This window comes from Neolamprologus brichardi, chromosome 20 (genome assembly GCF_056152115.1).
Source record: "Neolamprologus brichardi isolate AB-2024 chromosome 20, ASM5615211v1, whole genome shotgun sequence".
NCBI lineage: Eukaryota > Metazoa > Chordata > Actinopteri > Cichliformes > Cichlidae > Neolamprologus > Neolamprologus brichardi.
Genome location: NC_142123.1, coordinates 7,601,810 through 7,890,167, shown reverse-complemented (window position 1 = coordinate 7,890,167; position 288,358 = coordinate 7,601,810). Strand labels below are relative to the sequence as shown.

The 288,358-nt window shown below is 39.3% G+C and overlaps 15 protein-coding genes and 2 long non-coding RNA genes across 28 annotated transcripts in view; 9 read left to right on the top strand and 8 right to left on the bottom strand.

Annotated features, from left to right (window-relative positions):
* Nucleotides 1-11,795: 11,795 nt before the first annotated feature.
* LOC102790817 (NLR family CARD domain-containing protein 3-like) lies at nucleotides 11,796-21,123 on the bottom strand. The gene is made up of 6 exons (XM_087833771.1): nucleotides 20,814-21,123; nucleotides 18,767-20,585; nucleotides 17,700-17,876; nucleotides 15,070-15,246; nucleotides 14,409-14,455; nucleotides 11,796-13,233 (listed from the first exon to the last, which is right to left on the bottom strand). The coding sequence occupies exons 1-6, from the start codon at nucleotides 21,121-21,123 to the stop codon at nucleotides 12,710-12,712; spliced, it is 3,054 nt and encodes a 1,017-aa protein (XP_087689897.1). The 3' UTR covers nucleotides 11,796-12,709.
* A 54,075-nt stretch (nucleotides 21,124-75,198) lies between these two features.
* On the top strand, nucleotides 75,199-77,993 carry LOC102790531 (uncharacterized). Its single transcript, XR_015717004.1, has 5 exons — nucleotides 75,199-75,335; nucleotides 75,817-75,895; nucleotides 76,170-76,206; nucleotides 76,835-76,930; nucleotides 77,729-77,993. It is a non-coding gene; the product is annotated as an uncharacterized LOC102790531 (long non-coding RNA).
* A 9,528-nt stretch (nucleotides 77,994-87,521) lies between these two features.
* Nucleotides 87,522-89,359, top strand: LOC102790727 (uncharacterized). Its single transcript, XR_436733.3, has 2 exons — nucleotides 87,522-87,613; nucleotides 88,531-89,359. It is a non-coding gene; the product is annotated as an uncharacterized LOC102790727 (long non-coding RNA).
* A 5,652-nt stretch (nucleotides 89,360-95,011) lies between these two features.
* On the top strand, nucleotides 95,012-96,611 carry selenok (selenoprotein K). The gene is made up of 4 exons (XM_087834016.1): nucleotides 95,012-95,109; nucleotides 95,598-95,688; nucleotides 96,076-96,150; nucleotides 96,512-96,611. The coding sequence occupies exons 1-4, from the start codon at nucleotides 95,091-95,093 to the stop codon at nucleotides 96,609-96,611; spliced, it is 285 nt and encodes a 94-aa protein (XP_087690142.1). The 5' UTR covers nucleotides 95,012-95,090.
* A 4,046-nt stretch (nucleotides 96,612-100,657) lies between these two features.
* Nucleotides 100,658-105,498, bottom strand: actr8 (actin related protein 8). The gene is made up of 13 exons (XM_006785404.3): nucleotides 105,243-105,498; nucleotides 104,388-104,558; nucleotides 104,168-104,278; nucleotides 103,835-103,939; nucleotides 103,538-103,711; nucleotides 103,118-103,211; nucleotides 102,900-103,032; nucleotides 102,515-102,668; nucleotides 102,262-102,357; nucleotides 102,048-102,188; nucleotides 101,643-101,952; nucleotides 101,374-101,537; nucleotides 100,658-101,246 (listed from the first exon to the last, which is right to left on the bottom strand). Exons 1-13 carry the CDS (start codon nucleotides 105,375-105,377, stop codon nucleotides 101,103-101,105), a joined length of 1,932 nt encoding a protein of 643 aa, XP_006785467.2. The 5' UTR covers nucleotides 105,378-105,498; the 3' UTR covers nucleotides 100,658-101,102.
* Nucleotides 105,499-110,125: 4,627 nt separating this feature from the next.
* On the bottom strand, nucleotides 110,126-115,625 carry il17rb (interleukin 17 receptor B). The gene is given in 11 exon segments (XM_035905556.2): nucleotides 110,126-110,932; nucleotides 110,934-111,311; nucleotides 111,512-111,777; nucleotides 112,184-112,279; nucleotides 112,352-112,381; nucleotides 112,588-112,623; nucleotides 112,761-112,896; nucleotides 113,021-113,127; nucleotides 113,452-113,568; nucleotides 115,327-115,351; nucleotides 115,469-115,625. Coding segments are annotated over 11 exon segments (1,332 nt in total). The 5' UTR covers nucleotides 115,571-115,625; the 3' UTR covers nucleotides 110,126-110,893.
* A 20-nt stretch (nucleotides 115,626-115,645) lies between these two features.
* chdh (choline dehydrogenase) lies at nucleotides 115,646-125,109 on the top strand. 3 transcript variants are annotated; one of them, XM_006785406.3, is made up of 10 exons: nucleotides 115,646-115,691; nucleotides 117,023-117,476; nucleotides 117,830-118,060; nucleotides 119,002-119,168; nucleotides 119,658-119,809; nucleotides 119,933-120,062; nucleotides 120,216-120,350; nucleotides 120,945-121,087; nucleotides 122,943-123,045; nucleotides 123,284-125,109. In XM_006785406.3, exons 2-10 carry the CDS (start codon nucleotides 117,040-117,042, stop codon nucleotides 123,700-123,702), a joined length of 1,917 nt encoding a protein of 638 aa, XP_006785469.2. In that variant the 5' UTR covers nucleotides 115,646-115,691; nucleotides 117,023-117,039; the 3' UTR covers nucleotides 123,703-125,109. The 3 variants fall into 3 exon arrangements, with proteins under 3 accessions (XP_006785469.2, XP_035761557.2, XP_087689795.1); XM_035905664.2 differs by lacking the exon at nucleotides 115,646-115,691 and adding an exon at nucleotides 115,779-115,869; XM_087833669.1 differs by lacking the exon at nucleotides 115,646-115,691 and adding an exon at nucleotides 116,257-116,324.
* Nucleotides 125,110-127,102: 1,993 nt separating this feature from the next.
* On the bottom strand, nucleotides 127,103-215,946 carry cacna1db (calcium voltage-gated channel subunit alpha1 Db). Of its 4 annotated transcripts, XM_087834088.1 has the most exons (52): nucleotides 215,858-215,946; nucleotides 211,663-212,134; nucleotides 211,079-211,184; nucleotides 179,100-179,239; nucleotides 178,309-178,451; nucleotides 173,911-174,063; nucleotides 172,424-172,620; nucleotides 170,809-170,912; nucleotides 170,296-170,465; nucleotides 165,218-165,292; nucleotides 162,988-163,075; nucleotides 162,786-162,812; nucleotides 162,314-162,474; nucleotides 162,003-162,228; nucleotides 160,888-161,095; nucleotides 160,552-160,672; nucleotides 160,343-160,457; nucleotides 160,159-160,216; nucleotides 159,988-160,048; nucleotides 159,247-159,391; nucleotides 158,980-159,109; nucleotides 157,027-157,086; nucleotides 156,879-156,938; nucleotides 154,673-154,779; nucleotides 154,012-154,099; nucleotides 153,760-153,867; nucleotides 153,533-153,585; nucleotides 153,301-153,447; nucleotides 152,967-153,168; nucleotides 152,668-152,826; nucleotides 151,421-151,531; nucleotides 150,695-150,772; nucleotides 150,134-150,217; nucleotides 148,497-148,538; nucleotides 147,610-147,738; nucleotides 146,795-146,860; nucleotides 146,578-146,669; nucleotides 146,330-146,489; nucleotides 146,083-146,210; nucleotides 145,763-145,859; nucleotides 145,475-145,577; nucleotides 144,690-144,791; nucleotides 141,830-141,966; nucleotides 141,156-141,272; nucleotides 140,421-140,863; nucleotides 138,040-138,066; nucleotides 135,849-135,989; nucleotides 135,387-135,544; nucleotides 133,136-133,248; nucleotides 132,889-133,023; nucleotides 132,173-132,358; nucleotides 127,103-130,532 (listed from the first exon to the last, which is right to left on the bottom strand). In XM_087834088.1, exons 1-52 carry the CDS (start codon nucleotides 215,889-215,891, stop codon nucleotides 130,227-130,229), a joined length of 6,873 nt encoding a protein of 2,290 aa, XP_087690214.1. In that variant the 5' UTR covers nucleotides 215,892-215,946; the 3' UTR covers nucleotides 127,103-130,226. The 4 variants fall into 4 exon arrangements, with proteins under 4 accessions (XP_087690214.1, XP_087690216.1, XP_087690212.1 ...); XM_087834090.1 differs by lacking the exons at nucleotides 150,695-150,772; nucleotides 156,879-156,938; XM_087834086.1 differs by lacking the exons at nucleotides 150,134-150,217; nucleotides 157,027-157,086.
* A 781-nt stretch (nucleotides 215,947-216,727) lies between these two features.
* On the top strand, nucleotides 216,728-229,040 carry dcp1a (decapping mRNA 1A). Of its 3 annotated transcripts, none has more exons than XM_006785409.3 (9): nucleotides 216,728-216,907; nucleotides 217,221-217,261; nucleotides 218,185-218,312; nucleotides 220,583-220,649; nucleotides 222,549-222,687; nucleotides 222,953-223,045; nucleotides 226,199-226,798; nucleotides 226,885-227,106; nucleotides 227,643-229,040. In XM_006785409.3, exons 1-9 carry the CDS (start codon nucleotides 216,728-216,730, stop codon nucleotides 227,721-227,723), a joined length of 1,551 nt encoding a protein of 516 aa, XP_006785472.3. In that variant the 3' UTR covers nucleotides 227,724-229,040. The 3 variants fall into 3 exon arrangements, with proteins under 3 accessions (XP_006785472.3, XP_006785473.1, XP_035761348.1); XM_006785410.3 differs by having other exon boundaries at nucleotides 216,748-216,907; nucleotides 226,202-226,798; XM_035905455.2 differs by having other exon boundaries at nucleotides 216,782-216,903.
* Nucleotides 229,041-231,451: 2,411 nt separating this feature from the next.
* LOC102792936 (transketolase-like) lies at nucleotides 231,452-244,096 on the top strand. Its single transcript, XM_035905755.2, has 14 exons — nucleotides 231,452-231,697; nucleotides 232,981-233,098; nucleotides 233,353-233,466; nucleotides 234,088-234,185; nucleotides 236,377-236,568; nucleotides 236,800-236,918; nucleotides 238,254-238,450; nucleotides 238,596-238,760; nucleotides 239,380-239,536; nucleotides 240,411-240,541; nucleotides 240,652-240,735; nucleotides 240,889-240,982; nucleotides 241,125-241,247; nucleotides 243,281-244,096. Exons 1-14 carry the CDS (start codon nucleotides 231,591-231,593, stop codon nucleotides 243,466-243,468), a joined length of 1,887 nt encoding a protein of 628 aa, XP_035761648.2. The 5' UTR covers nucleotides 231,452-231,590; the 3' UTR covers nucleotides 243,469-244,096.
* A 2,227-nt stretch (nucleotides 244,097-246,323) lies between these two features.
* Nucleotides 246,324-251,308, bottom strand: LOC102793533 (uncharacterized). Its single transcript, XM_006785413.2, has 8 exons — nucleotides 251,164-251,308; nucleotides 250,886-251,047; nucleotides 250,439-250,539; nucleotides 249,147-249,233; nucleotides 248,742-248,889; nucleotides 248,283-248,362; nucleotides 248,097-248,190; nucleotides 246,324-247,631 (listed from the first exon to the last, which is right to left on the bottom strand). The coding sequence occupies exons 2-8, from the start codon at nucleotides 250,995-250,997 to the stop codon at nucleotides 247,222-247,224; spliced, it is 1,032 nt and encodes a 343-aa protein (XP_006785476.2). The 5' UTR covers nucleotides 250,998-251,047; nucleotides 251,164-251,308; the 3' UTR covers nucleotides 246,324-247,221.
* Nucleotides 251,309-251,460: 152 nt separating this feature from the next.
* On the bottom strand, nucleotides 251,461-254,549 carry nsun5 (NOP2/Sun RNA methyltransferase 5). Its single transcript, XM_006785412.3, has 4 exons — nucleotides 253,465-254,549; nucleotides 252,841-253,048; nucleotides 252,153-252,317; nucleotides 251,461-251,746 (listed from the first exon to the last, which is right to left on the bottom strand). The coding sequence occupies exons 1-4, from the start codon at nucleotides 254,387-254,389 to the stop codon at nucleotides 251,557-251,559; spliced, it is 1,488 nt and encodes a 495-aa protein (XP_006785475.1). The 5' UTR covers nucleotides 254,390-254,549; the 3' UTR covers nucleotides 251,461-251,556.
* Nucleotides 254,550-270,998: 16,449 nt separating this feature from the next.
* On the top strand, nucleotides 270,999-274,580 carry LOC148096905 (uncharacterized). Its single transcript, XM_087834262.1, has one exon. The coding sequence runs from the start codon at nucleotides 271,381-271,383 to the stop codon at nucleotides 273,676-273,678; it is 2,298 nt and encodes a 765-aa protein (XP_087690388.1). The 5' UTR covers nucleotides 270,999-271,380; the 3' UTR covers nucleotides 273,679-274,580.
* Nucleotides 274,581-275,300: 720 nt separating this feature from the next.
* LOC148096904 (uncharacterized) lies at nucleotides 275,301-279,590 on the bottom strand. Of its 3 annotated transcripts, none has more exons than XM_087833917.1 (6): nucleotides 279,077-279,590; nucleotides 278,300-278,573; nucleotides 278,029-278,073; nucleotides 277,620-277,780; nucleotides 277,236-277,436; nucleotides 275,301-277,116 (listed from the first exon to the last, which is right to left on the bottom strand). In XM_087833917.1, exons 4-6 carry the CDS (start codon nucleotides 277,683-277,685, stop codon nucleotides 276,523-276,525), a joined length of 861 nt encoding a protein of 286 aa, XP_087690043.1. In that variant the 5' UTR covers nucleotides 277,686-277,780; nucleotides 278,029-278,073; nucleotides 278,300-278,573; nucleotides 279,077-279,590; the 3' UTR covers nucleotides 275,301-276,522. The 3 variants fall into 3 exon arrangements, with proteins under 3 accessions (XP_087690043.1, XP_087690042.1, XP_087690044.1); XM_087833916.1 differs by having other exon boundaries at nucleotides 279,083-279,590; XM_087833918.1 differs by lacking the exons at nucleotides 278,300-278,573; nucleotides 279,077-279,590 and having other exon boundaries at nucleotides 278,029-278,223.
* Nucleotides 279,591-279,609: 19 nt separating this feature from the next.
* Nucleotides 279,610-283,004, top strand: LOC148096903 (uncharacterized). The gene has a single exon (XM_087833914.1). The coding sequence runs from the start codon at nucleotides 279,806-279,808 to the stop codon at nucleotides 282,101-282,103; it is 2,298 nt and encodes a 765-aa protein (XP_087690040.1). The 5' UTR covers nucleotides 279,610-279,805; the 3' UTR covers nucleotides 282,104-283,004.
* Nucleotides 282,790-288,354, bottom strand: LOC148096902 (uncharacterized). 3 transcript variants are annotated; one of them, XM_087833920.1, is made up of 6 exons: nucleotides 287,419-288,354; nucleotides 286,642-286,915; nucleotides 286,371-286,415; nucleotides 285,951-286,111; nucleotides 285,567-285,767; nucleotides 282,790-285,447 (listed from the first exon to the last, which is right to left on the bottom strand). In XM_087833920.1, exons 4-6 carry the CDS (start codon nucleotides 286,014-286,016, stop codon nucleotides 284,854-284,856), a joined length of 861 nt encoding a protein of 286 aa, XP_087690046.1. In that variant the 5' UTR covers nucleotides 286,017-286,111; nucleotides 286,371-286,415; nucleotides 286,642-286,915; nucleotides 287,419-288,354; the 3' UTR covers nucleotides 282,790-284,853. The 3 variants fall into 3 exon arrangements, with proteins under 3 accessions (XP_087690046.1, XP_087690045.1, XP_087690047.1); XM_087833919.1 differs by having other exon boundaries at nucleotides 287,425-288,354; XM_087833921.1 differs by lacking the exons at nucleotides 286,642-286,915; nucleotides 287,419-288,354 and having other exon boundaries at nucleotides 285,951-286,566.
* The window catches only part of LOC148096901 (uncharacterized), a 3,393-nt gene continuing 2,988 nt past the window's right edge, over nucleotides 287,954-288,358 (top strand). Inside the window, exon 1 of the mRNA XM_087833913.1 lies at nucleotides 287,954-288,358. This exon is cut by the window's right edge and continues 2,988 nt beyond it. Coding sequence (XP_087690039.1) covers nucleotides 288,148-288,358 — 211 coding nt within the window. The 5' untranslated portion in view covers nucleotides 287,954-288,147.

The following is a 288,358-nucleotide window of genomic DNA, read 5'->3' as shown; positions in this document are numbered from 1 at the left end:
AGGGTAGGGCACCAGCGCCAGAGGTGGGTTGGAATACACCGACCATCCTCTGGATGCTGTAAAACGTGCCCACCCCCAAGGCCCTATATGTATGTGTTATGTGAGAGTGTGAGTAATGTGGATGTCTAGGTTGCAGAATAAAATTGAGGCACAGGCGGCCAGAAGGGGACAGAGGGGGAGTGCCTCCCCTGCACCCTGGTGACATACCTGTACCCCAAGCCCTGCGTGTGTGGGTGGGCAAGTAGCCCCTCCCTGGGGCCAGCTCCCCCGCTGACCGGAGTAGGCACCCCCACACTCTGGAACCCACCAGGGCAAGGGGGCCCAGGCCCATCCGGACCGGGGCGCGCAGCAGCAGCACCGCCCAGCCCCACAGAGTCCGGGGGAGCCCACCCGACTCCACCCCAGAGAAAACTGCACCCACCACATCATCCAATCATCTCCCAAACTACACAAGACAATAGACACCCAGGTTGAGTTCATTCTCTACCTCTCCTATATATCTCCCCCACCTGCAGAGTGAGCTCCTGTAGAGAGGAGACCACCTGCAAAGATATAACAGCCTCCCCACCAGTTAGAGATCCCCCTAGTTGGGCGGATGCACCAGAGGTCCCCTGCACTGGGGCTGAGCCCCCCTGCACCCACCCGCCCACAGCTCTGGCGACACAACAGCCAGGACCCAAGCCCCCAAGGCCCAGCCAGCACACCAGACCGGGGGCAGAGCACCCCCAGATCCCCAAGCCTCCACGCCCATCCCAGACCCACCCAGGGGCAGCCAGGCTCCCAGGCCAGTAACCAATGTCCGCCAGCACAGACCCTCCCCTATCTCCGCTGTACGCAGCCACAAGGAAAACACCATCTAAGAGCCACCAGAGCCCCTAACCAGGTCATGGCCACATCCCCCGGGTTAGGCCCTCCAGGGAAAACGTCCCTAGGGACTCCCCAGATGCTAAGCTTATCGATAAATCTGCTTGCCATTTTGCAATAGGAAGAGATTGTCATGGCCTGGAGGTTCAGCTGGTCGCTGATCAGCTGTCTCTCCCTCTTTCTCTCTAGTCCTCTCTCTCTCCCTCTCTCTCGCCAGGGCTGAACTCAAACACCTGTGCCTCATCAGTGTGGATGGTATTTAAGACAGGAAGCAACGGCTGTTCTTCGCTGGATCGTTGTGAGAATCGCGTCAGTAAAAGTCGTGCGTCCCCGTGTGTTTAGAATCTAACAAGCGTTTCTTTGTGTACAGATTCCCTGGACTGTTTCGCTGGTGTGCGAGTGGATTCGTGTTTGGATTGTGTGAAGAGAGACGAGCGTGTTCCCCTGGATTTTCCCTGGAGCCCTGCCCCCCTCACCTTTTGTACATAGCACTGCCCCCCTTCCAATATATGTTCCAAGTATTTAATTCCTTTGCAACTCCAATCTGGAAAGTTTATCATATTATTGTTTTGTAATATGTCCGGATTGTTCAAGATAGGTGTACGTGGCATGGGATTAATGAAGACTCTGTCATTTTTAGAAACTCCCACCATGCTGTCAGAGAAGAGCTGATGTTGATGTTTTTAAAGCATTCATCTCATTTAATGTTTGAGCTGATAAATGGTAGGTCTGAAATTTCTGTTGTCACTTTAACATTGATAGTGTTAAATACCTCATGAATCTTGACTTCTTGGTACATGGTTATCAAAAAGTTACAATCCAAAATATTCTAAAAATATGAATGAAGAGTAATATATTGTTGACTAAGATTACTGCGATGCTGTACTTAGTTATTTATCAGATTTACTAATGACAGAGGAATTTATAATGTTTTCTTATTGTTTAATAGAAATTTATTTCCAGAGTATCTTACCTTGGTTTATTAACACTGAAGTCTGGGAGTTTCTCTTTGGACATGTCACTTCTCGTGGAAAAATAACTCTCTGAGTCTGGTCTTTGGTGCTCATGTGGACTTAAACAAAGGTTAGAAAATGCCTTAATTAGACAAAGCTTAAAGGTGCATCTGTAACTTTTGTTTACACCTTCAAAAAGCAATTCCAATTATCAACAGAACAGGATGCCCAGCAGTAACTATTTTGATGTTAAGTGACAGAAATATGTTTATGTGTTTTGCTGAAAAAGATACTGAACACAGCGTGCTAACCAGCTGTCTCTGTTCCATTAATATCACTGTTCATTTCAAGAAGTGACTGATAACTGATGTAGTGTCAAGTCTACCCTCGATGTTTTCATTGTCCAGATACTCTTATGGCAGAAAAATAGTCAAAACTGAATGACAATCTTCTCGATAAGCAGCATAATTGGATGTTATGGCCAGGCTTCAGCATCATCTGAGGTAAGTTACAGATTCTGTAAATAGTGTGTGAAGAGAGGGAAATGGGGCGTAACACCAAGGCACCATATTAGGCTTTAAGGAAAACTTTAGCTCACTGCAAACCTTTTTAATGTGCAAATGCTATTGGGTTAAGGATAGAAGAGCTGAGGCAGCTCGTAGAAGAAGAAGCTGGATCAGAGTGGTCTGTTGGCAGAAATGGCAGAAAGACAACCGTACATTCACATCCATAGGCATGGCCAATTCTGAGTCACAATCTAACCTAACAAACTTGCCATTGGACTGTGGAAAAAAACAGGAGTACCTAGAGAAAACCCACAAAGCCACAATAAAACATAGAAATTCGAAAGGAAAACCCAGGAAACCAGAAAGTTCAAACCAGGAACCTTCTCAGGTTTCCCTTGGACATGATCTTTGAGTCTCAAATGACACACATTTTACAAAGCTACATAAGGATTTTAATGTTTGTTTCACAAGAAAAATCATAACTTGCTGAAAATTTTTAAACTCAATTTTCAGAGCTTTACCAGTTTCAAACCTATGATTAGCAGATCTGTTACAACAGAGAAACAAATTACAGCAACAGAGTGACATAAAATACACACCGCATCAGCATCTGCACATTAGTCTTCACATTCAAATTTAAAACATCAAGTACATTAATATTTAGTAAAATATTTAATTGTTTAGTCGGCATAATAACAGTGAGATCAAAAATTGTAACTCACTTGGCAGTTGATGTGGACATATGTTGTTCCTCAGACATGTTTGTTTAAAACACAGTTTTATGCTTTCTGGTGGTCCTGCATTCGTTTTTATCTAATTGTGGTGCTACTTTAAATTAAATTATTTCCAAATCCATGCAGAAGTTTATATGAACACAAAAGCTGCCACTCTTTCAATCACACTTGGCTTGAAAGCAGTCTTGATCCATAGTATCCATTTGGAACAGTCTTCTTTCTAAACAAACTTCAGGCGCTGAATTAAGTCTGGTTTTAACCTGACTTTAAAAAATGGTCTTACGACGAAAAGAAAAAACAGAATGTCTTCAGTGCATGTGACTTAGACGAATTAAGAAACTGATCAAAGTCCATTACAATACTTCCTGGTTAATTTATAACAGAAACAACTGTAGTGACCTTGACATTCCAACTGCCACAAAATAAAGACTATTATCATTAAGATTTGTCCACAATGGCATGTTCTAAGTGAATTAAGGATGGCTAACGTAAGCAGAAATATCTTAATAACATATTATCATGGAAGGATTTCCATTACATTATATTACATACAGACTCCAGTAGTGCCCAAGCCTGATTGTTCCTCAATGCCACTGACATTTGTATTTTTCATCCGTAGCTGTTGAATAGATATCAACACCAGCACTGACTCCTGTGTCCAGGTACAACCTCAGAACCTCTAGTCTAGTACCATTCTCTTAGTCTTATATTCTTCTATTTTCTGTGCCAACTGCTATTTACATTTTAGATATATTGTTATCATTTTAAGCTCTTAGCATATTCAGCTTGTTATACTAAAAGAGTATTTTTGTCATACAATTTTCCAAGAATAAGACACAATATAATGGCACCAAAAGAAAAAAAAAATCATTGTGTCTATTTAAATTTGAATATTGGGTCAGCAATCCTCATAAAGACTGTGATCCACAGCGTTTTCACAAAGATAATACTCAAACTCATATTACTGAATCCAGCATTGTTTTTTTTAGACACTGTGTTTTGGAATAAATGCAAATTTGAGAAGTAACATAAAACACATACAGATTTCTGTATTAAATAAGGCGTTCTTATTATTGATTATTACTTTTGGTAATTAATTTTCTATTCCCAAATTATTACTCTTCCTTTTCCACTTAATTACCCCAATTACCATATTATTAGCAGCTATAATAGAAAGTGCTACCCTGATTTCTGTTTAAAGCGCTGCTTTCTGTTGTGCCAAAAGGCAACTTTTGGCATGTTCTTATCAGTCCTCATGCAGCAAAGTCTTCTTAAAGGCTGGAACAGTATCTAGTTAAAGATTAAGTCATTTATAATAATAAGATATATGTTTTGGAGATAACACTATTAAACTACAGTGCTGCATACAGGTTAGTCAGTAAATGGATTGTGCACTTAGTATGTTTCTCTATTGGGTTATTCAACATCACTCATTCAAAATTAAAGATCCATATGACTCCAAAACTCATATGTGGGTATTTCTATACCTGATGGCGCTTGTGTGTGAACATGTGTGTGAACATGTGTGTGAACACATGTGCATGCATGTCAGGCATTTTGAAACCTTGTGTAGATATTTTAAAATAAAAGCAAAAGGCGTGGAAGGTAAACAATTAACGAGCTTCAATCTTTCAATCTCACTCTGTCATGCACTGACACTCCTGAGGTCCACATACACACAATGCAAGCACATGAAGTGACAGACATGACCCTGCAAACCTGTCATGTGCTTAGTAAAACCTCCTGTGTATGGGAGAGGCTTAGTCAGTGTGTGGGAGTCTACTGCCTTTATTAACGTGTACACATGGTCAGCACCTGTTCACTGTTCTCCTCCATGTCTTTTCATTACCCGTGTAGCTCAATGAAAACTCATCACCCTTAAACTCTGACTCACCCATCCCCACTGTTTTGTCTGTCTTCCCATCTCTGCACATTGTTCCCTAATTTGTGCCTGTCAGCCATAAAAAAATAACGTTATTTTTTATGGAAGTGAAATACAAAGTGTTTAATGATAAAAAGTCAATGACTGCTTAAAACATTCTTATCATATAAGCATATTGTGAGAAAAACTTAATGTGGCTGAGAAGTATTAATAAATTAAATGGTGGTTTCTATTTAAGTAATAATGTTACTTCTACTGTCCATACCCACTCCACCCATGTCTGCTTCTTTCCCATGTGACTCTCATTGGTGCCATGTATAACTGGAATGCAATATAGTTAATAAGAAACAAAAATCATAAAGTTTTACACTGGACAGTAATGTAGTGTAATGACAGTTGCTTACACTGCAGAGCTTTCGTTGATGATTTACAGGAAGTAAGTGCCTCCATATTATAGTGTTTTAATTCTAAATCCAAGTCACCACTCGCAACACTCAGCGTGCTTCTGAAAAGCTTTTATTATCATTAACAGAGTTGAGTTTATGCTCTGATGTCTCATCTTTTGACCAGACAGTTTTCCAGCTGTCACCACATCACCCTGCTTCCCCCTGGAACCGGCGGCACTGAAAAGGGAAAAGCGCGATTTCCCGATAGGCGAGTTCCTGCTTAGTGCCAGTGCTTCCTGGTTTTTGATTAATCTTAACACTGCAATTATTGTCACGTTTAAATCTTATTCCACCACAGCAGCAGTCAAATTCTGTAATTTAGATATTCATTTTATATTAGTTTAAAATCATGTCATTAGTTAGAAGGGTTCACATAAATGTCTGAGAATTTTTTTTGTATAGTTAGGCCTCCAGGGTTTGGTTGGCTAGCTTTCAGAATGGCCTTCCCACATCCGAAGTTCAAATCTATTTAAAATTTGTGGACTACACTTTAAAGTCGTGTCTGTTACAGGGAAACAACCAATTTAAAAGACCTTTACCATTTCTCCCAAGAAGAGTGATCAAAAATCCAGACAAAATTATGCTTGAAGCTTAATAATGGCTACCAGAAGTATCTGGTTGAGACGCAACTTGCTAAGGAACATTTAACCAAATAATAATGGGGTTGTATGTATAGATTTGAGATTAAAGGTCTACAGGATTAGAGAAAATCCAAGATAAATTCAAACTTGTGCTCCCAATTCTTGCTTGTTAAAGTCATTAAAGATGTATTCGGTACAATCAAATGATAAAACTGATTCAGATAAAATAAATCATTAAAAGTCCCAAAGTACCACGGCATTCAAGCCTATGATGAGTTCTCTCAAGCCTCTCTACTTTCTCTCTTACCAGCCATCTCCATCTGCTTTTTTCCACTTGTTAATAATCCTGTTCTTGTCCCTCTTTCATCACCAGCTACAAAACCTCTACATACTCATCACCTTTCTCATCCCATCTCCAGCACTGAAAGATGACCTGGCAGCTGCAGCGATAGGCAGGCTGTTCTAATCTCATAGGTGACTATTGCACTGGTGTGTGTGTGTGTGTGTGTGTGTGTGTGTGTGTGTGTGTGTGTGTGTGCGCATGCGTGTGTGTGTGTGTGTGTGTGTGTGTGTGTGTGTGTGTGTGTGTGTGTGTGTGTGTGTGTGTGTGTGTGTGTGTGTGTTTCAACCTGTTTGTTGAATGGTCACTGACAGCAAACTAAAATTAACTACACTGACTACCGTATTCTTCGGACCATAAGGTGCACTGGATTATAAAGAGTATTTAACAAAAAAAAAAAAGAATCAGATAAGTCAAACTTTACTCTGCTTTGATTTTAAGCATTAAAACTTAGAATTAAATCAACTTTGGATTCTTATCTACTAATATTATTTTATTATTTCATTAATGTAGCAGAAGACTCAGCTTTTCACAAACATAGCCGGTAAAAAGCTCCTTTTTGCTTTCTTGCTTTGAGTGCATTTTAAGTTGAGTAAAAAAGTTGAATCAGTACTTCAAATGGGGGGGGGGGGGGGGGGGGGGGGGGTTAGCACTACTTGTATCTGTATCTGTGTGTGAACAGATTATTTTGTGATAACCTTTTGAATAATTTATTGTGTCATATTTAGCAATTTCTGCTTCCCCGATTTTTTATCAGAACTTTAAGCTTCTCCCTTTTTCTGATCATATCTGTGGAACAGCATTCCTTAATGATTGAGCCAGTGTCTCCTGACAGTTATTCTTGCAAAACGCATAGCGATTAGTGGATCACTGGACCCTGTAGTCCCATAATGTGTGATATGGAGCAGTTCTGAATGGACACTTGTGGATAGTTGTCCAAGAACTGTGTGTGTGTGTGTGTGTGTGTGTGTGTGTGTGTGTGTGTGTGTGTGTGTGTGTGTGTGTGTGTGTGTGTGTGTGTGTTTGTGTGTGTACAGTGCAGCGGGTGTTCCCACGTGCCTCACAGAGATGTTGGGTGTCTAAATTTCTCCAGTGGAAGAATTTAACCTCTGAACTCCAAAGGAAAGAGCGTTTCATCTACCCAGTGAGAACGTGGGTTCACACTCACGACACACACAGTCACCAAAAAACACACTAATAAGCACTTATGGGAATACAATAGAGACATACACTTAGTTCTAAGCTGCTATAATGATTCATGAGGACATGGTTTGCATCATTACCCCAAAGGCCTGATCTTTGACACTTGCAACTGCAAAACACAGCGTAGTCCTCCCTCTGAGCGATCACATCTGTACAGATGTGTAAGCACTCGCTTCTTCCTTCACCTTACTGTGTTGCATCCCCTAAACCTCCCCTCCTACTCACCTTTACTCTTTGCTTTCTCTACATTTATTCATGACATTTTCTTCCAGCCTTTGCCCCGTTGCAGAGAAAATGAACACACAGCAAAAGTTTGGAAAAAGAATAACGAGCTGCTTGAATGTTTTTAATTTTGTTGTTGAGAACTTCACACCTAATCATTTTCATATCTTATTTCCGGCAGCTGCTGTTGTTGTTTTGTTTTTTATGATGTTGTCCAGTTTGATGGATGAACTGAATATAAACATGAGGCAGGCAATAAGTGCTGACATATATATCACCATATAATATATGTGGACAGACAGAACAATTATATATCCTTATATATGTATATTATGTATATGAAGTGGATGTTACAATCAATCCAGGGTCAATTCACAATAACATATTTTTTCAATTTAGTATTTTTTTTAATATTTCCAATTTTTATCACATCATAGCACTACACTAAAATAATTAATTACTTAATTTGCTTTGCAGATTAAAGTACTTAATAGAGTTTGCCATAATCATTACTTCATCAATAATGTACTACCACTGAGATGAAGCTCAAGAAGTTGGAGTATTTTTATCATTTTACTGATTCCATCCCCAAACTTTAATGTTATAATATTAATTCATATAAATAAATAAAAGGATGTTTAGTTAAGGTCACTTTTCCAGAATCTTTCTGAGCTTTCAGGTTTCAGGAGTAACTGAAAAGACACCCAAAATGTGATGTTTCAAGTCAGCACCATTTACACTATATTAATGATGCGTCTGGGGTAACCCTGAGATGTAAAACAAATGATAAACATTAAATGTAATTTTCTTACTCTGTATAAGCTTTGATTGACCACTTTACTTTCAGCAGCTGACATGTTCCTGTGGTTTTCTCTGCTTTTCTCTCTCATTGCCTTTCCTGTGATTGTCAGTCAGCTTCTAGCTGTCTCTCATCCTAATCTTCTCCTTATTTGTTATTAGGCAATTTGTCCAGCATTTCCTACAGGCTATCATTATCCACTCTTAGACATACACATCCCAAGCAGTCCCAATCCTTCCTGCCAATTTCCTTTCTTTTTCTTATCAGCTAAAGCCAAATACTGAGAGTAGACACACAGATCGCCAGCCAAGCACCGTCTCTTATCTAATCTCCAATAACCATCAACAGCTGAAGCTCATAGCTGCAGTTATTACAGAGGGCAGAAAGGGAAATGGAGGAGGATAAAGAAGGAAGAACCAAAACAAAGAAAGCTGAGCCTGCTAATATTCCACCATGCTCGTCCTTTATTTTCACCCTGTTTCTAAGTTGTTGTTTTTCTTTTTTCTAACACTTCTGTCCACATAACTCCAGCAGGACTGAAAGTCCTTCAATTAAACATGGACAAAAGACAAATAATCTCATCTGTTCACAGTTACATTCATTCCAAAACCCTAAACTGTGCAAACTCTCACCTAGATGTGTCCCATCTAAAGGGACACATGAGGGGGTTACAGTTTTTCCACAGACTCTTATTGAACACTCAGATGTTTCAGATGTTGAAAGGAAATGTCATTTCTCTGTGGGAGGAAATACTGCCACCTATTTTTCTTACAAAGTAGTATTTTAAAATTATCTTTGAACTGCACTGTTTACCTGTTATTGTTTTAAATTAGGTTGCGTGTAGTAACTATGTATGTTCATGACTTTTTCACATGAAAGTGTAAAATTACCAGTATAACTAAGAAATACAATAAAGACAAGAGAGAAGAACAGACAGCATGTGGACCTTGATGTATTTCATCAGGTAAAGTGATGACAGTGTTGAAAGTCTTTCTTATTGTAGTAGGTCGAGCCCACGTTTGGCTCGGGGAAGGTGTGAAAAATAGCCAAACCCCCTATTTAACACTAATGGACTCAGCCATTACAGTCTTGTGAAAACAGTCTAAGTGGAGGAGCATTAGTATCAGTCTAGCTTGTGTGTATGAGAGTCTGACCTGCAACTGAGAGTCAAGATGATAAATGAGTGTTTGCGTAGCTTTCTGTATGTGTGTGTATCCACAAGACTCCACGTCTGTGCTCACAGGTTAAGTGTGTGTGTGCATATTGTGATTTAAGCTGTTACAAATAGATTCATTTGACTGCAGTGACTCTTTTTTCCATATTAATTATGCAAATCAACAATGGATATGCAAGCACATTAGCAGTTACTCCACTCACTTATAAACAGAGATGGGTAACACGTTACTGTAATCTGATTACCTTTGTCAGGTAACAAGTAAAGTAAGGGATTACTATTGCAAAAACGGTAATTAGATTACCGTTACTTTCCCGTAGGAACACTGCGTTACTGCGTTACTAAAACCGTGATTTTTTGTGAGAATGTCTCATGACAGTGACGTAAGCGAGTGCGACGTTGGTGACAACAGCTGTGTGCAGATCAACAGTGGATAATATATCAAGTGCAGGAGAGAGTATGAGCATGCAGTGTTTAAAGCGTGGAAGTACTGACCTTATTTTGAGTTTGATTCCATAAAAAGTGACAAAAACATTAGTGTCCGTTGTGCATGGGAAGAAAACTTCTTTTTAAAGCCAAAAAAACCCCCTAAACTTCCGAGCAAGCACCAGGAGTGCGCTATCACGTAATGGGAAACTCACGGAGAAACTCGCGGATTGTTCAACTGACCGCTGCGGCACACCTGCTCCAGGGTAAACCTCCGCCTACCCAACTCCTGCTTTACAGGTGAAAACAGAGCAAAAGGATGGCTAGTCTTTGATGTTATTTATTTTCTGCTGTGTTTTACTTGCATCTATTTGAAAGAGTGAGTGTAAACACAAAAAAAATATATTATATTTTATGTGCTGGAATGTGCAGGAAATAAGTTTAAATGTTAAACAAATTTCTTCCAGGCAGTGAATGTTGCATATAATTAAATTTTTGCTTGATGCATAAAGTTAAAAGGTTAAAACTAATAAAACAAGTTTTAAAAAGAGACTTTTCCATTTGATTACATTTTGTATGATGAATTATGCAGAAAAAGTAGAATTGGGCTGAAAGACCTATCGCTTTATCACCTATTCAGGTTGTAAATCGTGTTTTTAAAAAGTAACTAAGTAATTAATTACTTTTGAAAATAAGTAATAAGTAAAGTAACGGGATTACTTTTGGGGGGAAGTAATCGGTAATTAGTCACTGATTACTTTTTTCAAGTAACTTGACCAACACTGCTTATAAATATACTGTAGAACATAGCTGAGAAACACTTTTCTGACTTTAAAACCCACTCAGAAAACAGACAAATAAATTCACTGCCATTTTATGAGCCACATGCCTTAATCTGTCACACACACAAGCCTCTGAAATGACTGTAGCAGTTGCCAAACAGCAGAAGTAGAGCAATATTTAATCTAAACTTTTGACCTCTGGCCTCCGAGCTGGTGTCAAGGCCAACCACAGGGCAACACCAGTGTCATTATAAGTTGCTTCAAAGTCAGGCAGCCTCCAAGATGGAGTAATTTTTTGCCCGAGAGATTCCTGGGAACTAAAAGAGGCTTTAATGAGTCAGAAAGGTATGAAACAATAAAGAAAAGTATAGTATAATTGTTTGTTAATGAGACGTTAGAGCAAGCAGACAGTGGTAAACGCTTCATGAGCACTCATTTCTATTCGGCTGTCTGTGCTGCCCTCTAGTGGTCTAGTGGAAGATCTACAGGAATCAAGACACCAAGGCAACTTAGACCTTAACAGAATTTTCAAGTACAGTGTAAGAACAATTGTTTTTCACTTATGCAACTTTAATTATATGTGTCAATGCATTTAATTTAATAAGGAAAATCATCAGCATCATCAGCTAAAATTTATATAATTGTCCAACAAATCTTCAGCAATAATATAATGCTGTTATGTCACTATGGACCCAAGAAATATTTTAAGCACAAGCCACAAAAAAATAAGGCAACAAGAAGGAAAAGGGCATAACCAACCCACTAAGTGCACCAGATAACTAATGAAGTGGGGATCATTACTCGAGGCTTCTCAACACAGTCCTCTTTGGTGGCATCCGATGGCCAAAATTTGAAGAGCAGCTTGGTTTTTGAGGGGTGTAAAAAATAGTGTTATGTCAATGAGAGTAACAAATAATTTTGATGAATAAACTTTCCTTGGTTAAACAGGTGGTCTACATTTGCATGTGATTTATTGACATTTTTTTTAAACATAAGAGATTAAAAAAAATCATATATAATAATTTACAACACAGTCATAACATGTTGGGAGTATGCTTGTGCTGTGATTACACTGCCCCCAAATTCTCATATAATAAAACGGTGGACAGGTTTGTTTAATAAAGATTTAACTCAATATTCATGTTACTGGGTCTCAGGTCCTTTATATTAATTATGAAAAGCAGTATTCATTACAGCCACCAAAAATGTTTATTGTAGAAAATTTAAAAAAGTAGTTAAACTGTTACAAGGTCTTAAAAAAACCAAAACAAAAAAATGTATCAGTAATGTGAAATGAAGCCAAAAAACCCCAAAAACAAATAAATTGTTAATAATATTCGTCATTGTTATCAGTATATCTTTCATCAGAATATTTTACTTGTATAAAAATAAAAATAAATGAAATGAATGAATAAACAGAAATGACTGAAATACACAAAATGTGTTTAATCTTTCCAAAATAATCTCGCTAATTCAAATTTTATTGATTAGTTCATTTAAAGTATGTTTAGTTAGGTTTCCGTTTTACTAATAAATCTCACGAAGGCACAGTCAATATGCAGTCTTTAAAAAGATGCAGTAACTTATAGCAGTACTAGAGTGGTTGTCTGATAAGAAGGTTGGAATACAGAAAGCTTCTTTATGACAGTTTTTCATTTTTTCAGTTTTGATATGGATTCAGAAGTAAGTAAAGTAACACCTTGCATTAAAAAAAGAAAATGTAATGTTTCACATGACGGCACTGAAATGTTAATAAAAGAGTATTGTTAGTATTCCCTACAGTACATTAAAGCTGTTTTAACCACAGTGATTTAAGGTCACAGAGCCTGTTTTAAACCAGAACGCTGGGAAGAGCGGCTCTGTGAATTTTGCATGGAAGGTGTGTATGAGGCTCAGCTTTTCTGATGAAACACTGTAATAACTCAGAATTCCACCTTCCCAATCCAAGAGCACTGCTATTTTTTGACTAGAAGGTAATTTCAGCTGTGTTGATGTCTTCCCATGCAAGGCAGTGCATTTAGTCCTGGAGCAATACAGAGCCCAGGACATCTCATTGCATCCTAGGCCACCACTACTATCCAATTTTCTACCCACTCTTTTGTATGCCACAGCAATGCCGACTGTCCCACTCCATTCCACTTCCCAGTAGCAGAGGCCTTTCAGTCCCTCGACGCAAAGCACCTGACACCTCATGAACCTGTCCTCATTTTCAGGTCGTGCAGGTTTCTCCTCTAACTTCTTTACAGTTCTTACTTTTCTGTCTCCTTCTAGGATAAGCCTTTTGCTTGCAGTATTTTCATCAAGCTTCAACTCTCTGCCATCTGAAAAAAACATGAATTCAATTTCTTTGAGTACATGGACCACAGAAAATATAAAAACTATATCAAAAAGACACAAGCCAAGCAACAAATGAAAATGACATCAAAAGAAAGGCACATATGATAATTAGATTTTAAACAATTGTGCAAAAATAATGTTTTTGAAATCTTTTGGGTGTGCTACCCAAAGGTTGGTGGCTGGGGCTGCTTAGGAGGTCCCAATCACCACTTCAAAGTTGTCTGCCTCTCAATTTTACCTGCACTTTAGACACTGAGGGTTTTGGGGTGGAGGTGTTGATGAGCACTGTCACCCAGCAGCTGCTTTTATGTCATATCTCTCCCCTCAATTTTAATAGCCTTTTTGTCACACTCGTAATTTACACATCATACACTCACATACACCAATACATGCACCTATCAGGTCACCTTTAACACTGACAGGGAGGCAGATGAGCAGACAGGTTTTCCTACACTACTGCTTTCTGCACCCTGTCCAGGGGTGGGGTTGGCTGGTGGTTTGGAGCCGACACAGACTGTTTGCGCCTCTGGGGGACATCTGTTTGCCTGCACATCAAAGGGTGGGGTCTGTGTGTGTGTGTACACTCGCACACATGGCTAGGCTTGAGTCTGGGGCTTGCTGAGCAATGGTCTGTGCAATATTGTTATGGAGGGTAGGGAAGGAATTTCCCCTCTGCTGCTCCCCACTGGTCATTGGCTGTGCTTCATCTGGCGCCTCCCTTGTTCCTCTGCTGGGCAGGACATGTGGTTGTCATCGAGATGTGTAACATCAGGTTTTCAGTACTCATGGGGGGCTCTGGATGGCCCTGGTCATCTGCGTCTTTCTCCCTCCGTCTCTGGCTCTTGGGGGTCATTGTTGCACCTCTCACCCTCACCATCAAGTAAGTCTCATGACAAACACTTGAACACATGACTGTCATGTTCTCTCTCCTTCTCTCACATGCATTCACCAACCATAGCAAAATTGTATTTTTGTGTACCTACTGCTGTTGTGTTTTTTTTGTTTGTTTTTTTTTTTTTTTTTGGGGGGGGGGGGGGGGGGGGGTTGTCTTTGTGGTGGTGTTTGTTTTTTGAATGTTTTGTTACAGATACAGCAGCTGAAGACCCAGTGTACCTCTGGACAAAAATAACAAAACATTTCAAATAACAAGACGACTTACATTTTTTAATCCCTGGTTTTAACCGATATGCTCCGCAGTGGTCCAAACTGAAAAAGAAGCATAGATTCTTTAAATTTAGTACAACAGTTGACATTTTCCATGCAACTAAAGGTCTGTTTCATAATTTCTGATCAACTGCCATATGTTGGATTACTTTTAAATGAAAGGTTGGAAAATTCACTGGCACAGCAGCAATTGTGCGTGTATGAAAAAAATACTTTCTGTACTTGTTTGATATACACAATTAATGGAGCTACTGATGACATAATATTTGGCAAAACCACACTGTTATAAATCAGAAAATTGATTTGTTATTTCAGCTTCTGTCACATTTTGCTCAGAAAACAAAAAAGAGAGAAAAAAAAAGCCTGTCATATTATTTCAAACAAATCAGTTTTCATTTTGTTGGCCAGTAATTTTTGTCAACATTTTTTTTTTGATGAAAACAAGATAATAACTAAACAAATACTAATGCATGAGAACAAAACACCATGAAAAGCTGCATTGACACTTTTGACACACAATCAGAACTAATGAAGTTAGACTATACTAAAACTATCTAAATATCATCTAAAATAATTTAAATAGCTAAAAAACGAAATCAAAATTGGCTGTCAAAATTAACATTGAAATGAATGCCATATTATATACACACACTTACAGCACTGCCCTCAGCTTTACTTTTGGAGCTTCAATTATATCTGTTAGTCTTTTTGTCCCAATGTCTCCTGGATGATTGTAACTCAGATCCAGATGTTCCAGACGGGAGGCTGTGTTGGACAAAAGAGATGAGGCCAAGAAAGAGCAGCCTTTCTCTGTTACCTGACAACCAGACAACCTGCAGAACAAACAAATGCAGAGAAAAATTATTGTTTGTCATTTAGATTTTTGGTGGAAAAGTTTCCTTCTTAATTATTGAAACTGGATTCTTAACATTCTTAACTTGAGTCCGTTGTGGAACCAGACAACCCTAAACATTACAATGGACCAACTACGTGAAGTGAACTCGCCTACCATTGTTAATATTACACTCACACTAGGGAAAATAATTATTAGAGACCACAGCACGACCAAAATTATTGTGACCACGAAAAAGGAAGTTACAATCTCACTGCTTTTTAAAAAGCTGCTTCAAAGACCAGAAACAGCTCAGCGACCACTTGCAGTGTTGCTGTCTTCAAAGTGCAAGTAAACATGGTAATAAGACTGATTCAGTCTTCTCAAGCAGGCAACTACATACAATCTGTTTGTGACAGAGTGATTAACTGTGATAATAATTGGAAACTTTGCCCTCTAAAAACACAGAAATTCGTATTAACTACTTATATTCAGTCCAGTGATAAACTTATACATTTGAAACAGAAATTCCTCGACAAACAACGTAGCTGCTGCAGGACAGCAATTTTAATACCAAATTGCACTGGCACTCAGAGAGCTTGCTTTTCTACAGGTAAATAGCAGAATACATCTGACTGGAATCCAGTTGGTTTAAGTCGCCTATTGCAATGACATGTTCCAGATGAGTCGCAGTCACTGGCACAGACTAACTCAGATTGATTGCAATCTGATGGCAAATCTTTTTCAATCTTTACAAACGCATCTGAGAGTGATTTCAGTCAGTTAGAGTCACATTGTTTGGAGTCTTGTTGTCTTGAACCTGGTACCTGTGTCTTTCGAATGAAAGTGGTGCAACCTTTGTGTGCACATCAGTTTCTGCACACTTTTTCACAAAAAGTAATGTATAGTTAGCACAGCAGGTTGTGATGTTTATGGTGAATGTTAAGTAACTACCCTTGATGGAACCTAACTTTCAAGGGTAGCAGACATCAATTTATATTTTAAGATGATGCTGAGATTCACTCACCAATTTCAACATTTTATACTAGCTGGGGTGCAGTAGCTACAACAGTCCACAAGGGGGAGGATGTGGGCTTGTTTAACCCAAGTTTCTATAAAAGTTACTGGTGTCTTATTAGACTGTAGCAGCACACAAATGCATAGTTCCAATGTTATTTCTCGTATAGCATGAGAAATGTATGCACCTTTTTGCAGTGCCTTCATTAAAGAGACATTTAGCCATTTTCCACTAGCATCCTCTGATAGTCAAAATAATCATCAGAATTCCACCTTTAATGGTGGAAGTGTAGCAATGCAGCCTAAAGTCCTCTGAGATCATTTGTATGTGAAACAAACAAAACAAAACAATGGAAGACATCAAGGGGATGGTATACCTGTTGCTCAGGCTATGGCTTTTTCTCAGACTCTGAGCCCACTGTGTCATTTTCCCCTTGCTGGGTTTCAATAGGAAAGGGTGCAAACATTTTTTCACACTTTTCACACACACAAGCTTTGCACAGCTGTCTTAGCAACAGAGATGTAAGACTTTGACCAGAATTGGAATATTGAAACTGAAACTGACATTCATTCTGTGGCATACTATACAGACAGTAAAAAAAAAAAAATAATAATAATAATGAGTTACATATTTAACACCTCACACAGATTTTGTCTATGTGTCAAACAGGATAACATGAATCAGGAAGTCTTCTCGCCCACACCAGTGGCATTACATTAGCACTGAAGAAAATTTGGCAGACCCTGGAACTCGACCAACAATGGCTGCAACTTTCAAAAGCACCAACTGATTTACTGATCACTCATTTCTATCAAAACCTCAAAAAGGGCACCTCTCTCAGATTTATGTCTTTGAGCTGGTACATCCAGATTTGGATCTAGCAACTATTAGCACAACAGTGAACGAAAAATGGAGTTCAAAGAGTTCACAGATTTGATTCATGCAGTATCTACACTAATCAGGACGGCGGAAAGTGTTGCAAAGATACATGGTGGAAACAAAGGGAATTAAGTTGTAGAAGCTGTATGAGTAAACATTAAAACTGTAAAACAAGATGCTTTTACAAAGGACCTTCAGTGTCTTGCCAAGAGAGACCAAATCCTAAAACAAAGCCCACTTCGAATGTTGACATCATTTTGAATAAAGATGGATTACTGAAGGTTAGTGGCCATATGGCACAACTGAATGTCCTTTGATGATTCATATCCTCTGATCATTCCCAAGACATGCATTGTAGCACACTGAACAAGACTCAAAGGTAACAGCCTTTGAATAAATAATAAGGGCAATTTGAGACTGGTCTCTGTTCAATTCTGATTTCTTCTTATGAACAGTTTGGTCTGAAAGCTTGTTGAAAGCAATTTTGTTTTTAGCAACCCTTCTAAAGAGACAAAAGAGACAGAACTCCCCAGCAGTGATCATTTTTGCACACTTACTTGAGAATCTTCAGTTTGCAGTGTGGACTCTCCAGGCCTACAGCAAGATGTTTCACACCTAAATCTAGTAGGTCATTATGGCTCATGTCCAACTCTGACAGGTTTGAGAATGCAGAGCTCAGGACTGATGATGTCAGAGCACTGCAAGATTGTTCGGTGAGCTCGCACCAACTCAACCTGTGAAAATAACAGCAGTCAGAAATCCTATTGGACATCCTGAGGCTGAAGCAATTGTTAAGGTAAATCCTCAGTGTTACTTGTGAAAAAACAAAACACACAAACAAAAAGAAAACTGTGGCTGTGGATTTGACATTGACAGTCAAGATGTGACTAAAGTGCAGATTGTTTTTCTCAATAATTTTATCGTCATGAACTTATATTGTTTTTGTGGTCTTTACACGTTTTGGTGCTGCAGAGCTGACAAGTGCATTCGTGCTTTGTCAGCTCTGCAGTGTACAGTCTAATACTGGCCTCCCTCACATGAACAAGCCTCATATTTAAAATGAAAGTAAAAAGCTATAAAATTAAAAAATTCAACACTTTGAATCAATCCCAGATATTATTTCTGCCTCATTTGAGTTAATAAGGGACAATGCCTCACCTGGCCATGAAGCTGCTTGTCAGTAAATTATCTAATTAATTGTGAGCCTCTAGGTTTAATTGCTGCACACTTAATGTAGTACTCTTATAAAAACCCTGAACTAAAGCTGAAAGTGTGCAGTTCAATCACACAGTGATTCTATGATTTATAGCCCACTTTGGCAGTTTGCGGAGGCAAAACTACAAAAATTGTTTCTTTGTCCCCTAAACTATGAAACAGTGTACTGTGTATAACTCAGAATTGGTAAAATAACCACAATATTGACTTGAACATCACCAAACTAACAAAATGCTGCATCGCCAACACTGCCCCATAAAGCTGCGTAATCCAACTCCATCTTGTTAAAACTTTACATGATTAATTACCGCCGTAAATTAATTTGACATTATATGTGAGGTTGGATGCAAATTTAGACTGATGTCATGTCAAATGCATTGCTTAATAACAAAATCCTGCCTGTACTTACAAAGTAATTTCTGAGACTTTGACCAGTGGCAACATTCCCAGAAGAACTTTCTCTGATTTCCGATACTTTTTCAGATCAAACACATCGAGTTCCTCGTCTGACGTCAACAGCACAAACGTCAGAGCAGACCACTGACCAGCAGAGTAATCTTCAAAATTCTGTTTTCCTGATCGCAGTTGCTCTTTGACGTCTTTCACAAGAGAGTGATCATAAAGCTCATTCAAACAGTAAAAAAGATTGAGGTTTTTATCTGCATCACTGATGTATTCATTGATCTTCTTTTTGATGTACTCAGCTGTCTCCTTGTTGGTCTGCTTGTTGGTCTTTTTGCTATTTTTTTTGTTGTCTATCAGCAGCTCTTTCAGATGTTTCTGATTGGTCTCCAGTGAGAGGCCAAGCAGGAAGCGGAGAAACAGATCCCAGTCTCCATGTTCACTATCTAAAGCTTTGTCCACTGCCTTCTTGTAGAAGTCAGATGCAGGCAAATCTGACATCAATGAAGGGGGTGTGGTAAGCAGATTTTCACTTTTGTTATTGAAGATGTAAAACACATAGAAAGCTGCCAGGAACTCCTGAATGCTCAAATGGACAAAGCAAAACAGTTTCTGTGGGTACACTGAAGGACCTTCTCTCTCGATCTGAGAGATCTGAGTCAATATCCCAGAAAAAACAGCAGCTTTTGTGATGTCAGTACCACACTCTGTCAGGTTTTCTCCAGTGAAGAGAAAGTTTCCTTTCACAAGCTCTTCAAAAGCTAGTTTTCCTAAAGATATAATGGTTTCCTTGTTTCTTTCATTCCAGCATTTATCTATCTCACAGCTTTCACCTGTATTGTCTTCATTATACTTTCTGTTAGCCTGTCTGCACTCAATCAAAAGAAAGTATGTGTACATGTCAGTTAGAGTCTTGGGCATTTCATCATCTTGGTTTGTGGTCACATATTCCTCCAGGACCTTTGCAGTGATCCAACAGAAAACTGGTATGTGACACATGATATAAAGGCTCCTTGATTTCTTCACATGAGTGAGGATTTTTTCAGCCAGATCCTTGTCCTTAAACCTCTTCCTGAAGTACTCTTCTTTTTGCTCATCATTGAATCCTCGCACCTCTGTGACCCGGTCAACTTTATCAGCAGGAATACGGTTGGACGCTGCAGGACGGGAGGTGATCCAGATCTGAGCTTTAGGAAGCAGATTTCCTTGGATGAGGTTGGTCAGCAGAATATTCACTGATGTTTGCTCTCTCACATCGGTGCATTTATTACTTTCACTGAAGTTAAGATCAAGACGACATTCATCAAAGCCATCCAGAACAACCAGAATTTCGTACTTGTCATAGTCAGATATTTCTGAGGTCTTCATAGCTGGAAAGAACTGATGAATAAGATCCTCAAAACTGAGTTGTTCCTCTCTTCTCAAATTAAGCTCTTGGAAAGGAAGTGGAAACATGAAATAAATGTTTTGAACTGCGTTACCCTCAGCCCAGTCCAGCATGTACTTCATTGAGGCGATAGTTTTTCCTATGCCTGCCACTCCAATTGTCATCACAGTTTTAATATGTTTATTTCCTACAGAGGTGAAGATCTCATTATATTTAATTACTGTTTCTTGTTTAACTGGTTTGAACTTTGCATTTTGAACCTGTCTGGTCTCTTGCTGCTCATTGACTTCTCCACTCTGCCCCTCTATGATGTAGAGCTCTGTGTAGATCTCATTCAGGACAGCAGAGGATTTTTGCCTGTCGATGCCCTCAGACACACGAGTAAACTGCTCCTTCAGTTGAGACTTGAGTTTGCGTTGGCTTCTAATATCCAGCTTCTCTGTAAGAAAACATTAGAAACAGAAATTACACAAGTATACACTGCGTACATTTATCTTGCTTTTAGCAATAACAAATTATTTATCATATAAATATTTACTACATTTGTCTTTTATGATTTTATTTATTTTTTTAGCATTTTGACTCTTTTTTGGTGTAATACACTAGCATAAGTACTACAAAAATGCTCAACTATATCTAATTGCAGTTGCTGCAATGATAATCTTACCTCGTATTTCTGTCACCCTGTCAACAAGTTTTTCAACATTCAGCTGATCACCAGCTGAAGGTCGGGACGTTATCCACACTAGAGCTGAAGGAAGCAAGTTCCCTTTGATGAGGTTGGTCAACAGCACGTCCACTGAGGCTGGTTCACTGATATCAGACAAGGTGGTGTTGTTGTCAAAGTCAAGTGGAAGCTGAGATTTGTCAAGTCCATCCAAGATAATTAAAACTGGGAATTGTGAAAAGTTAGTAATCACAAATTCTTTGGTTTCTCTGAAGAAATTATTAAGAAGACCCACTAAGCTAAATTTCATATCTTTAATCTGATTAATCTCACTGAGTGGAAATATTCCTAGTTCATTTTTTTTTGCTTTACCAAAAAAAGCTTTTGTCCTGTCTGCAACCCAAGTGAAAGATGAAAGGTTTTTCTTTTCCGCCCACTGTTTTATAAATTTCTGTACGTGGAAGGATTTTCCAATATCAGCCTCTCCAACAGTCAGCACAGTTCTGATTTTTTTCCCATTCTTGTCTTTAAAGATGTCAGATGTTGCCTCCACTTTTACCACAGTCTGTTTCTTTTTCTGTTCATCAGTGTCCTCTGCAGTGCTGTCTTCTCTCATGATGTGTTCTGTGTTTTTCTGGTTAGGATGATCGGTGTCTTCAATCAGAGTGATTTCTGTACGAAGTCTTTCACGCATATGTGTCACCACCTTCGTCCATCGCTTTGACGTCTCTAAAAATAAATAAATAAATGTACCGTGAACAACATCAATTATTAATTTATTTTTAATTGTGTTTAAATGTGGAAACCAGTGTGTTGTCTCTTACCTTGACATTTTGTAACTTTCTGGATATAATCAGATGGAATCTTATCGACTCCTGAGGGTTGAGAGATGATCCAGAGATGAGCAGAAGGAAGCAAAGTCTCTTTGATTAGGTTTGTTAACAGCTCATCCATCGTGGCCTGTGCCTTCATGTCAGTCAGGTTCTTGTTGTTTATAAAATCCAGGGGAAGTGTGCATTCTTCCAGGCCATCCAGAATAAAAAGTATTTTAAACTTGTCATAGGAGAGATGTCCTCGTAGTTTAATATCACTGAAGTAATCATTAAGCAGTTCTTCCATACTCTGAAATTGGTCTCTTCTTTTATTCAGCTCACTGAACTGCAATGAAACTATAATGTCTATGTTTTTGTTGGTCTTCTTTTTTGCCCACTTAATCATGAACATTTTTGTTTGAAATGTTTTTCCAACACCAGCCATTCCTTTTGTTAGCACTGTTCGCACATTAAACATATCTTTGTAGTTGGGTTGCACTAGTTCTTCTTTTTCTTCCTTTTGTGCACAGAGTTCTGTGTCAATCTCTTCCTCTCTCTGTGTTTTATACTTTTTGCGAATTGCAGACTTCAGAATTTCTCCTGCATTTTTCACTGTAAATGAAAGAGAGCCAAGAATGAATATGAACAATGTAATATCCAGCAACTGCAACATTTCAATTAACAACAATGATAGTAGTAATATGACTGTTATAAATAAATACAAAGACATGTTATTCCTCTTTAGTGTGACTCCTTCACTGAGTGGGAGATTAAGTAGAAATATGCAGTTTGTACATGTTTTAATAAATTGGTGCATCTATTTCTCATTTTTCTAGAAATGTATGACGATATATAAAGAAATTGGGGGTAGATCAAGACTTTTGGATATTATACTATGAAGACCCTTGGTTGCATTTAATTTTAAAGTACAGTCTCCGTAACAATAATCTTACTTTGTATCTCTGTCACCCTGTCAACACATTTCTCAACATTCAGCCGATTAGCAGCTGAAGGTCGGGACGTTATCCACACTAGAGCTGAAGGAAGCAGGTTCCCTTTGATGAGGTTGGTCAACAGCACGTCCACTGAGGCTGGCTCACTGATATCAGATAAGGTGGTGTTGTTGTCAAAGTCGAGCGGGAGCTGAAATTGGTCAAGTCCATCCAAGATAAAACAAACTGGGAAGTGTGAAAATTCAGTGATGACCAAGTCTTTGGTTTCCTTCAAGCAATGGTTGAGAAGACCCACCAAGCTAATTTTATCTTTTATTTTATTAAGTTCAGAGACTTTGAGTGGAAATATTCCTAGTTCATTTTCTTTTCCTTTACCAATTAAAGATGTTTTAAGCCAAGTTAAAAGTGAAGGGTTTGTATTTTCCGCCCACTCTTTTATATATTTCTGTACATGGAAGGATTTTCCGATATCAGCCTCTCCAAGAGTCAGCACAGTTCTGGGTTTCTTCCCATTCTTGTCTTGAAATATATCAGATATTGTCTTCACTTTCACCCCAGTCTGTTCATTATTCTCTGCAGTGCTGTCTTCTCTTATGATGTGTTCTGTGTTTTTCTGGTTAGGATAATTGGTGTTTTCAATCAAAGTGTTTTCTCTAAGAAGACTTTTGCGCAGATGTGTCACCAGCTTTGTCCATTGCTTTGAGGTCTCTGAAAAAACAGAAAAATATAAAAAGATGTACCATGAATCTTTGCACTAATATGTACAAATATGAGTTTTGTAAATAAATACAATGACATGTCATTCTTTCTTAGTGTGATACCTTCTCAGAGGAAAGAAAGTAGGAGTAGTATGTTAAATAAAGTACAAATATCCTGTGTTTTAAAATATTCTTCTATTGACAGCGCTGACTTAAGAAGGATTTCTGTGTTAATGATGTTGTAAGAGTCATCCTCACCACTGAGATCACTCTTCACAGAAGCATTGCTGTTGTCAGTTGATCTAGTTGAGCTTCAAGGCAGAGAAGACATTTCTAATTAATATTTTGTTTGTCAGCACAGCAAAAGTAAATAAACTGACAATTCACTTTGGCAATTTATCTCCATTGTCTCCATTTCCTTTTATTCTTTTACAGTTATAACAGTAGGCTCACCCATACCTTTCCCTGCTTTTACTCAACATTTAGATTCAGAAGGTTTAATAGTATTAAATATTGTATTCCTGTTCAGCTTTATGGTAAACTTCAATGTCAAACATTTATAAATATCGAACCTTCTAGGTACCTCTGAAGCTTTTTGTAGGTTTCTGTCCAGTATCCTCTGTTCTGATTTAATTTTTAATATCACATACTACTGCATGTACTAAGAATGCATGGAGCTGACCTGAAAACAGATTTTATTAAGAGATAAAAAACTAATAATGACTGTTATTTCATGACTGTGGTGGGAAATTGGATTTTCTAAAAAAATTAAAAAAAATAAAACAATCCACTATTAAATCAAGCCATTAGACATATAATTATTACTGGCCATTTTTTAAAGAAGGTGTGATCCAAGAGGCACCTGTCTAAGAGGGTCTAGATACAGATCCTTCCTGCCCACTATCCTAACTGTGCATAATCCCCTGCTAATGATCAAACCCTCATGAGGATCCTTTGAATAACCTACAAAAGTATTAAAAATTACCACTAAATAACAAATATTAGAACATTACTCATCAGCAGTTGGACTTTCAACATCACACTTAAATATCTTAAATGTCTAAATATTCTCTGAATTTGGTTCCCTTTAGTTCCTCAAACTAACATCAAAGATTTTTAGTTAAAGGAAACCTCAAAATTAAGTCAAAAATATGTCATTAATTAATCAAACCAAATGCCCTCTCATTATGATGAAAAAAATATTTTATCATTTAAAAACAAGTCCTATCTAACTAATATAGAACATACATGTTTTCGTGTCACCAATGATCATTACTACCATTTAAATGAATATCAATTATATTTAGCCATCAGATTTACTGTCTGAAGGCCAAGAAAGATGCCCAATGAATTTATTTTACCAAGTGGATCATCACGACCTTGCCGTATTGGTCCATTTGATTGACGTTTGTTGTTATTATTTTATTTTATTTTAAAATTGAGGCAAAGGTGGCCAGAAGGGGACAGAGAGGGAATACCTCCCCTGCACCCTGGTGACACTCCTGCACCCCAAGGCCCTGTATGTGTGGGTGGGTGTGGTGGAGCGGGAAGAGGGAGGCAGTTGGGGATGGGGAGGGAAGGAAGGGAGGGGCTATGGGCCAGCTCCCCCGCTGACCCCAGTAGGCACCCCCACTCACTGGAATCAACCAAGGCCACGGCAGCAGCACCACCAAGCCCCACAGAACCTGGGGTGGCCTGTCTGACCCCACCGCAGAGTAAACTGTACATAAATATTTGTTTTTTGTACCAAGTTCCTTTTCAAAACAGGCTTGTTATTTTAGATTTAACACATTATTCATTCACTTAACAGTACCCCTTCACACTGATTTGAGGCTAAATGGAGGAAACAATAACACATAAAAGACAACCCTATTGCTGTATCAATCAACGCTTATTGAATACAAAGAGATGAGGTAAAAACATATATATAATTTCTACTGCTATACTCAAGCGTTAAAGTGGGCTGGTGATATCCAAAAAAGTGATTGCTGATGTTTATGTGTTTTTTTTAATGCTTGCTGTAGGTATTACAGGTACTGCGACGCAGCGGTTTTATATCATATCTATCTAGTAGACTCCAATTTGTTCATGTAAATGCAGAGTCTTCTTCATACACTGAGGTTAATTACGGAGTTCCGCAGGGTTCAGTGCTAGGACCAATTCAGTTTACATTATACATGCTTCCCTTAGGCAGCATCATCAGAAGACATAGTATACAGTTTCACTGCTATGCTGATTACACCCAGCTCTATCTATTTATGAAGCCAGATAACACACACCAATTACGGTAGTTAAACTGCAGAAATGTCTTAAGACATAAAGACCTGGATGGCCGCTAACTTTCTTAATCCAGATAAAACTGAAGTTATTGTACTCGGCCCTGAAAATTTTAGAAATATGGTATCTAACCAGATTGTTACTCTGGATGGCATTACCTTGGCCTCCAGTAACACTGTGATGAACCTTGGAGTGAGTTTTGACCAAGATATGTCCTTCAATGCACATATTAAACAAATGTGTAGGACGGCCTTCTTCCATTTGCACAACATCTCTAAAATTAGAAATATCCTGTCTTAGAGTGACGCTGAAAAACTAGTTCATGCATTTATTACTTCCAGGCTGGACTACTGTAATTCAGGGACTAGAAAGAGCATATTTCTCCTGTATTGGCTTCCCTTCATTGGCTCCCTGTTAAATCCAGGAATCCAGAATTGAATACGAAATCCTGCTCCTTACATACAAGGTCTTAAATAATCAGGCCCCATCTTGTTTTTATCCCAAAGTTTTTATCAGATTTATTAATGACAGAGGGATTTATAATGTTTCCTTACTTGTTTAACAGAATTTTATTTCCAGAGTATCTTAACTTGGTTCATTATCACTGAAGTCTGGGGCTTCCCCTTTGGACATGTCACTTCTCATGGAAACAGGTCTTTGGTGCTCATGTGAACTTCAATAAGGATCAGAAAATGTCTTAATTAGACAAAGCTTAAAAATGCATCTGTAACTTCTGTTTACCCATTCAAAAAGAAATTGCAATTATTAACAGAACAGGATGCCCAGCAGTAACTATTTGATGTTAAGCGGCAGAAATATATTTAAGTGTTTTGCTGAAAAAGATACTGAACACAGCGTGCTAACCAGCTGTCTCTGTCCCATCACTATTCATTTCAAGACCTGACTGATACTTGATGTAGTGTCAAGTCTACCCTCAATGTCTTCAATCTTCTCAATAGCCAACATAATTGGATGTTATGACCTGACCTCAGCATCACCTGAGGCCAATTACAGATTCTGTAAATTGTTTGTGAGGACATGGAAATGTGGCGTAACACCAAGGCTCCATATTAGGCCTTAACCCATATGGAAAAGATATATATAAATCTTATAAAGTTTGTATCTGTCTTGTGTGAAACTTGTATGAAAAGCATACAAGAGTGAAAACAGATATAAGATCCCTTGAAAAATTATATAATGAAACTTGTATGTTTTGGATACTTACTAAAACAATATATGAAAGTCATGAGAAAGTGGCCACTTTCATGAGTAAATCATGTAAGCCTTATATGATTTACTCATGAAAGTGGCCACTTCCATCCATCCATTCGCTTCCGCTTATCCTTTTCAGGGTCGCGGGGGGCGCTGGAGCCTATCCCAGCTGTCATAGGGCGAGAGGCGGGGTACACCCTGGACAGGTCGCCAGTCTGTCGCAGGGCGAAAGTGGCCACTTTCATGAGTTAAATCATATAAGTTTTTACTATTTCTTTTCCATATGGGAAGCCTTAAGGCCTAATATGAAACAAGGCTTCAGAGCTATTGTTAAAGCTTTCCTTAAGGCTTAAGGAAAGCTTTAGCAATAGCTCTGAAGTCTTGTTTCATGTTCACCACTGTCTTTTCACTGGAGAGCAAGTTGGGTAACTCCTGCTGACTACACAGAGAGTCTGCTGTATCTGTGCTTCCACAGACACATGGCTTAGCAGCAAAGATCCACACACCACATTTAAGGTACACCTGCTTTGTGCTGATGATAACGTTATATGACTTACCAAAAATAAAAGCTGTTCTAAACAACTTCATCATTTAACTGACAACCGCATACTGGTGATGAAGTCTCTGCTTCAGTGCTGCATTTCAGTTATTTACGTACAAAGATATGAATGACCAGCGATATATTGTTGACTAAGATTACTGTGATGCTGTAATTTAGTACTTAGATGCTTTTATCAGATTTACTAATGACAGAGGAATTTATAATAACATTTTCTTACTTGTTTAATAGAAATTAATTTCCAGTATCTTACCTTGGTTTATTATCACTGAAGTCTGGAGGTTCCCCTTTGGACGTGTCACTTCTCATGGAAACAGGTCTTTGGTGCTCATGTGGACTTCAATAAGGATCAGAAAATGTCTTAATTAGACAAAGCTTAAAAGTGCATCTGCAACTTTTGTTTACCCATTCAAAAAGCAATTTCAATTATCAACAGAACAGGATGCCCAGCAGTAACTATTTGATGTTAAGTTTGATGTTATGACCAGGCCTCAGTTTCACCTGAATCCAGCAATAGATTTTGTAAATTGTGTGTGGGGACATGGAAATGTGGCGTCACACAAAAACTCCATAGTAGGCTTTAAAGAAAGCTTTAGCAACAGCTCTGAAATCTTGTTTCATGTTCACCACTGTCTTTTCACTGAAGAGCAAGTTGGGTAACTCCTGCTGACTACACAGAGAGTCTGCTGTATCTGTGCTTCCACAGACACATGGCTTAACAGCAAAGATCCACACACCACATTTAAGCTACACCTGCTTTGTGCTGATGATAACATTATATGACTTACTAAAAATAACTAACTGACAACCACATACTGGTAATAACGTCTCTGCATTAATGTTGTATTTCAGGTTTTTATGTATTTCCAGCAAATGCTGCAAGAACTTTGCTCTGCCAAATACTGCTCATTGTCACTTTTGCGTGAGTGGAACAGATTGCACAGTTCATATTACAACTATTAATGTCACTTTAACATTGATAGTGTTAGATGTCCCGTGAAGCTCGACTTCTTTTGTGCTGACAATAGTACATGCTTATCAGAAGGTTACAATCCAAAATATTCTAAAAAATATGAATGAAGAGCAATATATTGTTGACTAAGATTACTGCAATGCTGCACTTAGTTATTTATCAGATTTACTAATGACAGAGGGATTTATAATGTTTCTTTACTTGTTTAATAGAAATTTATTTCCAGTATGTTACCTTGGTTCATTATCACTGAAGTCTGGGGCTTCCCCTTTGGACATGTCACTTCTCATGGAAACAGGTCTTTGGTGCTCATGTGGACTTCAATAAGGATCAGAAAATGTCTTAATTAGACAAAGCTTAAAAGTGAATCTGTAACTTCTGTTTACCCATTCAAAAAGAAATTTCAATTATCAACAGAACAGGATGCCCAGCAGTAACTATTTGATGTTAAGCGGCAGAAATATATTTAAGTGCTTTGCTGAAAAAGATACTGAACACAGCGTGCTAACCAGCTGTCTCTGTCCCATCACTATTCATTTAAAGACCTGACTGAAAACTGATGTAGTGTCAAGTCTACCCTCAATGTCTTCATATCCAGATACTCCTATAGCAGAAAAACATTAAAAACTGAATGACAATCTTCTCAATAACCAACATAATTGGATGTTATGACCAGGCTTCAGCATCATCTGAGGTCAGTTACAGATTCTGTAAATTGTTTGTGAAGACATGGAAATGTGACGTAACACCAAGGCTCCATATTAGGCTTTAAAGAAAGCTTTAGCAATAGCTCTGAAGCCTTGTTTCATGTTCACCACTGTCTTTTCACTGGAGAGCAAGTTGGGTAACTCCTGCTGACTACACAGAGAGTCTGCTGTATCTGTGCTTCCACAGACACATGGCTTAGAAGCAAAGATCCACACACCACATTTAAGGTACACCTGCGTTGTGCTGATGATAACGTTATATGACTTACCAAAAATAAAAGCTGTTCTAAACAACTTCGTCATTTAACTGACAGCCACATACTGGTGATGAAGTCTCTGCTTCAGTGTTGCATTTCAGTTATTTACGTACAAAGCTATGAATGACCAGCAATATATTGTTGACTAAGATTACTGTCATGCTGTAATTAGTTTTTTTTATTAGATTTACTAATGACAGAGGAGTTTATAGTAACATTTTCTTACTTGTTTAATAGAAATTAATTTCCAGTATCTTACATTGGTTTATTATCACTGAAGTCTGGGGGTTCCCCTTTGGACATGTCACTTCTCATGGAAACAGGTCTCTGGTACTCATGTGGACTTCAATAAGGATCAGAAAATGTCTTAATTAGACAAAGCTTAAAAGTGCATCTGCAACTTCTGTTTACCCATTCAAAAAGCAATTTCAATTATCAACAGAACAGGATGCCCAGCAGTAACTATTTGATGTTAAGTTTGATGTTATGACCAGGCCTCAGTTTCACCTGAGTCCAGCGATAGATTTTGTAAATTGGGTGTGAGGAGATGGAAATGTGGTGTAACACCAAGGCTCCATATTAGGCTTTAAAGAAAGCTTTAACAACAGCTCTGGAACCTTGTTTCATGTTCTCCACTGTCCTTTCACTGAAGAGCAAGTTGGGTAACTCCTGCTGACTACACAGAGAGTCTGCTGTATCTGTGCTTCCACAGACACATGGCTTAGCAGCAAAGATCCACACACCACATTTAAGCTACACCTGCTTTGTGCTGATGATAACATTATATGACTTACTAAAAATAACTAACTGACAACCACATACTGGTGATGAAGTCTCTGCATTAATGTTGTATTTCAGGTTTTTATGTATTTCCAGCAAATGCTGCAAGAACTTTGCTCTGCCAAATACTGCTCATTGTCACTTTTGCGTGAGTGGAACAGATTGCACAGTTCATATTACAACTATTAATGTCACTTTAACATTGATAGTGTTAGATGTCCCATGAAGCTCGACTTCTTTTGTGCTGACAATGGTACATGCTTATCAGAAAGTTACAATCCAAAATATTCTACAAATATGAATGAAGAGCAATATATTGTTGACTAAGATTACTGCAATGTTGTACTTAAAGTTTTTATCAGATTTACTAATGACAGAGGGATTTATAATGTTTTCTTACTTGTTTAATAGAAATGAATTTCAAGTATGTTACCTTGGTTCATTATCACTGAAATCTGGGGGTTCCCCTTTGGACATGTCACTTCTCATGGAAACAGGTCTTTGGTGCTCATGTGGACTTCAATAAGGATCAGAAAATGTCTTAATTAGACAAAGCTTAAAAGTGCATCTGTAACTTCTGTTTACCCATTCAAAAAGCAATTTCAATTATTAATAGAACAGGATGCCCAGTAGTAACTATTTGATGTTGAGCGGCAGAAATATATTTAAGTGCTTTGCTGAAAAAGATACTGAACACAGCGTGCTAACCAGCTGTCTCTGTCCGATCACTATTCATTTAAAGACCTGACTGAAAACTGATGTAGTGTCAAGTCTACCCTCAATGTCTTCATTGTCCAGATACTCCTATAGCAGAAAAACAGTCAAAACTGAATGACAATATTCTCAATAACCAACATAATTGGATGTTATGACCAGACCTCAGCATCACCTGAGGTCAGTTACAGATTCTGTAAATTGTTTGTGAGGACATGGAAATGTGGCGTAACACCAAGGCTCCATATTAGCCTTTAAAGAAACCTTTAGCAATAGCTCTGAAACCTTATTTCATGTTCTCCACTGTCTTTTCACTGGAGAGCAAGTTGGGTAACTCCTGCTGACTACACAGAGAAATTACTGTGATGCTGTTCTTGTTTGTTTTGTTTTTTATCAGATTTACTGATGACAGAGGGATTTATAATAACATTTTCTTACTTGTTTAATAGAAATTGATTTCAGAGTATCTTACCTTGGTTTATTATCACTGAAGTCTGGGGGTTCCCCTTTGGACATGTCACTTCTGGTGGAAACATGTCTTTGGTGCTCATGTGGACTTCAATAAGGATCAGAAAATGTCTTAATTAGACAAAGCTTTAAAGTGCATCTGTAACTTCTGTTTACCCATTCAAAAAGCAATTTCAATTATCAAGAGAACAGGATGCCCAGCAGTAACTATTTGATGTTGAGCGGCAGAAATATATTTAAGTGCTTTGCTGAAAAAGATACTGAACACAGCGTGCTAACCAGCTGTCTCTGTCCCATCACTATTCATTTCAAGACCTGACTGATAACTGATGTAGTGTCAAGTCTACCCTCAATGTCTTCATTCTTCTCAATAACCAACATAACTGGATGTTATGACCAGGCTTCAGCATCACCTGAGGCCAATTACAGATTCTGTAAATTGTTTGTGAGGACATGGAAATGTGGTGTAACACCAAGGCTCCATAGTAGGCTTCAAAGAAAGCTTTACAGCTTTATATATATAGGGATTTATAATGTTTCCTTACTTGTTTAATAGAAATTTATTTCCAGAGTATCTTACCTTGGTTTATTATCACTGAAGTCTGGGGGTTCCCCTTTGGACATGTCACTTCTCATGGAAACAGGTCTCTGGTGCTCATGTGGACTTCAATAAGGATCAGAAAATGTCTTAATTAGAAAAAGCTTAAAGGTGCATCTGTAACTTCTGTTTACCCATTCAAAAAGCAATTTCAATTATCAGCAGAACAGGATGCCCAGCAGTAACTATTTGATGTTAAGTTTGATGTTATGACCAGACCTCAGTTTCACCTGAGTCCAGCGATAGATTTTGTAAATTGTGTGTGAGGACATGGAAATGTGGCGTAACACCAAGGCTCCATATTAGGCTTTAAGGAAAGCTTTAACAATAGCTCTGAAGCCTTGTTTCATGTTCTCCACTGTCTTTTCACTGAAGAGCAAGTTGGGTAACTCCTGCTGACTACACAGAGAGTCTGCTGTATCTGTGCTTCCACAGACACATGGCTTAGCAGCAAAGATCCACACACCACATTTAAGCTACACCTGCTTTGTGCTGATGATAACATTATATGACTTACCAAAAATAACTAACTGACAACCACATACTGGTGATAAAGTCTCTGCATTAATGTTGTATTTCAGGTTTTTATGTATTTCCAGCAAATGCTGCAAGAACTTTGCTCTTCCAAATACTGCTCATTGTCACTTTTGCGTGAGTGGAACAGATTGCACAGTTCATATTACAACTATTAATGTGACTTTAACATTGATAGTGTTAGATGTCCCGTGAAGCTCGACTTCTTTTGTGCTGACAATGGTACATGCTTATCAGAAAGTTACAATCCAAAATATTCTACAAATATGAATGAAGAGCAATATATTGTTGACTAAGATTACTGGAATGTTGTACTTAAAGTTTTTATCAGATTTACTAATGACAGAGGGATTTATAATGTTTCCTTACTTGTTTAATAGAAATTTATTTCCAGAGTATCTTACCTTGGTTCATTATCACTGAAGTCTGGGGGTTCCCCTTTGGACATGTCACTTCTCGTGGAAACAGGTCTTTGGTGCTCATGTGGACTTCAATAAGGATCAGAAAATGACTTAATTAGACAAAGCTTAAAGGGGCTTTTGTGTACCCATTCAAAAAGCAATTTCAATTATTAACAGAACAGGATCCCCAGTAGTAACTATTTGATGTTAAGCGGCAGAAATATATTTAAGTGCTTTGCTGAAAAAGATACTGAACACAGCGTGCTAACCGGCTGTCTCTGTCCCATCACTATTCATTTAAAGACCTGACTGAAAACTGATGTAGTGTCAGGTCTACCCTCAATGTCTTCATTGTCCAGATACTCCTATAGCAGAAAAACAGTCAAAACTGAATGACAATCTTCTCAATAACCAACATAATTGGATGTTATGACCAGGCTTCAGCATCATCTGAGGTCACTTACAGATTCTGTAAATTGTTTGTGAGGACATGGAAATGTGGTGTAACACCAAGGCTCCATATTGGGCTTTAACGAAAGCTTTAACAATAGCTCTGAAACCTTATTTCATGTTCTCCACTGTCTTTTCACTGAAGAGCAAGTTGGGTAACTCCTGCTGACTACACAGAGAGTCTGCTGTATCTGTGCTTCCACAGGCACATGGCTTAGCAGCAAAGATCCACACAACACATTTAACCTCCTAGGACCTGGCGTCCACATATGTGGACATCACATTTTGGGTTGTCAAAACCAAAATACCTAATTTTACTCTATAAGGGCCTGATATCCACTTACGAGGACATCATACTGCCACTGTTCGATCAAAATTTAAAACGAATGTCCTGATATGTGGCTCTCATTTTTCTCATAAACAAAAATTAGGTAAAAATAAAAATCTGGCAAGTCTTTGTTTTTACATTCATCAGGTACCAATCAGCCCAAATAGCATAGAAAAAAATAAAAATGCATGCCATGAAAGAGTTTAGGTCTTTGGAGGTTAAGGTACACCTGCGTTGTGCTGATGATAACATTATATGACTTACCAAAAATAAAAACTTTTCTAAACAACTTCATCATTTAACTGACAACCACATAGTGGTGATGAAGTCTCTGCTTCAGTGCTGCATTTCAGTTATTTACGTACAAAGCTATGAATGACCAGCAATATATTGTTGACTAAGATTACTGCAATGCTGTACTTAGTTTGTTTTGTTTTTTTAACAAATTTACTAATGACAGAGGGATTTATAATGTTTCCATACTTGTTTAATAGAAATTTATTTCCAGAGTATCTTACATTGGTTTATTATCACTGAAGTCTGGGGGTTCCCCTTTGGACATGTCACTTCTCATGGAAACAGGTCTCTGGTGCTCATGTGGACTTCAACAAGGATCAGAAAATGTCTTAATTAGACAAAGCTTAAAGGTGCATCTGTAACTTCTGTTTACCCATTCAAAAAGCAATTTCAATTATCAACAGAACAGGATGCCCAGCAGTAAATATTTGATGTTAAGTTTGATGTTATGACCAGGCCTCAGTTTCACCTGAGTCCAGCGATAGATTTTGTAAATTGTGTGTGAGGACATGGAAATGAGGTGTAACACCAAGGCTCCATAGTAGGCTTCAAAGAAAGCTTTAACAGCAGCTCTGAAACCTTGTTTCATGTTCTCCACTGTCCTTTCACTGAAGAGCAAGTTGGGTAACTCCTGCTGACTACACAGAGAGTCTGCTGTATCTGTGCTTCCACAGACACATGGCTTAGCAGCAAAGATCCACACACCACATTTAAGCTACACCTGCTTTGTGCTGATGATAACATTATATGACTTACCAAAAATAACTAACTGAAAACCATATACTGGTGATAAAGTCTCTGCATTAATGTTGTATTTCAGGTTTTTATGTATTTCCAGCAAATGCTGCAAGAACTTTGCTCTGCCAAATACTGCTCATTGTCACTTTTGCATGAGTGGAACAGATTGCACAGTTCATATTACAACTATTAATGTGACTTTAACATTGATAGTGTTAGATGTCCCATGAAGCTTGACTTCTTTTGTGCTGACAATGGTACATGCTTATCAGAAAGTTACAATCCAAAATATTCTACAAATATGAATGAAGAGCAATATATTGTTGACTAAGATTACTGGAATGTTGTACTTAAAGTTTTTATCAGATTTACTAATGACAGAGGGATTTATAATGTTTCCTTACTTGTTTAATAGAAATTTGATTCCAGAGTATCTTACCTTGGTTCATTATCACTGAAGTCTGGGGGTTCCCCTTTGGACATGTCACTTCTCGTGGAAACAGGTCTTTGGTGCTCATGTGGACTTCAATAAGGATCAGAAAATGTCTTAATTAGACAAAGCTTAAAGGTGCATCTGTAACTTCTGTTTACCCATTCAAAAAGCAATTTAAATTATCAACAGAACAGGATCCCCAGTAGTAACTATTTGATGTTAAGCGGCAGAAATATATTTAAGTGCTTTGCTGAAAAAGATACTGAACACAGCGTGCTAACCAGCTGTCTCTGTCCCATCACTATTCATTTCAAGACCTGACTGATAACTGATGTAGTGTAAAGTCTACCCTCAATGTCTTCAATCTTCTCAATAACCAACATAATTGGATGTTATGACCAGGCTTCAGCATCATCTGAGGTCACTTACAGATTCTGTAAATTGTGTGTGGGGAGATGGAAATGTGGCGTAACACCAAGGCTCCATATTAGGCTTTAAGGAAAGCTTTAACAATAGCTCTGAAGCCTTGTTTCATGTTCTCCACTGTCTTTTCACTGAAGAGCAAGCTGGGTAACTCCTGCTGACTACACAGAGAGTCTGCTGTATCTGTGCTTCCACAGACACATGGCTTAGCAGCAAAGATCCACACAACACATTTAACCTCCTAGGACCTGGCGTCCACATATGTGGACATCACATTTTGGGTTGTCAAAACCAAAATACCTAATTTTACTCTATAAGGGCCTGATATCCTCTTACGAGGACATCATACTGCCACTGTTCTATCAAAATTTAAAACGAATGTCCTGATATGTGGCTCTCATTTTTCTCATAAACAAAAATTAGGTAAAAATAAAAATCTGGCAAGTCTTTGTTTTTACATTCATCAGGTCCCCATCAGCCCAAATAGCAAAGAAAAAAATAAAAATGCATGCCATGAAAGAGTTTAGGTCTTTGGAGGTTAAGGTACACCTGCGTTGTGCTGATGATAACGTTATATGACTTACCAAAAAAAAAAACTTTTCTAAACAACTTCATCATTTAACTGACAACCACATAGTGGTGATGAAGTCTCTGCTTCAGTGCTGCATTTCAGTTATTTACGTACAAAGCTACGAATGACCAGCAATATATTGTTGACTAAGATTACTGCGATGCTGTACTTTGTTTTGTTTTTTTAACAAATTTACTAATGACAGAGGGATTTATAATGTTTCCTTACTTGTTTAATAGAAATTTATTTCCAGAGTATCTTACATTGGTTTATTATCACTGAAGTCTGGGGGTTCCCCTTTGGACATGTCACTTCTCATGGAAACAGGTCTCTGGTGCTCATGTGGACTTCAACAAGGATCAGAAAATGTCTTAATTAGAAAAAGCTTAAAGGTGCATCTGTAACTTCTGTTTACCCATTCAAAAAGCAATTTCAATTATCAAGAGAACAGGATGCCCAGCAGTAAATATTTGATGTTAAGTTTGATGTTATGACCAGGCCTCAGTTTCACCTGAGTCCAGTGATAGATTTTGTAAATTGTGTGTGAGGACATGGAAATGAGGTGTAACACCAAGGCTCCATAGTAGGCTTCAAAGAAACCTTTAGCAATAGCTCTGAAACCTTGTTTCATGTTCTCCACTGTCCTTTCACTGAAGAGCAAGTTGGGTAACTCCTGCCGACTACACAGAGAGTCTGCTGTATCTGTGCTTCCACAGACACATGGCTTAACAGCAAAGATCCACACACCACATTTAAGCTACACCTGCTTTGTGCTGATGATAACATTATATGACTTACCAAAAATAACTAACTGACAACCACATACTGGTGATAAAGTCTCTGCATTAATGTTGTATTTCAGGTTTTTATGTATTTCCAGCAAATGCTGCAAGAACTTTGCTCTGCCAAATACTGCTCATTGTCACTTTTGCGTGAGTGGAACAGATTGCACAGTTCATATTACAACTATTAATGTCACTTTAACATTGATAGTGTTAGATGTCCCATGAAGCTCGACTTCTTTTGTGCTGACAATGGTACATTCTTATCAGAAGGTTACAATCCAAAATATTCTACAAATATGAATGAAGAGCAATATATTGTTGACTAAGATTACTGGAATGTTGTACTTAAAGTTTTTATCAGATTTACTAATGACAGAGGGATTTATAATGTTTTCTTACTTGTTTAATAGAAATTTGATTCCAGAGTATCTTACCTTGGTTCATTATCACTGAAGTCTGGGGGTTCCCCTTTGGACATGTCACTTCTCGTGGAAACAGGTCTCTGGTGCTCATGTGGACTTCAATAAGGATCAGAAAATGTCTTAATTAGACAAAGCTTAAAAGTGCATCTGTAACTTCTGTTTACCCATTCAAACAGCAATTTCAATTATCAAGAGAACAGGATGCCCAGCAGTAACTATTTGATGTTGAGCGGCAGAAATATATTTAAGTGCTTTGCTGAAAAAGATACTGAACACAGCGTGCTAACCAGCTGTCTCTGTCCCATCACTATTCATTTCTGTTAGGAGTTGGTGGGGTTTCTCTGGTGTGGTGTCACGGGGTCTGCTTCTGTTTTCAGCTCAGGTAGGCGGGGTGGTGTGTCACGGGATGCTGACACACCGGCGGTGCATCAGACGTCATTTGATGGAGCGTTACTTAGGAGCAGCGCGACTGACGTCTGGTGTCGGAGTATTGCCACCTCCTCGAGTGGTAACGTGTTTAATTCTCCGCGGTGTGCATTACGGCCAACCTATGTCTTGGATTTTGTTTGCTCACCTGTTGTCCTGTATCCTCAGCCGGATCCATCACCCGCTTACCTGTCAGCTGTTTGTGAAGTCGCATTTCCGGGATCACTATGGAGATCATTTACAGCGTTTCTCCCACATCCCGAGAATCCCCGCCTGAGCCCGTACAGCCAGTGTGACAAGTGAGCTCTCCAACTCTCCCCATGTTTATTGCTGTTTCTTACCGGTGGTTTGGCATCTCCCTCTAAAGTTTCGTTTTTCTTTTTCTTATAGATCCACCCTGCGTGCGCGGGTAACCCCTTTCCCTCTGAATACGTGTCAGCCTCCTCCCTCTGTTTGTCCCTCTGTATAGTTTCATCCCGTGTAAATAACTTTGACACCACAAATAAAGAGCACTCCCTGCATTTTCTGCGCTTCTGTGTGTTCTGCCATAGAGTCCGTTCACTCAGCATACTAATTTCAAGACCTGACTGATAACTGATGTAGTGTCAAGTCTACCCTCAATGTCTTCAATCTTCTCAATAACCAACATAACTGGATGTTATGACCAGACCTCAGCATCACCTGAGGTCAGTTACAGATTCTGTAAATTGTTTGTGAGGACATGGAAATGTGGCGTAACACCAAGACTCCATAGTAGGCTTTAAGGAAAGCTTTAACAACAGCTCTGAAGCCTTGTTTCATGTTCTCCACTGTCTTTTCACTGAAGAGCAAGTTGGGTAACTCCTGCTGACTACACAGAGAGTCTGCTGTATCTGTGCTTCCACAGACACATGGCTTAGCAGCAAAGAGTCACACTCTTTAGCATGAGTGGAACAGATTGCATAGTTCATATTACAACTATTAATGTCACTTTAACATTGATAGTGTTAGATGTCCCATAAGGTCGACTTCTTTTGTGCTGACAATGGTACATGCTTATCAGAAGGTTACAATCCAAAATATTCTACAAATATGAATGAAGAGCAATATATTGTTGACTAAGATTACTGGAATGTTGTACTTAAAGTTTTTATCAGATTTACTAATGACAGAGGGATTTATAATGTTTTCTTACTTGTTTAATAGAAATTTGATTCCAGAGTATCTTACCTTGGTTCATTATCACTGAAGTCTGGGGGTTCCCCTTTGGACATGTCACTTCTCGTGGAAACAGGTCTTTGGTGCTCATGTGGACTTCAATAAGGATCAGAAAATGTCTTAATTAGACAAAGCTTAAAAGTGCATCTGTAACTTCTGTTTACCCATTCAAAAAACAATTTCAATTATCAAAAGAACAGGATCCCCAGTAGTAACTATTTGATGTTAAGCGGCAGAAATATATTTAAGTGCTTTGCTGAAAAAGATACTGAACACAGCGTGCTAACCAGCTGTCTCTGTCCCATCACTATTCATTTAAAGACCTGACTGAAAACTGATGTAGTGTCAAGTCTACCCTCAGTGTCTTCATTGTCCAGATACTCCTATAGCAGAAAAACAGTCAAAACTGAATGACAATCTTCTCAATAACCAACATAATTGGATGTTATGACCAGACTTCAGCATCATCTGAGGTCACTTACAGATTCTGTAAATTGTTTGTTAGGACATGGAAATGTGGCGTAACACCAAGGCTCCATATTAGGCTTTAAAGAAAGCTTTAACAATAGCTCTGAAACCTTATTTCATGTTCTCCACTGTCTTTTCACTGAAGAGCAAGTTGGGTAACTCCTGCTGACTTCACAGAGAGTCTGCTGTATCTGTGCTTCCACAGGCACATGGCTTAGCAGCAAAGATCCACACACCACATTTAACCTCCTAGGACCTGGCGTCCACATATGTGGACATCACATTTTGGGTTGTCAAAACCAAAATACCTAATTTTACTCTATAAGGGCCTGATATCCACTTACGAGGACATCATACTGCCACTGTTCTATCAAAATTTAAAACGAATGTCCTCATATGTGGCTCTCATTTTTCTCATAAACAAAAATTAGGTAAAAATAAAAATATGGTAAGTCTTTGTTTTTACATTCATCAGGTACCAATCAGCCCAAATAGCAAAGAAAAAAATAAAAATGCATGCCATGAAAGAGTTTAGGTCTTTGGAGGTTAAGGTACACCTGCTTTATGCTGATGATAACATTATATGACTTACCAAAAATAACTAACTGACAACCACATACTGGTGATAAAGTCTCTGCATTAATGTTGTATTTCAGGTTTTTATGTATTTCCAGCAAATGCTGCAAGAACTTTGCTCGGCCAAATACTGCTCATTGTCACTTTTGCGTGAGTGGAACAGATTGCATAGTTCATATTACAACTATTAATGTGACTTTAACATTGATAGTGTTAGATGTCCCATGAAGCTCGACTTCTTTTGTGCTGACAATGGTACATGCTTATCAGAAAGTTACAATCCAAAATATTCTACAAATATGAATGAAGAGCAATATATTGTTGACTAAGATTACTGGAATGTTGTACTTAAAGTTTTTATCAGATTTACTAATGACAGAGGGATTTATAATGTTTTCTTACTTGTTTAATAGAAATTTGATTCCAGAGTATCTTACCTTGGTTCATTATCACTGAAGTCTGGGGGTTCCCCTTTGGACATGTCACTTCTCGTGGAAACAGGTCTTTGGTGCTCATGTGGACTTCAATGAGGATCAGAAAATGACTTAATTAGACAAAGCTTAAAGGGGCTTTTGTGTACCCATTCAAAAAGCAATTTCAATTATTAACAGAACAGGATCCCCAGTAGTAACTATTTGATGTTAAGCGGCAGAAATATATTTAAGTGCTTTGCTGAAAAAGATACTGAACACAGCGTGCTAACCAGCTGTCTCTGTCCCATCATTATTCATTTAAAGACCTGACTGAAAACTGATGTAGTGTCAGGTCTACCCTCAGTGTCTTCATTGTCCAGATACTCCTATAGCAGAAAAACAGTCAAAACTGAATGACAATCTTCTCAATAACCAACATAATTGGATGTTATGACCAGGCTTCAGCATCATCTGAGGTCACTTACAGATTCTGTAAATTGTTTGTGAGGACATGGAAATGTGGTGTAACACCAAGGCTCCATATTGGGCTTTAACGAAAGCTTTAACAATAGCTCTGAAACCTTATTTCATGTTCTCCACTGTCTTTTCACTGAAGAGCAAGTTGGGTAACTCCTGCTGACTACACAGAGAGTCTGCTGTATCTGTGCTTCCACAGGCACATGGCTTAGCAGCAAAGATCCACACACCACATTTAACCTCCTAGGACCTGGCGTCCACATATGTGGACATCACATTTTGGGTTGTCAAAACCAAAATACCTAATTTTACTCTATAAGGGCCTGATATCCACTTACGAGGACATCATACTGCCACTGTTCGATCAAAATTTAAAACGAATGTCCTGATATGTTGCTCTCATTTTTCTCATAAACAAAAATTAGGTAAAAATAAAAATATGGTAAGTCTTTGTTTTTACATTCATCAGGTACCAATCAGCCCAAATAGCAAAGAAAAAAATAAAAATGCATGCCATGAAAGAGTTTAGGTCTTTGGAGGTTAAGGTACACCTGCTTTATGCTGATGATAACATTATATGACTTACCAAAAATAACTAACTGACAACCACATACTGGTGATAAAGTCTCTGCATTAATGTTGTATTTCAGGTTTTTATGTATTTACAGCAAATGCTGCAAGAACTTTGCTCTGCCAAATACTGCTCATTGTCACTTTTGCATGAGTGGAACAGATTGCATAGTTCATATTACAACTATTAATGTGACTTTAACATTGATAGTGTTAGATGTCCCATGAAGCTCGACTTCTTTTGTGCTGACAATGGTACATGCTTATCAGAAAGTTACAATCCAAAATATTCTACAAATATGAATGAAGAGCAATATATTGTTGACTAAGATTACTGGAATGTTGTACTTAAAGTTTTTATCAGATTTACTAATGACAGAGGGATTTATAATGTTTTCTTACTTGTTTAATAGAAATTTGATTCCAGAGTATCTTACCTTGGTTCATTATCACTGAAGTCTGGGGGTTCCCCTTTGGACATGTCACTTCTCGTGGAAACAGGTCTTTGGTGCTCATGTGGACTTCAATAAGGATCAGAAAATGTCTTAATTAGACAAAGCCTAAAAGTGCATCTGTAACTTCTGTTTACCCATTCAAAAAGCAATTTCAATTATTAACAGAACAGGATGCCCAGCAGTAACTATTTGATGTTAAGTGGCATAAATATATTTAAGTGCTTTGCTGAAAAAGATACTGAACACAGCGTGCTAACCAGCTGTCTCTGTCCCATCATTATTCATTTAAAGACCTGACTGAAAACTGATGTAGTGTCAAGTCTACCCTCAATGTCTTCATTGTCCAGATACTCCTATAGCAGAAAAACATTAAAAACTGAATGACAATCTTCTCAATAACCAACATAATTGGATGTTATGACCAGACCTCAGCATCATCTGAGGCCACTTACAGATTCTGTAAATTGTTTGTGAGGACATGGAAATGTGACGTAACACCAAGGCTCCATATTAGGCTTTAAAGAAATCTTTAGCAATAGCTCTGAAGCCTTGTTTCATGTTCACCACTGTCTTTTCACTGGAGAGCAAGTTGGGTAACTCCTGCTGACTACACAGAGAGTCTGCTGTATCTGTGCTTCCACAGACACATGGCTTAGCAGCAAAGATCCACACACCACATTTAAGGTACACCTGCTTTGTGCTGATGATAACGTTATATGACTTACCAAAAATAAAAACTGTTCTAAACAACTTCATCATTTAACTGACAGCCACATACTGGTGATGAAGTCTCTGCTTCAGTGTTGCATTTCAGTTATTTACGTACAAAGCTATGAATGACCAGCAATATATTGTTGACTAAGATTACTGTGATGCTGTACTTAGTTATTTTTATTAGATTTACTAATGAAAGAGGAGTTTGTAATAACATTGTCTTACTTGTTTAATAAAAATTAATTTCCAGTATCTTACCTTGGTTCATTATCACTGAAGTCTGGGGGTTCCCCTTTGGACATGTCACTTCTCGTGGAAACAGGTCTCTGGTGCTCATGTGGACTTCAACAAGGATCAGAAAATGTCTTAATTAGACAAAGCTTAAAAGTGCATCTGTAACTTTTGTTTACCCATTCAAAAAGCAATTTCAAATATCAACAGAACAGGATGCCCAGCAGTAAGTATTTGATGTTAAGTTTGATGTTATGACCAGGCCTCAGATTCACCTGAGTCCAGTGATTGATTTTGTAAATTGTGTGTGGGGAGATGGAAATGTGACGTAACACCAAGGCTCCATATTAGGCTTTAAAGAAAGCTTTAACAACAGCTCCCAAACCTTGTTTCATGTTCTCCACTGTCCTTTCACTGAAGAGCAAGTTGGGTAACTCCTGCTGACTACACAGAGAGTCTGCTGTATCTGTGCTTCCACAGACACATGGCTTAGCAGCAAAGATCCACACACCACATTTAACCTCCTAGGACCTGGCGTCCACATATGTGGACATCACATTTTGGGTTGTCGAAACCAAAATACCTAATTTTACTCTATAAGGGCCTGATATCCTCTTACGAGGACATTATACTGCCACTGTTCGATCAAAATTTAAAATGAATGTCCTCATATGTGGCTCTCATTTTTCTCATGAACAAAAATTAGGTAAAAATAAAAATCTGGTAAGTCTTTGTTTTTACTTTCATCAGGTCCCCATCAGCCCAAATAGCAAAGAAAAATTAAAAATGCATGCCATGAAAGAGTTTAGGTCTTAGGAGGTTAAGGTACACCTGCGTTGTGCTGATGATAACGTTATATGACTTACCAAAAATAAAAGCTGTTCTAAACAACTTCATCATTTAACTGACATCAACATGCTGGTGATGAAGTCTCTGCTTCAGTTCTGCATTTCAGTTATTTACGTACAAAGCTATGAATGACCAGCAATATATTGTTGACTAAGATTACTGTGATGCTGTACTTAGTTGTTTTTTTTTATCAGATTTACTAATGACAGAGGGATTTATAATGTTTTCTTACTTGTTTAATAGAAATTAATTTTGAGTATCTTACCTTGGTTTATTATCACTGAAGTCTGGGGGTTCCCCTTTGGACATGTCACTTCTCATGGAAACAGGTCTGTGGTGCTCATGTGGACTTCAATAAGGATCAGAAAATGTCTTAATTAGACAAAGCCTAAAGGTGATGCCCAGCAGTAACTATTTGATGTTAAGTTTGATGTTATGACCAGGCCTCAGTTTCACCTGAGTCCAGCGATAGATTTTGTAAATTGTGTGTGAGGACATGGAAATGTGGCGTAACACAAAAACTCCATATTAGGCTTTAAAGAAAGCTTTAACAACAGCTCTGGAGCCTTGTTTCATGTTCACCACTGTCTTTTCACTGAAGAGCAAGTTGGGTAACTCCTGCTGACTACACAGAGATCTGCTGTATCTGTGCTTCCACAGACACATGGCTTAGCAGCAAAGATCCACACACCACATTTAAGCTACACCTGCTTTGTGCTGATGATAACATTATATGACTTACCAAAAATAACTAACTGACAACCACATACTGGTGATAAAGTCTCTGCATTAATGTTGTATTTCAGGTTTTTATGTATTTACAGCAAATGCTGCAAGAACTTTGCTCTGCCAAATACTGCTCATTGTCACTTTTGCATGAGTGGAACAGATTGCACAGTTCATATTACAACTATTAATGTCACTTTAACATTGATAGTGTTAGATGTCCCATGAAGCTCGACTTCTTTTGTGCTGACAATGGTACATGCTTATCAGAAAGTTACAATCCAAAATATTCTACAAATATGAATGAAGAGCAATATATTGTTGACTAAGATTACTGCAATGTTGTACTTAAAGTTTTTATCAGATTTACTAATGACAGAGGGATTTATAATGTTTTCTTACTTGTTTAAGAGAAATTTGATTCCAGAGTATCTTACCTTGGTTCATTATCATTGAAGTCTGGGGCTTCCCCTTTGGACATGTCACTTCTCGTGGAAACAGGTCTTTGGTGCTCATGTGGACTTCAATAAGGATCAGAAAATGTCTTAATTAGACAAAGCTTAAAAGTGCATCTGTAACTTCTGTTTACCCATTCAAAAAGCAATTTCAATTATTAACAGAACAGGATGCCCAGCAGTAACTATTTGATGTTAAGTGGCATAAATATATTTAAGTGCTTTGCTGAAAAAGATACTGAACACAGCGTGCTAACCAGCTGTCTCTGTCCCATCATTATTCATTTAAAGACCTGACTGAAAACTGATGTAGTGTCAAGTCTACCCTCAATGTCTTCATTGTCCAGATACTCCTATAGCAGAAAAACAGTCAAAATTGAATGACAATCTTCTCAATAACCAATATAATTGGATGTTATGACCAGGCTTCAGCATCATCTGAGGTCAGTTACAGATTCTGTAAATTGTTTGTGAGGACATGGAAATGTGACGTAACACCAAGGCTCCATATTAGGCTTTAAAGAAAGCTTTAGCAATAGCTCTGAAGCCTTCTTTCATGTTCTCCACTGTCTTTTCACTGAAGAGCAAGTTGGGTAACTCCTGCTGACTACACAGAGAGTCTGCTGTATCTGTGCTTCCACAGACACATGGTTTAGCAGCAAAAATCCACACACCACATTTAAGCTACACCTGCTTTGTGCTGATGATAACATTACATCACTGATGCACACTACCAGGATATACAGCAATGACATCGGCATGCAGGGTTTCACCCCAAGTCCAGCATCCTGAGTCTGTACGCTAAGCGGAAGGAAGCAGGCCGGGGACTGATGAGTGTCAGCACCACAGTCCAGGATGACACAACAAACATCCACGAATACATCACGAAGATGGCCCCAACTGACAGCGTGCTCAGTGAAATCCTACCAGTGGCTGGACAAAGCTGGACTGAAAGACAGCACAGAGGCACTAATCATGGCAGCACAAGAACAAGCTCTGCGTACAAGATCCATAGAGGCTGGGGTCTATCACACCAGGCAAGACCCCAGGTGCAGGCTGTGTAAAGATGTCCCTGAGAAAATCCAGCACATAACAGCAGGGTGCAAGATGCTAGCAGGCAGGGCATACATGGAACGCCATAACCAAGTGGCCAGCATAGTGTACAGAAACATCTGTGCCGAGTATAACCTGGAAGTCCCGGGGTCAAAATGAGAGATGTCCCCAACGGTGATAGAGAATAACCAAGCTAAGATCCTTTGGGACTTCCAGATACAGACAGACAAAATGGTGGTGGCTAACCAACCGGACATAGTGGTGGTAGACAAACATGAGAAGACGACCGTAGTGATCGATATAGTGGTTCCGAATAACAGCAACATCAGGAAGAAGGAACACGAGAAGCTGGAGAAATACCAAGGGCTCAGAGAAGAGCTCAAGAGGATGTGGAGGGTGAAGGTAACGGTGGTCCCAGTGGTAATCGGAGCACTAGGTGCAGATCCCAGGAACAACATCGGAGATCTCTTTCCAGAAAAGCGCAGTCCTGGGAACAGCTAAGATACTGCGTAGGACCCTCAAGCTCCCAGACCTCTGGTAGAGAACCCGAGCTTGAAGGATTGACCGCCCGCAGGTCAATCATATATATATATATATATATATATATATATATATATATATATATATATATATATATATATATATATATATATATATATATATATATATATATATATATATAGCTGGATGGAATTTCTTGGACTATTCTGTACGCTGCCTTATTCTTTGCTGCATTTGAAGCTTACAAAATATGATAAAATAATTATTATAGTAACTCAAACTACAGCTGATCTGCACAAAAATATATATTTTTAAATGAGCAGCTTATAAATGTAACAATTATACGCTTACTTATAACAAAAAAATGTTATCAGACAATGCAATTTCCTTATTACATTTATTACCATGATACACTTGCTTTGTGTTGATAATAATATTACTTGACTTGCTGGTGAAAAAATGTAATTAAAACTATTTCCAAAATATCTTATGTCAGCACTTCAGTACTGAAGTTTAGGAGTTCCCCTTTGGACATGTCACGTTTCATGGAAACATAACTCTTTGCAGGAGGCTCTGGTCTTTGCAGCTCAAGTGAACTTCAATACAGATCAAGCAATAATTTCATTAGACACAGCTTAAAAGTGAAATATGTAAGATTTTTTGTTTTAATTCTTCCAAACGACATTTTCTAGTAATGTGAGATTAGGGTAGTTGTAGCATACACCTTACACTTATTTGCTGGTTTAATAAATGTGTTAAGCACATTATTGCATGAATGTAATGTCTTTGATATGCTGCTTAGAGAGGGTAGTTACTCTCAAAGTGGACCTAATGAGAATCGATAAAGGAATCAACAAGTTCTCGAATCGATAAGTGATATCCATAATAGAATCGGAATTGTTAAATTCAATTCCCATCCCTTATTACCAGACACAGCTAGAGCATAGAAATTATCAGACCTGCATGATAATTTGTTAAATATTCTACAAAGGCTCAATTTTCATGGGAAAGACTGAGATGGCAATGATTTAATTGTTAAGCTACACACACACACACACACACACACACACACACACTAATAAGCTTTCAAACATCGATCCTATTCTCTATGTTCTTCTTCAGGAACTAATCCTGCAGACACAGTGCAGCTTTGAGAATGCTATATCACTGATCACTGTTGTCATAGAAACACAGGTTAGCAACACATTTGTCATTTATCCACATTGTTTTCCTATTCAGCTACACTTATTTTATGCTGGCAGCCTGCTTCGATGCCTATTCCAAGAGCTACAACTCAAAATATGTAAAGATATATCAATTAACAGCAATGTCCTGATAATAATATTACATGATTTACTAACAAAAAAATGTCATTAAAATTACTTCAAAAATATATTACCTCGGCACTTCATCACTGAAGTTTAGCGGATCCCCTTTGGACATGTCACTTTTCATGGAAACATAACTCTCTCCAGGAGACACTGGTCTTCGGCCCTCACGTGGTCTTTAACACAGTTTAGAAAATGTCTTCATTAGATAACGCTTAAAAGTGCAATGTGTGAGATTTTCTTTTTAACGGATTCAAAAAGTCATTTCAATTCTCAACAGAATCTGATGACCAACAGTAACAATTTTAATGTTATGTCACAGAATTATACTTACTGTACTTTGCTGAAAACAATACTGAATTCACCATGCTAACCAGCTACCTCTGTCCCATTAAGATCACTGTACATTTCAAAACCTGACTTATAACTGATGTAGTGTCCACTCTACCTTCAACATATTACATGTCCAGATACCCTTATTGCAGAAAAACAATCAACACTGAATGACAATCTTCTGGATAACTGATACAATTTGACGTAATAGCTGCTTATGAACATGATTCACGTTCTCCCCTTTCTTTCACTACACAGTAAATTGGGTAACTCCTGCTGTACTAAACTGGTTCAAAACATACTTAGAAAACAGGAAATACTTTGTATCAATAGGTAACTTCACATCTGAACAGACAAGTATCACATGTGGAGTTCCCCAAGGTTCCATCTTGGGACCTCTTCTGTTTAACATTTACATGCTCCCACTGGCACAGATTATAAAGAACAACAAAATAAACTATCACAGCTATGCAGATGACACACAAATATATATCACAATGTCACCAGGAGACCGAGGCCCTGTACAGGCTCTTGGTAAATGCATTGAGGAAATTAATGACTGGTTGTGCCACAATTTTCTCCAACTAAACAAAAACAAAACTGAGGTAATAGTCTTTGGCGCCAAAGAAAAACGATTACAGGTCACCAGAGAACTTCAGTCTATACACCTAAAAACCACAAACCAGGCGAGAAATTTGGGTGTAGTGATGGATGCAGACCTAAACTTAGAAAAACACATTAAGACAATAACAAAATCAGCTTACTATCACCTCAAGAATATATCAAGGATAAAAGATCTGATGTCTCAACGGGACCTGGAAAAACTAGTCCATGCATTCATCTTTAGTAGGCTTGATTACTGTAACAGCATCTTTACAGGTCTACCTAAAAAATCAGTCAGACAACTACAGCTCATTCAGAACTCTGCTGCTCGAGTCCTCACTAAGACCAAAAAAGTGGACCACATCAGTCCAGCTCTGAGGTCTTTACACTGGCTGCCTGTCCGTCAGAGGATAGACTTTAAAGTTCTGATGCTGGTCTATAAAGCTCTGAATGGTTTAGGACCAAAATACATCAGTGACCTCCTGACCCAGTATGAACCTTCCAGATCCCTCAGGTCATCTGGATCCGGTCTTTTATCAGTTCCCAGAGTCAGAACCAGACACGGAGAAGCCGCATTCAGCTTTTATGCTCCTTATATCTGGAACAAACTCCCAGAAAGCCTCCGATCAGCTGAAACACTCAGTTTATTTAAATCCAGGTTGAAGACTCACCTGTTCTCAGCTGCATTTGAATAAAGCACCAAATCCACACTTAAGCTTAAATTTCAAAACTTAAAAAACTGCTGATTTAAACAATTTTAAATCATGCTTTTTATTTGTTTTTGTTTCTAATGTCTCTGTAAAGCACTTTGAATCACCTTGTTGTTGAATTGTGCTATACAAATAAACTTGCCTTGCCTTGACTACACAGAGAGACTGCTGTATCTGTGCTTCCAAAGACTCACAGCTTAGCTACAAAGATCCACACACAACATTTAAACTACACTTGCTTTGTGCTGATAATAATATTACATGATGTACTGGTGAAAAAAAGTCATTAAAATTATTTTCCAAATATCTTACCTCAGCACTTCATCCCTGAAGTTTAGCGGATCCCCTTTGGACATGTCACTTTTCATGGAAACATAACTCTCTGCAGGAGACACTGGTCTTCGGCCCTCACGTGGTCTTTAACACAGTTTAGAAAATGTCTTCATTAGATAACGCTTAAAAGTGCAATGTGTGAGATTTTCTTTTTAACGGATTCAAAAAGTCATTTCAATTCTCAACAGAATCTGATGACCAACAGTAACAATTTTAATGTTATGTCACAGAATTATACTTACTGTACTTTGCTGAAAACAATACTGAATTCACCATGCTAACCAGCTACCTCTGTCCCATTAAGATCACTGTACATTTCAAAACCTGACTTATAACTGATGTAGTGTCCACTCTACCTTCAACATATTACATGTCCAGATACCCTTATTGCAGAAAAACAATCAACACTGAATGACAATCTTCTGGATAACTGATACAATTTGACGTAATAGCTGCTTATGAACATGATTCACGTTCTCCCCTTTCTTTCACTACACAGTAAATTGGGTAACTCCTGCTGTACTAAACTGGTTCAAAACATACTTAGAAAACAGGAAATACTTTGTATCAATAGGTAACTTCACATCTGAACAGACAAGTATCACATGTGGAGTTCCCCAAGGTTCCATCTTGGGACCTCTTCTGTTTAACATTTACATGCTCCCACTGGCACAGATTATAAAGAACAACAAAATAAACTATCACAGCTATGCAGATGACACACAAATATATATCACAATGTCACCAGGAGACCGAGGCCCTGTACAGGCTCTTGGTAAATGCATTGAGGAAATTAATGACTGGTTGTGCCACAATTTTCTCCAACTAAACAAAAACAAAACTGAGGTAATAGTCTTTGGCGCCAAAGAAAAACGATTACAGGTCACCAGAGAACTTCAGTCTATACACCTAAAAACCACAAACCAGGCAAGAAATTTGGGTGTAGTGATGGATGCAGACCTAAACTTAGAAAAACACATTAAGACAATAACAAAATCAGCTTACTATCACCTCAAGAATATATCAAGGATAAAAGATCTGATGTCTCAACGGGACCTGGAAAAACTAGTCCATGCATTCATCTTTAGTAGGCTTGATTACTGTAACAGCATCTTTACAGGTCTACCTAAAAAATCAGTCAGACAACTACAGCTCATTCAGAACTCTGCTGCTCGAGTCCTCACTAAGACCAAAAAAGTGGACCACATCAGTCCAGCTCTGAGGTCTTTACACTGGCTGCCTGTCCGTCAGAGGATAGACTTTAAAGTTCTGATGCTGGTCTATAAAGCTCTGAATGGTTTAGGACCAAAATACATCAGTGACCTCCTGACCCAGTATGAACCTTCCAGATCCCTCAGGTCATCTGGATCCGGTCTTTTATCAGTTCCCAGAGTCAGAACCAGACACGGAGAAGCCGCATTCAGCTTTTATGCTCCTTATATCTGGAACAAACTCCCAGAAAGCCTCCGATCAGCTGAAACACTCAGTTTATTTAAATCCAGGTTGAAGACTCACCTGTTCTCAGCTGCATTTGAATAAAGCACCAAATCCACACTTAAGCTTAAATTTCAAAACTTAAAAAACTGCTGATTTAAACAATTTTAAATCATGCTTTTTATTTGTTTTTGTTTCTAATGTCTCTGTAAAGCACTTTGAATCACCTTGTTGTTGAATTGTGCTATACAAATAAACTTGCCTTGCCTTGACTACACAGAGAGACTGCTGTATCTGTGCTTCCAAAGACTCACAGCTTAGCTACAAAGATCCACACACAACATTTAAACTACACTTGCTTTGTGCTGATAATAATATTACATGATGTACTGGTGAAAAAAAGTCATTAAAATTATTTTCCAAATATCTTACCTCAGCACTTCATCCCTGAAGTTTAGCGGATCCCCTTTGGACATGTCACTTTTCATGGAAACATAACTCTCTGCAGGAGACACTGGTCTTCGGCCCTCACGTGGTCTTTAACACAGTTTAGAAAATGTCTTCATTAGATAACGCTTAAAAGTGCAATGTGTGAGATTTTCTTTTTAACGGATTCAAAAAGTCATTTCAATTCTCAACAGAATCTGATGACCAACAGTAACAATTTTAATGTTATGTCACAGAATTATACTTACTGTACTTTGCTGAAAACAATACTGAATTCACCATGCTAACCAGCTACCTCTGTCCCATTAAGATCACTGTACATTTCAAAACCTGACTTATAACTGATGTAGTGTCCACTCTACCTTCAACATATTACATGTCCAGATACCCTTATTGCAGAAAAACAATCAACACTGAATGACAATCTTCTGGATAACTGATACAATTTGACGTAATAGCTGCTTATGAACATGATTCACGTTCTCCCCTTTCTTTCACTACACAGTAAATTGGGTAACTCCTGCTGTACTAAACTGGTTCAAAACATACTTAGAAAACAGGAAATACTTTGTATCAATAGGTAACCTCACATCTGAACAGACAAGTATCACATGTGGAGTTCCCCAAGGTTCCATCTTGGGACCTCTTCTGTTTAACATTTACATGCTCCCACTGGCACAGATTATAAAGAACAACAAAATAAACTATCACAGCTATGCAGAAGACACACAAATATATATCACAATGTCACCAGGAGACCGAGGCCCTGTACAGGCTCTTGGTAAATGCATTGAGGAAATTAATGACTGGTTGTGCCACAATTTTCTCCAACTAAACAAAAACAAAACTGAGGTAATAGTCTTTGGCGCCAAAGAAAAACGATTACAGGTCACCAGAGAACTTCAGTCTATACACCTAAAAACCACAAACCAGGCAAGAAATTTGGGTGTAGTGATGGATGCAGACCTAAACTTAGAAAAACACATTAAGACAATAACAAAATCAGCTTACTATCACCTCAAGAATATATCAAGGATAAAAGATCTGATGTCTCAACGGGACCTGGAAAAACTAGTTCATGCATTCATCTTTAGTAGGCTTGATTACTGTAACAGCATCTTTACAGGTCTACCTAAAAAATCAGTCAGACAACTACAGCTCATTCAGAACTCTGCTGCTCGAGTCCTCACTAAGACCAAAAAAGTGGACCACATCAGTCCAGCTCTGAGGTCTTTACACTGGCTGCCTGTCCGTCAGAGGATAGACTTTAAAGTTCTGATGCTGGTCTATAAAGCTCTGAATGGTTTAGGACCAAAATACATCAGTGACCTCCTGACCCAGTATGAACCTTCCAGATCCCTCAGGTCATCTGGATCCGGTCTTTTATCAGTTCCCAGAGTCAGAACCAGACACGGAGAAGCCGCATTCAGCTTTTATGCTCCTTATATCTGGAACAAACTCCCAGAAAGCCTCCGATCAGCTGAAACACTCAGTTTATTTAAATCCAGGTTGAAGACTCACCTGTTCTCAGCTGCATTTGAATAAAGCACCAAATCCACACTTAAGCTTAAATTTCAAAACTTAAAAAACTGCTGATTTAAACAATTTTAAATCATGCTTTTTATTTGTTTTTGTTTCTAATGTCTCCGTAAAGCACTTTGAATCACCTTGTTGTTGAATTGTGCTATACAAATAAACTTGCCTTGCCTTGACTACACAGAGAGACTGCTGTATCTGTGCTTCCAAAGACTCACAGCTTAGCTACAAAGATCCACACACAACATTTAAACTACACTTGCTTTGTGCTGATAATAATATTACATGATGTACTGGTGAAAAAAAGTCATTAAAATTATTTTCCAAATATCTTACCTCAGCACTTCATCCCTGAAGTTTAGCGGATCCCCTTTGGACATGTCACTTTTCATGGAAACATAACTCTCTGCAGGAGACACTGGTCTTCGGCCCTCACGTGGTCTTTAACACAGTTTAGAAAATGTCTTCATTAGATAACGCTTAAAAGTGCAATGTGTGAGATTTTCTGTTTAACTGATTCGATGATTTAACTGATTCATTACAACCAGCTGCAACAATTTTAATGTTAGGTCAAAGAATTATATTTACTGTGTTTTGCTGAGCATGATGCTGGGCCAGGGCCGGGGCAACTTAATGCATGCTGAGCATGCTAACATGTTGCCCCGGCTCATTAATATCACTATTCATTTCAAGACCTGAATGATAACTGATGTACTGTTCACTCTACCCTCAACATCTTCCATGTCCAGATACTCCTATAGCAGAAAAATAATTAACACTGAATGACAGTCCTCATGACAACTGACACAATTTGGTGTTATGATCAGGCCTCAGCATTAGTGATGGGATTTCCGGCTGTTTTTAGAGAACCGGCTCTTTCGGCTCAGCTCACTGAAAAGAGCCGGCTCTTCAGGTTGTTTTGTTGCTTTAATTAATTTATTATTAACAACAATATAAAATTATGCACAAAAGGAATTACTAATTTAAAAAAAAGTGGTTTTATTTATATATGTTTATATATAAATATATGCACTGGCCACTAGAGACAAAGCACGTACAAACTCCAAAACACATTTCTAGCGTTAACTGAACTTCCAAAACAGAGCTACCTAGATCACTTAAATTACACAATTGAAAGCATATGTGTATTGTTTGTGTATTTATACACAAGCACTCATATATATTCAAATAATAATAAAAAATCTTCATTTACCTGTTACTACCACACACCAAATCTGGTCGTTGGTACTTGCTGGCTTGAGTAGCCACTAGGTAACAAAAGCTCAACACTGCACCTAGCATCCTGGAGCACTTCTGTTGTGTTTTGTACGTGTTTTGGAGTTTTTACGTGCTTCTGAGTTTTTACGTGTTTTGGAGTTTGTACGTGCTTTGTCTCTAGGGGCTACCGTAAATATACTTTTATTTATTCACTCCACATAAAATGTAATAAATAAATCATATAATACAAAAACCAACTATTCACATTTCAACTTTTAACTATTTAAATTTTCAGCTTTTTCCTTTTAATCAAATTTAAAGTGAAACAACACAAAACACTGCAAAACACAATACAATTAAATATAAATTAAAATATGAAAACAAAAAGAATGTGCACATTCTCTGTCATATGGGCCTGCATGATTAAACTTTCTGAATCCTTTATCATCTGCAACTGAAAATAGTTGTGGATGATTACTATACCTTTCTATGTGAAGCTGTTGTCTCTGGCTCTCTTTCTCTCTCTCTCCCTCCCGCTCTGTTCCTCTTCCCAGCGCAAGCACAAGGATTGCGTGCGGAGTGAAGGGGTGGGGGTAGTGCGAGAGAGAGGGTGAGAGAAAGAAAAAGAAAACCCCAGGGCTCGCGTCCTTAACGTCAAAAAGACCCGGCTCTAAGAGCCGTTTTGTTCACGACCGACACATCACTAGCATGCTGTATCTGTGCTTCCACAGACTCACAGCTTAGCTACAAAGATCCACACACAACATTTAAACTACACTTGCTTTGTGCTGATAATAATATTACATGATGTACTGGTGAAAAAATGTCATTAAAATTGTTTATAAAAAATATCTTACCTAAGCACTTCATCACTGAAGTTTAGCGGATCCCCTTTGGACATGTCACTTTTCATGGAAACATAACTCTCTGCAGGAGACACTGGTCTTTTGCCCTTATGTGATCTTTAACACAATTTAGAAAATGTCTTCATTAGACAGTGTTTAAAAGTGCAATGTGTGAGATTTTTTATTTTTATTCTTTCAAGCAACATTTCCTTATTAAATTTCTAGGTTTATAATTATATGGCATTAAAACCTCACACATACACACTTTATACACCTATCCTGTTCTCCATGTTCTTCTTCAGAAACAACTCCTGAAGACTACAGAGTGCAGCTTTGAGAATGCTCACTGTTGTCATAGAATCACAGGTTAGCAACACATTTACAGATGTTTCTATTCAGCTACACTTAATTTGTGCTGACAACAGTATTATGCTTATCCAGAAAGCTAAAATCTAAAATATCAATATACATACTTTAACAGCAATGTGCTGTTGGGAATGGGTTTTTTTCCCTTTTAATTCATGCCTCTTTCAAACCATCTGTCCTCTCCTGTTAATACGGCAGGTAAATAATCAACTAACAGTGCATATTATGTTAGCGCGATCTGCCTTATAACAAATCTGCCATTACTGTGCGTTGCATTTAGGTGACCATGATGAGAGAGAAAGTGTCTGGCTGGCGCTCGCTGGCAGTTCTCGTTGCAGTCTACCGTTAGCGTCTCCTTTCAGGCCAGGATAGACGAATGTCACCGAGCAGTGACTAAGTTTGTGGTCAAAGGCTTGAACCCATTTGCCACAGCAGATGCCCCCGATTTTCGGTAAGTGAATGTGTTTAATTGTAGGCAGGAACATTACTGGATATTCTTGTGTAATTGCTACAGAATAATTTATGTTATACTTTGTTATTGCTACAGAAGAATATTTATTTTATTAATATTTTACATTTACAATTTTTTTTCTCTGGGGACCCCGTGATACCCCATCGTAAGTTATGGAACTCTTAAAATCTCACTGTTGGGTTTGTAAGGCCATCTTACTCCTAAATTTCTATCTTGTTCAAAGAGAAGATATAAAACAAAGTTCTAAGCTAACACCTGTGTGTTCTCCTTTCTTAAAAATAAGAATCGATTAGGGAATCAATAAGGAATCAGGTTGTTAAATAGAATCGAAAATGGAATTGGAATCGTGAAGATCTTATCAATTCCCATCCCTACTTGTGACAGAAGTCACTGCTACATGAATGTGGATTGTTCCTTGGCTTCCTAGTAAGATCCAGATCTTACTTGCTCCTTCTGATTTTAAAATGCTTAGGCAATGACCACAATGCTCAACATTTAACCTGAGCAACACCGTTTCTGGACACCATTATTCAGTTTTACATTATCTCCCAAAAAGCTACAATCCTAAATACTCCATATGAACTGACAGTGACAGGCTGTTGAGAAAGAGCATTTCATGCCTTACCTCTGTACTCCATTGTCAAAGCTTGGAGGTTCCTCCTTGGACGAGTCACTTTTCATGGAAACATTACTTTTTGCAGAGGAATCTGGTCTTTGGTTCTCAGGTGCGCTTTAACACATCACAAACTTTCATTAGAAAACAACTTTAAGGTGCAATATGTGAGGGTTTTATTTTAACCTGAAATATCTGAGATATCTAACCAAGTTAGAATGCTAACCAGCTACCCATGTGGCTGTAATATCATTGTGTATTTCAAGAGAAAATAGTAAAACATTACTGTATCCAGCCAGCCTTCAGTTTGCACTACTATCAGACACAACTATGAGAAATAATCAAACCTACATGAATAATCTACAAAGGCTCAGGTTTCCATGGGAAATTGTGGTCCTGGTTCACCAGATTTAAGTAACAAATATTTTATATTGTAAAAGGGCCCGCCATAGGAATCCACCACAGGAATCCACCATATATAAAATGTGGATATTGGTTCTACTAAAAACCAATATGAAAACTAAAAACTATGGTAACACCTCTTGTTGCAAAAAGAAAAAAATGTGGTTATATAGAATCCTGTGGAAAAACAACCTTACCCTTCTGTGAACTCATAATAATAACAATAATAATATAATAATACATTTTATTTATAGGTGCCTTTTAGAACCTCAAGGTCACCTTACAATAACACTAATATATTATTCCTGATTTGTTGATAAATCAGTAACTGCTCCTAAATCAACTGAACCTAATATTATGTTTATTTAGTTCATTACGGTCCCCATTCTTTCCAGATGATAAAGTCAGACATTCTTTGGGTCAGGACTTTACTTGTGATTGACAACATTCTACTTTCATCTATGTGAAGTTTCCTTGGTTTCTCAGTATTTCTCACTTTGTCTTTGATAGATGATAAACTACAAGTAGTGGCTGATATAGTACTATGAGGTCTTAATTCGATGCTGTGCGGTCAAGTGTTTGTGTTGTAGATATTTTACCTCTTTGTTCTGTTTTGAGGTCGTTACTCCAAACAATTATGTATCATTTTACACAGATTGTTTTTTAGGTAATACAGTATAGTTACTTAATCATTCTCATGAGAAAGTAATTTGTTAGACAACTCATCGTATTAAAAAACTGGTAACAGACTGTTGAAGGCTAGGTGCTGGGCTGAGGTCAGCATTCACTCACCTTTCAACATTACTCTGGGTTCATGGACAGGAAAGTCTCCTTCATGTTTTTTTGTGTTTTATCCTCAGTTACTTTGACAAAAAGGCATCTGCACAAGTGTCAGCTTTGTTTTTATATAGAGATGTAAAAATGTGGATATGTAGTGATAAATGATCACAATTATAATACTTATGACTGTCTGAGTCAAAATTGAATTGAATCAGATTGGGGATCGAATTGAGTTGGGACCTTAAAAATTAGAATTGATTTAGTTAGAGAAATCAGTGACAATACCCTGCCCTACATACATTTACATCCACATGCAATTCTGAGTCACAATTTAACCTAACAAGCTTGCCTTTGGACCAAGGGAAAAACCAGTGTACCTAAAGAAAACCCACAAAGCCACAAGAAAACATAGAAATTATTAAGGAAACCCCACAGAACCAAAATGTTCAAACCAGGAACCTTATTGGGACTCTAGTGCTTTCTCTTGGACATGGTCTTTGAGTCTCAAACAATACATGTTACAAAGCTAACATGTATACAAAGCTACATAATGATTTTAATGTTTGTTTCACAACTTTATTAATAAAATTATAATTTGCTTTAGTTTTCAAAGCTTTACCATTTTCAAACCTCTGATTAGCAGATCTGTTAGCATTGAGAAAAGAAGTCCAGAGACAGACAGTGACATAAAATACAAATTGCATCAACATCTGTACACAGATCTTCACATTCAAGTGTGAAACATCAAGTACAATAATATTTAGCAAAATATTTAAAAGTTAAGTTTGCATAATACCACTGAGATCAAAATTTTTTAACTCACTTGGCAGTCGATGTGGACATATGTTGTTCCTCAGACATGTTTGTTTAAAACACAGTTTTCTGCTTTCCGGTGGTCCTGCATTTGTTTTTATCTAATTGTGGTGCTACTTTAAATTAAATTGTTTCCAAATCCATGCAGAAGTTTATATGAGCACAAAAGCTGCCACTCTTTCAGTCACACTTGGCTTGAAAGCGGTCTTGATCCATAGTATTCCTTTGGAACAGTCTTCTTTCTAAACAAACTTCAAGCGCTGAATTGTTTGGTTTTGACCTGACTTAGAAGTGGTCTAGCGACAAAAAGAAAAACCAGAATGTCTTCAGTGCATGTGACTTACACAAATTAAGAAACTGATCAAAGTCCATTACAATACTTCCTGGTTAATTTATAACAGAAACAACTGTAGTAACCTTGACATTCTAACTGCCACAAAATAAAGACTATTGTCATTAAACCTTGTCCACAATGTCGTGTTCTAAGTGAATAAAGGATGGCCAACTTAAGCAGAAATATCGTAATAACATATTACCATGGAATGATTTTCATTACATTACATACAGACTCCAGTAGTGCCCAAGCCTGATTGTTCCTCAATGCCACTGACATTTGTATTTTTCATCCGTAGCTGTTGTATTACCATTCTCTTAGTCTTATATTCTTATATTTTCTGTGCCAACTGCTACTTACATTTTAGATACAGTGGGGCAAAAAAGTATTTAGTCAGCCACCGATTGTGCAAGTTCCCCCACTTAAAATGATGACAGAGGTCAGTAATTTGCACCAGAGGTACACTTCAACTGTGAGAGACAGAATGTGAAAAAAAAATCCATGAATTCACATGGTAGGATTTGTAAAGAATTTATTCGTAAATCAGGGTGGAAAATAAGTATTTGGTCAATAACAAAAATACAACTCAATACTTTGTAACATAACCTTTGTTGGCAATAACAGAGGTCAAACGTTTACTATAGGTCTTTACCAGGTTTGCACACACAGTAGCTGGTATTTTGGCCCATTCCTCCATGCAGATCTTCTCAAGAGCAGTGATGTTTTGGGGCTGTCGCCGAGCAACACGGACTTTCAACTCCCGCCACAGATTTTCTATGGGGTTGAGGTCTGGAGACTGGCTAGGCCACTCCAGGACTTTCAAATGCTTCTTACGGAGCCACTCCTTTGTTGCCCGGGCGGTGTGTTTTGGATCATTGTCATGTTGGAAGACCCAGCCTCGTTTCATCTTCAAAGTTCTCACTGATGGAAGGAGGTTTTGGCTCAAAATCTCACGATACTTGGCCCCATTCATTCTGTCCTTAACACGGATCAGTCGTCCTGTCCCCTTGGCAGAAAAACAGCCCCATAGCATGATGTTTCCACCCCCATGCTTCACAGTAGGTATGGTGTTCTTGGGATGCAACTCAGTATTCTTCTTCCTCCAAACACGACGAGTTGAGTTTATACCAAAAAGTTCTACTTTGGTTTCATCTGACCACATGACATTCTCCCAATCCTCTGCTGCATCATCCATGTGCTCTCTGGCAAACTTCAGACGGGCCTGGACATGCACTGGCTTCAGCAGCGGAACACGTCTGGCACTGCGGGATTTGATTCCCTGCCGTTGTAGTGTGTTACTGATGGTGACCTTTGTTACTTTGGTCCCAGCTCTCTGCAGGTCATTCACCAGGTCCCCCCGTGTGGTTCTGGGATCTTTGCTCATCGTTCTCATGATCATTTTGACCCCACGGGATGAGATCTTGCGTGGAGCCCCAGATCGAGGGAGATTATCAGTGGTCTTGTATGTCTTCCATTTTCTGATGATTGCTCCCACAGTTGATTTTTTCACACCAAGCTGCTTGCCTATTGTAGATTCACTCTTCCCAGTCTGGTGCAGGTCTACAATTCTTTTCCTGGTGTCCTTCGAAAGCTCTTTGGTCTTGGCCATGGTGGAGTTTGGAGTCTGACTGGTTGAGGCTGTGGACAGGTGTCTTTTATACAGATGATGAGGTCAAACAGGTGCCATTCATACAGGTAACGAGTGGGGGACAGAAAAGCTTCTTACAGAAGACGTTACAAGTCTGTGAGAGCCAGGGATTTTCCTTGTTTGAGGTGACCAAATACTTATTTTCCACCCTGATTTAAGAATAAATTCTTTACAAATCCTACCATGTGAATTCATGGATTTTTTTTTCACATTCTGTCTCTCACAGTTGAAGTGTACCTCTGGTGCAAATTACTGACCTCTGTCATCATTTTAAGTGGGGGAACTTGCACAATCGGTGGCTGACTAAATACTTTTTTGCCCCACTGTATATTGTTATCATTTTAAGCTCTTAGCATATTCAGCTCGTTATACTAAAAGAGTATTTTTGTCATACAATTTTCCAAGAATAAGACACAATATAATGGCACCAAAAGAAAAAAAAAACCATTGTGTCTATTTAAATTTGAATATTGGGTCAGCATGCAATCCTCATAAAGACTGTGATCCACAGCGTTTTCACAAAGATAATACTCAAACTCATATTACTGAATCCAGCGTTGGTTTTTTTAGACACTGTGTTTTGGAATAAAAGCAAATTTGAGAAGTAACATAAAACACATACAGATTTCTGTATTAAATAAGTTGTTCTTATTATTGATTATTACTTTTGGTAATTAATTTTCTAATCCCAAATTATTACTCTTCCTTTTCCACTTAATTACCCCAATTACCATATTATTAGCAGCTATAATAGAAAGTGCTACCCTGATTTCTGTTTACAGCGCTGCTTTCTGTCGTGCCAAAAGGCAACTTTTGGCATGTTTTTATCAGTCCTCATGCAGCAAAGTCTTCTTAAAGGCTGGAACAGTATTTAGTTAAAGATTAAGGCATTTATAATAATAAGATATGTGTTTTGGAGATAATGCTACTAAACTATAGTGGTGCATAGAGGTTAGTCAGTAAATGGATTGTGCACTTAGTATGTTTCTCTATATGGTTATTCAACATCACTCATTCAAAATTAAAGATCCATATGACTCCAAAACTCATATGTGGGCTTTTCTATACCTGATGGCGCTCGTGTGTGAACATGTGTGTGAACATGTGTGTGAACATGTGTGCATGCATGTGAGGTATTTTGAAACCTTGTGTATATATTTTAAAATAAAAGCAAAAGGCGTGGAAGGTAAACAATTAACGAGCTTCAATCTTTCAATCTCACTCTGTCATGCACTGACACTCCTGAGGTCCACATACACACAATGCAAGCACATGAAGTGACAGACATGACCCTACAAACCTGTCATGTGCTTAGTAAAACCTCCTGTGTATGGGGGAGGCTTAGTCAGTGTGTGGGAGTCTACTGCCTTTATTACCGTGTACACATGGTCAGCACCTGTTCACTGTTCTCCTCCATGTCTTTTCATTACCCGTGTAGCTCAATGAAAACTCATCACCCTTAAACTCTGACTCACCCATCCCCACTGTTTTGTCTGTCTTCCCATCTCTGCACATTGTTCCCTAATTTGTGCCTGTCAGCCATAAAAAAAGAACTTTATTTTTTATGGAAATGGATACAGTCTTTAATGATAAAAAGTTAATAACTGCTTAAAACAGTCCTATCAAATAAGCATATTGTGAGAAAAACATAATGTGGCTGAGAAGTATTAATAAATTAAAGGGTGGTTTCGATTTAAGTAATAATGTTACTTCTATTGTCCATACCCACTCCACCCATGTCTGCTTCTTTCCCATGTGACTCTCATTGGTGCCATGTATAACTGGAATGCAATATAGTTAATCAGAAACAAAAATCATAAAGTTTTACACTGGACAATAATGTAGTGTAATGACAGTTGCTTACACTGCAGAGCTTTCGTTGATGATTTACAGGAAGTAAGTGCCTCCATATTATAGTGTTTTAATTCTAAACCCCAGTCACCACTCGCAACACTCAGCGTGCTTCTGAAAAGCTTTTATTATCATTAACAGAGTTGAGTTTATGCTCTGATGTCTCATCTTTTGACCAGACAGTTTTCCAGCTGTCACCACATCACCCTGCTTCCCCCTGGAACCGGCGGCACCGAAAAGGGAAAAGCGCGATTTCCCGATAGGCGAGTTCCTGCTTAGTGCCAGTGCTTCCTGGTTTTTGATTAATCTTAACACTGCGATTATTGTCACGTTTAAATCTTATTCCACCACAGCAGCAGTCAAATTCTGTAATTTAGATATTCATTTTATATTAGTTTATAATCATGTCATTAGTTAGAAGGGTTCACATAAATGTCTAAGAATTTTTTTTGTATAGGTAGGCCTCCAGGGTTTGGCTGGCTAGCTTTCAGAATGGCCTTCCCACATCCGAAGTTCAAATCTATTTAAAATTTGTGGACTACACTTTAAAGTTGTGTCTGTTACAGGGAAACAACCAATTTAAAAGAACTTTACCATTTCTCCCAAGAAGAGTGATCAAAAATCCAGACAAAATTATGCTTGAAGCTTAATAATGGCTACCAGAAGTATCTGGTCGAGATGCAACTTGCTAAGGAACATTTAACCAAATAATAATGGGGTTGTATGTATAGATTTGAGATTAAAGGTCTACAGGATTAGAGAAAATCCAAGATAAATTCAAACTTGTGCTCCCAATTCTTGCTTGTTAAAGTCATTAAAGATGTATTCGGTACAATCAAATGATAAAACTGATTCAGATAAAATAAATCATTAAAAGTCCCAAAGTACCACGACATTCAAGCCTATGATGAGTTCTCTCATGCCTTTCTACTTTCTCTCTTACCAGACATCTCCATCTGCTTTTTCCACTTGTTAATAATCCCGTTCTTGTCCCTCTTTCATCACCAGCTACAAAAACTCTACATACTCATCACCTTTCTCATCCCACCTCCAGCACTGAAAGATGACCTGGCAGCTGGAGCGATAGGCAGGCTGTTCTAATCTCTTAGGTGACTATTGGACTGGTGTGTGTGTGTGTGTGTGTGTGTGCGTGTGTGTGTGTGTGTGTGTGTGTGTGTGTGTGTGTGTGTGTGTGTGTGTGTGTGTGTGTGTGTGTGTGTGTGTGTGTGTGTGTGCGTGCGTGTGTGTGTTTCAACCTGTTTGTTGAATGGTCACTGACAGCAGACTAAAATTAACTACACTGACTACCGTATTCTTCAGACCATAAGGTGCACTGGATTATAAAGAGTATTTAACAAAAAAAAAAAAAAAAAGAATCAGATAAGTCAAACTTTACTCTGCTTTGATTTTAAGCATTAAAACTTAATGTAGCAGAAGACTTTTCACAAACATAGCCGGTAAAAAGCTCATTTTTGCTTTCTTGCTTTGAGTGCATTTCAGTTGAGTAAAAAAGTTAAATCAGTACTTCAAATGAGGGGGGTTTTAGCACTACTTGTATCTGTATCTGTGTGTGAACAGATTATTTTGTGATAACCTTTTGAATAATTTATTGTGTCATATTTAGCAATTTCTGCTTCCCCGATTTTCTATCAGAACTTTAAGCTTCTCCCTTTTTCTGATCATATCTGTGGAACAGCATTCCTTAATGATTGAGCCAGTGTCTCCTGACAGTTATTCTTGCAAAACGCATAGCGATTAGTGGATCACTGGACCCTGTAGTCCCATAATGTGTGATATGGAGCAGTTCTGAATGGACACTTGTGGATACTTGTCCAAGAAGTAAGTGTGTGTGTGTGTGCGTGTGTGTGTGTGTGTGTGTGTCTACAGTGCAGCGGGTGTTCCCAGGTGCCTCACAGAGATGTTGGGTGTCTAAATTTCTCCAGTGGAAGAATTTAACCTCTGAACTCCAAAGGAAAGAGCGTTTCATCTACCAGTGAGAACGTGGGTTCACACTCACGACACACACAGTCACCAAAAAACACACTAATAAGCACTTATGGGAATACAATAGAGACATACACTTAGTTCTAAGCTGCTATAATGATTCATGAGGACATGGTTTGCATCATTACCCCAAAGGCCTGATCTTTGACACTTGCAACTGCAAAACACAGCCTAGTCCTCCCTCTGAGCGATCACATCTGTACAGATGTGTGAGCACTCGCTTCTTCCTTCACCTTACTGTGTTGCATCCCCTGAACCTCCCCTCCTACTCACCTTTACTCTTTGCTTTCTCTACATTTATTCATGACATTTTCTTCCAGCCTTTGCCCCGTTGCAGAGAAAATGAACACACAGCAAAGGTTTTGAAAAAGAATAACGAGCTGCTTGAATGTTTTTAATTTTGTTGTTGAGAACTTCACACCTAATCATTTTCATATCTTATTTCCGGCAGCTGCTGTTGTTGTTTTGTTTTTTATGATGTTGTCCAGTTTGATGGATGAACTGAATATAAACATGAAGCAGGCAATAAGTGCTGACATATATATCACCATATAATATATGTGGACAGACAGAACAATTATATATCCATATATATGTATATTATGTATATGAAGTGGATGTTACAATCAATCCAGGGTCAATTCACAATAACATATTTTTTCAATTTAGTATTTTTTTTAGTATTTCCAATTTTTATCACATCATAGCACTACACTAAAATAATTAATTACTTAATTTGCTTTGCAGATTAAAGTACTTAATAGAGTTTGCCATAATCATTACTTCATCAATAATGTACTACCACTGAGGTGAAGCTCAAGAAGTTGGAGTATTTTTATCATTTTACTGATTCAATCCTAAAACTTTAATGTTATAATATTAATTCATATAAATAAATAAAAGGATGTTTAGTTAAGGTCACTTTTGCATAATCTTTCTGAGCTTTCAGGTTTCAGGAGTAACTGAAAAGACACCCAAAATGTGATGTTTCAAGTCAGCACCATTTACACTATATTAATGATGCATCTGGGGTAGCCCTGAGATGTAAAACAAATGATAAACATTAAATGTAATTTTCTGACTCTGTATAAGCTTTGATTGACCACTTTACTTTCAGCAGCTGACATGTTCCTGTGGTTTTCTCTCCTTTTCTCTCTCATTGCCTTTCCTGTGATTGTCAGTCAGCTTCTAGCTGTCTCTCATCCTAATCTTCTCCTTATTTGTTATTAGGCAATTTGTCCAGCATTTCCTACAGGCTATCATTATCCACTCTTAGACATATACATACCAAGCAGTCCCAATCCTTCCTGCTAATTTCCTTTCTTTTTCTTATCAGCTAAAGCCAAATACTGAGAGTAGACACACAGATCGCCAGCCAAGCACCGTCTCTTATCTAATCTCCAATAACCATCAACAGCTGAAGCTCATAGCTGCAGTTATTACAGAGGGCAGAAAGGGAAATGGAGGAGGATAAAGAAGGAAGAACCAAAACAAAGAAAGCTGAGCCTGCTAATATTCCACCATGCTCGTCCTTTATTTTCACCCTGTTTCTAAGTTGTTGTTTTTCTTTTTTCTAACACTTCTGTCCACATAACTCCAGCAGGACTGAAAGTCCTTCAATTAAACATGGACAAAGGACAAATAAGCTCATCTGTTCACAGTTACATTCATTCCAAAACCCTAAACTGTGCAAACTCTCACCTAGATGTGTCCCATCTAAAGGGACACATGAGGGGGTTACCGTTTTGCCACTGACTCTTATTGAACACTCAGATGTTTCAGATGTTGAAAGGAAACGTCATTTCTCTGTGGGAGGAAATACTGCCACCTATTTTTCTTACAAAGTAGTATTTTAAAATGATCTTTGAACTGCACTGTGTTTACCTGTTGTTGTTTATAATTAGGTTGCGTGTAGTAACTATGTATGTTCATGACTTTTTCACATGAAAGTGTAAAATTACCAGTATAACTAAGAAATACAATAAAGACAAGAGAGAAGAACAGACAGCATGTGAACCTTGATGTATTTCGTCAGGTTGTGGATGACAGTGTTGAAAGTTCTTCTTATTGTAGTAGGTCGAGCCCACGTTTGGCTCGGGGAAGGTGTGAAAAATAGCCAAACCCCCTATTTAACACTAATGGACTCAGCCATTACAGTCTTATGAAAACAGTCTAAGTGGAGGAGCATTAGTATCAGTCTAGCTTGTGTGTATGAGAGTCTGACCTGCAACTGAGAGTCAAGATGATAAATGAGTGTTTGCATAGCTTTCTGCATGTGTGTGTATCCACAAGACTCCACGTCTGTGCTCACAGGTTAAGTGTGTGTGTGCATATTGTGATTTAAGCTGTTACAAATAGATTCATTTGACTGCAGTGACTCTTTTTTCCATATTAATTATGCAAACCAACAATGGATATGCAAGCACAGCAACAGTTACTCCACTCACTTATAAATATACTGTAGAACATAGCTGAGAAACACTTTTCTGACTTTAAAACCCACTCAGAAAAACAGACAAATAAATTCCCTGCCATTTTATGAGCCACATGCCTTAATCTGTCACGCACACAAGCCTCTGAAATGACTGTAGCAGTTGCCAAACAGCAGAAGTAGAGCAATATTTAATCTAAACTTTTGACCTCTGGCCTCCGAGCTGGTGTCAAGGCCAACCACAGGGCAACACCAGTGTCATTATAAGTTGCTTCAAAGTCAGGCAGCCTCCAAGATGGAGTAATTTTTTGCCCGAGAGATTCCTGGGAACTAAAAGAGGCTTTAATGAGTCAGAAAGGTATGAAACAATAAAGAAAAGTATAGTATAATTGTTTGTTAATGAGACGTTAGAGCAAGCAGACAGTGGTAAACGCTTCATGAGCACTCATTTCTATTTGGCTGTCTGTGCTGCCCTCTAGTGGTCTAGTGGAAGATCTACAGGAATCAAGACACCAAGGCAACCTAGACCTTAACAGAATTTTCAAGTACAGTGTAAGAACAATTGTTTTTCACTTATGCAACTTTAATTATATGTTGCAATGCATTTAATTTAATAAGGAAAATCATCAGCATCATCAGCTAAAATTCATATAAATGTCCAACAAATCTTCAGCAATAATATAATGCCATTATGTCACTATGGACCCAGGAAATATTTTAAGCACAAGCCACAAAAAAATAAGGCAACAAGAAGGAAAAGGGCATAACCAACCCACTAAGTGCACCAGATAACTAATGAAGTGGGGATCATTACTCGAGGCTTCTCAACACAGTCCTCTTTGGTGGCATCCAATGGCCAAAATTTGAAGAGCAGCTTGGTTTTTGAGGGGTGTAAAAAATAGTGTGTCAAAAAGTAAATCACTTTATCATCCTACTGAGCAGGGATAGCTCAGTAGGTAGAGTGGTGGCTCCATGATCGGAAGGTTGGGGATTCGAATCCACTAAACGGCTACCCTGACCAAGGTACCGTTCCTACACACTGCTCCCCGGGCGCCCAAAGGCTGCCCACTACCTCACTCACTGAGTGAATAGGTTAAATGCAGAGAAGAATTTCCCCACGGGGATCACTAAAGTATACATTATATTATCCAGCCAGGATTCTGTTTCTATTACCAGAAGTGTGGATATGGAGATTACTTTTATTTTTATTGCACAAAGGATGAGAGTGCAATGGTAAAGTGGAGACTGCTCCAACACAGAAACAACTGAATTTTACACTTAACCCAACTTCAGCAGCATGCTAACACTAAACTAACAAGAAATAAGGGTGATGTTAAAGCTGAGTGAAAGCTGACCCCAGCCCACCACCGTCATAAAGTGAGCCGTCATCTGCGCTGAAGCCGCTGCTGAACTTGAACAAATAACAAACTGGTGAGCAGTCAGCCTGCAGCCTCCGTTTCTACCTGTTCATGTGTTCAAAGTAGAATCACTGTGATAATCACTTTAAAGTCTCTTTATGTTGGTTTTCATCTTTGCTTTGTGCTGTCCTCATTAGGATAGGGATTTGTGATGGTGTGTGGGGCTGTAGCCTCAGGTTTGAATTGCTAATTATGAGACAATGTGTTTCAGATTATTTTACAGAGTAACATGAGAATAACGTTACAAGCAGTATAACAAATGTCCTTCTCCTGGGTGTAATTAAGTAATGTACTGCATTACTTTTAAGAAAAGTGTTCTGTGTAATAGGCCCAATAATGACTTTTTCGAATAATGACCCCAACATTCATCACAGCGAAGAGGGGAAACACCTCCAACATGCACAAACATTTGACCTCTCAGCATGTAATTTTTTGCATGAATGTAATGTCTTTGATATGCTGCTTAGAGATGGTGGTGACTCTCAAAGCTCCATATTAGACTTTCAAAACAGGTTCCAGCTCTCAAACCATGTTTCATGTTCTCCACTTTCTTTTCACTACACAGTAAATTGGGTAACTTCTGCTGACTACACATAGAGACTGTATCTGTGCTTCCACAGACTCACAGCTTAGCTACAAAGATCCACACACTACATTTAAACTACACTTTCTTTGTGCTGATAATAATATTACATGATGTACTAATGAAAAAATGTCATTAAAATTACTTCCAAAATATCTTATCTCAGCTCTTCATCACTGAAGTTTGGCAGCTCCCCTTTGGACATGTCACTGTTCATGGAAACATAACTCTCTGCAGGAGACACTGGTCTTAGCAGCTCAAGTGAACTTCAACACAGATCAGGAAATCATTTCATTAGACACAGCTTAAAAGTGAAATATGTAAGATTTGTTGTTTTCATTCTTCCCAGCGACATTTCCTTATTACATTTCTAAATTAATAATTATATTGCATTAAAACCTCACACATACACACACACACGTTATACACCTATCCTGTTCTCCATGTTCTTCTTCAGAAACAACTCCTGAAGACTACAGAGGGCAGCTTAGAAAATGCTCACTGTTGTCACAGAATCACAGGTTAGCAACACATTTACACATGTTTCTATTCAGCTACACTTATTATTTGTGATCACAACAGTATTATGTTTATCCAGAAAGCTAAAATCCAAAATATCCATATACATAACTTAACAGCAATGTGCTGTTGGAAAGAACCCATGTATGACCAACCCACCCACTGTGAACAACCATCTTTGAACAGAAGTGGTGACTTAGACACCAACTGTCTGCCACCTACAATCCAGTTTTAAGATCCTTTCCAAGACATCTTAATGCCCACTCATATCTTGCATCAGTTGATCTCAATAGGTCACATGATAGGGTGAGGCAAGGTCCCTATAACGTGATTTTTTTGTTTCAAACAACATACATTTCATGATGCTTTTACAATGCCACACAGTCAAAAAAAATCCCCATCCCGATAACATTAAAACAATAAGATAAGAAGAACTTTATTTATCTTGACAAAAATTATTTTGTCATACACATGCTCGATGCAGAAAGAGAGAGAAGGGAACAGAGGAATAAGATATACAATATATACAATAAGAATAGTAGTATACAGTAATATACAGTAGGATAAAGCAAAATATAATATCAAATAACTCTAATGAAGTAACAATATAACTATGATAGATATTAGAAAAATCCATGTTGTATCAAAGTCTTTACATAATCCTACAAACATATTTTTAAAATAGTGAGTGAAGTATTATTAAGCAAAATATATTTCTGCGTGGAGGCCCCGGTTTAGTTTGCATATACTTCACTGTACTCCCTGTAAAGTGAGAAATAAGGAGAGTAAGCTGACTTACTGGACAGTATCTCTTTCCATAGCCAGTTCCTCAGTTGGTTGTAAAGGCAGGTGTATCCATTTTCTTCTTGGAAGCAGACTAAAATCGAAAGCCGAAGGAGAGTGGTCGGCTAGGTCAGACTTTCAACTCGGAACATTGGAGCAGTCACCCCAACCCCGATTTTGAAAAAAAAAAAACTAGATGGTAGTAGTGCCTGTAAACAATATTTTAAATGAGCTATAACCAGGGTACTGACCAGGCTCTATTCACGAACGCGGTGGTTTTCAAATGTAATTTATCTGTATTGTTAACGATGCATGAAAGGCCCTACCTTGTTAAGGAGAAAAACAAATTGTGTTTTCTTTGCTTTTCCAACTTTACTGCGGAAACACATTTAACTCCAGAATGACGCCACACCCAGCTCCGAAATCCGAGGTAAATGGAAAATTTACATTTTAATATACCAATTATGTATACGCACCAGGGACCAGATCATAGCGTCTGACTGCTAGGCCATGCTTAGCAGTCAGAAGCTAGCCATGTGTCAGACTATCCATATCCATATTAAATTATAAATAGTAAGCTCCCACTCTCCAGAAAACACGGTAAGCTGTAAAACAGTCTTTTCTTTCCTGCTTCAAGAAAAATTGACGAGCTTACAACGCCACAAAAATGAAGCCAGAACACCTGTTTTTTAATATGCGGAATTGCTTTTACTTTCGTTTTCGCGTGTACTTTGATTCTCTTGTGATACGCTCAAAATGCTCGGATATGTTCTCGCTCCGCCCATTCTATCGTGCATGCGTTAGTGCTGACTAATTCTCTGATTAAACTTTAGCTTAATAACTAGATCTAGTAGCGGTTTTTTAATATGGGCGACACGGGCGGTTGCCCAGTGCGGCATCGTGGTGGAGGCGGCATCACGGACATCGGCAAAAGAAAAGTTGCTCGTATTCATGCTGCCCCGACATCATGCCAGCGCATAGGCCCCAATCGGTTTTCTATCGCCCATTTGCGGGAAGTAAGGGCGCCCTCCGTTTGCGAGGTGGACCTGCTGCTTGCAGCACAGGGAGGAAAGGGCGGGGCGGCGGGGAATTCTCTGGCTGGCTGGAGCAGCATCTAATAACCAACTCGCAAAATAAAACAAAATAAAAACAAACACGAAAACACCAGACATTATGATACAGACTTATAATTTGCACCGATGTTTTTTCTAAATTCTATACGCGAAAAGTGAGCGCGAGAGCCCTCGGTGCGCCTGCTTGCTGCTGAAGTCAAAGTAAACTTTATTGTCATCTCCGCTACATACAGTACAGTAAATAGAGAGACGATACGACGAGGCTCCAGTTACAGCAGTGCAAGTAAACAAACAATAAATATAAGAAAAGTAATAAAATAAATATACACTTTAGGACTAGGGGTAAAGTGATCAATAACAATTTAAAATTTATAATTTACAGTTTGAGGATTTAAAGTCTCACACAACTCGTCGAAAGGGGAGGGGGCGGCTGCTTCCAAACAGAGCAGTGTTTACAGTGTGTTAGATGGAGGAGTTGTACAGGGAGATGGCCACAGGCAGGAATGATTTCCTGTGTTGTTCAGTGGTGCTTCTTGGTAATCTCAGTCTCTCACCGAATGTGCTCCTGTGAGTAGCCAGGACGTCATGGAGTGGGTGGGAGGTATTATCTATGATTGACCTCATCTTGGACAACATCTGCCGCTCAGACACCCTAACGGAGTCCAGCTCCATCCCCACAACATTACTGGCCTTGTGGATCAGTTTATTTAGTCTGTTGGCATCTGTGACCCTCAACCTGCTGCCCCAGCATGAAACAGCATAGAGGATAACTGACTACAACAGAGATACAACAAGATAACATTAATTAGTAGGGAGAGTGAAAACTTCTGTTTACGTTTCCTAGCCACTTGGCTATGATAATAAACAGTAGACACTGATGTAGCTTACTAAATCTTTTGGACTGTGTTCAGCACAATATTAATTAGTCATTGTCAGTTGTTGTCCTATTCTCATTGTATGACGAATTATGATGGCTGTTTGTTAGCATACTATGCATACTCTCTCTCTCTCTCTTCACACACACACACACACACACATATATGTGTGTGTGTGTGTGTGTGTGTGTGTGTGTGTGTGTGTGTGTGTGTTCATGTTTATTTGGTTAAATTCAGTATGGTTCCCACACATAAAACATATTAAGGATTAATGTACAATGCTTAATATGTTTGATCCAGAAAAGATCAAATATATTTTTAAAATATGTGTTATCTTCCAAACACCAACTTTCTATTTCAGGGGTCGGCAGCCTTTCTGATGATGAGTGCCATCTAACATTTCCTCAGAAGTCAATGTGCCATATGATTGCATTTGCAATAAATTTAATAACGCTCTATATTAACTGTTACACACTATATAGAACAACTTTATAGAATTATATTTGTTCGCAGATGTTGGCAGCTATCAGCAAATAGTTACCAGTTATTTTGAAAAAAGACACTTTTTATCCATAACAAGAACAAATAAATTGGGCCAATATGGCATGTTTGTTAATACAGAGATACACATGTTAATGTGATCTTTGGTCTCCCACTCAGAGACACAGGTCTCCGAGTGTCCAGCATGCAGATGGCTATCTGAGGACAGTCTTCATGTGAGAGAAAATCTGCTCACACAGATATGTAGAGCCAAATACTGTCAATAAGGCCTCTGCAATGTTCTGAAGACCACTGTTCTCCTCCATGTCTTTTCATTACCCGTGTAGCTCAATGAAAACTCATCACCCTTAAACTCTGACTCACTCATCCCCACTGTTTTGTCTGTCTTCCCATCTCTGTACATTGTTCCCTAATTTGTGCCTGTCAGCCATAAAAAAAAAAAAACTTTATTTTTTATGGAAGTGAAATACAAAGTGTTTAATGATAAAAAGTCAATGACTGCTTAAAACATTCTTATCATATAAGCATATTGTGAGAAAAACATAATGTGGCTGAGAAGTATTAATAAATTAAATGGTGGTTTCTATTTAAGTAATAATGTTACTTCTATTGTCCATACCCACTCCACCCATGTCTGCATTTTTTCCATGTGACTCTCATTGGTGTCATGTATAACTGGAAAGCAATATAGTTAATAAGAAACAAAAATCATAAAGTCTTACACTGGACAGTAATGTAGTGTAATGACAGCTGATTACACTGCAGAGCTTTCGTTGATGATTTACAGGAAGTAAGTGCTTATATATTGTAGTGTTTTAATTCTAAACCCCAGTCACCACTCGCAACACTCAGCGTGCTTCTGAAAAGCTTTTATTATCATTAACAGAGTTGAGTTTATGCTCTGATGTCTCATCTTTTGACCAGACAGTTTTCCAGCTGTCACCACATCACCCTGCTTCCCCCTGGAACCGGCGGCACTGAAAAGGGAAAAGTGTGATTTCCCAATAGGCGAGTTCCTGCTTAGTGCCAGTGCTTCCTGTTTTTTGATAAGATAAGATAAGATAAGATAAAATAAAATACTATATACAGTAGAATAAAATATACAATAGGAAAAAATAGAATACAAATTCTATATACAACTGAGTAAAAATACAACTTTGTCAGAAAAGAGTATTGGACTACCAAGAGTATTGGTATTGGACTTGGTCTTATTGCACATGTGTGGGTTTGTGTGGGTTTGATCAGCTGCAAAAGTCTTTGTTGTGGAGTCTGACAGCAGTGGGGAGGAAAGACCTGCGGAATCTCTCTGTCCCACACCGTGGGTGCCGCAGCCTGCCACTGAAGGAGCTGCTCAGTGCTGTCAGTCTTCTGCATGGGGTGGGAGATGTTGTCCAACAGGGATGGCAGCTTGGCCACCATTCTCCTGTCACTCACCACCTCCACTGGGTCCAGAGGGCATCCTAGAACAGAGCTGGCCCTTCTGATCAGCCAGTTCAGTCTCTTCCTATCCCCGGCAGAGATGTTGCCACCCCAGCAGACCACACCATAAAAGATGGCTGAGGCCACCACAGAGTCATAGAAGGGCTTCAGGAGTGGGCCCTTCACTCCAAAAGACCTGAGTCTCTGCAGCAGGTACAGCCTGCTCTATCCTTTCCTGTAGAGGGCATCTGAAGTATGAGTCCAGTCCAGTTTATTGTTCAGATGAACACCAAGGTACCTGTAGCTGTCTACTACCTCAATGTCCATACCTTGGATGTTCAGTGGTTGCAGTGGAGGATGTTTGTGCCTGCGAAAGTCTACCACCTGCTCCTTGGTTTTATTAGCGTTGATCTGGAGGTAGTTCAGCTGGCACCAGTCTACAAAGTCTTGGGTCAGTCCTCTGTGCTCCTTGTTGTCCCCATCAGTGACGAGGCCGACTATTGCAGAGTCATCAGAGAACTTCTGCAGGAAGCACTGGGTGGAGTTGTGGGAGAAGTCTGCAGTATAGATGGTGAAGAGGAACAGTGCCAGAACCATTCCCTGTGGGGCCCCCGTACTGCAGACGACCCTGTCCGACACACAGCCCTGAGTTCTCACATACTGTGGTTGGTCAGTGAGGTAGTCCAAAATCCATGTTGTGAGGTGACTGTCCACTCCAGAGTTCTTCAGCTTGCCCTTCAGGACCGTGGGAAGAATGGTGTTAAAGGCACTGGAGAAATCAAAGAACATGATACTCACAGTCCTCCCAGCGGTCTCCAGGTGAGAGAGGGAATGATGCATGAGGTGAATGACGGCATCATCTGCTTCAATGCCAGGCTGGTAGGCAACCTGAAGTGGGTCCAATGATAAGCTCACCAGGTGCCGAAGCTGAGCCAGGACCAGCCGCTGCTCCAGGGTCTTCATCAGGTGGGATGTCAGAGCCACCGGCCTGTAGCTGTTGAGGTCCTTGGGGCGTGATGTCTTCAGGAGCACTGTAAACCCCAACAGTCTACCTGACTTATAAAGTTTGTGGATATAACAATTGAAATTCCTCACAAAGTTGAAACAACGTAAAACTTTTCTGTTCTGTTAACGATTCAAACTGTTATAATTGTACATGGCTTAGAAGTTAAGAGTAAATACTGCTTTCTTAATTATGATTTTTGAGTAAATGTTTTTTTTCCGAGCTCCACATGTGTACGTCAACTACGTCATGACGTTTTCTCTCTAACCTGAACGACGTTGACAGAAAATTCTGTTCAATATGGCTGCCCTTCTCGAGCGACTGGAGAGCACATTTGGAGAAACTTGTAAGTAAAACGGAACCTTTGTTGTGTTTATTTTTTCCGTAAAAAAAAGCAAGTATATTAATATGTTGCAGCCAAGAACTTCTTTTCGAATGCGCTGTTGTGTTAAAAAGCACAGACCCAGATGGTGAATAGTTGTTCGCTGTTGTTCGCACTCTTTTTCAAACATAGATTATGTCGTCAGTTTTACAGTTTTAACCGATTAAAACACAGTTTTAATAAGAATCACACATAAAGAAAGGGTATTAGTGGTATTTTAACGAGCCCTTGCCAACGCAAGAAAGTTGGCGTTTTTACAGCAGCAGCCTCATTGTTCGGCAGGTTTTTGTTTTTCTTCTCATTAGCATCGTTCAAAAGTGACTTAGCTTGCAGTGGCAACTTCTATCTAAAACAATTAAAAGTAATACCCAGATTGAAATATAGCAAGGTGTTGTATATTTAGTGTGCTGATAAAGTTTTCAATATTTTTATTTTTTCTTCCAAGGCTGAAGACCGAAGACAAAAAGACAGAAGAAGAAAAAATTCAGACTGCAATTAATTTCAGGTGGAGACAGTAAACACAGGTGAGTTGAAAGATCTATTGAAGAGTCCTTTCTTCATGGCCATTAAAACATTTTTAGGCTAAAAGACCTGTTTTTTTAAATCATGCCCCTGCTTTGTCACACTGAATCGTGTTGAAAAGATATATTTTCATCGCTCCCCCCATTACCATTACCTTGTACTTCTTTCTACCAGTCTATTTTATTTTTTGACATTAACATCTTAAAGGTACCCCGCCAGTTTAATTATTAATAGCTGTGTTAGTATTTATAATGCATTTTTTTTTATCATGTGCAGATCTACCAAGGGTCAGTGGCACAGTTCACCTTTTGTGGTAAGTTATAACACTTCATATGTGGTCACATAAGTAAGTTGTTTCATCGGTTGTTCAGTTCTTATAAAATAATGTTGTATAATTGTACCAAATCACTGAGGATACATCCAATGTGTAAATCCCAGTCAACAATTTTACTGTGATATTCGCTCGTGTTTAGAGAATCTCCATTATCTTGGTTACTGAGTTTCCATTTTTGTAGGGCCAAATTTGTATTAAAAAATTTATATTTTCATATGATGTGAAATGACTCAATCATTTTTAATTTTTAGAAGAAACCATTCATTAAGTCCCTTAAGGTGCAGATTTCATATATTGATAATGATAAAATTAACACAAATTAAAAGTTTCCCTGATAAACACACAATTTTTCCTTGCTTTGAACCCCATGTTCTATGTAGATTACAGCTCTGATCTGGATAACACTATTTTAAAATACTGTGTAGGGTTTTTGTCAAATGATTAAGAAACAGACTCTTTGACACAAGAGACAGAAACGTTGTGTCTTAAAAGAAATGTCTCCAAAATTTAGTAGTCTGATGTCATGCAGTTTCATAAACATGTATTCTCCCCAAAGAATGACACCTGAAAACTTTGTGTTAAATGAACTTTTCTTTTCCCTTTTTAGGAGGCGCCTGATATCAACGTGAAACGCACTGCAGTGCTTTGTGCCCTTCCTGTATACCTGTGGGAGGAGGACCCAGAATTCTTTAAGACATGTAATGTAAGTGTATTTTTGCATCACTTAAATTCTGCCAGTAAGATAAAATGCCATGATAAATGATAAATGCCATTTAAAATACAATTTAATACCCCAGCAGCTACCAAATTGTACAAGCAAAATACCATCTCTTTAGAAAACCCTCTCACACACACACAAACACACACACACAGGGTCAAGAGCAGGGCACGGGCGTATCACAGCACTATGGCTACCTACGCTGCAGGTGGCCCCAAAACCAGGCTGAAGTCAAGATTTAGTTTCTTTTTGAGTTTAAGTCATGCAATAAAAAATTACTTTTTTTTTAGAAAAATAACAAACATACAAATTATGTAATGCAAGAAGCTAACACGTTAATGTACATTTTTCAAAAAAGTAGAGTACCCTAACTCGTTACAAAGTAACCCACTACACTGCTGAATGTTTTGCTAGATTACAGGTCATGCTTGTCACATTCTCTCAAACCAACCTTACTTATTTAATTGGAGCGATCGTGGCTCAAGAGTTGGCAGTTTGTCTTGTAATCGGAAGGTTGCCAGTTCGAGCCCTGGCTCCGACAGTCTCGGTCGTTGTGTCCTAGGGCAAGAAACTTCACCCGTTGCATACTGGTGGTGGTCAGAGGGCCCGGTGGCGGCAGTGTCCGGCAGCCTCGCCTCTGTCAGTGCGCCTCAGGGCGGCTGTGGCTACAATATAGCTTGCCATCACCAGTGTGTGAATGTGTGTGTGAATGGGTGGATGACTGAATGTGTAAAGCGCTATACAAATACAGGCCATTTACCATTGATACTGTGTCTATTCCAGGCGGACACATTGGATGAGTCGACCCTCATTGACACTCCAGTTGCCCTTCTCACAGTGGTTACCGACGGCGCTTCCCAGTCCAGTCCATTTTACTTCCTCAAGCATGGCTGTTGTGGTGAAAGGCGACTAGGTGATGCGTGATATTCCCAGATTTGCAGATGCATTTGCTTTATTGTTTGGCTTAATCTATGCTCTGCATTTAGACTACCCCAGGAAGCTGGTTCACACATTTACCTTTGTCCAAAATATCTTCATGGGGCTTGATGACGGCAAACCCCTGAAACCCCTCCCTACATGCTCTTGAGGAATATAAGGCAGTGTTTGTTAGGACATGCACTCTGTTACTGAGCACTTTGTTTGAAGCACTTTATTTAAAGCACTTTAAGTTTACTACAGGCTTTGGGTGGATTTAACTCCATCAATTTACCTAATTTTCCTATACTTGACTGCCTTATCTGGTTATTTGGAAACTGATCGTCTTTCTTTGTACCCATTTTAAAAAATTGTTTTTCATTTCTATTTTTAAAAAAGTGATTAGTATTTGACTTTTTGTTTTGCATTTTTGTGTATTTTGAGAAAGCTGCAATTAGGACTGATGTTGTCCTTTGTGATTTTATAAAAAGATAAATGTTCTACACTGAATTTATAAACACTTTGTGGTGCCCATGTCCATGTTAGTGGTTTTATAAAAACATTTGTGATGTTTTTAAATTTTCATGAAAAAATGTTAAATAAACAAAATGTAAAGTAACTGAATTTCCGTACTTTTTTTTTTTAGTAGTCTACACTCAAACATTGAAACATAAATATCTTTTAATTAATAATCATATAATTTGAGTTTAGGTTGTAATATAATTGCATTGTGTTGCATCAAAATAATAAACTACCATCCATCCATCCATCCATCTTCATCCGCTTTATCCTGGGCCGGGTCGCGGGGGCAGCAGCCTAAGCAGAGAAGCCCAGACCTCCCTTTCCCCAGCCACCTCCTCCAGCTTATCCGGGGGAACTCCAAGGCCAACCGAGAGATATAATCTCTCCAGCGTGTCCTGGGTCTGCCCCGGGGCCTCCTCCCGGTGGGACATGCCCGGAACACCTCACCCAGGAGGCACCCAGAAGGCATCCTTGTCAGATGCCCGAACCACCTCAGCTGGCTCCTTTCGATGTGGAGCAGCAGCGGCTCTACTCTGAGCCCCTCCCGGATGGCCGAACTTCTCACCCTATCTCTAAGGGAGAGGCCAGCCACCCTTCGGAGGAAGCTCATTTCCGCCGCTTGTATCCGCAATCTCGTTCTTTCGGTCACTACCCACAGCTCGTGGCCATAGGTGAGGGTAGGGACGTAGATCGACCGGTAAATTGAGAGCTTCGCTTTTACACTCAGCTCCCTCTTCACCACGACAGACCGGTGCAGCGTCCGCATCACTGCAGCCGCCGCACCAATCAGTCTGTCGATCTCCGGCTCCCTTCTCCCATCACTCGCGAACAAGACCCCAAGGTACTTGAACTCCTCCACTTGGGGCAGGAACTCATCCCCGACCCGGAGTGGGCACTCCACCCTTTTCCAGAACTCTCCGAACTCCTCCCACACCTGAGTTTTAGCTTCAGCCACTGCCCGAGCCGCATTCCGCTTGGCCTGTCGATACCTGTCGGCTGCCTCCGGAGTCCCACAGGCTAACCAAGCCCGATAGGACTCCTTCTTCAGGCTGGTGACTCCCCTCACCTCTGGTGTCCACCATTTGGTTCAGGGATTACCACCACGGCAGGCACCAACCACCTTGCGGCCACAGCTCAATGTAGCAGCTTTGGCAATGGAGACGCTGAACATGGTCCATTCAGACTCAATGTCCCCAGTCTCCCTCGGAATGCTGTTGAAGCTCTGCCGGAGGTGTGTGTTGAAGATCTCGCGGACTGGGGCCTCTGCTAGTCGTTCCCAGCACACCCTCACTACGCGTTTAGGTGTACCAGGTCTGTCCAGCGTCCTCCCCCGCCACCTGATCCAACTCACCACCAGGTGGTGATCAGTTGACAGCTCAGCCCCTCTCATTACCCGAGTGTCCAGAACATATGGTCGCAGGTCTGGTGATACGATTACAAAATCGATCATTGACCTGCGGCCTAGAGCGTCCTGGTGCCACGTGCACTTATGGACACTCTACAAGACATAAACTACAAGAAACACAAAAATATTGAAATTAAAGTATACAGTCTTTGAGTAAAGCTCAATTAATAAAATATAATTTAAAATTTTTAGGTTAACAATAAATACAAATTTTGAGTACCCCCATACTTAGAAGAGATGAGTTTGTGTACTTAAATCTTTTGAGGTAATCAGTTTCCACAAAAGTTTTAAGTTCAGTCAACTTATTCGGGTTTACAGTGAGGTTTTCCAGAGCTGTGGGACTCTCCCCAGCCTCAGGCTCAGGTTAAAGAGGTGGTCCATCACCCCACACAGTTGGTCCACGCAGGACCTGACGACCCTTGAGCTGATGCCATCTGGGCCCGCTGCCTTCTTGGCTTTAATCCTCCTCAGTTCCCTCCTAACCTGGGTGGTTGAGAGAGACAGGCTGGAGCCTTGTGTTGAGTGTGTACTGGATGCTGTTTTTGGGAGTGGGGAGGAGTGAGCAGGGTGAGTAGAGGAGGTGTGAAGTGTCTGAGGTGTCAGAGGTGGAACAGCAGCAGTGAGGGTGGGTGAGTCTGCAGCCGATGTTGAAGACTGATTGATTTTAAGAATTAAAGCCTAGAATTAAATCAACTTTGGATTCTTATCTACTAATATCATTTTATTATTACATTAATGTAGCAGGAGACTCAGCTTTTCACAAACATAGCTGGTAGAAAGAGCTCCTTTTTGCTTTCTTGCTTTCAGTGCATTTCAGTTGAGTAAAGAAGTTGAATCAGTACTTCAACTGATTATTTTTTAGCACTAGTTGTATCTGTATCTGTGTGTGAACAGATTATTTTGTGATAACCTTTTGAATAATTTATTTTGTCATATTTAGCAATTTCTGCTTCCCCGATTTTCTATCAGAACTTTAAGCTTCTCCCTTTTTCTGATCATATCTGTGGAACAGCATTCCTTAATGATTGAGCCAGTGTCTCCTGACAGTTATTCTTGCAAAACGCATAGCGATTAGTGGATCACTGGACCCTGTAGTCCCATAATGTGTGATATGGAGCAGTTCTGAATGGACACTTGTGGATACTTGTCCAAGAAGTTCGTGTGTGTGTGTGTGTGTGTGTGTGTGTGTGTGTGTGTGTGTGTGTGTGTGTGTGTGTGTGTGCGTGTGCGTGTGTGTGTGTGTGTACAGTGCAGCGGGTGTTCCCAGGTGCCTCACAGAGATGCTGGGTGTCTAAATTTCTCCAGTGGAAGAATTTAACCTCTGAACTCCAAAGGAAGGAGCGTTTCATCTACCAGTGAGAACGTGGGTTCACACTCACGACACAAACAGTCACCAAAAAACACACTAATAAGCACTTATGGGAATACAATAGAGACATACGCTTAGTTCTAAGCTGCTATAATGATTCATGAGGACATGGTTTGCATCATTACCCCAAAGGCCTGATCTTTGACACTTGCAACTGCAAAACACAGCCTAGTCCTCCCTCTGAGTGATCACATCTGTACAGATGTGTGAGCACTCGCTTCTTCCTTCACCTTACTGTGTTGCATCCCCTGAACCTCCCCTCCTACTCACCTTTACTCTTTGCTTTCTCTACATTTATTCATGACATTTTCTTCCAGCCTTTGCCCCGTTGCAGAGAAAATGAACACACAGCAAAAGTTTGGAAAAAGAATAACGAGCTGCTTGAATGTTTTTAATTTTGTTGTTGAGAACTTCACACCTAATCATTTTCATATCTTATTTCTGGCAGCTGCTGTTGTTGTTTTGTTTTTTATGATGTTGTTTTTATGATGTTGTCCAGTTTGATGGATGAACTGAATTTTAATTAGGTTGCGTGTAGTAACTATGTATGTTCATGACTTTTGCACATGAAAGTGTAAAATTACCAGTATAACTAAGAAATAAAATAAAGACAAGAGAGAAGAACAGACAGCATGTGAACCTTGATGTATTTCATCAGGTAAAGTGATGACAGTGTTGAAAGTTCTTCTTATTGTAGTAGGTCGAGCCCACGTTTGGCTCGGGGAAGGTGTGAAAAATAGCCAAACCCCCTATTTAACACTAATGGACTCAGCCATTACAGTCTTGTGAAAACAGTCTAAGTGGAGGAGCATTAGTATCAGTCTAGCTTGTGTGTATGAGAGTCTGACCTGCAACTGAGAGTCAAGATGATAAATGAGTGTTTGCGTAGCTTTCTGTATGTGTGTGTATCCACAAGACTCCACGTCTGCGCTCACAGGTTAAGTGTGTGTGTGCATATTGTGATTTAAGCTGTTACAAATAGATTCATTTGACTGCAGTGACTCTTTTTTCCATATTAATTATGCAAATCAACAATGGATATACAAGCACAGCAACAGTTCCTTCACTCACTTTTAATTATACCGTAGAACATAGCTGAGAAACACTTTTCTGACTTAACTTCAAAATCCACTCAGGAAAAAACATGAGCATGAACGTTTTTGAGCCACATGCCTTAATCTGTCACACGCACAAGCATTTGAAATTACTGCAGCAGTTGCCAAACAGCAGAAGTAGAGCAATATTTAATCTAAACTTTTGACCTTTGGCCTCCATATGGTGTTATGGCCAACCACAGAGCAACAACAGTGTCATTACAAGTTGCTTGAAAGTCATGCAGCCTCCAAGATGAAATAATTTTTGTCCATTTTTCCCAGAGAGATTCCTGGGAACTAAAAGAGGGCTTTAATGGGTCAGAAAGGTTTAAAACAATAAAGAAAAGTATAGTATAATTGTTTGTTAATGAGATGTTAGAGCAAGCAGACAGTGGTAAACACTTCATGAGAACGCATTGCTATTTGACTGTCTCTGCTGCCCTCTAGTGGTCTAGTGGAAGTGCTACAGGAAACAGAAAGCCAAGGCAAGTACTGTCAAGTACTGTACAATGTAAGAACACTTCTTTTTCACTTTTGCAACTTTAAATATGTTTCAATGCATTTAATTTAATAAGGAAAATCATCAGCATCATCAGCTAAAATTCATATAAATGTCCAACAAATCTTCAGCAATAATATAATGCTGTTATGTCACTATGGACCCAAGAAATGTTTCAAGCACTTTGGTAAATCTGTGCCACAAAGAATTAAGGCAATAAGAAGTCAAAGTGGATAGCCAACCCAGTAAGTGCACCACATAACTAATGAAGTGGCCAGTGAGTGTGTACTATATGTAATGGCTACATTCCCTTAAAAGAATGTCAAGAAAAACATCAGGTTCATGTTTGCCGTGCTGCTTCCAGGTCCTGTAAGTTGCACCCTTCCCTACTACTGGCTCCCACTGATCCTGGTTTTCATGTCATTGGCTTAAGTCTGAGTCCTGCAGCCAATGGATGCTCTCCAGATGGCCTATATAAGCCACCTGAAGCTGCACTTCATGGCCTTAGGCCCTGTTTTGATTGTCTGGGGGCTATGGGCTATAGAGTACGTGCTGTTCGTTGTAGTTTGCTTGTCTGTTTGTCTTAGGTTTCTTATATTTCCATCTAGTGGTGATGGCCAAGTGAAGCTTTGAAGCACTGAAGCTTGTTTTGAAAAAGGGTTCATTACTCAAGGCTTCTCAACACAGTCCTCTTTGGTGGCATCCGATGGTCAAAATATGAAGAGCAGCTTGGTTTGTTGGGGGTGTAAAAAAATAATGTTATGTCAATGTGAGTAACAAATAATTCTGATGAATAAACTTCCCTTGTTTAAAAAGGTGGTCTACATTTGCATGTGATTTATTGACATTTTTTAACATAATAGGTTAAAAAAGACATTATATGTAATAATTTACAACACAGTCATATAACATGTTGGAAATATGTTTCTGCTGAGGACACTGTCCCCAAATGCTTATGTAATTAAACATTGGACAGGTATATTTATATATAAATAAAGATTTAACTCAATATTCATGATACTGGGGCTCAGATCCTCCTGTGTCACGACAGCCCTTTGCATATCCTCCTTTATTAGATTTGTAGGTCTTCTTCCTCTCTGACCTTGCAGCTCCATCGTAGTGCCTACATCTAAAGTTCCTATGGTGGAGTTGAACTAAGGACTTGATTGCACCACCGTGTTGCGCACACTTCAATAACCCTTCATTAATTATTAACAGCAGTTCTGAAGCAGTTGTAACATAAGATGAATTATTCAGGATTGCAAATATTATCAGTGATGTTCAGAGAACCCAGTGACAATCAACAAGGAATTGAATTGACAAATTCTTATCAATTCTCATCCCTAAACAAGAGTGAACAATTTTTAGGCTGGCTGTGCTGATGTTCTGGATCGTCTGGGTGACTGTAAATCTGTGGAAGTCTACCCAGGGTTTTTCACTGTCTTTTTACTGGACAGTAAATTGGGTAACTTCTGCTGACTACACAGAGAGTCTGCTGAATCTGCGCTTCCACACACACATGGTTTAGCAACAAAGATCCACACACCACATTTAAGCTACACCTACTTTGTGCTGACAATAATATTATATGATTTACCAAAAATAAATACTGAATAATGTCATCATTTAACTGACAACCATATACTGGTGATAAATTATCTACTTCAATGCTGTATTTCAGTTACTTAGGTATTTACAGCAAACGTTGCATGAACTTTGCTCTAATTTAAATACTGCTCATTGTCACTTCTGCATTCATGGATAGATTCCACGGCACATATTACAACTATTAATGTCACATTAACATTCTCAGTTGCTCCTATGCAGCTAGATTTGTTTTGTGTTGGCAACAGTATTTCATGCCTATCAAAAAGTTACAATCCAAAACATTCAAAACATGAATTAGCAGCAATCTAACTTCGAGTAAGACTACAATACTGTACTTACAGTTTTAACATATTTGATAATCACAGTGGGATTTTAAATTAGGTTTTCTTAACTGTTAAATAGAAATGTATTTCCACAGTATCTTCCCTTGGCTGATTATTACTAAAGTGTAGCGGTTCCCCTTTGGACATGTCACTGTTCATGGAAACATAACTCTCTGCAGGAGTCTTTGCAGCTTAAGTGAGCTTTAACACAGATCAGGAAATAATTTCATTAGACACATCTTAAAAGTGAAACTTGAGATTTTTGGTTTTGATTCTTCCAAACTATATCTTAATAAATTTGTGAATTAACCATTACATGGCATTAAAAACTAGTATGGTAATTCACAATATTAACTTAAGGCAGTTTTAGTATAAACCATGGATGCTGGTCTAATAAATATGTTAAGCACTGTACTCCACGTGGAAAAGGTAGATCACATTGGCATCTGGCCAGCCTTCAGTTTCTACCATTATCAGACACACCTAGCATACATATAATTAGACCTGCAAGATCATCTGTTAAATAATCTACAAAGGCTCAATTTAAATGGAAAAAACTAAGATGGCAATGGTTCAGTCGTTCAGCTACACACATACACACAACACCTCACACAAACTACGATCAAAAAAATTCCCAAATATATGAATTAACTGCGGTGTAAGGTTTAAAAGAATTTTGCAAGAACTTTGTAACAAATTAACCTAACAAGCATCTTTTTGTGGCATGAAACTAGAGTACCCAAGAATCGTTTCCTTTAACAACTGCAACACCAACCTGCTCTTAAAGCAACCAACATCTTCAAATTATGTTTTCACTCAACTTTGTTGCTGAAGTTGAGCAGCTTACCTTATGACAATATTTTTTTCATTTCAAGCAAGACACATTAAAATCTATGTTGCACTCTTAAAATAGTTTGAGTAGAGGGCACCTGTTTGGTTTGCATGGTACTACTTCACAACGGTTCACTATGCTAGCGGTAAAATGAAAAACAAGGAGAAAGCTGAAAGTCTGACTTACTGGATAGTATCTGTTTCCATGGACCGTTCCTCATTTGGTTCTATAGGTTTTAAAGGTTTTGTATCCATTTTCTTCTTTGGGCGCTCCAGTCTGGAATGTTCAAGTCGGAAAATCGGAGGCGTCCCACCGCTTGATTTTGCCGCTCACTTTATCACTTTTGATTCCTTTCATATTCGGTTTCGTTTAATGGCAGTTAGCAAACCAACTTGACAAGCAAGAACAGCGTGTCCTATCCCGAGAAAGGTAATTATCATTTCTTCCATCTGCTTCTACCCACTCTCTTCCTGTGACCATCAAGTTTCTGAATGTTGTATAAATGCCTTATTGTATCACTGATATCTCAGTGCTCCTGCTATATCCCCTGGATTCAACTATTTATAATACTTTTTAATTTTGGTTTTGCTTAAAAGCTCGTCTGAAAAAAACAAAACATGATTTCCAGTGTTTCTTGTTTTTTATGTGTAATGTCTTTTCTTATATTGGGAAATAAACTTTAGTAAACAGGATTTAGGGACTATATATCAAATTTGAAAATTACATATTTTTCAGGTATCTTTATAACTTTCTTGTACTTACATTATAACTAATCGGGTCCTTTTTTGCCATAAAATATGTTTACAGAACGTTATATTTGTTGCGATTATTGCTATCCTCCTGTCAAGATTACCAAGAGGAAGGAAAAAAACTAACATTTTTAATGTTACCAAGATTTTTTTAAACTGGAAAAATAAAGTATATATAAAAATCACTGTCAAAACTGATTGCGGCTTCTACCTTGTGACAGGAATGTTGTTTGTGGCTCAAGATGACTTGATATCATTCATGAGGGATACATTTGTCATATATTTCACATAGGTCAACAACAGGGGCGATTTTAGCCCATTTTTGGGGATGCTTTGATTTATTTTGGGGGTGCTTCCCCTACTCTGGCTCTAGCGCTCTTGCTGCCAGAGCCATGGTGGCTGAGACGCAGCTGAGCGGTGTAAGTACCTGGCTTAAAACAGGACATATTAGCTGCATTTAACCTTCAGTTACTCTTTATATATATATTTTGTGTTCATGATTCCTTCTTCTTTGAGACCCTTTCTGATGAGGCTGCAGTGAACAGTATTGATCAACTTCAGGACCAGATGTAACTTTTAGATCCTGTTTCAGGTCTTTGCTGAACTTTTTTTCTGTTTCTTAAGAACATGACATTGGGAACAAATGCTGTGTTTTTGTGACTCGCTGCCAGCAACAAAGTGCTCAAAGATAATATTTAAAAATGGGTTATTTACAAATTTGGCTGTAAAAAACATAAAATATTGAAATACTTTCAAAAGCCCTCAGAACCTTTGCTGTCAGCTCCCTGGAAGTGAAATTGAAAGAAACGAGGGTTGACTCAAGAGTTTTGCACAGTTCAGTGTGTGGTGCAAGGGGATTTTTTATTTATTTATTGTGAATCAAAATATCATTAATATTCGGAGAAATTATTTATGGAGCTTTTGTGTTTTATAGGATGTTGACAGAAGGACGAGCTTAGTCTGTGTTACTTCAGAAACCTTGTGATAATCTGTATAGGACCTAGTTTCATAGTTTCTGGATGTTTTTGTTGTAGTTCGGTTGGTTGGGGGGGCGGTAACTAATATAGTAATTTTCTTTCAGTCTTTAACCAGTAGGACCATCTGTTGTGTGACTGTTACCAACAAAATTAGAAAACAAAAACCCTTTCTTACTCAGCTATTTCATGAACACGATATGAATAAAATTCTAACGTCTGCATTGGATCTTTGACTTTATCAATAACAGTTTTCACAAATTGAGAGTTTTATTGTGAAAAACCCCACCGGACGTACTTTATTCTCCTTGGCGAAACGCGTGACGCACAGGAGAGTAGCAGTGGACAAAAACACAGACTTGCCGTTCAGATTTAGTTGTAAGTACAGTGCATAATAGTTAGTACAAATTCTTCTGTGTTTAATTTTTCTATAAATTGTGTTACAAAGATGAAGGTGTGCTCTGAATATGCAGTTTGTTGAGGGGCGCTATGTTGTGGTTTGCTACCTGGCTAGCAAAACTGAACGTTACAGCAAAACTGATTATCATCGGTTTGGTTGGAAAAAAGCACCAACAAGCTTCTCTAAGTGTGCTTGAGCTGTTGCACGGTGACGCAAAGAGTTCCGGTGATGTTATCTGGATCCTAAAACGGTTACGTGAACGTATCAGGTGCTGTTGGCTCACCTTCAGTGGTTTTGTGATTCCTGATGCTGGAATCAGCTTCACTCAGGACGCGTTTGTTTGATCCCGTAGAGCAGCAGATACCTGAACATTACACGGAAATCGTTCACAGGAGGAAGCCAGTTTTGGTGTTCACAAACACCAAAACTGGCACATATACTGTTTTTATGTTTACTTGTTTGATAAAGCTCATTAGCCATGCGAAAACTCAAGATGGTGGCCATTTTCAACATGGCTGTTAACAAAGGCATCAACAAATATTATTTTTATTTATTTTTTCAGATTAAGCCAATTAGCATCATATTATTGGGGCATAATAACTGGTTGTTGCAGCTTTAGATGACTTTAGCATGTTGTTTTATTATAATAATATAATGATGCATTAGTATATCTATATTAAATAAGCAGCTCAATATTTAAAATTAAGTGCGCTGAGTCTAAAATGTAATTGAATAGAAGTGGAAGTACTTAAAGTACAAGTATATTGAACGTGTTTGTTAGTAAAGCAATTCCGGAAGTGCACTTTTTTGTACCACTAGTCTATGAGTTTCTCCAATAGTGTCAGTTAGATTTGAAATTTTACTTTCTGATAGTTTTTTTATGTTTTGCATTCAGGCCACAGAGCATCACCAGACATCCCTCTCAGAGCATACAAAGCACTGCAGTGGACAAACCAAGGAACACCGCATGGAAACAATTCAGCTTTGATGTGAATGAGTCCAAGCTACAGAGGCAGTTGCTCAGCTATTAGCTTGACGATCGTTGGGGTTGTCTGTCCAGTCTACAAGCAGTAGTCGAAACCTCTCCACCTCCAGCATGAGTGAGCTAACAGACTTTGAAAAAGGCAAAATAGTTGGCGCGCGTATTGGAGGCATGTCTGTGAGCGAAACTGCTGAGCTGTGTAACGTTTCAGCCCGAACAGTGATGAAAGTCATGAGTGCTTATAAGAATTACGGATTTGCTGCATCAGCACAGAAAAAAAAAATACGCAAGCCAAAGAAAAATACAGTTGCTAATGGAAAAGCGGCCAGGGCGAAAGTGGTTCCCGAGTCTAAGGTCGCAACACAAAATCCCGATGAAGACATGGACACACCTGAACCCAAGACCCAAGAAGATGAGTAACTCTGTCTGATGAGCTGTACTTTGATCCTTATGTTACATTTAGACTTTTTCTGTTTTCAGAAAGCCACAGAATGCCTTTATTTAACCAACACTTTTCCTCTCTGCTGAGAGATTATCTCTTTAAAAAAAATGAATATCAATTACTTTATTTATGATAAACTAATTTTACTGTTTAGTTTAAAGAAATTCGACGTAAGAATGGCCAAAAATGATTTTAAACTTTTTACTGATGTGAACTGGCTGTGTTGTAAACTCATACTTTCTTCTTTTTTTCTTTTTGAGCAATATTGCATATTTTCAACAAATAAATCTTAAACGTGAATCTTTTTGCGTCTTTTCTCTCTGTGTTAATGACCCTATTTCATTTCTCAAATTGCACATCCTCTCTGAGAGACTCTGAGAGGAGGCAACAGGCAGTTAGAAAATTAGACGTCCTTCAAAGCTGTCGATTAAATACCATGGGGGAACAGTGTACATACATTTTGTTAAAGCACAGCTGCTGCACTGAGATTAACTTCTGGGTCACCGGCAGGAGAGTGGAGGACAGAGGAGCAGACATGAGTAGAAAAAATTACTTAAGACAAGTAATTTGTTCTTGGTGAGGTGTCTTGGTCGTTCCTCTCCTAGCAGCATTGGAATGTGCGGCCCATAGTCCTGGCGCTTTTATTCTGAAAATCTATGAGCGGAACTAGTTCCTTGCTTCTTTGTAAAACAAACAACTGTACTCGTCGTACAGTGACAGAGTAGTACAATTTTATCTGTAATTATTGTCAGTAGGATCCAAATGGGTACTGTGAATACGCGCTTGCGTTTACTTTAGCCTTGCTTGCTACCTGCTAGCCGTAATTACCGTTATACCATCCAGAAGTACCACTGATTTAGCTGTTAACGAGATTGAGCTTCATTGAATAGTTTTTGACTGATAGAGCCTTTTATTGTTTGTCGTTTTGCCTAGCTCCTTTAGTCATTTAGTAATGCATCAGCTGCTGTGGGTTTCCCCTCAGTGGTTGTGTGAGTCCTTGATTAATCCACAGCATTTTTATTAGTATACAATTAATATATTTAAATAAAACTTCTTTTTTTTTTTTTTAGACTTACTGCTTTCTCCATCAATTTAGAGAGCAAGGAGGACACTACATTTGACAGCTTGTCAGCAGCTGATTGGTCCACTAACCAGGACATCACTGCTTCAGCATTCAAACTCATGGAAGCGCCATATGACAGTGGACGTTGGGGTACCTAAGTGACAGTGCTCCAACGCAGTGGCTGGGTTTCCTGCTCGTCTGTCAGGTGACAGTGTCCAAAGGAGATAGTCACCACTTTAAAAGCAGTGTTCAAATCAGTATGAGTGACTTAACAGAGTTTGAAAGGTGCCAGATTGTTGCTGCACGGCTGTCGGGTGCATCTGTCACAAAAACGGCACAGCTGTTTAACGTGGCACGGGGAACAGTGTCAAGAGTCATGACTGTGTACATCAAACATGGACGAACAGCATCAGCAAAAAAGAACAGCGGGCGCAAGTCAAAGCTCACTGAAAAGGACAGACAGACGCTTCTCCAAATAGTCGATGAACACCCCGAGTACACCGCCTGTAAGATAACCTCAGAGCTGAATAGACACCTCTCTCACACGGTCTCTGTAAAGACTGTACGGCGTGAGCTGCATAAAGCTGGTGTCTTTCGAGGAGCATCCAATCAGAAAGCAGAGATAGAAACTGATTCTCCAAAGTTCGATGGAAAGAACAGCGAGCCTTACAAACAATGTGAAGCACAGACGCTATCTGAACCCCAGGGTGCTTGGCACAGATACAACACAGATGAAGCTGGACCCCAAATTTGAACTTGAAAAAGATCACTACTCTCAAAGGTTTCATGACAGGAATAAAGAACCTGAAACTCAGACTAATTAAAATTACCTCATCTGATGTACATTTCAACCTTTTTCATTCTTGAGTGAACTCAGCTGTCACTTATGTATTCTGTGTGCTTTACATTATGAGCTGTGAAGAGTGGCTTGCACAGAGATTTATTTTATTTTATTTATTTTACCAGGTTTGCTAATAGGATTTTTAGTTATCCAGCCATAATAACACTGTTTTAATTAAATGGTAAAACAGTAAAACTAATAGATTTCTCTGAAATAAAATAACCAAGGCAAAGCTAACAGGTTACGGCATGCAAATATATTGAAAATGAAAATAAGAGGTTTAATGATTAATATTTAAATAGAATCGCATGTGTTGAAAATTACAGTACTAAAGTAACTGCAGTGATTTAGCTTGTGCTTGTGCTTCACACGGTGACGCAACAACAGACCCGGAAGTGCAGCGCCAACCACAAACACACCTGTGACAGCGCCGCTGTTACTCTGTGGAAGAGGGTTCACGTGTCCAACCGTGAGAGGTTTGACCTGTGTTTTCATCCGTTTTCTCGGCGTCGGGGCGAATATGTTTGCAGTATTTATGTTTTTTATGCAAAGAACATTTTAAACCTCAACATGAACGTGTGACGGTAGAAAGGTGTAAGGCTACGTTTAGCCAGGTTAGCTCTGCTTTCTTAGCTTTTCTAACTGAAGCTGTGCAATAATGACTGATTGTTTTATTTTTAAGGTGGACAGCATTAGGCGGTTCAGAAAAACTCACTCCTTTTCCCGAAAAGAGCACATGACTGATTAAACCATTTTAGCTGTCCTGTTGCATTCGTGTCCTGACTGATTAGCTGTTAACCTGTTTCTTTTCGGGGGGTTCTGGAAGTGCTGGAGGTGAACTGGTGTAGAGAACAGTGGGTATGATTTTCAGGGGCCTGCACTACGAAGCAGAATTTCGTCTACTGCAGGCTTTCTGTACTGCCAAGGTGGTTCACTTCTCACGGAGGTACATCACCATGGTAACTGATGTTGCAGACGATGGACATTACATTAGTAATCAACAGGTATAAAGTCACCGCCCACTGACCAGTCTCTCTGAAAAAAAGCGTCACCATGGCAGATCCCACGGGTCTCTGTGCAGCTGTAGAAAACAGCTCATCAGAGCAGACATAACTTTTCTGCAGATAGCAGGAGAGTAAAGTTTTGCAATGGCGTCTTTGTGTTTCCCCGATGAGCATCAGTAATAATTAAAATTCATTTAAATTTTACAATAAATTTACTTAGGTAATATATTATATACATATTAGTGTATTAAATATATTAGTGTAGTATATTATCCTAAAGTAGGGCATCCATTTACACCCAGTACCTATAGACCTTATATCAAATTTCCATAGGCAGAATGTATGTTTGAATTCTGTTTTTATATTTTTTCTTCCCTCTTCCTGTTCTCATCCCATTAAATACCACCAGGGCAGCAGCTAAAATAATAAAAACTAAAACTTTTTTAAATGTATGTTTTGGGCTTTTAATCCTTTATGTGATTGTACAGTGGGAAGAAGACAGTAAAGCTTGGAGAAAGACACCAAGTAAATAGCCTTAGGACAAATTCACACCAAGGCCTCTGCATTATCCATATAGCATGGATCACCTGCTCATCCAGTTGTCCTATATATAATACATACTTTACTTGAGTCAGAGTCATAATACTTTTTAAGGAGCCTGAAAGTACAGAACTGTTAGCATCAAAATATGCTTAACAAACTTGAAGTAAGCATTCTCATGATACAGAAAAGACCATCTATTAAGAGCATGTGGTTGGTAGGGTACTGGGGGGGGGGGGGGCTAGTTAGAATACATCCCTACAATTTGTCCTTCCATTAGCACACTAATTGCTAATCAATACAAAGAGAAAGACAACTGTGTACTGTTATTTCATTGTGTTTGAAATTTTAACTTCTGGTATTTTCTTCTTTCATGATTTTTGCATTCAGGCCAAGGAGTAAAACCAGTCATCTCCATCTACAGTGCTGTGCAAAAGTCTTGAGCCACCTTTTGTTTCTCTATATTTTGCTTCCCAAGGAGCCAGACTTGCTTGTAATTTTTAAAGTTGTTTTGAGCATCAAATTTCCAGGCTTTCTGAAGGTCTTTTTGCAAGTTTTTCCTTTGGACGTTGGCTTCATTGGAGCATAGAAAAGACATTTAACTCAAGGAATGAAGCAGTGTTGTGTTAACTCGGGATGAAAATCATAGCAAAGAACCAGTTTTAAATGGTATATTTTGACAGTTTGTTCATTTTTTTCTCATTTCTTTAGTTGCATCTTTAGTTAAATCAAGAAAAAAATGCCAAAGATAACACGGTTTGACAGGCATAAAATAGTACTTTTGCACCAACAAGGTGAACCCCAAAGAACTATTAGCCGAAAACTTGGCATATCTCGGCATGGTGTGCAGTGTGTCCTTAAAAAATTTCAGCAAACCGGACAAGTGGAAGACAAAAGAAGAAGTGGCCGACCTAAAAAACTATCTACAGCAGATGAACAGTATCTGAAAGTCATGTCCTTAAGAAATCGTAAAAGATCCAGCAAAGACCTGACACAGGACCTGAGAGATGCATCTGGCCCTTCAGTTGATCCAGCTACTGTTCGCCGTAGCCTCATCAGAAATGGTCTCAAATCATTCTTAAAGAAGGGAAATGGGGAAGAAAGGCTGACGTACAATATACTCAGCACTGGAATGGATAAAAGAAGAGAAGCAGTCGACACTACCCCGTCCAGTATGAGTGAGTTAACAGACTTTGAAAGGGGCCACATAGTTGGTGCACGGATTGCAGGACTGTCAGTCAGCGAAACTGCCGACTTATGTAACGTATCAAGCCAAACAGTGGAGAAAGTAATAAATGCTTATAACGAACACGGATTTACTCCATCAGCAATGAATAAAAAATATAAGCCACAGAAAAATGCTGGTGCTACTGAATCCAATGCAAGACCAGTTCCTGACTCTAAGACTGAAAAACAAAATTCTGATGAACACGTAAACACATATGTATCCAAGATTAAAGATCATGAGTAACTTGGTCTGATGTGTTGTATTTTGAGCTTTCGGTTGCATTTGGACTGTTTCTGTGTTGATAAAGCAACAGTATGCCTTTATTTAACCGACAGTTTCCATCTGTGCTGAACTTTTTCATTTATTTACATTTTTATTTTTTTTAAAAAGGTTCAAAACGCTTTACTTTTTATTTACTTGAGGTAGACTTCCACAGAATGCCTTCACAAACCTTCATTCTTTGTCCAAGCTGGATGTGAGCAAACATGGGTCTCTGTGCAGACTGACAAATATTCATAAAAGTAGATCAACTTGAAAATATTTAACAATATTCTATTATAATGTTATAATATATTGCTCCTTATTTATAGACCGATGTTTGGCTGTGAATGTGTTGGCTGGTTTACACCGTGTGTGTATTATATTGTAAGGCAAAGCTTTTTTATTTTGCATGCATCATGAAGAGCTCTTATTAAAAATGAATATGGAACAAGATCCCTAGAAAATAAAGACTTGTGCTTCTACTATCTCCTCTGAATTACTAAGTTGTTCTTTTAAAATGTTATGCTAGTGACTGGAGAATATCAATCCATCCATTTTCTTAACTGCTTATTTAGTTCAGGGTCGTTGTAGTGGAAATGTGTAACTTTTTTTCACACGTTCATACAAGCAATTAATTTTTATTACTACTACTGTAATATTGAAGCTTTTGGGGAAATGCTGTACGGCCCTATTTTATACAGACAACAGCAGTTACTCATGGGGCCTCCCACCTTCTAGAGAGTGAGTCGTAGATTGAGTTCCAAGAAGTAATAACTTGAGCAACGTCAGGCACTCCCCTTTCTTTGTAATACATAGATATATCTATTAATCATATAAAAAATAAGTTACTATGTGGGTAGTTTTGTTTTTTTTTTGCCCCCAGAGGCCCTGTACTGAACAGAGTATATAAAAATATTGTATAAAACAAACCCTAATGTGTCAGAAGTTGAAATGTTTTTCTATGAGTGTAAGGTAAGGTGGTTGTAGCTGTTGTGTGTGGTGCGCATGCGTGTCACATAACGCAGCAACAGACCCGGAAATGCGAAGCCAACCGTAAACACAGCTGTGGCAGTGCTGCTGTTACTTTCTGGAAGATGGTGTACGTGTCCAACGGTGAGTGGTTTCCCTGCTTTAACGGTTTCTTTGTTTGTTTGATATTTATTAGGTGTTTTTATACATTTTAGAACATAACCACCGCATGAATGTGTGAAAAGTGTTAGGTTACATTTAGCCATGTAGGATGTTAGCTAGCCTGGTTGAATCTGCGTAGCAGAAAGAAGTGCTGAGCTGATGAACCTTAGGTGGTGTTTTAAAACTTCGTCGCTTTTCCAGAATGCGATATGTGACTGCGATTTCGTTTGGGCTTCAACTTCATAGTGGAACGAAATTTATCTTTCTTTAAAACTGTTTAGAAATGTGCTGCAACTCGTTTATGCCCTGATTAGCTGTTAGCCTTTGTGTACTGAAGGCCAGCTAAAGAGTAAATCCGGGTTAACGACTGGCTGGTGCACTGATGATTATTATACATGTATTCCCGTCTTGCAATGTGAACAGCATCACAGATCCCTGCTGTCTGACCCACCTCTGTGTTTCTCCATCAGGCCAGGTCCTGGATAGCAGGGCACAGTCTCCATGGCGCCTGTCCTTACTGGTTGATCTTTTCTGGGGAGCAGTGGAGTTTATCGGCCTCTTGTAAGTCAAATGAGAATTAAATGAAATAAATAAAACAAAATATCCACCTTTATTTAACATAATGGATGAGTGACCTTTTGAATAATCATTAATATTCTCATTTCCCGTATTTAAGGTTTGTTAAGAGTTGTTTGATTGTATTTACTGTTGTATTTTCACATTTGTTTTTCTACCTTAAAAAGATGCTAAGAATCTCTTTCTTCCGCTAAAGATAGATGACTTACAGTTTCTCTAATACTGCCAACCTGTTGCCTGTAAAACTGATTGGAATGTTGTGTAATAAACTTACAATATAGTGAGTAAGCAAGAGGCTTTTCTTAGAGCCTCCATTATGGTTTATTCTGAATTAAGCACAAGCCCCCACTCTTTTTTTTTTTCTTTTACCAGTTTCAAAACCATGTTTCACCCCGACATGTCAAAGAATGGAAGCTCGGTTTCATCACGCTTCACTGACGGCAGAGGGTAAGTTACCGAAACACCATTAGTTGTGTCATACACACACTGAACACCAATTCTACACTACCCCTTATGTTAAACACTTAAAATTACGTAATCCGATGTAGGAGCAAGCTAGCTTATTAGGAATTGTGTGTCATGTGTAACACAAAGCTAATAAGATGCATATGATGTTATTTCTTTTTCAGTTGTATCTAAAAAGATTGTCATAATCCAGAGAATGACAAATGCAGTTTAACAAAGCTGTTGCTCATTTCAGCACTTGAATTAATTTATATTTATGTTACGGCTGTTTATCGCGTTAACGCTGACAGCACTAATTTATACCACTTGTTCCTCACATTCTTGTCTACTGTTGGTTATACAGTCCTCCAGGTCCACCTGGTGGCAGAAGGAGGATGGGAAGAATAAACCATGGTGCAGGGCCCAGTCCTCCACCAATGGGTGGAGGAGGATGAGGAAGGTGAGAATTTTTTATTGTCTTTTTTTATTAAACAGTCCGTTTTAGTATCAGCTCATAAGTAAAGTGAAATGAATTTCAAAGGATGAATGACACAGAAACAAAATGTGCATGTCAGTTTGCTGTATATGTGCTTGTGTAGTCATTAGGGCTGCCACGATTAGCTGACTAGTCACGATTACGTCGACTATTAAAATTGTCAACGACTAATTTAATAATTTACGCGTCGTTTGACGCTTTGTAAGATCCCAAAAGGCGCAGGAATAAGTAGTAGGATTTAAGAGTGTAATAACAGACTGAAACAGAAGACGGCAGCACTGCATGTACAAGGATGCCAGCTGCCGTTAAACCCTGAAGAAGAAGAAGCTGTGTCCCAGAATTCATAGCGCGGCCCAGCGCGGCCCTGCTCAGTTGTCAACAATGGCGGCAGCTAGTTAGTTTTAATATTACTCTTATTATTCTTTCTGGGTCACAAAATAAACGTTTAACATATTTTTAGGCGAGAATGTAGCTGTGTAAACTTCAAATATCTGACACATATTTTCAAAAGCGCTCCGACGTTTTCAGAGACGTCTGTTACCCACCAGCTCGATAGCTAGCCGGGGTTCAAGGTTCACTAGAGCCCGTGAGAACACCAGACTCCCGGCAAATCGTTTTCAAAACCACCGCCGTCTTTCGCTACTTAGGTTAAACATGATATGTAAGTCACTTAGATAACTTATTGTATTGTTTGGCTTTTTTTAGTATTTTATTTGTTCCTGAGTAAATCAGTTTGGCTGAGATTAAAGTTATAGTTTTTACACAGCTGAATATACGTCAAGCAGACAACTGATTATCAGAAGTGTGAGATGCTCAAAAATATACTCCGGTGTCCTGTTATACAGGGTGGGCCATTTATATAGATACACTGTAATAAAATGGGAATGGTTGGTGATATTAAAGTCCTGTTTGTGGCACATTATTATATGTGAGGGGGCAAACTCCTCAAGATGAGTGGTGACAATGGTGGCCATTTAGAAGTCTTGGATACAACTTGGATACAACTTTTGTTTTTTCAATAGGAAGAGGGCCATGTGACACATCAAACTTATTGGTAATGTCACAAGAAAAACAATGGTGTGCTTGGTTTCAACGTAACTTTATTCTTTCATGAGTTATTTACAAGTTTCTGACCACTTATAAAATGTGTTCAATGTGCTGCCCATTGTGTTGGATTGTCAATGCAACCCTCTTCTCCCACTCTTCACACACTGATAGCAACACCGCAGGAGAAATGCCAGCACAGGCATCCAGAATCCGTAGTTTCAGGTGCTGCACATCTCGTATCTTCACACCATAGACAATTGCCTTCAGATGACCCCAAAGATAAAAGTCTAAGGGGGTCAGATCGGGAGACCTTGGGGGGCCATTCAACTGGCCCACAACAACCAATCCACTTTCCATGAAACTGTTCATCTAGAAATGATCGGACCTGGCACCTAGGGCTGGGCCATATCATACCGTTCACGGTAATACCAGTATAATGTTGGGCAACGATAAGAAAATGAAATATCGCGGTAGAATATGGGTAAAACGAGCATGCGCAGTGCCTTTGTTTTCATATGCACATGGCGGAAAAAGCATGGCGGAAAAAGCATGGCGGCGACGGAGAATGAGGAGAGTGAAAGCGGATCGTTAAATGAAACGGATGAACCAGAATTGGTTTGTAAAAATGCTGCAACTTCAGTGGTGTGGCATTGGTTTGGCTTTCGTCCGTCAGATACAAAACAAAGCACTATTTTTTGTGGTGGTGGAGGCCAACAGGTGGATGAGGGAAAGGGGAGGCAGGAGGAGCAGAGAGCCGAGGCAGCCGCCGGCCTAAGTGTCAGGTGAACTGAACTTCAGGTAGTTATGACCTGCAGTCTATCTGGGTCAGATATAAACCATAAACCGGACGCAAAGAAGTACTTTTCTCTCTTATTCTCATTTAAAATGTCTAGTTTTAAAAAAGTAATTATTTGAATCTTACAACAAACGATTGATAGATTGATGCATATGTACCATCAAAACTGTGTACATCACTGTCACAACAGTGTTTGCTTTCATTCAAAGGCTTTATGATTTTTCCTGTAATGGTGGGCCGGTCTCTAGTCCAAATGCCCGGGCCGATTTTTTTTGTCCCAGTCCAGCCCTGTATGCAGCTCATTTGCAGTCTGGTGTTAAATACATCTTCCTATTCGGAAGGCAGAATTTCCGAGTTTCTGAGTACAATCGAAAGCACCACGACTGCAGTTTACGTGTTGGATGTAAAAAGCGCACATGACGCTGTGATGTAGGCTAGAATCATGGCGGCAGTCAACGACGGTCCAGGCGTGGGATTTCTCTTGTGGAAATATGCACATTATTTTTTCCTTTCTATTGGTAGGTGGCACAGTGCACTTGTGGCAAGTAAGCAAGCTAGAAGACTGTCAATCTTGCTGGGTATCCAGTTACGGAAGCAACACATTAACAAGAGAATTCTGAGTAAAACCAAAGTTACTTTCCCTAGTAACTAGTTACTTTGAAAGTAACAAGTAACTTGAAGTAACTGAGTTACTTTTGATAGAAGTAACTAGTAATGTAACTAAGTTACTAATTTAAAGTAACTTACCCAACACTGGTCACCACCCATCTTGAGGAGTTTGCCCCCTCACATATACTAATGTGCCACAAACAGGACTTTAATATCACCAACCATTCCCATTTTATTACAGTGTATCCATATAAATGGCCCACCCTATATCTTAGATAGCAAGGAGCAGACGGCTGAGTTTATTAAACTCCACCGAAACAATCTGCAAATGTTATTAAAATTTAATAAACTATCATCTTGACTTTATTTTTAGTTAGCACATACCTTAAACACTTCAAGCTGTAAGCTAATCATAGTTATATAAGAGCAGGTGCATGCTGGTGCAGTAAGCTGTACGTTTTATGTCCAATGGATGCCTGATCTGATTAGTCGGACTAATCGCAAAAATAATCGCTGACTAGTCGACTATCAAAATAATTGTTTGTGGCAGCCCCAGTAGTCATATTGATGGAAAGGTTTTTGTAGTTTTCTTGTGTTATAGCTATTTGCATTTCTTTACTAAGGTTACATTGTACTGAGTTCTAGATAAGTGCTACTTTTGTGTAATAACTGTTAGGGTTATCATGATCTGATCACTTGATCATTAACAAAAAATACTGGGGGGTGGCCAGTGGTACTCTTCAGCCTCCTACTACATGGACCTATGGCAACACCATCACCCTACTGGAAAGTAGCCCTCAGCCTTTTATAGCTGAAGAGTAAACAATTAACTCCTTTTTTTTTATGCATTTTAAAATTACTCATTATTACTCATGAATGCATTTAGGTTATTACCTTGGGGGACCTAGCCTAACAAAGAAACACAGATGTTCTTGAGAGTATCTGTACTTTAAAGCTGATTATATATGGCCGTGATATGAAAACACTGCCTGACTGTTATATTACCCGCTCCTCTCTCTAGGTAAACGCCTACACTACATGTGTAGGCGTGGGGCCTTGCACAGTGTCTTAGAAGCCAAGGAAAGATGATAAAGTCACAGTGCTAAGGCCCTTCCTCATCAGCTGTCACTGTCACAAGCAGTTTCTTGACGCCTTTCTGGGAATTCCTACACGTAGGGGCCAGAACGGCTGATACCGCAGCTATCCACATCACTTCTTCCCTCATTTTCTGCGTCGGCTTTTCCAACTTGCAGTATCACCAGTTTCTTAGATATGGGTTATGATTCCTGGGAGTCATCAGCTAATGTATTTTTTTGTATCCTTCTGTTGAATAAAAAAAAATACCACTGAGTGTGTCTCCTGCTATTATTGCCACATTTGGTAATGACACAGCTTGGTTCCACAAAGAGTTGGTCGGTACTAATAGCAGTATCACACCTTTGGCTCAGCACTAATTGTTAGGATATCTAAAATCAATAGATAATTTGGTAATGGCACAGGTATACATTGTCTTTTTTTTTACTCAAATTGCAAAAGTTTATTAAGACTTGGTTATATCAGTCTTGTGTGTGAATATGATATAATTCCAAGGAGTACACTTAATCAATCAATTCCAAATATCTTATACCAGGTATCATGGTTTTACTGAATTAAAAATTCCAGACATTCATGAACATTCAGAGCATTGTGATACAACTGCAGTACATGACATAAAACTGTCAAACTTATTTAATACTGTTCAGAAGTAACAGAAATATCTGCATTGTCTTAAACAGCCAGGAAAAAACACTGAAAACACTGGTGACTGTGCTAGAATTGTCAGAATTTACTGTCGCACTATGTATAGAGTTTATTTAAGGAATTAAATCTTTTTTCTGGAAAAACAGTTCTCACTCTTCCTTTATTTACTGCAGAAATGTGCTCGACAGTTTGCCAATTTCATCCTTCTGCAGTTCACTGAACAGTGGGACAGTTTGAGTCACCGTTTCAAGTAAGAAGAGCCTGTTTTCACCACACAAAGGCAGCTCTTTCACGGAGCATTCGGACACCAAAGCGGTGCCATTCCCTCTGGTGGATCCACATTTCTTGCGTGGTGTCCAAACATGCCAGCACTGCTCCACCTTTCCATGATATCAGCCGAGGATCCATGTCCTAGAGCACATACGTGTCATATAAAATACATTACAGGATCAGTCTGCAGTATAAAGTTACCTGTCTTTTGAAGACAGATGCAGGTCTGTGACCTTTTCTGAGACATACTAAGGTCATTTTGGGGTACCTTTGGACGTGTGACAACTTCCACATTGTCTACCAGCCTTCTGAAGGACGGTGGCATCTTGTTGATGATGCGGTGAAGAAGGAATTCCTGAACTCCATGAAACATGAGCCCCCCTCCCACAACCAGGATGGAGCTGTACATCTTTCGTTTGGTTTCATCTGATGCTGTAAATGAAATGTGTACAGAGGCTCAAACAGGATATCCCATGGAAGTTTTTATTCTCATCGCTAGATCTGAATATAAAAACAAAAATTAACTTCATCACTTACCACAGCAGTCGATGCTATGCAGGACTGCCTTATCTAATCCTAATGCTTTGCTCTCAAATTGGCTCATGATGGCCGTCTTCCTGGACAGATGGGCAGACACAGGCTCTTCCACCTCTCCTGCTCCCATCAGGGACTCTCCATGGGCAGCCCCAAGCTCTGTTTCTCCCTGCATCCCTCCTCCTCCTCCACCACTCCCACAGCTCCTGGGTAGATCTGACAGGTCCCCAGTCCCTCCCTGACTGCTCATCTCCCCTTCCAAACATCCACTTGGTCTGGAAATAGCTTTCCTGTCTGCAGCTGATTTGGAGGACTATTGGAGAAAATAGTTAAGTAAAAAAATAGCTGAGAACCATTTGCTTTCATTGGTTTCAGTCTATGAAACCTGTATGTGTGTGTGTGTTTTACCTGGTCCTGTTTGCTCTGTGTAGCAAGGAGGTAGTGTTCATCATGAGGGTCCTCTGAGTCGCCTTGGGAACGGAACTGAAGCGATGACATCTTCTGACCTACAATCCCAAACGTTGTCGGGTAAAAAAGGCCCATGGGTGCCTATAAAGAAGACAGAAAAGTAGTTCAGCACCAGTATCAAAACAGCATCGTCTTTACCTTCTGATATAATTACCTGTAGTTTCTCATCCCCAAGTCGAACCTGGTACAGAAGAGCCGGGGCCTCTGGAAAACGTGTCTGAAATTCATGATCTTGTAGCCCTGATATGTCCTGTTAAGAGAAAACAGAAAAAAGATTTTGTAGTTAATATGTACTTAAAATTGCTCCATCGATTATTTAGAAGTGAGTATGGCTAAATACTCAAAGATGCTAACAAATCATTGTAATGCACAGACACTAACACCCTCCAACCCTGACTAACACACACTTGATCTAGATGGCAGAAGGTCTCTTTCAGATGCTGCAGGAGCTGACAGTCTAGTCTGTTAGACAGCTGACAATCTCTGTAGGGAAATCCTGCCCTCTGCAGGAGCCAGAAGAAAGTGCGGGTCACATCTGAGCCACCGTATGCTAAACACAACCTGCAAAGTCCCACAAATACAAGATACCATGTAAGACATTTGCTAAATAATGCAATAAAAGCAGGAAGTGAAACTAACATGAGTTTTAAAATTAAATATTCACTGTTCTGTGTTTGTTGTCTGTGACAACCGGGTCAAATAATTAAATATTAAATATATTTCATATGAAATAATGTTTAATATTAAATGTATTTAATTTAATCAAACATAAACGTGAGTTTTGAGCCCTACCTGGAGTTTCGATGTGACACTCCGTCCTCCACACAACAGATACTGGTCTTCTGGTCGCCTACATCCACGACACAAGCGCTACTCAACCCACTGCCAAAAGTAGCACACACCGACTCCTGGTGCACAATGATAGCTACACACAAAAAGACCAGGAAGTAAGTTGATGGAAACAAAGAAATTTCCACTTAGTTACGTGTGAAGATTTACATGTGTAATACCTGAGAACCCTATATTGAGCAGCAGCATGTTCACAACCTCTTTGATGTGCTGTCTGTTGTAGATGTCAGGGACCAACAGGATACATCTGTAATACTAAAAGAAATAATGCGAAATGAGCAACTGATGATTAATGTGGATGATCATCTGTTTGAAAGTTTATGGAGCACAAAGCCTGTAGAAAGCCTCTATTACAGAAGCAGCTAGCTAGAGAGAGAGAGAGAGAGAAAGAGAGAGAGAGAGAGAGAGAGATAGATAGATAGATAGATAGATAGATAGATAGATAGATAGATAGATAGATAGATAGATAGATAGATAGATAGATAGATAGATAGGGTCTTATTTTTTATACTAATATTAAGAAATGAGGGATTTATCAAGACTACTGCATCCTGCTATAGAACTGAGAAGTTTTCTCCTACCTTTAAATCTTTGAGAGGGATCTCCAGATGCTTCTGAATCACATGACTCCAAATTGTCTCAAGGTCAGCCAGGACAGCAGTCAGTGAGCCTCCAGGACCAGCATGCACATTGAGCTGACCTCTGACTACAGGCCAGTGGATGTTGTAACAGTCTGTTGGATTCACATAAAGAGCCTATGCAATAGCAGAAATGGGGAGGGGGGGGGGGATTGATCAATCAAGGCTTTAGGTAATGAAAATGGCTTAACAAGTCATATTTCACAGAAGTTACGAGTTTGCTCAAATACATTCACCGACCTCCTCTCCAACCAAATAAGGAGGATGGTGGGTTGTGTTTGTCCACTTCACTCTGGAGCTGCTGTCTAGCACCGCAGGACGGATCTGACAGTTATACGCCCTGGCCTAAAAACAAACACACAAAACTGAACCACTGCTATAAGAAAATACTTTTATGATTAACATCATAATCAATTAATGAAAAGAGTTATTTTCTATATTGTATATCAGCTATTCAAACCTTACTAAGTTGCTATAGGACCTTAAGGTCTTTATTTCTTTATTGTATAAGATAGAAGAGAATCACACTGCATTGTGTTGCTTTCTTCCCTAATTTCTCTTTTATAACCATACCTGATCAGCAGACACAGGAGTCCTCCGCACTCCGTTTGACATCTTCTTGGACCATATAGCCTGATCAACCATTTTAAGGCCATTCTGCCTCTGCTCGTTGCTTTCTGGTTTCTGTTGGATATTAAGACAAAACAATAAGGATAAACACTTAAAAATGATACCATTTAATTTGACAACAGTGAAGTTGTATTATGGGTGCACCTGGTTTTGAGTCACATACATTTAGACCTTCTCTCAACAGCCATGCATCTTCATAGCGGGGCTGGCCACTTTGCTTGTGCCTGCGTGCTATTACATGTGGGACCGTCACTGGAAGGGTGTCCGTTGCTCGGCCAATGCGGAGTGTCCTCGATCCAGGGTGGATGACAACTACAAAATTGCTCTGTATTTGCTGTGAAAAAGAATAGAATTTTCAAGATTCACCCAACAAAAGAGCAACTGTGGACACCTGCGCAGCCTCTACTCTTATGGAAAGACTGGCCACTAGTTTTTGGAAACTGGCTGCATGGATTTGTTTTCATCCAAGGGCTCTGGTGAGGTCAGAGCTATGTGAAGGATAGTCTATATTTTCCATACCACACTGGAGCTGTTGGCATAATGTTAGACGTGCCAGCACAAAAACTAAAGCAATACATGCTGTATTATTAGGTTTAAGCCTTTAAAAAGAGCCCAAACCCCGTCATGCTTGCAGCTAGTCTTAACCCCAAACAAAGATACTGACTGTTAAAGAGGAGCTTAAATCGGAAGGGTTAACACGTGTTTTCATCCGTGTTGGGAAAAACAAAAAGAAGTCAACAATTTAGAGCTAAAATATTTCAATATCAGCTTTAACTCAACAGCTCTTAGCTTTAAACCTTGTTGCCACATGTAGCAGGTTATAGACCCATTTAGCAACAGTATACTACTAAAACAGTGTACTAATACGATAGTAAACGCACCATCACAATAGTTTAGCATGTGTCCAGTGAGAACAAAATGTTCATGAAAAATACAAATGCTACATTATAGATTTCTGGAATTATATACGGCTATAGTTCATGTATACAACAGCTGGGTAATTCATTTTCCGTCTCACCTCTTGAGGAGGCTCTGGTATCGCCGGAGGAGCGATGGGTCTTTTCACCCCGCGCTGCTGCTCCTTCTCTTTCTCCCTGTCTCGCTCCTTTTCTTTGTCCTTCCCGTTATCCTGCTCTTTCTCCGCCTGGGTCATGGTCTCCTTTCCACTTAATCCACCAAATACTTAGAAATGACAAAGTCACGGTCTTCTAGTCCCAGCGAGATGGTTCAAAGTTGAAGCACAAGCTAACGCCGTTGCCTTCCCTCTGAATGAAAAGTTTACTTCCGTGTTTGGTCACGTGGTGCAACATTTCGATTTCTATTTGTCCAAAGATTTCTCTGTGCGTCTCCGCATTTTTGTTTGTTTGTTCGTTCATTTTTAATACATTTTATTTTCGTTTTTATATTTTTTAGAAGACATAATATTCCATTGTTTGTGGTGTGAAGCGTTAACGACTGACGATAATAGTTTTTCCGATGGTACAGGATGTTGTTTTAGATCGTTTTACAAGACGTGGCAATATCTTTCTTCATAAACTTTATTTAAACTTTTAGAAGAAGAAGAAACAAAAAGGAGCTACAGCTCCATCCCTCTGCGCCGGTGATAGAAAAACATTTCAACATAGCATAGCATAGCATCTTTATTTATAACGCACTTTACATCCAGCAATGTTGGTGCTACAAATATAAAACAAAGAGAAAACAGTTTAAATTACATACCCAATATCTTAAAATTAAACATAATATAATTAATAAGAAACATATTAAGAGACATCAAGTCCTGCTCTGCTGAAAGCCAAGGTAAATAGATATTTTTTAAGACGTGATTTAAAAACAGATAAGGAAGGTGCCTGTCTAACATGTAAAGGCAACATCAGACATGGGATTTGGGATTTTTATATAATATTTTCACATGATGTGGCCAGTTTATATATATTATTTTCCTGGGTTAGTATGGGGCCTCTAGGAGTGATGTGACAGTAAACAAAACAAATCTTTGCATTGATTATTTTTATTTAAGAGAAATCTATTAGTTTTCCTGTTTGACCATTTGATTAAAACAGTGTTATTGAACCTGGGTAACTGAAAATCCCATTAGCAAAACTGGTTAAATAATAAATCTCTAGGCAAGCCAGATCCTGCACTTCTCTTGATGCAAAGCATAGAGTATTTAGTACCTGAGTTCACAGAAGTTGTTACTTATCAGAAGTCACCAGAGGTTTTTTAGAGCCGATACCCCTAATCCTAAAAATGGGTAGTCAAACATAAGAGCTGGGGGCCAGAAATAACCTTGTAAAGACTCTAATTTGGCCCACTGGATGGCTGTGGAACAAATGAAGGAGGAACTCTTTCACTCTTATTTTACAGCTTTTCCTACTAATAAGAACCTCCCCCATCACCATTCAGACTTCAGCAAAGTAATTAAGTAATAAATAAACAATTAAAAGACAGAAAGGTTCCCGTTTTCACTGTTTACTATAGAATTTTCTTTTCACAATGAGACTAAATGTTTTGGTTTGTTTGTTTTTTAAAAGAAAATTTTCTGTGAATTCAAAACCTTTCCTGTAATTACAGAACAGTCTGGAGAATGAGCTACCAGAAATTCTTTCCTACAGCTGCATTTCTTTATTATGTGGAAAAACTTAGATGTACAGTTCAAACTACAATTTTTTTTCTCCTATTAAGATATCTCAGGGAATAAACGTGGTAACATGAGTTTAACAACCCTCTCTAGAGGGTGGGAGATACATAGTAAGATAAGTAACTGCTTCTGAGCTAAATAGCATAAGCCCTAAATAAACAGCACTTCCCTAAAAAACCTTTAATACTCCCATAATAAAATATATTTCTTCAGTACCGCGACCATGAATTGAATAAATGGTTCAGAAAATAGAATAGTCTCCAGTGACCACCATCAGCTCTGTGAAGAAGCTCAACATCTTGTGGAATATTTCAGAAGGTTAGTGGAGGATTTTATACAGACACATTAATGCAGAAGAACAAGTGTTTATTTTCTAATAATTTCCACAAGTTCCATGTTGGCTTTTGAACTCATATAAAATGGCTTGGGATAGGAATGAAGGAATTAAATCATTACTGTGAGTCTTACTATTGAACCAATCTGGACACATAAAAAAAATTGTTGAAATGTACAATTAGATGAGGTAATTCCTTTTAACTAGTCTGAGGTTCAGGTTCTTTATTCCTGTCATGAAACCTTTGGGAGTAGTGATTTTTTTCACATTCAGATTTGGGGTTCAGCTTCTTCTTTGTTGTACCTTTGCACAAACTTTGGGGAATCAGTTTCTAGATCTGCTTTCTGATTGGCTGCTCCTCGAAAGATGGTGCAGTGCATGTCTCACAGAACCATTTTTGTGCTAGGGCATAGTATCCTGCTGAAAGAGGCTACAGCCATCACGGCATACTGTTTCCATGAAAAGGTCTAAATGGTCTGCAACAATGCTCAGGTAGGGGGTACGTGGCAAAGTAACACCAAATGGATGGCAGGACCCAAGGTTTCCCAGCAGAACATTGCTCAAAGCATCAGAGTCTCATACGCAACAAACTGCGATGCACTGTGTATTCTGACACCTTTCTATCAGAACCAGCATTAAATTTCTCAGCAATCTGAGCTACAGTAGCTCGTGTGTTGGATTGCACCACATAGGCTAGCCTTTGCTCCCCACATGCATCAATCAGCCTCGGTTGCCCATGACCCTGTCGATGGTTCACCACTGTTCCCTCCTTGGACCACTTTTGATAGATACTGACCACTGCAGATCGGGAACACCCCACAAGAGCTGCAGTTTTGGAGATGCTCTGACCCAGTCGTCTAGCCATCACAATTTGTCCCTTGTCAAAGTCCTTACGCTTGCCCATGTTTACTGCTTCTAGGCCATCAATCAACAGCTGACAAGACGTTAAATGTATTGCCCTCGTTGGTCCTTAAAAGAATGGAGAAAGCAGTTAGAGAAAATTAAAGAAAAACACAGTTGCGTTTATTTACAATAAATGCATGGAGCCCACAGTACCTGAAGTATTAGTGAATAAGGAGCTGTGCAGAACGACGGACACAAAGGCATCATTCAAAATCTGTTAAATGAAGCTCATATGAGCGTACTCACAGCACTGTCTTCACTTTAATCCCCTGAAAAGTGAAAGACGTGTGCGTCCTTACTGACTATAATTACAACGAACATTGTACTTACTCTGTCACTGTAGGATGAGCTTATGTTTGTTTTACTTGCAAGCACGGAGCTAGTTCCGCCCATAAATTTTCAGAATAAAGCACCACGACAATGGCTCAACAGCTGCTTAAAGTAGGGGAATGCTAAAGAATGTAAATTGGACATGACATTATCACTGGTAAGATCAAATGTAATCAATAATTACAGGCAGCTATAAATAAATACAAAGGCATACACGAAGGAGAGAAATTAAATAGCAAACAAACTAAGAAGCTGAACATAATTAATGATAGACAGAACTCAGGAGTCCAGTAATAAATAAAAGCAAATACTGCATATATATCACACATGGGGCGATAATTTGAAAGAAGTGAACGTGATTTATTAGAGTACAGATATTGAGAAAGAAACTATTAGGAAATTAGACTGCAATTAATATACCAGCAGAACAGAGTCAGGGGAATGAAGCAGGACAAGAGACCAGTTATTTGTACTTCGCTGCTCCCTCCTGTCCTCAGTCCCCACAACACGGTTTTGATATTTCCTTGCAAAGACTATACATCTTTGAGATCACAAAAAACATTTGTAAATACACTTCATGATTGTGTAACACTATGAAACCAAGATGGAATATGTCCACCATGACAAAACAATATTTATGGTCACAACACTGGAATTTCATCATTTGTTGTCAAGAATGTAAACAAAGGTTTCAAAATTGACAAGATCAAGTTCATATTGAGTGCCATGGATATAGGTGTGATGTTTCTGCATTAACAGTAACTCTACAAGTATTTTATTCTAAATACAGTTTTACAAACCAAAATATTTTTAAAATGCAATTTAAAACAGGAAAAATATGTGTTAAAAGCTAATATTAGAACACAGATTTTTCTCCTACTTCTCCTTTACAATTCCATTTCCTCACTGCATTTCCTTTCCCTTTTAGTTATTGGATTAGTTTCTCCATTAGTCTTTCCTCAGCCTGAGTCTTTTGGTCGTTTTTCTGTTGGGAAAACAGCAAAGCAAATGAGTCCTCTGGTCTGTTAGAGAGAGACATGGGTTGGCCACCTGGATTTTTCAATCTTGCTGTTTGCACAGAATTTTGTGTTGTTAAGGAAACATTTTTTAAGAAGTGTTTGTGCTTACACAATTACATTCACTCTTAAATGTTCAGCACTGATGCATGATAAAATATGAAGGTATACTGCAGTGAAATGGGCCTGATCAGATGACATGTTGAAGGTAACGTGCTAGCAGCTAGAACCAGCACCCAGCCCCGTTACATTTATAAACAGTGTTAGAGTCAGGCGGTGCTCCATTAGGGATGTGAAGAGTATCCTACTGTCTCTGTCAGCAGCAAAACCCTGGTACTCTGTGCTTTATAAACTGTGTTCATTTGCTACTAAGGGGCACTTGGGCTAGCAGTAACAGTTAATTAATTTATTTCCAGAAAATGAAAAATGTGTCTATCATAAATGGCTATTTTAACCACCAAATGACTTGGCCTGTGCACTTATGGATGCACTTTATCTGCATAATGTTGTATATTCTGCTGTTGCTTATGTTTTTGGATGGAGGGCCAGTAGATAGACCACTGCCTAGTAAAGTACATATCTCCCACTAATGTACATATGGAGAACTGCATATCACATGGCTAGAATTTGTAGAGAGACAAAAACACACATCTGCAAACAATTTTCAGCATACCATCTATGCAATGTGCTCATAACAAAAAAACCCTTGTTTGACAGGGTTGAGTTTGAGCCCAGAATCCTTTTAACCGGAAGACAACAGTCCACAGCCACTCATCTGCTTTCAATTTTTATTTGAATAAAACACACTAGATTAAGGAAACATACAGCTTATCTAGCGAGCTCCAGCCTCCATGCGACCATGGATGGATGGGCAGCTTATCCAGGAGCATGCATAATGGTTCATACCAGTGCTTCTCTTTAATTGAGATACATATAAATATATACATTCCTGGACATCCAGGTTAGGATATTCTTAGGAGCTTGAAAAAAGAAGGCAAGTTGACTTTTAACTTCTCATCCAAGAGGCTTATTTAGTTCTAAAAACAAAACGTGGAGAGTCCCAGGTTTGGGTCGCCATCACTGGGGATTTAAAGGTGAAACCACTATGAGACCTTGGCCCACACTATCATGTGACCTACTGAGGTCACCTGAGGCGAGACCAGAGTGGGGACTAAATGTGCCTGGATCTCAGGACTGCACTGTAGAAAGCCAGTGGTGCAGTGGACACCGATGGCCTCCTTTACTCTTTGATAGAGAATTATCTGTTTTCTCTTTCTTTCTTTGTGCGTATTAAACATTTAGGCGCAGTTCCAAATATATGCTTTCATCATATTTATACAAACAAACACATGAATACATTCTGCAAACAGTATCATTAGTAAAATCATCAGCACCTGTTCAGACCCATCTTGATCAAGCAGTCAAAACATTATCATGACAAATATTCAAATTGTGGTGATCACAGAATTTAATGGTGACTTCTTTGGAAATGCTAACCTGATGCCCCCTTAGTGTTTCTACACTTTCCCTCAATGTCAATGTGCTGTTCTCGCTGTAGGAAACGCCCCGTTTACAAATCAGATTTATTATCTTCTTGTCAATCTGCTCGCAAGTGTGAAGACCCTTGTAAAGTTTTTTCAAATCCTTCATCAGACAAAAAGTTTTGCAGACCCTCAGTTCCAGGGGCAACATACAAGAACTCTTGTCCTTCTGCTCACCCAGCTGCACCACCCAGAACTTGGACAGCTCACTGGGGTTCTTTGCGTTGCTTGCCACCATGTTAAGAATCAGAGGGTAAAGGTCATGAGCTGCAGCTGGGATGGAGGATTCTGACATGCTGGGGTCAGGAGGACAGTGGCTGGGCTGTGAAGAGAGCGAGAAATGATTTTGATACAACACAGTAGTATATTTAGACATTTAGACATACTGCACTTATAAGTTCTATCACATCCTTATTTTGTTTCTTGACTTAAAGATGCAAGAGTCCAGGTAATCGTGTGACATTGAACACATATCAATAAATATGACAATGACTAAGAATGATGATTTCATATAGACTGTACCTGTGGACTGACAATAAGGACTTGGTTTGCAGACTTAGCTTCCTCAGCCAGCCAGCGCATCGGCCCCTTCTGTGCAATCTTTTCTTGCTGCCAAATGTCAATTGCAACCTTGCAGCCGCCATGCAACTGCAGGAACTCTGCAAGTGCCACAACAGCACGCTGGAATGCTGAATTTACAGCAGGGTACACCAAAAGGACATGAGGAGGCACCACAGGAATGTTCTGGTAGTCCTGTAATTTGCCAGCTTTAACATTCCTATTTTTATCTGGGTAATAAGAAAACAATGGAAAGGAGAGTTAGTCAGCTTCAGCAGCAGCCAGCAGTGTTAAACGTTATACTGTGTCTAGAAGGGGAATCCCCAGCTTTGACTACTTCTTGTATACAACTTGTAAACCTAGGATGGTGAAGCAGAGTTTCTGTGCTTTGGAAAGCATTTTAAGGTAAGATGTTTAAAGCATTTATTTCCAAGTGACTCCAAACATAGCTCAAAAGGCTTGCAGGTAAGGCCATCCTGTAGCAGGGAGCCTTTTTGCTAAATACAATTCAGCATTCAAGTAAATCACGTTGTGCACACACAAAGTAAACGTGCGTTTGGTTGAGCATATATTTTTCCTATTCATCATTAATAATTCAGGTGCATCTTCCAAAAAAAAAAAAAAGTTTATATTTACACATTATGCAGAATGAACTCAGGATAATGAGGATGACCACTCCTCCGGTAAAGATGATGGCACAGATGATTACTGTCGGCGCTGCAAAAGCGGGCACTTACAGAGGAAACACATTTATTCAGATTTTATTGATTCAGTACAGGTGCTTTAGGAAATTGTGACTCGTACCTGGAGTAGTTAGCCCAGTAGTGACCTTAACTGGAGTAAATAATTAGAAAAGATAGATTAGTCACCACATGCATTGTAAATTGGTGTAGTAAGTATTTAAAATCATACAGTGCACTTCATGCATGTGGTTTGATATATTCCCTTGCAGTACTGGGAGACTGGGATTTTCTATATGTATTTATCTTTGCAGACTCACTGAAATTATTAGCTGAACTATACTGAACAGTATTGCTCACCTGTAGTTACATAAGGAGAAGTTGGTGTAACCGTTGCTATAAAACAGAGAAAATGTTAATAGTTTTACCATTTATATCTCCTAAGTATATTGTGTCCGTCAAAAGTTTTGGCTGTAATAGGTTTTACAAAAAAATTTTTTGAAAAAAAGAGAAATTTAAAAAAAAACACTTACTTTTTGGTGGTTTAGGAATAAAAATAGATTCCGTTATATAAACGAAATTGCCTTTCACCGGTGGAGGCAAAGGGAGATTTGCAACTTGTATTAAATTGTGGCCATAGGTAGGGTTTACAGCATAATGAAACCATATCTAGGTTTCAGAACAAAAAGAAAAAAAAGGGGAAAAAACAATTAACAGCATCACAGACCTTTTTCCCTATGTAGGAAATAGGACCAAAAGATATGATCAGTACTACTAAGGTTAAGACTGATACCTGTCCTAATTCATCCAAGCTTGCACTGGCCAAAGTTGGGTTGTATTTACAATGGTAGTCTTGATTTTGTGTTGTGATGCGAGTGGCTGTCAAATATTTAGTACTAGCTGCAGAGAGAAAATAACAGACTGAAATAAATTAGTCTGCCTTTAGATATTAACCAGTGAGTGTCCATGACAAGGATCCTGACACACTAAGTACACACTGTATAAAATGCATGAAAGAAAAGGAAAAATCTTCAACATCTTTTGCTGGATATCATCTCAATGTCCTTAATGTTTCACCACCATCAGCAAATAAAACATGTGCAACAAAGACCTACTGTCTGCTCTGCAAATGTATGATTGTTTAGTAAATGGCAACATTAAATCTGTCATAACATCAGTAGTACCAAGTGCTATATAAAAAACACACAAAATGTGGTCTACAACCATCAATGTTGATCGCCCAGCTTATGTTGAGCATGACTCTTTCGCCTACTGGCACCGTCTTCAATTTCAAGCCTGCCACTAGAGATGGAACCAAGGTCGGGTGTACTGGGGGAAAACCTGAAATGAGAAACAACAGCGGTGCTCACTGTCCCCGCAGAGGGATTGTGTTTTCAGATATTTAAAGAGATGGTCAGTGTTGATTTGGCAGCTGAAATATATTTTGCAGCTTCTGTAACAGTCTTTGTTGCAAAAAAGATAAAAACAAACACAGTATAATGAAACCTGAAGATCTCAAATGAGCATGGCTATTACCATATTTGATAACTCACAAAATATGTAATGCATTTTTTTTATCTTAAATTCTTACTTCATATGCATTTGTTATTGTAATTTTCCTTTCATGTGTCTGTCAGTGATGAATTTTTTTTTTTTTTAAAAAAGTGTAGAAAAGTAGTAAAAATATGACCACTAGTAGCTTTAGAGTCAATTGCAAAAAAGAAAGTTCACCCTTTTTAAATTATAACATATTAACATATCAGCAAATATTAAAAATAATCTGCTGGCTGTTAGTAGATCTTAAAATAATACAACCTCACATGAACAACACATGACATACTTCTTTAACAAAAACATATCAAAAAGCAAAAGCAGTGTGTGAAAAACACCCTTACTGCTTCCAAAGGGATTAAAAGTGAAAAGCAGCAGCCAGTTTCTGCTAATCAAATCCACCTGATTTGCTAATGATCACAAAGTTTTGTGAGTTTGCTGGTCTGGGAAGTTCAGATGTGTGTTAATACAAAAGTTGCAATCTGCAATGTTCACAGAAACCGCAAACAGCCCTGGAGCTACATTTCAGACTCTACATGCCCCAACTTGCAGTTAATAAATACGCCAGCAGATTCATCGAACAGTCAAACCATACTCAGAGAAATTTGTTACAAATCTGAAGGCTAATACACCTCCAAGGAGACAAAAGACATTCTAATGACCATCAGTCTGGGATGAGATATAAGTCTGTTAACATATAATTAATCTATAGTGAGGAATATTATTCACACGTGGAAAGACAGTTAACATCTTTTAGGAGTGGAAGTTTCATCAAGCCCCACAAACCTCAATGAAATGAAGCAATGCCTTCACAAAGAGCATAACAAAATTTCTCAACAATAATCCTCCACAGCATGAGAGATTGATGAAGTCATAGTTTGCAGTCTACGAGTGCCAAAGTAATTAAGTCTTGAGGTGTGCTTTCACACACTCCTTCTGCATCTTACCGTAGTTTTTGTTAACTAAATAATGACACTGTGTAATATCTCAAGCTACTGAACTTCTACAAGAGTACACATCCAGAATATTCTGGGTTTGCACAGCTGCCATCTGTCAAACTGTTCAGAAGAAAAAAAAACAAGAAGTAACAGACTCGGGAAGAGTTTTTGTCCTGGAGCAGTGGCTTCCACCTCTCTACACACTTGACTGTAAACATGGCACAGAAATACTCAGATACAAACACAGTCTGGGCTGAGGGCATTTTAATTGTAAAATGATGTACAGTGCTGTTGTTTTTCGCCTCTGCTGGTGCTGCCAGGCTATTTTGTATCTTTACTTATTTATTTTTATTAATTCTATTTATGTATTGTTTTTAATCTTAAGAGACAGCCAAACCGAATTTCACTGTACTCTAAATCTTGACAAAGATCTTTATATTCTACGCGTTGCTGTTCATCTGAGGGAGTATTTAACACATTTTAGAACCTGGCAAGAACCAGATTACTTTGGAACACAAGGGTGCTCGTAGTCGACCTGAAATAGTTTAAACATAACATATTGGCAGATTATAGTTTCCATCTAGCGCTAATAAACATGAAATGGGCTTACCATGATATTCTTCACATTTCACCTCCTGAAAAGCAACAGCACAAATAAATGAGCGTGTAAGATCGCTTTGAAGTTTGAATTAAAATAAATAAATACATAAATAAATAATAAAGGATTACTTAAAAAAATGTGGGTCACTTACAATGTTATGTGATGTCACCTGGGCAGCGACACAAAACAGAAAAAACAGCGTGACTCCCCACATAATAAAACACCAGTAAAAGTTACAGAAATAAACGATCATAAAGCCGGGTAAATGTTTAACTACCTACAGGAGCACTGTAGTGCTGACGCTCTGAATTCCGTTATTTCAATACGACGATAAGCCCCGCCCACCACAGTGACCGTTTTGCTTGTTGCCTGAGGTACGTCTGCTTATTCTGCTTCCTCTTTTCCGTTGCGTTTCTCATTAAACTTTTCCAGCACCGGCTCAGATCCAATAAAGTGTCGCATGTGTGAAGTTATACTGAGTATTTGTCCTTGTGTGCTGTTTAAGGTCCAGACGACGACTGTGAGCTCTGACCACTCGTTAGCGGTCAATAGGTAAACCTAAACAACCGTAGAGCTTATAAGCAGCCCCGCTACGACCATCGCCAGGTCTCTAAATCATTTAAATGTAACATTTCGACGCTATTTTTTTTAAAAAATGAATTATATTAAAGCAGAAATGTATCAACTAATGTAACTAGATGTATGGACTTAGATGCTGGTAAGTTAGCGGTTGCGAAACTGAGTTTTCATCTCAAAGTTTCAATCAGAATGACTTAAAAGTAAAGTTTGGACATTAGCAAAGGCGTAGAGACTGCTAGACAGCGGTTACTTTGTTAGTCATTACTTGCTGACATTTGCGACTCTTGGTTTACTGATATGATTGCCGTGACCTAGATATCACTCTCTGCCTCGGTCCGATTGGGAAAACTGCACATTGTTTTCTCGAGAAACAACACGGAACAGTCCTCAGACCACACATTCACCAGAAACACACGGTGCAATTCCAGGTCTGTTGAACTAAATTCATGTGCGCTCAGCCACAAACAACAGTTGTGCTTTTCCTGTGAACAAAATTCGTTTTTTTATGACTTTTTATCAGACTGAATAACAAAGTCAGGCAGCAGAAGGCCTTACTGCTGTAGAAACACAGGACTTCTGATGTGACAGAGAATTAGAGTTTAACTTTTAACATGCTGCACTTGATGCAAGTTAAGTTAACCTAAGTACTGAGTGTCTAGTTGTCCCTAGTTATTCATTTAACTGCTGTCAGTTTCACAACTATCAGTCGGGCATTTCAAAGAAAAGGAGTGGCATAAGTCATATTAGATGAATAAGTATTTAGTCTTTTCAAGGCCAATAGAGAGAGACAGATATTTTATCCTTCAGCCTTTAGTTAACTTGTGCTGTGGATGAAAGAAACATGTTACATGCTGAATAACAGAATAGTTATTTATTTATTTTTATCTTCAGTCCCTTGTAGTGGACACAGAGTCTTCCTTGATGACAGAATGAAGTGATGTGATGTGGACATCATGCTCCTTGCTATATCACCTTACAGCCTCTCTCTTATATAGAATCACAATATTTAAGAGAGTTGTGCAGAAATGCAGACACATACTACAAATTTCATTCTTTTCATCAGAGTTTCAGTTTTAGACATTTCCAAGCTTCTGATTTGTCTTCAAATATGTGTTGTGATTTCCAGTGAATAAGGAAAATAGGATGTTGTCTTTGACCACACGGAGCCTAACTGGAGCCCAAAGGGCTGTGACTTGGAGACAGGGAAGATTTATAAGGGACTGCAGGTGCTTCTTTACCAGTGTGCCCGAATGCCGCTTTGTCCCCAAGACCAGAAAGATGGGTCCCCCCTCTTCCCCCAGCTCATCCTTCTCCAGCCATTACAGATGCTTCACTGTCTCATCTTCTCAGTGGAGCTCTGCATCGTTACCTACAACCGATCAGAAAACACCATCTTACAGTTATGTCATTATTGGGGCGGGGTCCGCTGGTTGCGTCCTCGCTAACCGCCTCACAGAAGACGCCCAGGAGTCTGCGCTGCTGCTCGAGGCTGGCCCTAAGGACAGGTGGTTAGGCAGTTTGCGACTCTCATGGAAAATCCACATGCCAGCTGCCCTGATCTACAACCTCTGCAATGACAAGTACTTTGATTGATCTGTTTTTTTATTCGAGTCATTAAATGTTTTTGTTCAGATTTATAAAAACAGACATTTGCCTTACTGTATGACATTTAATATTACACGCTAAAGGGTTTCTCAGTTAGCTTAGTGTGTAGCAAGCAGACCTTTGACCTTTAACCTACATCTCAGTTGTTTAAATGTGAACAATGAAATGGCATTACAATATTACATCGCTTTTACATGTACAAAAACAGTCCAGTATTGGCCTAACATTAATAGCCCAGCATTCTGATACCAGTAATAATAACATTGTATAAACTGTTATTAACTTATAATAGTCTGACTTGTTGCTATCTCATTTCATTTTTGCTCAGGTATAACTGGTTCTACCACACTCTACCTCAAGCCAACATGGACAATCGGGTAATGTACTGGCCGAGGGGCCGCGTCTGGGGAGGGTCCTCTTCACTCAATGCAATGGTGTACATCCGCGGGCACGCTGAAGATTATAACCGCTGGCAAAGAGAGGGCGCAGATGGCTGGGATTATGACCATTGTCTGCCTTATTTTAGGAAAGCTCAGTGTCATGAGCTGGGAGAAAACAGGTAACTAATACAAATATATACTGGGCATTTTTACCAATGCTTTTCCAGTATCTTTTTATGTATGATCACAGCATTTTTCACTTGTATGGCAGTGCTGTTTTCTCTGTCCCGCTCACCCAGGCTTTAAAATCTCAAATATGTAAGAAGACAGTTTTTTCCTTGTGCATAAATGCACAGCACTGCATTGAATTCTTTTGCAGAACCCACCTACACCGAGCATCACGCATATCTAGACTGGCTGTCTCTAATCTAATTTCTAAGTAAGAATGTGAGAAACCAGGAAATACATCAGTCAAAAAAGGTCACAGCTCAAAAGCACTTTACAGTTTAAAACTATTATGTGCAAACAGAAATTTGAGGCACTGTGCGATATATTTGATACAATATAACGTGTCATTTCATAAATAGCAAACAATGAAATAAATGTCAGCGAACTCTGAATGAGATTGATGAGATTGCCTATGAGAAATTCGTTGGAAACTGTTCAGTACAACCACAATGACAAGGTGACAACCACAGGAAATGTACCAAAAACAAACACCGGGAGACTACAAAGACTTTACCCAAGTATTTACAGGATGACTTTGTGGAGGAAGGACTTTGGCATGCTTAACTGAGAACTTTTGTGATTTAGATCTGAATGATGAAGATGACTGTTAGAGTAAAACTGAAATGTTGAAATGACCTGTAAAGGAAGTAGTATAATCACTGTGTTTCATAATATGGTACAGAAACATAGAAGAACACTTAAATTTAAGTGTAGCAATTATGGAAAACCTTCTCAGTTATTGGATTGCATATATCCAACAGTAAAGAAAAGAGAATTATTAATATTGTTTGCGTGCCTACACTATATGACTTCCTATGAAAACAATTGAAACAGCTCTCTCTGTCTCTCTCTTTTTTTAATGTTATCTTTATGTTTTTGCTCTATATTGTAGATACCGAGGCGGCAGCGGACCTCTTCAGGTGTCCAGAGGGAAAACCAACCATCCCCTTCATAAGGCTTTTATTGAGGCAGGGCGACAGGCAGGATATCCATTCACTGATGACATGAATGGATACCAACAGGAAGGCGTGGGCTGGATGGACATGACCATTTATAAAGGTTCTAAATGCTAAATGCTACAGAATTTATAGATAATTAATAGGGTTAGTTACAGTGCCACAAACCTTTTCTGGTGAAATGTTTTCGAGTGGCAGAATTAGACGTCTGATCTCAGTCTGATTTAGCTCCAAAGGTTAAAATATCAATACTACAGTTTAAATGTCAGGAGAGCAAATCAACATGCTTTCAGATGTGTGGCCTTTAAAAAAGGAAGGGCTTAATTTCTTGGATGAAAAATGTGTCTTTGTCGTTGACCACAATGTGTTTTTGAACCTCTGAGCACATGTCACTGTGTGTTCATAGAACTACTTTACCAACTCTAAATAAATCTGAAACTTAGGCCCATTAAGAAAGTAGTTACTGTCGTACGTCATATGGAATAATTCCTGAGGCCGCAGAAGAGAAACTATGTTGCTGGTCAAATACGTTTGAGTACTGTTTAATTCTTGATCTAATCTTTACATACTTTCACTGTCTAAATCTATCAAGGGAAGAGGTGGAGCACTGCCAGTGCTTACCTGAGACCAGCCCTGGGTCGACCCAATCTGAAGGCGGAGGTACGATGTCTGACCACTAAAATCCTGTTTGATGGCAACCGTGCTGTGGGGGTGGAATACATTCAAAATGGACAAAAGAAAAAGGCAAGGAGGATAGATGTTAGAAGATTAACTAATGTATCATAAAATTAAATTAATTGAATCACTGAATTATGTTTTATATCCTGAATTTGGCCCTTTACAGTGATTTTTCTATTGTCTGTTCAGGTGTTTGCAGAAAAAGAAGTGATAGTCAGCGGAGGAGCCATCAATTCCCCTCAGCTTCTCATGCTATCTGGGATTGGAAATGCAGATGACTTGAAACAGCTCGGCATACCTGCGATTCAACACTTACCAGGTGTGTTGTGTATGTGAAGAACGTCCTTGTAGCCTACCTCTAACTTAAAGAACTACAATAATTAGAAAGTTTTCCAACTGATGCTTGTGTGACTTCAGACGATCATCTCTTCGGTGCTTACTGTCAGACCACTTTGCCTTCCTCCTCTCTCAGGTGTCGGTAATAACCTGCAGGATCACTTGGACCTGTATGTCCAGCAGCAGTGTACTCAGCCCATCACCCTGTACAAAGCCCAGAAACCTTTCCACATGGTCAAGATAGGCCTCGAGTGGCTCACCATGTTTACTGGTAACCAAGTCACCTGCACATTTATAACGGGACAATCTCCCAAATGTTTTATAGAATTAGCAAGAGTTTCTGTCCTTGCATCACTTTTAGATGAAGATGTCTCCAAACTGCCATTTCACTCATCTAACATGCTTGTTCATCAGAAAATATAATTGAAAAGAAACCAGGGAGTTAATATAAACCCTTTAACTTTCATTCAGATCTCAGCTATATTAATGATTATACACAATTATTGTGCAGATGTTAAATATTAAACTATTTTCACTGGGCACACAGCCGTGCAAGGAATGTATCAGCCTGCAGCACTGCCTCTTTCTAAACTACAGCTGGCATTGACACAGTATATAGAAGAATTTCTCACAGTTTTAATAATGGTGACTCATAGGAAATGTGACATGAGGTGTTTTATTGGTGATCCTGGTAAATTACATTTACAGTCTGGTTCCTGGTTGTTGGAGAAAGTCAGCTAAGAAAGTCGAAAGAACTACCAGAAAAAAAGCTCATCAATCACATCACACCAGTGGCATTTCTTGTAAATACGCCTGTCTAATAAGGATTACAATCATTTCACTAACCACATCAATCTCCCACAAGGTTATGGAGCAACAGCCCACTTGGAAAGCGGAGGATTTATTCGTAGTCGTCCCAAAGTAGCGCACCCCGACATCCAATTTCACTTTCTGCCCTCACAAGTCATTGACCACGGACGAGTCACCCCCAAAATAGAGGCTTATCAGGTGAGTAAAGCTTGTTTTTGCAAAACCGTGACTTCTTAATGCTGGTGTAGAGGGCATGCTTATGTTTTTTTTAAGCCTTCTATAAACATGTGTAGAAACAAGAAGTCAAGTACAGCCCAAAGCCCAAAGCATAAATTGCAGCGCATAGAATATGCCCAGTCTTGCAGAGGAGTATTTACAGGCGTGCATATGTTCCATGGAAACAAAAACAAAAACAGCGCCATGAGTTTTCCAGGAAATTCTATGCAGGGAACCTTTCACCCTTATTTATAGCCTCTTTTCCAGAGAAGTGCACCTGAAACGAAATCACTCACTCTTTCTTTTTCTTTGTCTTCTACTTTAACTGTGCAAAAGGCGCAGCCGTTTATTTCTTTTTACTTTAATTAATAGTGTCATACATCTGTAAATTAGAATTGGATAATTTTATACTATTTATATTTTATATTGGATAATTTTGAAATTCTCATTGTTTAAATAATTGAGACCTTTTGTATCTGTTTCCTTGTGGAACAAAAAAATAAAATAATCTGGAGTTTCAGCTCATCTCAGGGTTTATGAACTCAGATGTGTTAGCTAAACCTGCTCCCCAGAAAAGGCCCACATCTCAAGTTGCATCAGTTTTTTTCCTCATTTGAAAAATGACAGTGGCCTCAGTTTTACCACATCAAAAATGAGCACTTATGATGGTGTATTTACTAGGGATGTGCACGGCTACTAGTCTACTACTACTAGTACTAGTTACTAGTCGGTACCAGACTTAAGTTGTTCACTCTGTTCAAATTTTAATTCATGCCCAATGCCGGTAAATTATTGTGTACTAAATGTTATGTAGCCATCTGGCACGAGATGGTGCTTCGTCATTGGGAAATGCCATAAATCTGTTAATCTACGCTTCATCTTTTTGTTAACACTAATAAGCTTTCTCTGAAAGACGAGTTCTGCCTTAGTGACAGGGTGAGCAGTTCAGTCAATTGAGAGTGGTTCAGAGTAGAGCCACTACTCCTCCACATCAAAAATAGATGGCCAAGGCCGTCACCTCCTGAGTAAGGTGTTCCAACCATGCATGTCCTTCCGGGAGAAGGCCCTGGTGCACTCCGGGGCATCCTGGAGATATTACATCTATAGGCTGGCCTGGGAAAGGCTGGATGTTTCCTCCGGAGGAGGAGGTAGCGAGAGGGAGGTTTGGGCTTTCCTGCTGCTGTCCCGCTCACCCGACTTCAGATAAGCAGAAGAAAATGGGCAGATTTTATTATTTTAAATTTTTAGAACTTTTACTTTAGTAGGTGTCATGAATTTTCAAAGAGCAACGTGCCACACTTTAGTCACAATTTATTCATTTTCCAGATGTTAGCTTGTCGTGTTTTAGTAATACGTAAACATCTGTTATAGTTACATGTTTTCATATCATATATAACATCGGTTTAGTTTAGGGGTTTTCCTCCTTCACTGTCTGGAGTGTAACGTGTAGTGTTGATAATGCACAATGTGAGGTGCCGCACAGCTTGATTCGCTATTTAAGAATGTCATAAATGATTTAAACGCCTTTCTTATCTGTTTTTGACATTTTCCACCAAACGGTTGTCAAATGAAACTTAATATTTGAGTGTTCCTTAGTTTTAGACTAGTTGGTTAGTCTACTTTTTTTCCACGGTTATTTGAGTAAGAAATAAGTTGCCAGGAACATCCCTAGAATTTAGTGTTTTGATGTTTTCTGTTGGACAAAATAACATAAAAAGCTAAAAAGCCTTTATCATGTAAAAAGCTTGGGTTTACAAACTAGGATTAATGAAATTCAGCTGTGCTGTTTTAGTTAGCTCGGTTAGCACTGACAGTTTTACTCATGCTGTTGTTGTAGGTTCATGTTGGACCAATGAGGAGCACCAGTACAGGCTGGCTGAAGCTGAAGAGCACCAACCCCCTGGACCACCCAATCATTCAGCCAAACTATCTCACCACAGGTCTGAATGTATTTGATATTTCCTTTAAATTTCCCCCTTAAAAATATATATATATACTCTCTCTTTTTTTTGAACGATGAGAGTATTTTGACATGTTTGTAGTTATTGTTGCAGTATTGAAGTCCCTCTGCATCAACTTTTACCTCAGCAGCTTGCAGACTTTTGAGTTACAACAAAGTTGCTCTGGCACGTTCTTATATAAGCTTTTCCTGGTTTTGATTCCCTCTCCTCCTCTCAGATATTGACGTGTGGGAGTTCAGGCAGTGTGTCAAACTCTCCAGAGAGATTTTCGCCCAGAAGGCCTTTGACCCCTTTCGTGGTCCTGAAGCCCTGCCTGGTCCTCAGGTCCAATCCGATGCAGACATCGATGCTTTTGTCCGCCAAAAGGCAGACACTGCCTACCATCCATCCTGCACATGCAAGATGGGCTCGCCCTCTGACCCGATGGCGGTGGTTGACTCAAACGCTCGCGTTCTGGGCCTGGAGAAGCTTCGTGTGATCGACGCCTCGATCATGCCCAGCATTGTCAGTGGAAACCTGAATGCTCCAACCATCATGATGGCAGAGAAGGCTGCTGATATTATCAGAGGTCGCCCTGCACTCGTTGACTCGGGGGTTCCTGTGTACCAGCCTCCAACACTTGACACACAGAGATAAAGAGAGAGGTGTACAGCTTATCTGTGAGTTAGAAAAATCCCTGAATAGAGTCAGTTATTAGGCAAAAATAGCAGTAAATCACAAGCTGTATGTTCGATTAGGAGCTTATCAATTTAACTCTGAGCTGATATTGTGAATTATTACCATGGGAACATTCCTGGCCTAACACACATATTTAGGACCATAAACACTTCACATCTGTCTCACGCTGCCGTTGGGGTGGAACAGTACAGCAAAATCACTGTGGTTATGACAGGAAATGTGTCTAATATGTGGCTTCTCGCTTAGCAAACAATTTACCAGCCTGCCTCATCATGCATTTCAGTAAAAATGCTCTGAAATGTATACATCTTAAACATGAAGTAATTACCCAAGATTACAAACTAGTGTCCAGCATCACATTAAAAAATTGCAAAACAGCTTTAAAAAACGAAAGAAACTTGAATATTTCAAGGATATGAGCTTCTGATGAAAATCTGTTTCCACGGCACTGCTTTTCAGAAAACAATTGTCTTATCAGCCGTCATCTAATGTGGTTGAGAGCTGCAGTCAGCAGCTGGAGCACACTGTAGAATAACTGGCCTCAGCAGCTCGCTCCTGTCTGCTCAGACCAGATCAGAGGTTGCCAGCCTTTCGCTGTGACATTCCTCTTCCTTCCTGAAAACTTGCAGATTCAACAGAAAATCTTTTTTTTGTTGTTTTTGTCCCACCCGCACACATTTCACATTAAAATGAAGGCAATAAAGTGATTCGCTTTCACTTTAGGTTTCCCACAATTTAGCCAGTTTTTATAGCAGTTTCTATAGCTACAGCTTTACCATCAACATCTGCAGAAAACATTTGGTTTTGTTACTCTGTTTGCATGACAACAGAGCATTGAATAGGCAGGATGGAAGAAACAAACTTTTTTTTTTTTTTTTTTGCACATCTAAACAGACTTGTCACTAAACAGACTTGTTTAGTGACAACTGTGGGGAAGGATCATACATTGTTTACAAAAAAGACTTAAGTGAAGTGGTAATATAAACTGGACCAAACCCTGATTCCAGCTTGGAAAAGAAACTATTATAATCAGACTTGTAGCGATTACACTACCAATGCACGCGTCTCTAGATTTAACAGTTAAAGGAACAGACCTCCTAAATGCTGTCAATGCATCTGTAAAACTCACCTCAGTTTGTTTGATTCATGCTATGTGCCAAATTTGCGTCCTCGAGCTACATAACTCACAGCTTTTGCACCGCTCAGTCAGCCTGAAAGCTGTTTAATATAAACAGTAATTAATGCAAAATGTTTTAACACTATTTTTACGCACACTAAGAACTTTGAAACTAAAAATCTTCAGTGTCACTTTTATAAGCAGCTTTTTTTCTGATTGTGTTGTGAATTTTTTAAAACTATGTTTTTAATGTACAGCGGGGAAAATAAGTATTTGACACATCAGCATTTCCAGCAGTAAGGGGATTTCCAAGTGGACTATTGACACAACATTCCCACCAGATGTTGCCATCAAGCCAAACATTGAAGTCATACACACAAATCAGAACATTTAAGTATACAAGTTAAACCATAATAAATAAAGTGAAATGACACAGGGAATAAGTATTGAACACACTTTATTTAATACTTTGTAGAAAAGCCTTTGTTGGTGATTACAGCTTCTAGACGCCTCTTGTATGGATAGACCAGTCGTCTGCATTGCTCAGGAGTGATTCTGGCCCATTCCTCCACACAAACGGTCTTTAAATCGTGGAGGTTCCTTGGGCCTCTTCTATGAACCTTAATCTTCAGTTCTCTCCATAGATTCTCTATGGGATTTAGGTCAGGTGATTGACTGGGCCATTCAAGCAACTTGATTTTCTTTCTTTGGAACCACTTCATTGTTTCCTTGGCCTTGTGTTTGGGATCATTGTCTTGCTGGAATGTCCACCCTCTTTTCATTTTTAGCTTCCTGGTAGATGGCAGCAGATTCTTATCCAGAATGTCCCGGTACATCGCTCCATTCATCCTGCCTTCAATGATATGAAGTCTGCCAGTACCCCTTGCTGAAAAGCAGCCCCAAACCATGATGCTTCCACCCCCAAACTTAACTGTTGGTATGGTGTTCTTGGGGTGGTGAGCAGTGCCATTTCTCCTCCAAACATGGTGTGTAGAATGACTGCCAAAAAGTTCTATTTTGCTTTCATCTGACCATACTATAGTCTCCCAATAATCCACAGGCTTCTCCAAATGCTGTTGCGCAAATTTTAACCGAGCCTTGACATGCTTTTTGTTCAGCAATGGAGTCTTGCGTGGTGAGCGTGCATGGATGCCATGGCGGGTCAGTGCATTGCTTATAGTTTTCTTTGACACAACAGTACCTGCTGATGCAAGGTCTTCCTGAAGTTCTGTCCGAGTGGTTCTTGGCTCTTGGAGTACTCTCCTGATTATTCTGTGGACTCCTCGGACAGGGATCTTGCGTGGAGCACCTGATCGTGGCTGGTTTATGGTGAACTGATGCTCTTTCCATTTCCGGATAATGGCCCCCACAGTGCTCACAGGAACATTCAGCATTCTGGAAATGCGCCTATAACCATTCCCATCACAATGCTTTTCAACGATGAGATTACGCAGATCTTGTGAGAGTTCTTTGCCTTTACCCATCATGAAGTCTTTCCTGTGTGCCTTCTGGGTAATGAGGGGCCTTTATGGGCCATCAATTAGGACTACAGCAGCTGATTCCAGTTAGTACTGATAGGGGACTGGGTTTCTCCATCAATACTGACAGATTTCAGGTGATCTCCTGGCTTTCTATGTCATTTTGCCCCTTGTTATCTTCATGTATTCAATACTTATTCCCTGTGTCATTTCACTTTATTTATTATGGTTTAACTTGTATACTTAAATGTTCTGATTTGTGTGTATGACTTCAATGTTTGGCTTGATGGCAACATCTGGTGGGAATGTTGTGTCAATAGTCCACTTGGAAATCCCCTTACTGCTGGAAATGCTGATGTGTCAAATACTTATTTTCCCCGCTGTAACTGTAATATCATTGTTGCCCATGAGATCACGATTACATTCTGATTTGTATTAATTCATGTATATGTTGCACACGGCTACAGTGTGTTTCAGTTTGGTCCAGCTTGAACTGACACACACCGGTGCTGAGATTTTAGACTTTGAGTGAATAATCAGTGTGTATTAGTAGCTATAATGAAAGCACTAACATAAATTATAAGTATGTCTTATTAAGCTTTGCACTATATCATAAAGAATTTATGGTTTACATTATAATGCAGTTTTGTCTAACATGATGTGAATGTTTAAATCATCTGTCATTATGAAGGGAAACTTACTGTGAACACCGTCAAAGGCTTTCTGTTGTTTTTCTGTGTTGACACTAAACAAAGCCTCCTGACCTTGTTCTTGTGTCTTTATTCAGTGTTCGTTACAAAAAATCAGCAGGTTCATTGTCATTCCAGGCAAAACTTCAAGTATGCAAAAAAGGGCTTCTCTTTTTATTGGTACAAAACTTATAAGGTACTAGTACTCATGCTACAAAGTAGAGATAGAGCTATTCTTGTTTGCTTTTTTTAAAATTTTCATACAACTGGATAGAAAGCAGAGATCTTCAAGTTAATCGCGTACTTTTTACAAACGCTGTACAGATTTTATACATCATTGTCACTTTATAGACATCTGTAAAGCAGTGGAACAGTACAAAAAAATAAAGCTGCGTTGCACAACAAAGCTTTGCAGTCCTTGTCATTTTATCTCATGTGATAAATCATTTGGGTAGTTGCACTAGTAATAATCTCCACGTGACTGTTGTTGTTTCAAGTTTCTCGCATGTGAGCCGCAGGGTAAATCTGAACTGTTTGGAGTCGTGCACTTTTGACAGATTATATTCCTAAGCAGATGGCTTCCAGTCAAGAAGCTGTTGTAAGTGATTCAAAGCATAGCTGAATGCCTTGGGGAGTGGAGTTGGGTGGTTTTCAATAAAAAACAAAAGTCTCACATAGAAGCCAGCATGTTTACCTCAGACTTTTTATGGCTTCTTGGAAATCAAACCAGTGTTGAATCTGGTACTCATCTTTAATCTTTGTAATGTTGGGTACAAACACTGTTTTTTACTAAAGATTTGGTGGTTCATCATTCATTACTATGGACTTTTGGACAACCAATCACGAACGCTGCCAATAAAGAAAAAAAAAATCACACATAAATGTTTCCGATTACTACTTTTGTGCAAATGCAGCGTTACCAGAGTTTCCCTGACATGTTAACCAACAGGCCCGGAGAGTTACAGAGGTAATAAGATTTTTTTCAAAGTCTACATTAAAAACAATTTACTTGCAGTTAAAAAAAATGCATATGTCTCATTTATCAGCTGTATTGGCCACTTAAACCTGTATGAGGCTCTTCTAGAGTGAAGAGGAAAGAGTGCATTTGCAGTCCATCTGAACGATAGTCCAGATAGCAGCTTGTATCCTGCATCTGTACATCTGTATATCTACATCATCAGAATGTCCAATAGCAAATACCGGCACCAGATTTAGACCCTTTAGTCAACTTTTAGTCACAATAGATAAATAAATAAACCTCAGTAATTTTGGTAACAAAAAACATTTGACGCATCTGAGTATGGACGAGTGTTCTCTATTCTGTCCAGACTATCTCTCCAACTCATAAATGAAATACGTAGTAGAGTGGAGAGAAAGTCTCTACACTCAGAGAACCAGGGTTACAATGTAACCAAGCATTCCCTTGTTTTGGTTTTAAAGGAGCCCTTTGATTGTACAGAACAAATTGCCCTTACAGCAGTATTTAGAGTAAGAAAAAAAGAAAGATTGCCTAGCCATCACTTGGTATGTTGTTTTTTGTTTAAATTAATCTGAAGGTTATCATAGTTGGCAGTGGGAGACAAACACCCGTTAGTGGTGCAGAAACGCTTTACTACGTTTTTCCCCCAGTTGTGCTCTTTGTCTTGACAAAAACAACTCCAACAGATAAAAGGCAACAGCAGTCATTTCATTACAAGAGCAAATATACTGACATAGCATATTGTCAGGCAATCCAGTAAATAGTTTCCCATTATGTAGAGACCTGTATGGTCTTATTCATTCCATTGCAAAAACAAAAAGAGTTTTGCAGCTGTGGAGGAAATAAACGGTTTAATTGGTGTGTCATCTGTGACACAAAGAAACTCTGGTGGTCTTTGCTTTTATTTTTGTTGACTCATGAGTCTATTGAGCCACATCACACAGAAACCTCAGAGATTATCTACTGTAGCTGATCTCAGAGTGATTCAGGGGGAATAGTGATTCATAGTAATGTACATCATTACATATCTGAGTAAAGGGCTTAACAAAGAAAACTCAGTCTTCAAAGTTAAGGATCATCAAGGGCAGTGAGTGACACACAGCAGTGAGTGACACACAGCAGTGAGTGACACACAGCAGTGAGTGACACACAGCATCCTAATATTCCTTTATTTTTAGGGTGTGTAGCTTGATCAAACTCCTTGAATGTAGCACTGCTGTTAGTGTAAAGGGAGGACTTAAGAGAATGTGTCCGCGATTACATGAAGAAGGAGGATATGCCTGAGGACAAAGACTTGTTTTTTTTTTCCCTACTGATATGTGATTTCCTTTTCAAGTCAAAAACAGAGACATAGCCAAGCTTAGCCCTGAAATCCTGAACTGTGAACCCAGAGAAGTTTAAGTGATCAAGACTACTAAGAAAAAAACAGTTTCTGTCAAGTTTTTTGTTTTTGTTTTTTTTACTCTAAATCGAGTCACGATGGTAATAATGTAATGCGAACAACCAGTGTTTGCTAACATGACCAATAAAAGGTTTAAAATCACACATTATTTATATACATGGATCTTGCAACGAAATACAGGGAAGCTTGGAATGACTGGACAACCATACGCTGACCTGGCGCTGGTGGGGGGTTTTTTTCCGGACATCTAAACTGGAACGTAAGTTAGTTCAATGCTTTGGATATTTTTCTAAAATTGTTTTAACAAAATCAGCTTCTTTGGGAAAAACAAAATCATGCACTGCAATCTAAAAATGATTGAAACGGTGGAACACTTTTTGTTTTTTTGGCTCTTTATATATCGAGTAAACAGTTTAGATTTATTTTAGAACAATGCAGCTGGGCCGACCCATTATCGCCTTGAACTGAAGCTGATTCCTAAAATCTGTGTTAGAAAACCTACATTTGAGTTTTTCCTGCTGTAAGAAACCAGTGTAACAATAAAGAAAAACTCAATTTAGAGGTTTGAATTCTCACTAGATGGCAGACTGGTTGGCAGACAGATTTGATTCCCTCTGGTTTGCTAAATTTTCCAGAAACCCAACCATTTCTTCATCATTTCTTAAGAGAAAACAAGGCACTTTGCTCTCTTATCCATCTGTGTTTTACACATTTTCATTATTGCATGATGCACTTGAATAGAGGTGTCCCCTCACCGTAGAGCAGTAGTAAAAATTCAATTGAAAAAATCCTAAATATATCCCAGTGTGAGCTGCTGTTATAGTGAGGTGATGCATATCATCTCATCTGTTAGGTCCTCCTCACATTTCACAGCCACATATGGCTCCTCATCGCTGTAGTCACGGATGCTGTGGTCCCTAATATTTGCACTGGCATGCGAATCCGAGCCAACGCTCTCTTTCCTCCCTGTGTTGCCATTACCCATGGTCCCATTCAGCAGGTTACTGGCGGCACTCTCCATTTCATCAATGGTCATCTCGCAGGCGTCTGCAATCTCATGTTTAGTTGCTGACACAAATTTAGGGTCCTTGGCGTATTTTCCCAAACCTTCAGAAATCAGCACCTGGGGAGAGCAGTCAGGAGATAATTAAAGCTGAAACCATGAAGTGGAAAAAGTCATCTTCACCAAGATCAAGAACTACACATTCTGGGTCTTACAGATATTATTCATTTAGCTGCCAATAGATGACATCTGCAACATCCTGTTGACTTGTAAAATTAATGCTTCACTGACAGAAGCATTGCTCATCACGCTTCCCAACTTGAGTTAGCTGCCTGGACATGCAGCCATACTTGTTTCTAATAAAGGTAATTATGGACATGTTTTTCATTTTGACATAGTGGAAAAGTCGAGGTGTACATCACAAATGAGTCAGAACAAGAAGTTCAAGAATGAAAACTTCAAGAAAGAAAACTGCTCAAAAACATTTAGGGGACACTTTGAAAACATGTCCAACCTCAATGGGGAAAACATCATGCTGCATATGTATACTGATATAGACTGTGTAATCAGTTAGAACCAAAGGATGACAAATCACTTGATGCAAGTGAAAATGATCATACTACAGAGAACAAAATTCAAAGACACCCTGAAATTCAAAGTGAAAAAATGGTCCAATGGTCCAATTTTATTGTAGTCACTTAAAATGGTACTCAGTAGTTTGTTTGGCCACCATCTGCTTGTATGCATGCCTGAAAACATCCTATTGAGACGTGAATGGTGTCCTTTGGAATCTCCACCCAGATCTGATCCGGACATCACTGAGCTCCTGGAGAGTCTGAGACGCACGCTAGCTGAATCGGACGGACCAAAACATGAAGCCGGATATTGTTTTGCGCCAGGAGAAGCCCAGTACCCACTGCACCAGTGTAGGGTCTGACAGTGGGTCCAAGGATGTTACAGAACAATGTTACAGGCAGCATATTATTCTCCACGGCTTCTCCAGACCCTTTCACATCCATCACATGTGCACAGAGTTACCTCCTCTCATCAGTGAAAAGCACACGGTGCCACTGGTGGACCTGCCAATTCTGGTATTCTATGACAAATGCCAAGCAGTGAGCACAGGGCCCACTAGAAGACATTGTGCTTTCAGGCCACCCTCATGAAGTCTGTTAATGATTGTTTGGTCAGAGACATTCAAACCAGTGGCCTGCTGAAGGTCATTTTGTAGCTCAGGCAGTACTCATCCTGTACCTCCTTGCACAAAGGAGCAGATACCCGTCCTGATGATGGGTTAAGGACCTTCTACAGCCTCATCTCCTCCACGCTGTCGAGACTGCTCGAACACACAGTAATTCTTATGGCATTGGCACGTTTCAATGTGCCACCCTGGAGGAGCTGGACTACCTTTGCAACCTCTGTAGGGTCCAGGTATCACCTCATAATAACAGTAGTGACACTGAGCCTAGCTAAAGGCAAAACTAAAAAGATGAGGAGGGAAAAATATCAGTGGTCTTCACCTATAAAACACCAAAGCAGCTGAAACTGATGAAAACCCCCTTATGCTATTTAACTGACCAGATCAATATTCTGTATGTCGACTTGGCTTGATGCTACACTTTGATTAACAAGTTTTACTTTCAACTTTTTTGAGCAGTGTATAAATGAAATATCACCAGATCTCTTATCCTACTTTGTGAGGGTCTATGGATTAAAAAAAATGCACGGTAACAACAACAGAGCATTTGTTATGTACTCACAGCTTCCACCAGACTGTTGGCACTGCCTCTCTTTTGCAGGCAGTGCGAGCAGCACTCTGCGGGTAAATGCAGACGTGACGGAGAATGGCTTTGGCTGGGAGGGCCGTCCTGACTATCTGTGTACCATGAACTCCTTTTCACTGCTCCAGGGATGCTGGCCACACTGCCAGGACTGCGCCAATCCACCTATACACACAAACATATACATATATATATATATATATATATATATACAGGGTGGGCCATTTATATGGATACACTGTAATAAAATGGGAATGGTTGGTGATATTAAAGTCCTGTTTGTGGCACATTAGTATATGTGAGGGGGCAACTCCTCAAGATGGGTGGTGACCATGGTGGCCATTTAGAAGTCGGCCATCTTGGATACAACTTTTGTTTTTTCAATAGGAAGAGGGCCATGTGACACATCAAACTTATTGGTAATGTCACAAGAAAAACGACGGTGGAAGAGTGTCACATGGCCCTCTTCCTATTGAAAAAACAAAAGTTGTATCCAAGATGGCCGACTTCTAAATGGCCACCATGGTCACCACCCATTATGAGGAGTTTGCCCCCTCACATATACTAATGTGCCACAAACAGGACTTTAATATTACCAACCATTTCCATGTTATTACGGTGTATCCAAATAATGGCCCAAACAGTAGTTTGGTGTCGGGGGGGGGGGGTTTCCAAGAACAACTCAATAATGAGACCTGTATGAGTGGCGTGTAACTGGGCGAGAAGTCACGGCTAACTGGGGAGGCAGGAGGTGTGGCCCACGAACGCATGGACCTTGTGGGAGAAAGACGGTGAATTTTGCTTGCGTCGAGGCCGGCCACCGCCATCACCTGTGAGTGATTGAGAGCCAAGATAAGAAACAAAACATAAAAAAACAACAGTTCTTAGAGGTGCCATTCCTTCATCATCACAATATTAATGCCCCAAAAAAGGTGTAGGTACATGCTGCTGCATCAGGTGTAGTGGAAGAGCTGTGCATGATGGAGAAGGAGGAGCACCATCTTCACTATTTCTTCTCCGAAGACACTCAAAGTTGAATGTTGGTCTGTTGGAGGCTGAGAGGACACAGAAAACAGTAGTGATTAATGCAATCATTCATCATAAATCCACAGACATTTATAGACAACTGCAACTATTACAATGACATGTTGTTTTCTTTTATGCTTATCATCCAAACTTCTAAATGACCATTAATAGGTGCTTTCTATGCTTATCAGCGCAACAGTTTCCAGTTAACTGTTCTGCTCTGCTTTCTTGACTGTGTGACGCATCAGCTGGTATTCTTATTGTCAGGTTTTGTATTGTTGATTGTCATTTATGCTTAGAAATATCTACTTATATATGCTTAGAGTTTTATAATTAGTTGTAGATTGGTAGAGGTTTGATCCTTAATAGTCTGCAAACTTTGTGTGCATTCCAGAGCACTCTGGGAGCATGGGAGAGGTCGTACCTTGTCTTATTGTTTTATGGTAGGATAAACGTATCTATATCTGTTTTAATCTAAGGGCCTTTTGTTCAGATGAACTGCTGGACTTCCAGACCAGCAGGTTTAGGGAAGTCATTTATGGGGTCACACTCTGACCGCACACACACACACACACACACACACACACACACACACACACACACACATACTTACACAACGCACAGGCAAGGTACTCTTTGTTTGTATGTAGACGTCATATGTTAATGAAGCTATGTATATTCATGTAACCTCAATAAAAGAGCAGTGTTACGGGGGAGCGGACGAGAGCGACTGGGGTCAAGCGAAGGAACGGCGCTTGTCGTGGTTCTATCCCTCATGCATGAGTGACATGAAGAATGAAGAACTTTGCGTACTTGGTGTTTAATGCTTTTTGCTGTGTAGTTGAATTGTTCCAGCGAATAGGTTTATGCTACAAACCTATCACTTATCCTAAGGAAAGAAGGCTATTTTCTAGGGTATGAAAATCTAATTAAACAAAAAAACAAACAAAAAACCTCAAGATTTGATAAACCAGTGCGCACCTGCATTGCTTTAACCAGAGCGTGAGAGCAGTGATATGCTTCAGTGCACTAGCAGAGAAGTACATCAAGTACATCTCTGGTTTGAGAGCAGGCTATCACATCTGTTATCAGCTAGCAGCTAACCAAATATTATCTGATGGAGAGTGTTTTCGTGCTTGAAGACAGTAGTGAATATTTTTGTAGATTTTTATGCCTCTTCCCATGTGGAGTCCTTCAGTCAGTTAGCCAAGTTTATTAGTCCTTTAAAAAAATAACAGTTCTTATCTGTGCTAACATATAACATAAAACTGTTAACACAATAAACTTTCATAAGTTTAACACAATGTGCCACTGGAACTACAAATCACAAGTGAATTATTATTAATGATTCCGTGCCAGTTCACCAATATTAGCGAGTAATATTAGCTATTTGTAAGTATATATGTTTCGGCCTTTATAACAGCCGATAAGTGAACATTAAAAAAATAAAAAATAAAGAAAAAAACATGAAAAACATCCTTCAATCATGTTAAGAGAGTTGATGTTGCATTTTTTGTCCAACAGAAGACACATCTAGCGACACATCTGTAAACACAACAACGTGCTAATCTGAGCAGAGTTGTGCAGAGCATAAGTGAGTAATCTACAGGGAGTTGTAAATGAAATGTATTTTAAAATAAAAATCCTTTTCTTTAATAAGGAGTGATAAATCACCAAAAATAATAAATGTTATTCAAATCTGTTTATGTTTTTTGTGCCCTAAAGAAAATCATTTTTTGCGTCTATATATTACAATTTTACTCACCAAATATTTTTTATCTATTTTTAAAACCCTACATCAGTCAGACTCTTATTCTGTTATCCATTAATTTACAACAGTTCTCATCAATTCATGTTATATTGGATGAGTAAAAAAAAATGTTATTTTCTTTCAACAACGAGGTAATTTCTCTATGAACCTCACCCATTTAAAAACATAGCTAGATAATAATAATTTACATACAGTAGTGTACCATGCAATGACAGTACTGATTCAAAATTAATGGTACAAACTAGTAAGTTCTGCATAGTTCACAGATGTGAGATCAATTTGCCTGAATCAGCTAATAAACATCTGACTTGAGAAATTTCTTGCAAACAACAAGTAAAATGATCCTTTGTTAAATTTCACAGGTGTAGTGACAAAAACAAAAAAGTATCAGTTCACCTTGAGGTGAGGGTAAAAACCATTTCCTGGGTGACGCCCTGCTGTCCTGGTAGATTGGCCGTTGATCATCGTCACAGTAACTTTCAGACTGGCAGTCACCCCTGGAAACGAGGTCAAAATCTCCCTCTGCATCATCATGGCATTCATTGTTGGACAACCTTTGACACAAAAAGATAAAGACTTTGAAAATTAACTTTCTCTGTAACTATGATGTCATGGGACGCAAACAGTGGAAAGAAAGTTACACAGAAAAGTAATAGACTGGTGACATTAACCACCAGCATAAACCACAAGTGCTCAATCTAGATATAAGACAGCTGAACTCAGAGGAAAGAAAACACTTCCGTGAAGTCATCGGTACACAGTAGTAAAACCACGGCTGCATTTACGTAGCTGGTGTGTCAATTTTATCTCACGCTTTCCTCAGATTAGGTTAAACCGACTTTTCTTTTCCAGAATTACCTTTCCTTTGTGAGCATGATGTCATCTTCATGAAATTCCTCCCCACTGAAGTACTCGCCTGAGCCTCTCTCTTCATCGCTGTCCCCATTGCCCCTCTCCTCTCGACGAATGGTGGGATAAAGTGCTCCGCTGCTCTCTGACCTGGCATCCAAACAGCAAAGACAGTAAATCATACTGATGTCGCTGGATTGGATTAACCATTATCATCTGTTTTTTTCAGATTATTGCATCCGCATTCTAAAAAAGTTGGGATGCTGTAGAGAATATAGGTAAAAACTGAATTTGGTGATTTGCAAACATAAAAACTTGACTCCTTTTTAAAATTAAATAGAACACAGAAAACACATCGAATGTGTTACAATATTTACTTTCAATTCAAAAACAAAAAGGTCATTTTGAATTTCATGACAGCACAGAAAAAGCACAGAAAAATTTGGATAGGGCCATTTTCACCACTCTGTAGCATCCCTTCCACTTTAATTAACAGTCCACAAACATCTGAGAACTGAAAAGTCCAATTACTTGACTCTTAGGAGAAGTTTTTCTGTATCAGAAAAACAGGTGTTCTGGATGGGAGCACATGCTGCTCTAAAACTGTACCTCTCAGCAATAATAGTGCATTTGCAAGGTGCCAATTCCACAGGTGCTAATGCCACCCACAGAGCTGTAGAGCTTGAGCACTGATAACAACAAGTTGTCCACACCATCTTTAGTCCAGTGTTCAAGTTTTCCAGAAAGAATTTCACAGTTCAGTTTGTCTGACTACAGAACAGTTTTCCATCTTCACTGAGTTTTGGCCCAGAGATGACAGCATGTTTAGATCATGTTCATATATGGCTTCTTCTTTGTATGGTAGAGCTTTTGTTAAGTCAGATTGTTGAATGTTGTCATTGTTTTTCTTAAATTTGTAAAGGCTCAGTTCAAACTATAGGATCAAGGTCATTCCTTTGTCTGACCCCCTCCCCAGCCTCTCGAAGTTCTGGGAGTTGGCTGTTGTGTTTTGTCACAAGCACATCCCTTGTGAAGATTCTGTTTGATGTTTGGTAAGCTTCCTGCCCTTTTATGGCTTCACCTGTGTTGTGTATGGTGAACAAATACAGGAATTGAACCATATATTGGGTGTGGGGGAGATTACCCCCTTTATGACCAAGGATGTTGTGATCAGGAAGTCACACACACACACACACACACACCAACGCAACCAAGTGGGGGTTTTACGGTGGGAGGTGCTTGTGGTGTATTGTGTAAACTGTAACTCTCATGGAAATAAATAAGAGAGCTGATCTTTGAAGGAGTTGGTCTGGAGACAGGTGAGGAGTATTATGCTCCACAGCCTGGTTCTGACCAAGCCTTTCCTCGTTAGCAAGTAAAAGACCGGTTGAAGATGTTCTGTCTTGGTTTCGTTCTTCATGAGGAATAAGTCTCTAAACTAGCGGGGCCTGTGGAAACACAGACTCTACAGCTTTAATCTGCATTTATGGATGGCACTAAAGACAATGATGTTTTTGATGCAGTATCGACTGAGGGCCTGAAGATTAACGGCCTGCAGTTCCGATTTTTACTCTTGTTCCACTCCAGATTCTTTCAATCTTTTGACGATCTTATGTAGATGAAGATCTATTTAAAATCTTCACAAATTTGAGGAAGAATATTCTGAAATTGTTACACATCTTATACTGCAACTGACAGTGACATATACATACAGTTTATTTGCATATTTACCTATCTTTACCTCTGAGAAATGTTGCCTCTCTATGATCCTCTTTTTAATACCACTAGCTTTTCCAGTCTTTTGTTCCCCCTGTCCCAACTTTTTTAGGCGTGTTGCTGCCATCAACTTCAAATCAAGCTAATATTTTTTTACAAAATAGTCAAATGTCTAAGTTTAAACACTAGATATATTTAATATGCTCTGCTGTGAATAAAAGATTTATATATGAATTTGCAAATCATTGCAAAAATGTCAAAACTCTTTGAAAGTGGGTTTGTACAAGTAGTAATAATCCTTATTGTCATAGAGTTGCTTTTCCATAGACTGCTAATTCAACCAGTCACCACATATATACTGTATAAACTGGCCCATTTATCATTTTTTGGATTAAAAGGTCAGAAGCTTTCACGTGTTTTGTGACAATCGTACACAAAACCAATATGCTTTCAAGCTCTGTGAGCATTAACATCATGTACATACCTAATATAGGCCTCATAGTAGCGTGTCCTGCTCCAGGGACAGGAAGAGGAGATGGATCAGGCAGACAGACGGGATTTGTTGGAACCGGAAACCAGGATGGGGAGGGGAGGAAGGGTTCATGCAATGACAAATGAAAAGAGGATACAAGCTGAAATGCTTAAATGGTCTTGTCGGTTTTTCGCTCCTGCTAGATCTATAAATAATCCACAAATTACAGATAAGAAATAAGGTCACGCGATGCCACGGTTTTTCCAAGAATGAACACCACCGAACATTCAAACTGTGGATTCCTAGAAACTGCAACAAACCCAGGTGCAATATGTCAGACTCGACAGCCTCAGTTAGCATGTTTTTTCATGACAGGACAATTAGAAGAAGACTGAAGAAAGATGGCTTGTTTAGAAAGGCTGCCAGAGGAAACCATGATGCCAAGATGGCATCATGGTTTAGGTTTGCAAAATTTCATCTGAAAAAATGCAAGACTTCTGCAACAATGTCCTTTGGACACGTGAGACCAAAATAGAGAAGTTTGGCTATAATGCACAAACACCTCATACCAGTACGTTAGTGGAGGGATGATGATGTGTGCTTGTTCTGCAGCCACAGGACTAAGACACCTTACAGTCATTGAGTTGACCATGAACTCCTCTGTATACCAAAGTAAGTAGTAGTAGTAATCAAATGTGAGGCCGTCTTTCTGACAGCTAATGCTTAACCCGAATTGGGACGTGCAACAGGACAACGATCCCAGGCACAGCAGGAAATCTACAGAGTGATTGAAAAAGAAACAAATCGAGTGCAGAGCCCAGCCCTCAAGACAATTTAAATAGGACCTTTGGAAAGCTGCGCCTAAATGAATACCTGCAAACGTCAATGATTTGAAATAATGTAGTAAAGAAGAGTTGGTCAAAATTCCTCCACAGTGATGTGAGTGATAAAGACATAAAGAAAACAACTGTTCAAGTTAGCACAGTTAAAGGTGGTTCTACAAGCCACTGTATAAAGGGGTGCACTTAGTTTTTCATAGGACTCAATGTAACTGAGAATATGTGTAGAACATGCAGATGAATGAATCTATAAAAGCGATCATTTGTTAAATACATACTGATAAAACACTACAAAACAGATATTTTTAATGCAGTGAACTATAATGTAATGATATACATTATATCATACAGTGCACTGCCAGACCAAACTTCTGAAATGTCAGGGGAAAAAGTCATTAACATACTTTGTTAGTGTAACTGTAAACAGTTGTACTGGCAGATTTATTTATTCATATATTAAATACAAATATTTTAACCATATCACTTTCTTACTTAGTTGTATGCATGTGCACTACAAATGGGCCTTATGCTCTATCACACATATATGCGCACACAGTGAGGCCATTGTAAGTTCATGGGAGATGTTAAATAGATAGTGAAACTCCTTCTGCTTATCAGGAATGTAAATCTTAAGGTGACAGAAAATAGGGTCATGATTCTCTCTGTAAGTGACAAGGCTTTATGGATGTGCCTGAGGGTATAGCCCTCAACCCCCGTGAGATGGGCCAGCATGTAAGAGTTGTGGAATGTTTTTGTCTGTGTGTGTATATATAAGATGCGAGGGCGGCAGAGATGATCCTTGGCTGGGATGTTTCTCTCCACATTGCAGTGTGTTTATTAAACCCACTTCAAAACGGGTGCTTTATTCTACACGAAGAAAAGGACCATGCAACAAATGTGCATAGCTACTAGGGGTGGGGGAAAAAATCGATACTGTGTAGTATCGTGATATTTTGTTTGCTAATAATGTATCGATACAGGGACAGCAGGAATCGATATTTTGTTGCTCTGACTTCAGAGCATGTTGATCCTTTTTCTGAGCAAGAATCCTGACATTCCTTCACTGTCCAAATGTGTTTAATGTTTTTATGGCAGCAATAAACATGACAGTTTACTTATTTTAATTAAGTTTAAAACTTTTTTATTTAATGCAAAATTATATTTTGTTTTAATTTACTTTCAAATTCTTCAGTTGCTGAAGGGGCTGCATAGTTTTCATAAATTTCATAGTTCAGAATAGCTATAATTGTACCAGATGGTTGCATTCAGTTAAGTTGGACTAGACTGTAATACAAACCGTTCAGTTTGTCAACAATAAAACTGAAATGAGAGAAAGACTGAGTGTGAGACTTTGATATTAGATAAAATGAATATTGATAAAGTTTACCTTTATGTACAGAATCTGAATATCGCAAAATATTTTTAAAAAATTGCAATAATATTGTATCGTGCGTTAAGTATTGTGATAATATCGTATTGTGGGATGTATGGTGATTCCCAACTCTAATAGCTACTGTGGATTTTAACACTGCACTTATGTGTCCTTCAACCAACCTTGTGGAGTGCGACTTCCAAGGCTTGCCTTGCAGTCCTTTGCTGTAAGCAGTTGTTGATGATGCGTTTCTGGTGGAGGACGGGCGACTCCGTATTAAACACTTCTGCTGCCTCGCAATGGTCATGGAGAGAAGTGAGGGCACGTTGGCATTGTTGAGGTTGGCATTGGAAGGTATTGGCGACTGAACACAAGTGGAATTACAGTGAGGGTAATGAGTGGTGTGATGAAGTTGATTGTACAGGATGGGTGAAGAGTTCAGTTCTGTCTCTCCTTCTCTATCGTTACTGCTGGCTCTCCTGACGATTTGCGGGGGCTCGGTCGAGGCAGCGCTGGAGAAGGGCAGGATCTGTAGTGGCCGCTGTGTGACGGTGGTGGGGTGAGAAGAGCCTTGCTGATCCCCACCTATGTGGTTGACATGGTTCCCAAAAAGGCTGCCATTACGCTGCACGGAGACACCAGAAATAAAGACTAAATATGACTGCTTAATAAATGAAACTAAACTCAGAACATACTCTTTTCTACCAGAGAGAACCAGTGACAGTATTAACAAAATATCCATTCTCAGATTTCCTGGAAAATTCAATGCAATGAAGTGAGTGACTTATTGAGATGTGTTGGAAGCATATCAGTCACAGAGTTAAGTGGCATTAAGAACAAAAACAACAAAGGACATTCGTAGGAATCGCATTAACACACTCCTGTGCACAGCAGGGGAATTTCTCTGGAAATCTTACTCTGTAGATTTCCTCCTCTTCCTCTGCATTTTCATCAACTAGTCCTTCCTCCTGGAGGTCACACGATATGGCACGACGGATTTCTGGTCCAATGTCATGCAGCGTACGCAAGCCAGCCTGCAAAAAGGACGTGCGTCAAAGCAAACCTCATTAGTATTGTTGTTAACAAACATTTCGATGTTCTCATGCATGAAAATAAATCTTCCCGAACAAATGAACAAAACACCTGTTTAAAGATTGTCATCAATCTTTTAGAGTTTTTCGGATTTGACTGATGTTTGCAAAAGACGGGAAGAAAGGCAAGAGCCACTGCACCCACGTCATAATAGACATGCTTTCTCTTCTTTTGTTAACACACTGTGTGCAAACAGGGTTTGGTTTTTCCAGATTTCCCAGGTTATTCCCCCACTCCTGATTATGATATGTAGCCAAAGGTCTCATTGGGAAGTTCCACAGAACACCTGACTCAGTGACTTGTAGTAGGTAGTGATTATTGTTTATTCATGTGCCCGTAATGTGATGAGCACAAAGAAAGGCTTTTATTGCAAAAATGACTCAAAACTGACAGTTTGATAGTGCTCACCTTAATTCATTTGGATGAACTGCTCACTTAGACTCCATAAATTACTCACTGTGCACTGAATTGACTGACTGAAACGTTGCACTTTCCTCACCTGTAGAGCCAAGGTGGTATTCAGCCTCTCCCATGAGCGCCTTCCCACAAGACCTTGCTCCTTGCGCCTCTTGAACTTTCTGAAGTAGTCCTGTATCAGGAAGGTGGCATAGAACTTCCCCACTGTTACCTCGTCATCTGAGTGAGCAGACACACCAAAGCCTCCCAGGTCAACACCAAAACACCTCAACACCAAAAATCAGCTCATATCCATGCACTCAAGATTCAAAATACTCAGCCAGTTACTCCTACTGCTGCTATGTCACCAGCTCAGAGAACATTTAATGTGTCCTCACAACTAAAAAAAAAATCACAGTCATGAAGCACCACTACTGCAGCATGTTGGGAAAAGAGACAACATCTTGGAAATGAAACCAAATATTTTAGCTTTATTCCAAATGCCAAAAGAATACTGACCGATAATCCCAAAATGCCATAAATCCTCAATGCTTAACCAGGACACTGACCTTTCTGCCTAAGAAGCTCCAAGAGGTTAACAACTGCTGCATGCATGAGCACATTTTTTGAGCACATGAAAAATATGTCTTTTCTCAGGCCTATTACTAAGTACTGTCAGATTCACGGTAAACAAAGAAATAAAGATATAAACTCAGAACTGTTAATAATAGCGGAGTATCTGACTGTCTACCTCTGCAAAAGACGTTTGCTCTCAGAAAATCGTGTACAGCAAGATTAATCTTGATGACTGATAACATTTAAGCCTGCAGCTTGCATCTTGCTTCATCTCTAAAATGCACGAAGTTATGAAAGACTCCTGCAACACACAAAAAACCACAAATACACAAAAACCTTGCTCAAAAAAGTGAAGCACAATCTTCAAAAATGAAGTTTATATAACAGATTTCTAAAAAAACCCAAATAAGGACGCAGACGCATGTTTATTATCAATTCAAATAAACCAAAGCATTTATGCCTGCACATATTGTACAGTGACTGCAGACTTGATAAAATTTAAGCATCTATGATTTCAGAGACAGACAAGCACAAGTGTTTTATGTGTTAGACCAATGATATGATCTGTAGCAAGAAGCACATGCAAGAAAACAGCAGAGTAAAAGGTTTATAGAAGCAAGGGTAAGCTCTACAGATCTTCTATTAAGACACAAAACATAAACTTAGTTTAGCCAGAAGGGAAGCGATGACTGTACACACTGTCTGCCATGCAGGGAGGCTTATCGGCCTTGGCTCTAATTCTCTCAGATAAGTGGCTGTTGAAGCAGAACGGGGAGAGATGCTGGACAATAACAAAAAAAGCCAGCTGAATCACTGTGTGCAAGAAACAAGTGGTTTTCTCTCGGTTTGTCACCACCTCTCCTTAACCCATTTTAACTGGAGGGGAACTGAGTAAACGTGACAAATGTTGTGGCCAATATTCCCTCCAGGAGTCCAAAGAGAGCGGTGACCTTTATGTGGTTATGATCCGTCTTTAGGAATCAGACTCGTTTCTCTACACACACGACACAGCCAGAGTTAAGCTGCACAGGGCTCTGTTCAGAAAGGACCAAAGATATAGAACCAAAAAAAGGTATTTTAAAAATGCTCATCTGTATTTGAAAATCAGAAACTGATGATCTGAGTAAATCTGGTAACGTCTGTGTGACAGACTGGTGATCCTGCCTCTACCTGGGACAGCTGGGATAGGCTCCAGGCTCCCCACGAGCCTGATTGGATAAGTAAGTAAGTAAATACATAGCCTCACCAATTTCATTTTCAAAAACATCTAACTCCTCGACAGGAAGGATCAAATCTTACTTAACAATTAAGTAAGATTTTTTCCCCCAGAAAAATCGCATTTGGGGATTTTTACGATTCACGTTTTTAAGGAACTCCTTGCCTTAATTCAGGTATTAGTTTGCTGAAAACGAATGAACTGATTTTACACGTGTGAGCGACATCTCAAAACCAATAATCCCTGACTCTTTTTGTTTTTCTTAAGAACAAAAGCATCCCGGTGTAAAGGGATCACAACTATGCCCACATGTGGATTCCCCTTCTGGACAGAGCCCGATGAAGTAAGTGAGGTATCAGTAGCTTCATGCCACCAGACTAAAACAGAACTGCTCCAAAGAGCTCAGGACGGCAGAAAGAGAAGAAAGGAAGGCCAGTGACTGAAAACAAAGGAAGCTGTAGAACAGAGAGGCTTGGCGAAAAAGAAAAGAGAGCGGTTAGCGAGCTAATGCACACAAAGACATGCAGTACAAGCATAGAAAACATGGAGACACACTGGAGCTGCTACGCTAGCACAACAATGTGAAAGTCTCTCACTTAGATTATAAAACTGACTCTCCAACAAACTGACTACTTTATGAGATGCTGTTTGAGTTATCGTTATACATCATTGTAGTTAACAGTGACACTTTTCAACTGAAAGGAATAAGGTGAGTTTCTGTGAAATACATAAGCTTAACTTCACAACAAATTAAAAGTTTTGTTGTAGTAAAACAGCTGGTCTTGCAGTTTCAGAAAGGCAAAAACAGGATGATAAAGGCTTCCTGTGGGTTCGTTTTCACCTCCTGTTTTCTGTTTCATAAAGCTTATTCTTATCTGTACTTCACCTTGTCCTTTACACCTACTGATCTACATCACAAGGAACCCGTCTTGATTCTTTTGTTGACTTTAAAATTATTTTGGCTTCAGACGTACTTAGCATGCTTAGGCTTCCGCTATTATCGTTTGGAAATATAAATAAAAAAGATATATATACATATAAGTATCCATCTGTAAAATTATTTTTATCATGTGAGCAAGAGAATGGAACAGACACATGAGAGAGACTGTCACTTGATGAAAGCAACGAAAGCAGTTTTGTCCCTGTGCATTTGTGTACAACGACCACTGACCGCCTGCAGGAGGCACAACTTGGTCCAGTAGCTTCATACTGGTCCTCTTCCAGATCTTCTTGATCACAGCTCTAAGCTCCTCATTGGCTTGCTCCAGGTTCCCTTTGAAAAGTGCAACCAAGGTTAAAAATAAGTAAGAGTATGAAGTCTGCTTTTCACACACAGTCATAACATACGTCAAAACATTTCTTACCATCATGAGTTATAATTAATGATTATGCTTTACTTTGGTGCTAAATTACCTTTTTTGTAATTAAAGGACCATGTTGGTTATGCAGTGGACTGCAGGAGGAACTACTACTTAAATATGATCTATAGCGCCCTCTTGTGTTAATTCTGGAAGGAACAACTGAGTTTGGGTGACAAAAATAAAAGTGGTTCAATAGTATATTCCTGTGTGAAGCTTTAAGTACCCACTTACTTTATTTGTTAAATATTCAAATGAAATGTGTTTTTTCCTTGTTTAATGCTGATTTGCTGTACTATTTAATGCTGATATAAGACTTGATTCCCAGTGCATTTAAATCTGTCTCCTATTAACTTCACTGTGCTGCAGTGGTTTCTCTGGGCTGTAATCTTAAGCTGCTGCACATACAACAGGTCACTGATCCCATTAGCCTCACCTCTTAGTCCTCCTACTTAAAATGCCAAAATGTCATAACGCTTAAAAGGCAATCGACTGCATACTACACAACATGGCAGACAGCTCTAAAATGCTAAACCAATCTATAAGAAAGCAAACAATAAGTCTGCAGATCCAAAAGCGGCTAAAGGTGCACACTCACCTTCAGTCTTAATCTTGAGAGCAGTGCGGACCAAAGCAAACAGGGTGGCATTAAACATTACAGTTCCATCACTGTTCAGGGGCATGTTCATTGCCACCAGACGCTGTAAAATAATCCAAAACACAGATTAACACTGAGGCGCCTAATGTTAAATTAGTAATGTGAAAACTGCAAGTTTAATGAATGAGATATACAAAAGCTGCAACTTATTTTAGGTGATACAGTAAAAGAGTGGCAGTGTAGTGCATTATCTTCATTGCTATTGTATGGAAAGTTGTGGAAACCCACCTTACAGGCCACTCTGTGAGGGCAAAGTTTCCCAAAGCCCAGCGGGGGTTGGATCCTCCTCAGTAGAGTAACTACATCGAGATGCTTTATCCTGCCCCTGACAGCACATTCAGATTAAACGCATCACACCAAGCAAGCAGTCTCCACTACAGCCACAGGTCCTAATAAGTATGTACACTTTAGAGAATTTACAATTATAAAAAAATCACTATCATATTTAATGGAGTCATTTTTAACACTAGTATAGTGTACCATTTAAGAGATAAATAACAAGAGAAAATGCTTCAGACTACTCTTCACAACTGGTTCCAAGTACTAACTTTGCTTCTGGGTCGTATTCTGACCAGATCCTTTTAAACTCGTCCAAGTGGTGCGGCCCGAGAATGGACCAATCACGGGTCAGATAGTCAAAATTATCCATGATGACAGCAACAAACAGGTTTATGATCTGCAAGAAAAAAAAAATGCAACATTTTTTGTAACAGAAACTGTGCACGGGACTGTGAAAACTCAGGTCTGCGTGTAAAAATTAGTCACTTTGAACACAGTCACATGGCTGAAGCTTACCAGGAAAGCACAGAGCATGTAGAAGCTGATGAAGTAGATAATGGCAAAGCCACTGCCACAGGTCCTCTCCTCCCCAGGGTTGTAGTCTGACTCTGAATCGCACAGCTTGCCTGGCATGCAGGCTAGCATGATCTCCTGCCAGGCCTCGCCTGTAGCACACCTAACAGTGAACGAGGAACAACGTCAATACAGCTGCAGCCATACATAAAAAATAAAGATACATTTATTATGTACAAATACATACTGACCTGAACAGCATCAAGACAGCTTGGGGAAAAGTTTGAAAGTTGTTGTTGCGGTTGATTTGTGTCCCATCTACCATTGCTATTTTCCCAAACACCTAAAAAAGAGAAGAAATATCCCATTAATGCCTAGATTCTCTCAAAGAAAGACATATACATATTGTGCAGGGTGTCTAACAGGTCCCACCGTTTCATGTAACGATACCATTTCCTAACAAATTACCTGCATTCCAATTACAGCGTAGATGAAGAACAGCATGGCTATCAGGAGTGCGACATAGGGAAGAGCCTGAGGGAGGAAAAAAAAGAACTTGGACGCTGTGAAATCTGCAGTTTAACTTGAGCAGTGTCAAGTCATAACTGCTTCTATTTTATGCTGGTATTCTACGCAACAAAACATACCCCTATCAGCTTTTCGAGTGCGCCTGCTGCAAGCTCATTTCAACATACTTCTACTTCTGGTTGGTTTGGTTTTCATCACAACCCTAAGCAGTGTTAGTTATTTACTGTGGTGGAAAATATATTTCTCCAGGAATTAGCACCATACACCACAGTTTACGTTGCAAATCAAAAGACTGAGAGCACTCTGAAGGAACGTGCAGTGTTATGGTGTTTTGGTAAGACAAAGATCAAGGAATTGGACAAATAAAGAAGAAAAACATCATCCACATTTAAGTCAAACATATGAACTTATTTTGGAATTTTTAACTTGATGGGACAAAAGAGGTGAGTATATTTATTATACTGATAATACATTATAATAGGTTAATATATGTTTTCAGTTCAGTCTGTCTCCTTAATAAAAAATGGTTACGTGAGAGGAACTGACTGAGAACTTTATCTCATTAGATAATACAGATACTGGTTTACCTTAGGGGAAATGATTTGTAGTTGGAAAACAAAGGTGATAAATCATAGTATATCCAAATAAATGTTGCTGCATTAACTCAGCATGTTTAAAATGGCAATAATAACATACTGTGATAATATTGTATCATGAGGTCTTTGGTGAGTCCCTTCTCTCTGCTACAGTCTCACCTGGAAGGACTTGATGAAGGTCCACAGGAGAGTCCTGATTCCCTCACCCCTGCTCAGCAGTTTGACCAATCGCATCACCCTGAACAAGCGGAAGAAGGTGATGGAGATGCGAGCGCTGTCCTCTGTGTTCTGAAGCGGATGAGGGCAAGAGTTATTATGGGACAAAGAAATAAAAGGAACATTTTCCATTTTCCAGCACACTAATGAAGATATGCAACACTCGTTCATTCATGCAGTCAGTCATACATGCATTCTTCATGAGAGTCATGTATGGGACATATTAGTTACCAAGCAACACCAAATAAATTTAAATGCTTGTGAAAAAGCCTCCCACTTTAAACTTTAGAAACTCTTTACAGTGATGACAATAAACAAGCATGCAGAACAACTTGTGTGTTAAACGCCATGCCATTAACAGACCTGGAGGACTTGCACATACGGGAAATTTAAATGTGCATTTAATTGTGGACAGCTACAGAGAGCTTTATCTGCAAATACATAAGAGCTAAGTCAAGAGCAGTTCATTTTAAATAACCTGACTGCTAATGCTACACAGAGCTACACTAGAATGAAGGACAAAAAGGCCAGTTTTAATCCCGCGTGTCATGCCATGCACCAAGACGGGACAAAAAAAATCAGCAGATTGAAAACTGGTGCCAAAATGCAACAAACCAGGTGGATTCAAAACGGGACTGTGACAGACACTGAGAGTTCAACACAAACCCTTACAAGTGATTCAATCAGTTCTGGTATTTAAAAAAGATTTTCAACAGTAACTGAGCAAAAAGTGTAATAACAGAAAGATGCTGATGCTTTGACTTTTTTTTTTTTTTTTGGATGGTCACAGAAGGGTGAGGGTCTTAAATAAAAGAGGAGGGGCTTCTTACCCCTGGCTCCACTATCACCTTGACAACAGGAATGGCTGCCGACTTGAAACCAAAAGCCTAAAGTTAATCCGAGTCATACGAACCAGCACCAAACCATTCACAGGTAAGTGCTGCTGCAAACATCACATATCATCAGTGACCTGTGCTTCATTCAACATCCGAATACATTAAAAACTCTCAGATGGAACTTTATTTAAAAAACAACAACAACAACAACAACACAAACAACACAGCATCAAAACTTACCAACAAGAACAAGATCAGCAGTGTAAGTCTGTCGCCACATATTCTAAGCAGTAACACCATAAATAAGATTCATGGAAAAAAGAATGCAAATACCTGTTGCTCTACTAAAGAGCAAGCTTTCTGTCGCAGGGTTTATTCTGTTTATTACTACCAAGTTCTATATTTCAATTACAGGAGGTGTCTTATTTTAAACAGTCATTCAAAAAAATTCAAACAGACACACATCATGACATGGAAAAGTTGGCAAAGAGCGTGAAATCAGTGTTAACATGAGCCACAGAAAAGGACAAAGAGTCGCCTTGGAGTAGCAGTATAACAAATTCATTCACAGATTAAGTACGTATATGATTAAGAAACAAGATCTTAGTAGATCTAATTAGACTTTATAACTTGCTATTTTATCAATTCTTTCTTTTAATGCCAATTTAATAAAAGCACTCTTTTCACTCTTTTCATTCAAACCACACTACGCTGACACAAAAAACAATGTCTCCCTTTTTCTGGATTGACTAAATAATTATCAAATGTGTGTCACTAAATAAAGTGGTGAAACCGTTACATACTGTTCATATTTCATCCGTTCACATGACTGCACACGTGTTTCCCCGCACTCACTGAACGACAACTGAAGTGCTTTTATAATCTTATAAAAGACCCAAAGCCCTCTTTTGAGCTCTTTTAATCTCAGCTACACTCAGTTAGTTTAAGCTCAGTTAGCTCTGAGTAGATGGATTCTAATTTGTTTATTTTGTGTTTATTCTATCACATTCCAGGCGCTTATGACCTCTGCTCCTTAAGTGCGCCGTATATGATCACTCCTACACTGTTTAACTATTTTAAAAGACCAGCAGGTCTCTGCAGCAACCTGGACAAATGTGGTGGGAACACAATTCTCCTGATAGGTCAGTCCCTTCCTTGAACTCTTTCATTACTGTCCCATAAAAAATACATAAAAACATGGGCTTTACAATTTCAAGATTCCCTAAAATGTCAGTTATCCTTAAATGATCCACACCGGTGGCTCTAAAGTTCATTTGAATAGATACAGGTCAGATTTGACCCAGAACAGCCTCAGTTTGTACTGTACAACAGTATAAAGTTTTAACATATTTTCATTTTTGTTTATTTTTGGTCACTTTTGGAAAAGTCATCAGTCTTCAGATGACCTAAAAACAGATTCAATCTGACCTGAACAGTATGTAAGGGTTAAAAAGATAGGGTAGATTATATGTTTTTTAAAGCAGCAGCTTTTCCTGTTATGAAACTGCAAAAAATAATTCATAATGCCTGAAAAAAGACAGCTGCGCCCTTGATTTGTAACACTGATGCTACAGCAAGGCACTCCTGCAGCGGAAGACACAGCAAAACATGTGCGATAAATGATTACTTACATTGATCTCAGTGATGGCAATGTCAACCACGCTACCAACAACAATTAAGGCATCAAACGTGTTCCATGCATCAGCAAAATAGTTCTGCAAGCACAGGCAACAAAGACACACAGAAAAGAAGAAAGAAAGACAACAAAGCCAGGAAGAAAAGGAAGAAGTAGTAAAAAAAAGAAGTGTGAAAGACAGAAAGAAAAGAGCATCAAAAAGTTGTGCTTTGATATAACAGAGCGAGGCTGAAAAGGTTTTCCTGTCTGAGCTTGTGAGAGTGCCAACTTTTATTATTGCTGGCTAAAAGGAATACATGCGGTTTGTTGGCACTTATTGCCCCCGAAAGCTAACAGCAGATTTTCAGGTTATTTAGCAGATATTTGGCCTATCAACCATTGAGCCCAACAAAGATTTAAAAGATCGTTTCAAGTGTAGACACTATTCAACACTAATTTAAGACAGGAAGGTAAGGAAGAAGGAAAGATGTGAAGGATGGAAAAAAGGAGAGTGGCAGTAGCAGCTGGAGAGCAGGAAGAGGGAATGACAGAGTTCTACATACTGACGTCTTTCTACCTGGCTGAGTATGATGTCGACTACACTGCCAATCACCACCAGAGCATCGAAGACGTTCCAGGCGTCCCCGACATAGCCCTGAATATGGCAGCATGCACAGCCAGCAGGAGGAGAGGGGGGAGGCAGGAGAGGAGGGTGATGCAGGAAAGTATAAGAGGTTACAGTGAGGGGTACAGGAGGGTGACGATAAGAAATCAGTGGAAGGATGAGATTCGAGCAAAGAGCCCGTGATGGGAGGCAACAGGAACAGGAAGAAAGAGGGCTGGCTTAAAAGTGTCTTCAGGTAAAAACTCAAACACTGATCTTTTTGGGGATAAAATATAAAAAGGACATCTAGAGGAAAACTCTTTCCCTTTTGAATGCCTAAAAGGGGTAACCCTTGTATCGCTTTCCTAAACTGAACAGTGTCTGTCATATTTGAGGCCTCCTTCCAGAACAAAATGACTGGGGGTGCTCCAGAAGTTACTGAGGGTGATCTCTGCCTACACAGGTTGGAAAAACCTGGAACCTGATCTAATGGTCCTCAAACTGCATTTTTATTAACATATACTGGAGTTTTAAAACTCATCATTAAGGGATGGGGTCTACATGTGGGAAAGAGTTAAGGTACTATTGGTCATTTTGAATAGATCTGCATATAATTTGCTTAAACACTTAAGTTTTTGCAGTAAGGACAATTTTTGACAAAAAATAAAATAAATCATAGAGAGGAGAGAAGAGACTTACTCTGGGCTTGAAGGCAATCAGCTTGAGGATCATCTCTACAGTGAAAACCCCAGTGAACACCATGTTCAGGATGTCCATGGCATAGTTAAATAAATGAGACTGACCATGGTGCTGAAAAGAGACATATGCACAGACTAAACACACAAATATTAAGAAACAAATACGTATTTCAGCATATGACAAAAGACTGTACATCATCATTTTAGACTCATTATGTACAGATCAGATCAGTTCAACCATTAACATTTCTAGGCATAGCAATATTTGACAAACTGGTAAATTAAAAATTTATATGCTACACTATTCAGTATTCGCTCGTTTGCCTTCACATACATATGAACTTGAGTGATATCCCATTCTTAATCCATACGGTTTAATATGGTCCACCGTCCATATTCACCTACACTAGCTTCAAATCTTCTGTCTTTATTTATGGCAATTTTTGAACATTCTTCCAGAAGCACATTTGTGAGGTCAGACACTGATGTTGGACGAGAAGGCCTGGCTCACAGTCGCCGCTCTAATTCATCCCAGAGGTTTTCTATCGGGTTGAGATCAGGACTCTGTGCAGGCCAGTCAAGTTCTTTTACACCAGACTTGCGCACCATGTCGTTATGGATCTTGCTTTGCGCACCAGAGTGCAGTAATGTTGGAACAACAAGGGGCCATTGCCAAACTGTTCCCAGTACCCTTCAGGAGAAGGGTACTTCTCCAGATACCGTCAAACCCAGGCTTGTTCATCAGACTTGCAGATGGAGAAGTGAGATTCATCACACCAGAGTACATCTCCACTGCTCTGGTGCTTTACACCACTGCATCCGAGACTTTGCTTTGTGCTTGGTGATATTGGGCTTGGATGCAGATGCTCAGACATGGATACCCATTCCATGAAGCTCTTTTCACATTGTTCTTGAGCTAATCTGAAGGCCACATGAAGTTTGGAGGTCTGTAATGATTGATTGTATAGAATGTTGATGACCTCCACACACTATAATACCACTAACAGCTGATTCTGGAATATTTAGTAGTGAGGAAATTTCATGGCTGGACAGATCTTCTGCAAGTGACCCATTCTTTCACAAAGTTTGTAGAAGCAGACTGCATGCCCAGGTGTGTTTTATACACCTGTGACCATGGACGTGATTGGATGATCATTGACTTGAATGAGTGAGTCAGGCAACAAAGTCTATGTAGTGATTGTAAACCCAGTTCAACTTTACCTTAAGGACAGAATGAATAGTTCTTACCTGAATGGCCAGGCATAAGGTGTTGAGGATGATTAGGACAAACATGACGTATTCAAAGCCGGTGGAGTTCACCACATACCAGAACTTGTACTGGTAGGGGTTTTTGGGAATATAGCGCCGAAGAGGGCGAGCTTTAAGAGCGTACTCGACACACTGACGCTGCCATGGTGTTGATGGTTTGTTGAGGCAAAAAGAAGCAGAGACTCATAAACAAGTAATTAATTATTAAGATATTATTTGGCTATAATGTTGCATTATTTCTTCATGCTTTTGAAATAATCATAAACAGACTTTCCTACCTGATTTTTGTCCAGCTCACAGTTCTTGTACTCCTTTTCCCCTTGCTCCTGGAACGTAACAATAACAAAACCAACAAAGATGTTCATCATGAAGAAGGCAATGATGATGATGTAGATGATGAAGAAGATGGAGATCTCGATGCGGTAGTTGTAGATAGGGCCCATGTTCTCCCTGTTGGAGTCAATGGCCTTGTACAGCAGACTGTAGGGACAAAACGGAGACAGAAAGTCAAGATAATCAGTTACTATCCAGTGGCAATACAGGATTTAGTTTGGAAGAAGCAAAATAAATACCAAACATTAAATTCCATCTCGCACATAAAACAGTACTTACGTGGGCCATCCTTCAAAGGTGGAAACGGTAAAAAGAGCCATCATGGCCATGAGGACGTTGTCAAAGTTGAATTCACTGTTATACCAGATCCTCTCCTTCACCATGGGCAGCGCAGTGTCACCATTGTTGTAGAGGATATATGTACCCCTGGGATTTAAAGATAATATTAACTACATATGCTGTGTGCAGACTGAAAATGCAAGCAAAACCAGTAAGGAATCAAAGATCTCACTTGCACTCATCTGGGCTGGACTTTGCATCATCTGTGCATCGATAAAATTTACCCTTTAAAAAAGAAAGCAGATCATGTCAGCTGCAGTGTTGTGCAAGAATCCCAAACTTTGTATAGCTTTTTATTATTTTATGGTAGAAGCATTGTTTAATTTAGTGAAGTGCAGAAGAGAAGTGAGATTTTACAATCAGTGTGTGCCTGTTTCCCATTATAGCTCATTACTGTACCTTAAAAAGTTGCACTCCGATACAAGCGAACATGAACTGCAGCAGAGTGGTGACGATCATGATGTTGCCAATGGTCCTGATGGCCACAAATACACACTGGACCACGTGCTGCAAAGCATACAGTTACAGTGCTATTAGAAATACACGGTTTGTGTCACCAACAAAAGCGTGTGTTTGCACAAACATGGGTGCAAATTCAGACGGACAACTAAACCCATGCATATAGACAGAGAGAGATATTGTCACTCTCACCTTGAGTCCCTTAGCTCTGTTGATGGCCCTGAGAGGACGAAGAACTCGCAAAACACGAAGAATTTTCACCACTGAGATGGCGGACGACCTATAGGAGACAGAAAAACAGATCAGGGAAAAAGGGTTTTAATTTTTAATGGGTATGTCCCCACAGAGGTATTAGTATACTGAACCCTAAAGTTTTAGTTGCTGAGCAACTTAACTGTGACAGAGTACAGACAGGGTTTAGAGAATCAAGATGTAACATGTTAATTCAGTTGTTTTTACTCATGACTTCTTCACAATCTTCAATTGAATTAGGCCATTACCCTAAGTAGCTACTACTGATTTAGTTTAGGTAATGTTTAGGGATTCATGAGTGCGGCTGAATCAAGTAGGAAACACAAAACAGGCATGAAGTCTACTTATTCTATAAATTCACTGGTGAGTTACGTGCACTTTTCTCACATTGGATATTACACTGACTTTCTACCAAGGTGATGGCAGGATAAAGACCATTTAATGTCCATTCTGACTGAGTCACACATTTTCATTTTCACATATGGCTGTGCTGGGTAATGTCTAGAAAGGTTCAGGGAAATGTAGTACATGTGTGAAAACTGTAGTTTTTAACTAGTCATCTGAACATAGTTGCTCAATTTTTAATGACAATCACACTTACTGAATGCCAAAAGACACCAGAGACACACCAACGACCAGCAGGTCTAATAGGTTGAAGTAGTTTCTGCAGAACGCCCCTTTATGAAGGAATGCTCCAAATGCTGTCATCTGGACAAAGGAGAGAACCATGTTGATTAGCCATCAATCAAGGAGGAGGTTCAATCAAGGCAGCAATATGACTGAAAATGCAAAATAACTGTTTGCTATAGATGATCTGTTATATTCTAACTGTTATATTCTGTTATATTCTAAGGATTAACAAAAGCACTCAAGCTTGGTAAGTTAAATTAACAGGTAAAAGTTTCAATCAATATTTAAAACACATTTGAAATGAGAAACGGCAGCGATGCATTTATGTGCAGTACCGTGCGCACACACACACATTGATGGTATATACAGTACATATAGATACATTAGGTACAGACATTGCAAAATGTTAACACGACATGGGGAACATTTTAAAACTACATTCATTTCCTGTTCAGATTAAGCCACAAAGTGAACCATAAACAAGGACTTTCAAGCTTAAGCTTAAATGAGATTTTCTGGTGCAGACATGCAGCAAGTAATGGGGAAAGGTTAGAGACTCATTTGTGAATGTAAAAATAATAAAACTATTTCGGATTTTTGTGGATTTCTTCAAGCTTTTTATTTGGAAGAACAGTTTTCCAAAAAAAGCTTCTTATCTGTGTTCACAGTGTCCAATGAGACAGTGTGATTAGCTTGGTGTTAGTTGGAGTTCATCTACCATCCGAAATATAGCAGACTTAACAAACATCCTACTATAATGATTGTAGTATATGAATGCACATACCCCACCTCCTCCTTAACATCTATTACTATAGATGTTCATGTTTAGTTATTTAAAATCTTTGTATATATCATGTTAATTTCAATCTATTATATTACATTCTCAGTACGTCCCATGTAAGTAACTTAATGGTCTGTCTATGTGACAGACTTTTGTTTGAGTCACCTCTAAATACTGAAGTTCTGAAATTAGGTCCTTAAATATCACAGACATATACCTGAACAAACAGCAATTCACTCCAGTAAAAGCGAGGACATTTTTGACGACAATCAGAATTGTGCAACCCTTACCACTCTGATTACAGAGTGCTAATTTTGATGTAAAGCTCTATTTAAAATTTAAAATGTTTTTAGGGTGCTGCATTATGTAGATATACATATTCATTTAAAATATAAATGAACTACTATGGAGGCAGGAGTTTGAGCCACAGAATTGAAACTGAGATTATTGACCAAAAAAATCAATAATCAAGTCACGTTTACATTTTCAGGTTAAACATGTACAGGTTAGCTTTAAAACTGACAGGGTTTCTATGTAGCTTGCAAAGGAGAAGAAGAAGAAGAAGAATACATAAATACATACATACACACACACACACACACACACACACACATATATATATATATATATATATATATATATATATATATATATATATATATATATATATATATATATATATATATATATATATATATGTATTACATGTATAGTTATATGTATTAGTTACATGCATACATACATCATTCTGCTGTTAAGTTTTAATAATTAACCTATTTTTGTCATTTCACTATGTACAGTGGTATAACGAAGATATTCAGAAAAACAAAATAAAATAACATAAGTCTGTCCCATAAGTGAGCAAAGCGAAAAGTGCTACAGGCTTGGCAAAAACTGCCCGTTGGGTGGATTTTTGTTAGTTATTGTAATTAAACATAAAACGATATGAATTGTTTAAAACGCGGGACTCTAATGTTTACTGCTTTTTTTTTTAATCTGCTGATGTGCTTTTAAAACAATCCCTTTGTAAAACTGTGAATAAAGTATACATTTTTGTCATCTTTTGGAATATCCAAAAAGAAAAAAAATGGTAAAAACATAATTTTAGGGAAAAGCCAAACAAGCGGTCGTATTCTGGAGAGCCAAAGGTCCATGAACTTGTCGAGGGTTAAAAGGGGGAAGTAGGCCGTGATGGAAAAGAGACTGACAGACAAAAAAAATTTCTGACGAAAAGGCACGAGCTCCACGTTGACATGTCGGCGCTGTGAGAACAAGACAAGCAGGCGGCCATTGTGACCAGACTATAGAGACAAAAATGACGAGAGGAAGAATGTGTGCAGCAAGCTTGGAAGTGGTGGGTTGTTGCTGAGCAAACGCAGCGGTTTGAATTGTTTACCTTAATAAAGATCTCAAATGTAAACATACTAGTGAAGACATAGTCTGCATAGCCTAGGATCTGAGGAAGCAATCAGAGTGACATAAGCGCGCAGGGTTACTACAGCTCTACTCAGCACAGCACAACACAGCACGCAAAGGACATTTACCTTCAACAGGATCTCAACAGTAAAGATTGCGGTGAAAGCATAGTCAAAATAACCAAGTATCTGAAAAAGGCAATGCACAAGTTCAAGTCATTCCAAGACAACAACACAGTGAGAGATTTATTAAATACTTTTAGTTGTAATTACTGCAAAGTTTAAACACAGATGAAACAGATACTAGTGTAGCCAAGCACTAAGTAGGTTATACTTTAACTGACCAATCACTCGTTAGTGCGCAGTCTCAAATAAATTCTTGTTTGTTAAGAAAAGGTGATGTTCCCTCTCTGAAATTCTGAATGCAAACAAAGCTGGGCCATTGTCTCTTTTTAGTGTTGGAAGAAGCCATGTTGTGCCTGCAATCGGCACTGGTACAGAATGAACACAAACAGACTATTTAAAACTCCTTACAGTGACATGCTGTAGCTGCAGACACAAAGGGGAGCCTGCTGAACTATCTGCTTCTAAAGTCTGCACTGAAAAAGTATGTAATCACAGCTCGTGGGCAATTTAACACGATGATACAATCATGTGGAAAATAAATTTTTGATGGGACTCCATGCAGACCTCTGAAAAACTAAGTACACACTTTCATTCAGTAACTTGTTGAACCACCTTTACTGCAATAACTTGAAGTAACTGCTTCCTGTATGACTGGATTATCAGTCTGTCACATCACCATGAGGAATAATTTTGTTCTGCTCTACATCACTACATCACTGCTCCAGTTTCTTGAGGTTTGATGCACAGCTCTCTTAAGGTCCCGGCACAACATTTAAATTAAAATGAGGCCTGGACTTGGGTCATCACAGCACTTTGATTCGCTTCTTTTGCAGGCATTCTGTTATAGATCTGCTGCTGTGCTTTGATCGCCGTCCTGTTGCATGACCCAGTCTCGACAAAGCTTTAGCTGACAGATGTCACATTTGACTCTAGAATACTTTGGTCAAAACAAAACAATGGTCCAAAACAATGCGTTATGAGGTGTTTCTGATATTATTCTATGTTTCGTCTTTGCCAAGTGTGGTGCTGTGCATAGAGGCCAATCGTCTCCATTTTGGACTTATCTGTCCAAATGAGAGTGTTCCAGAAATCTTGTGGTTTGTTCAGATGGAGCTTTGCAAACCAAAGCTGTGTTGCCAGGTTCTTTTCAGAAAAGTTTTCTCCTGGTAACCTTTCCAAATAAGCCGTACCTGTTCGGTCTTTTTCTAATTGTGCTGTCATGAACTTTAACATTTAACATGCTACCTGAGGCCTGTAGAGATTTTGTGTAGTTTCTCTGAGCATGCTCAGTTTGAATTTAGGGAGAATCTGCTGAAACGTTCACCCCTGGCAAGACTATGGGATTGTGTTTAGACACATTTGATTGCTTCAGACCAGAAAACTTCAGCTTTTATAGAGGCGCTCACACTTGCTAATGTACAGTTAATCAAGTGCATTTGATTAGCAGCATCTTGCTGCTACTTACCCTCTTAATTCCTATGTAAGCAGTAAGGCTGTACTTAGTTTTTCAGGTAAACAAGAGTCCTCTAAAAACTTTATTTTTTACCCAACTGCATTTAATTTCAGAGCCAAAAATTCCTCAAATTTAAGACATTTTGAATTATCTTTTAAGAATATCTTATGAATTGTGTGAGAAACAGACAAGGTTAAATAACATAATAACATAATAATAAATAGCAGTAGTTGTAAAAACTTTTAGAATTATTGTTATTGCCAAATCAGTCATTTCATATGTCACTTGTTATTTTTTAAGGAAAATTTTAGATTTGTTAAAATATGTGTTTTACTTATAACTTTAATGATGGGTGTTTAATGCACATTTTCAACACCAGGACCTTAAAATGGAACGTAGTAAATGAAATGTGGTAATACATAATTTACAAAATTACAGCTGGACTCCGACTGTGACGTGTAAAAAAGTGAAACAGTTTCCAGACTCATTGGTTGTTTACATACGATATTGCGAGCAGAGAAGTTGCGGATGGGGTCTTCGGCAGCCAGCGAGACAGAGCTGAGCATGATGAAGACCAGGATGAGGTTGGTGAAGATCTGATGGTTGATCAGCTTATGGCAGAATACACGAAACCTACAAAAAGAGAGTAGAAAGCAGTAAAGAGAGGGACTGCTTGAACTCTTTTAGTGTCTACAAATACATCTGTCACACTGAGCAGTTAGACTGGTTAATGCTCCTATGTGTTGATATGTCTGATATATGAGGCTCACGGATTTGTGCTGCTGAAAATGAAGAAGGCGCTGCCTTCGGGGATGGGTGGAATCTTTTCTTTGATGGTGAGTTCAGAAAGTCGCTGAGGCCGAGGCCCAGACGGGACTTCTGGGAGCTCGTCATTGTCGGTACCATCATCACACACTGGAAAATATTAAAACAGTCCTTCTGATATGATCCTAGCATGAAAATCCTCAAATTTAAATGGGTGCCAATGTTTTGTTTTAGTCAAATTTTTAAATGTTTCTTTTAATTATTGCGCATTTTGCTATTTTTTCATTGACTATACAATTTATTGCCATGCCTTACGAAGAATTTCAGTTAAAAGATCACTTAAAATTCACATACAAGATTATTTTTAACTGTAAATCCCAGCATACAGAAGATACACTTATGAACTGAAGATTCAAAATCCGGCATTCAACATATAATATATCTACTGCACAATAATATATGTACAAAAATACAGTGTTTATTTAATTGCTTTGATTAACAAATCACCCATCCACTAACTGCTGTGTTGTGTTTGACTTCAAAGTGCTCACAGTGTTAGTTTCCCATGATTCAATTCCCTTATACTGCAAGTAGGTGTTGCCAGCAAACGTCTCTTTTTTCTTCAATGTGTGTATATATATATATATATATATATATATATATATATATATATATATATACACGTGTGTGTGTGTGTGTGTGTGTATACTGTATGTGTATTGCTCAGTTAAAACAAGTCAGTTTACCTGGAGACTCACTGGAAGGATACAACTCTTTGTTTTCCTCTTGCAAGCCCTCCAGCGGCACCTTCATCATTCAGGTTTAAGAGAAATTTTAATAAAATCAGTGCTGCCATTTAACATATGCATGTCTGCAGTTTGATAATATAATGTAAATCTTGATTATTTTTTTTTTACCTTGGCCTCGCCATCTTTGCTTTCTGCTATGTCACATTTCTTATCAGTGCTTGCATCCCTGTTGGGCACAGATGAAACAAGGTCTGATTTACAACGCTTTTTTTTTTTTAAGTGACTGTGACAAAAGACTTTAACCATAAAATCAACACTAGACCTTCAAATATAAAATATTAAACAGCTTCACCTGGTACTATTCTTCCTCTTCTTTGCCTCTTCCTCCTCTTTCTGCGCTGTGTTGAGGCTCTCAGCATCTGCCAGGTTGTCAACGGCGATGGCCAAGAAAACATTTAGCAGGATGTCTGATCATTTGAGTTAAAGAGAAAACACTAAACACCCCGATTAAATACAACTTTTTCACACGGATGTGTGCACACTTCGCAGGCAGTAGGATACAGTTTCCACAAATGAAGAGGATGATGAAGTAAATGCAGACAACCATTCCAGAGGAGGCAGGACCACCGTATGCCATGATGCCATCATACATTACTGTGTTCCAGTCTTCTCCTGTCAAGATCTGGTGAACACAATGTAGAGCAGAGGACGCCAAAATTATTCTGTTTGCCCAGACAATTATTTAAACTGTATTTATTGTCTTACTGCAGACACTTAGATTGGATGTTGTGATTCCTGCAAATTGCACCTCAACAAACAGACGCTTTGACAGATTAGCATTGAATTAGCTCACAGCGAGCTTTAATTTTGACTGAAACAATGAAATCAAACAGATACCTGGAAAACAGTGAGAAGGGCCTGGGGGAAGTTATCAAAAGTGCTTCTTTTAGTCACAGTTTCATCAAAGTTAAACTTTCCCCCAAAAAGCTGCATGCCAAGCAGGGAAAAGATAATGATGAAGAGGAAAAGAAGCAGCAACAGGGATGCGATGGACTTCATGGAGTTGAGGAGAGAGGCCACCAGGTTACTGAGAGATGCCCAGTGACTGAGGAAGAAACAAACAATAAGGCATTATGTCTTGTCAATACGCTCAACTTAGCCACCTGGTATCAGACATGCTGTAGTCAGTTAATATGCTCACGGATGCCTGAATCCTTCGGTTTGTTTGAAATAAGTGTCATCAGCCTTATGTGAAAGATTTACAGTGAGATCTTTCACGTGTTCTCATGTAACAGATCACTTTTGGCAATAGTCGGGGAGAAAGCACTTCCTTATTTTCTGAGCTTCATACAAGTGATACATTTTATGTACAAAATAAAAGGCTTTTTTCTGTCAGTGAGAGATTAAATGTTGCTTACGTTAGTTGCACTCTAAGCTCACGTGTATAAGTCTGAAAACTGAATTTAAAAAAACTACAAACAAATTTTAGAAGCCCATATTTGAATCAAAAGACGGGGTTTTAAACATCTTACGTCCAGAGATCACATGACTTTCTGTTGTTGTTTTTTTTTAAAGATTTAATAGTTTTGTCTTTGCTCTGTGTTAAATAGAACCCTCAGACATTCCCATTGATGGATTACTGGTCATGTCTGTAACAGGCTGTGCCAGTGGAGGTTCGCTGGTCTGATGCCTGTATTAAATAGATTATTATTCATCCATGTATCCATCCTCTTCTGCCTATATTTTTCAGGGTCGCTGGAACCTATATATGGATATATTATAATATATTTAAATGTTTTGTTTTTAAATGTAATTAGGGGACATTTCATAGACCTCATGCACTTTTGAATTCTCGTCTTTTGTGTGACTTTTTTAAATTTGACTTTTTTTTTTTTTTCTTTGACTTATGTTCAGTTCAGCACAAACCTTGTTAATAAAGGTGCTATATAAACATTAGTATTATTAATATTATTGTCATTGTCAGTAGTAGTATTAGTGTGGGAATTGCTCACCGTGTGACTTTGAAGATTCGAAGGAGGCGTACGCAGCGCAATACAGAGATACCCAAAGGAGACATGATCGCTAACTCCACCAGGATGGTCTCTACGATGCCGCCACACACCACGAAACAGTCAAAGCGGTTAAACAGGGATACAAAGTAGGCCTGCAATCCCAAGCTGTACATTTTCACCAGCATCTCCAAGGTGAACAAGGCCAGAAGAACTTTGTTGGCAACATCTGGAGAAAAAAGCGGGATAAAAACAATGCTAAGTCTAAATGCACGTTGTAGGATAGCGTGGAACAAACAGAGCAAAGCACATACCCTGTACTTCAGTCAGCCAGTCTGGCTGGTTGTAGTGCTCAGACGAGATAGTAAGAGTGTTGAGGAACACCAAGATGATGACGAGCCAATAAAAGGTCACCGATTTCACAGCTGCGCGACACTTCCTGCGGCAGAAACGGTTCCATCGACGCCACTGGCGGCTGAAGGCGATCAGTGTCACATGTTTAGGTTTTTGCTTTTTGTATTGCTATTTATTGGATTATTTGATTGGTGAAATACAATAAAAGCAACTTCATTATGATTCCAAAGGGGAAAAAGTTGATTAGGAGGAAAAGAGGGTAGGTTTCAGGTGCATAAACACAATGATTACATTTAGGGGAAAAAAAACACAGATGAAAACATCAGCGGTCTGAACAATTAAAACATGATGCCATAATCAACCATGCAAGATGAGACAAGTCCAGTAAATGATGAACAAAGCTACCATGCAGCACCACAACGGGGTACCAACCTGCACTTTGATTTAGTAATTTTTTGACTGGGGAGAATAAAAAGAAGCAACTTTTAATTAAATGTAACAGCATGTGCAAATGTGCACTCTGCAATCCAATCAAACGAGTTTTAATATTACTGACTGTCAATTACCAGACAGCCTAAGCTGTCAATAAAAATTTAGAGTGAAACGTGTAATGAGTAACATATACAGCACTCACCACAGTGGACCACAGCATGGTGATTTGTCTTCCTCTCCGTTGTGATTGTCTGTGGTCACTGATTCTGTCTCACTTGTGGGTATGCTCGCTGTCATGTCGCACACACACATACAAATACACACACGTAAAGACACGTTAATGGATAAAGTTTATGTTATGTTTATGTCTGTTATGTTATGACTGATTATCTTATTTATATCCATGCATTTTTGATTTGGCTTGGTTCTCGAGTGATCAAATATCCTTCAAAATGAATGTGACTTTTTAAAAAATCTGACAAACAAAGCCCAAATAAACACTCTAATCAGTCGTTACAGTAAAACAATACATTATAATGTTGAGTTCAGATTTCAGCTTGTGATTATTTAGCATGGACTCCATTGATCTCTTTTTTTATTAGGAAGGCCAAGCCAAACCACCAGAATTTCTTTTTTAAAATGAAACAGCAAAATCTGCAAGTGTCAGATAAAAATGCTGGAGTGACTGCCTGACAAAGTTTGACCCATGGATGTTGGAGTTTCACAGTGTGAAACCAGCTGTAATGCTTGTGAGCACTGCAAAAAGATGAAGCTCAAGGTTTTTGCACAGATCTAGTAACAGTGAATACATGCTGCCAGTCCAGAGTCAAACTAAATTTGATAGATTATTATTTATTGGACTGGAACTGGAAATCCATTTTCCATGGTGAGGTTTGAAATACCACTGACTGCAGTGTTCAGATGCATCAATTATTCTTGTCCAGGTATGTCATGCGTATACACATTAGAATTCACATTTACTGTACATGCACAAAATATAGTTGCAATTGAAAACGTGACTCAAAATGATGATGATGATGATGATGATGATGAAGATGCCATTATTATGGTAATGATGATGAGAAAACCATGTGGCAGTTCTAGATAAAATTCTATGTTTCCCCTCAGTCATCATTAAAAAATGGTAAATTATTGTTTATTAAGAGATTAAATTATAATTCATAATGTACACTAATGTGCTAATAATTGGTTTCTACAGTTGCGTATGATAATTATCTGTGTTGTTAGATAACTGTTATATCTTAATGGTTATTGGAAAGTTTAAACTAATGTCTATAACTCTTTGTAAATAAATCAAAGTAATAATTAGATTCTCTTATCACCTATTATAACATAAGCAATGTATTACAATAAAGTTATTTTGTAGAAAAATACACTTAAATCTATTAAAATAAAAATAACTATTAACAATAATAATGAGTAATAACTAATTTATTACTCATTATAATGTATACAAGTATATATTTTTTGCAGTTTTACTTTCATGGTAAACATTAAAATAACTATTTACAAAACTTCAATTTACAATTTATTTTACAACATATAGGTGATGTTGATTATTAGAACTAAATTTTAATAATTTTGTAGCTAAGGTATTTTTCTTCTGACTCAAAATACTGAAAATCTAGTTATAGTATTAACTAACAACATTAATATTAGATAACTATACCCTATACTTACATGGCAATACAGTAAATATGAGCTAAATAAATTTCGCTGACATTTAACACTCACATATTATACATGTAAGTACATTTTGGGGCAACAAAATGCCAACATTTACATTTTAAGTACTTTAAGGGAGCTCATTTTTAGTTATGTTATATATTTTAAAGTTAAGGCTTGTTGGTGCATATACTAATAACATTATTTATTTTCAATGCCATATATTTTTAGAGTTTCACAGGATATTTATCATTTTAAGTGAGGCTTATTGTTGTTATCTTGATGGTTTTATACTTACTAAAGTATGCATTGTGAATTAGGCTTACATTCACATGCGCCCACACACATATGTATGTAAAACAATGTTCAATGTGGTGTGTGGGTGGTATTAGGAATATCAGTGTTACTAATTCTTCAGTTAAATAAAAATATATAATTTTTCTCTAAACTGCTCTAAACGGGTCACACTCCATTTTCTTTTTCCTTTCCTTTCATGTGCTGTAAAATTCAAAATCTTTAAAGCATTTCACTGGAAGTTGGACTGTCCTGTTATGCCAGTGCAGTAATAGAATAACATGTATGTGTTGAAGATGGTAAGGATCAGAAACCGACTAATAAAGGAAAGGGTGTTTAAATACGAGAGCACACACAAAGCATAAGCAAAGCACATGCAGGTGATGAACCGTCCCGGTGAAGATGTGCGGGGAAATTCAGACTTTCAGACACTCGCGCGCACACACATTTACCCTGTGTCTCTGTGGACTGAGTGAACCAGCCAAACTTTCCTTTCTTCTTCTCAGTAAGGTCAGCCAGCGTGACCCCTTGGTGTTATCAACATGCAGATCATACAGCCAGACAGCAGAGGAAGCAGTGAGTCAGTACACAGCACAACAAGAGAGAGAGGAATGTACAGCAAGAGACAGCTGCAATACAAGCTACTGGCACAGCTACCGTGTCCAGAAAAGTATACAGGACATTCTTGAATTATATTTAGTGGATTAACTACTAATAATAATACACTAACTACATTTATTTATGCATGAATTGTGTGTGTAAAAATTAATTCATTATTGCTCCTTGGGAAAAAGTGACTGGCAGTAAGGAGTAAAAAGACCAAATAAGGATGTAGATTTGAAGACAGCAGACCATTTAGAGAGATAACATGATGAACATAAAGGCATAATTATGATATATATCAGCTCATAAATTATGTACTTGTATTAGTATTAATATCAGACATAAATAAGACAGTCAAGGACATTCGTTTTTTAAATGTGTCATCATAAGATTGTCCATGACTATAAAGTGTCCCGCTGAGTACATGAAGCAAAAACAAATGAAACAAAGCAATAAAAATCAATTATCTGTTAGACTGCATGCTGTAACATTAGCTCTGTAAATTCTGGACAGAGTAACTATTTAATACACTGTAACACAATCAACATTAAACACGACTTTGGAAAAGAGTAGAAGAAAGCAGAGAAGAGAACAATTGTGGGTAAAGAGAGAAAATGATGTAAAGAAACGAAGGGAAGAGAAGGGTGAAACAGGTATTAACAGCAGTCTACAGACAGTTTTTAGAAGGCGCACACACACTGCAAGGAAGTAAAGTTAGTGCGTCGTCATCTATAACATCGACAGCAGTGCTAAAAGCAAGGCAACTACTGGTGAACATAAAAACTGACAGGTACATTCGCACTGACTGCTCTGTGAATGGTTACGAGGCACTCTAGCTATAATTCGGGTCAGATGTATTTTCATGTCAGTTACGCCCACATTTTTTTCCCCTGCACATCCAGATGGATTGTGTTATAATTACTAATGACACAAGCTTCAGTCCCAACATTTGTTGCAAAATAACAAAAGAAAAACCCTGAATTCAACACATAATTTTAAATGGCCTTCCCGCTGCGCCATCCGATTTTCATACCAGACAAAAGAAATACTATGATTAAATGAACACACAAAAAAATAAATGTTTAAGGTAGAGAAAACAACTAAGGAAATTCATCTCTCTCTGATGGCAGGATGCTATGTCATATGTAAAATGTAAAATTTCTCCTGTTCATCAACTTTGGACTATTAGATTATTTAATGGCTCATTCGACTTATTCCATATACAGCAAATGTCAGAAACCAGAACTAACTGTTCAAGTTGTTCATACTGGCTTCTCCACCAGTCACAGTACCTAAACACACATGAATACAAATGTCAATCTGCAAATCAAGTTTGCCTTCTTTATTAAAATCTAAGAATTATGCAGATACTACTGCTTTTTCTGAATCTGAAAAACTTACAGCTAAATATTTTTCCAGGGCGTGCCTGTAACGAAAAATATATTTTTGTTACTACTTGTCAGTATTTTTTCTGTGTAATTGCTACTGCAACCAAGTAACATTGTCTGCAAATGTAACCAAATCTAACCAGCAACGTTAAAATCTTGTTTATTACGGCAAATGTGGAGCTGAATTGCATTATGGTTACAGTCCATCCACAATACAGTGGGGCAAAAAAGTATTTAGTCAGCCACCGATTGTGCAAGTTCCCCCACTTAAAATGATGACAGAGGTCAGTAATTTGCACCAGAGGTACACTTCAACTGTGAGAGACAGAATGTGAAAAAAAAAATCCACGAATTCACATGGTAGGATTTGTAAAGAATTTATTTGTAAATCAGGGTGGAAAATAAGTATTTGGTCAATAACAAAAATACAACTCAATATTTTGTAACATAACCTTTGTTGGCAATAACAGAGGTCAAACGTTTACTATAGGTCTTTACCAGGTTTGCACACACAGTAGCTGGTATTTTGGCCCATTCCTCCATGCAGATCTTCTCAAGAGCAGTGATGTTTTGGGGCTGTCGCCGAGCAACACGGACTTTCAACTCCCGCCACAGATTTTCTATGGGGTTGAGGTCTGGAGACTGGCTAGGCCACTCCAGGACTTTCAAATGCTTCTTATGAAGCCACTCCTTTGTTGCCCGGGCGGTGTGTTTTGGATCATTGTCATGTTGGAAGACCCAGCCTCGTTTCATCTTCAAAGTTCTCACTGATGGAAGGAGGTTTTGGCTCAAAATCTCACGATACTTGGCCCCATTCATTCTGTCCTGAACACGGATCAGTCGTCCTGTCCCCTTGGCAGAAAAACAGCCCCATAGCATGATGTTTCCACCCCCATGTTTCACAGTAGGTATGGTGTTCTTGGGATGCAACTCAGTATTCTTCTTCCTCCGAACACGACGAGTTGAGTTTATACCAAAAAGTTCTACTTTGGTTTCATCTGACCACATGACATTCTCCCAATCCTCTGCTGTATCATCCATGTGCTCTCTGGCAAACTTCAGACGGGCCTGGACATGCACTGGCTTCAGCAGCGGAACACGTCTGGCACTGCGGGATTTGATTCCCTGCCGTTGTAGTGTGTTACTGATGGTGACCTTTGTTACTTTGGTCCCAGCTCTCTGCAGGTCATTCACCAGGTCCCCCCGTGTGGTTCTGGGATCTTTGCTCACCGTTCTCATGATCATTTTGACCCCACGGGATGAGATCTTGCGTGGAGCCCCAGATCGAGGGAGATTATCAGTGGTCTTGTATGTCTTCCATTTTCTGATGATTGCTCCCACAGTTGATTTTTTCACACCAAGCTGCTTGCCTATTGTAGATTCACTCTTCCCAGTCTGGTGCAGGTCTACAATTCTTTTCCTGGTGTCCTTCGAAAGCTCTTTGGTCTTGGCCATGGCGGAGTTTGGAGTCTGACTGGTTGAGGCTGTGGACAGGTGTCTTTTATACAGATGATGAGGTCAAACAGGTGCCATTCATACAGGTAACGAGTGGGGGACAGAAAAGCTTCTTACAGAAGACGTTACAGGTCTGTGAGAGCCAGGGATTTTCCTTGTTTGAGGTGACCAAATACTTATTTTCCACCCTGATTTACGAATAAATTCTTTACAAATCCTACCATGTGAATTCATGGATTTTTTTTTCACATTCTGTCTCTCACAGTTGAAGTGTACCTCTGGTGCAAATTACTGACCTCTGTCATCATTTTAAGTGGGGGAACTTGCACAATCGGTGGCTGACTAAATACTTTTTTGCCCCACTGTATGTTGCATTAGATCACATTAGCTGAAATAGTTAAGTTTTTGGAATCCAGATAAAAGTAAAATACAGTATTTATATGCATTTTTATTTACAACCCATATAAACATTGAAATACAGCAAAGAAAAACACACAGCTTTTGCCACGGTATTGAACGTGCAGCGCTGTGAAAATCTGAAGTCACTGAAGACACATCAAAGAAAATTCTAGAGAATTAATTCCACGACACGCAAGTGTGAAAGTGTAGTGCAGCACACAAACTGCACTGCTGCAGTGGTTATGATTTCAAAGATAAAATCCTCCAGCATGTCAAAGATGGGTGTTTATACCACCAGTTGTATATAAATGTGAGGATTAAGTGAACTCTAATATAAGCATTACGTCCATGTAATAAGGATTCCATTACATTTGTTATGGATTAGACTAACGCTGGTGTTTACTCTGACCGGCTGGAGAGACCCATGAATGGTCAAAACTGTTATAAGTGAACGTATCTGAAAAAGTAGGTGGTAATTCAGAGGCTGTGATTCACTGCTGTAGTGATTTAACACTAATTATGTGGAAGATAATATTCAGCGGTTATAAGGCACATAATATGTCTGACTGAGATATTCGTACTGCGCACACAAAGGCAAAAATGTAGGCATTTAACTGTGTCAGAGGTGGAGGTGGATGTTAGGAAGTGTATTGTTGCAGAACACAAAGCAAAGTTTTTCTATTCTAATTTTGTTAAATGAATTATGAGGCTGTCACAGCTTAATCATTCTCTGCTGTGCCATGAATGACTGAGAGCAGCTGAAAACACTGATCTTCCCACATTTGTTACACTAGGCTTTCTTGTCATGATCATGTTGTAAGTCAGCCATCCCCAAAGTCAGGACTGCTGCCGCCCACTTAAGAACCAGAAAATCCCAACAGGCCCATCCATCTTAAATCTAATCAAAACACAAGAGAAAGCGATATATTTCCTTTAAATTTGTGTTCAAAAAACATAAACAACCTTATCAAGATCGATTAATTTGTGTCAGAAAAATTAGTAATATCACAAACTAGCTATTACCAAATTAAATTCGCTTTTTATAGAAATAAATACATGTATATAAAAATTTAACTGTACAAACCTGTGAGTAATCAAACTAATCAATTTCTGTTATTACTGAGGCCTACTTGCAGTACCTTTGCGGCCCACCAGGGGCTTCAGGAGTCATTGTTGTAGGTCATACAGTATGTTTGCAGAAATGTAGGAACTCCCAAAAGATTTACATTCATGTGTTAGATTGCATTCTTGCATTATCATGCAATTTTTAGTGAAATCTTAGATGCTTCAAGCAATCCCTGCCTGAGCTTCCTCATTCTAATTCAGTCCTTGTGCTCCTTGTCAACACAAATAAACAGAAGCAGTCACCCCTCACTTACTGTACTAATCAAATGCCAAGTCAGAAATTATTGCAAGGAAGCAGCTGTCTCAAAACAACATCATGTTCCCACAATGAGCCGCATTCAAGTCAAAGTAAGCAAAGGATCATGAGAACTGCCAGTTAGATGCATAACAGATTGACCGTCTCTCCTTCCTCTTGTAACAGTTTTAGTGGCAAAGAAATGTGCAGCATTATCTCAGGGCAGAAGAAGTTAAGGCTTTGTAAGTCACAGTTCTGTTTGCATTCTTTGTTTGCCTGCTGGACAAGAGTAGAGAGAAAAAAACATTAAATCCAGGTAACTCACGGTTACGCTTGCCCTCCTCATCTCCCTCCTCCTCGTTCTCAGGGTCGATGTCCTCTGCCTGGGTGATCCAGTCCAAGTAGCCCTTCAGGTCTTCTTCTAACTGCTGCTTCTCACGCAGCTTCTGGAAATCACCTCGAGCCTTGGCCTTTTCTCGCTCTTTGGAGAACTCTCTATAGAGGGGAAAGCATAATGTCAAACGTGGGTCACCGTAACACTGTACAGCATGGCAGCGCTCTGCAGTCTTAAAACTAAGGCTGCACTAAAACTGATAACTTAATAACCTCATCAAACAATTTCTTATCGTTTGTTAAAATGTGCAGGGTTAAACTTATTTGTGGAATTCACATTTTTATATTATTACCAAAATGAGCAAAATACCCCATCTATGAATATGTTTTATAGATATAATTACACGCATACTGTAAATTGCATGTTCCTTTCAAGTAGACTCTCAGCACCCACAACAGGGCATTTTATTAAAACAACAATTCAAAACAGAAACATGAAACATACCCACTCAACACACCCAAAACCAGGTTAAGAACAAAGAAGGATCCAAAGATGACGAGGCTGACAAAGTAGACCCACGGCAGCTCAAAGCCCATTGCATCATTCATCTACACAGAAAGAGATAATAGGAACATTTAACTGAATTAACTCTAAATGCAGACATGGCAATGTTATTCTTACAGCTTACATAGATTAAATTATTCGAAATAAAAACTGAATTATAATTTTAAAAAAATCATTAACTCATGGAGGTGCAAAGCCCACAGCATCCCTTGAGCAGGAAAGAGGTTTGTCACTCAACTACAGCTAAAACTGCAGCAGCAAGGGTGACCACTAGAGGGAACCATGTGAGAGACAACTGGGTCAGTTATGAATGACAGTGAGTACTTGTATTAGTGTTAGTAATGAGGCTGTGCCAAATGACCGCACTAAATCCAACGTGCCTCTTAACTGAGCTGCTGGCAACACCAGGACCTAAAAGTTTGCCCTTTTTTCATAATCACATTTCACACAGCTCTCATTATAGTAGGCACTTTTATTTGCTCAGTGTAAATGTTTACAGTTTACACTTCTATTTTGATAGTCATTTTCCCGTTAAAGAAAATAATCCCACTGATGTGCCTGCCCCCAGCCGCAGAACCGCCCACCCCGAAGAAACATTTATACTTATTATATATATATATATATATATATATATATATATATATATATATATATATATATACTGATTATATCAGTACGAAAGGCTCAAGGTCAGTTTTAATTTATACATCTGCGTATCTATCCTGCCATGATCTCTTTTTCCATCTTTTAGGTTTGCTGAATCTCCTTCCTTCCACCACTTTAACAGCAGTATTAGCATGGGATTGCCATGGTAACACATACATGCATGAAAGTGTGTGGGACAGAGAGAGAGAGTCTGAGAAGACGAACGAGAAGGAGGTGAAAAGGTTCATTATTTCATAGATGAGGGTCTCCATCAATAAAAGGGCGTGGGCGTATTGTGAGGAAAACTCATCATCAGTGCTGAGTATTTTGGGTAATTAAAAGCTGTTGGTGATTTGTGTTAATATGAAGCCGGGTGTTTCAGGTTAGCCTTTAAAAATGGGTTACACACTCTAGCTGTGAAAACTTTTTTAGAAAATAACAACAACAACAAAAAATCACATAAAGCATGGATTTGCAAAACAGAGAGAAAAAAACTGAAAGGCTTAAATGTTTGCTTGGAAAAGTGTTGTTGGGGTCAAACCTGCATGAAAAATCATGGTTCTGAATGGTGTCTTACTGCTTTTGTCACATTTGTAACTAATGTTCCATTGTGTTCTTTATTTATGTCTGAATGATTCATAGGTCAGCATTAAGTAGCTTAAAAAACACAAATAATTCTACTGAAAATAGCCAGGTACAAAGAGTGGACTGAATAATGACTGGAAAAGCAGCCAGTATCCAAAGTCAACATCCTACACCATGAGAAATCCTGGACAACTATTGCTCAAGACCACTTAAAAAATTGCAAGAAAGTCTGGCTCCCTGGAAACAACATATAAATAAATGCAGGGTGGCTCAAGACTTTTGCACAGCACTATATTTTCAAGTAGCATTGTAAATTTGGGTTTACCCAGTAGAGAACGTCAGTCCAGCCTTCCATGGTGATGCACTGGAACACAGTGAGCATGGCAAACAAAAAGTTGTCAAAGTTGGTGATGCCATTGTTGGGGCCTTGCCAGCCTTCCCGGCAAACTGTACCATTGAGAAGGCAATGACGCCCATGCCCTGATATTGCACATGGCGCCGGCTCTTCCTCTGCGAGGGCACCTGGAGATACAAAGACAAACAGGTAAATCAACATGGAAACAACATGCAAGTGACTTTAGATCATCCAGGCAAAACTTGTTCAATTATTTGTCACATCATTTCACGTATGTTCTTTGTCCACGTTTAAATCTCATGTTGCATCTTCCTTCTTAGTGTGTTATAATCTATCTATTTTTGAGAATGTGGAGTTTTTTTCCTCCAGCAGTTCCCCATCACTGTATTTTCTTTGATTCTGACATTATGATTGGATTATTACTTCATGCAAAGATAATAATAAAGTTAAGTTTAAGCTATATCCATGATAAAATGGGTATCAGGAATCCATAGAGCCATTCATGCATTCCTCTGCGTCACACTTTAAAATTGCACTGTTCAGTATTCTGACATTATTCCATCATCATAGGAGCAATGCAGAAAGTTATGCTATACACTGACATTAATTACAGTTTGCCCCAGCACCCAACGCTTACAGTTCACTCACTGTAGATTAGCCCACATGTTAAACTTTCCACCTTTTTAATCAAATAACCACACTGCTTCTACACACACAAATCCAAACAGGTGGCCTCTTCCTTTTTTGGATGCATGTCCCTCTGACCTATCCAAAAACCTAAAAAAAACACATGCTAAATGCTATTTTTCAGGGCTGGTGAACACACAGTGGCTTTGATTAAAGCGAGATTCAATCCTGCTCTGTCGTGACCTCTCGACTTTACCCTGCTGTGCTTCTCCTGAAGTCACCAGGCAAACAGAACAGATGAAAGCGAGAAAGGGAGAGAAAGAAGGCGAGATTACGTTAAAGGTGAATGAGAGGGAGAGTGACACGCCACGATAACAGTTGTCGTAATGCAGCAAATCCCTGTTACTTAAGCTGCTTCAATCCCGTCAGTCAGCCATTTTAGACTATAACTGTGGTTTTATGTATGTGTCTTTGTGTACATATGTGCTAATGTCCATCAACATGTCTCTTTTTTTCTGATACACTGACATCAAAGAGTAATGGTAAAGCAAAGGTCAAGCATGTTTACATAATAGCTAGATATTAGTCATTTAATCACTGGATTTAATCCACCATCTGCTGTTCTGCCCTGTTTTCAGTGGCTTGTCACCATTCACATAGGTACATGTGTCCATTCATTTTCAGAGACAGGGATTGAATCCCGAGTCTGTTCTAAGGTGACACGTATGCCTGTTTACATTACATTATGGCGTACAAATCCCTCTTTTAACAGGTGCCTGTAGAAAGTGAAGCAGACGTGTAGTAGCAGACAAGAAAGGAAGATATCTTACCTGTTTCTGTCACGTAACAGGTGGCGTGCATTTTGCCAATAAACAGCTCCAGGCCAATGATGGCATAGATAATAATGACAAAGAGGACCAGCAGAGCGATGTGAAGCAAGGGAACCATGGCTTTAATAATGGAATTTAAAACCACCTGTAAACCTGCAAAAGTATAAAGAAGCTAAAGTCAGTCAGAAGAAGCATCAGTTTTACTCTGTGGGAATTGGGACAGATGCAAAAAGACAAAAACACAAATTATTTACCCAATCATTTAGCCAAGCCATGGTATGATTATCAATCTAAAAGCCCATGATAACAATGATTATGCAAGAAAGCAAACAAAGGACCAAAATATTAAGGCTTAATTAGACTGTAAATAATGAATACGACTCCAACAAACACTAATGGTAACCCTTTACATGGTAAATCATGGCATTTGATGTTGAAAGGTATTGTAAAAAGTAATCAGCTGAAAACCATACTGATACCACAACATTGTATCTAAATGAACATGAGTTTCTTCCTATTATTCACTAAACATTCTTAAAAGAATCTATCTTGGAAATATAAACTAGACAGACATAAATGTGAGAGCTGCAAATAACTTTTATTTTCATTATCAATTTGTCTTATAGTATTTTCTCAGTATTAAGGCATTTTCAATAAATAAAATACAAGAAATAATGAAAAATGAAGTTCCTAATGTGGGGTTAGTGATCGTTTTGTCTGACAAACAGTCCAAAAAGTCTGTTTGTCAGTCCAAAAGTCCTGCAAATTTATTAAGAAGGTGGAACTGTATTTAACCATCAAGACTTTATTGGATTAATAAAAAAGTTTACATTTATTTCTTTTTGATAACCAGCTACAGAACAAAATCTCTAAACGCTTAAAAAAAATCACTTTTCTAGTCAGTTTGCTTAGCTAGCAGCTGGCACGTGGGCAACCTACTGTATGTTTTGCTATACAATACATAGGTATACAGAAACTCGCACACAAACACTGTATTCACAATAGTGCAAACGTACACATTTGTAAAAATGCACAATTTTTTACAAAAGCCTAATTATATCAGTGGATAGGAATGAAAGCTAGCAAACTATCCTCTGCTTTACTAGCTAACGGGTTAAAACATCCCAGCTAAATCAGACTGCAAAGACAAGACAAACGTTAAACTCAGTTTCAGTATAGAACTGAAAATGTCGTTTGAGCTCAATGCATCTTCATCTGTCCCAGAGGTACTTTTTTTTCCTCAGACCTAGCAAATGCTACGTTGCTATGGCAACTCAAAGAATGTAGACACATTAGGGCATGTGTTGATTTAAGGTCAAATGTGTGCTGAAAACAGAAACACTGAAGGAAAAAAGTATATAATGAATGATAAAGAAACTGGGTGATATGATAGGACCTACACAAACTTCTAAGAGCTAATGTTTAACCAACCACCTTATTGGTAAACTACCTTTGCACTGCTAACAGTCAAGTGTCTTTGGAGGGCAGTGGAAGAAATACAATACTCAAATAACCCAAAAGCACAAGCTAACAAAAACCTCACTAAATAGTTAGTGATAATAGTTCCAGAAATGACTACAGAAATGTTCCAGTAGGCCCAGCCTGGACGTCAATAAAAGGTTGGAGTGGGTATAGCAGACAGTAAAGTTAGCAAGTCAAAGCACAGGTCATGCTGCTTTACTGTTGCTAGCACTGTGATTTAATTTTAAAGTGTTTAATACAACACAGTGAATATTTCACTTAGCGAGACAGTGAGATAGTGCTTTATCAAAATTTATACACTTGCAACTTTGTAATAGTCAATCATTCTTTTACCCACATCCTACCTTGGCCACTAAAAGAAGTTTTGAGCTGTTTCATAAACAGGCGGATTATTGAGATCAATAAGCCAAATAAAGACTAAAGAATATATAATTTAAGGTCTTTTTATTTTCAGTTCAAGTCATTTTTATTTTATATAGAGCCAAATCACAACAACAGTCATCTTAATATCACCTTTATATTGTAAGATAAGAATCTTATAATAATTCAGAGAAAAGCTCAACAATCCCCCCCCCCCCCCCCCCCCCCCTCCTATGAGCAAGCACTTGGTGACAGTGGGAAGGAAAAACTCCCATTTAACAGGAAGAACCCACCAACAGAACCAGTCTCAGGAAGGGGCAGCTGTCTGCTGCCATGAGGGGAGGGACACAGGACAAAAGACACATGTATCATTTGTGTGATATTACAAAGTACTAAGTAGTACCTATGGTAGGGTAACTGACTTTGTGATTGCAGCTCATCATTCATATCTTTTTTATTTTTTTTGCTAGTCTTGTGCTTTTCATACAGCTACTATAAGAAACCTCGTCTTATTTGGTAAAGGGTTCCTGCATGTCGTGATTCATTTTATGGCTCTTTTTTCCTTGTTAACAATACTATCAAGATTACAACATCTCAGTGCATAATCACACATTTTTGGGTAGCTTGCTTGCTTACATAAAAACTTTAACAAGCATCCAGTGAAACTCCTTAAAGATGTTTTATTTATTCCTGCATAATTCCTGCCATCCTGAATGACTAAAAACTTTTAATTCAATATCAATTCAATTCAATTTTATTTATATAGCGCCAAATCACAACAACAGTCGCCTCAAGGTGCTTTATATCAAAAACAAGCATTTAAATATTACTGAATGAATTTTAAATAATTATCTGATAGCACTGCAGTTCTAACGGCTTGTTATTACAAATGCTGATGCGATAACGACACCAGAAACAACAGACTCGGTCAGGGTCACCATGTCCTACTTCTCAACTGCATCCTGCCCATGTTTACCTGTCACCTTTGTTTGCAGTGAAAGATATAGAGTAGTTGATATTTGGCCATGCTGACTAATAAAAGCCAGTTAATTACCTTCAAATGCATTTAAAACATATGAGAACTGCTGTTTTGCCTCAAGGACAAATGACCAGAAACACTCCAGCTGCTTGAAATACCCTTTGTTGGGTGTTTTAAGGTTGCCATAGTGACTGTCTTTGCCGAGACAATTCAGCTGAGCTGGAATAGAAATCTAATAACATAACAGAGAGAACCTGGGGACAGCAAAGAAGTGTTTTTCACACAAAACACCGGGTTGAATAAAACATAACAGGCTGAAAATATCAACACAATGTTAATGTGAAAAACATGGTCCCCTAATTCAAGTTCCATAATGTAATAAAGCACAACTTTGAAATCACTGAAAAATTGGGCTACTCATAAGACTGAATGACAAAGCTAGGCTGGCTGGCGAAGAGACTACATGCCATCACCTTTAAGGTGTTAAGGGTGTCTTATAATAAGAAATAAGAAAATGTCCCTAGTGCAAACTCACTTATGCTAACAGCACATGAAATGCTCTGAGGCTCTGTCAGCTGTGTACCCCACCTCTCGCCCTGTAACAGCTGGAATAGGCTCCAGCCCAACTGTGACCCTAAACTGGATAAGTGGAATAAAATGAATAGTTGGAGCAGGTGGAACCATGCTAACTCAGAACAGATCAATTTCACTAAACACACCTAATGATAATTTAGACTAATAACACGCCGTAGTCATGCATTTAGGAGAAAATAGTTCAAACAAATCTACTGTTGTTTAAATTTTTCATTGAATTTTATGCCAGTAGGAAGTTGGGACGTGGCCATGCTTGCCTATTATGTAGATTCCATTACTATGGTGCCATACTCTTCACATCCCATATGTGCACAGCGTTTTTCATCTGCATACCATACTTTGTACGCATTAATGTGTGTATCACAAAAGTGTCCCGTGCACACAGATGCTGGCTTTTGAAATGTGCACCAATAACAAGCCAGATGTTTCTTTCCTTACTCAGAGTCCATGACTCATGTCAACATGTGATCTGTTGTGTCTTTACTGTTTTATTTATGTGCAAGTGACAACAATCCAGCTTTTGAGGATACAGTATTTTATGTTTGCTGGGTACACCCATTTCTCAAGACTATGTGGGTGTGAACATCTGGTTCCAATAGCAAACACGTATCTATCTGTCCCTCACTACACCGATGAATCCTCCGCTTCTTTTTAATGTGTCTCAGAGCAATCCTTCACATGTTTTGATTTCTGTAATTTCAGCAGCTGTTTAGTCCCATTATTTTCTCCCCAAATATATTTCCATTGTGTTTTGTGAGATTTTGTTTGTTTTTTTTCTACTTCCATTGTGTGTTTCAGTGCCATCACAGGATCACGTGCATCCAAGCATACATTATCTACACTCATCTCAACCCAGTCACTGTGAAATTAGCTGAGAACTCCTGTGTGAGTTCATAGGCCGCTTAAATAAAGAGAAGATTAATTGGTTTGGACTCAAGGGCGTAAAACATGTACATTTATTCCACATTTTTATGTTTACTCACTGGGAACTCCAGAGACAAGGCGAAGGGGTCGTAGCACGCGAAAGGCTCGGAGGGCCTTGACGTCAAACCCTCCAGGTTTGCCTCCAGACTGACCACCAGAATCTGCATCTTTGGTTATCATTTCCAGAACCACACTGAACAACCTGGAGAGGAGAGAGGGGGAGAGAGAGGGAGATAAAATATAGAGAAAGTGAGGCAGAGGCATGTAAGGGAAGAAGCAGTAATGGCAATGTGATGAAAACAGAGCAGAAAAAGATAAAAGCAAAAGAGTCAGAAAGCAATGAACAAAGCCGTGAGTCCTCTTTGTTCTTGTCTCTCTGTTCAAGCACCTGCCTGTGCAAGTGTGTATGGTTTATGTGTGTGCTCTTTGCATATGTCTATGCATATTTACCTTTAGTTTTTCACACCTCATCACAGTTTACATTGAAGTCCCACAGGAGCCAGGTGGTCTACTGATAAACCATCACTCTATACAAAGCCATGTGTTTGTGTCTTTGTGCGTGTATGTGTGTGCACTTTGGTGCATGTGCTCAAAACGTCACTATTGTAGTGATACAGGACAGAATTTATAAGGTCATGATTCATTTTTGATTGAGAGAGCGGATGGCCAGATGTTGGGCTAAGTTTGCGCAAATGCACAAATGTGTGTTCTACCATCTTTTTTCAAGTACATGGAAGAGAGCGTAGCAGATGTGCGCATGATTGGTTCCTTATGTAAAAAGAATTGTGTGCGTGTGCAAATGTGTATTTGTACGTATATATCCTGCATTATGTGCTACCTGTAAACTCACCCCACAATGACAATGACAAAGTCCAGCATGTTCCAGCCGTTTCTGACGTAGGAGTTTTGGTGCATCACCAGACCGTAGGCAATAATCTTCAGAAATGTCTCTATTGTGAAAATGATGAGGAAGGCATACTCTACTGTCTCCTGCATAGAGGGAACAGAAACAAGGAAGAAAACAGGTGTAAAGAGGAGAGGGGTGGAGGACAATGAAAGATGTTTATTTAAACTTTGCGACCTTGTTGGTCAATGGTGTGTGCAACGACTTGCGGCCGCACACGCATGACCAAGTCCTAGCCCCCCCGTCCTATCACAGAAATAATTTCAAGATAAAAGCACATTCAACAAATGTAGCCTGCGTGTGCTGAGCTAGAGGACATGCTGACTAAATAAACCCCCGAAAAAGTACTTTAAAAATTAATCCTAAATCTATTCAGCCAGATGAAATCAAGATTAAAAAAGGTAATTCATCCGTGGGCATAAAGCACATCATCAAACAGAAATCTCTCTAATAATCCGCTCATCAATTATCAGTTGAGTTACTATAATAAGGTTATAATATTGACATGAAAACACCGCTTTAAAATGCATTAATATTCACTGATACGAACTCGGTGAACTCTGTGGTATTTATGGTGTATATCTCTTTATGAGCCAAGACAGCCTCGCCAGTTTTGTTTGTATTTATATCTATACACATGTAAGACATGTCTTCTTCTTTTTCTTCAGGCTGCCACAGGGGTCACCACTGCACATCATCTGCTTCCATTTCAGTCTAACCCTAGCATCCTCTTCTGGCACACCAATCCCCTGCATGTCTTCCTTCACTACATCCACAAATCCTTTCTGTGATCTTTCTCTTTTCCTCCTGCCTGGCAGCTCCATCTTCAACATCCTTTTCCCACATGCACTCTTCCTCCCATGTCCACATGTTTGTGAGGTGTGACAATTTAAATCTAGATCTTAAGGAACCATATCATTCCTTAAAATAAAAGTTTGCTAAAGAGTCTACATATAAGGCTTGCAATAGTGCACTGTGTTCATTCTGATGATTTATTCGTATTTTCATGATTCAGGCTTCAAGCGTGTCCATATAAAATAAAACTGAAACAGCATTTTTCTTAGAGCCGTAGTGTCACATGTAACAAGACAGTGCTGAAGTGCAGGAGCAGACATCATGATGCATTGAGAATAGACATGACACAACAAGCAGAAACAAACTTTCCAGTAGTGATGTTTTAAGTTAAATGTGGCTCAGTCCTGAAATGTTCAGGTACCCATAATGCATATCGCACAAGTGTTCTAGTTCAAGAATGGACTGTGAGTCTGGTTCTGAAAGTAAAGAAAATTGTGAGTTTTTCATGAGTACAAGATGTTTACACCAAAAGAAAAAAAAAAAAAACAGAAAAGACAATCATAAGATGTCTTTTGAGATACAGCAGCAGCATTGTGAAATATGATGTAACACCAGCTTTATATGGAAGGATGTGACTGTGGGTGGAAATGACCCCCGTTCATTCATTTGCATTCAGGTGAACCTCATAAACACAGCTCAGGGAGAGATGTACTGAAAGCCAACAACACAAAATCCAAAAGAGGACGTCGCAAAATCAATGGCGCTGTGTGACTGACGCATCATCTCGGGCAAAAGTGTTGCAGAAAAACCGAAGCGGTGACCACTAAGCAGCAGACATGCTGCCAGTGCGTATATTTTGAGGCCAAAAAACAGAAAAGATGAAAAGTCTTCAAGTCATACTGTATGTCCTGGTGCATCATCAGCATGTTTCCATGGTAACTATGTGCCCGGTAATGCAAATATGTCCCAGAATTTGGATATTTCCACATACACACACACACACACACATCTATTTATTGTGCTTACACATTATTTCACTTTCTCACCTCCACTTTCTTTTTCTCTCACACAGAAACACATTTCTCTCTCCTACGTATCTCACTTCTCTCTCCCTCTCTCTCTCTTTCTGCCTCTCCCACACACAACTTTCTCTCTCTCGCTTTCTCTCCACTTGTCATCCTCTCTCTGTCTCTTATTTACGAACCAAAAGGTGAGTGAGTCGGCAGGTTTTAAGGCCCATTAAGTTAAGCACTCCTGTTGTTGATTTAAAGGACGCAGACACGCAGAGCGCACTCGGACAGCGTGCGCAAAGATACGTGGTTACTGAAAGAGACTGACGACATCAGCAGCACGCACACTCAGACTTCACACCCACACAAGTGGGCAGAGAGACCTGCAATGATACACAAACTCAAACCATGCTTCTGAAAAGCAGCAAGTCAATCAGACCAACACTTTCACTGAAAAATTTTAAATGCCGCTGGCAATGGTGGCTGAAAGAAGAACACTTAATCAGCAGCCACTGTAGGCTACTATAGTGTTTTTTTTTTAAGTTTTAGCTCTATTGACTCTTTAGATTAACTGTGAGCATGCAATTTATCCATGTAGTCTACTTAAGATTACAGATGTATTTTCTTTTCAGGCAGCCACTGGAGCTCTGAGCATCACTGTGCAGAAAGATGTACAGTAAGACTACAAATAACAGGCACAAACAACAAAACATAGCAAGCTGTCGAGCGGCCACGTCACACCAGCGTCAGTGCACCCAGACATTGATTCTAAAGTCTCTGTAACAACAGCAGGAAGGATGGATGCTTCATTCTTCCAAAAGACATCCTGGATTTGATGTTTTAATGATGGTGGTGGAGACAGCTGTCTGACAAAATCTCCTACAGCTGACCCCACTGGGGGTCACAGCTGGTGAGTGCTAAAGCTATTCCATATGATGTCCATTCTTATCAAAAGCACTCACCCCTCGTGTGTGATGAATGGAGGCATTGTCAACATGGAACGAGGATAACAGTGGTCACTCAGACCTGTTTACCCGCTGTCGTTCAGTGTGATCTGGAAAGTTTTAAATCTCTAGTGCAGGAAACATGTTTTTTTTTTCAGTTATGAAACTTTTAAATTAAAATATATTTGTCTTTTATGACTTCAGTATTTTTTTGTATTGAGTAGGCAGAATGTTTTCTCGGACACCAATGGCAAGTAATGTTAAATTTAATAAACATAACCCCGTCTCCTAATTTCAGCTGTGTTCCAACACAATGAAAAGATAACAGACAACAAATAAAACTGGTATGTACATGGCAGTGACAACAGATGCAAAGGAATTGTCAGCATGAACTTCTAGTGAGATTTAACTATACCTTTATAAGCAAAATTGCAATAAATAAGAAAAGAGTTGGCGAGATCACGTCATTATGCAAACATTATTACTTTTAAGGGAATTTAGTGAGTGGAGCAACTCACACAAATGTCAAAGACAGGCTTGTGTTTTGAGTGCCTGTCTGTTCGCAGTTCAGTCTTGTGCAATATAAAACTGATATGTAAATGTTCCTGGGTCAAACCTAGAACTCATAGTGCTTTTGTAACTTTTAATAGAAAGCTGAAGGCTCAGTCAAACACAAAGACAGCCTATTCAGATGCTGTCAGATTAATGGAAATGAGCACAGGTCTTAAGCTTAAGTTTAAAAAACATTTTTTACATTGGTTTGGCAAAACTGTTAAACCTGCATTTTCTACTGTACCTCAAACAAATATGAGTTTGACAAATTGTATCAAAATCTTTTGATTTAGATCCAATACAGAAAAACCTAAACTGAGATAGGTCTGCAAACTCTTCACCAGAAATGGAAATATCCTTTATGCAAGTTTTTTTTTTTTTTTTTTTAAATCAAAAACATGCAAATTCACTGCTTTGGTCTTTTCATACTGCAGAACTATCCAGATGCTCTGTATGAGTAACTCAGCTGCTGAGTAAATATTGGTATTTCAACAATGGCCATGTCTTTGTCTGTGTCTTAATTGTTAACGGTGTTAACTGAGAGTGGTGTCTCAACAGCAGCTGGGGGGGGGGGGGGGGGGGGGGCAGTTAACGTCAACAAGCCCCACAATTCAGAGCTGTTTCTCAGTGATAAGAGCCTTCAAGGCACACATGAACACACACCTGCCTACATCCAATTTAGCATTCTTGCCTTGTCCTCTTGTTGTTTACACAGGAATGATATGTTCGCTGTTCTGTTTAGTGAACAGCTGACAAATTGTGCGTGCGTGCGTGCGTGCGTGCGTGCATGCGTGCGTGCGTGTGAGTGTGTGTGTGTGTGTGTGTGTGTGTGTGTGTGTGTGTGTGTGTGTGTGTGTGTGTGTGCGTGTGTGCGCGTGTGTGTTTCAGCGAACTGGATTTAGGTCGTGACTTGGGAGTAAGGCCGATAATGAAGAGTGGAGATTACCACAGGACAATGGAGACAACAAACGTAGTGCATAGGTGATCTCACAATGCAAGTTGTATACACATAAAAAACCTAATGAATACACATTTGCATGGTAGAAAGATAGAAAAAGTTGTCATGTTAAATGTTAAAGCTCATGACAGTACAATTGGAAAATAGAAGCTGCATGTGAACAAACACGAGACTGTTGGAACAAGAAGATGAGACCAAAGTGGAGATGTCTGGCTGTTTGGTGAAAACCAGAAACAGCTCATACCAGCTATGTTGGTGAAGGGGTACACAGGATCTGGCTACCTTGTAGTCACTGAGTTTACCATGAACTCCTCTGTCAGTATTCTGGAGTCAAATGTGAGGCCATCTGTCCAACTGCTAAAGCTTGTTAGAGCATACAACAGGACAATGGGTCCAAGCACAGCAGCTAATCTACAACAGAAAAGCTGAAAACACAAGACAATCAAGGTGTTGCAAAGCCCAGACCTCAAGCTGATTGTAACGCTGTGGTGGGACCTTAAGAGAGCTGTGCGTAAACAATTGCCTTTAGGCCAAACCATTATGCAGACAAGAACAGAAGCAGCAGATAGCAGTAGGACAGGTGCAGGGATGCGATGCTATTAATTAAAAGTAAACACTTCCTGCATCTGCTTCACTTTAAAAGCTTTCAAGTGAAATTACGTATTATGACGTTTGTTGTGAAGCAGCTGCGGGGAGACTTCAGCACTTCATGAACATGGAGAGGCGCTTTCAATTTTGCTATTTGTCTGTTTAAATATCTCAACTGAATAACAACCTGCAAGAACTCTTTTTGTTTTTAAGCCCATAATAAGGTAAGGATTATAGGAACTATCAAAGCCTACAATGCACAGAAGTGGATTTATTAAGTGTAGTCTTTAAGCAGACTTTGGTCTCTGCCCTGTTACATACCTAGCTATAGCACACATGCTATGATGTTATATAATAAATATTAAATCCCTTTTATTCTTCCCATCCCTGAGAGATTCCTGGATAGTAAGTGGAGTGTGAGAGAAGCACGTGGCGCAGGCCTGAAGCTGCCTCTGCGTGAGAGAACTGGAGCGGGGTTGAGTGCTGACCAGGAGAGAGAAAAAGCGAGACGGGGTGGTGTGTGTGTGTGTGTGTGTGTGTGGGGGGGGGAGGGGGGGGGGGCGACACACACATCTAAACACTGTCAACACACGTCTGTCTTTGGCCCTTTGTTCTGTTAAAAGTGAGGATCCAGAACGAATGTTGTGTTTGTTTTTGTCATGTTCTTCCTCAAGGGACGGCATCCCCTGTGTTTGTTTCCTGTGTCCGAACTCAGTGAAAAATGCTCCTCCCGTGCTTGTAACAGGGATGCTGTCGCCATGGAAATCAGGCTTGTTGCATGTGTGGGCAGAGAATGAAACTTGGAGTGCTTAAGTGAAGGATACTCAAGACGACTGCCTCTGGTACACCCTACTGGTTTAGATGAACAGGAGATGCCCTACATTCAGTTTTCAGTCCTTCAGCTTGAAAATAATGCTTTTACGTCATCAAAATACAAAAGACATTAAAGAAAATTTGAGGATAATAAAACGTATGATCCAAATAATGCACATTATGTGTTACTATTACTGTTTAATTATAATTACACTTTTTAATTCCATATACTCGCTTACTATTGTGTGGAGGAGCAATCAATCTGCCAGTGGAGCTGAAGACAACAGAAAAAGGACTTTTCTCTGGAAGAGCAAAAGGCCTTTTGTGTTTACTGTAAGCATTTAGGGTCAGTTTAGTAAAACAGGATGGCAGCGAGCATTAATCTCCTTGTGCAAAATGACTTTGTACACTATGGCATAAGATGCGTTTGCTTCCCGTAGAGAGCAGCAAAAACTGAGGTCCATCCACTCCCAGCGAAGCAGCTTAATTGATTTAAGGAGGAGCAGCGAGTCCTGTAAGCTCCAAAATCCCCTGTTTTGGGAGCTAGACAAGAAATTTTGGTTGCTTGAGCGAAAGCCAAAAGAGCTGACAGTCTGTGTGCAGCGGATGAACAAAATGTCCTAGTTGATGTTTTTGGACTTACAGAGACTCCAGACCATGTTTTCAATCAAGCACAGTTTGGGTTACGAGCACTCAGGTAGAGCTGTGCTGTTGATATGAAAAGATTTAAAAGGTTATGCTCCATGTGAGCTTAATGATTGCAATGCAGCAGCTACATTTCTTTAGTATTTTAACTGGGCTGTGCGACAGATGATTGGCAGCTCTTTTCTGCACACCAGTCCTTCACTAGTCTGGACAAATGTGCAAATTGGTGCACTGCCAGTTTTAAGAGCAAACTCTGGTACATTTGTCTTTTCTTTAATAAATCTAAATTGCCACACACATAAATGAATGCCCCTGATTTTAAAACCCAAATGTTGTGTGTAATATATTTTTCTTTTGATTATTTTTTATTTTGAAAAATTGCTGACTTGGTAGAAACTAATATTCTGTGATACCAAGATACTGATTTTATCTCTAGTATCAGGAGTCCTTGGGGTAACCTGTGGGGTTTTGAAGAATACAGTATCATACTTGTACAAGTGGGTCGTGGATTTGTACTATGGGCATGGGTGAATGTATACATTCCTCCCACTTGTTTCTATTTAATTCAATTCGAGTTCATTTATATAGCACCAAATAAACAGACGCCTCAAGGTGCTTTGTACTGTAAGGTAAAGACCCTACATTACTGGAGGGAAAACCAAATCAATCAGATGATATAGGAGCAATTACAAGGTGACAGTGGGAAGAAAAAAAAACTCCCTTGTAACAGGAAGAAACCTCGCTCCGACAGGGTCAGCCTTCTGCAGTGTTCTACACTAAATTCTACCCACTTTAACACATTTAATTACATGTAAATTTTCCATGTAATTGTGTTACAAAAGTACAGTGTCACATGTTAAATTTAATGGAATCTGGTCAAATGAATGTATGTTGCATCCATTCAGTTTATGTCAAGCAGATTTGCAAAGATATTATAGGTATTTGCAACAAACAACGTTTCTATATTTCAGCTGCATTTAACACAAAACTCTTGCTTCGAGTTTATTGAGAGTAAAAAAATATTTTTTTTAATGTGTGGGGGAGGGGGAAAGAGAAGACGAAAAGGAGAGTACAGGGAGGACGGATGAAGCACGGACTATGAGAGAGAGAAGACAGATTTTTGCAAAGAGCAGTGTGCACAAATGTGGAATAATATTTTGTATCACATGGTAGATATCTGCGGACAAGCAGTTGTTCTTATTATAGTATTTTCTACTCCACTTGGAGGACATGTGTAGGTGGTACCCTTGTTTGCACATTCAGAAAAATTGAGAGGGCACGTGGACGTCTGCCTCACATTCAGCCTCTGAAGTTAATGTGGGACAAAAGCAGGTGTTCACATACGCTGAGACAGTACAACCCCCATGTAAGCATTTATGTCAACCGAACAGGACTGAAATAGTTTAAAATATAATTATTATTTTTTTACAAGAGCATGTACAAAGCATCTTTGTACGGTGCTCATCTTTAGCTAACTGCCTGGCATGTATCTGATCAGGTTAGCCCTTAAATCATATAATGAAGTGATCATTCACTGTTCACTGTAAGGATACACTCATATAATAATATGGAGTCTAAAAGAGGCAGAGCGCAGTGCGTGTATTTCTGTGTTTACATTGGCCAGTGTGGGCGTACGTGATGTGAACGTGTGTAACCATGATGACTCAATGTAACGCTCTTTTTCCTCACAGAATAATTATATTAATTTGATATAATTGAGTTTCATTTTAACATGCACAGAGCACAGTTCTTCATGCAGACGGTCAGTCTGCTCTGCATAAGCATGGCTCGTGTTTTTGCTGTTGTCTTGGGAAACTGCAACAGAAAAGTTGATGAGTATAAATGCAACGACATCACAGCAAGCCAGAGAGAAAAGAGCAGTGGAGAATGAAAGGCAATGCATATGTGAGGAAAAAGGAAAATCACATACACAGATAAAACCATTTTTTTAAAACTACTAACAGAATTGGATTAGTGTGAAATTAGTATTGCTGTATATGATATCTTGTAACTTTCGCATTAGCTTGTTGGATAAAAAAAAAAAAAAAAAAAAGAGTTAAGCGTGTAACAGAAACCTTTAAATACACACTGGTATCTTAAAATAAGCATAACATGCTTCACACAGGTAGTGAATCAGAATGAGTTACATACAGTGCAGTTATTCCTGCATGCTTGCTGTATACGTACACTCTGTCAATAGACTGTGGTAAAATGATAAGAATCAATTACTGTGTTCTCCAATATGAGAAAGTGGGAGCAGCAGTGGTGATTTGGCTGTACTCTGCAAGTGCCACATTATGTTGTGTGAATCTTTGCAGTTATACTAGCAAGTAATTTTTTTTGCACTCTCCCAGTACACATGACCACCTAATTCATTATTTGAAAGTGGTTTGGCAGTCTTGGTTAGGATTAGTTGTCCTGATCTCACCTACAAATCTGCAGTAGTAGTTAAAGAATATATTATGCAAACCAAAGCACTGATCAACTGTGTGTTAATGCTTGAAAATGTGTCAGTCTATCAAATAATAATAATAATAATAATAATGCAAATGCAGAGAGTAACAACGGCCAAAAACACTCTCACTAAACTGTGAAAATGAGCATTTGATTATGTGGATTAAGGGGTTCAAATCATACTGGATCATTGTTAGTGCGGACTGTTTTCACGTTTATCTGTGCTGTTATCCTGAGGAAAGAGAAAAGCTCTCTGCCATCTTCACTTCTCCTCCATGCTTCCCTCTTATCAGCCTTTGTGTAAGTTAAGGAGCTGCTGTGACAAGAGTCTGCTGTTGTTTAGCACACCGAAAGATAGCAGGCGAGGCAGAAATGGGTGTACCAAAACAATGCAGGACAAAAGCAGTTCCTCACTGAACGGCCTCTGTGGGCAAACACTTCCTTTCTCAAAGGAATTATGACACTGTTCTTTAGATTTAAGATTACCTATAAATAAATTTCCATCGGTTCGGTGCAGTGTTTTCATATGATGCTATTAGAAGAACCCATGGGAAAAAACATGCACAGATGTGTGTACTATGCTGAGAAATAATCCATGACTGAATCCAGGAATGATTCCAGTACTGAAACTAATTTCATTTGAATTGGAAGCGACACGATTCCAGACCCAGTTACATAAGGCTGTAAATAATCTGAGTGGACATGAGAGAAAGTGTGGAAATAAATGATTGGAGGTGACAGCAGTGGAGGTGTTAACTATAGAAAAGCTGTAAAATTGAGCAGTGACAGTCTGCAGATGGCTGCTATACTGACAAACCTACATTTCTTTTTCTGTCTGGTTCTTCACACCCTCGGTTGTTAAACACAACAGATTTGCTTTATCCTGCTGGGTGTATTCCCCCTTCTTCTAGCTCCATACATTAAGGATTTTAGTCTTCCCATCATGAGTAATGCAATACCATTGGCACCAGATACACAGAGCTACAAAGACTTCAGTGACAAAAGTGTCCAGGCGTCCCGATCTCAACATGAAAAGACTAAAGATACTAACATAAAAGCACAAACTAGCTTTTTTATGTTGTTGCTGGTTTTAAATATCATTCCAGTTAGTTTATTTGGATCATTTTTTTACTGTGTTTGATTGAAATTGACAGATTAAAATGCTTTTGATTATTTTTTTCCAATGGACCGTCTTTTTATGTGCTTTTGATAACCCAATTTATGCACAGTATATATGCCTGAGTGTATGCGTGTGTGACTGTATGCTTATAATTGATCACAAACAAGGAACATCACCATGCCTGACCTGCCTAAACAAATCAGCTGGGAGCATCAGAGCACACACACACACACACAGCTGACGCAGGTTCAGTCGATGTCACTTCCCTCAGTGATGGTAATACGAGCTGTCATTAGGTTCAATGCAATGTGGCTCAGGCTGCATTGTGTATGTGGTTTGTGTGTGTTTAAACCATGGCAATTCAGCACCTAAGAGTTATTGTAGTATCACATGATGTTCTGTGAATGAACTGTGATCCACTGCGATGATGTCACGGTAGATCACATGATTTGTCTGCTGATTGTTGTGTTTTTAAGCATGAACAGAATCGAAATTAAATAGATCCCGATGCATGAATCAGTTCTCTATCGCCTAAAAAGGTGAAGAACCAAGCAAGACAAACACGAGGTGTCACATTGGCTCCTCTTTGGACTCTAAAGCCAAAGCCTGGTCTCTGTATGTCCTTCACCTCTAAAAAAATCCTTTTCTGTTTGTCTTTCTACTTTCGCCCTGTACTGGAAAAGCCCTCTGGAACAAGAGAGTTTTTTTTGCTGATGTCAAATGACATCAGCAGCTGATGATGTGTCATGGTAATATCTACACAGGGGGAACCAAGGAGCTGTAGCCAGTCCCATACCAATCAGTGACAACATTAAAAACAATTGCTTAATAATGTATAGCTCCCCCTCGTGCAGAAAAAAGCGGCTCTGATCCATCGAGGCATGGACTCAGCAGGCATGGGTTTAATGTTGCACTAGAATAGTGGATAGCTATGCTGAAGTCTGATATTGTCCAGAACAGCTTCAAAGACTGTGGTTCTGAGAAGCACGGTGCCTCTGCAGGGCCTCTTTGTCTTCAAAAACATTCTTTGGCAGCTACACTACCACCTCTGCTAACTAACTTTATGAGAGTGTTTATGCATGGGAATATTTTTGTGGACGTCTGTGTATACTCTTGTGAGAGTGTAAGAGTGAGAGTGCTTTAGTGTGATTCTGTCAGCAGGCCACTGCATGGTTGTTTGTGAGGTCACAGACGTGTAGGTGAATCAACCAGACAGCCAGAAGCAGGCCAATCAGCTCCTATTAGCCCGTTTCCCTTTGGTCTTAATCAGATTAATGACAGCCAGAAAGGCTCAGGATGTCCTGCTCAAAGCAATGAGCAGGACATCAACAGAAGAGCCACCGATATTCCCATCTTTTTATTCTTAGGAGAAGAGGAAAGTTTTTCACAAAGATTATATCGGGCTGTGATATAACCTTTTAGCATGTTAATTTTCTCTCGTTTAAAAGCATATATATTTTAAGCTTTCATGAAAATGCTGAATTAAACAAGAAAGGTAGGTAGTCACACATGCATGCACACACCACTCGCTTTAATGATTAGGTCCATCTTTTTATCCACATGTTATATTCATGAGATAAACTGTGGTGGAAGTGCAAGTGGTTGCAATATAGACCATTACATATTTTCACCTCTACTGTTTATGTGCTGCAGGTTAGAGCTGGCAAAGATTAGATTTTTACTGTAAGCTTCCTGTCTCCCTGTTTGTGTCCCTCATCCCTCACAGATCTCTCACATACAGAAATAGAGGTCTGTCCTGTGATATCATGTCAGATGTAGATGATACAGAGAGCTCTGTAATTCTCCCTAATTATTATACTGATAAGTCGTGACTTAGAGACACTGTCTCCTTCTGAAGGCCACACTTCATGCAGTAGTATGGTGTGTTTCATTATGGGAATCTGTATCACTAAGACTAATTTATCTCCAAATTAAGTCAAACTTTATACATTTGTCCACGACCTGTAGATGTAACTGATTATTAAAATAGATCTAGTTGTATGTGTTGTATGAGTGTGCCAAAACAACTAAATAAAAGATAAACAGCCAAGAAGTCATCCGAAATAAGATCAAATACTTTGCATTACTGTGTCAGAGTAGTCTGTCAAAAATCATGTCCTAGATGTGCATGTTAGAAAGTACCTCATTTTAGTTAATGTCACTGGTTTCAGGACATCAGTCAGTCATTGCAAAGGATTGGCACCCAAGTATGTAAAATATAAATATAATAATTATGTATTTAATAATGGTAACTTGCACAATTACTTTAAAGCCTGTAAAAATGATGGCACTAAACAAAAAATTGATTTAATTCCTCAAAAGTTATTGTAATGCTTTATTAAAATACTTGAATTCAAGCTAAAAAATCTGCATTAAAATGGCAAATTCAATGTAAGGATGTAAAAAGATACATGTAGGAAAACTTTATCTCATGGACCTGACTGCATGTACCATCTTTGGACAATTTGAACAACACAGAAATTAAATTAAATTAAACTATTTTCAGATAAGAGATGTTCATAATCCAGATGTTAAAAGAGTGAGTGTGGCTACAAATGCAGTCAAAACATCACTGGTGAAGGCTGACGACCAAAAAGCTAACTTGTTCCAAATTCCATTCTACAGCATGGAAGATCCCAGTGAGCACAGTGGCCTCCATCATCTGTAAATTGAAGAAGTTTGGAACCACCAAGGCTCTTGCTAAAGCTGGCTACCCACCCCATCTGAGGCTCTTAATCAGGAAGATGACTAAAAACCCAATGGTCACTCAGACAGAGCTCCAGTGTTGCTCTGTGAAGAGAGGAGAGCTTTCCAGAAGTAAGACAATTTCTGCAGAACTCCTCAAGGTACATGACAGCCAGCCTGGAGTTTGCCATAAGGTACCTGAATGACTTTCATATCATGAGAAACAAATTATCTGGTCTGATAAAACAAAGAATGAAGTCTTCAGCCTTGAACACTCTCCTGTCCTCCTTGTTCTCAATTTCTTGTTCTTCTCTTCCTCCTCTCAGTCTGCCTCTCTCTTATGTTGAGAGCCATCAACCCCTGAATGCCCGGCGGCATTTCTGGAGGAAGCCAGAAATGGCTAATACCATCCCTACAGTGAAGCATGATGATGGCAGCATCATGCTGTGGGCAGTGTTGGGGAGTAACGGAATACATGTACCGCCGTTACGTATTTAAAATACAAAATATGAGTAACTGTATTCCGTTACAGTTACCGTTTAAAAAGGTGGTATTTAGAATACAGTTACTTTGTTGAAATAAATGGATTACACTCGGTACTTCCCTGTTTCATATTGTGGCGGGCCAGGCTTGTTTGAGTTTTGTTTGACAGCTACGTTCTGTTGTTCCAGGCGGCAGCTTTGCGGTTGCCATGGTTACAGGGCGACGCTCTCTCTCTGCGTGTTTCCTGGGTGAGAGAGGCCTTTTTGTTGTTGTTGTGCTAAGCTAATAGGCAGAATACAGGTATAGCTCTAAAGAATGTAGCATCATAGGCAGTGCAGTACGTGCTGCAGGGAGAATGGACTGCCATACCCGTTATGTGTCTGTGAGCGAGGGAGGGAGAAAAAGGAAAAGTACGAGCTGTCATCGAGCAAAAACAGGAGCTGGAAGCATGTAAATATAATAATAACCACTGCAGCCAAGAAGAGTGCCTGACGAGCCCAGTTGTAAGTAAGCTATTAAAACTCGACTGTACACCGTGTTCGTGTTTTCCTCCGAAACAATAAGTTCCGTTGGAGCAGGCTTTCAACACCTCTCTCTGTCTCTCGCTAGCAAAGTTGACCCAGACAAAGTAAAGCTAGTTTTCGGCTACGAGCCCGACACGAACCCACCGTATTAGCCAGAGGTCCCTTTACTACGGTTCGGAGCCGCGGACCTTCAGTAACAGCAATAAATCACAGCAATAGTACATGTAGTTGTAAACAGCATGATAATATATTAAGTAATCCAAAGTATTTAGAATACGTTACTCTCATTGAGTAATGTAACGGAATACGTTACAGAATACATTTTGGGACATGTATTCTGTATTCTGTACTGGAATACATTTTAAAAGTAACCTTCCCAACACTGGCTGTGGGGATGTTTTTGTGGCAGAAGGAACTGGGAGACTAGTCGGAGTTGAGGGAAAGATGAATGCAGCATTGTACAGAGACATCCTTGAACTTGCAACAGAGCACTCTTCACCTCAGGCTGAAGTGAAAGTTTATCTTTCAACAGGACAATGCCCGAAAGCACACAGCCAAGATAACAAAGGAGTTATATTGTATGCACAGTAAAGAAACACTTGTACAATGGATTTCTTCCTTTGAATTACACAACAGAAAAGCAAAAAATAAAATCCATATACGAAACAGATTGGCCTTTCTGTGACCATTCTGTGAATGTCCTTGAGTGGCCCAACCCAGACTTGAACCCAATTGAACATCTCTGGAGAGATCTGAAAATGAGTGTGCACTGATGCTCATCATCCAACCGGATGAAGCTTGAGAGGTTCTGCAAAGAAGAACAGCGGAAACTTCCCAAAAATAAATGTGCCAAGCTTGCAACTTCTTTAAAAACCCTTGAGGCTGTACTGCCAAAAGCACGTCAACAAAGTATTGGGTGACTACTTATGTTATATTTTTGTTTTTTTATTTTTAATAATTTGCAAGAATTTCAAGCAAACTTTTTTTCACTTTGTCCTCACGGTGTATTGTGTTTTGTGGTGAAACAATAGATTTAATCTATTTTGGAATAAAGCAAACTACATTTCCAAATGCACCGCAAATACAAATCTGAAGTTGGTTTAAAAATAGCAGCAGCCTCACAGATCTGAATGTTAGAACCCATCAATATTCATACAGTATGTGTGTTTCATATGGTTTATTCAGTCTCACTGTGTATGTAAGCGACAAAACAAACATTTGATTTTTTCAGATCAAAGCTGCTCAAAAGCAGCATTAAGTCATCAAGCAGTTGACTGAATTCAAACGTGTTAATAATAGATGAAAACAATCATCTCAAGCTGCTCTAAATCTACCTGTTGTCCTTTCTAACTTTTTCCCCTCCCTTACCCTTTCCTCATTTCCCCCTCTCCTCCTTCCCACACCTACAATCTTAACCTCTCCACTCTTGGCTCCTTCTGTCCTAACCTTTTTTTCCTGCTCTCATTATCACCTCCTTCTCCACCTTACACACTTCTCCCCTCTCTTGAACACTCTCCTGTCCTCCTTGCTCTCAATTTCTTATTCTTCTCTTCCTCCTCTCAGTCTGCCTCTCTCTCCTGTTGAGAGCCATCAACTCAGATACTGCACAAGTCTCCATGGCCACAGTTGTCACGGCAGCAGGCCATGCTGTATGTAAAATGCGAATGACAAACACGATGAATATAAACATCCAGTTAGTTAAAACAAACTGTAGGTAGCGCACATGCATGGAAACATGGAACACAGGGATAACACACAGAACCACACATGTATGACTCTTTGAGTATCTCATTATTTAACCTCCTAGGACCTGCCGTCCACATATGTGGACATCACATTTTGGGTTATTTAGACCAAAATACTCAATGTTGCCCTACAAGGGCCTGATATCCTTTTACGAGGACATTATACTGCTACTGTTCTATCGAAATTTTAAACGAATATCTTCATATGTGGCTCTCATTTTTCTTAGAAACAAAAATTAGGTAAAAAAAAATCTGGTAATTCTTTGTTTTTACATTCATCGGGTCCCAATCAGCCCAAATATCAAAGACAAATTAAAAATGCATGCCGTGGAAGAGTTCAGGTCTTAGGAGGTTAAAGCCTGTTTACAGGTAGAATACTATGTTTTTAAGATCAAAAAGATAAAAAGAATAAAAACTTCTTTTTAACTTAAAAACATAGAGGAAACTTGTGTTGTTTACTCATTACAGGCAATGTAGAGACTCTCTTGGCAGTGTCAAGAAGCAAGTGCAGTTGACTGAATAGTAAAAGCTGCATAACAGTAACAGCGTCCACTGAAACGAACATGCAGCAGGTCCACAGTGGCTCTTCATCATATGTGCAGCAAAGCATCCAGCTAAAGGAGAAAACTGGTGTATGCAAGAGATTTAAGTTCTCATTTATCCTGCCAGCTATAAACCTGCTTAGTAACAGATAATCTCCTCATCACATTTCCTGGTCATTCAATCCACTGCCACTTTCATTATTCACTCTGAACAGTTTTTGTTAGAATAATATACATTTTCATGTAAAACGCACAACACCTGCAGGACAGCAGCTTCACTGACGGAAAATGAATCAGCTTTGAGCCCGAGTAGGTCAAGACAATCGCAGCTTATACAAAGGCTCATCCATGTTACAGTTTGTTCTTCCTTTAACATTTGCTGCCATTAGCTTTTTGTTCACCGCTGTGGCAATACCAGAAACACAATATAAAGAGCTTGTACTCAGAAGACTGCGATTTGGGTCAAGTCCAGCAGAACACTGTGTTGTGTCTGCTGTGCAAGGCTTAACACTGCAGTCGCTAAGTGTGCTCTGCTCCGTTGTGCCCAAGTGAGGTTTTAGAAAGCGTATGTGTGTGTTTATCCGTTTATGTGTTTGTGTCCTACATTCCCTGCAGTGTCTGTGGTCCCTGGGCCTTTGGGTGCTAAGTCAGTAAAACAGGCCTCCTGACATCTGGGCGACTGTCACCCCACGGCCTAAAAACCTGTAAAGCCCCCTGGCTCCACTTGCATAACACTCAGATGTGTGTTCACAAGTCTAATTGTGTGTGTGTGTGTGTGTGTGTGTGTGTGTGTGTCAACATGTTCAGTACATTGTTGATAAGAACTCATAATGTACTAAATGCAAACATTTCAAGCATTAAGTGAGTGCCAATATATAAAAATATGGCATTCCCTGCTCCAAGCTGGTTTTACGGGAAAACATGTTGTGCAGCACATTCGCTCACTAACCTCAATGAGAGTTTATATTCTTTCGCGTTTAAACTGCATGAGCATGTTTGCTGTGGTTATAGAGAAAAGTCTATATTTAACACATGATAATGATGGAGAGGAGTGACAGCTCAGAGAAGGAAGGAAATGACTCACAATGATGGGACCACACTCTAATAAAGCTGTATGATCACGGATGTCCTGAGGCTACTTTGACAGCGACCACACACACACACACACACACACACACACACACGCGCACACACACACACACACACACACACACACACACACACACGCACACACACAGCGAGAGGGACAAAGAGAAATATTTCTTTATCTCTGGATATCTTTGTCAGCATATTCACTGACTTACCCCTACCCATCATTACTAAGGCTCAGCTCCAGTAATTAATTCTAATCAAACTAATTCTAACCCTAACCCTAAAAAGATGTCAAAACCCAATGAAATGTCAGAAAGCAAGGACTGGCTAAAAGATCCTCACTTTCCCAATATGTTCCAAAATGTCGAGCTGCTCCCCACAAAGAGACAAGCTAACCCGAAACTAACAGCTTATATGACATTCAATGACATTTTTTTCTTTTTTCTTTTTCTTTTTTTTTTTTTTTTTTTTTTACAGCCAGCATTACAAATGTTGACATCACCACGGTATTCCACTCAGGAGTACTGAATTGAATTCTGAGGCTTACTAGAACAGCTATCTGGACCACTAAAGGAAACTGAGACACCATGATTACTACACATTTCATTTTGCTGTTGACTACATATGAAATTTCTTAACACACCGGCACTTAATGTTAGTGAATAAAATAACAACAGAGAAAGATTTTTGCCCAATTCAGTAAATTAAATACATTATGAAAGTACTCCATGTCAGTGATTACATATTATCCTGCTCACTGACTGACCCACGGTTGTGTAGCGTTAAAGAGATTGGGGGAAAAAAATATATTTCCTTATTTAGACCCAACTTAGTGAACTTGAAGTATCATAATTCAATTAAAAATTAACAACATCACCATATTTGAACATTTTGGAGACTCTAAGAAGAACAAGACTACGATAAACCAGTAGTTTTAAAATATTGTTTAGTTGTTTTGTGAGTCTGTTTGTTAAAGTTGATGAGATAATACTTTCAGAATTAACACACACACACACACACACACAGAAGAACAGATGATGAACTTTGAACACATTGCAGTTCCATCGTGTATTACACACACACACAAATACCAAATATGTTCACACAAGATTTGCGCATGAACTTTCTTTCCCGTTCATGGTGTGTCAACACTTTCTATCTGTATTATCTGCAAGCCCAGGATGAATGTACTCTCTCTCTCTCTCTCTCTCACACACACACACACACACACACACACACACACACACACACACACACACACACACACACACACACACCCTGAAGCATAAAACTGCTGTTGACATTTCATAAGACACTCACACACAAGCATGGACACACTTATACGTAGTCCTGACAAATGTGCAGTGAGCAAGCTTTAACAGAGTGTAAACCAACAGGATAAATGAAGCTTTAACAACATTGACTTTGGTCTTCTCCCTTCAGCCATCGTTCCCTCACTGCAGCCGGCCCAGCTCAGTCTGATTAAAATGTTTAACTGGCATACATCAAATGCTCAAAAAGTCCCTTTCAGATCGTTATTTGAAACATAATTAAATAAGGAGATAATAAAAAGACAGGATGAGGATCTCTGTCTGTCCGTCCATTCCTGCATACACAGGACATTCCTATTGTTGTGTATTTCACAGCTTTAGCCACATAAACTAAATTCGACCTAATTTTCCCGCTTCTGTCAAAAGCCAGTGTGTGCACACTGTGAACACGTTATCACCTGATCTCTGTGCAGAGATGTTCTTCCATCCTTTTCATTTTATGGGTTTATGTTGAAGAGATATGGACCTTTCAGTGGTATAAAAGAAAACAGCCTTGTGAGGCTGAAGTGAACTACAGAGACACACTGTCTCAGTGCTGAATGGATTTTTGTTCTCACTTATGCTAGCTATCCTTATTATTATCGCATTAACCATTGCCAGAAAGTTAAAAATCTGAAAAATGGATCAGCTGCGATTAGTAAAACAGCAATATACTAACTGAGGTGTGCGGTGCTGATTCTCATATAGAAGAAGAATAGAGACCCATGTGGTTATGTGATGGGTGTGATATGTCTGTCTTCACCTTTTTCTAGAACAGTCTTCCTATCTGTAGCTATCACTGCCAATCTTTCTCTGCTCAAACACATACAAACAGCATCCATGCTTTCTGTGCCTGGCTGTTAATGAGAGGGCTTCACCTCACATACAGCACCTACTCACATGGGAACACCTACATCGTTCCTTACACCCACCTACACGCATACACTATATACATGCATACACATAAAAAGGAGACGCTGCACCCGCATGCAAATGGACTCAAGAAAGTAGAAGAGGAGATCTGACTGTTTATGCTAGGTCTCATGTTATACTAGTCTGATCCCAAATACTGATCCTAATGCATCTTTGTCTCCTTCCTCTTGTTTCGAATGATTGTGCTCCTCAGTAATCGATAGAAAATATGGATGAAATCAGCCTGACAGGAATAGTTTTAATAACTGTGTGATCTTAGACTCTTAATGACCACGTTTCTCTACAATTATAGAACAAAATGTACAGCAGCTCTATATGGTTGTCCCCTCTTTTTACACATGTGCAGAAAAACACAGACGCTCACATGCTTGAAAGAGCAGTGCGCTGCTTAGTGTGACCCTCATTTTGCCTCTTCCCTAAACCTTTAATCCGTGCCTGAGAGAAACTTATGTAACCATTTTTAAGACATAAGTCAGATGTGGAAAAACACATTTTTAAAAAAACCCATAAGATTGCAACAAATGCATATACACAATTGTATGCTGACTGTCCAGTTGTACATATACAAACAAACAGGGCTCCTGTACAGTATAGATGGATGCACAATAACACAATATAAGAACAGCAGGGTCAGTTTCTCAACTTCCAGGGAAAATGTTCACGTGCTGTCACAAACATACACTTTCTTTAAAATCTCACCGTTAAATTGCAGTAAAACACTGTGACTGGCAGCTGGAGCTGTAGTTTCTTACTATAAAAATGTTACAGTATTGCATTATGAAATCTTACCTTTACAGTTTAATACAGTTAGTTTCAAATTGCGTATGTGATCGGCAGCCAGTTAGAAGAAAGCTGGCTTGAACAGACAGTGTCCTTAAAGTGAAACGAGCTAAAACAGCATCAGTGAACTGAGGGGATGTACCACCTTCACATACGGTTAAAATGAGCTGGAAATAAGCATAACAAGTCCCCTTTAAACACTTTTGGAGTCTGCTGTAGATAAAAAAAATAACCATCACAGAACATCTAAATTAACAATTTAACCTTAAACATTTAAATTCCCATAGGTTTTTTTTTCACTTGTTAAATAGTCAGAACTTTGTTATACAGTTAAATGGTAAATGGTAAATGGCCTGTATTTGTATAGCGCTTTTACTAGTCCCGCCTAGGGACCCCAAAGCACTTTACACACCCAGTCATCCACCCATTCACTCTCACATTCACACACTGGTGGAGGCAAGCTGTAGCCACAGCTGCCCTGGGGCAGACTGACAGAAGCGAGGCTGCCATATCGCGCCCTTCTGGCCATCACCAGTAGGCGGTAGGTGAAGTGTCTTGCCCAAGGACACAACGACCGAGACTGTCCGAGCCGGGGCTCGGACCGGCAACCTTCCAATTACAAGGCGAACTCCCAACTCTTGAGCCACGGTCGCCACACAGCCACGGTCGCCACAAAACGTTAAATTCCTTGCTCTTACCGTTTTTCCTTAAAAGAATTAACATTTGCCGTATTCATTTGTGGTCGCGTACAAAAAACAGTTTATTACTGTAAGAGAATCCTAAATTTTTAAAACAGTTTTTTTTTTTTTTTTTTTTTTTTTTTACAATGAGTGGATGAATGTAAATACACATAAATATACACACACATGCAGGGTAGCACAGTGGTCCAGTGGTTCATTAACTTCCCTCAACCGCAACCCTTTATGAGTTATCGCCAGGTGCTCTGGCTTCCTCTCCAAGCATGTCCAAAGACAGGCTTGTTAGGTTAATTATAATGATTCTAAACAGTCTGTAGGCGTCCGTGTGAGCTTCAAAAGTTGCCTGTCTCTGCTTTAGGAATCTGATCGACTGGTGACCTACCCTGGGTGTACCTCACCTACTGTGCGATGTCAGCTGGGCTAGGCTACAAATGCACCCCCACCCCATCACCACTTGAAAATAACCTTAGGGATGTTTTTTTTTTTTTTTTTTTCCAGGCAGGTTTTGTGAGAATAATTTTTATATTACAATCAAAATGAATGAAGTTTAGGCGAAGCATGGATTTTCCATGGTATGTGCTTTGAAGTCATGTTATGACTAACAGTGAAACAACACTCCTGCAGTGTCTGCCTATGGTTTTAATCAGAAAATTATGTGGCTCATTACCATGGTTTTAATTTTAATATCCAGCCCTGCATTAGCCAAAAGATTATTTACCCTTTGATCTCTGACTCATGCTGTTCATGTGAAGGCTCACCCACATGCAGTAAAAATTGACTCCAATAATGAGGACAGACTGCACACACAGCCAATCGGGTTAAGTGGGCTGATACACTGAAAACTACTCAGAAAACACATCAAAGAAATTAACAAATGCTAAACAAATTTTTGTTTTGTTATCAAAAAATTGTCTGTTTTTTTTTTTCTTCCATGATTATTCATTATGTACAAATTGTCACATCAATATTAAATGCCTATGTCTCCCACTGGCTGCAGCACTGATAATACAATTTCTCTCTCAGTATCACGCCTGCTCTCTTCCCTTCATGCTAGGTTTACAAAGCAAGGACACAAATGGAGCTAAGCAATGAGTCACCCTCTTCCTATATAAGCAAAAATATATTATTCATTGTGATAATCTAGAACACTGGAGAAACCATTTGACCCAAAATAATGAAAGTGGACTTTATTTGAATAGAGCCTTATTTTAATAGGTATTAGAGCATAATTAAAGGTAGTAGTTTGTGCGCTTTTTTAAAAAGTTTTTTTTAGCTTGTGTGCTTTACAACACACAGGTGAACCAAACCAGAAATGTCTATCCCACATTATTATTCCATATTATATTTAAGTGATAACATGAACTGTTCAAACACAGACACAGACTCTACACTGATCAGATTTGCTCTTCTTGATCCGACACTTTCAGATATACTTCATCTTATTTAGTCCACCATGACGATTGGATGCGATTTAATTTGATTTATATGTTGTGCCCAATGTTCCCTCTAGGCTGCGCGTGTGCGCAATTGCGCACTGCTGGCACGGTCTCTGCGCAGAAAAAAAATCTGCGTTGCGCACACAAAAAAAATTAAAATAAATACGTTAACAATTCTGTTTTGCAGTGTTAGTCAGTAAGTTACTGGCTGCTCCAGTATGGGATTAGAACGATGCCACCTTATCCCATAGTCCAGCCAATCACGCGATTCACATTCGTATATACACAGCTAATCAACGTTGTTGACAGGCTATGACAGCGTCCTTATGTACCGACGTTTTAACTAGCAAAGCGGCGTGGCTGATGTGGAGTGAAGCCACGTTATTGACAACTTGTACAACCATTGGAGATGTGAGCAGGACAGATGGAACAATTGACAAGTTTCCTTGTGTGTGTCACAGCAATGAGGTGACTGCTGAATTACAGGTGTTACATCTCCTGTTGTCAGGCCTGCAGGTATCAGGCTGTTGTTCTCCTTTATCTCATAGTGGACAGAAATAATTTTTGGAGTGGCACAAATAATTTGTGTGGCATCAAATTTGATGCAGAACAGCTGATTGTGCTGTAAATATTTTGAAATGTTTGTTTAAAAAAACGCCTTTGCAGCATTTTTAGGTAAACATCTGCAAAAAACTTTGTTGTTTGCAAAACTCAGTTACTTTTTTGAAGAAGTAACTATATAATTAATTGCCCAACATTGGTTATTATATACTGTATTTTGCACACAGAGAGTTACAGGACACTCTCCCAGACCACAGACTCATAATACAAGTCAGAGCTTTATGAAAAAAAAAGAAAGAAAGAAAGTTGTGTTTTCAAAATTGGAGTTCAAGTTATTTTACTTCCAATAGTGTTAACATCCTACACAGGTCATGAACAAGATTTTCTTTAATTTTCATTGTAAGTGGGCTAAAGCAGTTAAAAGTAGTCTAACATAAATGCTGTGATTTGATTATTTTAATAAAACACGTAACTTGGATGGATTCGACGCTGGCGTGACCACAGTGCACACATCTGCTGTTGCTCACAGTGGTCCAAGGGGTCGCTCAGGGAGTTTGTGTGTTCGCTCAGGCATATGAAAAATTAGAGGGAACATTGGTTGTGCCCAACATAAAAGAAACTGGACTGAGTGGCTGTCGCTGTCCGATGTGCTGAATGCTTCTTTCAGTATGTAAAACATGAGTCAAAGAAAGTGGATGAAACACCCTAACAGTCAGTGGTCCTGCAGGCCAGTCCAATAGTGAATGGTATAGCCATGAATAAAATTTTTAAAAAAAAAATCAAACCATGAGCTTTGATTTAAATATTTGGCCACGGTGATCACAAAGCTTTAATAAAAGAGCTGGAACAGGCTGATAATGAATGTGCTGTATATGATAACTGCAGGCGTGGAATAAGAAGACAGCCTGAACTTATGTTAAGATAAAATGCAAGTTTTGGGCAAAAGTTGCACATTAGTAGTTTAAAAAGACAAGCAGCATTTTCTGTTAACATGCGAGATGTCACCTAAGTCATGAACATTTTCTTGGGTTAAAGATCTCACAGACAGACACGACTTACTCACTATTTTCATTCAGCTGATTCATATTAGATTCTTAATGAGCTCCTGAGCTGATCAGCAGTGAAGGTTTGTCAGCTAGTGGCCAAAGGGGCTGTCACATGTCTCCTAAATCACTACCCAGCTTAACAAGGTATGCATTCTCCACTCTGTACAGTAAGGGGAAGTGAAGAGAATAGCAGAATGCAGAAAAGGTGAGGCATGTTAAATAAAGAAAATAATAAGAACAGACAGAGATCTGAGCATAAAACTGGGCTTCAAAGCGGAAAAGCTGAGGTAGTTAAGGAGACAGGATGACACATCTAATAAGAGATGAGCAGAGAAGACTGAGAAGTCTGAGGCTAAGTGTATTCCTTCATGCTCAATTTCAAGCATCTACATGTGGAGATGGCTACTGATATCTACAGTTAGCTCCTTAACTATAGACAATTACCCAATTTTTTTGTAATGAACATGAAGTTTCACTTCATCAGGTGTGATATTTTTTTTCATCACTTCGTTCATCTCAAGCGAGGTCAGGTTACCATGGTAACACATATCCATCTGCCACATACTAGTGAAATTTACACAAAGGTATGTTGGGCGACAGTAGACATAGTGAGTGCATATTATGTGATTTCAGATGTGACGAGTGATGCTTAAATAGAGATCTGAAGAGCATGTCTGACACAGAAAGACATTATCTGACAGCAGAGGGAAGAGAATCTGATTCAGTCACATGACAGAGTTTGGGTTTTTGTTTTTTGTTTTTTGTTTTCAAATTTCCTCTCTATTAGTCGACCCTCCCACGTATAAGCTCCCACCCTACATCTCTCCACTCATCCAATCCATCATCCATGCGTTCACCCCATCCACCTCCCCTCGCTGCAACCTCCGCTCATTTAGTGACGGATAATCCACTGGCCAGCTTAATCCCTCAACCTGCTCACACACACGCACACTTTCGCTCAGTCCCAGATACTCATCCGCAATCTCAAATATACAGACCCACAAATACACAGCAAACAGTCACATTTCTGAACCGAGCACCGATGAGATCAGCCCTAAACTTAACCGTTTCTCATATGAACGGGATGAAAATTCACCAGAGGAGCAATTTAAAATGCATTCCACATTTTTAGGAGTATTTGGCAACAGGCATGCATGTGTTGAATTAAGCTTTGAAACCTTTAAACCACTTTGATTTAAGAATATTCTATTTAAAAATATGTCTATGTCAACACGTCAAAACTTTATTGGTAAAATAAGCTGTAGGTCAATGAGATAAGCATTAGCATTAACACTAGAATTTGCAACTGGATCCTAAATGTAGATATTTACTCAAGTGTACGTGTTATCTTTGACATATAGATGACAATGGAGGGCCAATTTAAAAGCATTTTGCTTTTCTTTGCGGTAAATTTACCAGAGTTTTTTTTAACAATCTATTTCTTTTCCACTTCCCCATCCTTTGCTGTGAAGGAGCTGATCAAACACCTACACAGCCTCTAAAAGTGCAAAACACCTGCTCGAGTGTTGTCACTTATAGAGCCTCATGACATCAGTGGTCTTTTCCGTGCATTTAGACACCTTATCCTTATTGACCTGTCCTTCACACTTTGTGAAAACTCCTCTAACTCTGCTAAGAACATTGCGCTTGAAACAAAGTGGTTTTCGGATCATATAATTGAACAAGACCACTTTAAGATGCCAGTTTTCACATTTGCTTTCCCCATTTCTAGCAGTTCTTATATAAAACTACAAAGACTTTAGGCACATTGTGAACAGAAAGCTACGCACAAACATGCAGAATCTGAAGATTAGCAGCAGGTTTACTGATTGACTTGGAATGTTTTTACAGGCTTTGGTCCATGACGGTAATCAGCATGTACAGAGAGGAACAGAGTGAATATCCATCCATCCATTCGCTTCCGCTTTTCAGGGTCGCGGGGGGCGCTGGAGCCTATCCCAGCTGTCATAGGGCGAAAGGCAGGGTACACCCTGGACAGGTCGCCAGTCTGTCGCAGGGCCAACACACAGGGACAGACAACCATTCACACTCACATTCACTCGCACATTCACACCTAGTGGCAATTTGGATTATCCAATTAACCTATCCCCACAAGCTGCATGTCTTTGGACGGTGGGAGGAAGCCGGAGTACCCGGAGGGAACCCACGCAAACACGGGGAGAACATGCAGACTCCACACAGAAAGACCCCGGCCTGATGGTGGAATTGAACTCAGGACCTTCTTGCGGCAACAGTGCTAACCACCGTGCCACCGTGCTGCCAGAGTGAATATATCTGGCAAAAATGCAACTTCTGAACCATAGGATATTATCTGATGAAAATTTTGCTCTTTTTGTTTTTCTGTTTTATGTGTATGTATTCATAAACAGTGAGTGAATCAGTCACTGTGTCAGGGGGCCTGAGCTTAGATAGTCACTGGGAACTGTCAACACAAGCTATCAGATAGCAGCTAATACATTCCCAGACTGCTTTTGAAGTGTATTGAGGCTTTAACACCTTTGACGCCACCTCAATTAATTCTTAGCTTTTACAAATTCCAACTAAATATCTGCAGGGTTGCACAGAGCCCCAAGTTAAATAAAGAATCTGCTTCATTTGTAAGTAGTGATCTGCATTCTGATGCTTAAGTTTATAAAACATGATGTATTGTATTGCTGTGCTGCGAACATCCCAGCACTCTAAGTGTAATTGACCTCAATCAGCTACAAGATCAATAAAGAAAATAACACAGTAACATATTAAAGCAGCTGTAATCCCCCGCTGAACCAAAAACAACTGCATTTTCACACAGGATTACAAAGCCAATAACGTTCAGTTCACTGCTTTGTTTCACTCTCTGTGCTTTCATTGTCCAGTTTTAAGCAACAGAAGGTGCAAAGAAAAATACAAAGTCTATCGTTTTTTTTAACATAACAGCTTCCAGATTCTTAAATCTGCATGTTTTTAGTTATTTTCTCTGTCAAATTATGGAAAATAAAGGTTTAGATGACGCAACCAAGAGAATGATCATTTTGTGCCCAAATTATTTATTGCTCGGCCAATATTAGCTAGTTGTTGATTTATTGGTATCAGCATTCTAACAATAACAATAAATTAAGGTAAAGTTTGTCAGAGGGAATTCTTTCCTTCAACTTTCCTGTTGGCAACACGTTTGGAATGCCACAAACAACCAGCTGATCCGAGCAGAGGCGAGATGAGCGCAAACGTGTATATAAATAACTACACAGGCTCTAATTGTATTGATCATTTCTGAAGATCAGTAACCAATAGCCAATAAGCATCAAAACACAATGAATTGGAGGTAAGCAGATAAAAATATTTTAACAATATTTTAAATTATTGCAAAACAACAAATACATAAAAATTCAGGGTTTTTTTTAGTATTTTTGTTTTTAAAGTGTTTCCTTTTAAGAGGAGAAATCGTTATGTGATGCGACTCTGAAATTCTCTTTGACAGAGCACACTTGCAAAAAGATAATACTTTTTTTCTCTCCTCCTCACACATACTGTACATTGTGCAGTGAGGATGAGCAGAGACTTGGGCAGCGTGAATAATCCCCATCTGTTGATGGAAAATGTTACGTTTTTCTGTGTCTGTCTCTCAGTCACTCACACACAAACACATCCACGCATGCACACAATTCCCTATGATGCTAAGAAGGTCCCTTGCCAGCCTCGGAAAAAATAAATAAATAAATGTTTGGAGCACATGACAAAGTCCTCTGAGGACACTGCAGGTTAAAGTTATGAGAGAAAATGTATTCTTGCTCCTTTGGCAATAAAGTGCGGCATAAACTGCACAAACACACAAGTTAAATCAGCACGTATCTCATTTTGTATGTTAGTTTTCTTCAGTCTTTTCTCAGCCCAGTCCTGTTTCGTCTAAACATAAATGTATAAAATTCTGTGAGCCATTTACACGAGAGGTTGAACTTGAATATATTTAGACTTCCTTGAACATGTAGATGCCTGAGGTTTATCACATCAGAACAAGTCAGACAGAGTGAGAATAGCCACAGTGACAAGCCCGGTCATCTGCTGTTTCAATCAGATTCACACCGACATAAAGATTTTGGGTAAAGTTGGAGGACAGAAGGTTAAATATCCTTCTTCAAGAGACAATTGGGGATCAATAGGAATAACGTGTGCACTTTCACAAGGGCACAAACAAGAAAGGACAAGCTTCTGATTTCTGTCACTTCATTCTGTCATTTTCATCAGTCCACTTAACTTCTAAGCTGGATGACGATTATTTTTTATATTTAAAAGCCCAAGTTGTGTATGTCTTCTGCATTCGCAAGTATTCAACAACCAGTGACTTCAGTACAAGGAGACAACAGGTAAAAACCACTGATTGCAACCTCAGAGTTGTGATTCTAGATTGACAATTTGGCAGATATCAAAATAAAATTAGTGATGCAGAGTCTAGTATTTAAGATTGTGCATGTCACTAAGACAATTCGTTATGAGTTTAGATTACATAGTTCTAGCATAAACACATTTTAAAAAATTTAATGCAGTGCATTAGAATAAATGACTTTCTATAAGTTTTTATTTATTATTCTTGCAGCGAATAATTTATACATTTATAGCACTACCAATAAACACTGTGTCTTTAAAGACGCAGAAACATTGCATGCAGCTTTAATGTATTTTTTTAAAAGTGCTTATAAGTACTAGTCCGCAGTTAGCTGTTAAAGTAAGCCCATTTTACTTAAAGTTTGAAGGATATACAGTTTGAAAACCCTCCTAAAAGGTTTTCTCTATCACTGAATAATGCAGAAATATAAAAGCAGGTAGCAATGTGCAAATTGTTATTGAATACTATTATTATTATATTATCAGTTTTAATGACGTGCTGTGCGTTCAGTTAGCTCTCAACAAACCAACACATATTTATTCTACGTATAAGAGTGGGCCGGAACTTTGCAGATGCTGATGTTAAGTATGTTGTGTGTCAGTTTTGGGAGTGAAATTATGGAATCGACTTAATGATGAACTGAAGATGTGTTTGTCTTTGTCATTTTTCAGGAAGAATTTAAAAATTTGTATCATTCCAGGTTCCGGAAATTTGGTTTGATGAATAACTTTGTGTTGATTTAATTTCTTGATTTATCATTGATTTTTTTTCAAACTGTTATATAACTGATTTATCAACGCTATTTATTTTCTTGGTTAAGGATTTGATTATTCCTATGGGGTAAAGGATAGGATAATTATAAGCCACAAGGCTTCAGCCTATTCCTTTTTCGGTTACTGTATGATTGAGTACTTTTATGTAAAATGATAATCTGTGTTGTTGTTATTGATCGAAATAAATTTCACTTCACTTCACGTCAGATGCTTTAAGAGATTCAGTGCAATACACCAGCATCCATCCCCCCTGCATTTTACCTTAACTTAAATATTTTCTGCTGAAAGCGGTCAAATATCATCATTGTTCTCTGTAACAACAAGCCAGACTATTTATCCATTTCAAGCGTTTGCCTGCGCTAACACTATGAACACCATAACGAGAGGGTCAAGATTCACATTTCATCAGTCTGTTCTGAACAAAAAGCCATTTATTACCGAAGACACTCTGACATGTGACGGCAGGAAAAGCACAGGTGTAAATAACAAAATGGATAAAATGCGAGTTGGATGGTTTCGTTTCAGCGCCGTGCTGTTGTTAATGCTGGCTCGCTGACACGCACACATGAGACACAAATTCAACAGAGTCCCTGTTAATGTCGTTGTTGACGGTGAAACTTTTTAGACTCATGTCTATGATGAGAATTACAATCTGCGGGACATTCAAGGGTAAACCAGACAACAGCAAAACACAAACACAGTTTATTCACTTCACATACAGTTTGAGTGAATGTACACAAAACCTACAAATCAACTCATCAGATAGATTTAATCACATGTGCAAAAAATCAATTATAATTTTCTATTTTCTCAAAAATGATCTCAATTAAAAAAACCATTAAACTGGTGCTATAGATGTAAAAACGATGATATTTCTATGATCTGATCTAAAATAGTTTTCTTGCATTGTAAAGTAATAACTATTATTCTGTTTGTGCTTTGATGCTGCCAGACAACACTGTAATTATGGAGTCAACAAAACAAACTGGTTTCTATGTCAAACTCCGTCTCTGTCTTTTCACCTCAGTGCTCCTCTTGGGAGCTGCTGTGTGACACGCACAGGGATGACCCAGTGGGTGGGTGTGTGCATGTGTGTGCAGTTCATTTATGCTTTCATAAATGCACGCACCAGTGTTTGTTTGTGTGTCAACAAAACAATGAAACCCAACACATCTATTCAAATATTGCCGGGAAAGCCCTTTGACGAAACTCGCACGTCCAGCACATCAATCTCATGCAAAAGTGTATAGCCATTGTGTGTTTTTATGTGGCCGATGACAATAGTGGAAGTGGAATCAGCTAACAGCATGGTGCATGGTGTGCATTCAGCATCTGCAAACGCACACATGGCAAAGCAAAGTATAAAAAGACACGAATGTTAATGTCACCTGTTATTGCCGTTTAGCATTAAAAAAAATTGAACTCTCGAACAATAACTAATCAGATTCATTTTTGGCACTTTGAGCACCACAAAGCAAGTGCCACTTAGTTCTATTATATTCAAGAGGCTGCAAACATCTCTACAGTCAACATCTCCCAAACTGAGCAGCGTACACAAAACACACATACAACATATGTTTATTTGATTCTGAAGTGAACTGTACCCCTCAAATACTAGTCAAGCTGTTTTTTAGCATGTGAGGCCCCAAATGATGTGTTCCTTTTGTTTTAAGCAGAGAAAAACAATTCATTTCAACCCAACTCAGGCAGCTCCTGCATCAGAGATGTACAGGAGTCCGCTCTGAATGTTTGCACTGCATGTTTTCCAAATAAACTAAAAACCTACCTAAATACCTAATTTCAGACTTTTCTATGTGCATGGCTTCAATTTAAATTCAAAGTATCAATCTTCCACAATAAAGGTTATAAAAGGCTGCAAAGTGCATGTATGCCCCCTCACATTCATTATTAAAATGGCTTCACATTAGACTTTAAGTAAGACTACGAACTAGGGCTGGGCCATATCGTAGCATTCACAGTAATACCAGTTTAATGTTGGGCAACGATAAGAAAATGAAATATCGCGATAGAATATGGGTAAAACGCGCATGCGCAGTGCCTTTGTTTTCATATGCACACGGCGGAAAATGCATGGCGGCGACGCAGAACGAGGAGGGCGAGAGCGGATTGTTGAATGAAACGGATGAACCAGAATTGGTTTGTAAAAATGCTGCAACTTCAGTGGGGTGGAACTGGTTTAGCTTTCGTCCATCAGATACACAACAAAGCACTATTTTTGGTAGAGCATGCTAGCGGCCCGTCGTTATTACTGTGTTTTTTTGGAAAACACGGCACACTTAAAATCAATCCTTTGATTTTCCTGAAAATTGACAGTGTCCCTTATAATCCCGTGTGCCTTATGTTTGAATTCTGGTTGTGTTTACCGACCTCGAAATGATTTTATGTGGTACACGGCGCTCGAAAATCTGTCAAATGTTTCAGTACGACTTTGCTAAGCTACAAGGCCGCACCGCTTGATGGATTGTCGGAGCATTACGGCTACCGTAGGCAGGAGCCTCGCAGAGTGATCCTACTGTGCTTCAACATAATATTACCGTATTGTGTGTGTATAACCTCTTTTTAAGTTTTGTGGATATTATACATTGTTATGCTGAGGATATGTCAACTGGAAATGCCTTTTGGTTAAACTGTCAGCAAGGAATTTGCATTTGCACTGTTAAATTTTTATATAACTTTAATGCACATAAAAGCTGCTTGTTTAAGAGAAAATACATTGATGGGTTTGTTTGCTTTTTTGCACTAATAAAGTTGTGGAGCTGTAAAGTATTTTGTCTTGTGTCAGTTATATCCTCGGTTATATCGTTATCACAAATTTTCAAATGTATATCGTGATAAATATTTTTGATCATATTGTCCTGCTCTACTACAAACAACAAAAAAATCATCCAAATGTGTAACATGACACCTAACCTAGCCTTTGAAGTCCTGCACCGTCCCACAGTACACCCAGCTGACCACAAACAGGCATACATAAACTGAAATATCATGAAAGGGTTAACACACGATTACATGAATAACATCCTTGTTACTACTCACCAGTTCTTGGTTGGTAGAGTTGGAGTCGTCTCCAGGAAAGGGGATGTAGATGGCTAAGGCCACACAGTTGGCAAAAATAGACAGCAGTATAAAGATATCAAAGGGCCTGAAAGGAGGCGGTTAAGGAACACGGTAAGTAAGACCACTAAAAGTATTTTATATCGTACTAATAGATTAGGATAACTGTCATTATCCTGTTAACAGTTTTTTGGGTTTTTTGATTTTTTTTTGGGTGGGGGGGGGGGGGGGGGGTATATGCACATTTTTAAAAAGTTATAGAAATGTAGCTAATGATAAAATGTCCTTATTTCACAGAAACTTGCATATAACCGTTGTTTTTCTAATCCATCCCCCAACTGGCAGTTTAGCTACTGACTCGTCTCCATTGACCCTCCCTTCTAATTACAAGTTCAGAATTTGGAATCAGCATCCAATTTCAGATAATGCAACTGAGTTATTTATCTCACTGACAGATTCATTTATACTTTCATTCACTCGCTGCTCTGTGACACAATCCATCCACACAAAGACACCAAATGCACTGAGACACCCAGACGCCTGCTGGTCCCTGGGCTAAAAGATACTTCCACTCCACCAGACTGATGCAGGCTCTGCGGATTGGATTGTTGAGGGTGAGGCAGAAAAGGGCTCTGGGCGGTCTGCCGCTGGTGGATCCTCCCTGCTTTTTGCTTTTGGCATACTGCTGCCTCTTCTTCTGTGCCAGTGAGCCCACAGGAGCTGGCGCAGAAGTGGTACAAACTGGGGGACGTGAACTTATGTTGGGCTTTTCAGGATCGCCCTGCGCTTGCCGGGCTGCGCTAATGGCGGCATGCCAAGCGAAGACCGGGCTGACTCCGGGTGCAGCTCCACCGGGGCCCTGAATGGAGTTGTTGGCCCCGAGGAGGCCATGAGCGGAGCCGACGGGCTTGCCGGTGCTAGCTGGAGGATGAAGGGACTGTGATGGATGGAGCTGGTGCAGATGGGTGTTTCCTTCTGACCAGGGAGCTGAGGTGTCAGTTGGGGGAGTGGTCCTTCTGTTGCTGGCATACTGTGCCCCTGGAGAGAGCGAGTGGGAAACAAGGATAATATTTTGAGATTGAAGTTATAAACAAAAACACCTGAACTCGTGTGTCATTGGAGGCATTGCAGAAAAGCTGCAACATTCCAAAATCAAATTTCTTCCACATTTTTACAATTTTAGGCTCATATCTGCCAGCTAGTAAGAATACAGATGATATACTCACTTTGAATCCCTATGCAAAAAGTAACATATCCAAAATCTACACTAACATTCAGAGTATTCATCTACGCTCATGGGGCAAAACAAAGGCTCTAGAAAAATTGCCTAAAATGTGTTCTTAATCTACACTATTCAAATGATAAACTTGCAGAAATATATCCTAATATTAGCTCAACGTATTTACACTTCCATCAAGAACCAGCCACTCCAGCTCACATGTTTTGCCACAGCCAATCATTGAACAGTTTTCGGAAGAATATTTTTTGAGGCCCTGACATTCTTGTGTAGACAAAACACAGTAGCATCTCCATATATCTCCATCTTGTGGCTCTCCTGCCTTTGGAGGTCACGATTTCCGCAGCACCAGCAAAGACAATTGTGTTTGCTCCTTTAACATCTCACAGATGTATTTTCTTGATTGTCAAAAAGACAAGACTCCATCCTTTAAAATCTGGGTTAGAGAAATGCTTTCTATGCTGTGTTAGAAAAACTGAGGTACAGTAGAGCCAACTCTCTGGAAAGATTCAGAACCACCTGGCTGCCTTTCACTGAATGGCTATCATAATGCCGCCGTTTTTGTCTTGTTAATGTACATAATAATGGCACACTCATGATGGTGAGTTAAGGAGATCGAGTCCCCCATCCCTATTATGTATACTGTTTATGTTATTATATCAAATTGGGGGTTTTTTCTGTCTTGTACCCGTAACCTTAGGGATGGATGTGGGGAACATTACATGGTTTTAGAAAATTATAAATACAATTTGTGCCAATATGTCTCTGATATATTGGCTATTTTAGCTATTAGTCCATATATTGGCAGATACATTTATAATGGCTGATAAATTAGAGTATAAGAGTGAACAAGCGATGGGAAAAATACCCTTCAGCCATGTTATTAGCGTGGATGTTGTATTTTTTTGCCCATCAGAAAGCACTCTGCATTTTCACTGTTGGCAAAGTGATGGAAGTCTACAAAAAAGATCAGCTGGTCACATAAAGGTGTAATCCACAACCTGCAGTGACAATAAAATAAGATTACTTTTAAAGAATATTGTCATGATAGGACTCATAAATAATACCCATAGTCTCAGTCTTGGTCTTAAAAATCAGTCAGTCTTTAAAGTGCTTTTCAAACGAGGACATCACCATGCTTTCCCAATGAATGAGGTGACTAAAGATAACTGCTAGAATTTCACTTCAGCTTTTTGCAAAACTCTACTAGGAGCCTAATGGCAGTGGACATACATATATAATGTCGACAACATTATCACTACTTCACATTTAAACTTGCCTTGTACAATTACTTGTTTAACATGCAATTAACTGTCCTTTAAGAACCCATCCAGAGATAAAATGGGCAGAAAAATAAGAAGAGGTGATTATGGTGATTATAATTATGGTGATGACGGGCTTGAAAGGAGCCCAGAAAAGACAGCTATAGAAAGAGAAAGCAGAACAGCCTGCATGAATGGGAGAGACAGAGAGAGTCATTAAAATCAATGCAGACCATGAGCTAAAAAGTCAGTGCCCTTGACACAGTCGCACACTGCAACTCTATAGCACAGCCACATCGGGGAGTGTTGTCAGCTATAGACTGACCGTGTCATCCAGCAAAAACAGCTCCAACACACAACTAAGCAAATAAAGAAAAAGAAAGAAAAAAAGAAATGAGAAATCTATTTGAGTGGGTCATGTGCAATATGAGAGAGAGGCACAAAATCTGAGAAGAATAAAGCTTTTCTTTTAAAAGGTAATGATTAGACAAAGTTGGTTCCTTTATCAGATTTCAGGCAAGCTCCTTAATTTTATTACTTTTCATCAATACTCTGTGTTCGTCTGTGCAAAATCATAGTCACCATGACTCGACGCTCACGGTGTAGTTAAAACATGATAGTTTATTATGCGGGGAAGTCTATTCGAAACATCACTTCACTTTAATTGCGCTTGATGTCAGCGCGATCGCAGGTGAGAGGTGCATTCAAAACATTTCTACACCACCCTTCCTCATACAGCGATACACCACCGCCACAGGTGCAGCAGAACAAGTGCACGCTGCTAGTTAATAATAGTCACAGCCTGTCCGACATGTAAAAGGAATTAACCCAGCGCTTCTGCTGGATGTCGCACATCTGTCACAAGATGCTGCAAAACAGCTGTTGACTCTGTTGCTGTGGTCGAGTTTTGCTGCTTTTGTTTGGACAGCTTCTAAACTCTAAAAGAAAAACTTAGAAGAGAAGGAATTTACTTTAAAAAGTTAATTTAGCGTCTCGCAGCTTGTTCTGGAGAGCGAATATATTCAAAGCATCCTGTCACATGGTTTCAGAATGACCGTTATAGTCAACCATTTTTCGGAGAACTAGCCTCAACTCGCTTCCCAGCGGATCTGATTACTGATGTTATCACAATAATGTAGCCTACAAGCGCTTACAGTGTTAATACACAATCCCTGCACTGGAATAAGTTGAGGAGGGGAAAAATATGTCAGCAGCAGCCACGACTCAGAGGATATAATCACACGGATTAATCAGACATCCAGAGAATAAACCAAACGAGCGCTCTCGCCCCCTCTCCCTCTCTCTCTGCCGCGCTCCAACTCTCCTCCTGCGCTTCCACACGCACGTTTTGGGTTTTGTTTTTTTACCTTCAGACTGTTCATCTGCTTCTTGCATCCTCGAATCCACATCGAAAAGATCCGTTTTAAATCCAACTCATCGTTGGAAAAACCGTCCGAAGGTGTCGAAGGCGCGAAACCTGAACAGAGCCTTTAACCTGAATCATAAAATGTTTTCCGAGCGCAGACCCTGAGAGGAGCGCCAAACATTTTCGCCACATCCGGGTGCCTGCCTGCAGATTCACGGCGTATCCGAGAGGACGCGCTGGCAGGGGCAGTCAATCCAGTGCTGTCAATTATCCTCTCTGTGGCTGGGGACGGACTGACACAAGTTGGAGCAATCGCGTGGGCTCCACTGTGCTGAAATCACGCGCGCCCACCAACTGGAAATGCACCTGTTGCCGCCTATTGGGAAACTTGCAAAGAGCGAATAAGATCATCTCAACGTAAACATTAAAATGTTTTTAACTCTAGACGCCAGATGTTGCTTTAAAAAAACCCCTCTAAAAACAAATCAGCTGACTGGAGAATTAAGTCGTGCGATGACATCAGAGAGCAACGAAGACAGGGAGAAATGTATATCTATCTCACTATATATATTGTATGATCCTAAATTAAAAACTGCTGCAAGGCTGCAAATAAAGGTCGTTTAAAGTACAGCCGTGTACCTCGGACTGTCTCTGCTTTAAAACTATCCACGGGTTTCAAAACCTCCGAATCTGTTTATTCTTTAGGATTCGGTTAAGTGCTGTGATGAAGGTCATGAGACACGTGACTACGCAAAAGAAACCAGTCGGAACAGTGATAAATCTGCTAGAAACAAATGGTGACAACTATACTTTCCCTTAAGAGGGAAATTTCTGTATTTGAGGATGAATACAGATACCTATCCTATCCATATGAAGAGTTAAACGCTCGGACTTACCCCGCGGGGGTCTTGCCCTTATGATTAACGGCATTAGATCACCTGGCTCTTCTCGGGGGCCTCATTGCGCTTTTTTCTGTCCTCTCTCCGCGAAGATTTGAGAGGAAATGGGTTGTTAGAGCGGTGCTGGAAGGTTACCCGTGATTGGATTACCTGAGCCTGAGGGATAAAGTTTCACGGTGGCGCGTAATCCTCAGATTATAATCCTGCTCCACTGTTCCATAAACTGCAGGTGAGGGAGGCAGATGCAGCTCGGTCCGGACAGCAATCCTGCACAATCCCACTATGCACGCAATGGGTTTAAAGTATTATGTCCAAATAATTACAATAAGCACAAAGAGGTCACGCCAGGACACAGGGTCGTTTTAACTTTTCACTATCAGTCTGCCATTTCGAGCAAAGTTAGGATTTAACGTGACTATAGATGAGTGCGATTTCAAATAAAGAACATAAACTAAAGTAGACATAAAGTGTCACAGAGGTTCCGAATTAAAACACACAGCTATAAATATCGTTTTTCTTTAATGGGTTTTCCTCAAACAGGTTTTACTATTTGGAAATTATATCCTATCGTAAATATCTCATCATGCCACGATTATCATAAGTTATTATTATTATTATTATTATTATTATTATTATTATTATTATTATTATTATTAGCAGTAGTAGTAGTAGTAGTAGTATTTGATCGACTTTGAAGCTCAAAAGAGTCACCAGATTTTTTTTCCTACAAACATTTTGTATTTAAGCACTCTCTAGCTCTAGCTAAATGCGACTGACCAGAATTACAGTTCGAATTAATATGCGGAAAAATCAGTGCCTCGGAAACTTTTTTAAAGAGCCGTGGTTTCCGGGGACAGCGGAAGTTATATGTGTCTGCTGAATTCCGTCCGTGCGGGAGCAACAATCATATCCAAAATGGAGACCGTAAATGCTGGACATATGATGAGCTTAGCTGCTCTACAGAGGCAGGATCCATACATAAACAAATTGCTCGATGTTACCGGCCAGGTGGCTCTATATAACTTCAACTCCAAGGCGAATGAGTGGGTAAGTTTGTAAGTAACGTGACTTTGCGGAAAGCCGTCAAAGCTATTTGACTTAGCATGCTAGCTGTTCTGTATAAACACAAAAATACAAAGAAATTTTTTGATATTTGCGGAAGTGAACTTTATCCAGGTAATGCTTACACACGTTGTGTTTTGCCACCACTGTCATTTTGATAATTTTTTATTTATTTATTTTTTAAATATCAATAAGCGTAATCTTTTATGCGCTAGCTATAGTTGTGCTAACAGCGTCCTTTGCTATTATTCAGCATGTTTATCGTTTCTGACTCACACCTTCACTTTTTATTTTACAGGAGAAGACTGAAATCGAGGGCACCCTGTTTGTTTATGCAAGGTAAGCACGTGAGGCTTTTATAGTAATGTAACGCGTTGACCGCGAGGGCTTGTTTACTTGTTCTTGCGTTTCACGCGCTGTCATTTGACGTGTTCTACGCACGTGTGCAGGCCTCAGTAATTGTAAACAAACACGAATTAGATTGGGTGTGATTTTTATCCCCTCACAGAACGAAAATCACACCCTGTTTAAACAGGAAAATAATAAGTAAAAGTTTTAGTAATTAATTCCACTTGAAATGTAAAAACTTGTTTGATAAACAGCTTTAACACGCATCGTTGTTTTGAGGGCTGTTCATATATTCATTTGAAAATAACGAAATATTAGCAACCGATTTAATTGGTTATTGGTTAATATGAATATCTTTCACGAAATTGAGAATTATGTAATTCTCTGAAATTCTCATTTACAATATACGAGAATCCTCCAACCTACCGCCAAGCCTGAGGTCATGGTTCTCAGCTAGAAAAGGGTGGAGTGCTCCCTCCAGGTAAGGGATTATTTGCTGTTTGGATCTTGTACACAATTGAGGGGAGCGTGAAATTGACGGACTGATCGGGGCCACATCTGCAGCGATGCAGATGGTTTACAGATCAGCAGTGGTAAAGAAAGAGCAGAGTCCTAAAGGGAAACTTTCTATCTTACATCCCTACCTTCAGCCATTATCAGGAGCACTGGGTAGTGATCAAAGACAATGAGATCTGTGCCAGTTTAGGCGACCACATACCACATGGCCAGAGAGCAGCAGCCAGGGTTTGAAAAATGGGATGAAGAGGACAAACTGATCTGAAAATCAGTGAACTTTTTTTTTCTAAATGTGTTAATTCTTTGTCATAAAAAATCATTCATGGATGACTAAACTAATCGACACAGAGATATGTTATATCAGTGAGGTGATGTTTTATGTTTTTTGTCCCTGAAAGGTCTGCTTCCCCTCACCATGGCTTCACCATCATGAATCGACTGAGCACGGAGAACCTCGTAGAGCCAATCAATAAAGACCTGGAGTTTCAGCTACAGGATCCATTCTTGCTCTACAGAAATGGCAACTGTGAGTGTTTTGTAGTCCAGTTACACAGAAACTGCAGATGTCATGTGCAGGAGATTCATATTTCTGTGTATGCTTGGACTGAAATCAGATATGCTGCAGTACTTCACAGCTTCTCAAAGTTTGAGGGAACAAAAAAAGACCACCATCCCAGAATATCAGCCAATGTTTCTCAGTTACATAATATTTCTCTAGTACAATGTTTCTCCCATAATATAGTGCTGTATCACAAAAGGTAGTGTCGAAGAGAATTTACCATAGCTTTGAAAGGCTCCGCTTTAGACAAAAAGAGATGATAATTTGGGCAAGAAAAATCACAGATTAACTGAAAAAAGTAAATATCCAAACAGACAGTAAACTTTTGACCTTTATCTAAATGTTACCGTACTCTTAGTTTTTATTTCATGAACTTTAGAAAAAAATTAAAAATGTTGTATTCAAAGAATTTCTGCGTTTCTTTATCTATAGATTTTGTGTTAAGTTTGTTTGCTGTATTGGTTTTATTAAATTTTTCCTGCTCAAAAGCAATAATGCCAGAACACATTAGTACCTTTGAAAATGCTGGACAGACACTTTCCCAGTGTTCTCTGGAACAGCTCTTCTCCCTTTTGCTTGAAGTCCTTCTTGTATCTTGGAGAATCAAGGAGGAAGACCTTGTCATTCATGGCCTCAGACTGGTCTGTCAAACCACACAGTATTCAGCTTTGTGTGGCCACAGTTTTCATTCTGTATTGGGCCAACAAACAAAAAAACTTTGGGCTCTAAGGGGTGAATTAGGCTTCTATTATATAAATATTTTTATGCCCATTGCGGTTTTTCCTGATGGCTTATTCCAGTGAAATCGTTTAGCGTTATGAGGAGAGTTCAGCAGGGAGTAGGATCAGATGAAAAGGCTGGAAATAAATCCTCAAATCCTCAGAAAGTAACTGACAGTGCTCCCACCGAGGTAATCTATCAAAAGTCTGAACAGAAGTTTCATTAAGGCAATGAACAAGGAGTTGGATTGTTTTCCCATTTGTTTGCTAATGAGAAAAAATAACATGGCCAGGCTCAGCGTCAGAGTGGACTGCTCCCCTTTAGGACTCGGCTTGCCTATCAGCCTGCCTGGTATGGAAGACATGATGTAATGTTTTTGCTGATATCCAAGTCAGGAGCTTTTCCAGGTGCTTCACAGGAGTCCGAGTGCTGCTGTTTTCATTTTAATTCCTCAAAGTGTGTTAGGTTGCAGGCAGATAAAGTGGTTGAAGGTGTTCCTCAGGCTGTGAAGATGCTCGTCTGACAGCTGATGGTCACTGTAAGGCGGGTCAGAGCAAACGGTCTTTGATCATTTGTTCCACACGAAGGTTTCCACTGCCCATTTGATCTTTTCAGTAAGATAAGTTACGGTCTGAGGAGCCTTTGTTTGTTCTCTGCCTGAAGTCTGTTTTGCTGTTTGTGATTGCTCTCTAGGTAGAGTTCAGGTTTGTGAGAGAAAGTGAGAGCAGGATGTAAATGATGCTCCTGAGACTCCTCTCTCCAATTAAAAATAATGAAGGCTGATATTGCTGAAAGATGATTGTTTGAAGAGCATAGAGTCGAACACGGAGAGGATGGATTCTTCAGAGGGATGTTAATGCTGCTCAAAGTGTGTTTGAAATCTCTTCTGCAGGCTGATGCGTGCGCTCAAAGTTTCAGATGTCTGTTGCTGAGGTGTGTACTTGGATTTGTGCATACACCTGTTTACAACACTTTGTGTTCCCATTGGTAGCAGGGGATGCTCCAGGGAGGCAAGCACTTGGGTTGCTAGGTTACCTCAGGCTTTAGAGGGAACTTGAATACACCAGTGTTTCATCACATAGACACACACAAAGCATGATCAGCTTCATATAAAATTATTGTTTTTCATCAGAAACTGCAAATGTGCAGTTTGCTTGTTTTCCGTTTGGTGTCGGTGAATGCTGTGTTAGCTCTCCACAGATGAACTTCTCCTTTTTGTGTTTGATTGTTTTGTAACTTCACCGCTTTGGACTGTCAGATTCTCATTGATCCTAAGGTCCACTAATGTGCAGTCATGTACAGTGCTCATTTAGTGTTGTTTTGAGTGTTTTCTTGGATGGCTCAATTATGTTAAGTCACAAAGCTGACTAAATTAATAATTTTAAAAAGACTTAAAAATCATATAGTTACTTTAGCTGTATTTATGAAGGGTTGGGTTTGTTTTAAAGAGTTTTGTATAAACTGGTGTCTGCTGTCAGTGTTATTAAATGCATTATTTGTGTCTGTGTTTTTAACAGTGGGTATCTATAGTATTTGGTTCTATGACAAGAAGGATTGTCAACGCATCGCTCAGCTCATGGTCAAGTAAGTAGCCAGACATTTGATGGATGAAGTGGATGAAATTGGGCAAGGCTTTACGTTTGTCTGGTTTTTCCACTTATCAAGTTTGATTTGTACTTCCAAATTGAATTACCATGTGTACTTTCTAGAAATGTGGAGGTCTGTTATGTTCACTAAATGCAGGGTTAAAGAAACTCCGCATATAAGATGCCATAAAGTTGATGCAGTGTAAAGAGGTTTTAATACAGAATAATTCAAATTAAACAAAAATATAGGAGCCCCATGAAAAGCAAATCAGACCATGAACCAACCATGCAGCGGGATATAAGATTCAGGCTCCACCTTAAAAGTAAGACTGCCATCTCCATCTTGCAAGGTAAAAGGAGCAATCACGTCACTCCCAAGTTGACTACGGTGCAGTAAAGTGAAAAAACTTTGTTTTGCTCGGGAGCATTGTAGAGCATTTCATTCATCACTAGCAATATAATGTACGGCTTATTTAGCAGGTCACACATACGCAACAGTAGTATGTATCCATCCGTCCATCCATTTTCTTCCGCTTATCCGGGGCCGGGTCGCGGGGGCAGCAGCCCAAGCAGAGAAGCCCAGACCTCCCTCTCCCCAGCCACCTCCTCCAGCTTATCCGGGGGAACACCAAGGCGTTCCCAGGCCAGCCGAGAGATATAATCTCTCCAGCGTATCCTGGGTCTGCCTCTGGGCCTCCTCCCGGTGGGACATGCCCGGAAAATCTCGCCCAGGAGGCACCCAGGGGGCATGCTTGACAGATGCCCGAACCACCTCAACTGGCTCCTTTCGATGTGGAGGAGCAGCGGCTCTACTCTGAGCCCCTCCCGAATGGCCGAACTTCTCACTCTATTTCTAAGGGAGAGGCCAGCCACCCTTCAGAGGAAGCCCATTTCTGCCGCTTGTATCCGCGATCTCGTTCTTTCGGTCACTACCCACAGCTCGTGGCCATAGGTGAGGGTAGGGACGTAGATCGACCGGTAAATTGAGAGCTTCTCTTTTACACTCAGCTCTCTCTTCACCACAACAGACCGGTACAGCGTCCACATCACTGCAGCCGCTGCACTGATCCGTCTGTCGATCTCCCGCTCCCTTCTCCCATCACTTGTGAACAAGACCCCGAGATACTTAAACTCCTCCACTTGGAGCAGGTTCTCGTCCCGGAGTGGGCACTCCACCCTTTTCCCGGCTGAGGACCATGGCCTCAGATCTGGAGGTGCTGATTCTCATTTCCACCACTTCACACTCGGCTGCGAACCGTTCCAAGGCCAACAGTAGAAATGAAGTTTTAATGTTTTGCTATTGTTTACGCTTACTGCCACCATCTTGGATTGTAAAGTCAGGGTTGGTGGGGCTTTTCTGATTATTCTCAGTGAGAAATCCAACTTGAGGAGGCATTCCATCTCAGAACTTAGGATTTCTGCTTTCCCATTTGAAATACAATTCAGAATAAAAATGGTTCTGCTGGTGAGTCCCAGCTCCCAACTCAACTAATAGATCAAAACAAAGAGCCAGGCACTTTGCTTCTTCTGACTTTCAGCCAGTCAGGCATAGGGATGAATCAGGGTGCAAGCAGGTTAATGACAATTATCAAAATAAACCGTGATCATGGTGCAAATGAGCTGTGCAACGATTGGTCCACTTAGGAAATCTGTTGATTTGTGCCAGCATTGTGCTCTTGTGAAGCAAAGATGCCATTTGTAAAGGCCTGGATTGTCTAGTTCATATTTTGGTTTTCGTTGCATGGTTTGTATAATTTGAGTAATTTCACTTTAAAAAAACAAAGTAAGGTTGTTCAGTATATTAGCTCTGACCCCAACATCATCAGTACTTAATATCTGACAAAGCAAACAACAGTTATGTGTGCAGGTTATATGTCATGCTTTAACTCTGTGCCAGGATTGTGAAACATGAAGCAGACCATGCCCAGAAAAAGTCACCTGAGAGGGCAGAGCCGGGGAGAACCAATGGAGTCGCAGAACCCCGCAGCATCGATATCTTGGAGCTGCTCAGCAAAGCCAAGGAAGAATACCAGAGGGTGAGGTGGCAAACACAGTTAACGTAACATCTGACTTATGTTATCACACGAGTATGATCACCTGATGGATAACTATAGTGTTTGACAGGATTTGAGCCCTAATTTGTGGAAATTTTGACAACAAAAACAAAGTTGTGTGAATATCCATATAAGTTATTACAGTGGTAAATGGCCTGGGTCTTTTTCAGGTGTGGAGTTGTCAGTTTAAGATAGAGAGAACAGTTCAATATAATATAATGTTTTTATGTTTGTGCAATAATTGCAGTCCCAAGCAGGTGAAACAGATGTGTCCATTGAACAGACAGCAAAAGCAGCTGTCAGCACTACAGATCCCCACATCACACCGCAGCCTGAAAAGGTACAACACACACACAAAGCAATGATTTGAGCTCCAATTTTTGTTTATCTTTAAATGTTTAAAGCTTTGTCATTCTTGTCACTCCTACACATAGAAAGTGTGGAGGAGGACAGTTAGAAGGGGCAGGTTTTTATCCTTGTCACTCCATACATAGTTAGCATTTGGCAGCAGAGAATGCTGCAAGGAACATTGCAAACAGACACCCAGATACGTGCCTTCAATTTATGTCACAGCCATGAATGCTGCTTGTGTTTCCTGCAGGGTTTGCATGCGGGTAGGGATGCACCGATACCACTTTTTTGGAAACGAGTACGAGTACTTGCATTTCAGTACTCACCAATACCGAGTACTTAATAAAAACATGATTTAAATTTACAGGTAACAGCTTTAGTCCTATAATTTAACAAAAAACAAACAAACAAGGGACTAGTTTGGAATTAAGAACATTTATTTAAAATGAAAAGCATGTTGTATGCAACATATTACAGAATAAATAATTATAAAAAAAAACAAAATTTAATTAAATATCAAAAAAGCACCTCACAAAACTTGTGACATGGCGTAACTCGGCTCATAACCGTAGCACATCGCAGCAGTACGGGTCACGTGATAGAGCAGCGGTGTGTATTTGTAGCCTTGCTCCCAGAGAGAAGTAAAGCAAGTGTGTGAGTTCATCTCTGAATGTTTGTAAAGCATTCCCGCGTTAAGCTTAACAACCGATATATGGAGCGACTGCCTCTTCTCTCCCCCTCCCTCTCCTGCTGCTACTTCAATCATGAAACTGATCAATGATCAGCTGATCAGCTTTTCTGTCACGAGTCCGTCTCTCTTGTTTGTTTATTGCTCACTTTGCGCCAGAAAGAGGAAACCAGCGGCTGAACAACAGCAGCACATTTAAGCTTGATAAGCTGTTTTTAGAATTTATTTTCTTTCTACACCAGGATCGTTTTCTACGTAGCTGACGGCTGGTAACTGTGCAGGGGCGGATCTAGCAAAGTTTAGCCAGGGGGGCCGATAGGGCATTAATAGGGAAAAGGGGGCACAAAGACATACTTTTCTTTCTTATTCTCATTTAAAATATCTAGCTTTTAATAAATAATTATCTGAATCTTACACCCAAAGTTTTAATCTGATGTGAAATGTATAGAAGTCCATTACTGTATATATTAACTATTAAGTCTAATATACCCTAGTAAGCTATAGTACTTTTTCCTTTGGGAAGGTACCATCTGTGCAGTCTGCAATTCTGTTGAAGAAAGATGTTGAATCTATTTAATTATTCTTGGAAAATAATTTATTTCTGTGCATTTTTTTTCACACTGCATCAAATTAAAGTTGATTACATCAATTAAGCATCATGAGGTGGAGGGTGGGTGGTTCCCTATTTTTTATTTATTTTTTGCTGGGAGTTTTAGAACCCTATTAGTTAGGTTGCTTACTCTTTAAAATACCAGAATAGGGAGGATGGAGTAGGTTTAAGTTTATTAGATTGATCAGTATTGCTGAACTATGAAATATTTTGGGTGCAGTGTATTTTTTGCATACAGGTATAACAGAATAGCTTTAGTGTTTTTTGTTTTCTTTTGTTTTTAACTTGAGTATGAACTTATACAAAAAGCAGCAAGATATTAAAAAAACTGTTTTATTGATTAAAAAACACACTGTATCGGATTCATATCGGTATCGGCAGATATCCAAATTTATGGTATCGGACATAAAAAAGTGGTATTGTGCCATCTCTAGAATCAATCATATACCATTATTATATTGGATATATTATAGCCTGTGTTTCCTGATACATTTCTAAGATATTTATCACAAGCAGTGGAGCTGTGTCATCTCCATGTTTACCAGGTCTAAGGATTGTAATTTTTACAGAAAAGTCTTCTTTTCATCCCATTAGCCAGTTGTTTGTTTTTGCATTAAAATCCCAAAAGCCTCTGCTTACACTGTTTGCTGTTTGCAAAGCTCAATGATGACGACAGCTTAAACAGCTAAAATGGCACCAGAAGCAGCAGAGTGTAAGCTCCAGCTGATTAGCAACGGCATAAACAAAACTTGCAGCCAACTGTGTTGTCAAAATATGATAATCGTATAGCTTCCAACAAACTTTCATAATCTTACGTATTAAACAACCTGAATGATTAACCCTTTAAAGCCGGTCGGAGCGGGCACGCTCTGTTTTGCGTAACTATTTTTAAATCCCTGTAGCACTGCAACCACGTAAGCTAGCGCAATAATTTTTTTTGCATATGAAACCGGAGGAGTTGTACTTACATCTTATGCCATCAGCTTGTCCTCGGTCACAGTTTCCTTCCACATATAGCTTTGCAAAAACTGCATAAAAAGCGCTTGCAGCAACAAAAACATAATATTCCAGAAACACGCTTTGCTGATCCGATCAGCTGTTCCTAACACTTCCTATGTCCATCAGCGTGAACTATCGCATGTCCGCCATGACCTGGCCGAAACCGGAAGTGACATCATTTTCGCGGAAATGTAGTTTTTTTTACCATCAAGGCCTCATGAGCCTATACTGGTGTTTTTAAAAGTTATGTTTGACTTTATGACTTTCTGTGTCGTTTCTGGGATGCTTAGGACTCATATTGCACTGCTGGAAATAGTTTATTTTGATGCATATGCTGCTTTTTTGCAAATTTCCATTATAATATTTATTTTCGTTTTTCCTGCAGTGTATAAAAATTGGTGTATTTCAAAAATAAAACTATGAAGACACTCAAAATAAATTTCCTGTGGTGGGAAACTGTTTTGTGCAACTTTTTTGTATTTACAGTTTTGAGGGATAAGCCTCTTAAATTTCTCTAACTAGAAATAAATGTTAAAAAAACAAAAACGATTTTCAATTTTTGTTGTAGTTTATTGCACTTTTTTGCAATTTATGTAATTACTATGCACTTAATGCAGACATATTATTAAAATCTAGGCTGTAATGGTTGTATTGATGTTTAGCAACTTGAAATGCTCCCAAAAATGGCTCTACAACATGTAAAAACATAATATAAGCTCTGGCGGACTTGGTTCTATGGTAGGTCTTAAAGGGTTAATACATGATCAAAATAGTTTTTGATTTGTTTTCTGTTATTTGATTTTTTTGAGCTCCGCTGTATTTGAGATAATTGTTTCTTTACCCAGCAGAGCTCTCACCCCGTGGTAAAGCAGATCACAGTGGAGGAGCTCTTTGGTTCGTCTCTCCCTAAGGACCCCTCTCTACCAACCATGCCCACGCAGAGCAACCCTGTTTCCAGTGACCCCTCCGCTGCCTACGTCCACAAACAACCATATCCTGCTCCACCTCCACAAAGCACTCTCCTCATTCACCAACATGCAGCCCAAGACCCTGGTTCCAACCAGAGGAATCAAGCCCCCGGTCTGCTCCCTGCTCCATATGCACTACACCCAAGTCCTGTATTCCAGTCAGTGATCCAAAGGTCAGACCCCCAGCCACACTCCTCGGTGTCCCCACTCATAGTGCCTTCAGCTGCTCCTCCTGGTACCGCAGGACCTCCAACTGCTCAAACATCCTATATGGGTCAGGACATCCTCGCCACGCTCAAACCGGCAGCACCTTCTGTAAATTCAGACCACCACAAACCCATCCTCGCACCTAACTTCCTGCCAAGCACATTGGTCCCACCCCACAGCTTCCGAGAGCCTATGGGAAAACCCCTTCTCCAACACGGAAAGGACGTGGATGTTTTCTCTCAGTCTCCAAATCTGATTAAACAAATATCTGTGAGTTCAGCTTTTTTTTTTTCTGGTAAATTTGAATCCAGTATGTTTGATCTTATTTCATTTTTTGCTTTTCTTTCCTCTTTCAGGCTGTCCCCATGAGTCCAAGTCTTGCTGTTCCAGGATCAGGGGTTTCTGTGCTGCTGTCCCCCAGTGCCTTCCAGCAGTCCCTCAATAAGACACCGGCAGCAGCGTCAATGGTCCCTCCTGCACCCACTGAGCCCACCTCGGCCTCTGGAGGAGCTAAAGAACCTGTAGCAGCCCCCTGCAGTAAAGCACAGCTACAGGAGACTCTGATACACCTTATTAAGGTAAACTAGAAGCGTGAAGCATATAAAAGAAACTGTCGGCACTTCATAGCATGAGAAAAGTTCAAGCTAGTACTAATTACCCTTGTATTATAACATTATGTATGACTTTAAATACCTTTTCCACACGTACAATGGAACTAAAAATGGACCTTGTCTAAAATTGTTTAGTGTGTAGACAGTGGCAGATCTGAGACGCCCACATTGACGCTCAGTCTTAGGTGTTCTTCCCAGAGCTAAATAACCAACAATGTGCTTCCTGTGTACATAAACATGTGTGTGCCCAATGTGAATGGTCTTGTAGAATTATATTAATATGGATTATATACCGCATATAGAAAATAAATTAGCTCTCTTTTTTTCTCATTTTCTCATGTGTGAAGCCGTTGTCCATGCATTCTCTCTAACAGCCAGCAGGGGGCGACCATTCTGGTTGCAGAAAGCTATATTAAATCATTGATGCTGTTTAACTGTTGCAAAATCCACACACTTAAGCAGTTTCTTTTTTTTTTCTTCTTCTTCCTGCCCTGATTTTCTAGAATGACCCAGACTTCCTTGGTGCCATTCATGATGCTTACCTGCAGAGCCTATCCAAGGACTTTGGCAACGTAAAACTATAGTCCTACTTCAGCCATCACCACTCTTTCAGTGCTCCGACCTCATCAGGATCAATAAAGAGACACACAATTAATGAAGAAGTTAAAAAAAGTGGAGCAAACAGGTTTTCAACACACTGTACACCAAAAAACCCTTCAAAACTAGTCTGTGTGCTAAAGGTTATTACAGCATGCACCGCACCGTCTAACCATCTGTTCCTGATGCTGAATACTCGTTTTGAATCTACCTATTGTCAAAATCTATGAAAAGCAGAACTACTGTGGGAAAGACTAATGAGATAAATTTCCCCAGTTAAATCTTGATGTTTGGGGTTTTTTTTCCTTTTGAACTTTCTGAATGTGGTCAAACTTTATGGCTGGATAAAGTTTAGCTGTTGGTGTTTTTGTTTGTTTTTTTGTTTTGTTTTCTCTGGAGGACAGAACCACAGTGGAGCTTTGGGAACCTCAAACCCGCTGACCCTCAGGCAGATAGTTTTGCAGCTGTACAAATCACAGGTGTTGCTTCTCTTACTCGTCACGTGTTTGGTGTTCTCACCACGAGCACACTTATACTGTGACTACTTGTGATGAGAAAGCCCTCTGTGCTGGAGACCTGAGCTATCCTGCTATGTGGCGTTTAAGCAGAACCAATCTTTCCCCCTGTTTTGTTGGGTCTTTTTTCCTTCTACGTTTTGAAGCTGAGGAAGATGCTGAGCAGCCATTCCAGGCGTTTTGTGTTTGGCAGGCGTTTGTTGAAGAAGTTTTAAGCTCTCATCCAGTGAATATGAATAACTTCTATCATTGTTTGGAGAAGAAGCACTTGCAGCCAAGAACTCAAACTAATCACCTATCCCTCTCAGCTGCTTTTATAATGTTACAGACGGTGATGTGTTTATGACTCAGAAACGAGCTCCTTTGCTACCTTTGGTTTTTCCACAAGTCTCCTTACCCTTGCTTTGTCTACGTCCTTCCCCTTCTTTGTTTTGTCATCTCTCCTCCACCAGCTGATCTTGCAATCGTGGATGTTCTCGGAGGGGAATGTGCAATAGACGACAGTCGCAAAGCCTTTAGGGATACCAGCATTTTGGGATATCTTAGTCTGCTACTACAGAGCCTTTTGGGGTCTGCAAGTGATTTATGTTTCGATTATTAAGAGAAAAGGGAAAAAACAAAGTAGCAAATTTCGATTTCTGTTTCTTTTTGATCCTTTTAGCAGTAAAATGCTTAAACAGGTAGAACCAATGTGCTTTCATAGCGTCAAACAAGCTGAGTTGCTACATTTACCCAGAGTAACGCTGAAAACTCTAAACTACCTCTAGGCCCATCTCCCCCCCCCCCCCCCCCCCCCCCAAAAGTATGTTTTTCCAAGCTGCAGTCAATAAGTTGAAGATGAAATAAACTCGGGTGTTTTTTGCAGTAAAAGGCTACTGCAGCACGTACCCATAAACCCTGCAGACTGCAGTGGAAGCAGGAGTAAACGCATCCGTTTTCCTCATGTACACCACTGAGTGGCTGCTGTTTGTGAGCAAAGAAAAAGAATAAATGTACGTCATGAGATCTGGGATCTAAAAAATATATATATTGATGAATTTTTCTCACAAAAATTTCAGCATATTCAAACTTGTCTATTTATACAAAAAAGGAAGAAAAAAAGATGTAAATGCATGAAAATATTAGAGGGCTTTCTGACCAGTGGTACAGTGATGTTCAATAGTTGGGCCATTAATCCAGCTACTTAAACAACCAGTATACAAAGTCATTAATATCCAAACAGTGTATTTTTTTAATATTTGTGAGCAACAAGAAGAGCAGAGATTATTGCTTTGTATATATTTTTTTTATTTTATTTTGCGGCATGAATTCTTGCCTCGATTGTGACATCACAGCTTGGTATTTGATATTTGAAGTTGTCTTTCTCATGCTTCCAGTACTTTTTTTGTAAGTTTATTTTGTTTTTTTGTAATTTGGAAAAGTTTAAATTTCAAATGTGAAATAACGTCTGCATCCAGGGAGCAAATGGGATCGTTTGTTCATTTCATTACCATGTAAAAACTCATTTTTCATGTCAGAGTTTTGCCAACACATTTTCTTTGTTTTTCTCTGCATGTGTTGGTTAAATAAAGAATAATTGAAATGTTAGAGATTGTTTTTAATCCCGGTCACATATTTAAGATTTTAAGGTTATTTTACACGTCGGTCTAATTTATCTTATTGGCCCACCATGTGGTTTTGAGAGTTTTTGCAAATAACACAAATTTTTCTAAGATTGATGTTATTGTGCGTAATTTGAATATTTTGTGATATTAAAGATTTGAAAGTAATTGTTTGCTCTTGTTTTCTACTTGGAGGAGTCGATGTTTTGGTGAGCAGTGAGAAGCTTCAGAACTTAAAGAGGAGTGTGATTATTGGAATAGAAATTTGAGCCTCTTAACAAATTATTATCAATATTATTATGCATATTTCTAATTAAGCCCAAGTTTATAAAGACAATCATAACTAAGGGATCTCTGTCTTGAATGGTGCAGTTTTGTCTTTGACCACCAGATGTCACTAGTTGCTTACTCAAAACCCGCACCTACCCCACAGTAATTGTCACAGCCAACATCAAATTGTAATTAGTTGGTATCAGGTACGTACAAGGTCGTATTTCTTCAGATAACTTAATCGGGTAGTAGTTCCGGGTTTAAATGACAAATTGAATGCTGATTTTTTATTTATTTATTTATTTTAAACTTACACGGCTTGCTTTTTCTCTTTTACTTACCAGATCATCTGCAGGCAACAAAAGGGAAGATTCCTCAAGAACACCAAAGAGGAAATTGGGGGGGAAGGAAAACTGTCCCACTAAATCAAACGTTGTGCAGACCTCACGTGAATGCTTGTATGTCTCCTTCATTAGGAACTGGGTGGTGATCTCTTCAGTCTTCATTCTGTAAATATTTTACACCAGAATACCCTCTCCTCTGATCATGACCCGAAAAGGCCCACTGCCCTTTCTTAAAGAGGTGTTATACGGTTCTTCAGTCTTTACACGTGGCATCAGTCACACATTACTGAAAGAGCTTCATTTTTTTATTATCTTCATAGTATCATCACAACACGAGCCCAAATGTCAGCGCCTTAAGCTCCCGTTCAAATGTCAAGTGCATTGAATGTATGGGCTTAGTGGTGATGTTGGTCGAAGCTGTGTAAGAATGTGGACAGCAATGCTGCAGCTACAAGGAAAGTCCATTTGTATAAAATGAGTGCATTGGGGTCTATTTATAGAGCGGTGTGCCCGCATTTTGCAGCCTGTATGGATGCATGAGATGAAACTCCTCAGTGCGACTTCACGATAAATAAATAAAACTTTCCCGCTGTTTAAAAAATGACGAATACAAAAATCTGTCAGTATAAACTGATCTCGATGTGCATCACTTATTTTATATTATAATATATATTTCATATATAATGTGCTCCCACTTTTTTGCACGCATTGTTTTGGTTTGCATAGTCGCTGTCTGTTCTTAAAGAGCGTGGATATGCTGAACCTGAGCGTCCCTGATCAGAGTCTGTGTGCCGGCTTGCTGTGAGCGTTCACCCCCGCGTGTGGCCTTGGTTTTAGTCCAAAGCCTTCCTACTGTCGGTTCATGCGACAGTTTGGACTAACTGCAGGCTTCGTTTGGCCCTAGATTAGCCATATTCATAGGCTTCGCTTGCGAACACGCCCCCTCCCTCCCTCTGTCTCTGTGGTTAAACAGCGTTATCTCTTTTTAACCCCTGCCATCGTCCGCTGCGCTCTCCTCGCCTTTATTCTCAGAACAGTAGACCGGGGGGAACTTTTAACTCTTTTAACTCTATTTTACCGGCTTGCGTGTGAGTGAGTGTGCTTCTCTTCGGTTCACCGGCCAGATGGAGGACTATCATAAACCGGACCAGCAGACGGTGCAGGCGCTCAGGAACATCGCCACCCGACTCCGGATCAACTCCATCAAGGCGACAACTGCAGCGGGCAGCGGGTAAGATGGTTAAATCGAGCAGGAGACGCGTGACAGCAGAAAACGTGGTTTTATGCACGTCGTTTTTATCCGTTTAAATATCGATGTGTGATTTCTTTCATTTATGAGGACCTGCTTCAGGGAAGCGCATCGTAATTACAGATGAACTACTCGGAGAACACAGTAACGTCTGTTTTAACGTGTAAAATAGTCAAACTGTGTATTTAAAATATTGTAGATGCACCATATGAAAATCTGTCTGTGTGTGTGACGTGCCTAAACTTTTTTAAGCATTTCAATTGTTTACCTGTGCGTATAGTTAGTTTTATACCAGAGTCTGTGCGCAATTTACGCAAAAGCAAGGGCGGTTGGGCAAGTTCATGTACATACGTATACATACATGCTGCGAGCAATATCCCGACCGAAAATATAGTCTTAATGTATTTAATTATATGTTGTGCCCCTTCAAAATAATAAAACATGTTTATTATTTTAGCCCTTTGGATCGAGCTTGCTGCAGGTGCACTGGTGTTCCACTCCTCTTGTCCTCCGAGATCACTTACGCAACACACACATACAACTCACGCCGGACAGTTGCTTTATGTGGCTATTGCTACGGCTCATGGGTCGATGTGTCGTGCGGCAGCAGAGCAGAGAGCCGCTCAGTGCGCAAACATGCTTCTGCAGCGCCTGCGTGCCCCGACGGAAACGGTTAAGAGGCAAAAGCGAATAACAACGTCCAGTGCGCACTTTCTAAGTCACGATGACAAATATGCTGTCATGATAAAAAATACAATGACCTGGAAAATAAATCGGACTTTTCATTATTGATGACTCTTTTTTTTTTTTTTTTTTTTTTTTTTTTTAATCGAGAAATAAATAAATTGTTTCTTTTTTCTTTCTTTCTTTTTTAATTATCTCATTACATTTTTCATTTCAGGGTATTTAAAAAAAGAAGCTTTAGTGAGGTATTTTTGGCATGCCGCTTGGAAAATGACGTTGAGAATAACATAGAAGAAATACAATCTTCTGACTTATTTCGTGTTAAATGGTCATGATTTAGTGAGTTACACGTTGAATGGTTTGTACTATGTGCGCCCAGAGGACTGAAGGAGCAGTGTAGGAGCTATTGTATATGTGCTTACTGTTGTGTGACCTTGATGATAGTGTGATGGCCTTACATAACTCCCCAAATACTGATGGTCTGGCTTTAATTAACCCACTGAATGTGCACTGACGGGATGAACCGGACAGTTAAACTCAATTTCTAATGTCATTTTGCCTCTGCACCTATTTTGTTGCAGTCACCCCACATCATGCAGCAGCGTGGCAGAGATCATGTCCGTGCTTTTCTTTCATTCCATGAAATACCGACCCGAAGACCCACGTAACGCCAACAATGACCGGTTTGTCCTCTCTAAGGTAATGCGCACACATCCATAATGGTTGTAGACGTTTTCAAAAGCATCAACACACAGAGGGAGGTTGAACTGAGTCAAATAATATGCATGTGCTCTAGTGTATATATATGATTTCGAGATATAGCATGTGTCTAAATAGCTCACTCATATAAGGCTCTAGCATATATATTACAATGCTACAAAATTAGTGCAGTCATCTGTGTTCCCTCTGTTCAGTTATCTGATCAATGAGCTCTGAAAACTTTGCCTCCTCAGGGTCACGCAGCCCCGGTGCTGTATGCTGTGTGGGCAGAGACGGGCTACCTGAAGGAGAATGAGCTTCTCAACCTCCGCAAGGTCGACTCAATCCTGGAGGGACACCCAGTGCCGGTGAGGCAACATTGAAACCTGCAAGAAGTTTAAGGCTTTGAGAGTCACTACCATGAATCAGGAATATTTTAAAACCTTTATGCTGCCTTTCATGGTTTCCTTTCATGCTTTCTTTGGAGTTGAGAGAGAAGTATTTGTCGTGTTTTCACACTGAAGTTGATACGTCTCACACTGCACTAAACACACACGAACAGAGTGAGATATATTGAAAAGTTAAGTAAAATCTTATATATGCTATGCTTTCCGACTTTTCTGTTAAATACTACATAGTTTATGGACAAGTGTTTGTGAATAAGAACATTACAGTATCGTTGCTGCACACGAGACGGTGACACGCTTCCACAGATAACAGCAAAGCATCTGTAGGCAGAGACAGCGAGACAACGCTGCGCCTGTGTGACAGAGATGCTTTGTCGTCTGCTGCAAACATCAGTGACACTTTGTCCACATGAACCCAGAAATTGGCGCACTGTAAGATCCAGACCATAGCTGCTGTTCCAACAGTTTCGCTGCTGCTTTTATGATCCATTTAGAAATGAAAAACAATCCATCTGCTGTTGCTTGCTTAGCTTGAGCTGGAGTGAGTAATGTGCATCTTTTTTTATGTGTGCATGGATGCAGAAGCAGCAGTTTGTGGATGTGGCCACGGGATCTCTTGGTCAGGGGCTGGGAGCCGCGTGTGGAATGGCTTACACTGGAAAATACTTTGACAAAGCCAGGTAACACAAACAAAGTCACACTCACGCGTATAAACACAATCATTTTGGTGGGGGGCGTGCACATTTCTGCAGAAGTGCAGCAGCCCAGTTTGCATCTGCACACATTAAGATGGACTGTATGAAATTATGCATGACATAATGTACGCTGCAGCGAGCTGCACAGACATGTGACATTTCTGCCTGGAGCTTGGGAATAAAACGCTCTCTGACAGGCTTGGTCTGTGCTGACATTTAGGCAGTCACTTAGAGCTTATGAGAGGCGACCTTCATCCTGTTTTACCTTCACATCAGGATTAATGGTGCTGGATGAAATCAGTGGCAGTGAGCTCAGAGTTGAATGCATATAAAAAGTTTTATGTTTGTTAAAACAGTGTACTATTTTTTTTTCAATTTCTTTCAACATCATTCTTCACAATTCAAATGTAGTTTCATCTCAGTGTTTTGACAGCAATGCAGCTCCTACTCAGCTGAATTTCAGCTGATTGAACTCGCTCCACGTTTGTCTCCTTTGTTCTTGCGTGGTCTGGAAAATACCCGGCCGTTTCTGTCTGACAATAGATGTTTAGAGCCGTGTAGCCTGTAGCATGCTGGATTCACGTTTTCAAAATTTGTTCTGATTTTCTATTTTTTTTTTTTTTACGCATCCGAGGTGAAACCTGACTTTCAGGATGATATTTGGTACATTTGATTGTGAGCCGAGCAGAATGTGATTGCTTGAAAGGCAGCTTTGGTTTTTTTTTTTTTTTTGCTGTTTTGCAGGGAGTGCTGCACTTGCACTCTGTGTTGGCTGTCCTTCATCTCTCTCTCACTCTCTTTGCATTCTATGTGCACTCAATTATTTCTGCTCTAATAATCACACACGCAAAAGCACAGTTCTCCCTCATCTCCCTGCCTCACCCATTTGCCTCACCACCTCTTAAAAAAATGATGAAATCTTATATTGTGCTGCTATCTACCTGGGCTCCACTGTGCATTCAGACAATAATAATGCATGGACCATGCGTGTTTGCATGGTGCATGCAGTAACAACACACGTAACAACAACTACTGGCTGCCGGCTGCATCACTGGTTTCATAATATGATCTGAGCCCAGAACCTTTGAATAGCAACTGCATCAATGCCACTTGTGGATACTCTCACACAATAACCTGCAGGATCAAGTACTGACTTAGACAATTCACACCTACAAACACTGGATGAAGGAAGGTGTAACACACACACCTTCTAAGGGAGTCCAACTACAGGAGTAAAGTGATTACTCATGTAGTTGGACCAGTTATATTACTTGAAGACTACTGTGAACACGAGTGGATATGTGTGTCTTAGAATATGTTTCGATGATCACCACCTGGAGCTTTTATCACTGAGTTTTACATTTTTGACCCCCTGTTTGAGGACTCTTGAGGCTGTTTGTTTTGGGTCATTGTCATATTTCAGCGTTAGTTTGGAAATGCAGACCACCTCCCTGATATTGTGTAATTCAGAACAATCTATCTCGTGTTAACTCAAAAATAAACGTACAGACAGTTGATTACATAATTTCAAGGAAAGATGCACTACAGAATAGTATGTGATTTGGTTATGTTCAAAGATTTTTTAACATTTCATCAAGGTTAATAAACTGCTTTTTGCTCTTTCATTCTTTGTATTACTGTAGGGTCTTTACCTTACAATATAAAGCACCTTGAACTAACTGTTGTTGAATTTGAATTTGAATACTATCCGTTTATACGCTGTATTGGTTTTTCCGTTGTCCTTTCCCTTCAATCTAAAGTCTCTACCTCTTTTCTCTCCAGTCCCACCTCTGTGGAATTCCCCTCGTCTTCCTTTCTTTGTGTGTCGTGTGGTTTTTTTGGGTTTTTTCCTCTGTGGTCGGAGTTGGAATGCGTGGTGTAATTCGCCGTGTCGCGGCCTATCTTCCAGTTTTAATGAGAACGTGTCTATTTGACTGGAAAGCTGTCAGGAGTTGTTACGCCACAGAAGCAGCTACTGAGGATGATCACAGCGTGGTGGGGATAAGGATTGGGGGAGGGATCTGTTTTTGTCTGTCTGTGTGTTTAGGTGTCATGGTCAGCTGTGACATCATGCCACCATAGGGGGGCATCAGATGATGGGAGGACGTGAAAGGACAGGAAAATTGAGCTGATATGAAAAATAACTAATTTCTCTTTCCCCGGTCTCTGTTTGTAGCTATCGGGTGTTCTGCCTGTTGGGTGACGGAGAGCTGTCAGAAGGCTCGGTGTGGGAGGCCATGGCCTTCGCCTCGTACTACCAGCTAGACAACTTGGTAGCCATCTTGGACATTAACCGACTGGGTCAGAGTGACCCGACTCCCCTGCAGCACCATGTGGAGAAATACCAGCGGCGCTGCGAGTCCTTTGGGTGAGCCAGGGGGGAAGTCAAAAACTATCTGAGTGGGTTATTTAGTGCTTCAGTAGCTGCTTAAGGAGTCATTCACAGAACCGTTAATCAAACTCAGCTTCAGTCATTTATTTATAAAATAAAGTGCACTTGTTCTTTAATTAATATGTAAGATTTGCTGCTCAAAATTAGTTTTTTATATTTTGACTCGAGCATAAGCACATGTAATGTTTGACTTGTCTGTTTCCCCAGCTGGCACGCCATCATAGTAGATGGCCACAGTGTGGAGGAGTTGTGTAAGGTGCTGAGTCAACCACGCCACCAGCCACTTGCCATTATCGCCAAGACCATCAAGGGCAAGGGCATCCCAGGTATAGCAACTAGGCAGACAGTGGTTCAGAGTGCTCAAATATCAGTATTTTGTACTGTAATGAGCACCAGTTTCCTCTTCCTACTGAATAAATAAAGGTTGTTTAATCATTCCTTAAAGCATCCAGATAAATTGTTAAGTTTTACTGCAAGGTTTAACATTTAAGATGTTTTTAAAAAGTGCTCTAAAATCCTCCTTTTTTTAAAAAGACTGGGCAAAATGTGGCATCTGACTGGGAATATTAGATCTGTCTGAAGTTTTCTGAACTGCCCCAAGCACCCACTGTGAGTGCACAGAGGCCTTAACCCCCCATAATCCAGGTAGCGCTTCGGTGCTTTAGCTGCTGCAGCTCCATAATCCGTCAGAATGTGTAGGATACACTCCCTACAACAGCCCATTGTACTTGTGTTGTGATAAGCTAAGTTGGAGTGTGTGCGACCGACCGCATGTGTTTGTTGGGGAGAAAGAGACGGTTGTTATAAGAGGGTCTTTGTGTACAGAAGAGTGAACCAGAAATCTTCAGTGTTGTTGCAACCCTGTGGCCTCTTGGCCTTAACCCTTGACCTCTGCTACAGGCTGATGTGACCCACTGGTGCGGAACATTGTTATGAGTGTGACAGCATGTGCACCTGCATGAATGTGGAGGGCATACGCTTGCAAGACGTGGACAAATTGGTTCCGTTAAAGAAAGAAAACTGAACAATGGTCGCCTCAAAAGTAACAATAAATAGAAATGTACTGAAAATTAACACATTTAAAAGGTCAAGGTACGTCAGTGTCAGGTAGCACCATTCTTCGCTGTCTGAGCTAAAGTGGTTTTAATGAAAGATGACTGAGGAGGACACCACCGCTGAAAACAAATAATTTGTAATTTGTCAAAATGCGTGTTGATGAGTCATGAAATTTCAAGACTATGGCGGCATGAGCCAAATGTGCTGCACAGCATCAGGAAGCTTATGAATTCTCTGACAGGATAATGAACCAAATCACTCAGCCGAAAAGACCCGGTGTTCTGAAGTGACCCAAAACCTGCTGAACATCTGTTGAAGATGCAATGCAATGCAAAGCGATGCAATTTTTGTGAGTCTTTAAGACTTCAACAGTGTGTTTTTCCCTAAATAAATAAAATGCATTTATATGTTGGGTTCACGCATGATTAGCCCAGTGCTGACCTATCCGGGGTGTACCCTACCTTGAGGGTCTTGTGACAAGAAGAAGAAGATAGATCAAAATATTTAAATGTTAAACTTTGATTAGGTGTTTGAAAGATCACTTGCTTCTGTTGGTCAAAAGAATAGATGCTCAGCGGATACTTAGGCGTGTCTGTGTCTTTCAGCGGCTGAGGACAAAATGGGCTGGCATGGTAAACCCCTGCCCAAGGACATGGCAGAGAGCGTGATCAAGGAGCTGCAGAACCGTATCATCAGCTGCAACAAACGCCTCTATCCTGCTCCCCCCAATGAGGACACATCCCCTGTTAGCCTCCGCAACATCCGCATGCCGAGTGCACCCAGCTACAAACCTGGAGATAAGGTAAGATCAGTGGTAGCAGACAATCATTTTTACCTGTTCATAACATTAGATCAAAGAAGTAAATAAAATCTTTTTGCTATTTTTTTTAAATAAAAACTTGAGCCGAGCGTACTTTATTGAATCTGTTTTCTCCCCCTGTGATCAGATCGCTACAAGGAAGGCGTACGGCATAGCTCTGGCCAAGCTGGGGCGTTACAACGAGCGTGTGGTGGTTCTGGATGGAGACACCAAGAACTCCACCTTCTCTGAGCTCTTTAAAAATGAACACCCCAACCGTTACGTGGAATGCTACATTGCAGAGCAAAACATGGTGAGGATGGTTCACAGCAAGAGAGCTGGAGAAAGTTTCACAGGTGAAGCTAAAGTGTGAAGAAGTATGAGAAGGCCAGCACGTTACTAAAACAAAATAGACTTAAAATTCAAACGCTGATGTATAGAGTCGTAAAAGATGTCCATCAGCACCTGACTGAAGCTATTACATATACACAAAGTGTTTTGTATAAGGTTTTTCCACTTATCTTTTATTTTCCATTGGGGCACAGTTTGCTTACTAGATGTTTTTGATGTGTCGCTGTCCTTTGAGGAGCTTTAACGTCAAACGTCCAATGTTTACTGTTCCTGATTGTTATCAACCATTTCTTGGATCCTTCCAGGAAACAATTTTCACCAGTTTTCTTAATGAAGAAATGCATCATCGTAATGCAACGTAATATTCAGTATACTCTGTAGCACCTTCACAAAGGTGATGACCTATGCGGCATCTATGCTAGCAGCTCTGTGAGGCTCTACTTTATTCACACTAATTACAAAGTGTATTGGAAACTGTAACTATATAGTGCTCGACTTCTTTAAAGCAAAAAGCAAAAAAACATAGATACAAAATATGCTGAACTGCATTACTTTCTTAACGCCTCTCATCTCTCCTGCAGGTGAGCGTGGCGATTGGTTGTGCTGTACGAGACCGTAACGTGGTGTTCGCCAGCACCTTCGCCACCTTCTTTACCCGCGCTTACGACCAGCTCCGCATGGCCGCCATCTCCGAGAGCAACATCAACCTCTGTGGCTCCCACTGCGGTGTCTCCATCGGTCAGTTACCATCTTCCCTTTTGTGTTATGTCTTCACCGTTGTGAAGAGTGCACAGCGTTTGGTTTATTATCATTTCACACCCCAAAGTCAATACTGAAAGGACAGATTCCACTGAGCAAATCCAGTCACATCCGCTTTGATTCTGGACCTGTGGAAAGAAGTCGCTGTTTCTCTCATTCCATATTTTTCTCAAGTTTAGTTTGGGACACTTTTGATTTTGGATCAAATCCACCCACTGAATCATCATTGATAGATAGATAAAACTTTAAAAACTTTATTAATCCCTCGGGTGGGTTCCTCTGGGAAATTTGTTTTCCAAAAAGCACAGCACCGACAGAAGTTACAGAGTTAAGAATATTATATATATATATATATATATATATATATATATATATATACACACATATATAAATACAAAGACGTATATAGATAAAATATACAAAGGGGATAAATAGAATAAATAGGAATAAAAATAAAAATAAAAATAAAAATTTTTTGGACTTGTAGTGGTGAAAAATATGAAGTTACTGTTTTTGCATGTTGCTCCTGTTCCAGTATCGCGGCACTGGTTTGAAGCTCTCTTCCGTTTTTAATTGGTTTTGAACCCCATAAATACTAAACCTTTGCTTCCATCTTCCTCTGTGTTATTGTGTTGTTCACATTCTCTCCTGGTATCAGCACTCCTCCCGTCCTTCCTCTCTGTCTCTGCGTCATGGAGGTGATGACAGAGCAGACTGAATCTCTGTCACCTCTTCCTCCCCCTCCTCTTTCTTCTTCTCCTCCTCCTCTTCAGGTACACTGCATGTCCACCTTTGTCGACTGAATGACATTGTCTGTTTCTTGTTGCTGAGGTGTGTGTTTGTGCATATTTAGGTGAGGATGGACCCTCTCAGATGGGTCTGGAGGATCTGGCCATGTTCAGAGCCATTCCTGCAGCTACTGTCTTCTACCCAAGTGACGGTGTTTCCACTGAGAAAGCTGTGGAGCTTGCCGCCAACACAAAGGTACTCATAATGATATTTGATAACGGGAAAAGGAAAGAAAAATATTAAGTACTTAAGATTATGTATGTTAAAAGCAGCGATTCATTTTGATGCTTTCTGATTTGTTCTAGGGTTTGTGTTTTATTCGGACAAGCCGCCCAGAGAACAACATCATTTACAACTGCAACGAAGACTTCCACGTCGGGCAGGCTAAGGTTTGTTGCTGCATTTTAATCAAAATGTTGCTCTATGCGCTAAATAAAATCTGTTTATTGTTCTAATTTTGCTGATCTGCTTAGACTCTGTGCACATTTTCTTCTGGAGTAGAAACAAACAAAGACAAATGTAGAGTTTCCCTTCGCACACAGGTTGTATATAAAACCAATGATGATTATGTGACTGTGGTTGGAGCGGGAGTGACCCTCCATGAGGCTCTGGCTGCTGCTGAAATGCTGAAGAAAGGTATGAAGAAATAAGAAAAAAAAAAGATAAAGCTGACCTGTGACATAAAACAGTGCAAAAACTATTTTGCTTCATTGCTTCTTTTTGTCATTACATTTTTAAAGACACTGTTTCATATTCAACTTCCTCTTTTGCCGTTCAGAGAGAATAAACATTCGTGTGATCGATCCATTCACCATCAAACCCCTGGACTCCAAGACCATCATCGACAACGCCAGAGCCACCAGAGGACGCATTATCACAGTGGAGGACCACTACTATGAAGGTGAGGAGTCTGCACAGTGCCCCTAAGTGAAAATGAACAAATGCTGTATATAAAAGATGGCCAAAAGCTCTGTGTTGAAAATAAAAAGCAAGCGCAATAAACCTGGTCTATTAGCCAGCAGGGGGCACCGACTCTGTCTGGGAAAACGATGCTAAGGAGTCTGCTAAGAAGAAAAATGACTGCTGCTTACTTCATTTAGGACCACAGTAAAAGTTTTCATGATCAGATTGTTGTCTGAACTACTGGTTCAGTGTATTTTTTAATGCAGCATGAGATTCATTTTGTTTTGTTTTTTGGGGGGTGGGTTCATTTAAAGTCAAATAGACAATAAAGTGGGTATCATATAGGGTGTGGGCTCCTGGTGTCTGGCACGTTTCTCAGCTAGGTCTGCCTCACGCTCACCTAGAGATGCTCAGGATGTCTTCTGAACATCTCCAGGTGAGGTGTTATAGGCATGGTCTACTGACACCGGGACACAGAGACATCACACCTCTTGCTCGACTTCCCCACAGAAGAGATGGAGGAAGAAAACGCTTGTTAGTGGAAGGTCTGGCAACACTGCCTGGGCTGCTGGCTGGCTGGTTGGATGGAAACGGCAAACATGTCAAAGCCAAGGATTAAAAAAATGAATGGGTATCATCACAATGGTTACATCAATCTATTAAAGACGGTCTACAGAAATTAATTTCAAGATAAAAAACAACAAAATAATTTAGGGGCAGGACTCTCTCTCTGTATACTCTCTAATGGTTTCCTGACCTCTCTACTGTCCTGTCAATAGAGGCTAAAAGCCAAAACTAAATACATTAAAACAAAAAAACATAACTTAAACCAAGAAGTTGTATATTTCCTTCTTCACAAAATTGGAAAAAAAAGAAATTTGTAAATTTAAACGAGTATCTGAATTTAAAATTGCAATAAAACTTCTATATGTAGAATATTTTATTATTATATCTAAAATATGCTGATTATTTTTTGACCGTTTTATATTCCTGTTTGGTCAAAGTCACATTAGTCTGGCAGCAGCAGGAGAGATTTAAGTAACAGGCATACGAGGGATTGTTATGCAGCTGCTTGCGTGTCTGTGCTGCTTGTGTATCAACTCATGAATAAAAAAGCCCTGAGCAGCAAAGGACAGACGTCTGTGTAGAGACGGAGAAGCTCTTAGGTGGAGAGAGAAGAAGGGCCTGAGGAAGGGAGGAAAAAGACAGAAGTATGGGATACGGAACGTCGCAGAGAACTAAGGTGCATGTTGTAGCGGTAAAGAGAGAGGCGTACGCTAAGGAAAAGGTAAAACAGATATTTTTAAAAATGTTTGTTGGGGGGAGGGAGGGAGGACAGAGGGTGGAAGTGGAAGAGCCTGTCAGGATTTCTTAATTTCATCTCCGGCCTTTGGGCTCTCAGTGACCTACATACAGTACCAGCATGGCAAAGAAAAAAAAAAAAAACAAGCATCCAATTTTTGCTTTTTCCTTTGTCTCCTCTCAGCCTCTGTGTGTGTTTCTGTGAGCCTAAATTTAGCGGTTTGTTTTTCCTTCTTTGAGAGAACTTCTGTCTGTGAAAGAGACAGCACCCATTTGATTGCACACACTTTAAAATTCAGATATATATAATAGGTTGTATGCAACTGGAAATCTTAAAGATTGTGGCCTGTCCAGGTAGGCCAGAGATGTTTTAGTTCAATAAAGTGCGGTGACTTTTTCCGTCAGGTACCTCTTAATGGCCAGCGTATAAAAGGAAGTAACTGCATGTATTACTTACACACCTGATATATTCAGCCTTCAGATCGCATTCCTAAAGGGGATGAACGTGTGACAGGAGAGGAGTGAGAAAACAGAGGGAGGGTGGCGCCAGTCCTGTCAGCACACATTACATCTCTGCTGAGCGTAATCGCTCATGGAGGTGTAGATAGATTAAATATGACAGAAAGGTGAAAGACACTCGGAAAGATGCCGAGCAACTTAGAAACTTGATATTTGGACGAACTACCCATTAATCGATAGTCTTGTCTGCTCTGTATTCTGATTCCTCAGGTGGTCTAGGTGAAGCAGTGTGTTCGGTGGTGGTGAATGAGACCGGCTTCACCGTCCACCGCCTGGCAGTCTCCCAAGTGCCCCGGAGTGGTAAGCCCCACGAGCTACTCCGAATCTTTGGCATAGACCGTGACGGCATCGCTCAAGCGGTCCGCAAGATGCTCAGCAGCTCAGCCAACGCCAAGTAGGAAGGCTGCAGGAGTGACAGCAGCGGGAACAACATGGTAACTGACTCCGTGGTTAACTGGTTACCTCCACGGAGGCACCAAACAAACAAAGTAAACCAACATGGGGGGAGGGATAGCACGACTGGCCCACTCACGCTCTCCTCCTCATAAACCAATTGGAGGCATTCGTTTAAAGCAAAACAAAAAAAAAGAAGGTAACATGATTTCTCTCTGTCATCAATGTTGTCTGACACCCCCGCCCCAGAATTTTACCCTATCACTTTGTGAGTTCAGTAAACACACTTCCTACCCCTTAAACTCACCCATCCCCACACCTCCACCCTCTAGTTCCTTCCTACCTCTCAGAGAAAGTTCTGGTGCTGCTGTAGTGTCTCAGTGAAAGCAGTGAACGTGGTTTGGAGTGACGTCAAGTCTTTATCGTTTTTTCTGTGGAACCCCCTCTCACTTCTTGGGCTCAGCGATATGAGCGTCTGCACCCAGTACAACTTTGTAAAGTCCCACCCGACATGAGCAAAGCAGGGTGTGGAGAAACTCTGGTTTGGTCTGTTTTGAGCACTGACTGTTTTTAACCCGTTTTGACTTGGATAGGACTGTTTCACACCAATAAAGGGATGGTTACTTCACGGTACTTGTGTCTGAGGTCTTTCTTGAGGGTTTCGGTGATGGCACGAAGCAGGCATCACAAGCATATTTTAAGTTTGAAGTCAAAATCCTCCTGTTTTCTTATCTGCAAGTGGCAAATTCAATCACACAAGCCAACTAGTTGCTAGTGTGACCAATAAATGCAGAAATATCAGGTTAATAAATGGAATAGAGTTAATTATTTCAGATGGATTGATGTCGCTAAGCAGGATTTTGTGTCCATCTGTCTGAACTCTCACTGTCTGATTCAGTTTCCTAAATTGCCCTGTAATGATGCTTTGTATTAAACATAATATGAGGAAAAAGTATTGGTCTTACTCCTGTCCTGTCTAAATTTGTTCTTCTTTCGCTTCTTTTTCCCCTCTTCCTGTTAAAAGGGAGTTCTTCCTTCCCACTGTCACCAAGTGCCTTCTCATATGGGATCAGGAATTGCTGGGGCTTTCTGAGACTGTTGTGATTTAGTGCTTTATTAAAGTGAATTACCATCACTGTCATACTTTAATACAAGAAAACCATCATTAATTTTATTAGCAATAGCCCTGCTGTTACTGCTACGAAAATGTATTTTCTGTTTAAGTTTGTATGTGCGTTAATTTGCTGAATAGTGGTCACTGTGGCCTCAAGCAATCAAATAATTGCTTTAAACGAAATCTTTCAATTATGAAGCAGTCAAATTAAAGTGTTCTGGTGACTGGCTGTAGGATCACACAAGCACACAGCTACTGTGTATCATCTATATTTAATGTGCGTGAATAATTTAACAGCCCATTGAAAGATTTAAGCTGGCTGGCTTATATATGTACAAGGTGACAGATTAAAGGAAAAATGTGGCGTTTCCCCAGAACAGCTTTGGGTTGATTCTACAAGACTACTGGAGTGATGGAGCACCAGCGTCATCTAATGTGACGTGAGGATGTGTGTCGCATGTTTTTATGCTTCTTAAAGCATTAGATAAGCCATTTGCCCTATGGATGAGGGTGAAGAGACCGCTCCTATTATGGGGTTGTTGATTTGTGGTGAGTTTATCCTCTAAGTGGACCTAAACCATGGCAGAAAAATGCAGCCCACAGCATAAAGGAACTATCAGAGTGCGGCTGTCAAACATTTGGGGTTTTTTTGTTGCATGAGATATTGTTAGATGCTTATATAATATATAGAAGTACGTTTGTTATAAACTTAATTCAGATTTACTCATAACTGCAATAAAGTCATTAAACTATGAAATTTAGATTGTAAGAAAGATTAAGCAGCAACTGAGCATTAACACAGGATGACACGCAGACAACAAAGATTTAATTTAGCGTTCTTGAAAAAAAAACTCAAAATTTGAACATGACCATGTCCACACTTCTTACTTACATCATATTTAAAATGAATTTTCAAAAGTTTTTTCTTTGAGTTTTCAAAATTCAAAGACACACAAAAATATATAATATACATTCTTTCTGTATTATTCAAATAAATACTGAGTTTAAGTGATTTCCAACACACTGCCTATTTATACCGACACTTTATTGTATCCTAACCTATAGATTCAAAATTAAAATGCCTGAAGAAGACATCTGTGATCACAGTGTAATATTAATCGAGTACATAAATAAGTGTTATTTTGGATAAAGAGTTCTTGAACCCACAAACACTGAATGCAAGCTTTGCTTTGGTGTTAATAGGACAATAAGATCCTCCCCGTCCTCGTACCTGACTTCAATCCTACACTGAATTTCAGGACCTCATCACCTTTGGCTTCCTGTAGCGCCGCACGACTCTGTGTGGTGTTTGAGATGGACAGAGTGTGTCACCTGGGGGTGTGTGAGGGAACAAAGTGAAATGCACTGACAGACTGCGTGCGTGCAAGTACAGTATGTGGCTGTATGTTTACACTCTCCACACACTGTAGGTGCTGTGGCTGCACACAGGCTGGCTGTTTCTCTCTGGAACGCTGTCGTACTGTTGACCACAGGCGGTCGCCTCCTGTCACATTAGATTGCTGCTTCTTGAGCACCTTCAAAACACACAATACATGCAAAATAAAATTCAGTCATGCAGCGCACACACAGATTATTCACAGGCATTTTACAATAATTATGCCCTAACTCTTCAAACACCACAAACGCAGAATTTCATCATCCTTCATACAAAAGCAGCACACTCTGTCTTTTTTTCCTTATTTTTATTGTTTCACATTGACATTCGTGAACATGATAGACATCCGAAAGAAAAAAAGGTCATTTAGTAAGAAGAGAAATGAGAAAGTCAACCGAAAAGATGAAAAAAAAAACAAACCATTATCGCACTCCAGTACTTGTCTTCCCTGTCATTAGTCTTTCCAGGTACATGACAAAAGCATCTTTCAAAATATTTTGAAAAAAGAAAATGTGCATACATACACACGTAAGATAATTCCCCATACATTTCTGATGAAAATCGGGAGTCGTATGAATTTTGTTGACAAGAAATAACAGTTATCCATCACCTGGTTACTTCTTCCACTGCTAAATTTGCAATAAGTATTTATCTTTTATTATAAAGTCCAAATGATAGAGCTCCTTAAATAATTACATGCTTTTGTCTTAAATTCATTTAGTACAACAGTGCTCCAGGCTACCCTACATCCTTACACATCACTGAACGCCACACCCTGTGAGTAAATAGAATATGTTACATACATTCATATATTTTGGTCCTATGTTCATTGCAAGATGCAACTTTAGCTTTATTTTAATTTACTAAAGCTAACGGAAAAATACATTTATTTTAAGGAGATACAAAAAGAGAAATTTCTCTGAATGTTTAAGGCTTAAGGACACACTTGACACTTGAATGTATAACTGAGCATCTCAGTGCGACTGCATTCAAGGAGAAGCTTCTTAAAACACATCAGTGGTTTAGGCATATAAAATGGGGAAATTATTCCAAATAAAGGGATTCTTAGGTTGCTTTTTGGGGGCTGGAGGGTTGTAAAAGTCAAAGAAAAAATTCATTAAAAACACCAAAAAATATTGCTTTTTTTTTCTCTTTTCCATGTGCTGTGGGAGATCTTTCTATTCCCTCTTATTTCCTCCTCCTCTGCACCGATCTGTCACATCCAGTTAGTCAGTCCCCCCTCCCTCTTTAGTTCCTGTACTCATCCCCACAGTCCCCGATGATCACCATGAGGTCCCTGGAGCGTTGTGTCACTGCTTCGATGGCGGAGAGATCTTCAGCCGTCAGTTGCTGGTCAGAGCTGCAGCTTCGCAGGCTTTCACTGATGTGCTGCCCCGCCCCTGCGACGCCTAGCCGGCAACCCACAATGACTCCACCCACTGCAGGCCGGTCCAGCACGTAACGCATCGCCACGCTGGCTATTGAGGAGTCACGTCTCTTAGCTATCGTCTCCAAGGTGCCGAGGAGATCTTGGAAAAGACTCCAGCCACCCCAAGTGTTGATCATGTTCTTGTACTTGGAAAGGGAGGCGGTGTAGAGCTCCGCCCTAGATATGGGCTCTACCTTTCCGAGATAGCGTTCAGAGAGCAGACTGCCAGCTGCACCAAGAAAAAATGGATGTAAGTGAAATGGAGGGGGGGCGGATGAAGGAGTTAAAAGTGTCAGGGTGGGGAGAGGGGAGAAGAGGGAGGACAGATGGGGCGGAAGGATGGAGATAAGTAAGAAACGGTAGGGAAAACATGAAGGGAGGGGAGAAGTGATGGAGGAAAAGAGGTGTACATGGAGACCATAGTGGTTAGGAGGAGGATGGGATGCAGAGGGGGGAAAGTTAGCAGAAAATAGAAGGTGGGAGGGGAAAAAATGAAAGCAAGGGAGAGAGAAAGAGGATGTGTCGTCATGTCATCTGACTCCATCTCAGAAACCCACCATTTTACAGTCCCACACAACAATATTAATGCACAACTCGCACGACTAAAGATGAAGTAACGTCTACTGAGGAGAGACTGAAGTCGAATATTGCTAATGTAAGATGACTGAATGTAAATAAAGGAGTTATATCTCACCGAGCGTGCCGTAAGTGAGGAGCTTAATGTTGTTGGCCACACAGAACTGCTCCATCCTGGCTGCAGGTCGCTGGTCAATCACCGAGTACTGAACCTGCACAGACGGCCACATTAAACACAAAGAGAAGAGGAAGACTATCCTAAATGTGATGGAGCAGTGTTCTCACACGTAGAGGGATGTGTTACCTGGTTGCTGGAAATGCGGATGCCTTTGCTGGTGATCTCTTCCAACCTCTGTGTGTCAAAGTTAGTGAGGGCGAGCTCACCTGAGGAAAAAATAGTCAGAGTCTTAACTTGTGTGTCCGGGAACCAGCACACCTCTGGTACTGTAGTCATGATTTAATGCAATGCAATAACGACACACATTAGTCAAGATTTGTTGTTAAGAGTCAAAACCAAATCTGTGTGTATGTGTTTTTCTATCCATATCAAAGTGCACACTGATATTAAACCATGATTAGCCACCAAAAGAGTCAAATTCTTGTGTTTATATACATTTATGCTGTTCTCCTCAGAGTTTCCCAGAGTGCAAAGCAATTTTTTGTCATTCATGTTTGTCACTCATAAAAACTTATGAGTTTATATTATAATCATATGTTGTCCGTTCATTTATAAATTGTGCATTTAGTAGTACAGCGCACATACGTATGACTCCTTCCTGCTGCAGGTCAGAGAGGTGACCCAGTGCCTCCAGATATCTCTTGTCCCCATAGTCCCACCAGTGAAACTGAACACAGTCCAGGGTGTCCACCTGCATTCGAGTCATGGACCGCTGCAACGCCTTCTCCACCACCTGCAAGAACAGAGACAGTTTAGCTGATTTCTTCTCCCAGAAACATCAAAAAATGTCAAAGCTGAGTGCTGGATTTTATGGACTGATACTCGAATCAAACCTAACTGTATCTAAGCTATTCATAGAGATAAAGACAGAAAAGAAATACTGGCGAGGTTATGATTTGATTCTTAATAAAGACATGCACTGCTCTCTAGTGGATAAAACCGGTCTCACTGTTAAAAGCACAGCAGACTGAGCATTGCTGAGTGGCTCACCTTGCGCTCCATCAGTCCAGGTCTTGGTACATATTTAGTCAAACCCTGCAGAGCCGGGCTGAGACTCCCAGAGGTTTTGGACTTCAGCTAAAGATCAAACAAAGATACAAGTTGAAAAAACACCAGTGACTGAGCGGGGTTACATTTTACAGCTAGACTGAACACACTAATTCTGAATTAAGGGTGGAAGAGTTAAATAGCATATGTGGATGGGGTTTCTTTATATGGGGAAAAAGCCTGGACAGCTTGTGTGGGGAAATAAAAACAAGAAGCTTGCTGAAAGAGCAAAGAGCTTTCCGGTCATCTGCACATTATTCCAGGTGAACAGCTGACAAAGGCTGATACCATCAGACTGCCGCAACACATTAGCTGATATTGCATCAACTGACCTGAGTGCACGCACTGGCACTGGTGAGTGTGGGAGTGTCTTAAAGTGCACGCCAAGTATCTGCACCTCTGTGAATAACCAATGCTAAAAAAATATCAGCACTTTCTGCTGTAACACAAAACTTTACCCACGTGCAGGACTATTAAAGGTTTATTTTATCTCTTATCTTTAAATTCTGATGTAATTGTGTTTTCCTACAAAATACTTGACAAGGTCCTGTCAAGATCTCCCAAGGCAAGGTCGTTATTTACTGTCAAATAACTCATTCTCAGCATATGACAGAAAATTACACAGGTTTCTGTCTCTAAATCAGGAACCCTGCTCTACCTTTTCTGCTCTCTGTAGTTCATCTTTTCCTTGTTAATATCACACAGACAAACACACTGCAGTACATCACTCCAACTGCAACTGTGTAAACATCAGATTTTAAACATCACAGTAGTAAGAGTCCCCCATCCCTCCTCACTCAAGTTTAATTTACCTGTATTGATATCTTCCAGCACACTGAATAAAGCTGGCAAATAGTTGGCAAAACTGAGGTTTCGTCAAATTAAAATGGCTTTTTTCTTCCCATTGTTGTCAAGCGGTTGCTCATAAGGGATTGTGTAATTGCTGGGGTTTCTTTCTGATATTGTAGGGTGTTTATTATACTGTATGGTCTTCCCCTCACCCCAAACCAATTGGTGCCGCTCCCCAAGTCTGGTTCTGTCTGCAGTTTCTTCCGGTTCAAAGGGAGTTTTTCCTTCACACTCTCACCAAGTGCTCGCTCATACGGGGTCATTTTATTCTTGGGGTTTCTTTCTAATATTTTAGAGCCTTTACCTTACAATATAAAGTGGTTTGAAGTAACTGTTGTGATTTGGCGATGTGTAAGTAATACTGAATTCCGTATATACACACTTACCTGGCTGTTAAACTGTCCAAAGATTTCCTCTGCAGGCCCGTAAATGTCTGCCATGTCGAATGTGGTTAAACCAGCATCTACATACTCCTGCATGGCCTCAACTACAGACATGAAAGGAAAGAGGAAAGCAGAGAAAAGGAGGAAAGTAGCGCAGATAAGGCGACGCGTGGTGGAGCTTAGAGTAGTGTGAATCATTTCTAGTGTATCAGTCCAGCTTTAATTATCCTTAGTTTGCCCAGATACGTTTTAGCTATTATTGTTTATTTATCCCAGAACAATTAAAATAGACCAACAGTACAACTCTTCATGAGGGCTTCATTTATTGTAGGATTATTGTATTAAACTGCACTGTAAATGTACCTAATAAATTCACTGAATGAATGAAATAAAAAATCAAGACACCTAGCTATTATTTTAAGTTATAGCTACCCGGGGTTTACTGTTCACCTGCCCTGACTTTATCCACCGCTCCGTGCGCCCCGGACACCTGCCACATCCCGTTCAGGACCCGGCAGATCTCCAAACCTCCGGACAGTGTCACTTTGGGTACCGAGGACATTCTGCTGTCAGGGCCGAGGGAGAAGCTGCTGGAGGCGGCCTGCCGTCTTACTTTTTCCCCAGTTGTAAATAAAAGAAAAAGGACAACTTTAATAAGTGTCCTTGCTGGGAGCGGTGTCATGCATTAACCGGTGAAGTACTAATACATTCGTGTTAAAGTGACTTACTCCGTGTACGCCAAAAGACCTGCTGGACTCAAAGCCGGCACGCAGCACTGCAGGTCACCGCTTATCGCCGTCAAATTGAAAAATTTATCAGTTACAAAAGAGTTTGGTAACAGTTACAAAACAGACCACTGTTTCCACCAATAGCTGACGCTGTTTTACCGGAAATAAAAATCACTCTACAGGCAAGCTGGCTGCTGATTGCTGCCCCCTGCTGGATAATTCAGGAGGGGACTAAAATACCTGAAAACATATCTCGAAAACAAGCAACACCAATAACACACAGATGTGACGCAGTAAAAAATAAAAAGTATCTTTACTTTTCAGTTACATCTCAATTAGAAATCAACAGCACTGTTCATCCAGACGAACTGTGCAGCAGTCCAATTTTAAATTTCACTCTGCAGTTTCTGCCCCCTTCTTTTTTTTCTTCCTCTTCCTCCTCTTCTTATTGTTGGGTTTGCTGCCAGTCTGTCCTCCTACAGGTGTTGGTCTGTCCTCTGTCTCTGAAGCTTCAGAGTCTTCTTCTGAAGCTGCAGGTCTCTTCTCAGAGGAAGGCAGATTGCGTGGTTTCACCTCTGGGCCGCTGTGACGGAGTAAAGAGCAAGAGTCAACCTACTCACCTAAAAACACTACAGGAAACTTCCGCAGTACTACTGCTGAGAGAAACATTAAAATAATAAGTTGCTTAGCCACTTTGATCAGGTAATCATGTTTTATCCCAAAACAAAGATTTGAACAGATCTAGACAGTGTTACAGTAGAATTAAACTAAAAGAAAAAAAAAATACTGACAAATTCAACATGTTTTTATGAGCAGACAGGGAACAAATACAGAAAGTCAAATATAATAGACACAACTAAAAACTATTTAGCTAAACACACTGTTAGCTAACCACACAGATGTGTGCGCAGACCTGCATGGCCATAACTTAACCTTAACATCAGCTGTTACATTATTTTACTAAGTTTACATGACACTCAAGTATTCACCTTATCTGAACAGCCAGTTCCTGCTTTGTATTTCCAGGCTCGCTGTGTTTCTCCAGCAGGGCCACGAAGAAGCCGTGCGTGAGGGTCTTGGCGGTGCTGGCACGCAGACACTGTGGGAGGGGCTCCAGGCCTCGCTCAGGCCACTCAGCCAACAGAGGAACCAGTCTGGATGGGGAGGCACGAAAGGATTTGAATAACACTTCTAACAACCAGTTTGGCAAAAATAACATAACTCAGGGAGCAAAACCCCAACACTGAACACCTGAACGTTTGTTGCATTTTTTTTAAACATATTTTGAGTTTGTAAAAGCTACCTCAGCCTGTATCTCTACACTTACAAACAAAACCGTAAACCCCCCTCCCCCCCAAATTACATATGTATTATGGATATTTGAAATTATTTCACTGTCACTAACTGTCACAGTCCTCATTTAATGAAAATCTTAAATCTTGTGCCGTCAGTGTCATTGCATAGTCCTGAAAATGGTCTCACATACCTGTAATGTCCAATTTTATTGACAACACTGCAATGCAGTACTGCTACTATAACATGCATGTGTGTCAAGGTGGAGAGATCACAGAAAAATAAAAAAAAAATCTCCAGGTTTCATCGTCTAGACAGCTAAATAAGAATAGAATGCTTTAAAATGATAAATAAACAGTCTGAATGTCTTCAGGCTGTTGCTACCTGAAGCCCGGGTTCTGCTGCAGACAGGCAGCTACCACTTCCTCATTCTCCTGTTTGTGGATGGAGCAGGTGGAGTAGACCAGGCGCTTCAGGCTGGGAAACCTGAGAGCGTGGTTAAGGCAGCGCAGCTGGAAGGAGGCCAAAGAGGCCAGACGAGCCTGTTCCTTCTCCTGGTCAGCAGAGGTGTTGTCCTGGATGCACACCATACCTGAACCCCGTCACACACAGATTACAATGGTTTTTTGGTTGTTGTTGTTGTGTTTTTTACTATAATTAAGCTGTTTGTTTCTTTATTTGCACACTGGGACTCTGATTCCTGCTTATACTTGTGAAACACAGCTAAGTTTTGCAGTATCTGCTTAGGGGGAAACATGAACTTGAGAGAGGAAGGATGGATCTGTGATGCCTAAATGGGTTTCTATTCCAGTTTCTACTCTGCACACCCACATCTGTGACTAACGTTTGTTACATAAACAACAAATTCAATGTTTAAAAATGAAATAAATATGATACATTTTGCATTCAAGGTAAACTAAAGTGTCATAAATTGAAGATACATATGCACAGATGTTATAAAGAACCCTACTGCAGTCACACAAACACAGGGATAACTGGTCACTCTACCTGAACCACTGCAGGAGGGATCGAGCAGGATGTGCTGAACATCCTTATACTGCGGGTTTCCGGGGTCCACCTTCAGGAAGTCCTGGTTGGCCAGCTGCTGACAGGTGACCCCTGCACGGAGCAGGAGAGTTGACATGGTGGCCAAGCGCTTTCCATCCAAATCAAAAGCAAACAGCCTGCCCTTGTTCTTCATGATGGCTGCCAGCTGACTGGTTTTGTTGCCGGGTGCAGCACAGGCATCAATGATGTGGCTACCAGGTGGAGGACTAAGAAGATGAGCGGGGAGGCAGCTGGCTTTGTCCTGCAGAACTATGTGGCCTGCTTTGTATAGGAAGTGGTCATGGAAGTCAGTTTTAGGAGAGAAGACCAGCAGCTCTGGCAGGTGCAGGTCACTCAAAAAGTATCTGTCTTTCAGGGATAAGTCTTCCAACCTGCAAGCCTTCCCCAGGTAGGAGAAGCCATCCCTCTTCAGGTAGTCCACAACATCCTCCACAGTGGTCTTCAGAGTGTTCACGCGAACATATCTGGGCAACTGGTCTCCAGCGGGGTGCTTGACACTGCAAGGAAGCAGGTCTTCATTCCTGCTTACCTTCTGCTTCACCTTCATGCGAGCCAACTCCGCCTGCAGTCTGGAGCGATGCTTCATCATCATGGCCTTCCAGGATCCGCCACACTTCAGCCCCTGGCCTATCAACAGGTCGTACACGAGCACCTTAGCCAGGGGCATCTTTAGCTTGGTATGCCTGAGTAGCTTGGTGGACTCGATGATCTCCTGCAGGACGGAGGAAAACTTCTGGGTCTCACAAACCAGAGCGAACAGCTGCTTGATGTTCTTGAATTGACTGTCGTAAACCAGAGTTTTCAAAGCCCCCTGTTTACCCTCGACCTTCTCCATGATCTCTGCTGCTTTCAGGTACAGAGCCATGGCGAAAGAGGGTTTTTTTCCTACTGTGCTCAAACACTCCTTTTCTTTCTTTAGTTCTGGGCAGGAAACAACGAGCGAGTTTATTTGAGCTCTGTAAACGCAGCTTCTTCTATACTTTTCCTCCGTGCACACGTGAGACGAGAGGTCCTGACACCGGAAGTACTCGTTGACTGTTTTTCTTTTGACGTAAGTAGTAGTAAATGGTGCCGGATCAAAGACAGTAGAAAACGTCTCTATCGCCCTCTGGTGCCTGGCTTCAATACAAACAAGTTGTCCTCAAATGTTCTTCTCTCTTTGAGATGCTTTAACAGCGTGGCTTGTCATGAATCGCAAGACTTAAGTTGCTGCGGCAGAAAGAAGATCACGAGGTAATTTAATGACATAAATCACTGATGCAGATTTAAAACACTTTTGAACTGAAACATAGCAAACGTGGAAACTATTTTGATAATGCAGTTATATCTTTACTAAATAAGTTGACATGGATTTTATGGAGGCTGTGTGTGCTTTCCAACAGCAAATATCAATGCATGTTCTGAAGAACATATTTATTGATATGAATAGTAGCGATTGACAGGATTCATTTCATTCTAAACATGGCATAAACAGGATAGTTGCAACTTCAACGATGTCACAGACTATAAATCTATTCTGGATTTGGGATACATGATGATGCTCTGTACTGAGTCTGCACAATAAAGTGCACAATAACCAGTTTGCTTTTTGTCTGGGGGTATGGAGTGGAAGTGTGATTTTCCACTGTCTTTATTGAATAATTATTAACTCTGTAACTTCTGTCGGTGCTGTGCTTTTTTGGAAACCAAATTTCCCAGAGGAACCCACCCGAGGGATTAATAAAGTTTTATCTTATCTCATCTTAATACCACATTTTTAATGATAATGATTTGGTCAACTGGCTCCATGTGATTAAAAGACTGTAAAAATGCTGAGCATGTTTCTCTTTTTGCTAACAACTTGTTCTTTACTTTTAGATCAATGTGATTCAGCCTTTTCCTCAGGATTGATAACTAAAGTGTCCCAACTTACCTGAGCCTGAACTCACAGATGGTGTGATACCTAGGCTAAAAGGGAGATGGACAATCTGGGTTTATCAAAGCACACTTTAAAAGCACTCCTGCTCATGACATGAATAACTTGCACAGCTGTGTAGGCACCATCAATGCTGAATGATATTTGCAGGTTTTCTTGTGTTGTATTCACTGGCATCCACAGTGAAGACATCGTGGACAGCGGAGAATCTCCCAGTGGTGGAGCAGACTGGGACAGAGTTCCACTGATGAAAAGGAGAGTCACGATGGATTTTATAAAAATTAAATAAAAAAAGATTCAGACAAGAAGATTTGTGATCTACACAATCCAAGCTGATCAACAATAAGCTCAGTATTTTCATTTAATATATTTTTCATCTGCTTGAATGTTTCCTGGCTCACACAGTGCTCAACCTGCTAGATTTTTATTTGTTATTAATTTATTTTAAGTGTCTAATCTTATCTTTGAATCAAACATTCATACATATATGCATATCATGCACACTTCCTATAATTTAAAATCTCTTTCTGCTATTTGCACATTTTTTTACTGTAAATTTAAAAGTTTAAAGTTTAAAAGTTAAATCTGTAAATTTTGTATAACCTGTAAATTGTAAATACTGTAAAACCACTGTCGTTTAATGGTCGGGCATTGCATTGCACAGCTACAAGCATTTCACCTAATGTCATACTGTGTATGGTTGTGTGTGTGACAAATAAAATTTGAATTTGATATACACTATGTTCATTATAATAAGATACATATATACTGTCAAACACCACTCTGACATTCACGCTCAGCTGAATATTAAAATGGACAAATATGCCTCATCTCTGCATACGCTATGATCATTATAGAATGACATGTAATATTAAAACTGAGCTTAATCTTCAACATAAGCAGTAGTCATATAAATTCATATACTCTTAAGCACAAATGGTGAAAGATTTTCTGCAGAATAAGTACTTGTACCTTTTGTGAGGTTTGCCAGTATTAGTTGTATTTGTATTGCGGTGTTTTGATAGTATGGCTTCTTATACTGAAGAAATGGGTCTAAATAAATAACTAAATAAATCCTCCAGCACTCGTTGTTGCAACATATTGCCTGACTCATATTGCAAACCTGTTCTCATCTTCTCTGTTTGTTTTTCCACCTCTACAGTTTTTATATTTTCTCGGGAAGTTCATCTGACATAAAACACTGCTAAATTAAATGTATGCAAATACCCGCTGTGACTTCTCCAACCTCAGAGTCTGCAACATCCAAAGACTGTGCTCTGTCAGGTGTATGTGTGATATATATGTGTGATGTATGTCCAGCCAGCAGGCCACAACCAGGCTCTACCATCAGCTAGCAGGCCACAACTAGGCCCCACCATCAGCCAGCAGGCCACAACTGGGCTCCACCATCAGCCAGCAGGCCACAACTAGGCCCCTTCATCAGCCAGCAGGCCACAACTAGGCCCCACCATCAGCCAGCAGGCCACAACAAGGCTCTACCATTAGCTAGCAGGCCACAACTAGGCCCCACCATCAGTCAGCAGGCCACAACTAGGCCCCACCATCGGCCAGCAGGCCACAACTGGGCCCCACCATCAGGCAGCAGGCCACAACCAGGCTCCACCATCAGCTAGCTGGTCCAAGCCAGCAGGCCACAACCAGGCTCCACCATCAGCCCACAACCTGGCTCCACCATCAGCCCACAGCCAGGCTCCACCATCACCTAGCAGGCCACAACCAGGCTCTACCACAGGTCTACCAGGTCTATCTGTCAGTCAGTATGTTATCCTCAGTAGTTTTTTTTTTTTCCTTTATTGCTTTTATTGACAGCTTTTTGTCTACATGAGGTGCAGGAACAGTCTGTGGAGCAAGAGAAACCATACTTCTTACTCCTCTCAAAGGGAACAAGGTGGGATTTTACATCTTTTAGAAGCTTCTCAAACGTGATCATCAGCAGAGATCTCATTTCAACTGATTCAACTGATTTATTTACTCCATATCACTGGTTTATTTCCCAATTCTCTCACCCGGCGGTGTTTCAATTTATGTAAAAAGCAAATTCCATGTTACTGTCGATTCATCAGTATCTGTTTGTAAACAGTTTGAACTTCTTGCACTCAAGCTCCAACTTTTCAAGGGCTATTTTATTACCATTGTGGGCTGTTATAGACCCCCCTCGGCTAGTAGTGAGGGTTTAGTTTCACTAAGTGAAAAACTATCTACTTTAGATTTTAATGAAATTGTGCTGGCCGGAGATTTCAACTGGGACTGGTTGTCCTCTGCCTCAGACAGTTTTAAATCCATGTGTGATTCATATAATCTCACACAACTAATTTACAGCACAACTCGTCAAAATCTTAAATGCCTAGAAAAGTCATCACTTATTGATTTATTTTTAACTAATATCCCGTATAAATATTCTCACACTGGGGTTTTCGCAAATGATATCAGTGGCCACTGTGTGGTAGCTGTAGTCAGACAATCGAAGCTCACAAAATCAAGGCCACAAATAGTTTTTAAATGAGATTTTAAGCATTTCTGTGAGCAAGCTTTCTTTCATGATTTATGGGACTATAACTGGAATAGAATCTACCTGATAACTGATCTTGAGCTGGCATGGAATTATTTTTATGACACTTTTATCAAAATTATAAATAAACATGCCCCCATGTGCAAATTTAGAGTAAAATGCAAAAACAACCCTTGGTTTTCTCCTGAGCTCTCCAGTCTACTCAAAAAAAGGGATGCTGCCTGGGCTAAGGCCAGAAAAACTAAATTGGCTGATTTTTAGACAGCTCAGAAACCGTTCAACTTCCTTAATTAAAAAGGCCAAATCAGAATTCTATCTTTCAAAAACTACTAAACATTTGAACAATCCTAAAAGATTCTGGAAAATAATAAAATCTTCTTATGGGGACATAACTACAAATGCGATGCCAACTTTTGTTGTAAAAGACTCCTGCACGTTAACAGAGAAATGTGCCATTCTAAACTGCTTTAATGAGCATTTTGTTTCTTCAGGATCTCTATTTGAATCTTTGTATCCAGATTTAAAACAACTTAATCAACAAGAGGCTCTCTCTGCAACCGCTCAAACTGAATCTGTGGTCCAAATCCATGAAAAGAATTGTAGGATTTCAAGTCTTGAGGCATCTTTGAAAAAAGAGCATCCAAAGAAATGCAGGTGCTCAGAAATGAAATAGAAAAGTACAAACAAGCTGAAACGCTTCACTTGGAGGAAATTGGTGAAAAGAATTGTAGGATTTCAACTCTTGAAGCATCTTTGAAAGAAGAACAGGAATTGGTTGCAAAGATGACAGAGGAGTCCAAAGAAATGCAGGTGCTCAGAAATGAAATAGAAAAGTACCAACAAGCTGAAAAACTTGTTTTAATTGTGCCACTGAAAAAATGATGCGGGACAAGAAAGAAAAGGAGGTGGAATCTCTGGTTGTCCTTAAAATCAAAAATGAGCAGGAAAAACAAGAACTCAAGATGAAGCTAAGCAAGACGACTGAGAAAAAAAATGAAAACGTTAAAGAACTGCAGAAACAAAATGAGCAGCTTCAGACTGAGACTCAGAACAATGAGAAGTACATTCATCGTAATGACTTTCTTGAAAGAAGGACAGACGAGCTTCTATTTGCTTATATTTGAAAATGAGACGCAGGAATCTGGGAAGAAAATTTCATCCCAGGAAAATAAGATAGCCCGTCTGAAAACTGCTCTTAGCAAAGCAGAAAACGATCTGGAACTGGAGATAAAGAGAAGTGAAAATCTTAGGTCTGATAAAGTGCTCCTTTCTGAGACAAAGTTCTGCATTGAGAACGAACTCTATACAGCTAGAGACACTATAAAGACACTTCAGAATAAAATCAAAGAAAAGGCTCAAGAACTCCAAGAGACAAATGTAGACCTTGCCAATGCTAAGACCAGCTATAATGCTGTAAAGACTGAACTGGACATTATCAAACTGCAGCAGGCAGAACTAAAGAAAGAACACGAGAAACAGCTTAGCTCTGCAAATGACAACCTCTTCACAGTGAAGTCAAAGTTGACGCAAACTGTGGAGGACAAAGAAGAGGTTGAGAAAGCTCTGACAAAGTCCAAACACACAGTATTTAAGCTTAAGCAAGTAATAGAAGAAGTGGAAACTGACATTGTCACGGCCTGGGGGATCAGCAAGGCGCTGATCATTATGCTCCTATCTCTCGCTCTCTCTTTGTTTCTCTTTCTCTCTCCTGTTTTGCAGGGGCGGAACTCATGGTGTGTTCACGCCCTCGGCCCACGCCTCCCTGTATTGGAAACACCTGGACCTCATCAAGACCACTTAAGAGGGAAGAGGTCTGCTGTTCAGTGCTGGATCATTGTTAAATTCTTGTCAGTAACAAGTTCAAGCCAAGGTTTCTCGTTCCTGCGTGCTAGATATTAACGTGTGTATCTTTGTACCTAGATTTCCCGGACCCATCCCTTTGTTTCCTCAAGTGGTGTGTGGAAGGAGCGACTGATCACTAGTGGAGAGAGAGGTCGTGTGGCGCGTATGTGTGATTCCCTTTTCCCTGGAGCCCTGCCCCCTCACGTCTTGTATATAGCACTATCCCCGCACAGCCTGCAAATACACTCGGAGAAGAAACTGTAAATAAAGTTTCATTGTTAACTCCTGTGTGTGGATCCTCAAGTGCAACCCATGACAGACATTGGCATTCAATGACAAAAGAATGCAGTACGGAAAAAAGAAAATGACTATCTGCTGCAACAGCTGAAGGGACTTTATGACACGCTCGGCCACACTGTGCAAGTCGAGAAAAAAGCCTCCCCAGAGCAGCAAAGAAAGGATGGGGATGAAAAAATAGCCGTAAAAAGGTGAGATTTGACCTGAGCAATGTGGAATACTTTCCATCCAAAGACGACAATGAGCTGAAAGAACAACAGAAAGAAATGAGAGACCTTAAGGGCAAAATGGGTAACAAGCTTACCACATATGACAGTAAGCTAAGAGCAGTGTATGGCCTGCTACCTCCTATTTCCACTAGGGCCCAGTCTAAAACTGTAGACAACTCAAACAAGCAGTCTGAGTCTAGGAGCTCACTCAACCTCAAGTCCACTGTTACTCCCAAGCCAGAAGAAGAAAGGTTTCATCCCCATCCACCTCTGCTTCATCCCCATCCACCTGTACTTAATTCCCAGTCAACTCTACGTCAAATATACAATCCTGGTGCAAAAAGAAATCAAGCGCCAACCTTCAGCCAGATCCAAACACATCTAAAAAACCCTCCTACCAGTTCTCACACTGACTCCAAAGAAATAATCAGCTTTTAAACTGGTTAAAAAAAAATATTATTATTATTTTGTTTCCAAAGTCAAAATAAATCACAAAGAGACAATATTAGAAAAAAAGTTAAATACCCGCCCATCCTGAGGATCTATTACATCCGTAACCCAGGAGTGGCTGTATTTGTTGTAACATCATAAATGTAGGACAATAATGACATCTATGCATGTGTGAGAAAGTGACATGCATTTCATCTATGTCACTTCATCACCCCCAACCGGTCACGGTAGATGGCTGCCCCTCACTGAGCCTGGTTCTACTGAAGGTTTTTCCTTCCCACTGTCGCCAAGTGCTTGCTCATAGGGGATCTTCGGATTGTTGGGTTTTCTCTACATTATTGTAGGGATGTTACCTTGCAATATTATATTATAAATTATAATATAATAAAGGTTTAAAATTGGCACAAATAAAATTGATGTGAACTGAATGTTTCTTTTGATGAGTAAAAATACAAAGTTATGGCAGTCCCCATAAAAAGGGAATTTTGGCTTCATTTTTGTACAGTGGCAAGAAGTGGAGTGGGGTTATTAAAATAGGCTGTTTTCAGCTATTTTTAAAGCTAAATTTTAGTTAGTGAAACTTTAGTTACTGTGGACAAATACATACTATATATTTTAAAGTAAACACATTTTCAGTAATCTGCAGACGGCCGTTGGGGGAAAGCACGTGTTCGGTAGCTAATCCGTGTATTTACCCTGACTAAAGAAATCACTGTGCTGTGCTTGAATGTTGATTAAAGAATGCTGTAGTTCAGACATTAGTTCTGCTGCTCTGATTGTACTTAAGAGCTGTAGCTGAAGATAAGGCACTGAAATGGTTTATATTGCTAGCTAGCTAAGATGAGCAGTGTGAGGACTAGAGAAGTTTGGTTTACAAAACCTGTGCTGGCAAATGGTATGTGGACTGTAATTAATATTTCACTTTAATAATTCATTACACTACTGAGCACTCAAAATAATATAAGTAGAACATTTATAGATCACATGATTTGAGAGTTGTTTGTGAATAGTGATGGGATTTCCGGCTTTTTTTTAGAGAACCGGCTCCTTTGGCTTGGCTCACTAAAACGAGCCGGCTCTTTCTATTATTAACAACTATATAAAATTATGAACAAAAGGAATTACTAATGTTAAAAAAAAAAAAACATGTTTTTTTAAATATATGTTTATATATGTTAATATAAGTTATATATATAAGTGTTATGTTATATAAGTATATACGGCGGCCCTAGAGAAGCACGTACAAACTCCAAAAAGCACGTACAAATTCCAAAGCACATACAAACTCCAAAGCATGTACAAACTCCAAAACACATATATATTCAAATAATTAAAAAAAAAAAAGTTCATTTCCGGTCTACCCAGCTTTCGGAGGACCCGGCCCACTTAGACCACGAAGGCCGGATCCTCAGGTGGACGCAGCCTCTGAATTTGGACACCCCTGCTGTGTCCGTCAATAATAACGGTGACATTTAACTTATTTTATTCGATAAATAAACATTGTAAAATTCAAGTTTTTTTGTATATATATATATATAAGTATACCACTCTCTCTCTCTCTCTCTCTCTCTCCCCCCCCCCCCCCCCCCCCTAATTCTGAGGTCTCAAGATTGGCAAGTATGTTAACTGCAGAGTTTTATAAATCATTTTCTAATCTCCTGGCTCCGTTCTTACTGCAGGTTTTCATAGAAAGTATAGATAATAAAACCCTCCCTCCTACTCTTACTCAAGGTCTCATAACACTTATTCCAAACCCAAACAAAGACTTACTTTTTATTGATAATTGGAGACCTATCTGTCTGCTCAATAATGACTATAAGATTATGGCTTTAGTACTTGCTAACAGAATTAAAGAGGTCTTGGACACAATTATCGATGAGACACAGTCAGGCTTTATGAGAAATAGAGACATTTCTAATAACATTAGACTGGTTTTGGATCTACTTGATTACTTGAATTTGGTACCTGACAATAGCTTCATTCTCTTCCTGGATTTTTATAAGGCTTTTGATGAACATCAATTTATTTTCCACTCTTTGGAAAAATATGCCTTTGGAGAATTTTTCTGTAAAGCTATCAAAACCATATACACGAATGGCAATAGCTCTATTAATATAATTAACGGCTAAGGATGTCTGATCTCACCATATTTGTTTTTACTTTGTACACAAATTCTTGCAACTAATATTTCAAACAGTATTGTACAAGGAATCACCATAGCTGATAAGGAGCTCATCATCAGCCAGCTAGCTGATGACGCCACACTCTTCTTGAAGAATCCTAATCAAATCCCTCTAGCCCTTAGTGCGATTACCGATTTCTCTGAAGCCTCTGGTTTATGTCTAAATCTAAAAAAAATGTGAGTTGCTAGCAATTAAAGACTGCCCTGCCAATGCTATCTGTAATATTTCTGTTAAAAAGAAGTCACATACCTAGGACTGTAAATATCTAAAGACCAAAAGTCAAGATGCTCTTCAAACTTCACTCCAATAATATAAAAAACCCAAAAAAGGTTCGACCAGTGGCTGCAAAGGGATATATCTGTGAAAGGTAGAGTGTTATTTACTAAAGCTGAAGGGATCTCCCAATTGACATATGCTGCTTTCTCCTTACATCTGGATAAGAAAATTAGTAAAGACATGGACATGCATTTTATATGGAAAAACTGTACACATTATATTAAAAAATCTGTTGCGATGTATAATTACGAATAAGGTAGGGTTAACTTTTTAGACTTTTCTACGTTAAATAACACTTTCAAAATTAATTGGGCTAAACATTTTCTTAAAAATCCTTCCTCTATCTGGAATTTTATACCAGATCATATTTTCTCCCGTTTTGGTGGCTTTAATTTTATTTTAAATTGTAATTACAATGTTGAGAAACTCCCTGTAAAACTTTCATCCTTCCATAAGCAGGTGCTCTTAGCGTGGACCCTCATTTATAAACACAACTTCTCACCACACAAATCCGGTCGTTAAGTGATGACGTGACAAATCCTACTTCCGGGCCTAAAGTAGTCTGCGTTTAATATGGCTTTTGTGTTGTTAACATGTTAAATGTTATGTATTTTCTTCTATTTAATCTCAAAAAGCTCCTAAAACAGTCAGGGATCACTGTTGACCTCCCTCTGCTTTTATTACCGCTAAACATTTATTTAAGCTCAGTTTTTAAAACCTTAGGATGTAACTACAGCCCAGCCCATGCAGCAGTATATGAATGACTAACCTCGTATTGTGGATGGATTATCTCAGTTGTTCTCCTGGCTGAAGTTTGGTCCTTTTACAGCATCCTGCCATGCGATTACATTTGTTCCTGACCACTGAGAACACTCACGTTAACTTTTATCGAGTGGAAAAAAAGTTAGCTTGTTTATATTATGCTAACATAGCTGTGTCGCTAGCGGTCACACAGCACATCATTATATACCAGCTAGCCAAACTTCAGTAACCCTACAAACGTCACTGCTGTTTAGTTTTCTGTCTTCATTTATGTTGGAAGTGATAACAGAGCTGTACGTTTGAATTTGTTTCCAAAACCTCGCAGTCAGGACGTGCTATATTGTATTTAGATAGAAGCTAGCGAGCTAACTTCCTGCTAACTTCTAACTCCGTTAAATGACATAAATTCCGTTTTCATGGATGCCTGGATGTTAAACTCAATTGTTACACCTGGTAGAGCAGAACGCTGATCATTTTATTAAAGATGAAAGACTTTAGACAGTTTTTCAACTCTCAGTAATGCCATAGTGATCGTTTGATATATGGACCTGCAGCGGAGTTTAGGCCCAGACACGGCAAGTGACGTCAGACTTAACAACCGGATACCTCATCTGGAACAACAGAGATATTTTATTTAAAAATAAATCACTTTTCCTGGAAACTTGGGTCCAAAATGGGATCCTATTGGTGGCTCAGCTGGTTAATAAAGAGGGACAACTACTTACAACAAATTTCTTGCACTATGTAATTTTCCAGTCAGTGTTCGGGAATTCTCAGAGGTGCTTGGTGCCACACCCTCAGGTACTTTAATGTTGTATAAAAACACTGATAGCTCAATATCTACCTCATCCACTCTCCCTGATCCAGCTGAGTCAACAGTGGGAAAAATGTGCTTTTCACAGGAACTTGGTCACAGCAATAAGAGAATACGTAGTTTATTCCAAGAAGATATCGTGTCTCTCTCATATATAATATCTTACTGGAACCGATATATTCCAGATATCAACTGGAAGACAGCTTGCAGGACATTTAGCAGGTTTGTTATTGTCCATATTTTAAGGGAATTCTCTTTACAATGGGAAAATGTTTTATTCTGTTTCTTTAAGTTCCTCGGGAAGAAAGATAAATGTTTTTTTATAGTAAATTTGTTAATACTTTTGTCGAATTTTTTTTTTATCCATAAATGTAAGTTTGTTAATGAAACACCATATTTCTGTCATAAGGATGTGGAATTGTACATACAATCAATATCAGACTCCACCAACAAAAAGACTCTTAAACCAATACATATATGTGAATTTTTGCATGTATTTACATAATTATTTTTTTTACCCCTGGTTTTGTATGTTCATGTTCTGTTCTTTTGTATACTTCATCTGTTTGTATGTTGTATACTCATTGTGTGTTCAATAAAGTTCATTAAAAACACAAAAAAAACATTGAAATTAGTTGAACTTTTCCACTGAGCAATTTTCACACAGACTCTTTATATTTATGAGTTTGTTTTAAATATTCACATTAAAAGAAATCTGAAGCTGAGTGGTGCGACACAAACAACCTGCTGCTTAACACTGAGAAGACCAAGGAGCTCATCGTGGACTATAGGAGGAATGCTGACCCACATCCACCCATCTAAATTACAGGGACAGCTGTGGAGCGTGTGAGCAGCTTCAAGTTCCTGGGAGTCCACATCTCCGAGGAGCTCATCTGGATGACCAACTGCTCCAAGCTGGTCAAGAAGGCTCACCAGCAACTCTTCTTCTTGAGGACTCTGAGGAAGAACCACCTGTCCTCAGACATCCCGGTGAACTTCTATCGCTGCACCATTGAGAGCATCCTGACCAACTGCATAACAGTTTGGTACAGGAACTGCTCTGCCTCGGACCGGAAGGCGTTGCAGAGGTTTGTGAAAACTGCCCAGCGCATTGCCGGAGCACGACTTCTTGGCATAAAGGACATCTACAGGAAGCGGTGTCTGAAAAGGGCTGGGAAAATCATCAAAGACCACAGTCACCCATCATATGGACTCTTCACCCTCCTGCCCTCTGGGAGGCACTACAGGAGCCTCCGGACTAAGACCACCAGGTACCGGAACAGCTTCTTCCCCACAGCTGTCAAACTCCTGAACTCTGCCTCCTAACATCTGACCCACATTAAACTCATGGACTGGATATACAAACACCCATAACCACCTACACACACACACACAATGGACAAAAACAAACAATGGACAACTGTACCCTCATACACACAATAATAACATGGACTGAACCACCACTCACAACCACTAGCACTTTATATAGCCTCTGTAGAAATTATCCACATATTTCACTTATCTTAACTGCACTACTGTATAATTCTGTATAAATAATCATTCTGTACAATACGATCATTTTAATTCTACAACTGTATTTTAGTTCTTAACTTTAATGTTTAATGTACTTTAATGTATATGTATGTATATATGTATTTAATTCTATAACTTGCATAGTTCACATTTCTGTATAGCTGTATATCTCATATTTCTGTATAGTTTTTTTATTTCATATTTCGGTACCACTTTACAATAAGACTCCCTTTATAGATGGCTAATAAATAGTTTATAGCTATGTTATTAATTAATCTGTAAATGTTTTATAAACCATTATTAATGGTTTATAAAGCATTAGTTGAGGGTAAAGTGTAAAGCATAACACCATTTATTAACGAATAATAAACATTTATATATGCCAAATGGGAGCCTTATTGTAAAGTGTAAAGCATAACATCATTATTTAATGACTAATAAACATTTATAAATGGCAAAAGTGAGACTTAAATGTATGTCACCATTTATTACACTTGGACCTAAATTACAATCAGTGCTTGAAATAACATTAAATTTGTTATTTAAAACACCAAAAAGCCACCCCCTCCAAAAAAAGTTCATGCCAGACTGGTTCAGACTGGAAATATTTTTTGTACATCCTTGAACAAAGGTTCCAGTTGTCCATCAGGGTGTTGTGAACCAAGCCAAGATGACCATTCAAGAACCATGAGGTGTTCCTCCAGCAACTTCTCAGTACGATTTCCTCTTAGTCTACGGACATGTCCTTTGATGGTCATCCAAGCTCTTTCGATATGTTGTGTATGACTGCCAGATTGACGATCTACAAATCACCTGCTGTGATTTACAGTGTAGGCATTCTTGTAGGCTCTCCACTCATCACTGATAATTGCACTACCTGACTTAACATGCTGTCTGATCAGAAGAACAAGGTGGTGCCTTGTAGTGATGTGTCGGTCGCAAACGAAATGGCTCTTAGAGACGGATTTTTGACGTGAACGACACGAGCCAGCTCCTTATCGCGAGCCGTGGAATTTTTTTTTCCTTCTCTCACAATTTTTTTCCACTTCACTCCGCACGCGCCTTGTGCTTTGCGCTGGGCAGAGCGGGGAGGGGCGGTAGTTACACTGGCAGTAGCACAGGAACAGAGCGGGAGGGAAAAAGAGAGAGAAAGAGAGCCAGGGACAACAATGTCACATTAGAAAGGTATAGTAATCATCCACAACTATTTTCAGTTGCGGATGATAAAGGATTCAGAAAGTTTATTCATGCAGGCCCATATGACAGAGAATATGCATGTTATTTTTGTTTTCATATTGTAATTTATATTTAATTGTGTTGTGGTTTGCAGTGTTTTGTGTTGTTACATTTTAAATATGTTTAAAAGGAAAAAGCTGAAAATTAAATAGTTAAAAGTTGAACTGTGAATAGTTGGTTTTTGTATTGTATAATTTATTTATTACATTTTATGTGGAGTGAATAAAACACTAAATATTTTGCGATATTCAGATTCTGTACATAAAGGTAAACTTTATCAATATTCATTTTATCTAATATCAAAGTCTCACACTCAGTCTTTCTCTCATTTCAGTTTTATTGTTGACAAACTGAACGGTTTATATTACAGTCTAGTCCAACTTAACTGAACGCAACCATCTGGTACAATTATAGCTATTCTGAACTATGCAATTTATGAAAACTATGCAGCCCCTTCAGCAACTGAAGAATTTGAAAGTAAATTAAAACAAAATATAATTTTACATTAAATAAAAACGTTTTAAACTTAATTAAAATAAAACATGTCTTTAATTAAAATAAAACATGTCTTAAATTAAAATAAGTAAACTGTCATGTTTATTGCTGCCAAAAAAAAAGTTAAACACATTTGGACAGTAAAGGAATGTCAGGATTCTTGCTCAGAAAAAGGATCAACGTGCTCTAAAGTCAGAGCACAAAAACCTTTTTTGTAACAAAATATCGATTTCTGCTGTCCCTGTATCGATACATTATTAGCAAACAAAATATCACGATACTACACAGTATCGATTTTTTCCCCCACCCCTAATATATATATATATATATATATATATATATATATATATATATATATATATATAAGAGAGAGAGAGATACTTTATTCACATGATGATTTTCTTTAACAAAATCCGCATTCTCTTTAAGCACATAAGCTGACTAAATCGTCAGTTGTGTAATTGAAAAACAGGGGGACTTTGAAGTAGCAGCTACTCTGCACATCTTTGTCACTCAGTGTAATCTGAGTGGTGTCAAATATCTTGTTTTTAAAACCAGCCATTTTCTTGTTTGCATCCTGCAGAGCAACCTAAAGACGAACCATTCAATGATCCTTTTTCATCGAAGGCTTCTGAAAACTCAGATTCATCTTCCGCACCTTCATCTGCATCGTCTGTGTGGTCATCCTCATCTTCATCCCCAAAGAAGCGAAAGCACAAATACAAGAAAAAACATTCATGAGCCAAGAAACCCAAGAAGGAGCAGAAGAAGGTCCCGCAGCGTGGTGAGCAAAAGATTTTGGAAGAGAAGATTGTACAGAAGAGGATACTATAAATGTGACATAAAACATAGTATTATGATTTTTATTTTTTCTAAAAACTACTCTGTGTTTGCTACGTCCTATATACATATCTATCTATCTGTCTGTGCTTTGAGAATTTGCTTTTCTAATTATTTGCTTTGTTTTCATTTTTAGTTCAAACGCCAAATGACTTACAATATGCGATACAAATCCCTCCTCAAGACATTTCCAAAGACGAAGACCATGACCAAAGCTTTTCAGAAGCATGGGCTCGACAGGAACACTGTTGTGTCTACTTCATCAGTTGGGGAGCTTGCTATTGCGGTCCCCAATGTTTACCAGGAGCTACTGTCCAACAGGCCTAGTGGAGAGACGGTACTAGCTTTTGCTAAGCGATGTGAGGCTGCAGTTCAAGGCAGTGATGAAGTAAAAAACAAAATAGAAAGTATGAAGGCCGCTGGTACTTTGCTTCCAATTCAAAGAGGGAAATCTGTCTGAAACCCTAATTTGTTCTAAGTAGTTTTGTTTGTTTTGAGCATATTGAGCTGAAGAAAAGATGTGCAAAACCAACCGTTTTTCAAAGATCTGTTCACGTATGTGTTGTTTCCACACAACTAAGAGATTTACCTGTTAGGTTAGTTTATTTTATTGTTTTTTTATGTTTTGATTTGTATAAACGTGTGTAGAGTAAATAATACAGCTGTGCCGTTTCAGTTCAGGTAATTATAATTTTCCTTTGTCTTATGCCAGTGGCGAATTTAGGAATGGGATTTGTTTCCTTAATGTAGTTTTAGCTATCTTTAAAAGGCTTGTATATAAGTTTAGCAATGTTAAATAACTGTTGGTGCTTTATGCTTTTTATACTAAGGCCCAATAATACTTACAAATGTTTGTTGGTCATAAATAAATGTTGACATGTTTTAAACTTTACAACAAGGCTCTCTTTTGTGTTTATAAATGTTTAGTAGTCATTAATAAATGGTGTTATGCTTTACACTTTACAATAAGGCTCCCATCTAGCATTTGCACATGTTCATTAGTCATTAATAAATGGATTTATGCTTTGCACTTTACAATAAGGCTCCTATCTGGCATTTATAAATGTTTATTATTCATTAATAAATGTTTTATAATGGATAACTTGCACAGCTGTGGAGGCACCATCAATGCTGAATGATATTTGCAAGTTTTCTTGTGTTGTATTCACTGGCATCCACAGTGAAGACATCGTGGACAGCGGAGAATCTCCCGGTGGTGGAGCAGACTGGGACAGAGTTCCACTGATGAAACAGAGAGTCACGATGGATTTTATAAAAATTAAATAAAAAAAGATTCAGACCAAAAGATTTGTGATCTACACAATCCAAGCTGATCAACGATAAGCTCAGTATTTTTAATTTAATATATTTTTCATCTGCTTGAATGTTTCCTGGCTCACACAGTGCGCACCTGCTAGATTTTTGTTTGTTATTAATTTATTTTGAATGTCTAATCTTATCTTTGAATCGAACATTCATACATATATACACTATGTTCATTATAATAAGATACATATATACTGTCAAACACCACTCTGACATTCCATTCATGCTCAGCTGAATATTAAAATGGACAAATATGAGGCATATTTGTCCATTTTAATATTCATCTCTGCATACGCTATGATCATTATAGAATGACATGAAATATTAAAACTGAGCTTAATTTTCAACATAAGCAGTAGTCATATAAATTCATATACTCTTAAACGCAAATGGTGAACGTTTTTCTGCAGAATACGTACTTGTACCTTTTGTGATGTTCGCCAGTATTAGTTGTCTTTGTATTGCGGGTCTAAATAAATAATTAAATAAATCCTCCAGCACTGTTTGTTGTCACCTATTGCTAATGCTTTGACGCTGGTAACCTCTCATACGGTGTAAGAATTTAATTCAACTGTTTATCACAGAAAAAGTCTGACTTGTAGGACACGTGAACCTAACACTAGCGGGCATAATGTTAGCTTAATAGCCAGCTCAACAGCTGTTGTTAGCTCCGGACAAGTGACTACAACAGCAGCGATGAGCCCCGATGAACGGAGCGGATGGGCTGTACATAAATGGATCGATCCGGGCGGGATACGGTGGGGAACGACAGACAACTTAAAGACAGGCTAAGTAGAAGGATCGCTAAAGTCTGCTAAAAACAATCGTAATGCAAGCTGATCAAACTTGCAAAGACACAATATCCAAATCAACCCATTCTGGTACAAAATGACATCATAATAGACTGTCCTTTGAACGTCACGACGTTCGGCGATAACGTCACTTGAACTCCTTTGAAGACAGTTCTGGGGGCGGAGTCAGATCCCATAAATATCCCCCAAGTACATACCTTGAACCCATAGATCGCTATAGTTCTGAACTAGCTACGGTTTCAGTTTCCCTTGCAACACTTTCTCTCATTGAGTAGATCATTTTTCAAACACAGAATAACACGTCATATAAACTAAACTAAATACATTAATTTCAAAATGAGTTCTCTAAGCTACTTTGATATGCAGATGCTCAGAAAAGAGATAGAACATTACAAACGAGCTGAAAAACGTCAGCTTGAGGAAATCCATGAAAAGAATTGTAGGATTTCAAGTCTTGAGGCATCTTTGAAAAAAGAGCAGGGACTGGTTGCAAAAATGAAAGAGGAGTCCAAAGAAATGCAGGTGCTCAAAAATGAAATGGAAAAGTACAAACAAGCTGAAAAACTTCAGCTTGAGGAAATCGATGAAAAGAATTGTAATATTTCAAGTCTTGAGGCATCTTTGAAAAAAGAACAGGAACTGGTTGCAAAGATGAAAGAGGAGTCCAAAGAAATCCAGGTGCTCAGAAATGATATAGAAAATTACAAACAAGCTGAAAAACTTCAGCTTGAGGAAATTGATGAAAAGAATTCTAAGATTTCAAGTCTTGAGGCATCTTTGAAAGAAGAACAGGAACTGGTTGCTAAGATGAAAGAGGAATCCAAAGATGAAAAGATGGAAAAAATGGAAAATGTTTTGCTGGAAACCAAATCCCAGCTAAGTTCAGCAGAGTCACAGAATGTAGATCTCACAAACAAATATGAGGCAAAAATTCGGGCTCTTCATAATGCAATCAAACACCTTGAAAATAAATGTGCCACTGAAAAAACGATGCGGGACAAGAAAGAAAAGGAGGTGGAATCTCTGCTTGTCCTTAAACTCAAAAATGAGCAAGAAAAACAAGAACTCGGGATGAAGCTAAGCAAGATGACTGCGGAAAAAAATGAAAAAGTTAAAGAACTGCAGAAACAAAATGAGCAGCTTCAGACTGAGATTCAGAAAAATGAGAAGTACATTCATCGTAATGACTTCCTTGAAAGAAGGACAGACGAGCTTCTTACACTACCTGGGGAGGTGTGCTGCCGTCAACAGAAAGTTAAAAGTGTTGAAGAAGAAAAAGAGAAACTACAGGCTGAACTTAAAAAGTGTCAAAGACAAAATGAGGAGTATAAAGCGGGAAAGCACTGCGCAATAGACGAGAAAAACAAACTGACAAAGAAAAATGATGAGCTGAAAGTACGTCTTAGGGAGAAGGAATGTAACAACATAACGTTGAGGAAAGAGTTAAAAGTCAAAGTCCTGGAATCTGAAAGTCAGATAAAGGAGCTGGCAAGGCAACGTTTTACTATCGACCGCCTGGAAAAATGCCTTAAGGTTAAAACTAAGCAAATAATTATATTTGAAAATGAGACGCAGGAATCTGGGAAGAAAATTTCATCCCAGGAAAATAAGATAGCCCGTCTGAAAACTGCTCTTAGCAAAGCAGAAAACGATCTGGAACTGGAGATAAAGAGAAGTGAAAATCTTAGGTCTGATAAAGTGCTCCTTTCTGAGACAAAGTTCTGCATTGAGAACAAACTCTATACAGCTAGAGACACTATAAAGACACTTCAGAATAAAATCAAAGAAAAGGCTCAAGAACTCCAAGAGACAAACGTAGACCTTGCCAGTGCTAAGACCAGCTATAATGCTGTAAAGACTGAGCTGGACATTATCAAACTGCAGCAGGAAGAACTAAAGAAAGAACACGAGAAACAGCTTAGCTCTGCAAATGACAACCTCTTCACAGTGAAGTCAAAGTTGACGCAAACTGTGGAGGACAAAGAAGAGGTTGAGAAAGCTCTGACAAAGTCCAAATACGCAGTATTGAGGTTTAAGCTAGTAATAGAAGAACTGGAAACTGACATTGGCATTCAACAAGAAAAGAATGCAGTACAGAAAAAAGAAAATGACGATCTGCTGCAACAGCTGAAGGGAATTTATGACACGCTCGGCCACACTGTGCAAGTCGAGAAAAAAGCCTCCCCAGAGCAGCAAAGAGAGGATGGGGGTGAAAAAATAGACTGGAAAAAGGTGAGATTTGACCTGATCAATATGGAATACTTTCCATCCAAAGACGACAATGAGCTGAAAGAACAACTGAGCGAAATTAGAGACCTTAAGGGTAAAATGGGTAACAAGCTTACCACATATGACAGTAAGCTAAAAGCAGTGCGTGGCCTTCTACCTCCTATTTCCACTAGGGCCCGGTCTAAAACTGTAGAAAATTCAAACAAGCAGTCTGAGTCTAGAAGCTCACTCAAACTCAAGTCCACTGTTACTCCCAAGGCAGAAGAAGAAAGGTTTCATCCCCATCCACCTCTGCTTCATCCCCATCCACCTGTACGTAATTCCCAGTCAACTCTACGTAGAGTACACAATCCTGGTGCAAAAATAGTCAATCGCCGGCCTTCAGCCAAACCCAAACACATCTAAAAAACAAAGAAATAATCAGCTTTTAAGCTGGTTAAAACATATCTATTTTTTTTGTTTCCAAAGTCAAAATAAATCACAAAGAGACAATATTAGAAAACAAATTTAATACCCGCCCATCCTGAAGGTATATTACATCCGTAAACCAGGAGAGGCTGTATTTGCTATAACATCATAAATGTAAGACAATAAGGACATCTCTGCTGAAGGTTTCTTCCTGTTAAAAGGGAGTTTTTAGGGATGTGACTTTGCAATATTATATTATACATTATAATTTAATAAAGGTTTCAAATTGGCACAAATGTAAGACAATAAGGACATCTCTGCATGTGTGAGGAAGTGACATGCATTTCATCTATGTCGCTTCATCGCCCCCAACCGGTCGAGGTAGATGGCCGCCCCTCACTGAGCCTGGTTCTACTGAAGGTTTCTTCCTGTTAAAAGGGAGTTTTTCCTTCCCACTGTCGCCAAGTGCTTGCTCATAGGGGATCTTCGGATTGTTGGGTTTTCTCTGCATTATTGTAGGGATGTTACCTTGAAATATTATTATAATATAATATAATTATTATAATATAATAAAGGTTTAAAATAGGCACAAATGTAAGAAAATAATGAGATCTCTGCATTTGTGAAGAGGTGACATGCATTTCATCTATGTCGTTTCATCACCCCCAACCGGTCGAGGTAGATGGCCGCCCCTCACTGAGCCTGGTTCTATTGAAGGTGTCTTCCTGTTAAAAGGGAGTTTTTCCTTCCCACTGTCGCCAAGTGCTTGCTCATAGGGGATCTTCGGATTGTTGGGTTTTCTCTGCATTATTGTAGGGATGTTACCTTGAAATATTATATTATATATTATAATATAATAAAGGTTTAAAATTGGCACAAATAAAATTGATGTGAACTGAGTTTTTCTTTTGATGTGTACAAGTGGTTGTATTTGAGTACTTTTGATCTGCTTTTATTTGCTACTACGCACACACTGGCTTCAAAAACACAAAGTGATGGCAAGCCCCATGAAAAGGGAATTTTGGCTTCATTTTTGTACAGTGGCAGGAAGTGGAGTGAGGTTATTAAAATAGGCTGTTCTCAGATGTTTGTAAAGCTACATTTTAGTTAGTTTTTAGTTAGCGAACCTTTAGTGACTGTGGCCAAATACATATTTCATTTTTTAAAGTAAACACATTTTCAGTCATTCGCAGTCAGACATTGAGGAAAAGCACATGTTTGGTAGCTAATCCGTGTATTTACCATGACTAACGAAATATCTCTGCTGAAGTCACTGAGATGGTTTATATGAGAAACAGAAATGTTACTGGCCTGATCAGTCACTAGGCAATGTTGCCGTTACTGTACCTTTATGAGTTACACAGTCAGAGCAACATGCTGGACTCTTCTTTAGCTCCTCTGTAGAGCCCATTATTAAATATGTGCAAACAGCAGCATGTTTCTGGCTCCCTCCACACATGGTCAAGGTCAAGTTTATTGATCGAGCACATTTCCAACAGCCCATGCTGCACAACTTGCTTTACAAACTAGAATGCAACTAAAACAAGTAAAATGCACAACAATGACGCAATAAAATGTAAACTAATAATAACACTAAAATGAAATAGAATGCATTTAAATTACTTATTGGCAGCTGATTTGAAGCAGTTTCATCTGAAGATGAATCAATGAGAGGATTAAAAAAATGTTCTCACAGTTTTCTTCAGTCGCAAACTGTCTTTAATATCAGTTCCAGTTTCTAGCAGATATCTCAGTTTCTTGATAACACAGCTGATACATACTCCAATGTTTAATGCAAGCAAAAACGTTTTGAATGCTTCTCAGAGGAGATCAAAGCACTCATAACACTGGTGTTAATTTTCAACACATTATCGGTCTTTACCAAAGTAAAATCAGGTAGCTGTCATTCAATGCCAACATCAGCCTACCTGACAAAGCCAAACTAAACTAAGCTTTTCCCATCAACTTCCATCAGACATTATAGTTTATCCAAGCAAAATTTTAATTAAACAAAACAGCATCTATGAAAGTACATGAATTATTGATTAAGCTATTTGAAAATGGTGAAAGACCAGTCTGATAAAAAGCTGAAAAGATGCTGACACTGTTGTATTTCACGTTAGAATGAATGAAACAAAACTGTAATGCCTGAAAGAAATGTACAGTGGATTTCTCATTTGACTATAAAATATAAATGACTTTTGCTGGAGGGACTGAATAGCCAAATTCAATATAAAGATCTACGGTTCCATCACGTTTGGCAGCAAATATCTCATTTATCAGTCCATAGTGGAAATAAATAAGCATTCAACCTCTGATTTGACATTTTATTACTGTCTTAACAAAAACTGCAGTCAGAAAACATGAAATTCTGCAAAAGAACGATACAAGCTGAACTCATTTTGGTTTGAAGTGAGTCAAATACCATTCATTCACTGACTCCATTTCGAATTTGCCATTTCCCAATTCAGTAGAGAGCTCTGACTTGAATCATGTGTGGAAGGAACAAAGTACAACTCTGAGCAGCACCGTACAGCACGCAGAGACAGTGTGCATCTCTATCGCTGCTGCAGGTATGAAGCTGTGAGGATCACTGACCAGAATGCATCACTTTAACAAACTGATGAAACCAGCTGTAACACAGGACTTGTTGTTTTGTTTTGTTTTTAATGCAGTCCAGCAAATGCGTTCTAGGAACAAAGAGTCAGCTGATTCATTTGCTACAATATAAGAGGTATTAGCAGTTCACCCTCCTTCTTAGCGTATGGCACAGTTTTTGAAAGTAGAGGCAGAGTTTCTGTTTAATGCTGTGAAAGCTCTGCCACACTCAGCTGTTATCCATCAGTGTTTAGCAGCCCGACTGGGCTTTTTAACAGTCTTCACTTTTACAGAGTTTTTGTATAGTAGCAGTCTCTCTGTGGTGTGAGGTGGCAAGCGGTTCCTTTTTGCTTTCACAATGCACGCAGCCATCGGACTGAAACGGTCAAAACCTCCAGATGTGGCGGGCACCGCCAGCAGCTTCTTGGCGAGGCCTTGGAGCTTCGGGAATCGAGAAGCACATTTCCAGTACTGAAGAGTAGAGTTGCTTTCCCACAGCGGTTCAGACAGGTACACGTTGAACTCTGACATCTTTAGAGTCTTTGCAGGCGGCTGAAGGAAGTTGAAGATGGACTTCCTCTTGAGGTCGTTTTCACTGATTTCAGGACAGTTGTTGTCTGAGCTGCCAGCACAAGTGTCCATCACGGCATCTGTCTGGCTTTCTTCTTTCACATCGTGCTCCAGCCCACTGCCTGTCTGATCTTTCTCTGCCTCAACAGTAGGAAAAGTTGAGGCTTCCATGTTTTCTAATGTGGACTCAACAATGCTGCGAGCCTCAGATTTTGACAGAGGTGTTAGGAAATCATTCTGTTCATCCTGGTTGTCATCAGAAAACGGCTGCAAAAAAATGGTTGTTTTAAATGTAGACACATATTTTTCCTTTATCTACTCAACACGCATATTCAACTAAATATCAATCTACAGGAGTCCGCTATGCTTCTGGTCTAATTTGGTACCTGCAGTTTGATCCTAGGATCCAGCACAGCAGCTAGTATCATGTCCTTCTGGTGAATCACTGGCTGGAAGTGTGTGTAGAGGCCTGTGCGCATGGCCTTGCAGAAGTGGGTGTAGTTGGTGACACAATTCTCAAAGGTTTTATCAAGTCCAATGAGGGACGATATAATGAGAGACATAGTCACACCATTTCCCTGCAGGATCTACGATAGATAAGACACAAATATGTCTTCTATTAAAGACCCCGTTCACATTTCTTCTTAGCCTGATTATGTGATTACTGAACAAAAGGTTACACATGTAGATTTGGAAATTTCATTATAGATGTTGAAGATGCCTGGTGTAATTATTGCACACATCAGCTTTTTATGAACTTGCTCTTTTACCTGTAAAGCCTCCTCAAAGGGCTCAAGAAGACCTAGAATGTCAATCACTTGTTCCCTCATAACCATGACCAGCGGTGGGGCGCTGGCTGTGTCACTAGCTCCAGACAGACTCCTGGACCATTCGCCGTAATGATAGCATCATGGAGTTCCAACGACAGTTGCTAGAGGAAGGGCACAAAGACACATTGTACTCCTTCATCAAAACCCAATTTAAAAGAGAAAAAGGGCAAAAATAATCTTGTTAAAAGAGCTCAGGTCTGCAACTTTTCTGTAAAACATTTGCCACATTACACTAAATAATTTAAGCAAGAGGAAACGTCTCTTAAATTCCCTCGCAATGTAAATGAATATATTGAAACCCAGCTTTAAATACACTTGGAAATAACATTTAAATCCTTTAGTCTCATACCTCGCTCCAGTAGGGGCTGCTCAGAATCATTCATACCAGAGTAACCTGAGAGGATAATATATATTTAAGCTGAAATGCTAGAAGTGTGACAACATATCATCTCTTTAAACTGAAGCATTGTATTCCTTTTTGAAAAATACAAATTTGATGTCAGCAGCATAAAAGTTTGAGACATGCAACAAAAGACAGGAGAAGCTCTGCAAAGGTAAAATTAAGCCCCAATTCGAATTATGTTATTTAAAAAAAGTATCTGGCAGCAGTCCCAACTTACCTGAGCCTGAACTCACAGATGGTGTGATACCTAGGCTAAAAGGGAGATGGACAATCTGGGTTTATCAAAGCACACTTCAAAAGCAAAGCAATTGTAATTGTACAAGGGTGCACTCCTGCTCCTGACATGGATAACTTGCACAGCTGTGGAGGCACCATCAATGCTGAATGATATTTGCAAGTTTTCTTGTGTTGTATTCACTGGCATCCACAGTGAAGACATCATGGACAGCGGAGAATCTCCCGGTGGTGGAGCAGACTGGGACAGAGTTCCACTGATGAAACAGAGAGTCACGATGGATTTTATAAAAATTAAATAAAAAAAGATTCAGACCAAAAGATTTGTGATCTACACAATCCAAGCTGATCAACGATAAGCTCAGTATTTTTAATTTAATATATTTTTCATCTGCTTGAATGTTTCCTGGCTCACACAGTGCGCACCTGCTAGATTTTTGTTTGTTATTAATTTATTTTGAATGTCTAATCTTATCTTTGAATCGAACATTCATACATATATACACTATGTTCATTATAATAAGATACATATATACTGTCAAACACCACTCTGACATTCCATTCATGCTCAGCTGAATATTAAAATGGACAAATATGAGGCATATTTGTCCATTTTAATATTCATCTCTGCATACGCTATGATCATTATAGAATGACATGAAATATTAAAACTGAGCTTAATTTTCAACATAAGCAGTAGTCATATAAATTCATATACTCTTAAACGCAAATGGTGAACGTTTTTCTGCAGAATACGTACTTGTACCTTTTGTGATGTTCGCCAGTATTAGTTGTCTTTGTATTGCGGGTCTAAATAAATAATTAAATAAATCCTCCAGCACTGGTTGTTGTCACCTATTGCTAATGCTTTGACGCTGGTAACCTCTCATACGGTGTAAGAATTTAATTCAACTGTTTATCACAGAAAAAGTCTGACTTGTAGGACACGTAAACGTAACACTAGCGTGCATAATGTTAGCTTAATAGCCAGCTCAACAGCTGTTGTTAGCTCCGGACAAGTGACTACAACAGCAGCGATGAGCCCCGATGAACGGAGCGGATGGGCTGTACATAAATGGATCGATCCGGGCGGGATACGGTGGGAAACGACAGACAACTTAAAGACAGGCTAAGTAGAAGGATCGCAAAAGTCTGCTAAAAACAATCGTAATGTAAGCTGATCAAACTTGCAAAGACACAATATCAAATTTAACCCATTCTGGTACAAAATGACATCATAATAGACCGTCCTTTGAACGTCACGACATTCGGCGATAACGTCACTTGAACTCCTTTGAAGACAGTTCTGGGGGCGGAGTCAGATCCCATAAATATCCCCCAAGTACATACCTTGAACCCATAGATCGCTATAGTTCTGAACTAGCTACGGTTTCAGTTTCCCTTGCAACACTTTCTCTCATTGAGTAGATCATTTTTCTAACACAGAATAACACGTCATATAAACTAAACTAAATACATTAATTTCAAAATGAGTTCCCTAAGCTACTTTGATATGCAGATGCTCAGAAATGAGATAGAACATTACAAACGAGCTGAAAAACGTCAGCTTGAGGAAATCCATGAAAAGAATTGTAGGATTTCAAGTCTTGAGGCATCTTTGAAAAAAGAGCAGGGACTGGTTGCAAAAATGAAAGAGGAGTCCAAAGAAATGCAGGTGCTCAAAAATGAAATGGAAAAGTACAAACAAGCTGAAAAACTTCAGCTTGAGGAAATCGATGAAAAGAATTGTAATATTTCAAATCTTGAGGCATCTTTGAAAAAAGAACAGGAACTGGTTGCAAAGATGAAAGAGGAGTCCAAAGAAATCCAGGTGCTCAGAAATGATATAGAAAATTACAAACAAGCTGAAAAACTTCAGCTTGAGGAAATTGATGAAAAGAATTCTAAGATTTCAAGTCTTGAGGCATCTTTGAAAGAAGAACAGGAACTGGTTGCTAAGATGACACAGGAATCCAAAGATGAAAAGATGGAAAAAATGGAAAATGTTTTGCTGGAAACCAAATCCCAGCTAAGTTCAGCAGAGTCACAGAATGTAGATCTCACAAACAAATATGAGGCAAAAAATCGGGCTCTTCATAATGCAATCAAACACCTTGAAAATAAATGTGCCACTGAAAAAACGATGCGGGACAAGAAAGAAAAGGAGGTGGAATCTCTGGTTGTCCTTGCAATAAAAAATGAGCAAGAAAAACAAGAACTCATGATGAAGCTAAGCAAGATGACTGAGGAAAAAAATGAAAAAGTTAAAGAACTGCAGAAACAAAATGAGCAGCTTCAGACTGAGATTCAGAACAATGAGAAGTACATTCATCGTAATGACTTCCTTGAAAGAAGGATAGACGAGCTTCTTACACTACCTGGGGAGGTGTACTGCCGTCAACAGAAAGTTAAAAGTGTGGAAGAAGAAAAAGAGAAACTACAGGCTGAACTTAAAAAGTGTCAAAGACAAAATGAGGAGTATAAAGCGGGAAAGCACTGCGCAATAGACGAGAAAAACAAACTGACAAAGAAAAATGATGAGCTGAAAGTACGTCTTAGGGAGAAGGAATGTAACAACATAACGTTGAGGAAAGAGTTAAAAGCCAAAGTCCTGGAATCTGAAAGTCAGATAAAGGAGCTGGCAAGGCAACGTTCTACTATCGACCGCCTGGAAAAATGCCTTAAGGTTAAAACTAAGCAAATAATTATATTTGAAAATGAGACGCAGGAATCTGGGAAGAAAATTTCATCCCAGGAAAATAAGATAGCCCGTCTGAAAACTGCTCTTAGCAAAGCAGAAAACGATCTGGAACTGGAGATAAAGAGAAGTGAAAATCTTAGGTCTGATAAAGTGCTCCTTTCTGAGACAAAGTTCTGCATTGAGAACAAACTCTATACAGCTAGAGACACTATAAAGACACTTCAGAATAAAATCAAAGAAAAGGCTCAAGAACTCCAAGAGACAAACGTAGACCTTGCCAGTGCTAAGACCAGCTATAATGCTGTAAAGACTGAGCTGGACATTATCAAACTGCAGCAGGAAGAACTAAAGAAAGAACACGAGAAACAGCTTAGCTCTGCAAATGACAACCTCTTCACAGTGAAGTCAAAGTTGACGCAAACTGTGGAGGACAAAGAAGAGGTTGAGAAAGCTCTGACAAAGTCCAAATACGCAGTATTGAGGTTTAAGCTAGTAATAGAAGAACTGGAAACTGACATTGGCATTCAACAAGAAAAGAATGCAGCACAGAAAAAAGAAAATGACGATCTGCTGCAACAGCTGAAGGGAATTTATGACACGCTCGGCCACACTGTGCAAGTCGAGAAAAAAGCCTCCCCAGAGCAGCAAAGAGAGGATGGGGGTGAAAAAATAGACTGGAAAAAGGTGAGATTTGACCTGATCAATAAGGAATACTTTCCATCCAAAGACGACAATGAGCTGAAAGAACAACTGACCGAAATTAGAGACCTTAAGGGTAAAATGGGTAACAAGCTTACCACATATGACAGTAAGCTAAAAGCAGTGCGTGGCCTTCTACCTCCTATTTCCACTAGGGCCCAGTCTAAAACTGTAGACAACTCAAACAAGCAGTCTGAGTCTAGGAGCTCACTCAACCTCAAGTCCACTGTTACTCCCAAGGCAGAAGAAGAAAGGTTTCATCCCCATCCACCTCTGCTTCATCCCCATCCACCTGTACGTAATTCCCAGTCAACTCTACGTAGAGTACACAATCCTGGTGCAAAAATAGTCAATCGCCGGCCTTCAGCCAAACCCAAACACATCTAAAAAACAAAGAAAATAATCAGCTTTAAGCTGGTTAAAACATATCTATTTTTTTGTTTCCAAAGTCAAAATAAATCACAAAGAGACAATATTAGAAAACAAATTTAATACCCGCCCATCCTGAAGGTATATTACATCCGTAAACCAGGAGAGGCTGTATTTGCTATAACATCATAAATGTAAGACAATAAGGACATCTCTGCTGAAGGTTTCTTCCTGTTAAAAGGGAGTTTTTAGGGATGTGACTTTGCAATATTATATTATACATTATAATTTAATAAAGGTTTCAAATTGGCACAAATGTAAGACAATAAGGACATCTCTGCATGTGTGAGGAAGTGACATGCATTTCATCTATGTCGCTTCATCGCCCCCAACCGGTCGAGGTAGATGGCCGCCCCTCACTGAGCCTGGTTCTACTGAAGGTTTCTTCCTGTTAAAAGGGAGTTTTTCCTTCCCACTGTCGCCAAGTGCTTGCTCATAGGGGATCTTCGGATTGTTGGGTTTTCTCTGCATTATTGTAGGGATGTTACCTTGAAATATTATTATAATATAATATAATTATTATAATATAATAAAGGTTTAAAATAGGCACAAATGTAAGAAAATAATGAGATCTCTGCATTTGTGAAGAGGTGACATGCATTTCATCTATGTCGTTTCATCACCCCCAACCGGTCGAGGTAGATGGCCGCCCCTCACTGAGCCTGGTTCTATTGAAGGTGTCTTCCTGTTAAAAGGGAGTTTTTCCTTCCCACTGTCGCCAAGTGCTTGCTCATAGGGGATCTTCGGATTGTTGGGTTTTCTCTGCATTATTGTAGGGATGTTACCTTGAAATATTATATTATATATTATAATATAATAAAGGTTTAAAATTGGCACAAATAAAATTGATGTGAACTGAGTTTTTCTTTTGATGTGTACAAGTGGTTGTATTTGAGTACTTTTGATCTGCTTTTATTTGCTACTACGCACACACTGGCTTCAAAAACACAAAGTGATGGCAAGCCCCATGAAAAGGGAATTTTGGCTTCATTTTTGTACAGTGGCAGGAAGTGGAGTGAGGTTATTAAAATAGGCTGTTCTCAGATGTTTGTAAAGCTACATTTTAGTTAGTTTTTAGTTAGCGAACCTTTAGTGACTGTGGCCAAATACATATTTCATTTTTTAAAGTAAACACATTTTCAGTCATTCGCAGTCAGACATTGAGGAAAAGCACATGTTCGGTAGCTAATCCGTGTATTTACCATGACTAACGAAATATCTCTGCTGAAGTCACTGAGATGGTTTATATGAGAAACAGAAATGTTACTGGCCTGATCAGTCACTAGGCAATGTTGCCGTTACTGTACCTTTATGAGTTACACAGTCAGAGCAACATGCTGGACTCTTCTTTAGCTCCTCTGTAGAGCCCATTATTAAATATGTGCAAACAGCAGCATGTTTCTGGCTCCCTCCACACATGGTCAAGGTCAAGTTTATTGATCGAGCACATTTCCAACAGCCCATGCTGCACAACTTGCTTTACAAACTAGAATGCAACTAAAACAAGTAAAATGCACAACAATGACGCAATAAAATGTAAACTAATAATAACACTAAAATGAAATAGAATGCATTTAAATTACTTATTGGCAGCTGATTTGAAGCAGTTTCATCTGAAGATGAATCAATGAGAGGATTAAAAAAATGTTCTCACAGTTTTCTTCAGTCGCAAACTGTCTTTAATATCAGTTCCAGTTTCTAGCAGATATCTCAGTTTCTTGATAACACAGCTGATACATACTCCAATGTTTAATGCAAGCAAAAACGTTTTGAATGCTTCTCAGAGGAGATCAAAGCACTCATAACACTGGTGTTAATTTTCAACACATTATCGGTCTTTACCACAGTAAAATCAGGTAGCTGTCATTCAATGCCAACATCAGCCTACCTGACAAAGCCAAACTAAACTAAGCTTTTCCCATCAACTTCCATCAGACATTATAGTTTATCCAAGCAAAATTTTAATTAAAAAATAACAGCATCTATGAAAGTACATGAATTATTGATTAAGCTATTTGAAAATGGTGAAAGACCAGTCTGATAAAAAGCTGAAAAGATGCTGACACTGTTGTATTTCACGTTAGAATGAATGAAACAAAACTGTAATGCCTGAAAGAAATGTACAGTGGATTTCTCATTTGACTATAAAATATAAATGACTTTTGCTGGAGGGACTGAATAGCCAAATTCAATATAAAGATCTACGGTTCCATCACGTTTGGCAGCAAATATCTCATTTATCAGTCCATAGTGGAAATAAATAAGCATTCAACCTCTGATTTGACATTTTATTACTGTCTTAACAAAAACTGCAGTCAGAAAACATGAAATTCTGCAAAAGAACGATACAAGCTGAACTCATTTTGGTTTGAAGTGAGTCAGATACCATTCATTCACTGACTCCATTTCGAATTTGCCATTTCCCAATTCAGTAGAGAAGGTATGAAGCTGTGAGGATCATTGACCAGAATGCATCACTTTAACAAACTGATGAAACCAGCTGTAACACAGGACTTGTTGTTTTGTTTTGTTTTTAATGCAGTCCAGCAAATGCGTTCTAGGAACAAAGAGTCAGCTGATTCATTTGCTACAATATAAGAGGTATTAGCAGTTCACCCTCCTTCTTAGCGTATGGCACAGTTTTTGAAAGTAGAGGCAGAGTTTCTGTTTAATGCTGTGAAAGCTCTGCCACACTCAGCTGTTATCCATCAGTGTTTAGCAGCCCGACTGGGCTTTTTAACAGTCTTCACTTTTACAGAGTTTTTGTATAGTAGCAGTCTCTCTGTGGTGTGAGGTGGCAAGCGGTTCCTTTTTGCTTTCACAATGCACGCAGCCATCGGACTGAAACGGTCAAAACCTCCAGATGTGGCGGGCACCGCCAGCAGCTTCTTGGCGAGGCCTTGGAGCTTCGGGAATCGAGAAGCACATTTCCAGTACTGAAGAGTAGAGTTGCTTTCCCACAGCGGTTCAGACAGGTACACGTTGAACTCTGACATCTTTAGAGTCTTTGCAGGCGGCTGAAGGAAGTTGAAGATGGACTTCCTCTTGAGGTCGTTTTCACTGATTTCAGGACAGTTGTTGTCTGAGCTGCCAGCACAAGTGTCCATCACGGCATCTGTCTGGTTTTCTTCTTTCACATCGTGCTCCAGCCCACTGCCTGTCTGATCTTTCTCTGCCTCAACAGTAGGAAAAGTTGAGGCTTCCATGTTTTCTAATGTGGACTCAACAATGCTGCGAGCCTCAGATTTTGACAGAGCTGTTAGGAAATCATTCTGTTCATCCTGGTTGTCATCAGAAAACGGCTGCAAAAAAATGGTTGTTTTAAATGTAGACACATATTTTTCCTTTATCTACTCAACACGCATATTCAACTAAATATCAATCTACAGGAGTCCGCTATGCTTCTGGCCTAATTTGGTACCTGCAGTTTGATCCTAGGATCCAGCACAGCAGCTAGTATCATGTCCTTCTGGTGAATCACTGGCTGGAAGTGTGTGTAGAGGCCTGTGCGCAGGGCCTTGCAGAAGTGGGTGTAGTTGGTGACACAATTCTCAAAGGTTTTATCAAGTCCAATGAGGGACGATATAATGAGAGACATAGTCACACCATTTCCCTGCAGGATCTACGATAGATAAGACACAAATATGTCTTCTATTAAAGACCCCGTTCACATTTCTTCTTAGCCTGATTATGTGATTACTGAACAAAAGGTTACACATGTAGATTTGGAAATTTCATTATAGATGTTGAAGATGCCTGGTGTAATTATTCCACACATCAGCTTTTTATGAACTTGCTCTTTTACCTGTAAAGCCTCCTCAAAGGGCTCAAGAAGACCTAGAATGTCAATCACTTGTTCCCTCATAACCATGACCAGCGGTGGGGCGCTGGCTGTGTCACTAGCTCCAGACAGACTCCTGGACCATTCGCCGTAATGATAGCATCATGGAGTTCCAACGACAGTTGCTAGAGGAAGGGCACAAAGACACATTGTACTCCTTCATCAAAACCCAATTTAAAAGAGAAAAAGGGCAAAAATAATCTTGTTAAAAGAGCTCAGGTCTGCAACTTTTCTGTAAAACATTTGCCACATTACACTAAATAATTTAAGCAAGAGGAAACGTCTCTTAAATTCTGTTTTTCCTCCCTCGCAATGTAAATGAATATATTGAAACCCAGCTTTAAATACACTTGGAAATAACATTTAAATCCTTTAGTCTCATACCTCGCTCCAGTAGGGGCTGCTCAGAATCATTCATACCAGAGTAACCTGAGAGGATAATATATATTTAAGCTGAAATGCTAGAAGTGTGACAACATATCATCTCTTTAAACTGAAGCATTGTATTCCTTTTTGAAAAATACAAATTTGATGTCAGCAGCATAAAAGTTTGAGACATGCAACAAAAGACAGGAGAAGCTCTGCAAAGGTAAAATTAAGCCCCAATTCGAATTATGTTATTTAAAAAAAGTATCTGGCAGCAGTCCCAACTTACCTGAGCCTGAACTCACAGATGGTGTGATACCTAGGCTAAAAGGGAGATGGACAATCTGGGTTTATCAAAGCACACTTCAAAAGCAAAGCAATTGTAATTGTACAAGGGTGCACTCCTGCTCCTGACATGGATAACTTGCACAGCTGTGGAGGCACCATCAATGCTGAATGATATTTGCAAGTTTTCTTGTGTTGTATTCACTGGCATCCACAGTGAAGACATCATGGACAGCGGAGAATCTCCCGGTGGTGGAGCAGACTGGGACAGAGTTCCACTGATGAAACAGAGAGTCACGATGGATTTTATAAAAATTAAATAAAAAAAGATTCAGACCAAAAGATTTGTGATCTACACAATCCAAGCTGATCAACGATAAGCTCAGTATTTTTAATTTAATATATTTTTCATCTGCTTGAATGTTTCCTGGCTCACACAGTGCGCACCTGCTAGATTTTTGTTTGTTATTAATTTATTTTGAATGTCTAATCTTATCTTTGAATCGAACATTCATACATATATACACTATGTTCATTATAATAAGATACATATATACTGTCAAACACCACTCTGACATTCCATTCATGCTCAGCTGAATATTAAAATGGACAAATATGAGGCATATTTGTCCATTTTAATATTCATCTCTGCATACGCTATGATCATTATAGAATGACAAGAAATATTAAAACTGAGCTTAATTTTCAACATAAGCAGTAGTCATATAAATTCATATACTCTTAAACGCAAATGGTGAACGTTTTTCTGCAGAATACGTACTTGTACCTTTTGTGATGTTCGCCAGTATTAGTTGTCTTTGTATTGCGGGTCTAAATAAATAATTAAATAAATCCTCCAGCACTGGTTGTTGTCACCTATTGCTAATGCTTTGACGCTGGTAACCTCTCATACGGTGTAAGAATTTAATTCAACTGTTTATCACAGAAAAAGTGTGACTTGTAGGACACGTAAACGTAACACTAGCGTGCATAATGTTAGCTTAATAGCCAGCTCAACAGCTGTTGTTAGCTCCGGACAAGTGACTACAACAGCAGCGATGAGCCCCGATGAACGGAGCGGATGGGCTGTACATAAATGGATCGATCCGGGCGGGATACGGTGGGAAACGACAGACAACTTAAAGACAGGCTAAGTAGAAGGATCGCAAAAGTCTGCTAAAAACAATCGTAATGTAAGCTGATCAAACTTGCAAAGACACAATATCAAATTTAACCCATTCTGGTACAAAATGACATCATAATAGACTGTCCTTTGAACGTCACGACATTCGGCGATAACGTCACTTGAACTCCTTTGAAGACAGTTCTGGGGGCGGAGTCAGATCCCATAAATATCCCCCAAGTACATACCTTGAACCCATAGATCGCTATAGTTCTGAACTAGCTACGGTTTCAGTTTCCCTTGCAACACTTTCTCTCATTGAGTAGATCATTTTTCTAACACAGAATAACACGTCATATAAACTAAACTAAATACATTAATTTCAAAATGAGTTCCCTAAGCTACTTTGATATGCAGATGCTCAGAAATGAGATAGAACATTACAAACGAGCTGAAAAACGTCAGCTTGAGGAAATCCATGAAAAGAATTGTAGGATTTCAAGTCTTGAGGCATCTTTGAAAAAAGAGCAGGGACTGGTTGCAAAAATGAAAGAGGAGTCCAAAGAAATGCAGGTGCTCAAAAATGAAATGGAAAAGT

Coding starts and splice junctions, on each gene's coding strand:
- LOC102790817 (XM_087833771.1), bottom strand. CDS start 21,123: ATGAAATTTAGCTTAGTGGGTCTTCTTAATAATTTCTTCAGAGAAACC. Junction 20,586..20,813: donor CAGGGTGACAGAAATACGAG/GTAAGATTATCA, acceptor GTTTTCTTACAG/AGAAGCTGGATATTAGAAGC. Junction 15,247..17,699: donor TGCAAACTGAAGATTCTCAA/GTAAGTGTGCAA, acceptor TTTGTTCTGCAG/GTTGTCTGGTTGTCAGGTAA.
- actr8 (XM_006785404.3), bottom strand. CDS start 105,377: ATGACCCAGGCGGAGAAAGAGCAGGATAACGGGAAGGACAAAGAAAAG. Junction 101,538..101,642: donor GCATAGCATCGACTGCTGTG/GTAAGTGATGAA, acceptor TTTCATTTACAG/CATCAGATGAAACCAAACGA. Junction 101,247..101,373: donor AAGTTGTCACACGTCCAAAG/GTACCCCAAAAT, acceptor TATGTGCTCTAG/GACATGGATCCTCGGCTGAT.
- chdh (XM_006785406.3), top strand. CDS start 117,040: ATGTTGTCTTTGACCACACGGAGCCTAACTGGAGCCCAAAGGGCTGTG. Junction 120,351..120,944: donor GTGGCTCACCATGTTTACTG/GTAACCAAGTCA, acceptor ATCTCCCACAAG/GTTATGGAGCAACAGCCCAC. Junction 121,088..122,942: donor CCAAAATAGAGGCTTATCAG/GTGAGTAAAGCT, acceptor CTGTTGTTGTAG/GTTCATGTTGGACCAATGAG.
- cacna1db (XM_087834088.1), bottom strand. CDS start 215,891: ATGCCGTTAATCATAAGGGCAAGACCCCCGCGGG. Junction 170,466..170,808: donor GTTTTGGGTGTGTTGAGTGG/GTATGTTTCATG, acceptor TCCCCTCTATAG/AGAGTTCTCCAAAGAGCGAG. Junction 153,868..154,011: donor ACAGAGCTAAGGGACTCAAG/GTGAGAGTGACA, acceptor TATGCTTTGCAG/CACGTGGTCCAGTGTGTATT.
- dcp1a (XM_006785409.3), top strand. CDS start 216,728: ATGTGTCTGCTGAATTCCGTCCGTGCGGGAGCAACAATCATATCCAAA. Junction 220,650..222,548: donor ATCGCTCAGCTCATGGTCAA/GTAAGTAGCCAG, acceptor ACTCTGTGCCAG/GATTGTGAAACATGAAGCAG. Junction 223,046..226,198: donor TCACACCGCAGCCTGAAAAG/GTACAACACACA, acceptor TTCTTTACCCAG/CAGAGCTCTCACCCCGTGGT.
- LOC102792936 (XM_035905755.2), top strand. CDS start 231,591: ATGGAGGACTATCATAAACCGGACCAGCAGACGGTGCAGGCGCTCAGG. Junction 236,919..238,253: donor CAAGGGCAAGGGCATCCCAG/GTATAGCAACTA, acceptor TGTGTCTTTCAG/CGGCTGAGGACAAAATGGGC. Junction 239,537..240,410: donor CCACTGCGGTGTCTCCATCG/GTCAGTTACCAT, acceptor GTGCATATTTAG/GTGAGGATGGACCCTCTCAG.
- LOC102793533 (XM_006785413.2), bottom strand. CDS start 250,997: ATGTCCTCGGTACCCAAAGTGACACTGTCCGGAGGTTTGGAGATCTGC. Junction 250,540..250,885: donor GGTGGATAAAGTCAGGGCAG/GTGAACAGTAAA, acceptor TCATGTCTGTAG/TTGAGGCCATGCAGGAGTAT. Junction 248,191..248,282: donor TCCGCATTTCCAGCAACCAG/GTAACACATCCC, acceptor CCGTCTGTGCAG/GTTCAGTACTCGGTGATTGA.
- nsun5 (XM_006785412.3), bottom strand. CDS start 254,389: ATGGCTCTGTACCTGAAAGCAGCAGAGATCATGGAGAAGGTCGAGGGT. Junction 253,049..253,464: donor TCCCTCCTGCAGTGGTTCAG/GTAGAGTGACCA, acceptor GACGGGGTTCAG/GTATGGTGTGCATCCAGGAC. Junction 252,318..252,840: donor CAGCAGAACCCGGGCTTCAG/GTAGCAACAGCC, acceptor CTCCCCATCCAG/ACTGGTTCCTCTGTTGGCTG.
- LOC148096905 (XM_087834262.1), top strand. CDS start 271,381: ATGAGTTCTCTAAGCTACTTTGATATGCAGATGCTCAGAAAAGAGATA.
- LOC148096904 (XM_087833917.1), bottom strand. CDS start 277,685: ATGGTTATGAGGGAACAAGTGATTGACATTCTAGGTCTTCTTGAGCCC. Junction 277,437..277,619: donor CCTTTGAGGAGGCTTTACAG/GTAAAAGAGCAA, acceptor TATCTATCGTAG/ATCCTGCAGGGAAATGGTGT. Junction 277,117..277,235: donor ATCCTAGGATCAAACTGCAG/GTACCAAATTAG, acceptor ATTTTTTTGCAG/CCGTTTTCTGATGACAACCA.
- LOC148096903 (XM_087833914.1), top strand. CDS start 279,806: ATGAGTTCCCTAAGCTACTTTGATATGCAGATGCTCAGAAATGAGATA.
- LOC148096902 (XM_087833920.1), bottom strand. CDS start 286,016: ATGGTTATGAGGGAACAAGTGATTGACATTCTAGGTCTTCTTGAGCCC. Junction 285,768..285,950: donor CCTTTGAGGAGGCTTTACAG/GTAAAAGAGCAA, acceptor TATCTATCGTAG/ATCCTGCAGGGAAATGGTGT. Junction 285,448..285,566: donor ATCCTAGGATCAAACTGCAG/GTACCAAATTAG, acceptor ATTTTTTTGCAG/CCGTTTTCTGATGACAACCA.